The sequence below is a fragment of the Scardinius erythrophthalmus genome (assembly GCF_964197995.2).
Source record: "Scardinius erythrophthalmus genome assembly, chromosome: 18".
NCBI classification, from domain to species: domain Eukaryota; kingdom Metazoa; phylum Chordata; class Actinopteri; order Cypriniformes; family Leuciscidae; genus Scardinius; species Scardinius erythrophthalmus.
Genome location: NC_138238.1, coordinates 31049474 through 31337831, shown reverse-complemented (window position 1 = coordinate 31337831; position 288358 = coordinate 31049474). Strand labels below are relative to the sequence as shown.

Genomic DNA, 288358 nt, shown 5'->3' with positions numbered 1-288358 from the left:
TTATAAGCTTGTTTACCCATGGGGACCTCTATTTAGGTCCCCACTGTGACACGAGTCCCCATGAGTCTGTGTGCATTCAGGTTGAAGTCCCCACCGGGATAGAAAAACATGAACACACACACACACACACACACACACACACACACACACACACACACACACACACACACACACACACACACACACACACACACACACACACACACATTCCAGCATTGCAATCTTGACATTGCAGCCTGTTCATTATAGCCTTCATATAATACTAAAATAGTCAACCTAACATATAAAAATTACACTGCTCTAAATAGTCAGTAGTACAATTCATACATTCACAGTAAGTACCGCTCCACTGTGATGTTTCCAAGCACATTTTTGTGCTTGTGAAGAGGATGATTTTTTCCATCGATATTGGAACACGAGTGAAGAACAAAGCATATAATAAAGAATAGTTTAGCATTCAAATACATCGCAAATGTTGAAACATTTTGATTCTAATGAGAGGGTTACGTGAGCCCAACACTGCTTTCTTTCATTTTTATTTTTACATTAAATTTAAAGGATTTGTTGTGGAATATTTTGAGTGTATCATCAAATCAGAATAAGGTAAGTCAAGTAGTATTTTCTGTCTTTTAAATATTTATATACATACACATATATATATATATATATATATATATATATATATATATATATATATATATATATATATATATATATATATACACATATATACATATATATATATATATATATATATATATATATATATATATATATATATATATATATAATATAGCTGAGAGCAGCGATGAAGGGCCAAAGCCGGCGGTACCGCCACCCCGGTGCCTTTAGGTAACTAAAGGCACCGGGGTTGCGGTGCCACCGGCTTGGGCCCGTAATCGCTGCTCGCAGCTATATTTATTATTATTATTATTATTATTATTATTATTTTGTCAACCTTTCGGGCACTTTTGGGGCCCTTAACATGCTCGAAAACTCTTGAAATTTTGCACACAGGTCAGAACCCGCGGCCATCAGGGCCGGGCTGAAGCTGGTACCCGGGCGTGGCAGGGGGCCTCGACAGCGCCCCCTGGAACGGGATCCGAACACTTGTCCATAAATCAGACACGCTTGCATGTAATAATATGAAACCCGGTACACATATAGACCTCATCGGGCCGAACAACTTTCGTGCTCTAAGTTTTACGCCAGCCCAACAGGAAGTCGGCTATTTAGCGTTGTTTGGAAACGCATGCTGTGGAATTTAATGTACTCCTCCTAGGGAATTCATCGATTCGCCTCCAAACTCGGTGTGCATGAAGTCAAGACATTGAGGATGCTAAATTGCGGACGGATTTTTGATATCTCGAACGGTTTGGCCATGGCGAGGAAACGAATTTATGGCGAAAAAAAGAAACAGGAAGTGTGTTATAACTTCTGCATACATTAACTGATCTTGATGAAACTTCAGCAGTGTGTTCGTTGTAAGAGGCCGATCGCACAGATGTGACTATTGTGAGTCAAAGTTATAGCGCCACCAACAGGCAGCAGGAAGTACATCACTATTAAAATGCTTTGAAATCACTGTCTTATTTTTACCAGATTTGCTTCAAACTTTATGTGTACAATGTAGACACACGGCAGATGTAAACCTGTGAAAGGATTATTGATATCTTAGATACTGTTGCCGTGGCAACGCATCAAACTTTAATATTCTTTTTTTATGCTTTTGAGACTCTTAACATACTTGAAATTGCATGAAACTCGACAGACACATCACATTTATTAGCCCGTAGACATGTGCAAAGTTTCAGAAACGGGTGTGGTGAGGGGCTCAGTAGCGCCACCTTTAGTCATAAGTGGGGGGGTTAGTTTTATCAACAGCAACAAAACTTGGTATGTTTATTGTTCTCATCAAGACGGACAACTTTCTAATTTACATGATCTATCTCTGACCAACAGGAAGAGAGATATTTTGGTTTGAATGTGGATTTTCTGAAGAATTTTCTCTCCCTCTCTCTGTGTCTCTGTGTGTGTGAGGGGAGGGGGGATTTGACTATTGCTTTTATATTGTTAATCAAGGTTTCAGGGGCTTTTGGGGTCCTTAACGTGCTCAAAATCTCTTGAAACTTTGCACACAAGTCAGAACCCCCTGCCATCAGGGACGGGCTGAAGCTGGTACCCGGGCGTGGCAGGGGGGCTCAACAGCGCCCCCTTGAACGGTGTCCCAAAACTTGGTCCATAGATCAAACACGCTTGCATGAATTAATATGAAACTCGGTACACATATATATCTCATCGGGCTGAACAACTTTCCCCTGGTCAAGTTTTACGCCAGACCAACAGGAAGTCAGCTATTATGGGTTGTTTGGAAACGCATGCTGTGGAATTTGATGTACTCCTCCTAGGAAATTCATCCATTCGCCTCCAAACTCGGTGTGCATGAAGTCAAGACATTGAGGATGCTAAATTGCGGACGGATTTTTGATATCTCGAACGGTTTGGCCGTGGCAAGGAAACGAATTTATGGCGAATAATTCAAACAGAAAGTGTGTTATAACATCTGCATACATTAACTGATCTTGATGAAACTTCAGCAGTGTGTTCGTTGTAAGAGGCCGATCACATGGATGTGACATTTGTGAGTCAAAGTTATAGCGCCACCAACTGGCAACAGGAAGTGTGTCACTTTCATAATGCTTTGAAATCACCCTCTTATTTTTACCCGATTTGCTTAAAACTTTATGTGTATAATGTAGACACACGGCAGATGTAGACCTGTGAAAGGATTATTGATATCTTAGATACTGTTGCCGTGGCAACGCATTAAACTTTAATATTCTTTTCGGATGCTTTTGAGACTCTTCACATGTTTGAAAATGCATGAAACTCGACAGACACATCACATTTATTATCCAGTAGACATGTGCAAAGTTTCAGAAACGGGCGTGGTGAAATGGCTCAGTAGCGCCACCTTTAGTCAAAAATGGGGGCTTAGTTTTTCCTAGAATCACAAAACTTGGTAGGTGTATTGTTCTCATCAAGCCGGACAACTTTCTAATTGACAGTTATTAGCTATGACCAACAGGGTGTCGGATATTTTGGTCTGAATATGGATTTTTTGCTAAATCAGCCTCTGAGTTTTTAGTTGCTCCTCCTAAAAGGTTTATTTTATTCCCACCAAACTTTTTCAACATGATTAAAATATATTAATGATGCAAAATTGTAAACGGATATTGAATATCTCAAACGGTTTTGCTATGGCGAGGGATTAAATTTATGTCAAAAAGGAAGCAGGAAACATCTCAACATAACTTCTAAAAATGTAATTATACACCATTTATTTTTATGTAAAATGATACAAATATTAGAACTAAACCCATTTTATTCTGTTTTTGCAATTCAAGGAGTATGAAAAATTTAAAAACAGGCTATTTAGTGCTATTTGGTTCAACAAAAAATCAAACATAGGGCTATACTGCCCTCTTGTGTCCAAAAGGATATTAAAATAGTATATAAAAAGTTTTACTAGGTAGGCCTATTGTATTTAAATATAAATTTATTAGGTATATGACTGTGAGGATATTTTCCCATCGGTTAATCGACGTGTGACACGAGCGGCTGCTTTTAAATCGCTAATATAAAAGTGAAAGTAAAAAACGGAGGTCCGCACGGACATTGATAATGGTGCACGTTGGAAAAAATGATACTTTTAAACATAACACTAAACCGCCATCAGGTGTCACCAGGCGACCATCTTAATGAGCGAGTCATTGATTCATTCGTTCAAACGATTCGTTCGAATGACTGAGTCATTCATGATTGAGACAGATGTTTATGGATTGACCATTGAATCTTTGAGTCAACCGATTCGTTTCAAAATGCTGAATCATTAAGTAATGAGAAAACAAGTTGCTGTGAGATGCACGATGGTTCTGCTGATCTTTGTTTAACTATTTTTGCTGCTGAAACAGAACAAAAACAGTCAATATTGCATCTAAAATGTAAGTGACTTAATTGTAACTGTTTATTAACCTGTTGTATGAAATCAATGTCACAGTTTCAATTGTGATTGTATTCAGGAAATAGTTGCCTACTCGTCAAATGAGGTTGCTTAACTCTTATCATATGTTAGAAAATATATAAAAAACTCCATATTTGTAATTTTTATAGTCAGTATGTTGTTAACTGCGTTGCGTTTTTGTGTGCTGCGCTCATTTGTTTACAATTCTCCTGGAGAAGCTGCATGAGCCTCAGCAGGGCAACCTTGTTACCATTGATCAGTAATACATTTATTATGAACTGCTGATTGCAACTTAAAATGAATGTAATGAAATTAGAATAATCTCTCGTTTTAGTGATTCCCAAGTTATTTTTTTGTTATTGACGTTCTAATCAGGCTATACTCTGGTCGGGCAAGTAAAATTCTCTTTCAGGTAGGCCTATTGTATTTATATATAAATATATTAGGGATGTGACTGTGATAAAATTTTCCCACCAGTTAATCGACGTGTGACACCGCTGAGGGCTTTTAAATCGCTAACTTAAAAGCGAAAGTAAAATACAGACGTCCGCACAGACATTGATAATGGTGCGGAGTAGAGCGAGCATTTTCAATGTATGCCTATGGAAGTAGGAATGAACTTAAACATTTTATTTATGTTTTTATGTGTCCACTGTTCAACCGCAACCGCGTCACACACACACACATTCCAGAATTGCAATCTTGACATCGCAGCCTGTTCATTATAGCCCTAATACAATATAATAATAAAAATAGTCAACCTAACATATACGAATTACACTGCTCTGTTTAAATAGTCAGTAGTACAATTTGTACCATTCACAGTAAGCAGAGCTCCACTGTGATGTTTCCAAGCACATTTTTGCGCGTGTGAAGAGGATGATTTTTTCTATCGATATTGGAACATGAGTGAAGTACAAAGCCTATAATAAAGAACAGTTTAGCATCCAAATGCATCGCAAATATTGAAATTTTTTATTCTAATGAGAGAGATACGTGAGACCAACACTGCTTACTTTCGTTTTTATTTTTACATTAAATTTAAAGGATTTGTTGTGGAATATTTTGAGTGTATCATAAAATCAGAATAAGGTAAGACAAGTAATATTTTCTGTCTTATATATATATGTGTGTGTGTGTAAATATACATATATATATATATATATATATATATATATATATATATATATATATATATATATATATAGACATAGATAGATAGAAAGATATATATATATATATATATAGATATAGATATAGATAGATAGAAAGATATATATATATATATATATATATATATATATAGCTGCGAGCAGCGATGGAGGGCCAAAGCCGGCGGCATCGCCATCCCCGGTGCCTTTAGGTTACTAAAGGCACTGGGGTTGCGGTGCCACCGGCTTGGGCCCGTAATCGCTGCTCGCAGCTATATTTATTATTATTATTATTATTATTATTATTATTTTGTCAACCTTTCGGCCACTTTTGGGGCCCTTAACATGCTCGAAAACTCTTGAAACTTTGCACACAGGTCAGAACCCGCGGCCATCAGGGCCGGGCTGAGGCTGGTACCCGGGCGTGGCAGGGGGGCTCAACAGCGCCCCCTGGAACGGGATCCGAACACGTGTCCATAAATCAAACACGCTTGCATGTAATAATATGAAACTCGGTACACATATAGATCTCATCGGGCCGAACAACTTTCGTGCTCTAAGTTTTACGCCAGCCCAACAGGAAGTCGGCTATTTAGGGTTGTTTGGAAACGCATGCTGTGGAATTTAATGTACTCCTCCTAGGGAATTCATCGATTCGCCTCCAAACTCGGTGAGCATGAAGTCAAGACATTGAGGATGCTAAATTGCGGACGGATTTTTGATATCTCGAACGGTTTGGCCGTGGCGAGGAAACGAATTTATGGCGAAAAAATGAAACAGGAAGTGTGTTATAACTTCTGCATACATTAACTGATCTTGATGAAACTTCAGCAGTGTGTTCGTTGTAAGAGGCTGATCGCACAGATGTGACTATTGTGAGTCAAAGTTATAGCGCCACCAACAGGCAGCAGGAAGTACATCACTATTAAAATGCTTTGAAATCACTGTCTTATTTTTACCAGATTTGCTTCAAACTTTATGTGTACAATGTAGACACACGGCAGATGTAAACCTGTGAAAGGATTATTGATATCTTAGATACTGTTGCCGTGGCAACGCATCAAACTTTAATATTCTTTTTTTATGCTTTTGAGACTCTTAACATACTTGAAATTGCATGAAACTCGACAGACACATCACATTTATTATCCAGTAGACATGTGCAAAGTTTCAGAAACGGGCGTGGTGAGGGGCTCAGTAGCGCCACCTTTAGTCATAAGTGGGGGGGTTAGTTTTATCAACAGCAACAAAACTTGGTATGTGTATTGTTCTCATCAAGACGGACAACTTTCTAATTTACATGAACCATCTCCGACCAACAGGAAGAGAGATATTTTGGTTTGAATGTGGATTTTCTGAAGAATTTTCTCTCCCTCTCTCTGTGTCTGTGTGTGTGTGAGGGGAGGGGGGATTTGACTATTGCTTTTATATTGTTAATCAAGGTTTCAGGGGCTTTTGGGGTCCTTAACGTGCTCAAAAACTCTTGAAACTTTGCACACAGGTCAGAACCCACGGCCATCAGGGCCGGGCTGAAGCTGGAACCCGGGCGTGGCTGGGGGGCTCAACAGCGCCCCCTTGAACGGGGTTCTAAAACTTGAACCATATATCAAACACGCTCGCATGAATTAATATGAAACTCGGTACACATATAGATCTCATCGGGCCGAACAACTTTACCCCAGTCAAGTTTTACGCCAGCCCAACAGGAAGTCGGCTATTATGGGTTGTTTGGAAAACGCTTGCTGTGGAATGTGAAATACTCCTCCTAGAAAATTCACCGTGTCCCCTTCAAACTCGGTGTGCATGTAGTCAAGACTTTGAGGATGCTAAATTGCGGACGGATTTTTGATATCTCGAACGGTTTGGCTGTGGCGAGGAATCGAATTTATGGCGAGAAAAGAGAAACACGGAAGTGGAATAACTTCTGCATACATTAACTGATCTTGATGAAACTTCAGCAGTGTGTTCGTGGTAAGAGGCCGATCAGATGGATGTAGCTATTGTGAGTCAAAGTTATAGCGCCACCAACTGGCAGCAGGAAGTGTGTCACTTTCAACATGCTTTTGACAAAAGTGGGGGGGTTAGTTTTAACTACAGTAAAGAAAAAATAGTTTGTATATTGTTCTCATCAAGCCGGACAACTTTCTAATTTACATTCAATAGCTCTGGCCACCAGGAAGTCAGATATTTTGGTCTGAATGTGATTTTTTTTGCAAAATCAGCCTCTGAATTTTTAGCCACTCCTCTTAAACTATTTATTTTATTCGTACCAAACTTTTTCAACATGATGAAACTACATTAAATATGCTAAATTGTGAATGGATAATAAATATCTCAAACGGTTTTGCTATGGCGAGGGATTAAATAATGTCCAAAAAGGAAACACTAAAAATCTTCTAAAAATGTAATTATATACCATTTATTTCTATATAAAAGTATACAAATATCACAACTAAACCCATTTTATTCTGTTTTTGCAATTCAAGAAGAATGAAAAAGTTAAAACAGGCTATTTAGTGCTATTTGGTTCAACAAAAAAAGCAAACATAGGGCTATACTGCCCTCTTGTGTACAAAAGGACATCAAAATAGTATATAAAACTTTTTACCAGGTAGGCCAATATTGTATTTAAATATACATGTATTAGGTATGTGTCTGAGGATATTTTCCCACCGGTTAATCGACGTGTGACACGAGTGGGTGCTTTTAAATCGCTAATATAATAGTGTAAGAAAAATAATGATAATGTTGCACACACAAATCACACACATGTGGGAAAGAATGATGCTTTTAAACAACACTTAACCGCTATTAGGTGTCGCCAGGCATCCATCTTAATAAGCGAGTCATTGATTCATTCGTTCAAACGATTTGTTCGAATGAGTCGATCATGATTAAGACAGATGTTTATGGATTGATCATTCAATCTTTGAGTCAACCGATTCGGTAAAAATGCTGAATCGTTCAGTTATGAGAAAACACGTGATGCGTGATGGTTCTGCCGTGATCTTTGTTTAACTATTTTCGCTGCTGAAACAGAACAAAAACAGTCAACATTGCATCTAAAATGCAAGTGACTTAATTGTAACTGTTTATTAACCTGTTGTATGAAATCTAGGGGTGGGAGAAAAAATTTATTCTTAGATGCATCGCGATGCGGACGTGGACGATTATGAATCGATTCACAAATGTCAAAAAATCGATTCTCTAAAAAAATATTTTTCTAATAACGTAATATTGACGGAAGGCAAAAGGCGGAACTCTAAGCGGACGTGCGTGCAGTCTGTGGCGCGCACATAACAGAGAAGTTTCTTCTGCTCACCAAGGCTGCATTTATTTGATTAAAAATACAAACAAAAACAGTAATATTGTAAAATATTATTCCAATTTAAAACAGCTGCTTTCTATTTTAATATATTTTAAACTGTTATTTATTCCTGTGATCAAAGCTGAGTTTTCAGCATCATTACTCCAGTCGTCACTGTCACATGATCCTTCAGAAATTATTCTAATATGATGATTGATACTCAAGAAACATTCATTATTATTTTAAATGTCGAAAACAGTTGTGTACAGTCTTTGATGAATAGAAAGTTCAAAAGAACAGCATTTATCTGAAATCTAAAGCTTTTGTAACGTTAAACACTACCGCTCAAAAGTTTTGGGTTAGTAATAATTAAAATTTTATTTTTTGGGGAAATAAATAAAATAAATCAGTACTTTTATTTATGAAGGATGAGTTAAACTGATCAACAGTTACAGTAAAGACATTTATAATGTTAAAAATATATATATTTGAAATATATGCTGTTCTTTTGAACTTTACATTCATCAAAGCATTTTGAAAAAAAAAAAATCTGTACACAACTGTTTTCAACATTGAAAATAATAATGAATATTTATTGAGCATCAATCATCATATTAGTATGATTTCTGAAGGATCATGTGACACTGAAGACTGGAGTAATGATGCTGAAAACTCAACTTTGATCACAGAAATGAATTACTATGTAAAATATTTAAAAATTGAAAACAGCTGTTTTAAATTGGAATAATATTTCACAATATTACTGTTTTTGTTTGTATTTTTAATCAATAAATGCAGCCTTGGTGAGCAGAAGAGACTTCTCCTAAAAACATTAAAAATCTTACTGACCCCAAACTTTTGAACAATAATATATATATATATATATATATATATATATATATATATATATATATATATATACATATATATGTATGTGTGTGTATGTATGTATGTATGTATGTATGTATATATATATATATATATATATATATATATATATATATATATATATATATATATAAATATATATATATATATATATATATATAAATATAGCTGCGAGCAGCGATGGAGGGCCAAAGCCGGCGGTACCGCCACCCCGGTGCCTTTAGGTAACTAAAGGCACCGGGGTGGCGGTGCCACCGGCTTGGGCCCGTAATCGCTGCTCGCAGCTATATTTTTTTTTTGTATCTCATTTTCTACATTTTCTAGATAAAATTACTTAAAAAACAAAAACAATGGATGTTTCCTGAACTATAGGCACTTTTATTGTGTGATATGGTGTGATTTTAATTAGCCTTCAACTAACAGATTTCAACCTTTTTATTTGTGTTATTCCGAGTGAAAAATAATGTGCTTAACTAATTGAATGTGCAATTGTAGTATATTTTTTAAAAACTTTAGCAGATAATATAATATCAATGAAATAAAATGCCATTTAAGTGTACTTAAAGAGAAGTTCTTAACACACTTGTTAAAAACAACAAATGCCTTGTTATAAGGTCCTCTTTAAAATAATTTCAAATTAAGAAATATGCTTATTTTGATCTGTTGACTAACATACTTCAGCACATATAAATCACTTGATGATAATTTGTAGTTATTTGATATTACATTTTAAGTATGTATGTTAAATTGTATCTTCATCATTGCAAATGTGAAATAGAAATTAACATTTGACAGACTGTCTGTCAGTTTTGGTGTCTTTTCCACTAGGACCATCAATTTTGTCCCTAATAAAAAATTTTTTACATGTATTTTTATATAATATTTATGTAGTATTTGCTCTCTTATAATTTGAGTTGTTTTTTTTTCTGTTTCATTACTCATTGCTTAGAAGTCATCTGTAATGCAAGACACAGTACTACATACTTAATCCAGATCAGTATTGTTGGGGGGAGGGTGGAAGCATGTCAATAAAGAAAGTCAATGTTTACGACGCTCTCTTAGTAGATTTATTGTTTTACTATTTCATCTGCATTGAACAAGTGTAACACGTCACATCACAAAAGACTGACAAAAGCCTTGTTTGTTTCTAAGCATATACTGTACATGTTAGTTTGTCATTTTCCACGATCTCAGCTGAAATCATTGACACATCATCCATTTATCACCACATCTGGCACACCTTCTTTTAGGCTGATGTGCTGTCTCTCAGTGTTGTGAAATATTTGCACTGTCCTGTGGTATGTGACGAGCTCTCTTCAACCTTCAGGATGAGAGAACATATCCAACCATACACACCCCACACCCATGTGCATCCCTCACCGTCCTCCCACATTATGAGACCTGATCTCTGGGTCCTCACGACTGGAGAGACACAGGAGCATTTGTGCCCTGAATACATTTTCAACCACCAAACAAAACCTCAAACTCACACACCTAACATGAGACAAAGAAAGAAAGAAAGAAAGACTCAAAAAATAGCTCTTTGGCTGAACATGATTCAGTCATATGCAGTGGACCCATGTGGTTGAAACAAGTAAAACCCAATAAAATCAACCTTGTAAAACTAACTAGAATCAGTGGTGTTCAATTAACATGAATAAATTGTTTTAGTTGAATAAATGGTTTTCATTTAACTTGAATTACAGTATTCAAGCTTAGAATTATACAAGCTAACAAAGTGTTACTTTCCTTTACACATTGTCAGGTTTATGTTCGGTTTTGGTACTCTTATTTTGATTTTAGCTCAGTTCTATGTTCTCTGTGCTCCTGATTCCTGTGTTTATTTCCTGCCTACCTTAGACCCCGTTTACACGAAGGGAAGACGCAGATATTTCCCTGCGGTTTGGCCTCTCATTTACATGAAAAACCCGTTTTTATCACAGAAAAGGATTATTTCTAAAAACTCCGGCCAAAGTGGAGATTTCTGATAACGCTGGTTATGTGTTGCCGTGTCAACTGGGAGAAACAGGGTTTTAGGTTCTCAAATGTCACATTATGCCCCAGAAAATGCTTAACGTCATGTGAGCGCCCTATGTTTACAGTTTGTTTGGCTACTGATCATGGATGCTACCATGTTAAGGTGGTACTCATTTCTACTTTTGTGCAAACGCTTTTGGCCTGTTTGTATTTGCAAATACAACTGCTCTACTATATCGAGGAGCAGAGGCGAAGGAGGGCACGGAGGCATATTTGTTGTTTTGAAAGGAACAGGAAGTCGCTCGTGTTATTCGTTGTTGTCGATTCTGAGGATTCTGATTGGTTGCATGGCTTTATCCTTCTCCCTACACTGCCGCCCATAGGTTTGGCATAGTTATGATGGCGCTCAACGGCATATTTATGCGGGTTGAAACGGAGGGGGGGGGGAATATTGTTTCTCTAAATACCCGGCTATGTGTAAATGTCGCCTTAATTGATCTAGTTTCCTAGTGTGTTCCTGTTTGTTACCATAGCACATAATTGTGTCCACCTGCCCATTGTTAATTCACTCATTTAGTCTCTGTACATATACTTCCTGTGTAGTTTAGTTCCTTGTCCATTCTTGCATTGATACTGTTGGCTTGCAGTTTCCTTTTGTTCCTGAGTGGTTTCCCCCATGTGCATTTTTTTTTTTTTTTTTTTTTTTGTAAATAAATACGTTTGCTGCTGCTAGATCCCGCCTCTGTATTTCCTTGCTCCTGCAGCAACCAGCACGTTAACAGAAGAACGAACCAACCATAAAATATGTATCTAGTAGAGGTGGGCATAGATTAATTTTTTTAATCTAGATTAATCTAGATTAATTTTGAAATTAATCTAGATTAATCTAGATTAAAATGTCTCATTTGAATTCTGCCGAAGGCATTCAGAATATGTGTGCTACCCAAATAATGACTATAAAAGTAGCCTAAGTCTTTGAGAACGGGTTTCTCAAGCCAGGTGGCGCATTAGACCAGGGGCTCATCTCCTGTTTCCAAAATGCATCACAAACTGCTTGAGAAAGCTGTTCTACTCATAGACTGTAAAAGGTTACTTCTGTACTGTTACCGTCCGTAGGCAACATAGGCCTATGTTATTATCAACTACTATAGGCTATCAATTAGGGATGGGCGATATGGCCTAAAATCTATATTGTGATATACATTGCAGCCTCTTGCGATAACGATATACAGTATATTATAATAAAACCATTTCAGAACAGGTTACACAGACCCTGCTAAACAACTGCTATTTTTTTAAAGGGTATATGTAGTTTTGAGAACATATATTGTGCAAAACTGTAAGTATACAACATAATTTTGCAGATAAATAAATTTTAAGTTCACTAGCTGCAGAGATGTTAAGTAGGTCTAATGTTTATTATGGCTTGGAGCTTATGAAACCCCAAATTTAACTGTCTAACTGATGTCTTTTCAGTTAAAAAGAAACACAACAACGATTCTTTAAATCGGGCGTAGACAGAGATTGTGTGTTAACGTTACACCACTAAGATATATTGGAATGAGAATAAGACGCGCGCGCTGGTATTCAGTGATGTCATGTTTCGTTTTGAATTTGAGGTGGTAGAACGGATTAGTCGTGTGTTAACTTACCGAACCGTTACCTCACCACACACTCGGATAGTTTGCTGCTGTTTGTCGGACGGCTTAAATCCGAACCAAGTCCAAATAATGGATGTTGCAGCTTTCACTTACAGCCGTGTTTACTTAAGATGACGACGAATATGCGTTGCAGCCGGGTTTACCTCGCGGCCGCGGGTAGATTGCGTCATCATAGCTTGTGTAGTAGAGCCATCTCCCAACCCAACTTGGGGAATAGATTAACGGCGATATTGCTGCGTTAACGCCGATAACGGCCCACCACTAGTATCTAGCATCAGTTCTTTCAACTGTCACACCCAAAGACGTTCTCATCTCCCTCTCACAAGACGGCTGTCACCTGGAAGACTACGTGGAGGAGTTCCTCAAGATTAGCCACCTGGTTTCCTGGTTTCCTGTGGCTGAGTGGCTCCTCTCTCTCAGTAAGCGAAGTTGATGAAGACACCAGCGCCATTCAGATGCAGCCTCCCCAGCCCACTTGAGTAATCCTGTTGCCGTTGCTCATTATCGTAGCAACACCACCTGTCTCGGAACTCCTTCCCAGTCCTTACCCACTCCTCCTGTCACGGACCCTTAGCTCATCCAGCACCTCACCACACCTACCACGGTCACAGACCCAGAGCCAGAGCCAACACCCGCCAAGGACCCTCCATGGATGGAGAAGTACACCCTTGAGCTAAAGCCTGCAGCCATACTCATCCAGGAACCTGAGCCAGTCTTCATATCTGACCAGGTGCGATAGTTAGCACCCTTTGCTGTCATTCTCAGGCGGAGAAAGCGTTCTTGGATGGTTCCAAACTCTTACTCCGAAAGCATGGCCATGGGAACGTTGTGGTCGCGGCTCGCATTTGTTTTTCAAAAGACCGCAAGCAACCTCAGCTGCCTCAAGTCCTGGTCCTTCTACCTTTGGGTACAAGAACTCGATGGTGAAGCGCTGAATCGGGAGCGAGCCTCATCCCACCCCCGTTCCATTCTTCCAGGAAGTTAATGATGAGCTCACCAAGTTGTGGAAGGCACCTTTTTTCTGCCAGAACACGGCTTGCAGGCTTGTCAGCCCTCATTACCCTCGATGGAGCGTTGGCCCGGGGATACTTGGAGGACCCACAGATGGAGTGTGCGATTGCGGTGCATTTATGCCCAGTAGGTGGGCATAAACAAACAATATAGTAGGTTGCGGTTCCTTAGGGAAGCACATCCTGAGAGGATCACGGAAGTTGAAGCCTCCAAGACCTCCCCTCATCCCCTCTTGGGATCTCTCCTTGGTCTTACAGGCCTTACGGAGGGACCCGTTCGATCCCATTGGAGTCAGTCGAGCTCAGTGCCCTCTCCACGAAGACAGCCCCCCTGACTCCGTCAAGAGGAAGGGGACCTTCAAGCCTTTTCCATCAGCAATACATGCCTAGAGTTCGAGCCGGCATACTCTTGCGTGGTCCTGAGCTATGTGCTACGGCTATGTGCCCAAAGTTCCCACTACTTCCTTCAGGGACCAAGTGGTGAACCTGCAAGCGCTCCCTCGTGACGAGGGAGACCTAACCCAGTCTCTGTTGTGCCCATTGCGCTCTATCTGATATCTGAAGATTGGATCAGCTCTTTGTCTGCTTCGAAGGTCAGGAGAAGGGGAAGGCTGTCTCCAAACAGAGAATGGCCCACTGGATAGTGAATGCCATTCATCTGGCTTACCAAGCCCAAGATGTGCCTTGTCCTTTGGAGCTCAGAGCTCATCCAACATAGGCATTGAGGCCTCTACAGCCCTGGCTAACGGTGCTTCTTTGGCAGACATTTGCAGAGCTGCAGGCTGGGCTAAACCCGACCTTTGCGAGATTCCATAATCGCGATCATTCGCACAGAACCAGTGTCATTCCGAGTTTTGGGTTATAAAAGGTAAGGCTTGTACAACTTGTTAGTGTAGTGATTGCATGAGCGCCCCCCCCTCCACGAGGCGGAAAAGTCCACCGTTTCGTCTCAGAGATATTCCCCAGGTTTGGTAAACCCAGGACGCCTATACGCCCCTAGAACTCTTCGGTGGCGAATTACTCGTGCCTGTTACTCGTGGTATGCCCCTTTCAGGTAAGGCCTTGTAACCTGGTTAGTGCTCCATATGTAGTGGTTCCCTAACGGTGATATGATATAATCTTCCACTGTTTGGTTTCCCAATCGGTGAACCCTGTGTCTTCTCCTAGATGGGGTTAGCCCCATCTCTATTTGCTCGAGTCTTCCCCTCATCAGGTGGAGCCCTCCACAGGGACTATTCCCTATGTAGGATGTGTTTTCACATACTAACCTCCCCCCTTCGTTAGAGAAAAGAGAACACTTCCCCAACTGTGGTACTCAGCCGTAATATATAAGAAAGAAGATATTATCCCCCCAAAAAAAAAAAAAATCATCAGAAGAAGCCCTACGACTGGACTGACCTCTCTCAATAGTAGATGGTCCCCTTGATGGGAAACCCGAGGTCAGTTACCCTGGGTGTTGGAAGGTTGCGAGACAGCTTAGCTTCATTTGTCATTTTCCGTTTTGGCTTCTCAGCACAAACCTGAATGTGTAAAGCACGCTGGCCTCCTTTTATACCCATATGTCCAAATTCTACACGCCAACTTCTTTGGCCTTTTCTGAAAATGTCAGAGGTGTTTGGGGCTCCCAAGTGCGACCCCTAGTGTCTCTCATTCAACACAACGTCTCGTTCCCTCCATCAGTGAATTGCAGTTATACTAATCACCGATAGAGTTCTCAACGGGCCTGAAAATGATAACCCGACCCGACCCGGCCCGTGGCTTTTAAGCCCGGACCCGATGTAACCCGACACATCATCATGAATTATCTGCCCGAACCCGGCCCGCGGCCCGACGATAATTTTTTTTTTCTCATACACGTATTATCATGACCAGCAGACGGGAATTCAAATCAACCTTTAATGTTCATGCCTTTTAACAATACAAACAATACAAACAACTTTCCAGACCTCTGATTTTCCCACTCCTGTAGTAGCGACGGTGAATTCACCTGCGGCAAGTTTACTTTTCACCAACTCCATCTTCTTCTCCAGGCTAAAGGCGTGCACGCAGCGGCGTCAGGTCTGCCCCCGCCCCTCTCCATGATGCACGTTGCACGCAGCAGCCAGACTTTCTTTACGGTGAACAGTAGCGATGATTAATAAATGTTTTTTTTTTTTTTTTTTTTTTTTACTGAGCGGAAAAGATTAAGCCCGAGGTCCGACCCGACCCGACCCGAGTCATTTGCTTATATTTTCAACCCGAACCCGCGGGTCCCGTCGGGTTTGTCGGGCCGACCCGACCCGACCCGTTGAGAACTCTAGTCACCGAGACGTTTTCATAATGCATGTTACTGGTTTATCCGTCAATATTTGATTATATTTTATAAATTGTTTGACCTTGTAATCTTATCAGAATATCAAGCAACTCTTCTTGTATTAAGACTCACTTTTATTTGATGTATATAATACCGCGCTGCAGTTAAGCCAACAGGGGGTGCTCATCCTGTGGTCTGTGTGGGTCCTAACGCCCCAGTGTAGTGACGGGGACACTATACTGTAACAAGCACTGCCCTTCGGATGAGACGTTAAACCAAGGTCCTGATTCTCTATTGTCATTAAAGAACCCTCTGCACTTCTCGTAAAGAGTAGGGGTGTAAATACTCATGACCTCATAATAATCCCCATCCATTGAATTGGCTCTATTAATCTCTGTCCTCTTCACCTATAGCTGGTGTGTGGTGAGCGCACTGGCACAGTTGTAGTGGATGCTGCACACTGGTGGTCGTGGAGGAGAGACCCCTGATATGATTGTAAAGCACTTTGGGTGTACAATAGTACATATGAAACCACTATATAAATGCCTCATGCAGTGTTCACGGTTTACAATCCAATCAACAAACGATGAATACATCAAGCCTGTCTCATTCTGTTCGATAGCCATTTGACTTTATTGGAATGATTTCCCTTGTGGAGAAAAAGTGCTCTTAATTGTATTGAAAATGCACTTGTAGTGAACTTCAAATCTTAAAAGTATATTGCACATGTAAAAACTTTTTTGCCAATAATATATTAAATAAAAGGTACATTTGAATTAATTATGTTTAAATAATCTTTAAAGTCAAGCTTTTAAAATGCACACTTATTTTGATGTGTTGACTAACACTAAAGCAAGTACTTGGTTATATATTTAACTGTATTGTATTATTTGATATTACATTCAAAGTTAATATATTTTAAATGTAGTAAATTGCAACAATTACAAATATATTTAAAAACATGGCATAGGTTTGAATAGAAATTACATTAAAGTATATTGTAGTTTACCATATATGCTTGTCAGGTACATTCAGCAGTACACTTTAACATTATTACAAAGGCATTTTTTTTACAAGGGTTGACACTCCTTGATTCCTAAAATACATATGTATTTTTCATTTTCTGATTAACAGAACTGACCTGGCTGTTCTGAGTTGGGTTGACACTCCTTGATTCCTAAAATACATATTTATTGTTCATTTGATTAACAAAACTGACCTGGCTGTTGTGAGTGTGGGTTTTTTTTAGCACATTGTTATGTGGTTTCTACAGTGTTACAGGTAGCTACAGGCCCACATCAAAATAGCCCACCTACAACTATATAATAGCCTATTCTGGTCTCATATAACTAGGGTCCCTAATTCAGTTTATTGATATTTATTTATTTTCTAGTAGCATCACAAAATGTGTGATGGTGTTTCTCACTAATGAAATTGGACTACACTCGAAATTACAAATTACAAATACAATACTAAAATGCTTTAAGACACATAGCTTTTAAATCACTGCATAAAATTTCACATTAGTCCATAGGGAGTAAGTGAAATTAGAGTTGAAATTACACTTACACTCAAACTGCAAGAGTCAATTAACCAACTGTCACATTTGATTGTTGTTTTTCACCTTTGGAAAGCATAGGCAGTGATGAATCACACTGTTAGATGCTCTAATGTCATTGATTCTTAATAATTGGTTTCTGTTACTGCCATGTGTTCAAACACTTGTAGGATCTTGATAGATGATATCCACGAACACATTTAATTCTAATTGCCTTCCCTAGCAAAGGTGAAATTAGTGGCATGGCAGTGCTCTTGATAAAATGCTCGTGATTTTCAGGGTCTAAATTGCCTGTTTATCAAGTGTTCATCTCTCGCTGACCGACTCATTTTCTGCTTCATTGAGCATGTGCATGCATTGGCCAGTAAGTCTTTCTGAAGTTGACAGCACAAACAAAGAGACACACTTTCCTTTACCCATTACCAAGAAATATAGGACATGCACAACCTTGAACAATATACATCTCTTTACACCCAAGACAAATTTCTTAGACAATTGAGCTTTCTATAGTTTTAATTTGCTGATACCAGTTTAAGCTAAAAATTGATAACACTTTAGTTTACAATAAGGTCTCGTTTGTTAACACTGCATTAACTAACATGAACTATGAGCAATATATTTTTACACCATTTACTAATGTTTGTTAATGATCATGTTCATATCAGTTCACAATGCATCGACTAATGCAAGTTTTGCTTTTTCATTATGTATTAGTAAAAATAGAAATTAACATTAACAAAAATAAATGCTGTTGAAATATTTTTCATTAATGTAGTTTATTAATGTTAACAAATGGAACCTTATTGTAAAGTTAAAATTTTTGCTACCTATACCAAACAAAGTGTGAGTGAAAAAAAAAAGAGTGAAGGGTGAAAAAGGTAATTTTCTCTTTGCCTAGTGATTTCACTGGGGATTCTCACACACACTGCCCTGTCAGAGGTCTTCCGCACAGACCACTCAAACCAAACAAATCTATTTGTGTGGCTGTGATGAAACATTGATCCAGCTGTATTATTGGGAAAGCTGATCATCTGAAGATGATCATTTGTGTTCAACCAGAAAATTGCCCTGAATAAGATGATTTCTAAATTGGATTTATAAAGCTGGATTTAAAGTAAAAATCAATTTGCAATTTAGTCACATCAGAGAAGGTTGTTAGTGCAACAGATATCTCTAAAAGAACGTGCACAGTAACATTTGTTGATTAAGTAATATATAGTATACTGTAAGAAAAGACTGTAAAAATGCCTTCCTTACTATACTTGTAATAGATCTAAACTTACATTTAATGTAATTTTACAGTAAAATTTACAGGTTTTGAAAGTGAAAAACAACAAGTCATTGTATAATTTGCAGTGTAAAGAACGTAAATTGACATTCCCCAAATTCCCTGTTTGACACTGTTGAAATAACGTTTTCTTTGTTTTTTCAATTCAGTTATGTACATTATGGTTTTATGTTACATATAATGTTGTTAAATTAATGTTTATTGGCTGCATTACTCTAGTGTCATGTGTGTTACCATGATGCACACCTTTTATATATTAGTTTTTACCTTCTCAGCTTGAGGAAAAGCTGCTTATGATGATACTTTGATTCAAGTTGCTAGTGTATAACAAAAGGTACAAAACAGATATTAGTACATTGGTATATTAACTGTCACGGGTCTTGGTTGCAGCAGAAAAGAAACAGTATCTATATGCAGCGGTCTATATTAATGACAAACTCAAACTAACAGAAATCCTCAGAATACTTTGGAATTATTAAAATACATGAACAGAACAACCAGGCTTACAGCGATGTCGACAGACAACTAGACACGACCAAACTCAGGTACACGGGCAAACAGGGGAGCTAACAAGATAAGAGACGAGACACACCTGAACAGATAACTCTAATCAAATTAGTAACTATGGAGACAAACAGGTGGGAAACAGAACAAACGGAGAAGCCAAATAGAAACACAACACATTGGCTATGTTTACATGCAACCAAATAATCTGTTAGTAATCGGATTAAAGGCTCAATCGGACTGAAAAGCCTTAATGTAAAGACCTTTTCTTTCTGTTGAATAAAGTGTCATATAAATGAGTGTCCCGTCATTCTAAAATTCTCCTTTCACTCAGGAGCGGACTCTGAGATTTCACACTCAGGAACGGACTCTGGGACTTCACACTCAGGAACGGACTCTGGGATTTCAGACTCAGGAACGGACTCTGAGATTTCACACTCAGGAACGGACTCTGAGATTTCACACTCTGGAACGGACTCTGGGACTTCCAACTCAGGAACGGACTCTGAGATTTCACACTCAGGAACGGACTCTGGGACTTCCAACTCAGGAACGGACTCTGGGATTTCACACTCAGGAACGGACTCTGAGATTTCACACTCAGGAACGGACTCTGAGATTTCACACTCTGGAACGGACTCTGAGATTTCACACTCAGGAGCGGACTCTGAGATTTCACACTCAGGAACGGATTCTGAGATTTCACACTCAGGAACAGACTCTGAGATTTCACACACAGGAACGGACTCTGAGATTTCACACTCAGGAACGGACTCTGGGACTTCACACTCAGGAACGGACTCTGGGATTTCACACTCAGGAACGGACTCTGAGATTTCACACTCAGGAACAGACTCTGAGATTTCACACTCAGGAGTGGACTCTGAGATTTCACACTCAGGAACGGACTCTGGGACTTCACACTCAGGAACGGACTCTGGGACTTCACACTCAGGAACGGACTCTGAGATTTCACACTCAGGAACGGACTCTGAGATTTCACACTCAGGAACAGACTCTGAGATTTCACACTCAGGAGTGGACTCTGAGATTTCACACTCAGGAACGGACTCTGGGACTTCACACTCAGGAACGGACTCTGAGACTTCACACTCAGGAACGGACTCTGAGATTTCACACTCAGGAACGGACTCTGGGACTTCACACTCAGGAACGGACTCTGAGACTTCACACTCAGGAACGGACTCTGAGATTTCACACTCAGGAACGGACTCTGGGACTTCACACTCAGGAACGGACTCTGAGATTTCACACTCAGGAACGGACTCTGGGACTTCACACTCAGGAACGGACTCTGAGATTTCACACTCAGGAACGGACTCTGGGACTTCACACTCAGGAACGGACTCTGAGACTTCACACTCAGGAACGGACTCTGAGATTTCACACTCAGGAACGGACTCTGGGATTTCACACTCAGGAACGGACTCTGAGATTTCACACTCAGGAACGGATTTGGGAAGATTGCTCACTGGATGCATTGTGACCACTGTAATTGGCAATTCTTTAATCCTTGGAGTGGGAATTTTCTGTGCCAGAATGGACTTGGGAACAGTAATCACTGGAAGGGTTTCTGGATCCGACTCAGGAGCGTTGGGAGTGGGGCTGGAATCCTCTGCATTCAAGCTGGTCAGGTTGCACATATGCAGCGAACAGTCTGTCAAGTTAGTGAGGCACGCCAGTTGTTGAAACCTCCGGGTGTGTACCTTGAGGGTCTGCTGTTCCTGTTCCAAACACAGCAATTAGACTGCTGGAAGATCCATTTTATAAGGCCCGTCGCAAATTGGTCGTTCAACCAGTAGTGGAGTAATAACTTCTATTAATGAATCTTTTTGAGATCGAATTAATGCTAGATGTTTTGCTATAAATTACGAAGATGGCATCTGAGGACTATTTCTCATTTTTCTCACTTATTTTGCTTTATTTCCAGATTCAATCATAGTCGTCTTTACGTTGGCTACTAGCACGTGCGCACTCTTCAAAAACGGTGCTTTGAACCTCTTGACAAACTAAAAGATGTAAATGACAGTTGTATGTATTCTAAATAAAAGATACAGATTGTACTGAATGTCAGCTTGCTTATTTTGCTCAAGATAAGAATTTATTGAGTCCACATGTCATGCAAACAAGAAACTCTGCTTCTGACCATGCTAATGTGGTTCCAACCACACAACTTTGCAATGCTGTTTGCGAATGTTCATTAGAAGAACTATGATTTCTGGAAACATCGATTTGGTGAACTATACTAATAACAAAGGAACTTGCAAATATAGTTGGCTAACAAAGCTTTTGGGAAACACACCCCAGCACAACCAGGCTAACAGCAACGTCAACAGATGACAGGACCAAACTCAGGCTTAAATACACGTGCAAACAGGGGAGCTAACAAGATAATAGATGAGACACACCTGAACAGATAACTCTAATCAAATCAGTAACTATGGAAACAAACAGGTGGGAAACAAGGATGACTGATCTAATAGAACAAACGGAGAAGCCAACTAGAAACACAACACAGTGAAAACTAAATGAAAACAGAACATACATGTGAAATTAATATTATGGGCCCTATCTTGCACCCAGCGCAATTGACTTTGTACACCGACGCATGTATTATTCCTATTTTGCACACGACGCACAGCAGACTTTCCCCTCCACAGACGCACGTCTTTAAATTAGGGAGTGAACTTGCGCTTCCAGTGAACTAAACGTTCCCTGGTGCTATTTTGCAGTTTCAGAAAACAATTCCGCCACAGACCAGGAAAAACCTAGTCTAAAGTCATTGGTGCATTATTCAGATGCTATTTTGAGGGCGCATGCTTGGCCATAATGTACTGTAGCGTGTGCACAACACGCATACACTTTGCTTCTCTCATCTACACAGACGCAGGCAGCAGTTCCCATTTTTGCAAACCATTCATAATTACAAGGAAAAATATTACCACACAAGGGAAATCATTGTGGTGTTCATGAAGATGTGAAAAAATAGGCATAAATTTAGCTTACACATTTACCCAAATTATTATACGCCTGTTTAACCGAAGCTAATTTGGGTGGGTTTCTTCCATCCCCATACAATGTCACTTCTCTGTCTTTTACGGCCCTGACGAGAACGTCGGTCTGCTCGGCTGTGAAACGCTCCTGGCGTGCGCCTGGCAAATCCGCCGTTATAATAGCAATCCGCCATGGAACAAGCGCGCCTGCTTTTAAAGGGAATGTGAGATGACACTCTGATTGGTTTATTGCACGTTACGCCCAAACCACACCTGAGTAATGTAGCTACTTCAGACCAACCCATTTTAGATTTCCGTTGGATCTGCCCACAAAGTTACTTGCGTTTCGCGTTTGATACTTGCGTTTCAGATAGGTCCCTATATCAGTTAATGAAATAGGCCTACATTTTCTTACTGTAAATGTAAGTTAAATCTGTAAAAACTAAAACGTTACTACCATATTTTTATGGAAAATTTCTGGCAACCACAGCTGCCAGCTTCTTTCTTTCTTTCTTTCTTTCTTTCTTTCTTTCTTTCTTTCTTTCTTTCTTTCTTTCTTTCTTTCTTTCTTTCTTTCTTTTAGTGTTATGTTGATCGGATAGTTTTGGTAAATGTTTCACATATAGCCTATTTGCACTTAATTTGGTCACATTTTTTATCATAACATTTTATTAATTTCAAATATACTAATGAAGGCTACCTAAAGTAGTTCTGTAAGATGCATGCACTTATTAACTTAAAGTTATTTAGGCAATTCTATTAATCGAAATTGTTAACTATTGATAGAAAAAAGAACAAACAGGAAAAAGCCTTTAGCTTTGCTTAAGCACTGTTTGATTTCACATTTGATAATACTGTATTCCATTGGAGAGGCAGATTCCGATTATCTTAACAAAATAAACAAGTAGTTAATTTAGTCAGGTATTGATCTAATTCTGGTGAAGAGGGAAAGCAGCAGACAACATTATACAGCATAATTTAAAAAAGAGTTATTACAGAAATAATATACTTTGAAAGAATTTAATTAAGTGCAAACTGAATGTAATATGTCTGAACACTTCTTCACTTATTCCACTTTACTTACAATTAAATGAAAATCTTTTATAGTTCAAATTTATAATAAATACAATTAGTTGAACTTAAGACTGCTTTTGACCCACTTAATTTATAAGTCTTTATGTGTCATTTCACAATTACTTCTATTGTCTCTGAAATAGGGTTAAAGTGTAATCTCTCTTATTTCTTTCTTCTTTTGTTTATTTATAAAGCACTTTCATTGCAAGGTTGACACAAAGTGCTGTACAATACAACTGAAATTGGATACAATATAATACAAATACAACAATACAAAAAAACACAACACAAAATACAAACATTATACCTGGTTGAAAGCTATTGATAAAAGGTGTTTTTTAAGTAGATACTTAAAACTTGGTAAAGTAGACGCATTTTTACAGAATTTTCACCGGAAAATGCCATCTGAACAATAACATCCACTTTTGTTCTGACCAACTAAGGGAAAAAAAGCATTGCAGTAAATCGAGCTGATTAAATCTAACGATCGCTTATCACGTCAAACCGTGCAAATTATATTTTGTTCTCAAATTGTTAATGTTAACAACATCAGCATTGCGTGAGTACATTTAATGTGTATTAGGGCTACCTGTAGTTCAGTTTCCATTTCTCTGCAGTCTTTCTAATTGTCATACCAACAAATGAATGTTCCTTAGAACTGGTTCTCTTTGAACTACAAACACACATATCTGTAATCAGATGCATTTTTAAAACTGGAATATAATATTATTTTTACCTTTCAAAAGCCCTTCCGATATGTATCCTTGTTTTCGCATACAGTCTCTTTTTTTCTGTAGCCACTCCGAAGTCCGAAGTCTTTTGCATTTTACAACGGGTGAATCTCCAGTTGTCACTGGTGATTGTCATTTGAACCTCTCTGGATTCACCATCAAATTGATAAGTTTAATTATATCAAGTGCTGTGAGAAAAGGCTATAAATCTCCACCTCCAACATCCTCACACGCAACATAGCCACTAACCGAGACTCTTCTTCATGTGGACAGATGTGACACATAAATACAATTTTTTTTTCTTTTGGATCATTTTTAACCCAAAAAAGTTACAGACTGCAGCTTTAACTTCATTTTTAATGTAATTTTTATTTAAACTTGTAGGCTATGTCATGTATTGGAACTGTAGAATTGTAATAATGAAGTAGAAGTTTTGTACATTCAAATTACATTGACTTTAAACATTACATAAAAATACACACTACAGTTAAAATTATAATCAAGTACTTTATATGTGCTTTAGTATTTTAGTAATTTTTGTCATTCATCAAAAAAGCATTGTATTAAGAAATCATTGTCGAAAGCACACATAAGGATAATATTGTCATGAACATTCAGTTATATTTTCATTAGTTTATCAAGGACTCTTAGTTCGTTTTCATTAGTCTCCTGTTCTCCTTTGTCAAGGTTCCCACCACCTTTTAGTTGTCATGGCTATTCATTAATTACCACAGGTTTTTATCATTTGTCCCTCATTTACAGTGCACTCCTCAGTTGTCTGTTGTTGCTTTTGTTTTACACACTATACGCTACTTGGATTATATTTGAGTCGTTTAAATAAACTTTGTCTGATTTTTATCCATCATCGTCTTCCTCTTTGGACTACATCATGACAAATATAAATGACTTTTAGTCATTAATATTATATTATCGGCTAATGCCTATTTTTTAAATATACTTTTTAAGATCTGAAGTTCACTAAAAGTGCACATGCACTTAACACAATTCTTTTTCACAAGGGAAATGCTAGACAAATGTGGGTAAAGCACTATATTTACTGTCCTCTTCCGCGTGTACATACTTGTTATAGTAATTATAATAACTGGGTAATGACTAGATAATAACCCTGAACCTACCCCTAAACCTAACCTTAATGTAGTTACCTTATATTGCCATACGTATACGTAAGTGTGCAACCCAAATGTGTACAAAATGGCCCCATGCACAGTATTAGTTATTAGGTTTTAAGTATTAAGTTTCTATTATGAATAAAGCAGGGAAACCAGGCGTACTCACCAGAGCTCTGGCTTTCATCAGCACACTGCACAGCACAAAAGCCACGGCGACCTCCACTGACAACATGCTTAACCCAAGACCTTTGACCTTTTCCAGAACTTCTGTTCACCAGAGAGCTCCTCTTACTTTTCAGGACATGGTGGTCTCATCGAGGTGCAGAGAAGTCTGTAGCCATTGCCGATATATTGTTATTCTGATGCTGTTGTGTCCACCAGTGATTCATCTGTTGGAGTCTGACAAGTATGTTGTTTTAGCTGAGGTTCATTTATGGAATAACTGTAGGCAAATGTAGGTACATTTCAAAAAAGTAAAATCCCCTTTTTTTATAAAGTACAAAAACAAAATAAGTAGAAGATGACAACTGAACGATCTTTACCCATCAAAGAAGATGTTCTTCCATTTCTCCGATTCTTGTTTTTCTTCTTCTTATAAACTCTTATCTTTGATTGAAGATGAGACTTTCATTTGGAGATCTGTTAAAGAGAGACTTGTCTGCCATCGTAGAGGTGTGATCTCCTGCATGTGAGTATCTGTTGTGAGAGTGTTCAGCGAGGTTATTAGTGTGATGGTCATCACTGGCCCTCGGCTGTTGGGCTCCTCCACTGTTTATCATGTGGGGTGGGCATGAAGAATGTTAACCCTTCACTGTCATGTGAAGACAAAGCCCTGACCCTCCTAATTACAAGGGTTTCTATTTTTCTAAACCCACTCCTGCACATACGTTACGAACACGCTTCTTGACATGTGGCTCTGGAATACTAGATTGTGACATTCATCATTGCATTCAAATATTTATAAATGTATAACTGAGCCACTTGTATCCCTGCATGCTCTTTTTCTAATCACATGAATGTACTCACAAGCAGGATAAACAGTGTGACACATGAAACCAGATAACCCATAACCATCATAACCCATAACACCATTACGATCATCCTGACTGGGTTCATTTTGGAGTAATAACTGGCTAATTTCACCTACAATATCCATGGATGCTTACTGTATTTCCTGGCTTTGTGTGAAGAAAACAAAGAACAAAACAAAACAATTTTCTAGTATCACTGATATACCATTATGGTTTTTTACTAATATCTTGAATTAGTTGCACGTTTTTTTTTTTTTTTTTGTGTGTGTGTGTGTGTGTGTGTGTGTGTATGTATTTATTTTTTTTCTTTGTTAATATGTGTTTAGTTTTATTTAGTTTTTATTTCAGTTTTAGTAGTACATCAAGTTAAACTAAATAAAAATGAGAAATGTTGCCATGGTAACTATAGCAGAAATAAAAGAAGTTTCAGTTTTTTATACAATTAATTTTAATCCAATTAACATTAATTTTATTTCATGCAGGCTAGCCTAACGAAAAACTTCTAGCTTTAGTTTGAGCTAATTATAATAACCGTTGAAACACACACACACACACACACACACACACACACACACGCACGCATGCACGCACACACATGATTATGTAATATACTGTATATATATATATATATATATATATATATATATATATATATATATATATATGCATCTGAATATATATTAAATGAGAATAATCTGAGATGTTTTTTCTCTAATGTTGCTTTATTTATATTTCATATAATAAACAGTTTGTTGTTTATATATTATATTATATTATATTATATTATATTATATTATATTATATTATATTATATTATATTATATTATATTATATTATATTATATTATATTATATTATATTATATTATTAAAGTATTTTTTAGTATTTTATATATGTTTTTTTACTATAGGCTACTTTGTTACTGGCTATATGCTTTATCTGAGTATATTCATTTTGGGGAAAATTGACTTTTATTTCACTACATTCCATATAAACATATCGTTCCTAGTTACAGAAGACATCGTCACTCGTTCCGAGACGCGAATAGCTGTGTCAGATTCGTGAACGAGCTGAATCTTTTGAACTAATCTGTTTAATAGGTTCACAAATCACCATTATTTCGTGAATTGGACCAATTCGATTGAATCTGTTCTCGAGTCAACACCTCACTAATTCAAATGATTCAGTCAAAGCAAGTCTCCAGTTAACAAACTCAAAATGATCCAACTGGGAGATCTTCTGAGCTTAAGTGCTCATTTTAGGTTCTATTCTTATAAATGAAAATCCTATTTATGTCAAAACTGTCAGTTGTTTGTGAACTAAATTTGCTGTAAAAGGGTGAGCTGTTTAAGCTGTTTCATTAAGTATGAAATGCTTAATGTAGACATCAGGACATGTCCAGATAGCACAGGTATGCTGCAAGATTCTGGAAAGCATCTGCTGTCTACTAACATCTGATAGACATCTTTAAGGTCAGTTTTACATACATTCTAAATCTTAAACATCTTAAAGACATTTTCTAAACATTTATTTGACATCTGACAGGAAACGCTCTATAGGCGTATTGTGGATGATCAAACACTCTAAAAAATACGTCTTCCAGATGTAAATACAAATAGACGTCTCCATGATGTACGTGTGCTATCAAGTCTGAACGGGGAATGTTTTGGGTAAAAATAAAAATACCGCAAATTATGCTCATGCATCTTCCACATTCAAATGATGTAAAACTAATGTTTGTAGCGTTCTTACAATGTTACAATTAAATTCTATATTAGTGCTCAATTCAAGCCTGTAGAAATGAAAGCGTAAAAATCAATGTTATAAAATTAAGTAAAATTACTCAACTTTTCTGATACTGGTGTTCCCATAATGCACTGGGCCTTGAATAATTAATGATGTTGATTTTTCACTGTTTCCCAGCTGTATTTACACTGTTTTATCATTGCTTTTGTTGTTAGGATTAGTAACTTGCTATTTTGTGACATTTGGAGTTCATTTTCTACTCACAATGACTCATTCAAACACAAAAATGATCCTGTTACTGTCATTGTGTATTGTCTACCAAGTATTGAGGTCTCTGTGTTCAAATGTCATGTGACTTCTGCTATAAATATTGTGTCTTGCACATCTATTGTATTCATTACTTAGATGTTTTCGAGTAAAGCATATACTTTAACATATGGTTTAAGTCGACGTTTTATAGTTTGAGTGAAATGTGTTGCAAAAGAAACTTCAACTAAATAGATGTTACTCAACCTTTTACTAGCCAAGTTAAAATCACTTGTTTTCTTTGTTAACAAGTTAAGTAACTTAGTTTCACTTAACTTAGTTAAGTAGACTTTACTTAAAAATATGTGTGCAAAAACTTTCCTAAGAAAAACTAAGTAAATTTTACTTCTTTCTTTTTTTTCAATGAGTAAGCCTATCAGTGTATAACAAGTTTTGTTAATAAAATAAAAGGTTTTCTGAAAGCAACTTGCACTGACATATCTTAAAATATGTCAATGCCATTGTTTTGTCTCAAGATGCACATCAGTATTGTCTAAGGCTTTTTTCTAAGACACATTTATAAAATCTACTTAAATGCCCTAAGGCCTAATCCTGGTTTAGTCTTAGCCCTGTCTGTGGAACATAGATATATAATGGCCTGCCATTAAGTTTCTGCATAATCTTCCTTATTGGCTAAGTGTCGCTAGTTGACAACTCACAATAAGCTGTAACCTATTTTAGCTATATGTATAGCTACATTATTTATAAAATTGCACAATAGATAAACATTCATCAATCAGTACTTTTTACTTTTAATACTAAAGTAGGCCTATAATAAAAATAAAGTATACATTTGCACTTTTACTCAAGAAAAATTGAAAATAAGTAGCCTACTTAATACTTTTACTGGAGTAATGGGTAGCTATCTGTATTTTTACTCAAGCACTAGATTTGTGTTCTTCGTCCACCACTGATTATATTAAATTATATTATATGATATTATATTATATGATATTATATGATATTATATTATATTATATTATATTATATTATATTATATTATATTATATTATATTATATTATATTATATTATATTATATTATATTATATTATATTATACAATTGTAACTTTCAATTGTAGAATGTGAAGTGAAATATATTACTAAAAAAATGTACATAAAAATAATTCTAAACACATTCAAAATTTGAGAACGATCCATAGGAGCGCACTTAAGGACTTTTATTTTGGCATTAGTTTGTTCACCGGTAATGACGCTTGCAGTGTTGCTTTCTCTTGGGCTCGTGTGGGATAAATTAGCCCTGCAAAAGACAAGAGCTATGGCGTAATTTTATGTTACCATTTAGTTTATTTTCGCTAATAACGAGCACGGAATATATTGAATGACCGTTATTTAAACTATCCGTTTTTTTTTTTAAATAGTAACGTTATATGGTTAAAGCGTGCATGTTGAAGGCTTGAAGCTCAAGAGCCTTGAAGCCTTACAGCATGACATTTTAAAGTTCGACCAAAGTCATTTGATTTTGGACACACAAGTTACTTCTGTGTAGAGAAGGAAGGACAGTGTTAGGAGACATGATGCTGAGCGCTTTCAGACTGACAGTGAGAGTGTCTTCAGCGGTTCAGAGAGCCTGTCAGTGTCCAGCTAACGTTAGAGCTCTGCACTCGAGCCCTGTGCTCTGGGCAGGACACAACAAATGGTCCAAAGTGAAGGACATTAAAATACCCAAAGATGCTGCTCGAGCCCGTATGATTGCTAAGTTCACCATGATGATTAGGATTGCAGTCAGAGGTGAATGCATTAGATTTTACTAAAAAAATGGCCATTATCCAATCTGCCACTAACCAACAAGTACTGTAATACCATGGTATTCTTAAGTGTTTTTTTTTTAAACCATGTAAAGAACATTATAATGACCCTGGTATACAGATGACCCTGGTATAATCACTAATCACAATGCTGAGATGACCCTGTGCTTGTGTTTCAGAGGGAGGACCCAATCCAGAATTTAATGTTGCATTGGCACAACTTCTAGAGCAGTGTCGGAACAAGAATCTTCCGAAAGCCACCGTAGAAGGAGCTATAAAAGGAGCTGTAAGGCAGATTTTACCATTCTAAATAATACTATATACATTTCTTTATATATATATATATATATATATATATATATATATATATATATATATATCATGATTAAGAAATGTAGGTTTTCACCCTCATAGTTAATTTTTTGCCAATGCATGCTTGAATTTGTGTTTATATATATAACATAGTATATAAGATTCTACATGTATGCTGCATTTATTTGATGATAATACAGTAAAAACAGTAATGTGTGAAATAATAGAGTCTACAATTTGAATATATTTTAAAATGTCATTGATTCCTGTGATCAAAGCTGAATTTTCAGCATAATTAATCCAGTCTTCAGTGTCACGTGATCCTTCAGAAATCATTCTAATATTCTGATTTGTTGCTCAAGGAACTTTTCTGATTATTATCAATGTTGAAAACAATTTTTGCTGTTTAACATTTTTGTGTAAACTGTGCTACAGTACCATTCAAAGGTTTGTGGTAAGTACTTTTTTTTTTTTTTAAGAAAAGAAATGTATACTTTTATTCAGCAAGGACGCATTAAATTGAACAAAAAAAGTCAGTAAAGACATTTATAATGTTACAATAGATTTATATTTTAAATGCTAGGCTATTCATTTAAACATTGTATTCAAAAAATAATCCTGGGGGGAATATGTATTCTGGTTATATGTATTAGGCAGCAAAAATAGTTTTCAACATTGATAATAATATTAAATGTTTCTTTAGAACCAAATCAGCAAATAAGAATGATTTCTGAAGGATCACGTGAGATTGAAGACTGGAGTAAGGATGCTGAAAACTCAACGTTGCCATCAGAGCAATAAATTGCATTTTAAAAATATATTAAAAAAGGAAAACAGTTATTTAACTCACCTAGATACCGTTCTGTTTGTTTCCATAAAGCAATCGCTAGAAAATAAAATCTTTCAAAAATTTCTTTTTCAAAAATTTTCTATTCAGTTAATCATGCATTGATGAAATGTTAGCATTAACTGCAACTCTTTTGTCTTTTTTAATGTATAATAGAAGTCAAAACCAGGAGTACAGTGTCTTTATGAGGCCACAGGACCGGGCGGGTGCACGCTACTCATTGAGGTTTTGACTGACAACAACACACGATCCCACGGTGAACTCAAACGTATCATGACGAAACATGGGTTAGTAATGATGAGTTGTGTAGATAATAAGATATAAGTAGATGTATGGTATATATGTGTAGTTTTACAGACCGGGCTTTGATTAAGCCACAATTAGGCCTTAGTTCAATAAGGACATTAAACTAGCTTTTATAAACATGCCTTAGAAAAAAACATTACTGATGTGCATCTTGAGACAAATCAACAGCACTTTTCACTGTTTGTCCACAGCGGGGCGCTGTGTGAAGGAGCGCGCCGTAATTTTGACAGGAAAGGTATTGTGGCAGCATCCAGAGATGGGATCTCCTCTGAGAAAGCTCTAGAACTGGCCATTGAGGCGGGAGCTGAAGATGTGCAGGAGACAGAGGATGAAGAGGAGAGACCCATACTACAGGTCTGAGCACTCTCTCTCAACTGGATTGTACAAAATACAGAATTTAAGCATTTAAATCTGCCTTCAAATTCATTAGTGTGAATTTGAATTTCCTAGGCAAACATGTTCCAAAAGGATGGAAGTTTAAATTGGATTTACAGGAAGAGGAGTTTGATCATTTATTAATTCACAACAGTCACAAAACAAAGGAAGTTGTAGTTTTATAACAAATTGACTATGATAAATGTGGAATGCATGGTTTAATTAAATCTGATCAGTCAAGAAACAATGATTTTGAACAATAATACTGTCAAAATAATAAACAGCCATCAAGTAAGATTTTATTTTTGCTTTTAAATCACAAAAATTTCCAACACATTCTTTTCATATAAATTTATAAAAACTAAATTTGATCATTATATTGACGCCAGGTCAATTAAATATTATACGATTTGAAAATTAAATACAAATCGCTATTTGTGGCATTTTATACATTGATTACCAAAGACCCCCTGTGGTGAAAATCAAGTTTTTAACATTATTTATGTCTATGGGGTGACAAATCATGTGCAAATTCATAAGTCAACACCATTGCTGAGTATTTTCTCCTTAAAACTGCAGTGAACCAAAGAAAGTCTCAAAAACACAGCTTGAAACTGCTTTTCCACAGTGAAGCACAAGAACACCTTTAAGAAGGGACAGGAAAAATAGGGTACATATAGCAATATAGCTGATGAATTATGTATATGATGTTACGATGTTGTGATTAACTATTATGCCTTTCTCTACTGAATTTCTATGATGTTCAAAGTGTTTCTAAGGATGCTGATTTTTTAGAAGGCAGCTGACTGACTTTGAGATGGTGAATGTGGAGAATGTGTAACATTAGAAACACATTATTAGCTGTTAATGTAGTCTAGCAAAAGGCTAATCATTACTGTTATGTGTCTGACGTTGTAGAGATCGATACATAATACGCATTACCATTCTGATACATCTGATACATAGACAACCCTGTATAATTCACTCTTCCTCTTCTTCTTCTGAATCAGTTTCTGGTTCAAACCAATATTTCCACTTGCCATTGTGTAGAGTGGTTTACTACAGCTGACCCATTGACTGGAGGCCGGAACTAATTTGTATATTCAGAGATTTTTATTTCAGTGACGTTATACTGTATACCTCCTGTTTACATATTGCCAGTAATTAGAGGATTGTGTAGAATTTATCAGGAGAAATTGTCTCAATTATTAATAACCATCTGTCCCTTTCAGTTTGTCTGTGACATGACGTCAATGAAGGCTGTGCGGAATGCTCTGGAAAGTCTGGGCATTCGCACACTGTCATCCGGACTGGAGTTTGTTCCTCACACACCCTCTATCCTGACTCAGACTCAGCTAGAGACAGCGTTCTCCCTGCTGGAGGCTGTCAATGACTGCCCTGATGTGGTCCGGGTATGGGATAACATCCACGCACAGAACTAGTGTTCACTGTACTGTAAGTCACAGATAGATGGACTAATTAATGATCTACATGCCTTAAGAGCAACTGGAACAAAATGACCTGCTTGGCCAAATTTGATTGGACTTTACTTGGATTTATTGTGTGATGATTAAATGCTTGATTGACCTTGTTGATATATCTTCATCATGGCAATAAAGACGACATATTAGTCACAGATGCAGTGCCGGCCCGAGCCTTTTGGGGGCCCTAAGCAGAATTTGATTTGGGGGCCCCCTCCCAACACGCGGAGTCACCTGTGCTTTGCTTGATGATTATTGACACAATGTCACTCTATAATGTTACATTATAAATTAATACAATGAGGTTATGTATCAATACAAAATAAATACTTAATAAAAAATAGATATACTTAAATAAAAATGTTTTAACTTTTTCTTTACTCTTTTACTAACTCTTTGAAACTTCTGAAAACAAATTGTCACAAAACATATATTATAATTTGCAAAATATCCTCCAACGTTTTGCAACACTTTGCAGTTTGAATGATGTCTTGTGTGAACATGACGGAGTATGTTTTTATGTTTCCACTGTTCGATCGCGTCCGCGCCTCACACACACACACACACACACACACACACACAGACAGACACACACACACACAACATAGCATTGCAATGATATCGCAGCCTGTTCGTTATAGCCGTAATAAAATATAATAAAAAAAATAGTCAACCTAACATATAAAAATTACACTGCTCTGTTTAAATAGTCAGTAGTAGCCTAATTCGTACCATTCAGCGCTGCGCAGCGTAAGCACCACTCCACTGTGATGTTTCCAAGCACATTTTTGCGCATGTGAAGAGAATGATTTTTTCCCTCGATTGGATTTCAAGCACATTTTTGCGCATGTGAAGAGAATTATTTTTTTCTTCGATATTGGAACGTGGGTGAAGTACAAAGAAGCCTATAATAAAGAATAGTTTGCCATCCAAATCCATCGCGAATGTTTAAACATTTTGATTCTAATGAGAGAGATACGTGAGCCCAACGCCGCTTTCACTTTCGCTTTAAATTAATTCGTTTTGGCTTGTTTATAGTTATTTTTTATCCTTGTTCTGTTCTGAATATCATTAAACTTAAAGGATAAATCATTGATCAAATCAAATTTTTGTGACATGGCTTAACATTACCATGACTTTTCGCACGAATTGTCTGTGCACGCAAGGTTATGCGCATGACTCAAACACTGGCAGTCACTGCACCAGTTGTAGGCAGTACTGATCATGAAATCAGAATTTTCTTGTCTTGAATTATTAATCCATTCATTCATTTATGTCTTTTGTTTAAGTTAATTAATATGTAAAAAAAAAAAAAACTCGCTTGGGGGGCCCCCTGGTGGCGAGGGGGCCCCAAGCAGCCGCTTAGTTCGCTTATGCCTCGGGCCGGCCCTGCACAGATGTGCATCATTTTGAGTAGCATTATAAACTGAATGTTGTGATCATAAAACTTTTGTTATAAGTTAAGATTAGACACCAATCACAATTGAATATCGGAAAATAATTTACTGTATTTTTGAAAATCAGTTCTGTATAAAAAGAGCTAGAAAGGCAACTTGCAATGACTTTTTCCCAGAATCTGAGAAAAAAGGAAAAACAAAGCTGCTCTATGCAAATGTTTATTGAACAGTGAGAATCAGGGTCAGGAATTAATCGTGGCTTGGGGCAAAAATGACAGTGAATGAAAGTGAAAAAAAAAACTGCCCCAGATATTTAAAATTCGGGCTGAATTTCTCATTTAAACATTTGATAGTTTTCTTAATATTCTTGGCCTGTATAGTTATGGGTTTAGTACCTCAGCAAAGACACTGTATTAATATCTGTATTCGCTGTTTCAGAGATGAATGTTGTTGGATGTATTACTACTATGAATTGGTTTTTGATGAGCTAATGGGGAAAAAATCCAAATAATTCCAAAACCTGACACCACGTGTTTTGAAATGACATCAAAACCTATAACACTGGAATCAGACAATTATTTCAAATGTATTCTAGCAGAGCGCATGGGCTTGGAGCCAGAGGGGCGTAAGTGGCTTTTGACAAACTTTACAGGAGAGACAAAACAAAATTTTGACCACACTTCAATCACCTGTATTATTAACCTTAAACCACAAACATTGCAACCACAGGCATACTTACATGCATGAGTATTTGAGTAATAAACTTATGGCATATTAACACAATGTCAAAATTAAAATAAAAAAATATGTCAAAAAACGTCAGATAAGCCTTTTTGGCACCAAACATGTCCAAGTCTTCTATGGACATATTGGGCGTATCTGCTGAACAATGCAGAAAATAATTGGTCAAAAGGGGAATTGATTGAGTAATTAACATTTGAATAACACCTTTAACAAGTAATTAATTTTCATTTAACTCATTAATTTATTTATTTTTTCTCATTTCACTTTTCCATTCTGAGCATCTGCTGAACAGTAATAAAAGTCACTGAACTTGCTAAACACACTTCTGATTGGCAATTCATGAGTTGTTCAATTAATTTCATTACATTCATTCATTTTTTTTCAAATACTCTATACAATTGGCAGTTCTCTTGTGTTCTTTTTACTCATTTCACTTTTCTTATTTGTTCAACCATTTCAATTACTCTGAGTCTATTCATTGGCCACATCCAAAGAATCATGTCGCGTCTTATTTGCTTTTCTGTTCACTAGTTTTTTTTTAGTTCTACTCACTGTCCACTGTCAGAGCATTGTAAAACTCTGCGTATGTGTGAGGAATACTCCCATTGCTGCACAGGGTGAGTAGACACCCTGGCTCTGATCAAAAATGTGGGTCCTACATGTATTTTTCAGAGTAAGTGGACTTGCGCCCTTCTGGCTCCAAACATTACTCACACTTTTGTGTTAGGTCTTTATTGTTTTGTTGCTTTATTCAATACAGTTTGATCTCAGATAGGTATTTTGGCACCATTGGATAGAGCTCATCAAGACCTTTATTTTGATATCAAGAACTCATATTCGCCCAAAATGCCACTTACGCCCCTCTGGCTCAAAGCCCTCAATATTTTCAGCAACTTTTGTATTTGATGATAATTAAATTTTTAATTTTGTGTTTTTGATAAGGTTAGAATTATTATTTTTTATATATAAAATTCAAATCCAGAGGCCATATATTGCTCCTTATTAAAAAAACATACAGGCTGTGTTTTAAATGGTAATGGTGTGTTCAAGTCATGTCGGAGAGATTGTATTTGCGAGTTGAAAACACATGATAGGCACCACAATGTTGTAATTACGTTGGAACCGTGGCAGTGAGAAAATATGGGGGATGCAATAGGATGTGTATTAATGGTAAATTAGTTGAAATTAATGAAATTATACTTTGTTTAATTTAAAATAAAACTATCTAAGTTACATGTACAAAATACGACAGTATTGTACAATTACGATTCAATTTAAAGCACCTTCATAACACCGAAAACATAGAGATTCTTTATTCATCATTTTGTAAAAGTAGAGTTAAAAGTTTTGTAGAAAATATTCATTGTGATTGTGCTCCGAGTCCGACTTAAGTGACACACCAGATGTCATAAATACGAAATTCCCTGGATAACTTGAACGAAACTTAAGTACTTCCATCTATGAAGATATTAGACTTTGTGTCATAATTAATGGCCTTCGTTTGGGACCTCATTATCAGACATAACTATGAATATAGCAATAAATATGCATATACAGTAGTAATACAGACTTGGCGTCCTGTGCACAACCCAAATCATGGCCAGTCAGTTTCACTAATCAAGGCCACTTCCTGTCTTTAGTGATTGAATAATGATGAATTATCAATAGGTCAATGTAAAGCCCCATCAAAGGCCTAGAGTTCAATCTATATGTGATGTGAATATTGATCCAACACCGAGTCTCTTCCCATTCGCATATTCATTTTTTTCTGGTAAGAGGTTGGTCCTGAAGGCAAAAACACTCTGTTGATTCAACAGAGCCGCTGCTGCAACATGCAGCTAACTGGTTCACACTGACAGGTTTTTGTCCATGTGAGGGTTTGTTTGTCGATGTTCTGGGTCGAGTCACGAGAGGACGACCCTATCAGAGATTTCAATGTTCTTGTACAGGAAGGGCATGTGGATTATGTCCCATATGAAGCTGGGTCTGTAACGGATTGCCCTGGCGGGTAACAGCGAGAACTGACAAAATGCAACACTTCCACGGTAAGAGAGAGTTTATTATATAACTTTACTGTACAGTGGAGTGTCTCTCAGTTAAGGTCAGATGTAGAACGGAGACACCAACAGTGACGTAGGAGGAGCTTCCACTCGTGAAGACACAGTTTCTTTGAAGGATTTACAACTGATTTTAGGTATGTTTTGAAAACTCAGAGGAAAAAAAAGAAAAGAAAAGAAAAACTAAATCATTAACATGATGACCACAAATAGAAAATCTGCTTGTCATTCCAATAAATGGACATAATAATTGATTAATAAAAGCAACAGACACTTTCATTTAGGCACAGATTTGCATCAGAACATCAGGAGAGCTGGTTTAGAACAAGACTACAGGAGGAACATTAATTGCACCAGAACGGGATATAAAAAAAGAAGAAAGAAAAAAAAGAAAATCTCAAAAAACTGTTTAAGATGTGATTTTGCTCATTTTTCTGGATGGATGTTCACATGAAGCTACTTCTCTGGATACCAGGAATTTCTGATACAGAATTTGCTTTCATGAGTAGATGATATTATTGTTCTATTATTATTTAATGTGAAGTTAACACTATTTGGGACAAACCGCAACTACTCTGGTTACAAAATAGTAGTAAGTAGATTTTCTTTTGTTAAGAGGAGTAGCCTGGTTCTTTTTATAATGTGGCTATAGGTCATTTCATATCTATAGAAAATAAAAATCACTAAGAGATCTCCTTAATATCTTAAATGTTTTTTCTTGACACCAATGAAATTAAAAGTGCAAATGTAGTCTCCTGCTTCTCAGATGTTCTTCCTGAGAAAAAGACTAATCTCATATTCTGTTGTGCTTCAGATGTTCTTAATCATTTTTTAACATGTGCTTAGATTTTCTAAGAACATCTAGCATCTCATCAAATCCTTCCAAGATCATTATCTGAGCCACGCTATCTACATTAATATACTACACCTGAATATCAGCAATTGACTCGAGTGTTGACTGTACTGTTTTTTTCTCCCAAGAGATTTCTGAGGAAATATCTGAGACAAAGTTGATACTTAAATTAAACAAATGTGAACTCATTTTGTCTCCTGACCGAACTCATTTTAACATTTTAATATAGTTCTTTATATAAAATGTATGTATCAAAATGTAATATTGGGGGCATTATCTTTCTTTGAATTGTATATTGTATATAATATAAATTCAATATATTTAACTGATATTTATAAAACATTTTTAAATAATTCATAAATAAAATGACTGTATTTTCTGTTTAGTAAAATGTCATCCATTAAATCACTGCTCTCAATTCAATCCATTTTTTTTTCTTTTATCATAAAGGCTTGAAGACAAGTTTGTGGAACTCTACCTCCAGCTCTGAACGGATGAAAGCTTTAAACCGATTCCCTTCATTCAATCTAAACTTGCGTCGATCCAATCACGCCACGGCAAACTGCAACATTGAGCTTGTTACGCCAAAGGTGAAGGAGCGCACACAGTACGTGACAGAGAAGTTCACGCAGGTAGGATGCATTGTTGGGCTTGCTTTATATCTTAGATGAAGATATTGAAACTGTTTTTGTAAAAACTTCTGGCTATTGTGCTGCTGTACATATTCAGATCCTCTCACATCAAAATAGTCGAGCACTTGATAGTTAATGTCTGAATAATAAAAGCACTTGGCACATGGAAAACAATGTGGCCAAAAACCACTCGTGGAAAGATCGTTAGGACAGACACATGAACCTTTAGTGCAAGAGAAATGGCTCTTTGCCATGGCAAAAATCCATAACCCCTGTGGCCCCTGTTCCAAAACTGTAGAGTATCATCATGTAGTTGAAGATATAAGGTCTCACACCACATATTGTTTAGATTATTTAACGAAACCTTAATGTATCAGTCTGCCCAAATTCGGAGTGCTTTTTCCCCTAATTCTCCCTTCATTTGCTCTTTCTATTTCCAAAGAGAACACAAACCTTTGGTGCTTCTACATCCATGTTATTCACATATCATTTCACTCTGTTTTTATGCCCATTGGATACACCACTGTTTAGTTTACAAAACAGATTTTTCCAAAGCAGCATTACAAAGCCTAGAGCCGAACACCACAAATGACCAAGCTGACAGAGACAAGCTGTCAAGTTTGGACATATATCTGAGTGAAACGGCTTCTCGAACGAGAAAAAATTTAGGATGGGACTTGATTTTGTGCATCGGGAATTGAATGGATTGTTGGATGGTTGTGGTTTGCTATTGGTCGATTTCATTTGAGTGACAGGTTTTCCCAGCCTCACGCCAGTAAACACATCATCAAAAAAGAGAAAAAGATGATGCTGCAAGATGTTAATTTGATTAAAGGTTACAAGGGCACATGAATAAAAATAAATTATAAATAAATAATGACATGCATGGATAAATAAATAATTTATGATAAACACTAATATTCCATAAAAAATGACTATAAGTTGAGCTTGCATTAAACCCAAAATATTCATTTTAGAACATCAGCTTAGGCTCAATGAAATCCCATCTTATTATTTCTTGTTTAGCTTTGAGCAATAGCACCTGACTTCAATTTGTTAAGACTTTCTTGCTAAAACTGATGATCTCTTTCCATGCGCAGGTACTGTCTCTTGGTGCTGATGTCTTGCCCGAGTACAAGCTCCAGGCTCCAGACGTCCACAAGTGGATCATGTTGCACTACAGTCCTTTTAAAGCCATGTGGGACTGGATCATCCTCCTGCTAGTGCTCTACACAGCGGTCTTTACTCCGTACTCTGCTGCTTTCCTCCTCAATGAGCTCGAGGAGGAGAGGAGACACACCTGTGGTTACACCTGTAACCCTTTAAATGTTGTAGACGGGATAGTGGACATTCTGTTCATCATAGACATTGTGATTACCTTCAGGACGACGTACGTGAATCATAATAACGAGGTGGTGACCCATCCCAAGCGCATCGCTATCCATTATATCAAAGGCTGGTTTCTCATTGACATGGTGGCCGCAATTCCATTTGATTTGCTCTTCTTCAGATCTGGATCAGATGAGGTATGAACTTCTACTGAATGTTTTATTTGTGTCTTATTTGTGATACCGATAAGACACAGTGATGTGTTTTGTTATCTTTTTAAGAAGCATTTCGTAGAATAAATCTAGAAAACAGTAGATATAAATGTATAAGGGATATTTCAAAGCAGTTACCTTTATATCAACATCATTCAAAACAAGAGATCCGCCTATGGGAAGGGCATCTGTATCTGACCTAAGTCAGATTAACAGTAGTGTATTATTCAATATTACATTTACAAGCTAAATATATATTAAACAAACTAAATTTCAACTCAACGCCCTGAAAACATTGCATTCAGTTTGCAATTAACTTCTTTTAAAGTATATTATTTCTATAATAGGCACTCATTTTAAAAGTATTTCGGTTTCACAAGGGATATCAGACTGGGACTCACTATTTGTGTCATGATGCTCACTATTTTTTCTTTGACCTCCCATCATCCAATTTGCAGACGACAGCCACTCTCATTGGCCTGTTGAAGACAGCTCGTCTGCTGCGGTTGGTCCGTGTGGCCAGAAAATTAGATCGATACTCAGAGTATGGAGCTGCGGTCCTCTTTTTGCTCATGTGCACCTTTTTGCTGATTGCTCATTGGTTGGCTTGTATCTGGTATGCCATTGGCCATGTGGAGAGGCCTTACATGAAGACAGGTTGGCTTGATAACCTGGCTGATCAACTGGGAAAGCTTTACAACGACAGCGATGCCAGCTCAGGACCCTCCAATCAGGATAAATACATCACTGCACTCTATTTCACCATCAGTAGTCTGACCAGTGTGGGCTTTGGGAACGTCTCTCCAAACACCAACTCTGAGAAGATTTTCTCAATCTGTGTCATGCTCATTGGCTGTAAGTAACTGTAAAAAGCTTTTTATTTCACACTGAAATATGCCATTTCTGTCCCACTGTCCTGAACACTACTTCAATCCCTTCTTTAGACTACTTGGCTAGTAACATTTAGACCTAAAAAGCTAATGTTGGTGAACTACACTCTACAAAAGGTCTTTATTGGCATATTTGGTTCCATGAAGAAGCTTAAACATTCATGGAACCTTTCCATTGCACAAGTTCTACAGATTATAAAAAAAGTTCTTCACACTAAGAAAAAAAATGGATCTTGTAAGACCTGTTCCTTGAAAGGTTCTTTTGGGAACCCAAAATGTTTTTTTTAATGACATTGCTGCTGCTTTTGGAACCTTATTTTGTAAGTGTGTAACCAGAGTTATGGGGAATCTGAACAGTTCTCTTAAAAGATTGACAGTTTTCATCTGTCAGTAAAATATTGAAACACTTGCTATTTTGAGTGTTATGGAGCCTTCACGTGCTATGGTTATTATGGTAAATACCAAAAGCCGATGTGGAAAATGCACATGAACTCAAGTGGTATTTTCCACTTGGCAGCTCGTAGAATATTTTGATGCACGAGTTGCCGAGATGAGATAACCTTTGACCTTTGACTTCGCCGCAATTTCCTTGGTTCATATTTAATCATTTTATGTAATGTTTTATTTTTTTAATTATGTTTTAATCATCAGAAAGCAACACATTTATGTTTTTTTTTTTTTTTTTTTTGTAAAGATAAAAAAGATACTCTACTGACACAGACCTTGCGGGTACTACATTACGACAACAAAAGCACTTGAACACAACACACTGGTAAATACCAGTTCACAAGTGGAAAATATCATCTTTTCCATAGCACGTGAAGGCTCCATTAGTCCTTTAGATTTTAAGCACAGTGGGAATGTATATGACGTTGGCAAATGCTATACCAGATGGTTATGGTTTTACTTTTAGTTTCAGTTTTAAAGTTGCAGTAAGCAATTTCTGAGAAACACTGTTGATATTTGAAATCGACACCCAAGCAAACACACCCCTACTCAAAAGAAACACAACCCTACCTTCATTGCTCCGCCCCCAAAAATAACGAACACGCTATGCAACACAGGCAACTACAGCTGGCACATCAGCCAGCTCGCTTAAGTATGGATGAATCAGCTGTGATTCAACATCAACCGCATACTGGATCTTAGTTACGTGAAACAGCAAAAAACAATATTACTCATATCAAGCTGAAACAAAGAAAGAAACCAAAGAAACCTCAGCATCCATTTTCAGGCCTTCCCACTCTCTAACGTCCCTCCAGCACCGGAAAGCTTTTCCAATTTTAACGCGGGTCCTAGCTCTTGCCTAATTGTAACCATTAATTTTTCCAGTTATAACTGACTTAAACGCAGTTAGATGTTGTGGGAAGGAGGAGGCGGGAACCGGCGAACATTCAACAAACTTTAAAGCAACACTAAGGAACATTTTTTACCTTAAAATAATGTTTCCAAAATCGTATCAGTGGTTCATCAACTCGTAACAGGGTGAACGGCACTTCTGCATTCAATTTACGGCCCTATATCTGATATAACCACACTATGCAAGTTTGCCAAACCGGGTCGCGTTTCTGTAGTTCGAATGAGACATAAGAAAACTACAAATTTGACTTGCTTTACGTCAAGCGTTACAATAGTCATTATTTAGTTTTTCTTTGTTTCTGATGTCGAAATACATCATACTTTCATGAAATCATGCAACATACTCTACCTTGTCTGTGGACTTTGTTCATTCCAAAGCCGGTGCTGGATAAACAGAGAGCGTGCGTGCGACGGTAGACTGCGGGTGGCAAAATTATTTACGACAGCGGTAATGGAAAATTCCGCTTCCAACTTGTAGGGGGACCGAAGAGGAAAAGTTCCTTAGTGTTGCTTTAATATCAAAAATAAAACTAATACAAAATGAAAGTAAAAGACAGCAGCAGCCCCTCACGGACGACTGCTGTCACATATAACAAAACACAAATAAAATCCAGGCCTGGCCTTTCTCGATCTCCACTGTCGTCGCTCCTCCGTGAGAGATACGAGACCGGTGCGTCTCACAGGTGTCGCTCATTAGCAATCACGCCACCGGCCTCGCGCCGTTCTCCCACGGCCCTCAGCCTCGTCCTGCTCGCCACACTGACCTTATCCTCATTTGGAATATCTTAGCCATCTTTCTTTTTTTGGTTGCATTGAACTCCACTTTTACACATACAATCACAAACTTCCCTAAGCACTCCCTCGGGGGAATCCCCTTTGCCGTTTTGAAGTGCCTTCATCTTCGTCAAGTGGGTGAGATAAGTTTATTTGGACAGACACTCGACCCCTCGATTTTGACAGAGGGAGCTACTCGACGTACACTTCAGGCAGATCCATAGAAGACAATGCAACATAATTGTGACGTCAGCAAATCACGCTTACCCCCACTCCACACAATTCTAGTGTATGATATTGGAGTTATTTTGACATTTAAGAGCATAATACTTGTAGCTACCTTAAGCTGACTGATATAGTTATTGTATTGTTTTCATTTTTGTTTGTGTCATTTTTTTTAATTTACTTCAACAGCCCAAGCATACATAGAGGCCTATAGAATGATGAGTAAAACAAATTATTATGAAAAAAAAACAAAAAAAAACTGTAAATAATAAATCGGCTCCATAGCAGATTCCAAGAGCTTAGAGTGTTCCATTTAAACACATTGCAAGGGTTCCGCCAGTAGTGAGCACTCGTGCATCGGAAGCAATAATGTACTCTGATGTACGAGACAGAGAGAAGGGTATACATTTTTTTACTTAAAGTCTTTTAAGTATCTTGAAGTTTTTTGGCTTTTGGTATGAATATGTTAGTCTTACTGTTATCTATAAGCTACTGTGCTCCAAAACAATGACAAAATTTGCATTTAGAAGAACATTCTAAACTTACAGTCTCTCACTTCCGCCAATATGGTTTCGGTGACATCACGCTGCACTTCTGCTTCTCATCAGATTTTCTGTCCAATCAAAGGCTCTCTAGAATCTACAGCGTCACGCCACCAAATAGACACTGAAGCTGCAGCTAAAATTCACACATTTACTATTATTTACATGGTGAATGGCACATAGTGCACTATATAGGGTATAGGGAATGATTAAGACCTTGTGGTTTTCCCCACTGCCTGTGTCTGGCATTTTTCAAGGCAACAACGCATTCTGTGTGAACGGCCCCTAAATATGCTTTCCATTGGGACGAATGAAGTCTGGTTTTACGTTAGTGTCACGTGAAACGCCACAGTGCCCACACAGTTTGCTCAAGTCCAGAGACATAATAGCGCAGAGCAGATCATTTGCGCGAGTCGGCACAGACTACAAAATGCATCGGACCCATTTGAATTCTGCGCAGAATGTTATATTTTAAAGCGATATGTAGGAGATTAGTTGGAAAACTGTTGGATGTTAGGAGGAAACTGTGGCTTTATCGAGCTCAATGGCTCTGGTCGAGCTGTAATATAAACAAAACACTATTGGCTATTTTAAAAAAGGAGAGGATCTGATAGATATGTCCTGCCCTATCTTCCTTTTTCAGTGAAAATTACGTCACCACATTGAATAATCCTGCACGTTTCAAGACATTTCAATGGGCCTTTAAACACAGCCTTAGAAATGTCCCACTTACTCACTCTTTCTCCTTCCCCATCAGGAACACAATTGGCTACAAGAGTGTTTTGTTCAGTCCGATCCATTTTTTTCTCCTATTTTCACTGCCAGTACTATGTACATTGTACAAACATAATATTTTTTTCAGCACACACACATAACAGACATCTAGCAAATATTCACTAAATAGTTTGTTTGGGTGTTGATTTAAATTTTCAACAGCATTTTTCAGAAATTGCTTAATGCACCTTTAATAACCCTTATAACTTACCTTTGCTTACTGTAAAAAAAAATTGGCACTGTTGATTTAATATTCTCCTATTGACTTTTTGTTTTAGCTCTCATGTATGCCAGCATATTTGGGAATGTCTCAGCAATAATTCAGAGGCTTTATTCTGGAACGACACGCTATCACACTCAGTTGCTGCGGGTTAAAGAGTTCATCCGCTTCCATCAGATACCTGGAGATCTGAGGCAGCGACTGGAAGAATATTTCCAACATGCCTGGTCCTACACCAACGGCATTAATATGAATGGAGTAGGTTACACTGATCTGCAATCAATAACCCAAATATCATTGTTGTCTACTCCTGTATAGGTTAATCTATATAATAAAAACCCAATCATACCGCTTATTTTCTAATTATAGGTCCTGAGAGGTTTTCCAGAGTGTTTGCAAGCTGACATTTGCCTGCATCTGAATCGTAGTCTGCTGCAGAGCTGTAAAGCGTTTCGTGGGGCAAGTAAAGCGTGTCTGAGAGCTCTCGCCATGCACTTCAAAACCACCCACTCCCCACCTGGAGACACACTCTATCATCACGGAGACATGCTCAAAGCTCTCCACTTCATCTCCCGGGGTTCCATTCAAGTGTCGCAACATAACACTGTGCTGGCCATACTGGGTGAGATTTATATTACACCTGAGCAAACAGCTTTCTGATCCATTGGTGGTTTGAGACATAATAAAAACGACTTCCTATTTCATGTACAGGAAAGAACGACATCTTTGGCGAGCCCATAAATCTGTATGCAGATCCTGGTCGCTGTAATGCTGATGTTACTGCACTTACCTACTGTGACCTTCACCGTATCCAAAGAGACGACCTTATAGAGGTGCTGGACATGTACCCTGCTTTTGGAGAGAGCTTTTGGAGGAAACTAGAAATCACCTTTAACCTACGAGACGTATGTAAACTCAACGTCCCAAACACATTTATACATATTTATACACAGTTATTAAATACTGAGGTAAAAAAAAACATAAAGCATAAACATTTATCTTCCAAGGAAATAATTATAATTGGATTAATTCATGTTAATAAAAAAAATCTCACAAAAGTAGATATATATTATAAACACTAGCATTCACAGTTAATGAATGAATTTATATAGGATGGATTCAAACCAATTTTCTAAACGATTTCTTTACAGTATGTGTGATGGATTTGAAGTCATTTTTATGACTGAAATAATAAGCACAATTATTTTAATTATTTTATATGCCTTGTGAAAAAGAAGTCCGCGTAATATTTCTGAATGTGCATGTTTGCTTAGAGTACACTACTTTCATGACTGTTTTTTTTTAGCTCACTTTTAAGTCTTGTGTTAATAATCTTTTAGTGTTTTATTTTATTAAACTTTTAAAGTTAATACATTTTAAATGTATTACATTGCATCTTCATTACAAATGTGCAATTACAAATATATTTAAATACATGACATACAATACTAAGTTCCAATAGAGATTACATTACCATATTTCAAAGCCAATAAAAGTAAATTACAAGCCCGGTTTCACAGACAAGGCTTAAGCTAGTCCCAGACTAAAATGCATGTTTTAACTGTTTTAACCAAAAGCAACTTGTACTGGCATGTCTTAAAATATTTCAGTGACACTGTTTTGTCTCAAGATGCACATCAGTATTGTTTTTTAATCGAAGCCCTGTCTGTGAAACCAGGCCATAAAGATGTAATTTAGTCTTACTTGAGTGAAAAAGCACTCTATAGTTCAGCTAATTGCATTTAATATACATTTAAACTATAAAGCATTTTGATTTAATTACAATTAACATGCAATTATGGTAACTGTCCTAAAACATCACATTAATTTCGCACTTAAGTCTATCCTTTTACAGTATAGTATATTATTTCTGTAATAATAACGCTTTTGAAAAGTATGCTAAACTGTGCTTTTTCCACAACACATAACACATTATTTATATAATATAAATTAATCTAAAACATTGAGAAAAATCCTCTCTGTACAGTAATCATTGTTTTAATTGGTATGTAACCAGGCTGAACAGATGATGGAAAGTGAAAATTTGGACTGCGGTTACCATGAAAGCCAAATACGACACAGACAAAACTCAATAGACAGGCGCAACCGGCCAGGTGAGTAGAACACTCACAAACAAACTCTAAAATACCCATTGAGACTTAATATTGTGAAGTTGTGTCCAGAAGTCTACATTTACAAAGTAAAAATGTTTTAACTGTAGCAAACAAACTAAAACTTGACAGATTTCAGAATAATTTAATTCACAGTTCACCACAGTCCACAATTCACATCTACCCTCATTTTAGAGCCAGACATTTGACTATCAACAGAAGTCAGAAGATGAGAATAATTTTGTAGATTGTGTAAAAAGCAAATAGATTGTAAAAGTACCTTCTTTTTTTCTTTTTTTTTATTGCTCTTGTCTTGCTACTCTAGATGGAATGGACCAGAATGACTCTTACCCATCTCGGACGTGTTCGGCGCTGGGTCATCACCATTCTCTAACTGCTCACATGCACTGGGAGGAGCTGTGCAGCTGTGCAAGCTCCACATTGCAGTCCAGTGAAAGCCTCAGCAAGTCTCCCATCAGCCATTGTGAGCTGTATACCTCTGAGGCAGACCATCTGGACTACCCCTCTCCTGTTGTGAGACTAATACCAGCGAGTGGTGCCTCTGGGATCAGCAGAGAGCCCGGCATGGATATGGGGCAGTTGGGTGGGTATACATACAATATTTATTTGAATTTATGCTGATATCTTAAAGGTGTGGATACAGCATTACAAAAATGTAAAATCTGGGTCTTGAAGCCAAACCATAGAGTGCTGTAGGGATGACATATATTTGTAGGCCAAAACCCGGAAACGGGTTAGCATTTTAGCACGTCCAGTTTCATTTTCTTGAAGTCAGTGGATTTTTGGAATGGGGTTTTGGTTAAATGCCTGAAATGTGACCCTGGATCACAAAACCAGTCATAAGTTGCACAGGTATATTTGTGGCAATAGCCAACAATACATTGTATGGGTCAAAATTATCGATTTTTCTTATATGCCAAAAATCATTAGGATTTTAAGTAAGGATCATATTCCATCAAGATATTTTGTAAATTTCCTACCGCACATATATGAAACATTTCTTTTTGTGAGTGAATGCAGCACAATCGTGAACATAAATGGACAAATTTGAAAGTGATTTTCTCAATGTTTCGATTTTTTTGCACCCTCAGATTTCAGATATTCAAATAGTTGTATCTCGACCAAATATTGTCCTATCCTAACAAACCATGCGTCCATGGAAAGCTAATTTATTCAGCTTGCAGATTATGTATAAATCTCAATTTCAAAAAATTGACCCATTTGACTGGTTTTGTGGTCCAGGGTCACGAATAAGCTCTGTGGTTAACAGAAGCTCAAGATATTAGAAGCTCAAGTCTTATTCTATGACATAAAATACAGTAATACTCCCTTGTGATTTTTTTAAAGTTTTTACTTGTCTTGAAAAAGGCGGTTGCTAACAAGTGGTTAAGTAGGACTACAGTCTACAGAGGTTGTTTGGGACATTAAACGTCATCATGCCGAACAGGAAAACTCATCTACTCACTAGTTAAAGTCGTGCGAGCGTGGTGTAGTTTGTTTAAAGCATAGGTTTAGTTTTTTGTTTCTGGACATTCTATTTAGGCTTCATTTGTGAAGATTATTATGATGAATAAAATGTGTAAGTATCATAAACTTTGGTTATCACAGAGCTTATTTTCTGCAATAATCCAAAAGCCGATGGAAAAATCCTATTGGGTTTTTATCAAGGGAACGAGGGTGATGCTAAAGGTCCTTGCACACTGAGTCCGAAATTCTCGTCCGAATTTTTTGCACTTTAAAAAATAAACACGACCTCACGTTGTGTCAATCACGCTTACACACAGCCTCCGAAACTTTCGTCCATCATAAAAAAATTATTCCGGGTTTGCCTTCAAAAATACGTCATCACTGCAGGAATTTATTGAAGAATTTGGGGTCATTTTAGGTCATTGACTATTTTAGTGCTAAACATTTTCACAGTTGAAAAATTACTGCACCCTTAAAATCTCTCAAACTTGAACTTGAAATGACATATTGTAAATATGAATGTTTTTCTTGAATTGTTGGATTTGTTAATATTCAATATCTCCTCCTAACACAAGCTCCTCCTCCATCTGGATTGTACCATTACTGGACTGACCACCAGGCAGCTCATTTTGCTGAAATGTCTCAGTGCCTCCCCTCTGCCTGGACCTCATGTCCTCCACCACTCTTTGCAGATCATCATCCCAGTGAACTTGACTCCAGACTGGAGCTCCTGCAGACTCAGCTTATGAGGTATGAGATGCATCTTATAGGAACAAGTTAAGGCTGAAGTACGTAGTTTCTGCAACACTAGTGGCACTTAGCGGAATTACAGAAATAAAGCTTGCACGTGGCCAAGTCAAACAAAGCTCTAACGGTGCTTCTGAAGGCATGTCTCAACAGGTTTCAATAAAAGCTCCAACATATTAGGAATACTTTTAGCTGTGTTGCTGTGTCATGAGTAAGCAATTGAGTAGACTTAACACTCTGTTAACCGAACGTGACCGTCTCGCTTATAATAAACCCAACCCTGACAGCACGCGTACATCATGGAGTCATCTATTTGATGTGCGTGTTTACATCTGGAAGACGTATTTTTAGAGTGTTTGCTCATCTCCGATACGTCTATAGGACGTTTCCTGTCAGATGTCAAATAGACGTTTAGAAAATGTCTGCTATCTGGGAACCAATGTATCTGCACCGGGCACATTTTTTAATATGATGCACCAAAATGTTTTGAGGCTGTCTACACTGGACACATCAAACTATGCATTATAAACTGGTACATTTGTCTTTCTGTATGGGTGTATGATGATGCTGTATAGTACTGAAACATCCATTGTAGCGTGTAGCATCACAATGCCCCGTTCACTTTGACGTGTTCATGACCTGTACTTTAAAGGTGTAAATACAGCGATTTTTGGCTTGCATTTCTCTTACCGAAGCTGAATGTCTTTTTGTAGTAAGAGCCGTGCCGGTAAAACCTCACTCGCCTGGCTTCAAGTGGTGCACTAGCGCCACTTGAACTTCGAATCCCGCTTGGAGCAGTGCGAGTAGAACCGGAGGGGTTACATTTTCCTGTGCATCAGCCATGGTCCCACAGCGACTAAACACCCTCTGGCTCAGCCTGCTACAGTAGCCAAGCCCCAAACCGCTCTCTTTGTTACATTGACGCATACATCGACCAGGGGCTGTCAAGCTCTTGGTTCTCGCCACTGATTCTCACGTGTCACAAAACATGATATTTGAATGGTTTAAGGCAAGATGTCCAGCAAATGCAGTTTTCTGCTCCCTTTCTCTTAGGCTAGAGACCAGAATGACAGCAGACATCAATGTGATTCTTCAGCTTCTCCAGAGACAGATTGCACCCGTGCCTCCAGCATATAGCTCTGTTTTACCTGACAACCACATTCCAGACCCCACGACACTGTATGGAAGCAGCGCACCGGTACTTCACAGCATGTTCCCCATTACAAATATTCAACTGGACAGTAGAAGCACTACCATTCAGGTAAAAGTGCCATCCAATATATATATATATAAATATAATTTTTTTTTTTTTTTTTTCTCAATGCCAGACTTCCCTTGTGAAAATGAAGTGTGCTTAATTGTATTGAATGTCCACTGTTTGTTTACTTCATGCCTTAAAGGGATAGTTCACCCAAAAATGAAAATGCTGTCCTCATTTACTCACCCTCATGTTGTTCCAAACCTGTATGACTTCCTTTCTTCTGCTGAACACAAAAGATGATATTTTGAAGAAAGTCGGTAAACAAACGACTGATGGACCCCATTGATTTCCATAGTAGGAAAAAAAAATACTATGAATGTCAATGGGGACCAGCAACTGTTTAATTACCAACCTTCTTTTGTGTTCAGCAGAAGAAAGGAAATCATACAGGTTTGGAACAACATGAGGGTGAGTAAATGATGACAGCATTTTCATTTTTGGGTGAACTATCCCTTTAATAAGTATATTTAAAAAAGAAATAACTGTACTTGCAGATGATACAATATTAATGGCCACTTAAGTAATTAATTATACTATTACATACTTTTAAAAGTATGTTCAAGTGTACTACTTTTTCACAAGTCTTTTTGCGTTTTATACAATACAGATTGTTTCAAAGCAGCTTTACAGTAACAGGGCAATGTTTCAGTGATGCAAACAGAGTTTAATTCGGCTGTACGGCAGCTCTAAAAAGAAAATGGTTTCATTGATTAGCTGAAGTCAGTTCAGAGTCATCGTCCATCACTGTTTTTGCAGAGCTGCTTTATAGCCGAATTTAACTAATTTCTATAGGCGAATTTAACTAATAATTGAACTAATAACTAATGTTCTTTACAACGGAACTGTATCAACATAGTTCTTCAACTGAACAATGACACCATTTTCTTTTTAGAGCTGCTGTACAGGAAAATTGAACTCTGTTTGCATCATTCACAAGGGTTAATTACTCAGAACTTTTCATTTTCCCTGATCTGAATGTTTAAAATTCTCCTTCCCTCTCTTACTCACACCTCCGTGTTGTTCCAAAACCATCCTGATCCTAAATACTAACCTTTAGCTAAGCAATATCCACAGTAAGCTAATGACAAGCTGAAGTAAACGTTGTGTGTTTTTTTCTTTACAAGAATGAACAATCTTTAAAACTGTGTTTCCAGAGTTCAACCCAGCCAGAATCCATGTTCAAGTCAAATTCCCAGGGTTCTCTGTCCAGTGGCGTTCACATGGGAGCTGCGTCAGATGACTGTGAACCTGATAAACTAGAAACGAATGCTGTTTCAACTCCAGCGCTAAAGCCCATTTTTATAGATGCACCGCGGCTCTGTGCGTCTCTCCGCTTCCCCTCGTTGCCTGGCAACCTGGACACTTCATCACACCCAGAAGACATTCAAAAACACATGTCTGATCCTTCCTTGCCAGTCAGCTAAAATCACAACACGCCATCAATCAGCTTTCATTACAGAACAATGAGCACACATCAAAACTCAATCGATAAAATCCCTGCTGATGTCACCAGTTTATGTTGTATTGTGGATGCTAGGAAGACCATGCGGTTCCATCATCTTGGTTAACTAAATATTGCTGCCCACCAGATAGGACAGCTCCAAACTAGCACTAGTAACTAGCATGACAACTCAAACTGGTACTTTCAGCAGAGTACAAAAGCACAAGAAACACTAATGGACAAAATCCAACATAAGCCACAGTTGTGAGTAGCATCTCAAACCTCAGTCGTTTAAAGAGTCAGACTGGTAACCTGAAAGCTGCGGGTTCGATTCTCAATACCGGCAGGAAATGACTGAGGTGCCTTTGAGCAGTTGTGTGTGTGTGTCCATGGTTTGTGGCTTGTGTGTGTGTGTGTTCACTATTCAATGGGCCAGATTTACTAACAGCTTGAGCCAGTGCAAACCCTCTTTTAGCGTTAAAAAAGGCGACCTTTTTGAGAAAAATCTTTTTGTTGTACACGGACATCAATGTCATGTTTTTCAGGCAGTGTGACTCAGGAAACACTTGTCGACAAACCTTTGGAAAGACCTAACCAAAGAATGTCTCTGTATGACTGGGATTGAACTCTGTATATTCTGTGTATTTACTTTATGTAATTAAAACAATGTTCAATAAAAATTATAATTCTTGGGATAGTTGTTTGAAGACCGGCCACCAGATATATATTGGCTGATCGGATAATAAAAAATAAAATAAAAAATGCCAAGTTATTGTTCTTGCTAAGTGTAACTATCAAAAATCTGGGTAAATCAATATATCAGTCGATCTCTGTTCTAGATTCACATCATTTGGAGAAAATCAGTGTTTCAAACAGCTTAACATCTGAGACCCTATTTTTATAGGCTACTTTAAAATAAAATCATTTTTTTTAATTCATATTAAAAATGCAACTATTTTAATGCTGGAAAAGAATATATGTTGAAAATGGAAAACACAGTTTATGATCTACCTGACCTGACCTGACCACACCATTTGGAGATTAATCATGATAAACATGCTGCAACAATAAAACCAGTAACGTCAAATAAAAACAGCGTATTGTATTCCAAATATTCCTCCCGCAGTAACTTAAGCAGCTTTCAGCTCCAGTTTAGCTATGAAACATAAATAGAAATATGAGATAGTGACCAAAAATGAAATCAAAATTCAAAACTCTTACTGTATGTCTTTGTGTCTCCGCTAACATTCTCTCAGATGATTTCATTACAGCCTGAGATTCTTTTAAAAAGTAATTAGGGAGGATTAATGTTTATATAACGTATTTCATATTTTTCACTATCCAGTCCAATTCCTATCCAGTCCAATGTTACAGTGAGGAAAATAAGTATTTGAACACCCTGCTATTTTGCAAGTTCTCCCACTTGGAAATCATGGAGGGGTCTGAAATTGTCATTGTAGGTGCATGTCCACTGTGAGAGACATAATCTAAAAAAAATCCAGAAATCACAATATATGATTTTTTAACTATTTATTTGTATGATACAGCTGCAAATAAGCATTTGAACACCTGTTTATCAGCTAGAATTCTGACCCTCAAAGACCTGTTAGTCTGCCTTTAAAATGTCCACATCCACTCCATTTATTATCCTAAATTAGATGCACCTGTTTGAGGTCGTTAGCTGCATAAAGACACCTGTCCACCCCATACAATCAGTAAGAATCCAACTACTAACATGGCCAAGACCAAAGAGCTGTCCAAAGACACTAGAGACAAAATTGTACACCTCCACAAGGCTGGAAAGGGCTACGGGGAAATTGCCAAGCAGCTTGGTGAAAAAGGTCCACTGTTGGAGCAATCATTAGAAAATGGAAGAAGCTAAACATGACTGTCAATCTCCCTCGGACTGGGGCTCCATGCAAGATCTCACCTCGTGGGGTCTCAATGATCCTAAGAAAGGTGAGAAATCAGCCCAGAACTACACGGGAGGAGCTGGTCAATGACCTGAAAAGAGCTGGGACCACCGTTTCCAAGGTTACTGTTGGTAATACACTAAGACGTCATGGTTTGAAATCATGCATGGCATGGAAGGTTCCCCTGCTTAAACCAGCACATGTCAAGGACCGTCTTAAGTTTGCCCATGACCATTTGGATGATCCAGAGGAGTCATGGGAGAAAGTCATGTGGTCAGATGAGACCAAAATAGAACTTTTTGGTCATAATTCCACTAAACGTGTTTGGAGGAAGAAGAATGATGAGTACCATCCCAAGAACACCTTCTCTACTGTGAAGCATGGGGGCGGTAGCATCATGCTTTGGGGGTGTTTGGGACAGGGCGACTGCACTGTATTAAGGAGAGGATGACCGGGGCCATGTATTGCGAGATTTTGGGGAACAACCTCCTTCCCTCAGTTAGAGCACTGAAGATGGGTCGAGGCTGGGTCTTCCAACATGACAACGACCCGAAGCACACAGCCAGGATAACCAAGGAGTGGCTCTGTAAGAAGCATATCAAGGTTCTGGCGTGGCCTAGCCAGTCTCCAGACCTAAACCCAATAGAGAATCTTTGGAGGGAGCTCAAACTCCGTGTTTCTCAGCGACAGCCCAGAAACCTGACTGATCTAGAGAAGATCTGTGTGGAGGAGTGGGCCAAAATCCCTCCTGCAGTGTGTGCAAACCTGGTGAAAAACTACAGGAAACGTTTGACCTCTGTAATTGCAAACAAATATTAACATTGATTTTCTCAGGTGTTCAAATACTTATTTGCAGCTGTATCATACAAATAAATAGTTAAAAAATCATACATTGTGATTTCTGGATTTTTTTTTTTTAGATTATGTCTCTCACAGTGGACATGCACCTACGATGACAATTTCAGACTCCTCCATGATTTCTAAGTGGGAGAACTTGCAAAATAGCAGGGTGTTCAAATACTTATTTTCCTCACTGTATGTTCGTAAAGAAATTCATATGAACGCACAATTTAAATTTGTCAACATTAGTTTTTTTGTTGTTGCATTTTTTAAGCTTATTTTTTAAGTACTTCTATATTAAAAACTCATTTCAGTGAAGTGTTTCTGCTGGACCTTTACTGGCCTCTGTGTGGCACTGTCTCCATAAGATCACAATATTTCCTCAACTGCTGATGACATACAGCCAAACAGCACAGCATTTTCCCAACTTCCCCCAACTTACTCTTATCTTAAGTATGAACGTTATCTATCTTCTTCTGGTGTTTAGGAATAACAGTCTCTACTTCCTCATTGCTTCACTGTGACTAGATGGCAGATTTTCATGGAAGCTTGTTTCTGCCACTGAATAAAACTAAAAAAGTAACCACTTTTTTTTTTATCTCGCAATTCTGACTTTTTTTTCTCACAGTTGCGAGTTTATAATGCAATTCTGACTTTATAATATGCACTCGTTTTGCAACGAGTTTATATCTCGTAATTCTTAGAAAAAAGCCAGAACTGCGAGACGTAAACTTGCCATTGCGAGAAAAGTCAGAATTGTGAGATATAAATTCTCGCAATTCTGACTTTATAACTCGCAATTGCAAGTTTACGTCTCGCAATTGGAAGAAAAAAATTCAGAATTGTGAGAAAAAGTTGCAATTATCTTTTACATTTTTTTATTCTGGAAACAAGCTTCTATAAAAACTTGCAAATGCAAGTTAGTATCTCAAAATTCGGAGAAAATAAGTCAGATTTGTGAGATATAAACCAGCAATTTGCGAGAAAAAAGTCAGAATTGCGAGAAAAAAGTCGTGAGATTGTGAGATGAAAAGTTCTGATACAGCATGTTTTCATGGAATATCTAACTTCTGTATATATATATATATATATTTATATATATATATTTATATATATATATATATATATATATATATATATATATATATATATATATATATATATATATAAACATATATTAACATTTTAATAAAATGACCCCTTTCATTGTGAAAGTAAACAGTAACAAATTTATACGTAATCCTGACAAATTATAAACATTAATCTTATGAAAACAAGCTTATTCTCACTAAGAATATTTCTAACACAAACAAAAATATGAATAGGTTATGCTGATGTTGCTTTGTAACCTTTGTGGGGCATCCATTCATACTTTATATTCCTCAGCCAAATGTCAACATTACATAAATGAAGATGGATTGGTGCTATAGATGCTGTGAAATCACATGAATTGGAGTTTTCTCTGATTTAATTTATTTTTATTTTCTCACAACAGACTTTTGTTTTGTAGAATAACAGAAAGAGCAGATGATTGTTCGACCTAATTTTAGGCATCAAGTAACTTTTTACCAAACTGAGTTAAAATAAGCCACTTGGCACTAGTCTGGTTACCCAGAAGCACTGTTAAAAAAAATATCTAAGATGATTTTTGCACACTAGTACCATTAGAGTTCTCAAAGTTGAGTGTACGGATCACAGTGCATCCAGTCGATTACTATACAGTATATTTACAATTAAATTTGTTGGCTCACAAGAAGAAAAGCAAAATTACATCAAACTCAAGTCAACAATTACCAGATCTGGACAATATGCATATAAAAAGTACAACATTCAATATTAAACATTCAGAATGTATATTTTCGTTAAAATCAAGGCAATAACAGATTTTACAATTCCTTCAGTGTGCTTGCATAGACTTTATATATCATTGGCTCCTGAAATAATTTCGGTTGGCATCAATGCTGGTTTATTATGGCATTACAAATGGGCCCTGAAACTAAAACTTAAATGCTTGGTGCCTAATTCCATTGTCAAACTTTCTGACTTCGGCCTGGATACACTACACAACCTTTGTACAAATTCTTGCCTCGATTTGCAGTCTGAACAAGTTGAGATTTTGTGCAGTCTAACTTGAAATATTTCACTGAAGAACAAGTAGGTTATGATTTTTAAGCTTCAGACTTTGATTCCGTGCAAGCGGAGGATATCAAACATGTTTGATATTTTCAGCTGATTTTCGAACACAGTTTTTCGTTTGTCATGTGTTTCCTAGCAACGAATCACGTTTCTGCAGTTTGTTGTGTTCGGAATGGAGTCTGGTAGTGTGTGATCCTCAGGCGTTTAGTGTATGATGCAGAGTTTTTCTCTGTAGCCATTTACAAAGTCAACAAGTGTGTGATCTCTAGTGTTTGAAAATCTGTTCAGATTTTACAAGTTGTGTAGTGTAGTCCAGCCTTAACTGTGAATGCTGGAATTTACATCTTGCGCATCTAGGGAAGAGTAATAAAGTAAACATGCAAGAATAGAATCGCATACCCAAGAAAGGCAACTAAAAGAATGGACAGGTCAAAGGGGAAGTGTCTTATTTCTGTAATGCTAAAAGAATACATTTTATAGACAGGAAAGAGATCCTATTGAAGCTTGTTGCCACAGTAAGACAAAATTAAATATAAAAGACAGTTGCGACTTATTTTGTGCAAAAATTATTATTTTTTTTTATTAAAATTCAATTCCGAGTTATGTCCGAATTGCGAGAAAGAAACTTGCAATTGTAAAAAAGGTCCGAATTTTGATGAGAAACGTTTTGAGTTTATATCTCACAATTCAGACTTTTTTCTTGCAATTCCAAGTTTATTTCTCACAATTCTGAGACAAAAACAATTATGAGAAATAAAGCCAGAATTGTACGGAGCCCCAAAGGGGACATGGTGGTGCGGGAAAAAAATTAGATGGGAGAAAAACTAATGTCAATGCTTTTGCATTCGCTAGCAAAACTTCTGTGTTCCTTGCGAGGGAATGCAAAACATTTGCGAGAGAACGGCAAATATTATTTCCTCCCATCTCATTTTTTTTCTTCTTCATGTCCCTTTAGGTGCTCCGTGGAATTGCGAGGGAAAATAGTCTGAATTCTTATTCTTGCAATTCCAGGTTTTTATCTCACAATTCTTTCTTTTGCACAATTGCGAGCTATAAATTCCGAATTACGAGGTATAAACTCACAATTCTAAGTGAAAAAGTTAGAATGGAGAGATATAAACTGCCAAACTGCCAACTGCCAAACAAACTTCCATAATATCCTGTTGGTCGAAAAACTAGTGAAAAGGTAGTAATCGGGTTGCTTATTTTAATTTGTCAACTGGACCAATAGCCTGGACCAAAAAACTCTGTAGACTGTGTTGGCTATGCAGAGATGAGGCAGAAATTCAACAAAGGGTTTTTCCCCATCCCTTATTCTGAAACACAATCATGTCATTGTTTGGGCTGACGTGGAAACGCACTGGAGTGCCATTAGCGCACATAATATCACTCTCTCACTTCACTCACAGTTCATCATCTGTGACTGCTGATTCACACACTCCCAAAGCAAAATTTCTCACTTCACAATCAGGAAAATTGACAACTGATTTTCAAACATCTGGAATTTGAGATGTGTTTAGTGAAAAGGACTGCATAATGTCTGCAATGGCACCACAGAATGCGTATTGACACGGCAAGGACAAAACATGCACTTCTTTCCTCAAAGAAGTGACATATTAACTGGACGCTGGAGTCGGGTATAACAAAAGGCACACGTTGTTATTTGGAACAATGGAGGCATTGAACGGGCGTTCGTCCACCCAGAGGCCACAGCTGCTAATATATGGAAATTAGACCACATTCTTAAACGTGAAGTATTTACTCCACAACACTGCGTTTAGTGTTAGCTGCCTTTCTGCGTATATGTGAGGCAAATTTAAATGAGTAGGAGGTGTCGTGCCTTAAAAAAGTCCTTATAAAATAATAATAATAATGGCATTATGAACATGAATGATCACATTAAACATTGATTTCAAAACGAATGCATAATGATCTAAAATCATCTTCTCTCTTGCTTGCAACATCATTTTACAAATAAACCAGCCAGTCTGATAATAAGGGCCCCTTCACATCAATTCATACCAAATTGTATACACCACTGCACAGGAGCAACTCGGTTAGATAACATTAAAAAGTACAACACAAATATACAAGGAGATAAATGTTTTTCACCTTGAATGAATCTCTCTGTCCAGGTCATATTTTTGCTTAAAGAAAATCAATTTTACCAGTATCAGTAAGACCTTTGTCGTTGTATACTGTATATATGTATCAAAAGTTCAAACGTTTATAAAAGTTTGGGGTCAACTTCTGCTCACTAAGGCTGCATTTATTTGATCAAAAATGAAATATTCTAACAATTTAAAAGAACTGTTTTCTAATATATTTTAAAATGTAATTTAATCCTCTGATGGCAAAGCTGAATTTTCAGCATTACTCCATTCTTCGGCGTCACGTGATCCTTTAGAAATCATTCTAATGTGCTGATTTGCAGACCAAGAAACATTTCTGATGAATATCAATGTTGAAAACAGTTGTGCTGCTTGACATTTTTGTGGAAACCGTGACACATTTTTTTCCATGTTTTTGTGGATGACAAGAATGTTCAAAATAACAGCATTTATTTAAAATACAGTTTACTGTAAAAAAGTCTACTGTCACTTTTGACCAATATTATGCATCTCTGCTTAAAGCTGCAGTCCGTCATTTTTTTGCTTTCAAAATTTACAAAATGTATATAATAAGCATCATGAATACATCATGAATCCATTTTCCAAACCGTGTTTTTGTCTTATCCTGAATCACTACGGTACACCTATATTAAGTGTGATTTTAAGCAAAACTCTTAACATAGGTATTAGAATTTTCTTTCTGTGCAATATTTCAATATGGCCTGGACAATATTTGAGATTCACCTCTTGCTCTACATACATCTGTAAAACTGTTACCCATCATATAATGAAGATAGTCATTGCTCAAACATAAGGAATTAAAAAATACCCAAACAAATGTGAAAACCTGGATATACCACAGATAAGAAATGTTGATGAATCTTCAGAGCCAGTTGCATGGCTGAACACACCACATCCGTTTGGTACGGCAATAATGTCAGTCTTTCATTCACTGGCACTGTAGCTGCTCACCCAGGGCCTTTACACACAGAACAGAGCAGCTTTGATTGTGTCCAGCTCTCACACAGCGCTCTGTAAAGCAGTGTGTACGGTCCTGGCTTGGAACTGAATTGAACCTCCGGAAAAAAAAAAGTTTTTGCGAGATGGCCAAAAGTAAAAATTCTAATGAAAATCCTTAGTGTATTACATACATCCACAGACATCATCCAGTGTTAAAATCATTCAAGCAGTCTTGAAAAACGTACCATGTTTTTGTCAGATGCAAAAAAAAAAAGCTGATTTTTGGCAAAGACTGGAAATGCATCCATCTTCAAGTTCAAACTCCACAGAATGCTACATAGGTTTTTGTTGTAATTTAATAGAAAGCCATTAGAAACCATTCCCATTGGGAACGTCCTTCACAAAATATGTCTTTTGCACACTCGTTCGCTCATGCACACAACCTCACCAAAACATTCATCTCCACACGCTTGCACACAAACTGTACCGAATGATTCCTCTCAAGTATACTCCATTTGACCACTCCATGTCTCTGCTAAGCCCAGGTATTCTGGGTTTTCTGCTGTGGGGGTCATGTAGCCATTGGGCTGCCTGTGATTCGTACCTCCGTTTATGGACGCTCTGGCGACTGCCTGAGCTTTAGCTGCGATATCATGATAGTAGGGGTTGTCGAAGGCGGGAGAAGTGGGTGAGATGCTGCCCATAGGCACCAGGTACTCTGGATTCTCCACACTGTTCCCTGTACAAAGACCGTTAATGAATCTCCTCTCGCTCGCTTTGCGTGGAAGCGTGCTGGGACGCTCTGATGGGACGTCCTGGTTCACATACTCTGAGAACAAAGAAAACATTTAAAGATATTGTGTTGAAATCATGTTGTTAAGGTGATAAAGTCAGTGTGAAATGGATTTTGCAACTTTTTTTGTATTTATAAGGGAAACAGGATATTCAATATAAAGATAATAATTTATAATTGTTAGCGAATATTGCACATTATATTGGTACCAAATCTATACCAATATATCACAATGGATTGGTACCAAATATATACCAATATATTTACCAATATACTAAAAAAAAAACTTATATGATTTAACTTTTTCTTAAAGGGGTCATCGGATGAAAAAATGAAAAAAATCCATTCACTTCTTTTTTTATCCTCAAAAAGCCTAAACACCCTCAATAATCAAGTCATTTGGATTTTCTGAGCAATATGATGTCATATTACTCATGCTCCGCCCACGACCACTGACGGACTGTCCCGTATTAGCATATATCCACCCTCAGCCATTTGTATAAGGCTTGTTCGACTTCATGCAGCTCTGCGCAGACCGATCGGTGGCTGACTTGAAGCAGTGCATGCCGGTTAGAAATTTTGTCTGACTTGATACAGCGCCGACACCACGTGACTGTGACGTATGCCATCAAAGTACCGCGAGAGCGATTCGAGAGTAGCCGGAGAAGTCAGCCAGCGCAGCTTCTCGAGCGGCTACACGAGGGCTGATGACGACAAAGCTGTTCCACAATTGGCCGGATTCACCGCATGACAACGATCACGTGTTTCGTGTTTATTCGAACACCTTTAGTTCCTCTAAAGCTCACAAATCAGTTTTTTATAAAACAGTAAACAGTCTTTTCATGTAGTTGCGATGTTATATTGTGTCATGTTTATCAAATTAAAACTGATTAAAAAATGTAGACTCCACTTCATTGATAGTAGCTTATGTTGAACTTTATTCTGTTTTTATACAAACAGACGCTGTATGAAGCTGTACATAAAGTAGGCCTATTGAATGAAAATGTCTCTGAAACATCTGTGTATTATTTGGCAAATATTGCATTTATTTCACTTCAGCTGTGGTAAAGTATGCAAACACCACGTGAGCGGTCACTACGGGAACCAGAAAGTGTCCGACTTCACATCTCCGTTTGCAGCTCCTCCCCGCCTGCACGCGGCTACTCTCGCCGATCGGTTACATACAGCCGCAGCCGATGTCGAACACACCTATTCTGTCCGCCAAGGCAGTCTTGTGTCGACACCCCCCATGGAAGAGAGGGGTGGGGTGAGCAGTTGCTCATTATCATTTAAAGAGACATACACCTAAATGGTCCGCTGTCAACAGAGCTGTTTTTGAGGTAAAAAGGGTATTGTTTTACACAACCATTGAGGAATTTTAATGTCAATGCGATGACCCCTTTAATTCCTCCCTGTTCTAGCTTGTACTATTCTGGACAATATTTGAAACTTTGTATTGCTAGCACCATAGCACGAAAATATTAATGAATAAATGTAGTATCATGGCCAATATCAGAATTTTTTTATAATGTTTAAAACTGCTATTTGGCTATTGGTTAACATGTTCTCAATGTTGCAATACACTCTCGTTTCCCAGCTTGCGATGAAACCAAAGTAGCAAAAAATATTTTTTTTTATATATATATATATATATATATATATATTATATTTTGTGACATATGGATTATTGAAAAAGAAAAAATTCAGAGCGGGGAACAGATGGTGATTGGATTTGGAGATGTGTCTGTTGCCCTCAAGAGTAGTGGCAGATGAACGTGAGCTTGCAGGGTAGGGGGTTTAAGCTGAAAAATGGAGAAGTCCTGAATACATCACCAGAGAGTCTTGACTGCATGGCATGTCTAGATATATATTGTCTTTGTCATATTTCATCAAAACTTTGTCTGCCTTGGAAAATAATCTTTCTTTTGGATGACATCATAAAAAATGTGCCAAATACCATTTCAACCAAATAGGCCTATGTCACATTCCGGTAGTAAAATGGGTTGCCTTTACTGTAAATGATATGTTTCACTCACCTGGTTGTGTGTGTGCTCCACGTGGCAGTGTGTTTGAAAGGAAGCCAATAGGGCCATCCGCTCCAGCTCTCCAGGTCTCCAGCTCTCCATCTATGCCGTTAGGGACGGTGGGGTCTTTAGAATAACGACCAGGACTGGATGGAGGGCCGTTGTCCTCCACGTAACCGTCCAGAAACACAGAGTCCGATTGGCCTCCAGCGGAAAGGTGTGATATGCTCCGTACTAAAGTTGGGTACTGTGTCCCAGACCACATGGCATTGGCTGTTGCCCCGACAGGAAGAGTTGGGTACTGACTCTGCCCCAGCGTGCTGACGGAGGAGTACAAATCCCTCCCGTTTGGCATACCATCCACCTCTAAACCTTGGTCTGTACTCTAAAGAAGAAAAACAAAAAAAGTTACATGATTTTTAAAATGGGACAAGCATTATAGTAGCATTTGAGGGACTGAAATCACCACTGACCCGGTGAGAGTGGTGTCTGCTGGGTCCATTGGCTCTCATTTCTCCTTGTGAGCTGAAGATGCCGCCGGGCTGAGGCACCAGGTATTCTTCCGCATCCAGTAACTCCTTCACATTCCCCCCCTCCTCTGCCATCAGCATGCGGAAGAACTCACTATCAACAGGATTCGACAGACTCATCTGATCGTCATTCTGAAAAAAGCAGGAGAAAAATAGGAATATATTATTTTAGGGCTGCAACAACTCATTGATAAACTCAATAATGTAAATGGTTGACAACATATCTCATAATTGCTCAGTTTGCACTATGCACGAGAACATTGGCACTTTAAAGTAGAGAAAAATTTTAATTTCCCATATTTATTTATATTTTGCTGTTATATTCTTATACATATTCCCATTTTGCAGATCATCTTACCTAAACAGGAAGTTAATGAACTTTCACAAAACTTTTATATACCAAAATATTCGAAGAAATAGATTATTTGTTGTAACTACATACAGATTATATTTAATTGCTTATCAATGTAGTTGATAGATGCAGCCCTATATTATTCCTTACAAGTTCATAATGAAAAAAATATATATATATTTACGCACTTGGATGACTACAAAACGTGGGGGATCACGTGACATGATGGTAAAATCCTCCACCAGGTCCTTAAATCGCGGTCGACTGTCAGGATCGATCATCCAACCTGGCATAAGGTCATATGGTCAAAAAAGTCCTCTACATATTCAATACATGTGAATCCCCATGGACAGCTGCTGTGACATCGTGTTGATTGCCAGAGAAAATCATTTTGATTTGTCTCTTGTTTGTAAAACAAGCAAAATTCACTATGCAGAAGTCACAGAAGAAAATTACTGTGTCTAGACAATCTATCAAACAACCAACAGCAATGTCCTGAAAGTGCCACAAAGCCACAGTATTTACTGTACACTTTTTGGGGAAAGTGTTCTGAAAGATGATACTTTTTTTGTGATATTCAGACTTAACTTTAACGTTTGAGATCCATATTTGAATCAAATAAGCACTCAAATGACTATGCAAATTCATCATTAGAAATGAACACTAACATTTGACCATGATCATGTAGACGTCCGTGGTACAGATTAACGGCTGGGGGAGTCTGTCTCCCCCCTCCAGTAGTTCTGGAATGTCCCGCGCTGGTATGAGGTCATATGGCTTCATGCCAAAGGTCATCAACTCCCATACAGTCACCCCTGAGATGGAAAGAGCCAAGCCTCAAAGGTTATTTTAAACCAGAGGGTTATCAATTACAGCAGAGCAACTGTAAACCCATGCGGATACTGACCGTAGCTCCATACATCACTTTGGTGAGTAAACTTCCTGTGTAATATAGACTCCAGCGCCATCCATTTGATTGGCACCTACTCAACACACACATAGACTTATTCTCAATACATGGAGGATAGAAGATTTATCCACATTAGAGCTCTGTTTCCAAATCTGTTTCGACAGTTCAACCAAAGCAACATGTAAAACACACACCTTTCCCCCATCAGCGTGGTACTCCTTCTCATCTATGTCCAGGAGTCTGGCAAGCCCAAAGTCTGTAATCTTCACATGGTTTGGGTTTTTGACTAGAACATTCCTAGCAGCAAGGTCTCTGTGAACCAGCCTCACTTCTTCAAGGTAACTCATTCCCTAGGTACACAAAGAACCAAACATGAGAACATAAGCACAAGTGGCTGGGGAATAGGGAATAGAATAGCGAATAGCGATTGTTAACCCTGGGTCATTCTAAACCCCGGGTAAATGGAATCCTGTGTTTACTTGCTTCACGTTTCACACTATATAATTTCTAATTTAATTATAATATAATTTGCATAAATGCAAAGTTCTGTCATTAAACTCTAGATGGCGCAGGCTGATGGGTCCTTAACTCAATTTGTTAGCGATCACATCGTTATCTACATAGCGCAGCTGATTGGTTGCTGTGGCATCAGCAGCCAATGAGCTTGCTGCTCAACATTCAAATACTTGGCATTGTTTGCTATTAGCAGTCTGCAGCACACTTTCAGAAACCCTCCACCTTCCCCAGCTCCACCTCTATAGATCTTCTACGGGGTTATTTCATGTATGTTATATGTGTAGCAGCAGCAAGTCTGTGAATGTATTGGCAGTACCAAGTCTCTATACTTGCTCTGCAGCAGCAGCAGCAATAATCAACAGGAGCAGCAGCGTTAGCATTTCCACATCCATTACCATGCCAATCTCAGTTGTCATGACAGAATTTAAATTTTCAGAATTTACCTGGGGTTAACAATTAATCCTGGGTATTCATAAGATGACATTTCACATTGTACATTCCTAATCCCTGCGTTTAAGTTTCCTAAACCTTGGGTTAATGTCAGTTTCATTGATTAGCCCCGCTTCTAAATTACAATTGTGGAATATTTCTTTATCCAGGGTTAAAAGTAAGGTTTAGAAGAACCATAACCTGGGTTAAAGCGCAGTGTGAAAAGCCCTAATGTGAGTAACTGCAGTGTTTTCCTTTAATTACCTAGACTGTGTATTTTTACACTTCTCATAACATAAAAGATCTCTAACATTGTTTTGCACCATTGCTTTAGCAAAGCATCTTTCAATCCATCTAAAATCGAAATCGAGATCTGGCTTTGTGTGCTTATTAAATTGCTTATTAAATGTCTCCGTTCCCTCCTCAGGGAACGAGGGTTACATACGTAACTGAGACGTTCCCTTTCGTTCAGTCACTCTGAGTTATGTCAGTGACTGACGAATGGGATCCCAGTTCAATCACGCCACAGCGGCTGTCTTCCAGTGCCCTGCACAAGTCTGAGTCCTTCGTTCGTGAGACTAGCATGGACGAAGGACTCCTACTTAACACAGGAATACCAAGACTTACAGAATACACATATGATCCGCGAGCGGGCTGCATATGGAGAACACTGGAGTGTCCAGCCCGCAGGGTGGAATCTATCAACCCCAAGGGTGGGAAGTACAGTTACAGTGGAAATACACATGTGGGGGTCGCCCAAGGGGGAAACCATGCACATGGAGGCACTAGCCAACACGAAAGCTGCCGCAGGCATAACTCTGGTGTTGACGTCAACAGTGCTGGAGAAAGCAACATTCTTCCCGGAGAAACTCACCTGAGGAGAATATCGCACGTATCCAGTCCGAGGAGTGGAATGGCAAGCAAGCGAAGACACCTGAGCAGATCCTAGTTACCGGCTACTTGAAGCGAGTACACAAGAGGACACTGGCTCCACTCGGAGATTGTAGAATCTTGCGAATATGTCAGGTGTCGCCCAGCCTGCAGCTCTGCAGATGTCTGTTAGCGAGGCGTCATGCGCTAGAGCCCAAGAGGAGGCCACACTCCGAGTGGAGTGTGCCCGAACCCCAAGGGGACATGTTGACCTTGCTGCTGGTATGCCAAAGCAATGGCGTCCACTATCCAGTGAGACAACCTTTGCTTGGAGAGAGCCTTTCCCTTCAGCTTCCCATCATAACAGACAAAGAGCTGGTCTGAGGTCCTGAAACACTGCGTCCTTTCTAAATAAGCACGGAGGGCACGTACTGGATAGAGCAGTGCCAAGGCTGGGTCTGCCTCCTCCAAGGGCAGCGCTTGCAGGTTCACCACCTGATCTTGAAAGGGAGTGGTGGGAACCTTGGGCACGTATCCAGGCCGGGGTCTCAGGATCACGTGAGAATTAGCCGGCCCGAATTCTAGGCACGCTTCGTCAACCGAAAATGCCTGAAGGTCCCCTACCCTCTTGATGGAGGCCAATGCAACCAGGAGCGCTGTCTTCATAGACAGGAACTTAAGCTCAACTGATTGCAAAGGCTCAAAGGGAGCTCTCTGCAGGGCAGATAAGACCACTACGAGGGCCCAAGAGGGTACAAGAGGAGAGCGAGGAGGATTTAGTCTCCTCGCTCCTCTAAGGAACCTGATGACCAGGTCATGCTTCCCCAAAGACTTATCTTCAACTGCATCGTGATGTGCGGTGATAGCGGCAAGATACACTTTAAGGGTGGAGGGAGACAGCCTTCGATCCAACCCATCTTGCAGGAAGCACGGCACTGATTGGGCATTTTCTGGGGTCTTAAACCAGGTGACGAAGAGGTACCACTTCAACACATAGGCGTGTCGAGTTGACAAGGCCCTAGCGGAAGTGATGGTAGCCACCACCTGAGGTGGTAGGGTACTCAAACCATCCAGAAGTCACACATGTAGGTTCCATAGCTCGGGACGAGGGTGCCAGAGGGTGCTCCATCTCTGAAAAAGTAAGTCCTTCCTCAGAGGAATTGGTCAGGGAGGGGCTGTCACGAGGAGTACTAGTTCGGAGAACCAGGTCTGGGTGGGCCAGAGAGGCGCAACCAAAATGACCTGCTCCTCGCCCTCCCTGATCTTGTCCATAGTCTGTAAAGAAGGCTCACTGGGGGAAACACATACAGTACGTGCGGAGGCCCCGCGGCCACAGTAAAACAGGCTGCAAAGGGAAGAGTCATGGGAGGCAAACAGATCTACCTCTGTTGAGACAACAACATGCATGGAAACTCGTTCTAAGGGTACTCCGGTCCGTAGAAAAGAGAGGTTTGAACACAGGGTGAAGGTCTGACGGCAGGCCCAAATGCGAGCTCGGAGCATGCCTGGTTGCCATGCCCATCTTGGGACTCGATCACGAAGCCAGTGCTGAAGCGGTCTCATATGAAGCAGTCCGAGCGGGGCTGCCGCTGCGGAAGTTATATGCCCCAGGAGACTCAGTGGAACCGCACTCTTGCTCTGGAAAAAACTTCAGTGGAACCGCACTCTTGCTCTGGAATTGATTGAGGCAAGTCAGCAGTGACTGCGCGCGTTCGTTAGTAAGCTGCGCGCACATGGCGACCGAGTCGACCATACCGAGAAAAGAGATCCTCTGTTCACAAACCTGGTTTCAAAAGTGAGCTAGTAGCAGCCAGTTGTCGAGATAGTTCAGGATGCGAACCCCGTGTTGCCAGAGTGGCATAAGGGCTGCCTCAATGACTTTCGTGAAGACGCGAGGGGACAGGGCTAATCCGAATGGGAGAACCGTGCACTGGTATGCCTGAGCCTCGAGGAAGAATGGAGACATGAAAGTACACGTCCTTCAGGTCGAATGCTGCAAACCAATCCAACGGACGAACACATTCGAAAATGTGTTGTCAAAATCTTGAACGGAAGCCTGTGAAGGGTTCGGTACAAGATGCGCAGGTCCATGATTGGCCGTAACCCACCGCTCTTGTTGGGTACAATGGAGTAAGGGCTGTAGAAGTCGGACCTCATTCCGGCTGGAGGGACAGTCTCGATCGCACCCTTAGCCAGTAGGGTGGTGATCTCCGCACGCATGACAGGGGCGTAGCCACCAACCATGATGTAACGGACTCCCCGGAAGCGGGTTCTCACGAGCCAGCGGAACAGATTGGGAAGCTCCAAAAACTGAATCAGCGGGGTCATGTGAGCCACAGACGTACCCACGATGGGGCAGCAAGGCGGAATGACTGGCCCAGACGTGGGAGGCGGAGCGACCAACCACTCTCTGGAAAGAACTGCAACCCATCTCTGAGCTGCCCATAACGGGAGTGCCTGGCGTTCGGCAGGCTGCAGGGCTGGTACGGGCTGGGGCGCCTTCCTGCGACTAGAAAGTCCCGGGAAAGCATGGCAGTCAGTTGTGGATCAGACTCGGGCAATGCTGCCTGAGCGTGATTTAAACCCAAACACGTCAGGCAGCGTTCATGCCCATCGGAGAATTAATCTGTCTATCGCACCCAGAAATACACGGGCGAGACATCTTTAAAAAGACGCGCCGCATGCAGCTCTTTTAGAGAGGATAAAACTCAACAGCAGTGCTGAAGCGCCCAGGGAGAAACACACACTTGTTGGCAGATTACTGCACAGACCAGCAGCAGGAATGAGATCTCGCTGGAACACGCCGTCACACCAACACCGCTGAAGAGTCGCTCGTCTCGTATCTAGAACTCGTAGACAGCTTGCAGTGGAGAGGAGTGAAGAGAACACTCGGTTCTGAAGCAAAAACATAATGCGAGATTGCTGCGCTGCTTCCTTTACACCCACGAGGTGGGGCGGAGTTTCGCAGACCCATGGCATTGTTTTGCCATTGGATCGTTTTGTAAGAACTCGAAGGTGATAGGCTTCTTAGCGAAACCCCATTCATCAGTCACTGACGTAACTCAGAGTGACTGAACGAAAGGGAACTGTGTTCTAGTGAGCAGCTTATGATCCGGTGTTTTCAGCATTTCGTTTCACAGTGATCAAACTCAAATATCTGCATGTGTGAGTTTAACATGCACCACTTATGCTTTATTTTCACATTTGTATAATTTCCAACATTTTTGTGGACAGATGATTACACCATTTCACTAGATTTATGAGACACATTTGTAAACTGTTTTCCTCTGAAATAAAAACTCTTGTAAGTGAAGAAATGTAATAGTCTCACAAAATCCTGTGTGAAACACTAAACTGCAACAACATACCACAAAGTCTTCCACCATCAGTGCATGTCACATTCTGTAGATGTCTTACCTTTGCAATCTGTACACACCAGCTGAGGAGGTACTGAGAGCCGATTCGGTCATTGTTTTCTCTGACATAGTCCAACAAGCATCCATATGGCATAAGCTGAGTAACCAGCTGAACCGTTGATGTCAGACAGATGCCTAGCAAGCGACACACATGTGGGCTCCCTACACCCGCCATCACATATGCCTCCTGTGAATAGCATAAAGATAAAACACATAAACACACATAGACAAAACACTTTAAAGTCACACATATCCACATACAAAATAAACACTTGCCATCATTAGGAAGAAGAGTCTTCTGAATGTTTATAACAGGAAATTAATATTGCAACAAAATATAGGAATGTAATCAACACACTCACATCCAAGATCTCTTTGTTGGCTTTAGGCGAGGTGTTCTCACGCAAAACTTTGATGGCCACTGGGATCTTGACGTTCTCCCCATCAGGAGCCCATATACCCTGGTGAGATGAAATAAACTCTGCATGAATAGGGTTAAACTACATTAAGAACAATAATGTAGAACAGGGTTTCCCAAACAGGGTTCGCAAAGGGAACTGTAGGGGGTTCATGAGTTGATGAAAAGCTAATAATTATATCAAACGTACATGGGGCTGTGCGATAATCTTGATATAGCTTAGTGCGAATATCAAATAAAAGGCTGCCTTTATAGTCACTAGTGAAGGGTTTGAGATTTTGTGGTGTCATCAGCCAGTCTACGAAGTCATTTTCCAGCAGCTCAGGTGACTGGCAATTGTTTTGCAAAGATGGCAAAATGCTTGTCACATTTCTGAGGCTGCATGTGCCAGCTAGAAAAACTAACATTGATATGATGAGGAAGGGTAACAGATATCTCTCTTTTCTTACTGTGTGCAGTGTCTGACCTTATAGACTGTGCCGAAGGCTCCAGAGCCCAGCACTCTGAGTTTCTTCAGCTCTGTCTCCTTGAGAATACGCATCTGAGCCTGGTTTGGCATCGCTCCGCTTGGGGTCAGTGGCTCCACCAGCTTCAGGGAAAATTGAGATGCCATAAGACTACAAAACTAAATGTGAAGTAGTCAAACCAAACAGACTGCATAAACAGAAGAAATGCATTAGCATGACCAACCGATATTCGATACAATTAAAGGGGCCAGGAACAGCACAAAGTCTAGCAGACTTTCCTATATTATACTCTTATTATTAGTTCTTATTTACTTTATGTTTAGGAACAATAGACTCAGTTCCACAACCTAGTTTGCTGCCTACTTTTATGGAATCATAGGCACTCTGCAGATGCAAAATCTGTTCCAAAACATAAGTGTGAAAGTGATGTGGAATGAGACACTATCACAAGTAAAAAGAGGTTTGAGTTCATTTTAAAGTCCAGCCACAAAGTCAAAATAAAACACTTAAAAACTATTAAACACTTTATCTAATTATTTGCATGTCATGTGACAATCGACCAACAGCAGAGAACCGTGACCATGTTAATATGTTGTTAAATTATTAAAATATTAACTTCAAATGTAAATATTTTGTAAAATGTAAATTATAAAAAAAACTGATCAAGTACCAAAAAAATCTAATTCTAATTAAAATGCACTATCTTACCCAGTATTTGCATGTGCTATGTATTTGTATGCTTATTAGAAGAATGAGTTGATAGCTTGCAACATGCTAACGTCAATTTCAAAATCAGCTGATTTTCAACAAAGAATAGGGGCCCTATTTTAACGATCTGAAACGCAAGTATCAAACGCGAAACGCAAGTAAATTTGTGGGCAGATCCTACGGAAATCTAAAATGGGTTGGTCTGAAGTAGCTACATTACTCATAGGTGTGGTTTGGGCATAACATGCAATAAACCAATCAGAGCGTCATCTCACATTCTCTTTAAAAGCAGGCGCGCTTGTTCCATGGCGGATTGCTTTTATAACGGCGGATTTGCCAGGCGCATGCCAGGAGCGGTTCACAGCCAAAGAGACCGACGTTCTCGTCAGGGCCGTAAAAAACAGAGAAGTGACATTGTATGGGGATGGAAGAAACCCACCCAAATTAGCTTCGGTTAAACAGGCGTATAATAATTTGGGTAAATGCGTAAGCTAGATTTATGCCTATTTTTTTCACATCTTCATGGACACCACAATGATTTCCCTCTGTGGTAATATTTTTTCCTTGTAATTATGTATGATTTGCAAAAATGGGAACTGCTGCATGTAGATGAGAGAAGCAAATTGTATGCGCGTTGTGCACACGCTACATTATGGCCAAGCATGCGCCCTTAAAATAGCATCTGAATAATGCTGAATTGTTTTCTGGAACTGCAAAATAGCACCAGGGAACGTTTGCGCCGGAACACGGCTCCTCTTTTCGCTGAATCTCCCCGGGAGCGCAAGTTCATTCCCTAATTTACCGACGTGCGTCTGTGGAGGGAAAAGTCCGCTGTGCGTCGGGTGCAAAATTGGAATGATACATGCGTCGGTGTACAAAGTAAATTGCACTGGGTGCAAGATAGGGCCCTAGATGTGTAAATGTTGGCAGAAAAACCCTAATGCATACATCTAGCCGACATAAGAAAGTTGCACAAGTTCAAAATTAGATTTTTGCCTCTTAGTATCAATAAATGCTCCTTTTAGACTGATTTTGAGTTATGAAAGTGTCAGTATTTCGAAAACAAATTGTACATGCAAATGAAACACTTTGTTCTGACCTCATGTTCCTGTAGAATTCTCCTCAAGGTTTCTTTCTTTTTCTGGTGTTTCTGTCGTCGCAGGTAAAACACCAGCAGCGCCAGCAAAATTAAAAAGAGAAACACTCCACCAATTGTGATTGCGACTGTTGTCCCAGCCCTGCAGGATTTTCATAACAAACAATTAGATTTAAGCAGGACTGTGCTATCTATACTTCAAGCTTTACTCTATAGCTATGATTAATAACTAGATTTCTAAATAAAATTTTTTTGTAGTGTTTGCCAAGTCTAAATAGCCCACCCCACATTTCATGAAATCACATTTCAGTACCTATTACATTTAGATCGCTAGTCCCTCTTTTGAAGTAAATAAAAATTTTCTACCTTGTTTTAATGCCCACCAGAAGAATAGCATAATTTCAACCACTTAGAAAAGTAACAGTCCACCTCTCACTTAAACAAATTTGAGGATTCACAAGTTGCACGTTATGCAGTTTAAAACTTGAGATTATAGGTTTGGTCAAATCCCTAACCCTAAGTATGAGCAGTATATGTGATACTTGCTTTGGGAAACACTGCTTATGAATATGAGTATTCTGCATACATACACATTTAATAATGTCTTACCCAGTTTTCTGTTGGATCGGGCACCCCCTCTCATCCAATGGACACCTGACAGTAAATACAAAACAAAAAATGAATTCCAAATCCTAAATTGTTGCTCATGGCCTGATATAAAAAAGTGGGATAACAATCCATGACCTCAAAGAAGGACTTACGAGACGCTGCAGTTGGTCTCACAGGGCAGACAGTGTCCCGTAGCATTGAAGTATTTCCACACTGTGTGCTGGTCCTCTTTCACTCCACTGGGACAGCGCTCAACACATACGTTTCCATCTTGAAAGTGCATACACTCCTTACACTGATCTGGACCCTGCACAAGAAACACAGTTAAAACCTTAAAGGGGACCTAATTATGCTTTCTTTACATGTTCAACTTTCTTTAGTGTGTATGTTGCTGTTTGAGCATGAAAAATGTCACTCAAAAAAGAAATGACTCTCTATATCAGTAAAGCACTGTTTCTGAACTTCCTGAAACTCCTCGATTGTAGTCTTCATTTTTCTTCCAGGAACGTACATGGTACAATATTCCTCATTTAAATAATTCCTCGCCAAGGCATGAGCAAAAAAAAATGGTGAGGCCAAATTAAGTTGCATCAGTAATGTTGAAACTACCAGTTATGGTAAAGGGGCGTAACTTTTCAAAACACATTTGAACCGTTTGACCAATCACAACACACTGGTCCTGCCATCCAATCAGAGTGGACTGCACTTTTCAGAAGGAGGGGCTTCATAGAGACAGGAACTAAACAAACTAGTTTAGTTAAAGTTAGGTGTGTGTGTTTTAAAAAATTATAATTGTTGAATTATTATTAAAGCATGAAAACCTATTCTAGTAGAAAAACAAAAACAAAATCAAGACTTTGTAAAAGGGCGAAATATGGCTTATTTTAATGTACAAAATGTAAATTAAAAATGTACCTTGTATTACTTGCCTTCTTCCACGGAACACAAAAGGAAAAAAAAAATGTTTTGTTTTTGTACCACTTCTTGGAACTGAAGAACTGCGTTTATCTTTTATCAAGTACCATGTGATGTACTAAAAATCACAATAAAGTTGACTTTGACTTTTGGTGCTTTTATGGTGCATTTTTGTTCATTTTTCTTTCACTGTATGGAAAATAGCAGCGTGAACAACGTTCAGATAAACTTCTTTTGTGTTCCACAGAAAGAAAGTTGTACAGGTTTGAAACGACATAAAGTAAATAATGAATTATTTATTTTTTTGGTGACAATATTAAAAAAACGTAGAATATTTTATATATATACTACCGTTCAAAAGTTTGGGGTCAGTAAGATTTTTTTATGTTTTTAAAAGAAGTATCTTCTGCTCACCAAGGCTGCATTTATTTATTTTCAACATTGAAAATAATAATGAATGTTTTTTGAGCATCAAATCATCATATTAGAATGATTTCTGAAGGATCATGTGACACTGAAGACTGGAGTAATGATGCTGAAAATTCAGCTTTGATCACAGGAATAAATTACAGTTTAAAATATATTAAAATAGAAAACAGTCATTTTAAATTGTCATAATATTTCAAAATATTACTGTTTTTTTTATTGTTTTTTAATCAAATAAATGCAGCCTTGGTGAGCAGAAGAGACTTCTTTTAAAAACATAAAAAAAATCTTACTGACCCCAAACTTTTGAACGGTAGTATATATATATTGTATCTTACTCGGCCTGTACAGGAGGCAGAGCCATTGACTGGTCGACACTCTGGATGGCAAGGACCACAGTTAACTCCATCCACAAACTCCCGGAATGATCTGTGGAAAATGCATTTGATGTAGAGATAAACATTAAGAGTTTAAAACCAACTTCTATAACAACAGCATATAAATCTGTATTCTTTATTGTATTACATTAAAGGTAGGGTAGGCAGTTTTTTGTAATACTGGTTAAAAAACTCTCTTCAAATCCTAAAAGCAATCAATAATAGAAATGGTCTAAATATTTAAAAATGGACATATATCTGCTGTGGAAGTCTCAGGACCAAAAAATGTTTGTCCAATCGTTGCGCAATTATATGATGCCCACGCAGACATCACACATCATCAGCAGATTCCGTAAGGCTATGCAGAGTTGTGGACAGTAGAGATGCGCGGTTGGCGGTCACAGCCGCGGACTCCGCGGATAAACCGCGGATTGGGCGGATGACGTGACGAAAAATAATATTTAAATTAAATTCGGGCGGGTGGCGGGCGGTTGAACCAATCAAATAAAAAATATATGTATACACCAATCAGCGGATGGCGGGCGGGTGCGGTTTTGAAAATTGGTCAAAAACGTTGGTGCGGATGGATGGCGGACGGATGGTGAGTTTTGTGATGCGGGTGCGGATGAAATAATAGCCCATCCGCGCATCTCTAGTGGACAGACAAGTCAACGGCAGCCGTAAACAAATAGCAGCAGCCATTTACACTTCCTCCTAAACCAAAACAACAAGCTTATGCTGCGTTCACGCCATGTCGTAACAATAATTACGAGATGGCAACCCGTGGCATTCTAAGGAGTTGTTCACATCCTCAGACTCAGATTTTTTGCGTTTCTGTCTACACTATAAACGCCGAAATTAATCTGCAGCAATCAGGTAGTACAAGTAAGAGCTCTGTAAGTTGTTTACATTCAATATTATTGTAATGTTATGTGCTTTGAGACTATAAGTAAACTTTGTTCATGACTTTTGGAGGAGGTGTGTCTATGGAGAGCGCTCTGAAGGGAGGGTGGGATCTTATGCTTTCAAAGCTTGCTATTGTTAGCCTCTCCGAAATTGCCTACCCTACCTTTAACAGATATTGACATAGTGGAAAAGCCCTGTGCACAAAATTCAACATTCAATAATCGATATGAACTCTACTTGTATTTATGTAAGTAAACATAACAAAGCACAACAACAAATTAAAAATCTGCTTATTTATACTGTACTCACCCCTGCAGGACATTACACTGCTCCACACACTCCGTCCCACGTTTGTAATTCACACACGACACACACTGACTTGGTCCCGGCCCCCAACAGCCTGCATCCGTACATAGGGGGTCACAAATTCTTCCCTCTGAAACTACACAAGAGAGAGAAGAATGTCCAGTCTGGTTCCATAATCAAGCATGTAATGGAATATTATTCATTATGGGAAACTAATTTTAATAGACAACTGTGACTGGATTTTTCCACCAGGGTTACAGTTTATTTTGATGGTCCACTTCAGACATTCTACTAACAATAAGTAACTTTCCAACTACATTTGTGTAAGTTGACTGTTAAATTAGGGTTAGGTGTTAGGGTTCGGGTTAGTAGAATAAGTTGCAAAGTAACTTATAGTTAGTAGAATGTCTTAAGTGGGTCATCAAAATAAAGCGTTTTCTAAATTAGTTGTAAATATTAAATAATTTTTGAAATCAAGTTTTACACAATTACTACTGCAAGGATGCCATTGAGAATGTGTCTACATAATATTTCAAATATGTTGTGAAGAAGACACTCAAGGCTATGCTCTGCATAGTCGCTCTACTGCATGCCATGCTTAGCCACACACTGTTTTCAGGATTTTGTATTGCAATTTTTTTTAAACACTAGACAATGGGGACAAGCTAAATCATACACTTATACAGACTGTACAACAAGATGTATAAGATGAGTCATATTTACAAAAACAATTCATCACGTCTTTCTGAGTTTTATTTCAGAAGCATCATACAGTACTACATTCTCTTGAATTAATGATTCAATAACAAATAAAAAAATTTTACAGTCACTTGTCGATGTAATCGTACCGTAGACATCAGGTTGTATCTTTGAACTTTAAACTTTCATCCCAGTGCTTATAATAATTTTAACTCTTGTATCACAGAAATAATGATACTATGAGGTTGAAAACACTGTTTTGGTCAGCGGCAACACAGATTTGAATGTTGCGATATGATTTTGTCAAAGGTTTAATAGACAGACGAATTGGAAGAAGATTGCGTGGGTGTTTGAATCGAGATTACAGTCTTTTAAAGATGAATAGTGCAGCTCTACTGTCTTATCACTCTCAGCATGAGTAGCGCGAGGGCTTTTCAGTGCATTCAGTCTCGCGTCGCTTTCACGCGCCCACTTGGGATATTACGTCACTAAACCCTCATAGATAACAACACATTTTATCCTCTGTTGGAACAAAAGTGGCTAACTTCTGTCAACCTCATCTATAAGCAAGGACAAAAATAAAGCAATTAAATTTGTATTAATATCGATTCTAGCATAAAATAAAATCGATTTTAAACTCGTAAAACCAAAAAATCGCGATAGGTGAATTTCTCATTTCTTGTTATTGCTTAGACAATTAATAAATTCTTATTTAATTTAATAATATTTATGTAAATAATTAAATTATTTAAATTTCCTATTGAAAAATAGGTCAAATGACGTGCTGTAGTTTAAATAGTTTTCTGTTTTTCATCTCTTAAAATTAGGGATGTCATTTTAAAAATGTGGAAATTAGCAGAAATAAGTTACCAAAACACTTATATGACCCGACAAGTGCTAATTTATATGTGTATAATACATATATATATATAAAATGTGTATAATACATATATATATAAAAAAAACGTACTGCACACTATAATAACTGTAGTGGAACAGTGACGTTATATAATTCTTGTTAACAGTTTCCAGCATTTCAGTAATAAAAGTGTCCGTATTTTAAATGTGTGCACATTACCGCAAAGTGCAACATTTACCGTACAATGATTGGCAGTGGTCAAAAAGGATTAGCAGAACAACTTTTGGATTGATCTCTTCTTGTAAACACAGAGATGTGGATTCAGACAGCAATTTAATTACCACACAACCTTAGTGTTTGTAAAAATAAAAATAAAAAAATAACTCGGCCATTATGTTTTTATGTGGGTGGTGGGAGAAAAACACTGACATTCTAGATTTAGACAGCAATAAAAAATTCCACTATATCCCCATGAGAAACAATCACCATCCGAACCGGGTTAAATATAATGGTCTTTTACCACATGTTTGCGGGTCTTGGTTGCCGCTGGTGATGAGGTTGGGTGCCTGTGTGGGGTGGAGCATAGAGGACCAGGGCAAAGAGGAGGTGTAGCACAGTCTGGAGTTATTATGAAACAGTACTAAACCTCCAGTGACACTGCGCAAGGAACGCAACCCGAGCGACTCGATCTGCAAAGACTGAACTCCCAAAGACAAAACACCCCTGCAGAGAGATAAACCGAAAACTACATTATGAGGCAACAAGATACTAGAGTTATACATTTATGCAGAAAAAATGACCAGTTTGCATTTGCAAATATCCTTGCTATGATGATGAATTGTTCTTGGTGGGTTTCAAATATTAAAGCTACTAGTCTATCATACACCCATTTGTGTGCGTCAATCTTTATTTTGACTAAAGTGTGGAAAAATTACCTACAATTTTATAGATTAACTAGGCACATTCCTTTCTCACAGTCTGTCTAGTTAGAACTGGCTTGAGGGGTTGAAAGAAAATAAAAAAGATACATCATGCAGGAGGTGTAGAGGATAATCATTAACCTTTACAACTAATAAGAAACTGCAGGTTTGATAAGTCTAACTAGACGCCAGACAAACAAGAAAGTGGGTAAACAGTCTAGCAAATTATGTGTTTAAAGACTAGATTAGGAAACGGGAAAAGGGGGGAAAAAGACAGATATACTTACTTGTAAAGCATTCTTCCTCTGATCACCTTCAAGTTTTCAAAAACACTCAGATTAAGCAAATAATCTGGCCATGCATCTATGTACAGATATCCTAAAATACAAATATAATGTTATTTAAAATGCAAAATTAAGTTAATGATACACTGGTACAGCTAGTAGCATATTGCTATGTAGATTTTAGTTCTCAAAGCACTGATCTTGGATCTATCTATCGACTATTTTCTTTATAAATCCAGTTGAACTGAGATCTTCACCTGTGATTTCTTTTATCGACTTCAACTTCTCGAGGTCACTCAACTGCAGTCCAGATGAATTGGTAACTGCATTACTGTATTGACAAGACAATATACTTTAACATTATAAGTGTAACAATAGGTATAACAATACCAATCAATCATGTATGGAAAATCTGAAATAAGAAGAAAAGTTTTAAGGTCAGTTAGTTATTCACCCTCAGGTTATTCTAAACCCATATGACTTTGACTCACACAGTAAAACTCTAAAGGGGGCCAAAAGCACCATAAAGTATTCTAAAAGCATTCACAAATTCAAACTTTGCATGTCAAGACACTTAGTGTCAAGTTTGAAGTCAATAGCTGAGTTGCTAATTAAACTTGTGCAAAAACAATTGAGGAATAAAGCAAAGTTTCTATCCCATGTGTTCAAGAATAAAACCTTCACTTCCTGGGAAATTGGCTCAAAGTATCAGTAATAAAATAATAAATAGTTGCTGCAACCAGGGAAGCCTGTGAGCCATTATTTCCTATAATAAATTACATGCGCCTCAGAGCATGCAGAAGAAACCGCAGTAACAAATGCTTTCATGCTATCTTGCGTTCAGAGGTGATTGGGCAGGTTTAAGATTTTCCATACACCGTTTTTTTATGCGATATCCCATAACTTGAATAAAATAAGTGGATGCAAACATAGCTAATGACAGCAAATGGAATTGTTCTAAAGTGTCTCTTCGCACGTAAATTGAAACATGTTTGAGAGCTGCAGCAGAGGTGAAAATGATCCATAAATAATTACTTAAATTTCAGTCTGTTCCTCACACAAAGCTACCGCATATACTTGCGGTAATCAATTAGACTTGGATTATAGCGCATGTATCATATGGACCACTTTTATGAGGCTTTCTGCTTTTTTTGTAACAAATTGTTGTATTATCTTCATTTTTTTCATTTTCATTTCACACAAGCAAGAGGACGAGCAACATAACGGCTGAGTAGATGATGACGGCATTGTAATTTGTAGGTGAAAGAGGTCCTTGCTTACGCTTCGAAGGAGTCTGAAAGAAAAGCCAAACTGCCGTAGATCTTCTCACAGCCAATGAACATGCCAATGTTGGTGGTATCCACCACTGTCACCCCCTGGAGGTTTCCCATTCCTAGCCCATAACACACTAACAGACAGAACAAGCATAAATTAATACTATAATAAGAATAAAATAAATTATGCACACATAGTATTTATACACTACTTGTCAAAAGTTTGGAATAATTATGTTTTTTTAACTTTTGATCAATTTCATGCATTGTAGTGTATCCCGGTTTCCACAAAAATGTTAAACAGCATATATTAGAATGATTTTTGAAGGATCATGTGACATGATCATAATGGAGTACTGGAGTAATGACTGCTGAAAATTCAGCTTTGCCATCACAGGAATAAATGACATTTTAAAATATATTAATATAGAAAAGGTTTATTGTCTATATTACTGTTTTTTATCAAATAAATGCAGCCTTTTTGATATTAATTATTCCAAACTTTTGACAGGTAGTGTGTGTATTTATATACTATTTTGGAACAACTTTAAGAATACAACTTGTGTTATGAATGGCTTTCTCACAGATTTTGGAACTCAACGACACTTAAAATCAAGTTTGTGTAGCTAGCTAGAATCAGTAGCGGCCATGTATTAGCGTGTGCACAGTATGTTTCAGCCAAAAACATACACACATACAGACCTTTTGGACACTCTCCTTCACACTTTTCACATTTCTGTGATTCTTGTCCATCTGGGTCGACAGTGATGACTTCCTTGTTAGATTTAGGGCAGACCATTGTACATGCCACTTCCATGGCCAAATAGTTATCTAAAGAAGTAGAAAGTGCAGTATTACTTATGAAGAGAAAGAAAAGGCAAGACCTTTGGACATACAGCAAGATATTGTATTGTTAGCTAATTAAACATTTGACATACGGGGACACTGTTTAACACATGTGGCTCCAAAGCTGAACTTTTTGTCCTTGTTAGGTTTGGATTGGAAGGAGGTTGGGTCATAGAAGGTGGGAGGGGGGCAGTTGTCTTTACACGTCCCACTGTCATTAAAGTGACGACAGGCCTAAACATGCAAAAATAGGATTGAACAGATATTATTATATGTCAGTTAGACATGAATGATATAAATGCAATATTAATGATCTTTTTACCAGACAATCAGAGTCTTTCGGCCCCGTGCACCCAGCAGCACACTGCACATGACAGCAATCATTGGGATTCGGACCCTTACAGCGCGAACAGCCAGATGAGCATTGCACAGACGTCACTGCAGAGAAAGAGGTACACGCAATGGTGTATCATACATGTCTGACAAGATTCAGAATTGTCTCAGACGAAGAATTCCATTACGTTTCACGACAAAACACAAATAGTTAGATATTTCATTTGGTCAAACTGTGCTATTTATTCTCTTATAGGGAATGCAGAATTGAACTGATCAGACATTTTCTCTTGTATAAACTAGGTTAAATACTGTCATATAAATTAGAGCATTTAGGGATGTGAAAATGTATTTATTAAATATGAGATGGACTGGGTCCAATTGAATCTTGATTCAATTATACTGAATTCATGGCAAAAAAAAAAAACATTTTTTATCAAACACGAAAAAATACAAATATGTCAATGACACTCACATGTTTGGCAGTCCTGATTTGTTTCTCCCCAACATCCACCGGACCCACAAGCAGAAGAACAAAGAGGACCTGAAAAAAGATCATTACTATTGAGCAATAACAAGTATATGATGCATCGAATAGTGTAATGTGTAATAGGATAGTTCACTCACAGTTCTTTGGAATGTCTTGCAGCTGCAGCAGTTTGTTTTCAACTGTTGTAACAGTGTCTTTCCAATTAATATTCCGAGGAAAGCAAAGTTGAGGATTTCCCCAAATATAAACCCCGCCGAGCAGGATTTCTGTGAAACAGTCAATCTTTTTACTCACAAGTTTCCGTTTTCATGACTGTACAACAATTTTTTTAAATAATTTTATGCAAACACAAAGAGTAATTTCTAGTCAATGAAATATTTTGGACCTGAGCATAAAGAATTCAATAAGAAGTCACGTGATTGAGAGTTTTGAGTCAGGGGAAAAAAATGTCCCATTATAGAGGGTCGCCATCTCTTAATAACGGTAATTACAACATTGCGTGAACGCAGCATAAGCTTGTTGTTTTGGCTCAGGAGGAACTGTAAAAAGCGGCTGCTGTTTGTTTGCGGCGCTCACAGAGTTTGACTGTCTGTCAACTCTGCTTAGCCTCATGGTACGCGATGATGACATGTGAGTGAGTGATATCTGCGCACGCAGGGTGAGCGGAGGTATGGAAATACATAGGTTGACAGGCAGGCAGGACATCCTCTCAGGACCAAATGCAATGATTGGACTAACATTTTTTTGGTCCAGAGACTTCCACAGAAGGTATATATACATATTTTATAATATACCATATAATTATAATAACCATATAAATATAATTATACCACTTCTATTATTAATTGCTTTCAGGATGTTAAGATAGTTTCAACCAGTATAACAAAAAGTGTTAACTGAATCTTTAAATTAACATAGCTTAAACTGAAATAGACTGAAAAAAATGAGAGTAGCCAGTAATACGACTTTCACTCTTAAATCTATAATTATCCAGTATAAATTTGACTTAATGCTTGTAAGTGCCACACTCCTTACCTGTAAGACTCCTGAGGCGTAGTTCTCTCAGGCCGAGTCCCACCTGACTGTGGTTGATGTTGTTATGTACTGTGAGAGCGTAGCTGGAGTTATACAGCTGACTGCCTCGTATGATCCGCAGATTGTCCAGAGGAACTGAACGCACTGAGACGTGAGCTATCAGCACATACCCCTGAACCTCCACAATCTCCTGCAGACAAAAATGAGCCAAATTAAATCAAATTAAAACCAAATTACATTTAAAGGCAAACTTTTACTTGAAATAGGATGTTAGGATGGGTCATTCCTGTTATGCAGTACCCTTTAAGCCTTGAACTTTTAAAAAATGATTATGCCTATGAAATTTAAACCTGAAGTATCTCTATAAAAGGGTATTGCAGACTTTCAGAAATATGCTCTGGTCAAACTCAGGCACACACACATTATTCATTATAATGTGATTATTTACACAATGGCAAGAAAATGAACAGGAGTTTGGAATTGCTTGAGCACCAAAGAAATCTAGCTGCTGTATAATAAAGAGCTACCCTAACACAGTCAAGTCAAGTCACCTTCATTTATATAGCGCTTTTAACAATATAGATTGTTTCAAAGTAGCTTTACAGTGATAATAGGAAATTAAAGTAACAGCGATTGATTTGGCTTTACAGCATCTCTAGAATAAAGTTATTGTCCAGCTAAAGTTAGTTTTGACTGATTCACTTCAGTCGCAACGAACATTAGTTATTAATTTAGGGGCTGCTAACACGACACTGTTCTAACACACACAAACACATGACAGTCCCGTACCTGCAAAAAGGAGAGGTCTGGAGTTCCCTGCAGATGTGTGATCTCCAGGTTACCATGAACAACTTGACAGCCGGTGTACAGCAGCCTGAGCATCTCATAATGATTCTCAAGACTGGAGGGTAAAGTCAGCTTCATGTCTGTCCCGAGACATACTGAAAAGTAAAACACAGACACACACATCAGCAGGACTGTTTAAAATTATGTTGTGAAGTTTCTGTGTGTATGTGATATGACAAATGATTTTATCAAAATAAATGGTGAAATGCTCATGAAGTGACTCTCAGAGCAGCTCTGCAGATGAAATTCATGCGTTCATGTACTCATATAGTGACACCACAGGAGAATAAAGTTCAACACTTAGGCTACTTCAGCAATAAAAAAATAATTAAACATCTGTGTAAAGTCATTTTTGCTTATTGATATGATTGAATTGGATCATTGCAGCAGCAAAGACCCTGGTTAATAAAGTGAGATTAAATATGTAAAGTATATTTGTATTATTTAACATATTTAACTATTGCAGGTTTGTGTAATATTCTGAGTTTGCATTTTACTGTTTATTAATTTTGAGGAATACTGAATCTGTTTCTGTGCAAGTGATATGAGTAAATGCATAGTCACATTTAGTCTAGAACAACAATGACCATCATGTTAACACAGAACACACAACGACTCTGCATCTTACTCACGATTCCTCTCGACATGGGGATAGGAGAGCTGCCAGTCAATAAATGGGAAAACAAAGTAACTTGCGATATTTATTTGAAAAAGTACCTCAGGTATTTTGGTGTAAATTTAAAAGTCATGCATTATTTTACTTGTTACTCAAGTAATCTCATTATGTAACTTGTGTTACTTGTAATGTGTTTCCCCCAACACTGTTTATTGTTGCGTTATAAAGTTATAAACGTTAGTAAGAAGGGTATGAATGTAATAGAAGTCCCCTCTCAAAACAATCTGCATGGAGCTCTTCATGGCCATTGAAAAGTTTCAGCAGTTTTTTCAGCTACGCACCGGCATGGTGCTATTTGAAAAATACATATCATACGCGGGCTAAAACCGCTATACCGCATGAACTAGTATACCACCCAGCACTACATAAAGTAAATTAACATAATTTTAGAAATTAAAATAATGGAAATTAAACTCAGAGTACTGCCTACAAAGTCTGCATCCATTTCACTTTACATGTATTATTCACATTGTCTTGTAGAGGAAAATAACACCTTAAAGGCACATACATGATTTGTTTCATTTACAGTCATGATTACTGTCCTCCTGTCTTGGCTTTATCACACTGCTACTCTGTGCAGGAGACTGTAAATAGATGTGTTTGACACTCACTCTGAGTGTCCATGTCATGACATGTGTTCTTCTATCGCGTCTACACAGTATCGGTCTTTCTGAAACCGCATTAGGTTGGATTAGGAACTACTTAAAGAATAGGTGCCAAAGGGTGCAAATTAAGGGGTCTCTTTCTGATAGGCTCAGTATTGAATCTGGTGTGCCACAGGGGTCCATTTTGGGTTCCCTGTTATTTACATTATATATTAACAATCTTGGTGATAACCTGTCAGACGCAAGTATTCATTTATATGCAGATGACACCATAATTTATTGTTTTGCATCCTCCATTGATAGTTGCATTTCACAGTTGCAGGAAGCATTTGTAAAAGTTCAGCGCAACCTCCTCTCTTTAAAACTAGTTTTAAAGAAGGTACAAGCATTGGCTTATACTTGTGTATAAGGCCATAGTTGGCCAGCTTCCTCTGTATATGATTAGTCTATATTACAGTAACTGTCAATAGTCAAGGGTATAATCTGCTTTCAAGTAGATATATTCTTTTAAATGTTCCCTTAATGAAGACAGAGTTTGGAAAAACTGCTTTTATTTATAGTGCACCAACTGCTTGGAACGAGATTCAAAGATCATTGAAACTTACTGTATTTATTTCAATCAATGAGTTTAAGTTATATCTCAACCAAACATTCCAAACTGTCTGCACCTGTTCTTAACTTTTAATTTTGTTTTATTGTTGTGTGTGTGAGTGTGTATGTGTGTGGTTGTGTGTGTGTGTGTGTGTGTGTGTGTGTGTGTGTGTGTGTGTGTGTGTGTGTGTGTGTGTGTGTGTGTGTGTGTGTGTGTGTGTGTGTGTGTGTGTGTGTGTGTGTGTGTGTGTGTGTGTGTGTGTGTATGTGTGTGTTGTGACTACTGTTTTATGTACTTAATTTTACTTTGTCTGTTTTATTATGTTTACTGTGTGCTGCTACCTTGGCCAGGGCTCACTTGTAAATGAGATATCTATCTCAATGTGATTTTCTTCCCTGGTTAAATAAAGGTATAAAAAATAAAATGTGCAGCGCTGTACTGAGATTTGTGCATGTGTGTGTCAATTCACAGATGATTTATTGTAAATCATCATTCACAGATGATTTATTGTAAGTCACTATATTCAGTGCACTGTAAACTGCAGTCTAGCATTTGACAATAGACTGACAATAGACCAAAATAATTTCTATTACACCTCTACGAGTTCAATGAGCACACATATTCCATGTAGCCTTTTTGTTGATTTTTTGATGTTTAAAGTCAGTTAATTCCAGTGGCCAGTCGCATAAACTGCTTACAGTTGTACAAGTTAGTCATCTCATTTTTTTTCTTTAAGACTGGTCATAACTTTTTAAAGTCAGTTACATAGTTGCAGTAACATAAGTAACATGTATGCATGCTGATGGGACTGAGATTAAATAATAAGTCACTATTTCCTCCTGTTCACACTTCCTTTCCAAGTTCCCTTCCTCCTCTTTCATCATCCTAACATTCCCTCGTCTCTGTGCATGTGTGTATAGGGACCTTGAATTGAAAACAACTCTATTCGTCCATGTCTCCGGCAGGCTCTGTTCTCTTTCTCTCTCATTGTACTTCTGTTTCTACATAATAATTTTTTACTCCTACTCAAACATTTTTAAACTGGTTGAAGTGTTATTATACACCACAAATGTTACACCAATGACATCCAAACCAACAGGTTTACACACACGCACACGCATGCTCTGAGTACCTCTGCAACCCTCTACAATGCGAGCATATGAGACCAAATTTCACGAGAGACAACTAAAAAATGTCTTTAATTAGCCCATGGCTAAATTGTACGATTACAGTTGCCTGTAATTGAGTTAGAGGCCAAAAATAAGTTTAGCGCATATAATTTCACGTGTTTCACACAAATAATCAGATTGAAAGAAGTATGCGTATTTGGCGTGCTGTCCGAGATGTCCAGGAGATGGCTCCGAGCTCGGTATTTTGGCCTGAACCCAGAGTACTCCCCTCGTATCCCTCCCTGGCTCTGATAGAAAACAGACAAGAGTGAGGGGTCGGGGTGGCGGAGGAATGCTGAAAACTGTCATGGAACATAGGTCAGCAACGTATATGTAGGACTATGATAAATCATTTGAATGTGAACCTCCCGAAACGTTAATAAAACATCATCTCATTGCCTGCTTCATTGCACGCGCACTCACCTTGAGAGAAAGAGAGAGCAGATGCAGGGCTCGTTGACAGAACTGTCAGAACGGAAATATTATTATTGTAACAATTAACTGTATTTAAGAAAGTAAAATGATAGTGATAATTTAAATTACAATACTTGTGTGTTATTTTGGTGAAAAACATTAGAGCACTCAAATATGACACTCAACCGTACTTGTTTGGCGTGAAAATTGGTTCACGCTCATTGGTTCTTGGTGTCCAGCAATTTAAATTTTTGGATGAACTGTGCCTTTAATAACAGGTACTCCAATAAAATTTCAGTAAAATTCCTAATTGATGAAAAGATTAATGTGAAAATGGATTTTAATGACCTTTTTTTTAAATCACAAATGCCAAGTGCATACGTTTTTTAGCAAGAATATTAGGCTACTATAGCAACATTTTAGTTAAGGACAGTCTGTTTCACAAAGTCACATATTGATTGGCACATTTGACAACGAACTTCACACGCCATGAAGAATGCAGCTCTACCAAGTAGGCTAAAGGTATGATGAGATATTGTTTTCAAGCTTAGAGGACGACGTAGTTAATAGATTTTTTTCTCTGTATTGTTATTGTTTGTCACCGGTTGCAGTTCTGGCTGTTCTAACTAACCATAAAAATATGCATCGTATTAGTGTTACGTGTTAGTGAAGTGGTGTGTTTTATAGAAAAGCAGACACAATTAAATACTTTTGGTGGTGGTGGTATCATGGTAACATTCTGTATTCATGGTAAAGCCACTGAAATTGTGTATCTAAGACATGTTTATATCTGGTGGTCAAAAACATGGTTATTTCATGGATATAGATAAGTTGAATTTTCTAATATGTTGGCCTAGGCAATTTTCCTTTTTTTTTATGTAGCAATATTGTTCAATTCTCTACCATCTGTATTTACTCAATAGTTTTTAGTTTCTTAATTGTAGCGGCGACAGGTTTGTTTACAGTCTGAAAAAAAAAACTTAACTGGGGGTACTTTGCATTATGGCATCGCCCCCTTTCATTACTTAAGATGCCCCATCTTCAGTGCTCTGCAAGCTGAACCTCATTGGTTCTTGCGCGTCAAGCAAGCATGTTTGACTTTGAGCATGTTTGTTTACCAAATTTGAGTGCTCTATGTACGTTCGCTGAACGGTGTTCAGTGTGAATAAAAGCCTAAATTAAATCTGTTCGCCATAAAGCGTTCGGCTTAGGGTGAACTATGCCTTTAATAACAGGTACTCCAATAAAATTTCTGTCAAATTCTGCTTACAATGTTGTGTTTGTGGTGAAATGTATATTTTGGAGGATCACATTTTTATTTATTCTGTGCTTTAGAACATGCAGTAACAAACTGACATAGTAAGCGATGTATGTAATAGCAAAACAAGAGCTCATATAGACACATTCCTTGTCATTGGAAACTTGTTGTGTCACAAGGTGTAAGAGCTGCTCTTGGTCTCTACGACAACAACACAAGAGCGACAGATTGAATTTAAATCAGTGCTCTTTACCTGTGCAGTGAGTAAATTCACCACACCTACTCTTGGTGTGCGGCCAGACAGGAAGTAGAGTGTGTACTTCACAAGCGTGTACTCAATAGGTTTTCAGCTGCCAAATTCTTTTAACCGCTGCTGTCACGGAGACTGAACTCACAGACAACAACAACAATACAGAAAACAGAGTGCAAGCTGACATTTACAGCGACCAAAGATCAACTGCTGTCTACTAGGTCCTGACCTTGGTTATAATAAGAGAAACACCAAAGATCTTCCCAAGACAACCATTCCGACCCTTTATCACTGCCCACAAGAACAGGGTATCCAAACGGGGTATTATCACTTTGACCGTGTCCTCTGGGCATTGACCTTAAATACCGCTGAATGGACAAGCAGTATTTGCATCGAAATCGATAACACTTTCGATAACACAGCGATGACAAAAACACTCAACTAAAGGGAACGTTTAAGTGCACAATGACAAATTCATTCAATATGTGAACCAAGGGCATAAACAAAATAGTTTCAAGTGTTGGTCACTAGTATAATACTGTATGCAAAAATACATTTTCCTTATTCATTCAAATACACATGTAACATTTCAGTGCTTTTCTACATGCATTTTCTATTCTTGCTCTCTTGCACATAGTCAGTCACACAACAAACAAGAATTACTCAACCGACAGGAAGAACAGGATTTGGACGAGACCTTGTGTCTCTGTGTTTGTGAAGCGTGCATCACTCCGTTCTGACACACTGCTACACGCATACCAAAATACTGATGGGATGCACGTATGCATATGCTATAATGAACTAATGCATGCGAGCATTTCTGATTTCTGAGATTTCTGAGATAATGACCTTGAACATGCTTTACATATAGAAGCTTTCCTGCAGGTAATCTAACACAACGTAGACCACACAACAACAGCCTGCTTGCACGACAGTTGATGAGTGCATTAATCAGTTTGGCTAGTTTATCTAGATTCTTTCTTATTTGATCTTTTTTGTGGCGAGGCTTTAGCTGTGCATTTTGCACAGTAAAAACCTCTTGAAAAATATTTTTAAACATTCAATACTTATCTAGTTTGGGATTTATAGCCTATACAGAGACCATAGTGACCCATGTGATTGTAAATACATCAAAAACATTATTTACAGCAAGACCCTTTTTCCGCCGTTTGACATTGCCAGATGTCTTATTTTGATAAGTAAATGTGTTTTCATAGTTTTTTTATGCAATTTTTTTAATATATGTGCATTTTGGCGTGTCCATCCAGCATTTTTTGACCTTTTCATTGTGTTTTGAGACTTGGGTTACATCTACGTTAATCCGGATACATTTGAAAACAGCGTTTTCGTATTGAAATGCTTTCCGTCACACTAGCGTTTTTAAGTGGTTTCCAAAAGTTTCTCGTCCACACTGAAACGTGCTAAATTCCCCTTACTGCGCATGCGTAAGCCCTCATAAAAGCTCACTAGATGATACAGACGGAGCAAAAAGATCTCACGCAATTCTTTCGGCAGTATCGTTTTATTTAGCCAGATATCTCACCATTCACTGATGTGTCCAGGTCGCACTCACTCACCATTATATGTTTGGTCTTAAACGCAACTGCTCTCATGGTTTGCCGCAGGACAGCAAATGTGAGTAAATGATCTTGATCTGTTATCTTTGCAAGAGTGTACAAAGTAACATATTTTAGCAACTGTGTGAAAGTGAACAGCACATAACAGACACAATACGTGTATAAACATGAAAACCGCGTTTTCAAATTTATACACTTTGGACAGCGTTTTCAAAAAGCTTTGTTTTCGTTCATAAAAACGCAGTCTCATTGTGGATGGAAGGCCAAAAAGAAGCATTTTCAAACGAAAACGTATTAGTGTGGACAAGGCCATGGAATGTAGGACACAAATTAAATGAACTACTTTGATGACACTTTTATGGAGCTTTTCTGCTATTTTTGGAGCTTAACAGCATTTTAATTACCATTCACTTTCATTGTATGGGGAAAAAAAAGAGCAGCACAAACATTCTTCTAAACATATATTTTTCTGTTCCTTAGAAGAAAAAAGTCAAATCTATTTGAAACAACATGAGAAATTAAATGATGACAGAATTGTAATTATTGGAAGAAAGGATTTCTTTAAGACGTATTTCAAAAATGGTATGCTATCTAAAACTGTGGGGGAAACAGAACCTAAGACAAAAATATAGCCTATAAAAGCATGACAATCACAAGACAAACTACTTCAGAAAATCAGTAATGTTCCATCTTTGCCATGTCAGTGAACAGTGAACAGTGCAAAAAAACACACTCTTTTCCAGTCTTATCATCCTTAATATTGAAGTCTTTATTTATCCTGACGTAACCCTTAACAAAACTCACAGACTTGTGTTTCATCAAAACACAGACAAGGAAATTTCGTCCTGGCTCTAATGAGTTACAAATCTGACTGCTAAGGCCCGTTTCACACCTTCACAAGAATAACTATAACGTTATATAAGCGCACCGCACACCAACTGACAATGATAATGTGTTGTTTACTATAAGTGAGCTGCAGTTATGATATCAGAATGTCTGTGTCATTGACGTCTCTATTTTTGTAGAATTACAACGATTATTAAAACCTTATAGTTATTGTCATCGTCCTTGGTGTGAAAGGGCCTTTTCTCAGATAATAAGTGTTAAAGATAAAGATCCTGAAGCCCATTAAACGTGTGGTGACACTTTCAGCTAACAGCATTGCTAAAAGCCCCATTACAGGTTCTGAAACACTCAACAATGAAACACGTAAAGCATATCTAAGACAGCTCTGTACACCCGCAACAACTGATAACAAGGACAAGCCCACCGAGCACAGCAGTGAACCAACTCTTAGTTTAGTAACTGCACACACAACATGTACTTATGCATATGCAGAATCAGATGGCAAAAATTTGACAGGGACAGGTTTTGCTAAGTTTTGAGAATTGGAGACGTGGTCACATTAGAAAAGGTCCCATGACAACAATGTCCCATGCAAATGTCCCAGTGCCATTGTTTATGGATTCTGCTTGTCAACAAGACTGAATGCTTCTTGCAGGCTGTTGACAATCTGAGCACCTCAAGGATGTTTAACCCTTTAAAGCCTGACATATGAAAGAATAGTCAGATTTTTTTTTTTTTTTTTAATGAAACAGTTTATCAAAAATATTGAAAAAATCTTTAAAAAAATGTATTTTTGAGTACAATATTTGCTACCCGAGGCCTTTGTGGCTCATTCAGTATGAGAATATGGAGTGAAAAATTCAGAGAACCAAACTGAGAAAAAATATGCAGTTTGTTGCAGCTGCTGATATTTATATAGCCAGAAAGTATGATGAAATTAGCAAATGAATGTAAATAAATGAGATCGTATAACAGACTTAAAATGCATATAAATATCAGTTGTCACACATATATATATAAATGCTTAGTTTTATGATCAAAGCTCATAAAATATAAAAGTTTTTAAGATCAAAACTCTGTAGCTTTTATGGTGGGGGGCAAAAATATATAATGCAATGTAATAAAATGATAATTGAGAGATTATCAAAAACCAGATTTTTCAAAAGAAAAAAAAAGAATGATGTATGTATAATCAAGTAACAAAGAACTAAGTAATCAAGTAACTAAGTTGCTTTAGTCCATATTTTAAAATATCTAAAAATATTACTAACAATATAGGCTAAAAGTTTTTATTGTTCTGTTTACTTTATAAAAATCCTTAAAGATTTCACAGCAAAAAAAAAAAAAACGTACCATGACCTGAATTTTTTTTGGTCAAAAGGCACAACAAAACTTTTTTCAGCAAAGTCATTGATCAATGTCGACAATTTAGATGCCTTAGATACATGAAAAAATCTAACTGAAATGCAGAAACACATTTGTTTTGTTAAATGTGTAATCAGAAGCTGACAGTTACACAGAACTTTAAAGTAAACCACCTTTGGAATAACTTTCAGCGAGCAGGAAGAAGAGTATATGATTTCCTAAGAAAATATGAATTCTTCCACCACTGAGTGCATGTACAGTACACACACAGAGAAATTAAAAGAAATTCAATGTGTAGATACAGGTTAAAAAAAAACAATAATGGTTTATGACAGTGGTATTTTTGTGTTATGCAGAGAATGAGAACTACAAAGTTTAAACTGGTATTAAACCTCCCATCAATTCAGTTTTGTACACATCTCTGTGAGATTGCTGAATCCATTGTTTTACGGTCTGATGTACACTGGCCTTCTCTGTCATGTCATCTGTAGGCTACTATAAAAATAACATGCACAAAAAAGTACAAAAAAAATACCATGGTTCTACTTTGGTGTCTAGGACATGTTTTATATGAATACCATGGTTTTAAGCATGTAGCCTATCATGGCAATACCATAGAATTTTTCACTTATAGTCCTATGTATATGGTTATTACTACCATGGATATCAAAGTACAATAGTAATACTATCTCAAATTACCATTGTACCATGGTACTACCACTGTACATCTACGTGTCTGCTACTACTAATAATTAATTGCTATTTTTATTATTGATATTAGCAGCACCGACATCATCATTATGATGTTGTTGTCCTGTGTTCATGACCCAATTGATTGCTTTTGTATTATTAGGCTACCTATTGTTAAAATAATAACTTGTGTGTCATTGTCATCATCATGTTGTTGTGATTATAACCCATTTAATTGTTATTCTATAATTATATTTTTACAAATGTTGTTTAGTATTAGCCTACATTTTGGTTAACAAGAGGGTGTAGGCTAATTAATATTTCATAAATTCAAGATGTAAAAAAAAAAAAAAAAATTTACTTTGTGTATTGGTTTAATTTTAAGATAAGGAGTTGTGCCCATTAAACTCATGAACTCTTGGCTGTCAGGTTTCAGCGCTATTGTCATGCAAAAGTTGCAAATCAAGTTTGTGCGACATACTTTCACCTACGACTAATGCGAGAACAGTGCGAGAAAAAAAACACCGACGGGATTTTTTGTTGTTGTTGTTGTTAAACTTATCCACTTTAAATAAGCCTAAATTAGTCAAATTAATACAAGTTTAAATTGTAAAGTTGTTTACTCTAGTAAAACAACAAATCAAATTCCACACTGAAAGCAAGCGACGAACAGTCGCGTGAAAATGCAGTGGGCCCCGCGCGCCGGTCGCGTCGCGTCGCGTCTTGAGCAGTGGATATGGGGTGTCAACCGCTTGAGTAGCAGTTTCAACACAAGAATGTCCCCCTGCTGCTGTTTGTTTGTTCGTGTTAAACTCTTTCTGCTCAGTAACTATAATATGGGAATTTGTGGATAGTTTGGGAATGTGTGGAAAGGACCCACCTTCTCTCCCTGTAGCGTCTGTAATTCCCAACAGCAGCAACAGGACCCAGACGAGCCCAAAACTTCCGTCCGCCTCCATCGATTAGTCCTCCATTAGTTAATAGTCCTCCAATTCATACCCAGATCTCGAATATGTTACACAGATCCACCTCGTGTAGTTTCGACGCTTTTAATATACCTGTTTTCTTTTCTTTGTTATTTCCCGAATACCAACAACTTCCTGGCAGAAGGGAGTGCGCCCGACTCTCCAGTCAGTGTGTGCATGTGTGAGTGTGCCATAATGCGCGCGCTCCCGCGGAGGAGTGGCAGTACAGATTGACTCCAGCCCAGCAGTTCAGCAGCTCTACTGACACATTCAGTATCAGAGTCACAATGAGCTTTATTGCCGAGTACGCTTACACAGAAGCTTCCAGTGCACAGACAGAATGACAGCGACAAGACAGATAATACAAATAGATATATTAAAATACAAAATAAACATTAGACAATGTATGTTATACAAATGCAAGGGAATGTGAATAAAAAGCATGGATAAATAGGCTATAAGTAAAAAAGAGTGTTATGTATTGCACATGTCTATTGCCCAGTAGGGGCATTTAACTGTTCATGAGGTTATGAAACTGTTCATGAAACTTTTCTTGTGCCTGGCTTTAGTGCTCAGTGATCTGTAGGGGTCTGTGAGGGGTCCAGGGTAATTTTGCCAGACCTTTGACTCACTCTGGATGAGTACAGTTCTTGGAGAGTGGGAAGGGGTGTACCAATGATTCTCCCAGCAGTCCGGACTATCCTCGGTTTGGTCTGAATTGGTTTGATTGGTTTGATTCATGCAGACTAATTATGGAGTCGGGATCAGTTTTAACAAGGCCATGGCAAGTGGCCATATTTTTTACTTGCCGACTTTAAATAAAAAGCATATTGTTTTCAACAAAATTAGAACAATTATAAAACAATAAAAAAAAAACTTAAAATATAAAACACAACACATAAAATCCATCCAACAACACTAAATTTCCAGCCATTGTAAGCCCAAAATGTGCCAACCTGTCTTAGGCAAATTTCAACATTATATTGTATTATACCTTGACTCCTGTCTGAATGCATGTTAGTGTGTTACACATCAGATGAGCCTCTCACAAAAAATAAAAAAAATAAAAATGATACTGAAATTTTAGAGACAGAATTCATACAAATATTTTACTTTAAGTCAGTTCTTGAATAAGGTGTTTGAAACCAACAACAACACATTTGTGTCAATGGACTTTTGACTTCAGTAAGCCTAATCACATTTGTGACAACTTGCCCCACTCTGGTCAGTAGTCAGTTATGGCTAGAAACTAATTGTTTCTAATTAAAATTCTATAGGACACTGTCATTCAAATATCAGAGTAGTATCTATTGCAATTTTATTAGTAAGACTTTTTATTGAACTTTCACCACTTATAGTAATTACAAAAGAGTTATTAGTAATTATAGTAGACCAAAAGAATAAGCATTAGTATCTAATAAATAGTTACTGGAAAAACTGGAATGGTAATGTTAGGTTTCTGGTTGCAGCAACGAGGAAACAGGATTACTGTGCAGCAGACTTTACTAACAATAAACTTTAAACTTACAGAAATGCTCGGGAGACTAAGAACCAGGACAGAACAACCAGCTCAACATTAACATTGACAGACACTGAACAGGACAAAACACAGGGCTTAAATACACAGAGCAAATGAGGGAAATGAGACACAGCTGGGACAAATGAACTCAATGACAGAAACCATAGTAACAAACAAGCTTGGGATGAACTAATGAAGGAGGAGTGGCTAGAAACTGAACACAATGAACAGAGTAAGTCCAAACAGAACAGAAACGTGACATTACCTCCCCCTCCCGGAAGGCGCGTCCTCGCGCCATAAACAATCAAGAAGGGTGGGAGGGTGGGTGCCCTGGAGGCTAACTAGGAGAGGCATAGGTAGGACAGGATGCCCCCAGGGCGATACCGGTGATACAGGAAGCCAGGGAGGTGCTGGCAGCTCAGGGGGCCAGGGCAGAGCCGGCAGTTCAGGGGCCCAGGGCGAAGATTGCAGTTCGGGGGACCAGGGCGGAGCCGGCAGCTGGGGGGACGCGGTGGCGGCCATCTTGTTCAAAGACTCTGGTTCAGGCGTGGCGGTGGCCATCTTAGCCAAAGGTTCTGGCTTAGACACAGATGCGCTACGCAAAAACACTACGTGAACTCACTCGAGGCCCAGAGAGAAGGAAATGAATAGTGGAATAAAGTCGTTATTTTTGTTTACTTTTTGCGCACAAAAAGCATTCTCGCCGCTTGATAAACTTAAGATTGAGCCACTGATGTCACATGGACTACTTTGATGATGTCTGTATTGCCTTTCTGGACATGGACAGTATGCCGTCCATTGACTTTCAATGGAGGAACAGAAAGCTCTCGGACTAAATCTAAAATATCTTAAACTGTGTTCCGAAGATGAACGGAGGTCTTACGGGCTTGGAACGACATGAGGGTGAGTCATTAATGACATAATTTTCATTTTTGGGTGAACTAACCCTTTAAAATGCATGATTAGCACGCATGAACTAATGAAGAAGGAGTGGCTAGAAACTGAACACAATGAACAGAGGAAGTCCAAACACAAACAGAAACGTGACAGGTAAACATTTAAAACGTTTTTTTTTTTTTACAGTACAGCTAAAATAGATATTATCACTACCGGATGAGCTATTAGTAAAAGGAAGAATTCATAATTTTGCTATTTTTTAATTTTTAGGAATAAATATTTGATCCTTGGAAAATGCAACTGTTCAAACTTTATTAACTGTTTAAACAAAAAGTGAACATTTATTAATTAATTAATTTCTTATTATCTTTTAAAAATTGTTTCCAAAATTGCTCTTCAGGGAGTGTTTTTTTAATGTTAACACTATGCATTTCTACTTGCAGTGGCTGCTTTTCTCAAAAGTCAATAGACATGGGGAATATTCCAGAGAACGGCATGTGTTGCCAAAAGTGATCTTTTTTTCTCACATTGATAGTGAGTGTTTGTACCCCAAGCTCAAACTCTGAGTAGGCAGAAAGAGGAGGAAGAAGAATAAACCTCTTTCATTCAAAACTATCAAGCGTCTTGTCACCTACATGACCCCTCGTAATACAGCCCGAGAGTGAGTAAACCTTACTCCAGTTTATCATATAGCTGTATATTTAGTGTGCATTTTTCTAGCTATACCAATGTAGATTTCTTGAGACAAATGTTTTTACAGTCTTCTTCCAGTATGGCAATCAGGTGCTATTAGGCAGAGCATGAGTACATATTCAGAATAGCATAATATACATCTATTTTTGCAGTATGCATAGAATAAAAATATATATTTTTAATTTAATACATGTGAAAATACATTTAAATGTAATATACTGTAAAAGTATCCTGTTCAATTTACTGTAAAAATAACTGTCAAAATCGGTTGCCAGAAATTCCCAATGAAAAAAAAAATACTTTGACAATCTTTCCAGTATTACGGGATGGTATATTGGTGCTAATAAACTAATAACCATATATTTCATTAAGTGATATAATCTTACTATACAAAACCTGAAAATCTGCTTTTTACCATAAAGTGGCTATATGTACGAATTTTCATATGTTAATCCCTTTTTTATTGCCAATGTGTGAACAGCTTGTAACAAAACTTAAAAAACGAGACCTTAGAGTTCCTTGGTGGTCTATGAAAGCATGTAGACTGATTTTTATGTGAAGGACTCATGACATTTTTTCCGGGAAAATCAAAAAAGATGTGATTTTTAAGCGCCTCACTTCCGTTCTGTAACACATAAAACTAATGCTTATACAATGTGCAGGATAATGCCTAAAGAGCTATTCTGTACTGTAATGTCTATGTGTCATGCAAAGAAAAGTGATTAATTTAAACTAAATCTCACATAGTCAAATCTCTAGTCTTTAGTCTCAAATATACTTTATCATAACAGTGTAATTTTAATTAGCATACCTTCTCTGTTGTCATGATGCCGGTAAATTGCAGAGCTTGTGCACGTCGCTCTCAGCAGCATGGACGTCGTCTGGATGTTTGTTGACACTATACTGCTGCAAAGGTATTTCCAACTTCTTTTTACTTCTAAGCAAAGAACAAAAAAGAATTTCACCGTAAGTATATAAGGATTCGGGACCATAAATTAAGTTCAGTCTCTTCTATGCTAGCTGACTATGCTCAGCTATGTCCATGAGCACGAGCAATAAATTGCTGGCTTCAGTTCAAATGGCCACCGGTGTCACTAATTACAAGAGTTTCTGAATTCTATATATAGTCCCTTTAAAATATACTGATAACCAGGTAATACAGGTAGCGCAACAAGAAGTCACATTAAGAATCAGATTTCTGTTTCATTCCTCCTGACCGCCAGAGACGGTGTTATATTATTAGCCAGCAGCCATATCACCTTGTAGCCCAAGACTAATTGCCCACTCTCTCTTTTCTCTGTTCCTCATGGTTCATCCGGAGGTAAGATGATTTATTGTAATTTTTCCTATCACTCCTCATGGTTGTATCCAGAGGTTTTCTAATTATTGAGGCTTATCTCTAGCCTGGATGCCAGCCGAACTTAGCCCCGCCCACAACATTTGAGGTCGGGAAATTTGGTCTGGACTTGATCCGTTGTGGAGCAACTATGCTCGAACCAGAGCTGTTCGGACCAATCTAGTTCTAGTGGCAGTCATTTGGCAGGGCAGTTGTTGTCAAAGAAAGTTGCTTGCCTTTCTTCAGACATGGCGGAGATGAAACGTCTCTTGCAAAACCTCCAACCAAAACCATGGAGGATGCTCACTCACCATCGTCTAATGAAGAGCCTACCTTTTCACCATATACTCCTCATAGCCCCCACCTTGACGTTATGTCTATATGTGCTTCCAACACCCATTTCCGAGATCATCTTCCAAATAAAGATGATGAAGTGGGATCTAAGGTGGCTTGTGGTTCTGGTGAGTCCACACTTCATTCTTCGGGGACTGCTCCACCCCCAGTGGATGACACACTGGAAGTGCTTCGGATGGCAATGCCCCGTCTTGGCCTTGATGAATGCCCTGCACATTCTGTTCAGTCTAGTGTGTTTTTTCTGCAGACCTTCACCTATGGTTTCCTTTGTTATGCCTGCATGTAAAGACTTCATAGCAGAATTTTTGAGTGCCCTCAAAGGACCAGGTATAGCCAAAATGTATTCCAACTTTGATAATGACAGAAGCGGAGTCCCCCACATTGGAGTGCGGAGTGTACCTGAAGTCGAACAGTCTGCTGCTGCACTGGTAGTGTCACCATAATGTCTGATGCCCTAGTGCTCAGTGTGGCTGCACAGATTCCTTTCTGAAGAAAGCGTATGAATCAGTTGCCTACATCACTCGTGCTGAAAATACTGTCTGCTAATTAATTTAGTCTTTTTTCTCTTCAGATTGTAAAAAGACCTTGAGGGATCTACTCATCCTTCCTGGACATTATTTTGGTCCTGAAGTATCTGAGGTTTTGGAAAGACGCATGAAGTTGTCTGCACCCCTCACCGGCTAACAGGTGCAGTGTACCCCAAATTTTAGAATGCCAACAGCACCTGCTCATTACTGTTACACGCCCATGCAAACCACGTTTCTGCCATGTGCCCTCTAATCGACCTCAGGGCCAGCAGAGATTTCCGGGTTCTAATGATGCCCAGATGCGTGACCCTCATGGTAGTCCAGCTCTCCGCTGTTCGTAGGGGATCCACATCAATGTCCTCCCACAACCTCAAAAGGCCGACACTTCAAGGCCTGAGACGCTAGGGTCAGTGGTCAGACGTTTTATGACACATCATCTGAGTTACTGAGTTACAGTGTCAGATCCTTGGGTCTTGGTGACATTGCGTAATGGTTATACACTGCAGTTCCGACACCGGCCCCCCAAGTTTTTCAGGGGCACATTTCAACTGTTGTGGTATACCCATTTCATTTGGCAGCTCTCTCTCAAGAAATTCTTTCCTTGTTGGAGAAGAGCGATAGAGCGATAAAGAGCAAACCTCCTCTTGCCCCTTAGTTCAGAGGGAGACATTTTCTGGTTCCAAAGCAAGACAGAGGTTTTTGTCCAATTTTAGATTTGAGGAGAATCAACGGATAAAGAAGCTCCCATTTTGCATGTTGTGTGTGGCCGACGTTCTTTGGTCAATGGCAGAAAGTGATTTGTAAACAGCTGTGTCGCAGTTAAACCCAAAATTATGAGGTAGCTGTCAGTTCACCAAAAACTCTCAATGAGTCAAATTGGCTAAATCCATTATTATAGACTCTACATTGTTATTATATTTAAATTCATTTTTGAAGTGACATTGTAAGTTATTGTTGTCCCTTATTCAAGAGGGTGCATATTTTCAGCCGCATTTGCGCCTTTTCGGAGCACACTTAAGGTGTCTGGCCCTCTTTAAAATCACTGCTGGTAGCGGTGGGATTCGAACCCACACCCGCAAAGGGACTGGACCCTTAATCCAGTGCCTTAGGCCGCTCGGCCACACTACCTTGTGAGAGCACCTTCCATGGGCCATTTTCTCGCCATGTAGCCATGTCTCACTTCTCCACAGTTAAATCCGTTGAAATTCTACGTGCCTTGAAGGAGCTCCTCGACAGGTGGAAAGACCTCCTAAATACAGGGGGGAACAGTTACGCTCCTGGAGGCCCCCCTCCCTGTGGATTGCAATTCCATCTCTAATCAAACACAACTGAATTAACAAATCAAAGCCTTTGGGCCATTTTCCAAAATGGCTCCTTTCGTGGGCCGTTTTTGTGTCGACTTGATGGATGCATATTTCCATGTTCTGATTGCCATGCATCACAGGAAGTTTCTGCGTTTCAGTTTCAGGAACAAGACCAGTTCAGGGTTCTACCATTTGGACTCTCCCTATAGCTTCTTCTGTGTTTACAAGATGTATGAAGGCTGCCCTGTCTCCCCTGTTGGCCCAGGGGTTGCAGATTCTACCGAATCTAGATGACTCGTTGCTCTGCGCTCAGACAAGGGTCCAATCTGTACTCAAAGTTTCTTTAATGTGAAAAAGGTCATGTTTACATTCAGCATGCAGGTTATCAGCATACCAAATGGTAAATTTTCATGTAATTGCAGAAAATATAACATACTACTACCGTTCTGCTTTAGAAATATATAGAACAAAATATGAAACATGTTTTAAGGGAAGCTGAAAAGGATTATATAAATGTTAGTATCACTTGTGTCCATAAACAATTATCTTGCTTTAACTTGGTCATCTCAATTAATGGAACATTCCAGGATCATCTGTGTGATGTGCTGTCAATCACCACAGACAATTATTTGAACTTTGATTGTATAATAAAGAAAAAAGATGTGTTGAGTTTGATACTTAAAACTGAAGTCCTTTTAGAACACTTTGTACACTGTACACTGAAGAAAAGATTCTATATAGAACCTTAAAGGTTTCTGTCAGGTGCTTCATATAAAACCTTTTAGGGGTTCCTATGAAAGTATGCAGTAATTTAAGACATTTATCCTTATAGAAATTTTTTGGCACAAAGTGTTCTTTAAAATTAAGTCAAAAACCCTCTATAAACCCACTGAACCTTTTTGCAATTGATTTCCATCAACATTTCCATCGTACAAACACATTTTGAAAATTCTGTGATGCTGGTTATAGAGCTTAAAGGGATAGTTCACTTTGAAATTAAATTTTGGTATGTTTTAGCTTACCTCAAGGGCATCCAAGATGTAGGTGTCTTTTTTTCCGCAGTAGTTTCAATTTTGATATTTTTAGGTCAAACCGTTCTTGTCTGTCAGTCATTTCATGCAGGTCTATGGTCACTGTCTCAAAGAGCATGCACAAAGTCCAAATTAAAACAATTCCCCATCGTCCAAATTAAACAATTCCCCATCGTAAGTACACATTGATGGCCTAAGACACGAAACGAGCGGTTTGTGTGAGAAAACGAACAGTATTTATATCGTTGTTATCTCTTGAACACTGCCGCATCCAAATGATCTGAGGGCGCGGGCGGGTATAGATATATACACTAGATGTCGCCTTGGCTACGGTTTCGTTCCAATGAACGGCAGTAGCGAAGGCAACATCTAGTGTATATATCTATACCCGCCCGCGTCCTCAGATCATTTGGACGCGGCTGTGTTCAAGAGATAACAACTATATAAATACTGTTCGTTTTCTCACACAAACCGCTCGTTTCGTGTCTTAGGCCATCAATGTGTACTTATGATGGGGATTTGTTTAATTTGGACGATGGGGAATTGTTTTAATTTGGACTTTGTGCATGCTCTTTGAGACAGTGACCATAGACCTGCATGAAATGACTGACAGACAAGAACGGTTTGACATAAAAATATCAAAATTGAAACTACTGCGGAAAAAAAGACACCTACATCTTGGATGCCCTTGAGGTAAGCTAAAACATACCAAACTTTTATTTCAAAGTGAACTATCCCTTTAAGTTGTAGCTGGAATTTTCCTTTAATTTTGTCCAAGTAACGTTTAATCAAAATGTCAAACTGGACCTTCTGGTGACAACTTCTTTGCAACTTAACAAGTAGTAGATAGTGGTAAAACTCCCTCAGAAATACTGTAGCATTGACTTTCTAATCATTCACACATTCAAAAGACAGATGCGATGAATGGTTGAGTCTGATCAGCGGTCCCACCATCACTGTTCTGGATACCCTTGTTGTCCCCTCCCCCTCTATACCGCTTTTAGCCTTTCTAAATGGCTATATTTACCCTCCAGGCCGATCATGCTTGCACTCTTGTTCTGACACACACACACACACACACACACACACACACACACACACACACATCTATATTACTAACGGGACTATCGCTCTAAGCTGGCCAAGAGGGGACGAGTGTTTCTGGTCATTTTGAAGAAACAAAAATGACATATAAATTTTTCTTTTAAGGTCTTTTTTCATAATAAAACTTTAAAAATGCATTTTTTATTTTTAAAAAACATGCCAAGTGGGGACCTGCAACTCTGACAGATCTCTACCTATCGAACAGGGGACTCCCATAGCCTGCAATGGAACTGTGTGTGTGTGAACAGTGAAGTGAACTGGTAGTGCAGTCTGTCTTCATTTTGTAACTTATATTTATATATATGAAGAGTTTAAATGCAAAAGCCTCTAAGTGCCATCTGAAAATTTCTTCTAGAATGGTATATATTCAAGCTCGGATATTTAAGTTCAGTAATTAACAAATAGCATGTCTAGCCCAGAAATAGATGTAGGCTACATTTGTCAGAGTAGAAGTAGGCCCATACTAAATGTCTGGTCTGAATAGAACATTTGAATATGAGTATAACTATGAGTATATGATTTTAAACGATGCAATAGATAAAAGGCATAAATGTATCAATACAAGAATAATTTTTGAAAGGATTAATCATAGAAACAACCTTAAAGAATAATCATAATAATCATACGCATATTTTTTTCCCCTGTTCTTATACACCATGTTTAACAAGATTTAATTTTTAATATGAATGAGTATGAATGAATCAATTGTACTTTTTAGTTGCATATGTTTGGTTCTTTGTTCATCCTCAAACTATTATTTTATTTTTATTATTAAGAGGTTTTCACAAGAGTTAACTGTAATTAATAAACAGTTAATTCGTAATTTATAAAGCATAGACATTAATAAGCAGTTTATAAAGCTATAAATGCTTTATTCTTGTATAAATACTTTATTTATTCTTTATTTAGAAGCATATCTTTAATGTGTTTAATAATTGTGTTTTCATACTTTATTAATGATCAATTTGAAGTAGCATTATTTACAAAGCAGTTGTTTAGGTGTTGTCAGTGATTCATAAGATCACTTTAGTGGAAGTAAATGTAGTAAATTCAAGTAGTTATAAAGCATTTAGTAGTGGTCAGTTAACTTTTGTGAGCTCATCTAAAGTGATGCTTGTTATGCCTTGTAAAGCATTTATAAAGGAGATTTAAAGGCTCACTGATCTTCTAAACAGAAAAAGGAAACGAACACAACACAGTGATACAGAACATACAGATATTTAACTGAGCCTTTAAATCTCCTTTATAAATGCTTTACAAGGCATAACTAGTCCTCACTTTAGATGGGCTCACAAAAATAGTTCACTGACCACTACTAAATGCTTTATAACTACCTGAATTAACCCTGAATTACAGTAGAAATACATGTTAATAAACCATTTATTAACACACTAAGTAACTATTACTATATGTCTGAATAATAAGATGTATGAAGGTACATTGAAATAGTTTATTAATCATTTACTTACACTTTCTAAGTGATCTTATGAACCACTGACAACTCCTAAACAACTGCTTTGTAAATAAAGCTATATTTCATTTAGAAATGATAAATTGGTCATTAATAAAGTATGAAAATACAATTATAAAACACATTATAGATATGCTTTTAAACAAGAATAAAGCATAGCTGTATTTATAAACTGCATATTAATGTCTATTAATGATTTATAAATGCATTAACTGTTTACTAATGCTTAACTAATGATTAATAGCGTAGTGTTACTGAAAGTTCCTCAACTAAGCAGCCAATTAAATAGCAGCTCTACAGTCTCAGAGCCTCTCTAGGACAGCAAGCCATTCAAATAATAGAGAAGTGTGAATGACGTGTGTTAATGGGCCATTGCAGTTCCTGCTCCAGCCTACAGGAGTGCTGCTGAGTAAGGACTCACCAGAGCGTTTTTAGCGCAATTTTCCACCGGACAAATTGCGCTTGTTAACTCATGATTTCTGTTCTGTGCGTCTGTGCGCACCAATCTTGCACTTCTATCTACTCCTCAACCAGACCACCTAGAGACTTCGGGTTTTCGGCATTATGTTAAGGAAGGTCTAATCTCGGGAACGCACAAAAAAAATCCAGGAAAAGATTTACTATCTCTTAGTGTTGTGATCCCATGAGGTGAGAAAATTGCGCTAAAACACTCACCGAGTTTTTATTACTTGTTTAGCTGATTTTAACATGTTTTAAAGCATGACCAACAGGGGACTTGAAAAATGTCCCCACTTGGCTCAGCGGTCCCCTGTTGGTGAGTGTGTAACGACACCAAGGTCCCCACTTAGATACACACACACACACACACACACACACACACACACACACACACACACACACACACACACACACACACACACACACACACACACACACACACACACACACACACACACACAAGTGCACAAGTGACAATTTGGAACAAAGATATGTCAGGCAATCAAATGTGGTTTTGGCTCCAGTTACAATAACACTAGAATCTGTGCCAATTCATTTTACGATGATACAAGAAATAGAGAAATAGTCTGGCACAAGCGAGTAAGAGTATGGTGGATGCTGAGAGATTTGTGGAGAAGTGATGACTTGTATGAAACATAAAAAGATAAAAATGTAAGGCATAGTGTGACAAGTGTTCTGAAAGAAAGGAGTTTACTAACATAAGGATATAAGCTGTGGTAGCCACCAGGTTGCTATAGTAATAAATGTGTGTAAATGTAATGCACAACAAGCTCAAATTGCACAGCAACTACACACACACACACACACACACACACACACACACACACACACACACACACACACTTCCAAATCCTTCTTCATCCCTTTTCCATTACCTTCTGTGGAAAATTCCAATTCGAAGTAATATTTTCATTGCAAAGGCATTCTTGGTGAAAATAAATGAAAGTCACTCAAAAATCTAACAATCAAAATGAAAATGTGTCAAAAAAATAAAGCACAGAGTGATCGGACATATAAAAAAGTGTAAGGAAATGAAAAACAAAGATAAAGAAGCAACATAGAGAAAAAACATAATATGTCAAAGGAAAAGTAATTTCTTTGCTATCTCATATCATGCCACTCTTTAAATCTTCCTGCCATAAAGTCAGTCTTTTATATTCAGGCAACACGTAGCTCTGTGGTGGTGATATTAGACACTCTCCTTAAAGTGATTAGAGGAGTAGCTGACCCAAAAATTTACTCAAGACTTTCCTCCATAGAACATAAAAGGTGACGTTTAGTAAAATGTTTTTGCACTGCTCTTTTCCGTTCAAAAGAAGCATACTGTGACCAGCAACAAGAAATCACCATCATAATACTATCAGTATCACAATACTTTGCATATCATGATAGTTAAGAACTAGCAACAGTGAAATATTATCAGCAAATAATGACCTAAATTTTGGTCCGTTACTCACATAAAGAGTCAAGTCATACTATACTTTTAATTGTGCTTTTTGTCATTTTTGAAGCGTGATAGTCCCTGGTCACCTTTCACTTTTATTGTACAACCATTCTGCTAACCTTCTCCTTATGTGTTCCACTGAAAATCATCATGAATAAACATCAACAGTGTGGACTATCCATTAAAAATCTAGGGATTACTACAGAAAAAATGGGTAACTTGATATGCACTGCTACAAGAACAAACCGTCCAATCCATCACAAGTCTATGCTGGAAAGTTCCCGCAGTGTGGAAACTAAGCAGCATTGCGCTATCTGCTGGTAGCTCATGGTATTGCACCCTAGCAATTTAACCGTCCCGCGTCTCAGAAACAGAGCACACTGCTCACTCATAACCCCTTCTGAGTGCTGGTGTTCAGCACACTTATAGTGAACGGATGTTTCAAAGTAAAACTCAGTCTACCTCTGTATATCTCTGAAATATATATACACTGCAGGGTCATCAAGATTTTTATCAGCAAATGTGGTGTTATTAATCAGTGCACCTTTTTAAAAGAATGCTGTGTTGATAAAGTGGCGTAGAAAGGCTAATTCACTTCTTAATTGAAGGCAAAGCTCAGTGAATGCAAACATCAATCAGGTTTCAGTTCTACAGTTCTGTGGCATATCTTTAAAACCTGACCAAACGACAACCCTTTCGGACCAATGCAAAAAAAAAAAAAAAGTTATGGTAAAAAGAAAGTGTAAACACAAGAAAAACATTCGAATTCGAAACTTCCAGGGGGGCAACCAATGTTCCAGAAAACATTGAAGCTTCCCTGGGCGCCGCCATTGATTAGCAGACCATCACTTGCTGTTAGCATTCCATTGACTCCCATTCATTTTGGCGTCACTTTGACAGCGAATAACTTTACATCTGAGTTGTTTAAAGACTCCATTTTTCCATTATTTATTTCTAAAGAAACACAAAAATGTATAAAAGGCTCCATTACCTTGTATCTAACGTTATGGCCCCGTAGAAGCAGTTTTTGTAAAAATAGGCTAACGATTGCGTCATAACCACGCGACTCTCTGCCGCACAGTAGAGAAATTACCGTATGGACAGGAGGAGAAGCTCGCAGGCGATCGGGGGGACGTGGAGGCAAAATGACAAAATAATTAATCAGAAAACTTAGCAAAAGTTGCTCCTGCTTAGTGCTCCTAGCTCATGGACACCTCCTACTCACACTCTCCGTCTCTGCAAGTTTCGGAAGGGAAAGATTCAGATTTCTCTTGGTACAGCTACTAGAAGACAGACAGGTTGCTCACATCACATCTACGTCGTCAGGCTCAGTTTGAGTCTGCGCAGTTCGCTCAGCCATCAGGAAGTGAGTGCTTCTAATTGACTTCACTTTTCTCCGCTGAATTCAATAGGGTCGCTGTGTCCATTTCTTATACGGTCTATGGAAACTTCAGCCCCAGGACACGTGCCGGAAGCCACTACGATTGAGGCCTGGCTCAGTCCGGCTCGCACTTGCCCTGATGGGAAGGATATCAGAGGAGGGGTTGGGGTTCTGTGACTGTTTCCTCCTAGTCCAGTTTCACTCCAGGCTTCTCTGTGTTGAGGAGGTGAAGGCTGTCGTCTATGAGAAAACTACGAGAATGAAAAAAACATACACTGTAGAAAAGATTTTCAAAGTTGTAAATTTAACAAACATTATTGGAACAAATTTTACAAGAAAATACTTTTTCAGTCTTTCATGTTTAATTCAATGCGCTAATTGGTATTTCTTAATGGAAGCTGTTGTAATATAGTAATTTGTCAATAGGTGTCACTGTTGTATTGCCATCTAGTGTGTCACCACAGTTCTGTTATTCATTCTTCTTCGTTGCATTCTAATTCGTTGGATATAATAAAAAGCACATGAAACTTCATTAGGTCATGGGCCCAGATCTTCGCTAAAGCAAAGAAGAGGTACTTTTACACAGGATTTTTTTTTTGTGTGTGTGTGTGTGTGTGTGTGTGTGTGTGTGTGTGTGTGTGTGTGTGTGTGTGTGTGTGTGTGTGTAACTCACAATGGAGGATAAACTGTTTATTGAAAAGCTGAGTGGGCCAGAGAACTGGGCAATGTGGAAATTTCAAATGGAACATTTGATGAAAGCTAAAGGACTATGGGGCATGCATGGTGATGTAGACTGACAATGTGGCAAATGCAACACTTGCACAGGAACAAAAGGAACAAATGCACAGGCAAGAGCAGAATTTGAAAAACGAAAAGAAAAAACGTTTTCTGTGTTAGTGCTGAATGTGAGTATGCCCCAATTTTACCTGATAACAAGCTGTAAGACCCCTAAGGAAGCGTGGGACATGCTAAAATGACATTTTGAGAGAGACACTCTTGCAAACAAGCTGTTTCTGAAGAAAAGATGTGAAATGTAGGAAGAAGAAAACATAACTGAACATTTGAAACGAATGAAGGAGTTAACTGACCAGCTAGGGGCAATAGGTGCAGTGATTGAAGAGGAGGACCAGATTGTAACACTGCTGGGTAACTTGCCACCAAGCTACGCTACAATTGTCACTGCACTGAAAACTAAGCTGGACAGTTTAACGCTGCAGTTTGTTCAGCAAGCATTAATAAATGAAGAACAATAGCGAGTGTTTGCTGATGGTAACTATGGCGGTGATATGTCCAGTGGTGCTGCGTCCGGTGGCACGTCAGCGATGTCAACACAAGTTCACGAGTTCACACTTACATACAATTAGAGGGTGTAAAGTTTAATGCGTATTTGGCGTGCTGTCCGGGGGGAGGGCTACGAGCTCGGAGTTCGGTCCGAACCCAGAGCACTCCTCCCGTATGTAAGTGGTTAGGACTAGAAGTGTGGAGAAGGGGTGGTGGAGGGATGCTGCTAAACTGTCAATGAATTGAGGTGAGACTGCTGAATACATATATACACCTCTTATCGTTGATTGCTGAGTGCTCTCCACTTGTGTTTATTATCTGAACGTGCTCCTCCCAAACTTTGTTAATAAAACATAATTTCGTAGTGATATGCAGGCTAACTCCAAGGCAGTGAGAACTGACAGATCCAGCTTGTGGGGATGTTACAAGTGTGTGAAAGAAGGACATATCAAGCGTCCAAATAAGAAAAAACAGACTTCACAAAGCCAAAAATGTAACATGTGAACATGATGAAGACTCGTCTGAGAGTGCCTTCGTCGCCAGAGAGGCAAATCAGGATAAGATGACACAACTGGTCGAGTGGTTGATCGACTCTCTGGTTGAAATTCTCCAAGACTACCAGCAATTTCCAAAAGCACAGTGAAACTTGGTGATGGCAAAGTGGTTGACGCTCTAGGACTTGGTAATGTTAAACTGAGAATGACATTAAAAATCAGTGATGTAAAAAATGTCACAATGTTTGATGTGCTGTATCTTCCCAAGTTATCTGGGAATCTCTTCTCAGTGGGAACTGCTGTCAAAAAATGGAAATACGGTGTAGTATAAGAAGTCTCGCTGTTACATCCGTAATAAAAATGGAAATCGACTGGGTCACACCACTAAGTTGAAAACTGGTGAATGGAGTGGACTTGCCTGCAGTGAAAGAAGTTCCCTTCTGTGAAGCATGTGTGGAAGGCAACCTGTCTAGGAAGCCACATAAGCCAGTGGGAGAAATCCATTCCAAATGTAAACTACAGTTGGTTCATAGTGACGTCTGTGGTCCTATGCAGACTGAATCTATAGGTGGATCAAAGTACTTTATGACTTTTATTGATGACTATTCTAGATGTTGTAAGGTATACTTTATGAAACAGAAGAGTAAAGTTCTTTGCAAATTCAAGGAATTTGAGAAAAATATTATCCAATGAGTTCGGACAGAAAATAGCAAGACTAAGAACGGATAATGGTGGGGAATACACATCCAAAGAATTTCAAGAATACTTGAAGGCTCAAGGTATCCATCATGAGACAACTGTACCTTACACACCTCAGCAAAATGGTGTTGCAGAAAAATAAATAGGACATTAATTGAAGCAGCGAGAACCATGCTCTCTGACGCCAAATTAACAAAGTCATACAGTACTTGGCAGATCTGTAGCAACCGCAGCTTAAATACAGAACAGACATCTGTTCTGAAACAAGTGACGCCCTACCAGAGATGGTGCGACAAACAGCCAAATGTGAGTCACATGAAAGAGTTTGGTTGCGTAGCTTATGCACATGTCCCAGACACACAAAGAAGAAAACTGGACAAGCTGCTCCTTGAGCCAAGGGGTTGTAACACTTCGCTATAGAGTTCCGGACCATTGCGTCTGGTAGTGGATAGAACGACAAAGCTCTAATGGCCTGCTTCCAGGGAGGATTGTCCGGACCCATTCTGGACGAGCTAGTTACTCGCGAACCCACGACTGATCTCGAGTCCTTGATCACCATGGCTATCCGTCTGAACAATCGGCTAAGAGAGAGAGAGTCAACCCGTTGCAAGACGTCTCCGCCCCGATTGTCTGGAAACAGGCAACCCTATCCTGTACGCATCTCCTCACCCAGTTCTGAGAAACTCGAGCCCCCGGAGGACATGCAGGGGATCGCCGCATGAGGGAGAATCGCTGCCTATACTGCGGTGCATCTGGACATTTCCGTCTCCTCTGTCCCGAGCTTCCGGGAAACGACCGTCCCCGCCCAGTTACAGGAGGGCTGTGATGGGGAAGATTAGTGCTCCTCCTCCCAATGCAGTGCTTTCCGTTCCTGTAACTCTTTCCTGGGAGGGCCATCAACATCAGGTCGGAGCCATGATCGACTCCAGGGCTGCTGGCAACTTCCTGGACCGGTCTCTGGTCAGGAGGCTTGGAGTACCTACCAAATTACTTCCTCAACCTCAAACCGTTACTGCCCTAGACGGCAGACCCTTGGAACCGGGCTGCATTACGGAGATCACTTACCCTCTTCGTCTTACTGTTCTCCAACATCAACATATGGAAGAGTTTTATCTGATTGACCCTGTGATCTTGAGTTATCCTTGGCTGCACCAACACAACCCTTGCATCGACTGGCTAGCTGGAGCCATCCTGAGTTGGGGTACTGCATGCCAGGTTACCTGTCCCCTCTCGAATCCCCCAGCCCCGAGTCCCAAGTCTCAAGAACCCATCAACCTGTCTTGAGTCCCTAGTGTCTACCACTGCTTCCAGGCTGTTTTTAGTAAGTCCCGAGCCACTTCCCTATCACCGCACTGCTCCTATGATTGCACCATCGACCTTCTCCCTGGCACCTGTCCCACTAGAGGTCGGATCTTTTCCCTGTCCTCCCGAGCGCATCGCTATGGACACGTACATCAAGGAGTCCCTAGCGGCTGGCATCATCCTTGCTTCCATTTCCCCAGCAGGAGCGGGCTTCTTCTTTGTGGGGAAGAAGGATGGAGGACTCAGGCCGTGTATCGATTACCGGGCACTTAATAAAATCACGGTTCAGGAATCGCTACCCCCTTCCTCTGATGGCTTCCACCTTTGAGCTGCTTCAAGGGGCTTCCATTTTCTCCAAACTGGATTTACGCAACGCCTACCATCTTGTGTGGATTCAACAAGGGGATGAATGGAAGACGGCCTTCAACACTCCCACTGGTCACTATGAGTACCTGGTGATGCCGTTCGGGCTCACCAACACTCCAGCAGTCTTCCAGGCCCTAATAAATGACGTACTCCGGGACATGCTAAACAAGTTTGTTTTCGTCTACTTGGACGACATATTAATCTTTTCAAGGTCTCTCGAGAAGCGTGAAGGGCATGTCAGTGTTGTTATCCAACGCCTCCTGAATAACCATCTCTATGTGAAACCTGAGAAATGTGAGTTCCACATCACCCATGCTCAGTTTCTCGGTTTTATCATCACCCCAGGTCATGTTGAGATGGATCCCAAGAAGGTTGAGGCAGTCCTGAAATGGCCTACCCCTACGACAGTCAAGGAAGTTCAATACTTCATCGGCTTTGCTAACTTCTATAGGAGGTTTATCAAGAACTTCAGCTCAGTGGCTGCACCCTTAACTGCACTGACTAAGGGAGGTGTCACCAAGATCTGCTGGTCCTCAGAGGCAGAAGGAGCCTTCCATGACCTCAAGCGTCGCTTCACATCGGCACCTATGCTCTCAGTTCCCGATCCTGAAAGACCTTTTGTGGTGGAGGTGGATGCATCGGACGTGGGAGTTGGGGCCATCCTTTCTCAGAGAGGGGAGGACGGTAGGATGCACCCTTGTGCCTTCATGTCTCGTCGCCTGTCAGAAGCGGAACGCAACTACCACGTCGGGGATCGGGAACTTCTTGCGGTGAAGTTTGCCTTGGAGGAGTGGTGCCACTGGCTTGAGGGGGCTCAACACCCTTTCCAAGTTCTCACAGACCACAAGAACCTTGAGTACCTGCAGCAGGCTAAGCGACTCAATCCTTGCCAAGCTCGATGGTCTTTATTTTTTAATCATTTTCAGCTCCTTCTGTCTTACAGGCCCGGCACCAAGAACGTCAAGCCAGATTCCTTGTCCTGAGCTTACTCTCCTGAGTCACAAGAAAAGTCACTAGAATTGATCATTCCTAAGGCTAGGATCGTTGCGCCGCTGTGCTGGGAACTGGAAAGGGAGATACGTGAGGCCCAAGCCCAAGAACTAGACCCAGGAGGTGGTTCCCCAGGTCGCCTTTACGTTCCTCGATCCGTCCGAGCCCGGGTTCTACAGTGGGGTCATGACTCTCCCCTGACCTGCCACCCTGGTATTGCACGTACTCTGGACTTCCTCCAGCGGCGGTTCTGGTGGTCTTCCATCAAGGAGGACGTAAGGAGCTTTGTGGAGGCCTGTCCAGTGTGCTGCCAAGGGAAGTCAAGGCGCCAGCGGCCTTTAGGACTCTTACACCCCTTGCCTGTTCCCCATAGACCGTGGTCACACATATCTCTGGATTTCATCACAGGCCTCCCCCATCCCAGGGCAATTCTGTCATCCTGGTTATTGTGGACCGGTTCTCGAAGGCAGCCCGATTCATTCCCTTACCCAAACTGCCTTCAGCCAAGGAGACTGCCACACTCCTGATGAATCACGTCTTCAGAATCTTTGGAATTCCTCAGGATGTTGTCTCCGATCGAGGCCCCCAGTTTTCATCTCAATTCTAATGGGCCTTTTGTAAATTGGTCAGGTCGTCTGCCAGCTTGTCTTCTGGGTTCCATCCTGAGTCTAATGGCCAGACAGAACGGGTCAACCAGGACCTCGAGACCACCCTGCGCTGCATGGTGGCCAACAACCCCACCTCATGGTCTACCTTCATCGTGTGGGCAGAATATGCCCACAACACCCTCCGATCATCTGCCACAGGACTGTCCCCCTTCGAGTGTCAGTTTGGTTATCTCCCTCCACTGTTTCCTGAGGATGAGGCACAGGTCGGTGTCCCATCTGCCCAACACTTCATCCGACGCTGCCAGTAGACCTGGAAGAAGGCTAGACGTGCACTTCTCCAGACCTCCATGAGGTACCAGCATCAGGCTAACCGTCATCGACAAAGGGCTCCCAGCTTCCGGGCTGGCCAACGGGTCTGGCTGGCTACCAAGAACTTACCTCTTCGAGGTGAGTCTAAGAAACTTGCCCAGAAGTTCATTGGCCCTTTCCGTATTGCCAGGAAAGTAAACCCTGTGTCTTACCGTTTGTACCTTCCTCGTTCCCTCAGAATTAACTCTACCTTTCATGTGTCTTTGTTAAAACCTGTTTTGTCTTCTCCTTTTGCCCCCCCACGCAGACCCCCTCCGCCCCCCCAGGATCATTGACGGCCAGCCAGCCTTCACGGTCCGCCGGATATTGGACTTGCGATGGGTCCAGAACTCCCTGCAGTATCTGGTGAACTGGGAGGGTTATGGGCCAGAGGAACGCTCCTGGATTCCGACCAAGGACATCCTGGACCACAGCTTGATCCAGGAATTTCGTGCCCGGAGACTGGGGTGTTCTGGAAGGAACGTCAGGAGCCGTCCCTAGGGGAGGGGGTCCTGTCAGCATTTGGGACTGCTGTTTCCTTAGTTCTGCCACTAGATGTCATGTCACTCACCTGTGGTCTCTCGTTTGTGTAATCATCTTCACCTGCACCTTGTTTCCCCCTGTGTATTTAAGCTCTGTCTTGGTTCTCCCTTGTTATTTGGTCTTTGTATGAGATGTCTGCCTGGCACCCTGAGTTTCTTAGGATTTTTTTGAGACCCTGTGAAATAATAAGGTTTTTTTTTTTGTTTAAGTTATTTGAAGAAGTTCTCTTGCATCTGTTTATTTTTATCCCCTCGTGGAGTTGTTGTTTTGTTTTTGTTTTCTTCCTTTTGTTTTATACCTCCATTTTGAGAAGAACCTTTGTTGGAATTTTTGACATAATCTTTTGTTTATTAAACCTTCTTACCTGAGACCTCGTATCCTGTGTTTCGATTGGATCCTACCCCTGCTTTCTGGTGGCTCAGTGGTATTACCGCCTAGCTCTTACACCAGAGACCCGAGTTCAAGGCCGGGTTGTGACAGGGTTAATCCCCCGGAACCGTGTGGAGCACTTTTATCATGGATGGATGCACTTTGATGGACTTCAAAACAGAAACGGCCATTCACTGCCATTATAAAGCTTGAAAGAGCCAGGACATTTTTTAATATAACTCCGATGGAATTCGTCTGAAAGAAGAATGTCATATACACCTATGATGGCTTCAGGTTGAGTAAAATGGGCTAATTTTCATTTCTGGGTGAAGTACCCCTTTAAAGGGATAGTTCACCCAAAAATTCTGTCATCATTTACTCGCTTTAAATTGCCCTAAAGCAACCAAGGTGATGGTGGTAAACAAAGAGTAAAATAAGAATAGAAAATAGTTGTGCACATACAAACAGTAGTATTACATACAGTGTACTTTTAGACAGTCCACTTCTGCATATGAACCAAAACAGAAAACTTTTACAAAACCACCCTATAAAAAAACTTTTCCCCCAATCTTTATCAAGATAAGTGCTTACCATGCGCCATAATGTGCTCACTGCACTAATGCACTTTGACCAGATAATACATGCACACATTTATTTGCTAATGCTGACAACAACCACTCAAGATGGAACATTTCTAAATGATTCATTTCATAAATATATTGAAAATTTTCCTTGGCACCTTTTCCTTGGGCTGCTTGGGTTATAAAAGACCATTTTCTTTTCTTTATATTTTCTTCTCTGTGTTCTGTAAAGCTGTGCAACAATGTAAATTGTAAAAGGTGGTGTACAAATACATTGAAATTGAATTGTAATATAAAATGCTTTGGATTAATGTATCTGCCAAATGTATAAATGTAAAATTGGTTGCATTCTGACAGAACCTACACGTAATTAATAATTAACAAAGGTAAAAAACAGCTCACTTTATGGTACTGTAAAACAAGCCAATGTCAAAGTTATCATTAGTGCATACATTTTTTACATGACATTACATTTATTTAAGTGGACAAGTTTTATGCATTCAGTTTTACATCAGTTAATACAGGATGTTGTTACATGTGGGGAAAAAAATTACATTTAAATGAATTTTTTTGGATTCAACACAAGTTATGTATGTGCATATTGTGTATATTTATACACAGTATTTGTGGCATGATATCTATCAATCACCACAGAATGACTGTCAACTCATTCTTTAGTAAAAAAAATAAATAATTGTCAGGCACTTACAATGGCAATAAATGTGCCAAGCCGTAAACGTTAAAATAGTTTCAATAGTATAGCCACAAGGCATAAACATTATCTATGTAAACATCACTTACTAATTTTGTCTGCTTAAATTTATATCAAATGTTTCCTCTTATTGTGTCATAACAAAGCTGGTAAACATGGTAAGATATGCACATGGATACCAGAGTCATGTGACCATCTATATCAGAGGTCAGAAATATATCAGAGGTCGGGATAATCACTGGCACGTGACAATAGCTATTGTATTTAATTTAAATAAAGTCACTCAAACTTGCATATGGACCTACATTGAGGTAACCATTCCTCACAGTCACACAGGCTGTTTTATTAAGCCTGTCCAATAAATACTATTAAAGTGTGAGATCAGACAATCCATTCACACAAATTGAGGTTTCTGTGATTTTCCCTTCGCATGCTATAAGGATGCCGAACTTTTTTTTAAAGGGAGAGAGATGAATCTCTTGTTATTTTCTGCAAATGTTGTAAATAGAGATAAACATCTTCTGAGCCTGGAACATCCCTTTGATTATGATTAACAATTAACTTGACCTATACTTTTTTATCTGAAGCAATACAAATCAAGTAGAAAAGACTATAAATCAGGACACTATAAATGGAACACAAGAGGCTGTGGGGATGACAGAGCAAGAGCTGGACACACACATCAGTGAAGAATGAAGGGTTTAGCATGTTTACTGCTGCTGTTGGAAACCTTTGTGTTTGTCGTACAGCAGCAGGTCGATGGAGGACTCGATGAGAATGAGATCAGTCAACCGCTCAGATCTGAGAACAGAAGACAGCATCCACCTCAAACAGATACTTCGAGAACTGAAGCTTCAACTGACAGCCAACAAAACTGCCATCTGTGCTTCCCTGACATCCATGCAGCTCTGAGAGAACTGACCGCCACCGTTACAGAGCAGAAAGCAAACATCAGAGCTTTAGAGACGCGACTGAGGGAACAACAGACGTTTATCCTGGAGGAGATGAACAAAAAAAATGATGGTACCTCACCAAAACATTCACACTTTTCAATGATCCTCAAAGTAAAACACCAATGAAATACATTGCATAGTGTAATTGTCAAAGTTGAGTGTATACTGTGTAAATTGTTTAGTCTATTACAATTAGTAGTATAAATGACATTTAACGGAATCATTATTCCTTCACAGAAATATCAAATCTTACTCTGAGTCAAGTGGAGGAGTTGAGAAAGGAAAATAGAGGTGAACCTGTGCTTGAATGATGTTAAATGTAGAGTATACATTCTCAGCGTAATGCTGTAATGCATCACAATATTGCTTATGTTTTTCAATCACAGACAGAGAAATAGCTTTTTCAGCTGGACTGATGCAATCTGGCAGTGGATATATTGGTCCTTTTACCAATGAAATCACTCTAACTTACAGGAACATCCTCACAAACATAGGGAACGCCTACAACCCAATTACAGGTAATTCACTAGCAAGGACCACGCCACAACTGCACGGAATTAGCTATTAGCTTTGTGGATGAATAAGGGTCGAAGGAAATGGGGAAAGATGTAAACGACGGATCTCCGTCTGGCTGATCAGGGAGTCTGACCCGGGAGACTCAGAGTGGGGGCTTCGTCTCGGTAGGCAGTAAGCTGAGTTACTTGAAGACCCCCCTGGATGCAGCCTGTGAAATTAAAATTGAGATGTTAGAGATTGGAGGAGAGAGGATTGGGGTCGGGGGGAAGTGGGATGAATGGATGAGTTGGAAGGGGTCGAGTTAGAGGTTGAGGGGGGGGGGGGGGGCTGGGGTCGGGGGGAAGAGGGATGGATGGATGAGTTGGAAGGGGAAGGGTGAGTGGGGTCGAGCGCTAGAGGTAGAAGGGTAGGGGTGGGTGGGGTTCGAAAAAACTGAGACGAACGGTGTGGTGAAGGTGGGTTCCGTGTATATATACAGACGGGGAGAGAGAGCTGATTAGTTGAGGCGTGGTCCTGCTCCCGAACTTCAATTAACTTGTTAACTACATTTCACTAGCAAGGACCACGCCACAACTGCACGGAATTAGCTATTAGCTTTGTGGATGAATAAGGGTCGAAGGAAATGGGGAAAGATGTAAACGACGGATCTCCGTCTGGCTGATCAGGGAGTCTGACCCGGGAGACTCAGAGTGGGGGCTTCGTCTCGGTAGGCAGTAAGCTGAGTTACTTGAAGACCCCCAAAGGTTTGGATGAGACGATGCGGGCTTGAGCTTGACGGAGATCGTTTAGATTATTGCGGATGTACAAGCGGTACGCTTCGGATGACCATCGACCTAAGACTCTGATTGTCTCGTCCGAGATGCCCATGCTGGCGGCCGTGGTGGCTGCTCCGATCCGGAATGAATGTATAGAGTAATGTTCGGGAGATATGCCGGAGGTCCTGAGAATACTTTGGAAGTGTTTGCTAAACCAGAATCTCGTGGCCATTTTCCTGTTTTCCGTGAGGAAGAGTGGTTCTTGAGGAGATGAATGGTTGGTGTATCTGGAAGAAACGTATTCCGAAAGTGGCTCATAAGGACTGAGGAAGGAGTGGAGGCGAAAGATGTATATTGGAAACGACTCTCCGAATTGGTCGGTCTTACTTCTCTTTAGGTTATATATCAGAGAATCTGGTGTATGAGCGGTGATGTCTGAGAGGCTGGGATGAATGGCTGGATTGAAGGCTGAAGTCGACGGGGCGAATTCGGAGCATCTCAGGAAGCCGAAGAATGCGAGAAGAAACATGCATTCTAATGTTTGGTCGATCGATGGGCTCAGGTAGCCGGAACGTAATGTGTGGATGCATTGGCTCAGGAGGTCAGAAGTTAAGGGTAAGCGTTTGATGTTGAGGACTGGTTCTTGTTTTCTTAGACCTCTGATAAGCAAAGATACGTGGGAGTGAGAAATGGTTTGGCATTGGTCGCCGGTGGCGAGTTTGTAGATAAAGTTAATTCCGGATAGGTAAGTCTGAATGGAGGATGCCCTGATATTTTGGTAGGAATGGGCATGAGTAACGAAGTTACAGATGGACCAAACGTTCATTAGAGGAAATGAGAGTTGGTAAAAGGAGTGGTAAGCCTTAAAACAGTTCCAACCGGTCAAGTAAGCAGAGAGGGTACTCTGGGCGAGGCCGTTGAGAATAGCTTCTCGCGAAGCACGTGATAGTTCTTCCAGCTGTGGATTTAGTTGAAGATGGTGGCTGAAAACGGTGGAACTGGCGTGGGATGGATGTCTGATTCTGGAGCTAAGATTCTGAACTTCTGAAAAGAGAAACGAGACAATGAGTCGGCTATGCTATTGTGGTATCCTGGAACGTGTGCTGCTCGGATGATGAACTGACGTTGCGCCGATATAAGTGTCAGTCTGCGGACTAATTGCATGATCGCCAGGGAACTGGATCTGCCTTTATTTATGATTTCAACTACCGCTGAGTTGTCTGAGTGGATGAGTATGGAATGTCGGGACCATTCGTGCCCCCAAAGGAGGGCTGCTATAATGACGGGATACATCTCGTAAAGTGCGGATGAGGGAAAGTCTGGCTGCTGAATTAGATGGCTGAACTCTGGTGGCCACTCGGAAGCGAACCAGCGGCCGCTGTAGTAGCCCCCGAATCCTATGGAAGGCGCTGCATCTGTGTACAGCTGAATGTCTTCTGGCTGTGTGACATAGTCGTTATAAAAGAAGGATATGCCGTTCCATGAAGACAGGAATTTCTGCCAGAGCCGCATTTCCATTTTGCATGCTTCATCCAAGGTGACTTTGTCGTGTAGAGAGGGTATTGATGCTGCTTTTGATAGTAGGTTGGAAAGGAAAGATTTTCCCTGGGGAATTATTCTGATGGCATAGTTAAGGTGGCCGAGGAGGGCTAGCAGCTGTTGCTTTGTGCACCTGTCTGCTAGAAGATAGTTCGATAGGAGCAATGAAATGCGTTGCGTTTTCTCAGGAGGTAGAGATGCTTGGAAGGAGATGGAGTCTAGGGTGATGCCTAGAAACTCGATGGAGGTGCAGGGCCCTAAGGTCTTTTCTTTTGAAAGGGGTACGCCTAGTTCGGAAAACACTTTAACGAGGGTGGAAAGTCCTGAGTGTGGAGGTGCGGATGTAGGTGTGATGATGAGGAAGTCGTCGAGGAGGTGCAGGACGTAGGGAAGCCTGTGGTTGTTGATGAGAATCCAACATAAAGCCTCCGAGAGGGAGTCAAATATCTTGGGGCTGCTTCTGCAGCCGAAAGTGAGGCGTACTGAAAAATAATAAGCTCCTTTCCAGAATATTCCGAAGAAACGCCAGTATTCTGGGTAATTGGGCAAGACTTTGAAAGCACTGGTGATGTCTGCTTTTGAAAGCCATGCTCCGTGGCCTGCCTTGCGGATGAGAGTGATGGCTTGGTCGATGGAAGCGTATTTCATGGAGAAGTCTGGAGCTGGAATGATGCTATTAATGCTGGGAATGTGTGAGCCGTGTGGGGAGGACAGGTCGATGATTAATCTCTTCTTCCCGGAATATTTCCTGGTGGCGATTCCAATAGGGCTGATAATATCTGAAGACGTAAGGCTGAAGAGACTGGGGAGGGTCGGTGGATTGATGAAGCTGGACGAGGAGGCGGTGCAGCTGTGGCCAGGGTATATGGGCTAGTATTTATTGGCAGGATGTGAGGGTGTTGGGAAAGGGAGGGGTAGGGGTGGGGGAGGGAGGGGAAAAGGGGTAGATTAGTTGCGTAAAGGGAAGAAAGAGGAGGGGGTTGAAAAGGTCCACTGAGAGGTAGAAGTCCTGGGTTTGCTGCATGAGGGACTTGAATTGGGTGAATTTGTACGGAAGAATCAGAAATAACAGGGGCCGTGTGGCTGTTAATGCCAGAAGGAAGGGTAGAAGAATGGATGCTGGGATGGAGGGATGAATGTCCGTGAGGATTTGTAGCTGTTTGTGAGCTTAAGTAAGCAAAGAAAGATGTCATGAATTGGGATAAGTCTGAGGTAGAAGGTGCAGATGTTGGAGGTAGTATTGCTTGGTCTCCACTAGGTGGCGCGGACACTGCTGGCTGAGGCCGTTGTGGAGGCAGTGTGGTGACGTCATGAGTGATGATGGGAGGATCGCGTGTCAATGCCGGAAGCGTTGGAGGCTCGGAATTTAAATTTGAAGTGTGTGTACATGCTGTGTAAAGCTGAAATAGTCTTGATTTATTGTCAGATCGGCTGAAGTGGATACCTTTGTCCTTAAGAGCACGCTGAAGGCGAGCCACAGTCCAATTCTTGATGGTATTCTCTGGTCTGGAAGACGTGGCGTGAGTGCGCTGAGAATTGCTACGGTTTGTTGAATGATGACGTGGTTGACGAGGAGAGCGATCGCGCCGGCTTTCGTGCCTGTGTTGATCGTTGATGGTAGTTCTCGTTTGCAGAGGAGAGTGATCCTGTCGAGTCGGGGTTGGAGAAATCTTCGACGATGAACTGTGACGTGAATGCCCGCGGGACTGAGGGATTTCTACGACAGAACGCAGCCGGTGTGAATTTTGGCTGCCTAGGGATTGTTGTGAAGACCTGGCGCTCTGTGACGGAGAGTTTCTGAATAAATCATCTTCGGAGTCAGAGGGGTTGATCTGCAGCTCGGAATCCATGTCGAAAAAACTGAGACGAACGGTGTGGTGAAGGTGGGTTCCGTGTATATATACAGACGGGGAGAGAGAGCTGATTAGTTGAGGCGTGGTCCTGCTCCCGAACTTCAATTAACTTGTTAACTACATTTATCAATGAAACGGAGTCATAAAACTTAATTTTATAGTAATGAAAACCCTTCTGCTCCATTCAGACATCTATGCAGTTGTGTAATGTGTAAAAGAGAATTGAATGATCTGCCATCTGTCAAAACTATTACACCATTTGCTTGGTAATTAATCAATCATACAGGAAACAGCTGATTCTTTATCTCTTGTTATTTGATTTAGGTATCTTCACAGCCCCACTAAAAGGAGCGTATATGTTCAGAATCTCTGTATATGGTCATGGTGGAATTGGATCAACTGTATCCATTATTAAGAATGGAGAGCATGTGGTTGTAGCACATGATTATCAGGCACAGGATCGGTTAAACACCTCGAATGGAGTTGTGTTGGTCCTGGAGGTTGGAGATGTTGTCTATGTGAGACTTTGGCCTGACAGGAGGATAGCAGATACCCAGGATAACCACAACACTTTCAGTGGTTTCCTACTGTTTCCCCTAAGAGAAGATAAACTCTGCAAAATGTGATTCCAATCATTCTGAACCTTCAGCGTATGATTTAAGATGGAAATCATGAAGAATCATTAACATATGAATCTGTATTAATGAGCACTGTGTGTTTGAAATTTGCAACAGATTACTTTATAAAAGTGTGAACTGTCTATAAATATTACTTTGTATATATAGAGATTCAGCACTGAGACAGAAATGACCCATGAATATCACACGTGACTCAAAAGTGTTTCGTTAAAGTATTAAATCTAGAATGTTAAATAATATTTTTTTACGTGTAGTTTGTTACTGATCCTTGATCTGTATCTCTTCATCCTACATACATAAATAAGAGGATAAAGAGACATTGTGGCATTTTCTTTTCCTCATATTTTCATGAACATTTCCCCAACAATGCTTGCTTTGAAGCACTCATATCATGCTTTTCAATTAAACTTGGTAATCAAAATAACTGATTATGTGGTGGTAATTTCCAATGTTTTATTTATAATTAGGACAGCACATTAACCAGATTATGTATTATGTTAGATGCAAAATAGTCATACATGACACAAAGGTGTCAAAAATTCATAAATCTTGTTTATTTTGCTCTCTTACAAAATTCTAAGTACATTTTCTTCAGCTGTGGAAAGGGGAATGTTGAGTCTAGTGCTGAGCTTGTGTTAGCTATTCAGTTGAATTTAAATGTAGCCTATGCCAGAAGTATTTTTTATCAAGAATTAAAAAGAAGAAGAATATAATAAATATTAGTAGCCTATTATAAATAAAATATAATAAGTATTCTTTAAAAATAAGTAGAAAAAATGCAAATAGATGACTTTATCAAATGCATAGACTAAGGATTTACAGCCTCAGGTAATGCTGGGTACACACCAAAAGATAATCGGGCTGATTTTGGGCCGATTTCCCCCCTTCCGACAATCTATGTCCTGATTATCTTGATGGTTCAACAGATTATCTTATCAGATTTTCCCTTGGTGTGAGGTGTGTTAAGAGTGTCCGAACCTGCTCGGAAGAATGTCGGATACAATCGTTTTTTTTCACGTGAATATTCTGTGAAAAACATTCCAAACACTCGCAATTTCTTCCTGCATATCATCCGCCATGCTTCTGAAGTCTCGCGAGATTTTGTGAGATTTCCTGTGTTCACAGTCGAGACTCTGGTTGAAAATCTGTTCGTGTGTGGTGTGCTGTCTTTGTCACAACATGGCACACCACACACTATAGAAGCAAAACGCTTAAATCTAGGATTTTTTGTCCTCATGTTTGTGGTCTATCACATTTTGAAAATCTTATAAGACGTAAAAAATCTTTTGGTGTGTACCCAGCATAAGCTGTGTTTCCACCGCAGGAACTAGGAACTTTGGAGTGGTACTCGGTGTGATTCGACCGCAGGAACCAGGGTCTAAATGAAGTTCCGGGTAAACAATTTCCCCCTCAGAAAGTCCCTGCACGCAAAGTAGTACTTTTTCAAAGTTCAGGAACTTTCAGGGGTGGGACTTTGGCGCTTAACGTGCTGATTGGTTGAGTTCACGCAACATTTTGATTGGTTGACTCCACGCAGCATTTTATTTCAACCACTATTTTTAAAAGTCTGTTGCATTGCATGCAGGAAGAGTTGTTTGCTATTCGAATCAACAATGAAGTTTAAAAAATACGGCCGATGTACTGACGACGAGGTCCGAGTTGCACGCAGTCCTACGTCACCGGACTAATTTAGGCACTTTAGACCGCGATGGAAACTGTTAACTGGCAGATTTTTTAAAGAAAATTAAGGGGAATTTATATCATTTTATATTGTTAATGTTAATTGGAGAGTCCACAAATGGCTTGGGTATGCAGAGCATCTTTAAAACCAAGCTATAAACCTATCTCCTTCTCTTTATTATTATTACTATTAGTTGTTTATTCATTTATTTACTTTTTCCCATCCTCTCCCTTCTTGATCACCTATTTGGTTCAGAACTGGGACGCACCATGGGGTTTAGTACGAGTGGACAGTTTAGGAAGATGGGGCCATACACATAACGAGACTAAAACTAAACAACCAAACTCCTTAATAAACTTACTCCCTATTACTCAATTCAACTATTTCACAACAAGTTACTGAGACTCCATCTATCTCCACAAGCAGTCGGGGTACTTCTCCTGTGGGAGAGATGGCTTGTAGAAGGTGTGAGGGGATGGGGTCTAGAGGGCAGGTGGTTGGATGTCTGGAGAGGATAAGTTTAGATACTTCTTCCTCGGCTAGTGGAGAGAGGGAGGAGAGAAGGTTTTTGGCAGTGGAAGAGGTTGGTCTGGGTTCCTGTGTGTGTGGAGCTGTGAACTGATTGCTGTTGTAGTTTTGTTGGTGAAGAAGTTAGCAAAATCATCAGCAGTTAGAGAGGAGGTGGTTGGTGGTGGAGGTGGACAGAGGAGAGAGTTGAATGTCTTGAAGAGTGATTGTGTTTTAAAGGAGCTGTTGATCTTGTTGTGGAAATATGAAGATTTTGCGGCATGAACATCAACAGAAAAGGAAGAGAGGAGAGATTGATACATATTCAGGTCAGATGTGTCTTTTGATTTGCGCCATTTCCTCTCCGCTGCCCTGAGTTCGGTCCGGTGTTCACGAAGAACCTCAGATAACCAGGGGTTAGAGGGAGTAGCATGTGCAGGCCTGGAGGAGAGAGGGCAGATATTGTCCAGAGAAGAAGTTAAAATGGAGCAAAAGGTGTCCGTTGTGGTATTCACATCCAGAGATGAGGGAAGAGAAGATGACACAGCAGAGGAAAGATGGGCGGGAGAAAGTGAGAGCGGGTTTCGTCTGACAGTAACTGGTAGGGGGGTTGGTGGTGCACGGGTAGAGAGTTGTAGATTGAAAGTAATGAGGAAATGATCTGAAACATGGAGAGGTCTCACCAAAATGTTGTCAGTGATGCAGTTGCATGTGTAAACCAGGTCCAGCTGGTTACCTGATTTGTGAGTACCTGTGGTGATGAGCCGTTTGAGATCGAATGAGGCTAGGAGGGATAAAGTCTGTTGCATACGGTTTCTCTAGATGAATGTTTAAATCACCAAAGACTACAAGTGGGTTGCCGTCCTCAGGGAAAGAGGACAGCAGCACATCCAGCTCCTCTACAAAGCTTCCCAGTTGAGCCTGGTATTCCATCATGGTATTCCATCATGATATTCAATCATGTTCACATTGGTAATAATATCTACAAGGTGCAAGTGTCATTTCATGACATGGTCGATCTGTAGTCACGATTTACCTCTGAACTGGACGGGCTATGTGCAGTCTGCTTTTAGCCCACTCGGTGAAATGTAAAAACTGAACACGGCTTCTCTGTTTAGTTTTGACTCTAGTGAGTCTGGGACAGAAAGCAGACAAGCAGAAGATCAAAAATCTAAACCATTCAGTGCTTTATAAACCATGTTACTATAGTTCTGTGAATTCTTATAAAGCACTTTATGACATTTGCTCTGAATGGTGCAATAAAAAAAATCGGTAACACTTTAGTTTAGGGTCCAACTCTCACTATTGACTTGTTGCTTATTAGCAACCTTGGTTTTTATTATAGTATTTGGTTACATTTTATTTCCAATGGTCCACTTTAGACAAGTAACTTTGCAACTGCATGTCAACTAGCTCTCATTAGATTAGTTGGCACAGTAGAAGACTGTTAGCTGACTGTTAGAGCGTTAGAGTTAGTAAAATAAGTTGACGTGTAGTTGCAAAGATACTTAGTCTATTGAAAGTTTGTTGCGGACCATCACAAGTGTTAGCAGATATTAAGCAGACAATCTACGGATACTCTGCTAGTTGACATTACTAGCATAACTAGTAACTTATAATTATATCTAAAGTGGACCATCGAAATAAAGTGTTACCCAGTATTTTTTTCCGTAAAAATTACAAACTTTTTTTTTTACAGTGAGTACACTGTCAGTATCTGTGTTCCCTTAGTACAAGCTGAAAATTAAGCCTTTGGACTACTATAGAAAGGAAGAGATAGTGATTCTCACAGTGAAATTTTAAATCTGACATTTTTGTTGGATTGAAAGCTCCAGTCCTGAATGGGGATAAACCGTCTTTCAGTCATGCTAAAATACATAATATTGTAACAGCTATGACATGAAACACCTATGTGCCAGCCATTGTGTGTTACACCTTAGCATCCATAGGACCAACTATTATCCTTAGTTTACACATTATATGAATTTTCTAAGAAAAATGTAATGTTTTCCTTAACATTTTTATTATGTAGTAAACATTTCATAAAAGCAATAAGGCACTTGTGGTTTATTGTGACTACAATGCACCACAGCCTCTCATGGTGTTACTGAAATAAACATAGTACCAGTAAAATAATTAATACAGAACAATTTTATTAATTTCCTCAAGGTTCTTTTATACACATTTGGGCTTGTGTACAATTGGTGGAGAAAGGTGCATTACAATACCAAGACAAAGAAAGAGAGCAATAGAAAGGGACAGAAAGAGTGAGAAGAGAAAGTGAAGGTGGGGAGATATACAGGGCAAGTCCATGTTGAGCCTACAGATGGCCACAATCAAACTGGCCAATGAAAAAGAGGCAGAATTTGGAGCTCCTGTGGGACATTAACAATTAGAATACCCAGAAGACACCCCTCGTGTTTGGCATTGTGTTGCATTACATACAGACAACAGTGTCAAAAATGTATACAACTAATAAATGCTTTTCAGAAGGCAACCAATTACCAGTCTGGCCATACAGTAAATCTCATTCCCTTTCTTTTTCGTTTCTTTAATGTGAAAAAGGTCACGTTTACATTCAGCATGCAGGTTATCAGCATACCAAATGGTACATTTTCATGGAATTGCAGAAAATATAACATACTACTACCGTTCTGCTTAAGAAATATATAGAACAAAATATGAAACCTGTTTTAAGGGAAGCTGAAAAGGATTATATAAATGTTAGTATCACTTGTGTCCATAAACAATTATCTTGCTTTAACTTGGTTTAATGGAACATTCCAGGATCATCTGTGTGATGTGCTGTCAATCACCACAGACAATTATTTGAACTTTGACTGTATAATAAAGAAAAAAAGATGTGTTGTGACTGATACTTAAAACTGAAGTCTAGGTCTTCAACTGTACACTTTTAGAAGAAAAGATTCTATATAGAACCTTAAAGGTTTCTGTCAGGTGCTTCATATACAACCTTTTAGGGGTTCCTATCATGGGATCATTTTATGGATTTAGATTTAATTAATTTTGTTTTCATTAATTTAGAATTTTAATCAAATGTTATGACTTAAACAGCTCGTAAACATACTTTATCACTAGAAAAAAAAATTTTCTGGTTGTCTGGTTCACTATCTTTGTAAGGGACTCTCCATAGATGTAATGGTTTTTATACTGTACAAACAGTATATTATGTCCCCTTAAACTAACCCTACCATCACAGAAAACCTTCTGCAGTTTTACATTTTCAAAAAAAATTATTCTGTATGATTTATAAGCTTGTTTCGTTATGGGGACCTCAATTTAGGTCCCCACGGTGACACAAGTCCCCATGAGTCTGTGTGCATTCAGGTTGAAGTCCCCACCGAGATAGAAAAACATGCACACACGCGCACACACACACACACACAAAGTGCACAAGTGACAATTTGGAACAAAGATATGTTAGGCAATCAAATGTGGTTTTGGCTCCAGTTACAATAACACTAGAATCTGTGCCAATTCATTTTAAGATGATACAAGAAATAAAGAAATAGTCTGGCACAAGCGAGTAAGAGTATGGTGGATGCTGAGAGATTTGTGGAGAAGTGATGACTTGTATGAAACATAAAAAGATAAAAATGTAAGGCATAGTGTGACAAGTGTTCTGAAAGAAAGGAGTTTACTAACATAAGGATATAAGCTGTGGTAGCCACCAGGTTGCTATAGTAATAAATGTGTGTAAATGTAATGCACTACAAGCTCAAATTGCACAGCAACTACACAGCAACTACACACACACACACACACACACACACACACACACACACACACACACACACACACACACACACACACACACACACACACACACACACACACACACACACACACACACACACACACACACACACACACACACACACACACACACACACACACACACACACACACACACACACACACACACACACACACACACACACACACACACACACACACACACACACACACACACACACACACACACACACACACACACACACACACACACACACACTTCTTCAACTCTTTTCCATTACCTTCAGTGGAAAATTCCTATTCGAAGTAATATTTTCATTGCAAAGGCATTCTTGGTGAAAATAAATGAAAGTCACTCAAAAATCTAACAATCAAAATGAAAATGTGTCAACAAAATAAAGCACAGAGTGATCGGATATATAAAAAAGTGTAAGGAAATGAAAAACAACGATAAAGCAGCAACATAGAGAAAAAACATAATATGTCAAAGGAAAAGTAATTTCTTTGCTATCTCATATCATGCCACTCTTTAAATCTTCCTGCCATAAAGTCAGTCTTTTATATTCAGGCAACACGTAGCTCTGTGGTGGTGATATTAGACACTCTCCTTAAAGTGATTAGAGGAGTAGCTGACCCAAAAATTTACTCAAGACTTTCCTCCATAGAACATAAAAGGAGATGTTTAGTAGAATGTTTTTGCACTGCTCTTTACCGTTCAAAAGAAGCATACTGTGACCAGCAACAAGAAATCACCATCATAATACTATCAGTATCACAATACTTTGCATATCATGATAGTTAAGAACTACAGTGAAATATAATCAGCAAATAATGACCTAAATTTTGGTCCGTTACTCACATAAAAAGTCATACTAGATACTTTTAATTGTGCTTTTTGTCATTTTTGAAGCGTGATAGTCCCTGGTCACCTTTCAATTTTATTGTACAACCATTCTGCTAAACTACTCCTTATGTTCCACTGAAAATCATCATGAATAAACATCAACAGCGTGGACTATCCATTAAAAATCTAGTGATTAAAGTGATTACTACAGAAAAAATGGGTAACTTGATATGCACTGCTACAAGAACAAACCGTCCAATCCATCACAAATCTATGCTGGAAAGTTCCCGCAGTGTGGAAACTAAGCAGCATTGCGCTATCTGCTGGTAGCTCATGGTATTGCACCCTAGCAATTTAACCGTCCCGCGTCTCAGAAACAGAGCACACTGCTCACTCATAACCCCTTCTGAGTGCTGGTGTTCAGCACACTTATAGTGAACGGATGTTTCAAAGTAAAACTCAGTCTACCTCTGTATATCTCTGAAATATATATACACTGCAGGGTCATTAAATCACGCTACACAAATGTAGACGGATATGAATGGGAGATATGAATAACTTATGTGAAGATATTTATCAGCAAATGTGGTGTTATTAATCAGTGCACCTTTTTAAAAGAATGCTGTGTTGATAAAGTGGCGTAGAAAGGCTAATTCACTTCTTAATTGAAGGCAAAGCTCAGTGAATGCAAACATCAATCAGGTTTCAGTTCTACAGTACTGTGGCACATCTTTAAAACCTGACCAAACGACAACCCTTTCAGTCCAATGCAAAAATAAAATAAAAAGTTATGGTAAAAAGAAAGTGTAAACACAAGAAAAACATTCAAATTTGAAACTTCAGCCCCAGGACACGTGCCGGAAGCCACTGCGGTTGAGGCCTGGCTCAGTCCGGCTCGCACTTGCCCTGATGGGAAGGATATCAGAGGAGGGGTTGGGGTTCTGAGACTGTTTCCTCCTAGTCCAGTTTCACTCCAGGCTTCTCTGTGTTGAGGAGGTGAAGGCTGTCGTCTATGAGAAAACTACGAGAATGAAAAAAACATACACTGTAAAAAAGATTTTCAAAGTTGTAAATATAACAAAGATTATTGGAACAAAGAAAATACTTTTTCAGTCTTTCATGTTTAATTCAATGCGCTACTCTGCATTTCTTTATAGAAGCTTGTTTCTGCCACGGAATAAAAATTTAAAAGATAATTGCGACTTTTTATCTCACAATTCTGACTTCTTTCTCTTAATTGCAAAACAAACTCGCAATTGCGAATTACAAAGTCAGAATTGCGTGATATAAACTCGCAATTTCGACTTTTTCTCTCAATTGAGAGTATATATTTTGCAATTCTGACTTTATAATTTGCAATTGTGAGTTTATATCTTGCAATTCTGACTGTATATCTCACAATACTGACTTTATAACTCGTAATTGCAAATTTATATCTTACAATTCTGACTTCTTTTCTTGGAATTGTGAGATATAAAATAAACTCTCAATTGCGAGTTATAAAGTCCAATTCTGAGAGAAAAGTCTGAATTGTGAGATAAAAAGTCGCAATTGCCCTTTTTATTTTTTATTCAGTAGCGGAAACAAGATTTCATACTTCTTTGAAATTGTTAGTAAAATTTACAAGCAAGTGAAAACTGTTTCAAAGTAAATCCTACACCAAATGTTTTCAGTAGATATGTTTCCATCCAAAGCGAATAAAGCACCATTTCCATCCCATGTGTTCTAGAGAACAAAATCATCACTTCCTGGACAATTGGCACAAAATATCTGTAATAAACCTGGAAGTTGCTGGAATCGGGGAAGCCACTGTGGCTCTTTCATCCTACATCATAAATTAATTTTGCTTCATAGTGTGCAGACAAAACCAATCAACACTGTCATGTTGTCTTGCGTTTGGATGCCTGGTGTTTGTGAACACAATCATATGAGACAGTTCTGGGAGGTCATCATACCAAATCATTTTGATGACATACTTTGGCCACATTTGAGATGATGTGCACTGAAACTGATCCACTGGTTAGTCCGGTTATTCAATCACATCCTTTGTTGAGGCAAAGTTGCGCATTGAGGGATTTATTCAGTAAATGTGTTTCCATTGTAGTTTACGCACATGTCGTATTATTGGATAAAAAAGGATCAGACTCAATTAAGGTGCACAAGTGTTTTATGGGCATCTTTAAAATGTATGCACATCTTGGGGTTTCCATCCAGCATTTTTTATTGTGATATCCCAACATTTGCATAAAATATGTGGATGGAAACATGACTATGTCTGTGTAATAGTTTAATATGGGGGCAAAAAATATTATCTGTAATTTAAGGAAATCAAACAATCAAAATGAAAATTTGTCAACAAAATAAAACACAAAGTGATCGGATATATCTAAAGTAAAATTACATAGAAAAAGTAAGCTATAAAATCCATGTCAAAGAATATTTTTCTCATATCATGCCAGTCATTAACTCTTCTTTTCATAAATATCAAATCAGTCTTTAATAATCAGGGCAGGCAAGAAGTAGCTTTGTGGTGGTGATACTAGACATTCAACACTAAACTGACTTCAGCCGAACAATGCCACTATTGACTTTTTTAGAGCTGCTGTACAGCAGAATTTAATTCTGTTTACATCATTGATAATTCATTTCCTGTTTATTACTGTAAAGCTGCTTTGAAACAATCGCTATTGTATAAAGCACTATATAAATAGTTTTTTAAAAGAATAATTAACCTAATGGTACGAAACTTTGTAAAGGTTTTGGCACTTGCTGTGTGAACAAACAAAAGAAAAAAAAATCATGGATATGATTTGAAAAGTTAAATGGTCCTGAAAAAATTGTCACACTTGTATTGTTCGCGGTCAAAAATGACTGCATTGGAAATGAATGGGAGACGAATTTAACAAACAAAGATAACAACCAGACAGAATGTGAAACAAGCCGTGCATGTGTACCTGTAGAAGAGGAAGTGGACGGGCACGGTGCTGAGGTGCCAGACGGCATGAGCGTCTAGAATCCAGAAGAGTGGAGGGAAATCCAGCAGCTCCAGCAGGGCAAGGCCATGCAGTAAAAGCACCACCATACCACACTTCCACCAGTATGGCAAAATCCTCCGGTTCAGCCAACACCAGCACAGCCACCAAAACAGGTTTATCATGCCTGTGACAGAAGCACAAGATCAGAGGGAAAGACACATGGGTAAGAAACTAATACCTATTGTATCCCATTACTTTTGGAATCTTGTTTTTAAAGTATTACATAATGTAAAGCTGGTTTTGCACTGATGCTAGACTCATTCATGTGTTATGAATATACATATGTTTATATATATTATTATTCTTTTATTTTTGGATTGCATCCATCAGGCTCCAAATAAAAACATAATATATATCACATTACATTTTTGTTGTAGAGAATTTAACTGGATTACCAAAATAGCATTATCATAGCGTTATGTTATACATAAACATATGTCAGTTAAATTTCCAGAAAATGACTATATTGTAATATAAACTGTTTTCACAAATATCATATTTGTATGGTGCTTATTAATGTAGTTTATCATACTGAGCTGACGCGACCAATCTTTGTTATTAACATATATCCGGTAAAAGGTAAAATAACAACATAAACAGTGCATATATAATATAACAAATAATTGCATACAGTAATAAAAAATATTGTGAACTGTTTTCGCTTTTCATTCTCATTATTTTATTGGGAAAAAATGTTTTTATGTGTAAAGATGTATGGTGTAATTTAATGTTATCAGTGCTTTGGCAATGTAAAGCTTGCAAATAAAGCTACTTGAATCTGAATCTAAAATGTCAAGTGAAGACCTTTTTGTATTTACCCAGACCTAGAATTTACACAACACTGAGTGTGTTTACATACAACAAAATGCTTAAAAATGATCCAAAATAAGCACCCTGTAAAAAAATATGTTTAAGGTTTGTATGTAAATATCAAAATAACACTGCATAAAACCTGTACGTTTACATGAGGTTTTGAAATGATAGATACTTTTGAAGGAGTTACACCGCACTCACGATCACCAAGGTGCCAGACAAACAAGACTGAAGATCTCAAAAAATAAACTGTCTGTACACTTAAATCCTTTAAGCAAATTTAATCACCAAGCTTTCGGTCAAACGACCATCCTCAGGGCATACAGACAATGAATGTAGCAATCAACTTAACTGTGTTCAAACACATCAGGACAATCAACAGTGATTACCACACCTGTGAAAGCCAGGTAGGAGAGTTGTAGTCCAATGGTGGGAGTTGTAGTTTTTCTTTAACCTACCCAACATACTGAGTTATCATGGGGAGTAAATGTGTAAATTACCTAGATAACTCAGTATTGAACTGTACTGAATTGAATTGAAATTAAAATGGAAAAGGGAATCCACATCACCTCTTTTTTTTTTTTACAGAGTCTAAAATGGTTCGATAAATGATCCGGTCTCTCTAAACCCCTCCTTTCCAAGAGCCTACTCTGCTCTGATTGGTCAGATGGCCCAGTCTGTTGTGATTGGTCTACTGCTTGTAAGAAATAAAACAGCCATTTTCATATCTGAATTTCGGCACCGTAGACTTCCTCAGCGCTTGATACACAGTGAATCAAAACGAACCAAACTCTTCTAGGCCTCAGATACAACTAGTGTTTGAGGGCGGGTCAAAGTAGACGTTGTTCGCGGGCAGCCAATGAAGACCATAGATGGCATTATGCAAAGTTTTTACAAGCCTACTGTACATAGGTTCGATTTTGGGAGACAATAACTCCATTTATCGTGCACTTTGATCTTTGAAGCTTTCAGACCTTTGACATTCACAAACAGCTCTATTACACACTAGATGAAAGATAATATCTGAAAAAGCATAATGAGGCACTTTAAGTAAACAGAGTCCATTCATCACCTTTCCCCCCCAAAAAAACAAAAAAACCCACAAACCATTTTTACATAACCTAACACGTTATCAGCCTATCATAATCACTGTAAAATCATGCATGTCAACACACTTACTGTGGAATTCACAACACCTTACCTATAGTGGCATTGGCAGCCATGTTGTACCCGTAGTCAAAACTGACGAAGGTCAGATATGACACATGAGACGTGAAGGCCAGAATGAGCAGAACTCCCACCATACTGGAAATTGCAGGCCTGCGCAAGCCCAGCGTCCTGAAACAGAAATATTAATCCTCAAATCACCATCATAAACAGAGTTCAACAGCACTGCATATTGTCAATCGACCGTTTATGAGCATTTCTTGTTCACACACCTGACGCAGCACAAGTAGATAGAGTAGAGAATGACAGCTGACGCACAGAAGTAGTCCATCTTCTATTTAAACAAAGACAAAAAATCTCTATCAATGCTTTGGACAAATATTTTTGTCATTAATGTTAAAAAATGCAAAAAAAAGTTTAGAATTTGTCTTTGATTCATTTTTTGAAAGTTACCTCTGTTAGATAGGTGTCTCTCGTGTGGAACACTGTAGACCAGAACCACGCATTCAGCGAAATCTGCACAGAGACACAAACATGATTGAGCACCACTTACATCTACAGTGGGGTCCAGTTTCACTTGAAGAAAAAGTGTGTTTTGTATTTTTCTGGTTGATTTTTTTTTTATCACAATAACAATATAAACTGAAAATTATATATCATGAATTTCAGAATGTCGTATTAGACCGCAGCACTGGAGATGACATGAACAAAACTGATCATGTGATCCAGCATCATTTCCTAATGTTCCAAAGAGGATCTGACCATCTATACAACATGATCAGAGTCACCGGATCAACGCCACGAGATTAGTGACCAAGAAATAGTGAAAAATCCTAATATTTTCCCCCTTACTTACACCAGCGATTTCAACCCTCGATTTTGAGACTGTAGTTTTAAGGAGAAAATCCTCAGCAATGGTGTTGACATGAATTTGCACATGGTTTATCTTAAAGCATATTAAAAACACCACACAGACGTATAAACAACATTAAAAGCTTGATTTTCGCAACACAGAGGGACTTTAAGTACAACATAACACAGTATCAATTCAAAAGTAATGTCTTATGGACCAGTGTGTTAGTCAACACCCACTTTTACCAATTTAGTGAGTCATCAGACTAATTCAAACTGAAATTCATGAGTTTGAAAATGATTTTTGAGTCATTTTGACATTTGATATTAATTGAACAAGTTCATGCAAATGTGATTCCAATGGTTGTGCTTTATGTTTGCTTTGCATGTAACCAGTAAGAACATCACAATAGGAAGACACGTTATCCATTTACTGTCTTATTCCACACCACTAGTGCTGCTCGATTCATTGTATTTCAATCACCATCATGTTAATAAAACATAATTTATAGTGCAGCCCAATGCACTATTTCTCCCCCATTCCACTGAATAGTGCAGGAAACAGAGCAAGAATGCAGAAATTCTGGAATCATTAATGGAAATCATTGTCCTTCAGTTGCAGCATATTTGGGAAAATGTAAAAACTAGTTATGAATAAGAACTGGTTCTGGGTACTAGTGCAGACGCTGTCTCACCAGTGAGAAGGCGGTGATGGTGTGGTACATGGGGCTCTGACGCGGGACGGCGCTTCGGTATCTCAGCAGCATCAGCAGACACGCCAGACCATTTAGCAGAGACGCCAGCGCAGATGCAGGCTCCTCAAAACACAGGAAACGGGCAAACGGCCACTAGACAAAGACACAAGTAGAATCAAGGTAAAAAGTACGGTTTCTTTTAAAGGCTCATAATGATGATGATCACTAAAATTGGTCTCCTGACCTTCCCGTGAAACTGTGGTACACTGTATCCCTCTGCCTGGTACAGACCCACGGTGGTCCACATGCACTGATACCTGCAGTCATCACGACACGTCCAGCCTGAAACATCACAGACTTCAAATCATCCATTGCACAGGAAAGGTTTCAGGACAAAATTTATTCTGACATTTCATACATTTACAATACTAATCAGATCTCATCAAAAGTTTTATTATGCACACAATTAATTGGAAGTCTGAACACAGGCTAATCAACATTATGACACAAATTCCGTCGATTGAGCTTGAGATTGAGCAACCCTTTTCAGCAGCGCTGGTTCCGGAAGTATTTTTATTCATTTAACCCATAGGGATTTTAAAATAGTCTTTGTTAAAGAGTTATAACATGAGCCAGTAATCAAGCCAATCTGATACGAGGTGAATCACAACACTACAAACTTTGATTTGAAGCAAAAAAGTTTTGAAAATCGGACAAAAAGACAGTGTACTAAACGGTTTTAGCGAGGGAAATAACTACAATCCCAAAATTTATATAATATGGAATATAAAACTACTCTATTACAAATGTTAATTTATAATCATTTATATGTATAAAAACAATTTATTTTAAGTTTATTTCAATATATATATATATATATCTAGTAGTCAACAATTGAAGTGGATCAAAAAAGTTCATCAAAGTTGTCCTAAGACAAGAGCGGGTATTGTTCAAAATGCATGTATAACTTTGATGAAAGGTTTTGGTCCACATATCCAATGTTGACTACTGTACTTTATACAAACATTTCAGTATTTTGAGAGCATAGGGATATTGACTCAAATATGTCATTCGCATTCTGAAGGAACAGAACTATCTGTTTTATTATTTGTTTGTTTGTTTTCATAGTTTTAATTACTTTATAATATATAAACGATAAACGTTTGGTATGATTATGATTTTTATGTTTTTGAAAAAAGTCTCTACTGCTCACCACCACGGCTGTATTTATTAGATCAAAAATACAGTAAAAACAGTAATATTGTGAAATATTACATTTCAATTTAAAATATCTGTTATAATTTTAATAACTGTTATATATATTTTAAAATGTCATTTATTACTGTGATGACAAAGCTGAATTTTCAGAATCATAAATTTAAAATATGACATATAGACATATGAATAATATATACATATTTAATTGCCTATATTTTAAATGAAGATATGTCTTAACAGCAACGATATTCAAACTGAATGTTTCTACTCAATTAGCCAATAGGTTTGAATGAATAGCAAAGATGTCTAAATTGCACATTTAACTGAATAAAAAGCCTGATGAATTACAATTAAGGTAGTATTACATTTTTTTTAAATTTTTTTTTATATTTAAAAAATATATAATCGCCGCTCAGGGCTTTCTGTGCCAATTCTTCTTACCTCAAGGCTCTATTTTTATCTTTTCACTTAAAAATAAAAACGATATATTTTATTTTAATCCACAAATAAAAAGATGAATCCCTCCAGTATTATTGTAGTTTTATTAGTCATTTCATTATGCGATTTTTGCATTTTTTTTGTTAAATACTGCTATTTATATTTGCTATTTATTTAGTTTTTAATTATCTCTAGTTAATTATTTTAGTGAATCAACTTATTTCAGTATATTCCCCAAAGCAACATTTCACAATTTTGTTTAGGCTAGTTAAAAAGTTAACAAAAAATTATATTTTATTTTATTCCAATTAACAGAAATTGTTTTAACAGTTTTAATTAGCGATAACAAACCTGAATCCCTCATTAAAAACTGGGCACTAAAGACATTGTCATTCAATTTAATAGAAAGTCAAAGATCACTATTTTCACTATTATAGAGATATTAATTAAATCAGTAACCTCACTGTTTCAACTGACTAAATCTTAAAAATGTTGATATTCAGTTGAAATTACAAAATTAAGAGCATAGTCTTTCATTAAATGTGTGGGGATTTTTCTGTGTGCTTTATGGTCAAGAGAAAAAAATGTGTGTGGGGGGAGGTAGGTCATCTTACCCTTCTTTCAATAGGACAACAAAAACAAAACAAAAAGCTGCTCGTAGCTAGTTTAACTGGTCTAATGTTACCAGCCTGCTGGTTTAGTTTAACTGGTCTCCAGCATGACAAAACCCCTCTAAAGAAGTGCCCAAAACCCCCTTGAAAGTTTTTGTCGTGATTTGCATATTTTTATAAATACTCATATCAAGATGTACATTAACTACTGTTCAATAAAATGTGTCCATGAATAATTGAGTATACAAATTCTTAATTTAATTTATAAAAATAATATGACACATTTTCAATTGAGATTTGCAGTTGGCAGAACACTCAAATAGCTTAGTGGTGTTCCCCAATACGAATAGGTTAGTATAGTACCTGTGAGTGCCATGTATGGAGGTTGAGCGGACTGGAATCCGCGCAGTCGGGCCCCCGTGCAGTTCGTCCGGACACATTGTTTGACGCAGTCGCGGTAGACGGGCTCTTTGTCCCCCTGAGAGGCGCTCGCAGGAGCGGACAGGAGAAACACCGCGGCCGCTAGAAACATCAGGCGCGTCATGCTGCTGTCAGTCCGTCCGGTCATAAGGCACAACAGTGCAACATCAGGCCATTACAGCGAGTCTAGTGAGAGTCTCATTGACCGAGCATGACAGTATTCTCCGCCACAGTGTCTTTTGTCTTCAGTTATAAATAAGCACCTTTCATTCGCTGCCCGGACAACAAGTTTCATAGACAAATCACAAGCGAAATGTTACATTTCACTTAAAGACAAACCCGGAAGTGCAAAAATCAGCGCGCATGCGCATGTCTCTCACTTTCTCTCTTACACACTACACACAATTATTTATCTGGCAAATTAATGAATGAATGATCCCAATCTAAAATTATTACATTCATTTAAAAGATTGATTTGTTGTTGTTGTTGTTACAATTGAAAAGCATGATTGTTTATATTGTATATATAATGATTGTGCAGCTCTGCAGAAAAAAAAAAAAAAAAAAACATTAATTTTCAAAATAATATACACGAGCTTCAGCTACCGTTACCTACTGGTTGGTTACACTCCTATGCAAATAGTTTTATAAAAGTCGAGAGAACCTGAAAATATTAATATGATATGCTCATTTACAAAACATTACAATTTTTTTTTTTAACTCATTTATAATTACACGTGCGGTCTTTATGGTCTCAAATGAACAGAGATAACACCGAATATTTGTATTTTATACATTCATTTGTCGAACTGAAGGAGCATTTAAAATGAACTACTGGAGACAAAATGGTTATTAACATAGCATATAAATAAAACGGTGTACTAAAACATAAAATAAATATAGGATATAGAAATACATTTTATGTAAAAACAAAAACAAAACAATAAAAACAACACCACCTCATGTCACATATTAACTACCATAATACATAAGGATAATACCAGTATTGTTTCTTCATAACTTATAAACTGTGACCCCCCAAAATGTCTGAAATAATCTTTGACTAACATTATTTTCTCAGAGATATTAGGATCAAATGAGAAAAGAACACCCCACAAACATGACCTAAAATATTTATAAACATTTGAATGTGTTAATTGACACCAAATGAGCCCAAAATCACAATCTGAGCAAACCTGTAGTTTCCATACCAAAAATACTTGCAGACTATGCAGCAATAAACTAAGTTCTCCTGTTTTTGCAGTCTTCACAAACATAATGCATTATAATTTATAATTAAAGGCAGATGAAGGTACTCAATACACAATATCTTCAATAACAATGTTTTATTGAAAACTGTATTTGGCAACATTTTCATGAATCAAATATAAATTATTTGACAGAAAACAGGGCAACAACAGTAATAAAGTACTTGACCATATGGATGCCATCTTATGCTTTAAATAGTTTGTCTTAATAAAGGTTTTAAACATCTGTAGCTGTAAATAATAACTAATTAGAATTAGACAAATATAATAATTATAAAATAAATAATTAACATTGGTATCTTTTGCATAAGGCGTCAATATCAGGGGTTATAGATGATCAGAACTGTAGATATCATTATTGTCTGTCTGTGGTTCTGATAACTATCTTGTGTTCCATCAAACATAAATATGACTGGCATATAAAGAGCTTTTTCAATTAGGATCGTCATGTAAAGAAAGGTACAAAATATAATATTAATTTGAAATAAAATGGTGCTATGTGATTGTAGCTATCTTCACCAATAATTTATAAACCAAAGAAAAATGGGCTCTCAAATGTGATCACCTACACCCCACGTTTAAGCATAAACGCATTTGTGCAATTTGAGATTACGAGGATCTGCGTATCTCTTTCCGCATTTATCGCAGATGTACTGCTTCCCCCCTCCGTGCACGTGGCGTTTGTGAGTACGCAGGTGACTACCTTGACTGAAACACTTGCCACAATACTCACAGTTGTACGGCTTCTCGCCGGTGTGGACCCTCTGGTGCAGCTTCAGACTGTTCGTATTGTTAAACCACTTATCGCAGTAATTGCAGCCGAAGGGTTTCTCTCCGGAGTGAGTGCGTCCGTGTGAAATGAGGCTGCTCTGCTGACTGAAGCTCTTCCCACACTCCTTGCAGCTGAAAGGTTTCTCCCCCGTGTGGATCCGTTTGTGGATTTTCAGGTTGACAGCCTGGCGGAAGGTCTTGCCACACAGCTCACAGCTAAACGGCCGCTGGTCCGTGTGGATGCGCTCGTGGTTTTTAAGGTTGACGGCGTGGCGGAACGCCTTCCCGCAAGACACGCAGGAGTACGGTTTCTGACCCGTGTGGATGAGTTGATGCGTTTTTAGCGTGATGGCCCGTGTGAAGCTTTTCTGACATATTGAACATCGAAACTCCTTTTCACCTGTATGGGTGAGTTGGTGCCTGGCAAGATTTTGAGCAATGTTGAATCTTTTCCCGCAAACGTTGCAGCTGAACGGCTTTTCGCCCGTGTGGATTATTTCGTGGGTTTTGAGATGCGCGGCTTTCCCGAAGCATTTGCCGCAGACTTTGCAAACAAATGGCTTTTCTCCTGAGTGGACTCGATGGTGGTCAGACAGACTCTGCTTGTGGGCGAAAGCCTTGCCACAGAGGACACAGCCGAAGGGCTTTTCTCCAGTGTGAATGCGCTGATGTGATTTGAGGTTGCTTTGAGAAGAGAAACTCTTGCCGCACTCGGAACAAATAAAGGATCTCTTTCCAAAGAGAGTAACGGCGTCTTGAGGATCTTCACTGCTGTCTTCTTGCAGAACAGATGCAACTCTGTCTTCTGAAGAAGTGTTGAAGTGACCTGACAGGAGAGCAATCAAAATCATTGGCTAAATATCTGTTTATTACAGCAAAAAATATTTTGGCACTTTTTTTGGTTGATAAATATTGGATTCAGCATGTTATTCATAAGATTGCTAACTTTTGGACCGATTCATTAGACAGACTGTCTCGTTCATTTGTAAATTAACATTATTAACGTACCACTACTGATGGACTTCAAGTCAACTTTTCCAAATTCATTTCTGATCGTCACAGCCAACGTCAGCGGGGATTCTGGACGTTCTTCTGTGGCCTCATCAGACTGCCAGAATAAAGTAGTTATGTATTTAATCAATCATAAAATAGCAGAGCAATTCAGTGACTTTTCTCTTATAGACTTATATCAGTTTCTATTTCATGGTTTTATGAAAATGTATTGTTGAATGAGTTAGAAGCAAAATTTTACCCACAAAATTCAATTTTACTGCATAAAGACTGAATCAAACGCACTACTTTTTCAGGATATTCTTCAAGAAAAGTTATTTTTGTGTTCCACAGATCATAAGGCGTAAGGATTACTAAATGATGACAGAATTTTTCCTATTCCTGTAAACCAAGCTAAAGCTAATCTAACGAACAACAGAGCAAAAGTTCAAAGACCAAACAGTCTAAATTTAAAAAAAGAAAGAGTTGAAAAAAGAGAAGTCAACATTTCACTCTGCTGCCACCTTTTAATGAAGCATTGCAGATTCAGGCTGTTGATTGTCTTTTTAATTGGAGAGTGAAAGTTTATTTATAGTATATAAAAAAACATTCTGGAGTAATATTTATGTTTAATTATGCTGTTTTGTTAGAAAAAGAAAATCTAGGCTTCATAAATTTGACTGTTTTTGAGCAGCATCAGCAACAGTTCCATTTCCATTCATTCCAATGGAGTCAATACAGGTTATTATCAGTTCATGTGTTCTTGTAAACTCACGATACATTCAAATATAAATTGTTATGCATATTGAAAAAAAAAAAAAAATTGTTCTTGTACCACAGTGGTTTTGCTGTAGTTCTGGTAATATTTGAAATTTCAAAGAATTTCTCAACCTTTTTATTAATTAAAAGGGGGAAAATGTAGTAATCCCATAGTATTAACACATTAGCATTTAGAACTTTAATGTTCACTCATTAATGAGAAGATACAATATAGTTTTAGTGAAAAAGAATGACATTTTGACTGTTTTATAAGCTCACATTCCACAACAGTGTTCTGTTGATAGTAGATTTCCGTTGATAAAATATTCTGGCTCGCCCACATGCCCTTATTTTTATATTTTGGTAAATTAAGCTAAATAGCCTTGATGTACATGTTGTTCAGTTTACCTCATTTCTTGTTCTTGTCTCCAGGATTCTTGCACTTCCATCATAAGAATGTTCCTCTTCTAAAATGTACAATGATGAAAAAAAAAAAAAAAGATATTAAAGGGTTAGTTCACCCAAAAATGAAAATTATGTCATTAATGACTCACCCTCATGTCGTTCCAAGCCCGTAAGACCTCCGTTCATCTTCGGAACACAGTTTAAGATATTTTAGATTTAGTCCGAGAGCTTTCTGTTCATCCATTGAAAGTCAATGGACGGCATACTGTCCATGTCCAGAAAGGCAGTACAGACATCATCAAAGTAGTCCATGTGACATCAGTGGCTCAATCTTAAGTTTATCAAGCGACGAGAATACTTTTTGTGCGCAAAAAGTAAACAAAAATAACGACTTTATTCCACTATTCATTTCCTTCTCTCTGGGCCTCGAGCTATTGCACGTAGTGTTTTTGCGTAGCGCGTCTGTGTTGTATGTCACACGTAGGCTCACTATTGGCCGACGCTGGTCATGTGTGATGCGTGTGACGTACAACACAGACGCGCTACGCAAAAACACTATGTGAACTCACTCGAGGCCCAGAAAGAAGGAAATGAATAGTGGAATAAAGTCGTTATTTTTGTTTACTTTTTGCGCACAAAAAGTATTCTTGTCGCTTGATAAACTTAAGATTGAGCCACTGATGTCACATGGACTACTTTGATGATGTCTTTATTGCCTTTCTGGACATGGACAGTATGCCAACAATTGACTTTCAATGGAGGAACAGAAAGCTCTCGGACTAAATCTAAAATATCTTAAACTGTGTTCCGAAGATGAACGGAGGTCTTACGGGCTTGGAACGACATGAGGGTGAGTCATTAATGACATAATTTTCATTTTTGGGTGAACTAACCCTTTAAGTGATACACCCTTGGACAGAAATGTAATAATACTTTATGCCTATGAAGACTGTGAATGTGATTTCTTACCAAGTCCTCCAACAGACAGAATGTTCAAGATACTGCCGGGACATTTTGCCCTCTTGCCTGAAAACGTTTTACACTCCAGGTCCAACAGAAATTTGGTTTCATCAACGAGTTTGATTATTTTCCCAAGAGCCTCATTGCCCAATACTTCCATGACTGATGCAAACTGCTTCTGAAAGAATAAATAATTACAAATTAATAGTAATAGACCAATATACCAGCTGATTAATTAGGCACTATTTGGCCATTTTTAAAGACTTTTAGCCAGTTCATTCTACTTAGTCAGTTTCAAAATCTTCAGCCTTGTCAACTGATTTAAAAAAAAAAAAAGAAAAGAAAAAAGTTTTTGTTAATTCCAACAATTTTTATTTATTATTTGCTATTATCAAACTAGATTGTCTCTATTAATGTACGGAAGCTTGTTTCTGTCACAGAGTAAAAAAAAAAAAAAGGCGACTTCTCAAACTGTTTGTGAGATACGTCTCAAGAACCCTTTATTATTTTTTTTATTCATTGCGAGAAGTAGAAGAGTTGAAATTTATTTTTTTATTTTTCCTAATAACAAAAACAAATCAATACTATATATATTTTTAGACATTGGATTGAGTCTAATATATTATTAGTTGGTCAGCTGTTTAATTATAATGGTCAACTTGAGTATTAATGAACTATGTCTTAAATTTAAGTGCCATATTTCAGTTAAAGAATACTGTATCGTCATGAATTCTATCTCTGGGCGCTTGGTGTAATACTGTTGGATCGTTCTCATGTGAGTGACAGGTTGCCCCGCCCTCCCGCCAGTAAACACGTCATCAGAGAAGAGATGAGATGTCGTTGCAAGGAGGAGGGGATGCTATTTTGATTAAAGATGACAAAGGCACATTATTTATTCATTTGTATTTAAATAATGATGTCCGTGGGTAAATAATTTATAATAAACAGTAATATAGTAATATCCATAGATATCATATGGTAATATCCCCCAAGAAAGAAAACTTTGATATGGTGATGCGTTCACGTGCGTTGAGACTTGCGCTAACTGTGCACTGATCTTTATACTATATGCACACATGCGCTTCTATGGCTTTGAACGCGTCGCATGTTTAAGGTTACAGGCCGCAGATCTCTAAACAGCATCATCTTACAATCTCACCATTCTCTCCTCCTTTCCCCTCTTCATTCTTGACCCAGTCTCCTCGTCTTCACACTGATCGCTGGCAATATCACTAATGAATAGTGACAGTCTCTCCTCTTCCATTAGTTTGTACATTTCTGCGATCGCGGCGTGAACTAACGCCTCCACCACGGACGCCAGATGCGTCTGTAACGCAACACAGCGAGACATTCTGCCTGAAACCAAAACTCACACCCCTGGAAGTCGCGCTGTAGCCCTGTGCTTACTTGGAGCTCGTTAAAGTGAGCAAACGATTGTAAACATACTTTTGGAAACAGTGGCTGTAGTACACGGAAGTACAACAGCGTGCGACAATTACAATCCGGGTCCTAGAATGCATAATAAAAGTCAATTGTTGGCTGTTATAATCTTCTTCTTTTTTTCTCATTATAGTATCTATGTAGTTTCAAATTACTTGGATAGCAAAAGAAAAAAAAGATAGATCTTTGTTTGGTAAATGTATACTTATGAATATTAAATTTAACCAAGCGCTGTTCTACGTCATGACGTTTTGTGACGTGAACACAACGCGCCAAAATTTTGGCGCGACCTGTTGTTGCCTAGGGTAAGCCTATGCTGCCGTGTGCTGAAAGCATTTAGTTGTTAAACTCTATCTGCCACATTCGAGCAAGTTTCTGTTCGCTGTCAGTTGTCAACGTTTCCGGTAAGACCGTTAATAAAACGTTGAGTTGCTTTCAGCTAACGTTAACTGTTGTTTTTGTAAGATGAGGTAGATACAAGAGAGTTTGTCAAATCCATATTTCTGGACAATTGTATTTGTCTAGAAAACTTCTAAGCATACGGTTTTTGTGATAACCTGTCACGTTAAAATAAGTCGCATGCATTCTTTTGTATGCTAGGCATTGTTTTGTAGTTTACATGTCAGTGGGTGATTTGGTGTGTGTTTTCTCTCTCACACAGTCATGGGTTTACTGGAGCAGTGTGAGGAGCTCTTCAAGACCTCTGATCTGTTTGAAGTTCTGGGTGTTTGCAAAGAAGCATCTGACTCCGAGATCAGACGCGGCTATTATAAAGTCTCTCTGCAGGTTCATCCAGACAGAGCTCCTGGTGATGAGTTGGCCACCACCAAGTTTCAGGTAACCACTGTTTCTCTAATGCTACACTATAATACTGCCCAATAATCTTTCAGAACCTTGTTTAATGGTCTAATGAATGATTACTGTAGGTGGGAGCCCTGCAAGAGGTGACCCACAAAATTCCAACAATACCGTGTCTCTGTGTTGTTATACTGTGGTGTGAACTGCTTTTTTACATTTAGAACAATCAGAAATGTATCGTTATCGTCACAGTTATCTTTTTTGGTGTGAATGGGCCTTTAAAGCCATCAGAAGAATTATATTCATACATAATGCCATGGTGTAACAAGTAGGGCTGTCAAAAGATTAATCGCGATTAATCGCATCCAAAATAAAAGTTTGTGTTTACATAATATATGTGTGTGTACTCTGTATAATTATTTTGTATATATAAATACACACACATGCATGTATATATTTAAGAAATATTTGCATACATATTCTGTATATATTTATATATAATTTATATTATATATAAATATAATTTTTTTATATATAAATTACACATTTTTCTTAAATATATACAAGCATGTGTGTGTATTTATATATACAAATTTAATTATACACAGTACACACACATATATTATTTAAACAAACTTTTATTTTGGATGCGATTAATCGCGATTAATCTTTTGACAGCCCTACACGTAGATAAATTATTTTAGTATTTCCCATTGCGCCATTCCTATGGCGGTCATTTTTAATTTTTTTTTAGACAATTTGGTCTTTTTTAAACATGTCACATTTTTTGTGTTCACTAGCAAGTGCCCTAAAAGTCACAAAGTTTCATACAATTCCGATTACGTAAAAAAAAAAAGAATTCGGTCAAGTGACAGAGGAGTACAACCAGGTTAAATTTAAAATGTCATCTAATAAATACATCCTTAAAGGGGTCATATAATGCCATTTTTGTACAAGCTAATATGATTCTTTAGGGTCTAAATTAAAAGTTTCTAATATACTTTAATTAAAAATTCTCATTAGTATTGTAAGAAAACACTAATTTTACCTGGTCAAAAACAGCTCTGTTTTCAGCACGCCGTTTCAGTGCATGTGTCTTTAAATGATAATGAGCTTTGCTCACCCCGCCCCTCTGTTCTGTGGGTACACCGTATTAGACATTCTCTGACCGTATCTAACACAATAACCACGTGTTATTAGTTATAAACGTGGGATTATGAATTATATTGAGAACGTCGTACATAGAAAACATGCCGTAATGTACCCTGAGTGTAAACCTTAGACGCATTCATTGTGAAGCCTGCAGCAAGGTTTGCAAATTTGCAAAGATTAATATAAATACTAATATAAAGGTTAATAAAACATTACACTCACATCTTCTGGAGGTTCAGCAGGAACACGTTGGTACCGATCCGTTTTTTCTCGTTTGTGAAGCTGTCTGGTGTGAAATGATTCGCGCAAACATGAAAGCACAGACGATCGTGGGGAATCCCCGTGAGGGAATCCCCGCGTCAATCCTTTGGGCATATCGCTTCAAAAACAAAACTCAGCCACTGTTTCTTCAACGGCTCGGATTTAGGAACATCCAAATGACTGCTTTGTTCCTTATTACATCTAAGAACTGAACACCACAATCGCTTAGACGCCATTCTACTCCAGCATATCAACAATGGCGGACTACTATGACGACGGCTGTCACAGCTTGCTCAGGGCGGGTCTTGTGTTGAAACACGGCTGTCAATCACAATAGCGGGAGGGGCGTACGATCTTATGACGTCACAATATCGAACGGCTTGATTTCAGAGAGGGTCAAACATATAAGGAGATTAAAACAAAACCACTGGATGGATTTTTATCATGATAGGATGGTTGTGTACAGGCACTGCCAACAGACATATCAGTGCAATCAACTTGTAAAAGTGCATGTACCATTATATGACCCCTTTAAACATAACATTTTCATCATTTCCACAGGTCTTGGGAAAGGTTTATGCAGTGTTGGCTGACAAGGACCAAAGGGCGGTCTATGATGAACAGGGAATAGTGGACGAAGATTCAGACTCTCTTGATCAAGATCGCAATTGGGAGGAGCACTGGAGAAGATTGTTTCCCAAGGTATTTCATGTGCTTGTTTTATATGTTGGTTTTTCCAAAGGAAGTTGCTAAAAAGATTGTCATACTTCTCTGTCGTAGATCACATTGCAAGAGATCTTGGACTTTGAGAAGCAGTATAAAGGCTCTGATGAAGAGGTAGAAGACTTAAAGAGACTGTACCAACAACATGAAGGCGACATGGATCTGATCATGGAGTCCGCCTTGTGCTGTACTTCTGAAGATGAGCCACGAGTCCGAGATGCTCTACAGCAAGCCATTGATGCTGAAGAGGTGCCGGCCTACCAAGCCTTCACTCACGAGAGTGTCAAAAAGAAGAACAACCGCAAAAGAAAGGTGCTGACTCACTTGACCGCTTTGAAGTTTTAATAAGAAAAAGGATTTAAGCCCTTTTAATGTGTTATCCTGTCTTTCTAGGCAGAAAAAGAGCGCAAGGAGGCAGAGGAAATGCAGAAGGAGATGGGCTTGAACAGTGAGGACAGCCTGGTTGCTATGATAAAGGTAAAAAAAACAATTGAGATGTAACCGAAGCTGCTGTAATCTGCTAAATGTCTGAAAATCAATCTTTCAAAACTATGCTAGTTTTACATTTTTGGGTTGGTAAGATCTTTTATGCTACCATTTATTTGATCAAGCGTGCAGTAAAACAGGAATTTTTTTATTGAATATTATTTAAAATGACCATTTTGTATTTTAATATATTTAGGAGACAAGCATCAAAGGTCTCAGTTAGCTTTCTTCCGCTCAAGTCTATGGCTGCCTGTAGAACCGTATGGTAAAAAGTTGTGAAATTTGGCACACAGATAGAGGACAGTCTGAATAATAACCAGAGCAATTTGAGTCTCTAATCCGCATGAGTGCCACCAGCTGTCCAAAGTTGCACTTATGTTAATGCTAACAACCTTTGAACTTTACCGATTTTTATTGTACTTTTTGGAACTCATTCCAGACGGTTCGTCCAGTTTTCACCAAAATTACCTCACATCATCTTTAGACCGCCCTGGCAAAATGTTTTTAAAAGCTTTTTCATAAACCATAATGTGCAAACAAATTTATCGAAGGGCACATCGAAAGCTGTATCTCCGCAACGCTTTAGCGTATTAAGACGAATCTTGGTACAGCTCATCGTAAGCATGACCTGAGGTTACTTGCAGTGTTTTGGCATAGCGCCACCTACTGGTCAGGATATATGAAAATGGCTATTATTGCTTATAACTTCTGAACGGTTTGCCCAGAATCATGCCAAGCTGATTCTGAGGCTGTAACTCAGCAAAGCTTCGGCATATTGACAATTGTCACCTCACATTGACCACACATCAATTTGGTAACAGCACCACCTATTGGTCAAAAGTGATAAACAATTAAATCATATTATATTTGATTTTTCAGCTGTTTTGACTGATGTGAAATCATCTAAAAATGTATTTAATTACATCTCATTTATTAGAAATCATTTTTAACTATGCTGCATAATCATACTCATTAATATAATTGTATTCTATAATATACACAGTATATTTATTTGTGTGTGGGGTGTTTTTTCTGCTACTATCAGATGTGTTCAAGTCACCACCTGTTAAGAAGCATGAATAAAAAATTATAATAAAAATGTATCCTGACAATTGTTTTCTATTTAGCAAAGACAAAAGTCCAAAGAAAGTGGATTCAACTCTCTCATCTCAGATCTGGAGGCTAAATATTGCAAGAAACCAGCAGCGGGAAAGAAGGGCAAGAAAAAGTAAAGTTTCATCAGACTGGGCTATTTCTACCAAATGTTATCATTTATCTTGTGATCTAATCTAGAAATGTACATTAAAAATCAAAGGACACTTTATAATGGATACTGACCATTTGATAGCCATAAGACACCAGAATAACAACAGTTAACACACACTCTCATCCATTTATTACAGTGCATTAGATTAGTGTGAATCTGCTCCGTGTTTTCATGCTCATACCAGCTTGTGAAACAAATGAGAATGTAAGTGTTGTTTTGTATATATGTTTTCCCGTTCCATGGTTTTGTAGTGTTGGATGTATTATTGTTCAAGCAGATCATCGGAGTATAATAAACTTGTTTTGATCAGTATGAAAGTCTAAGGTTTCAGTTTTTGTTTTGACAAATCTATTTATATACTTAACCTTTTTATGCATGAAGACTACAACACTCAACATTAGAAATACAAAAGAACCAGCACGAAATCACTCTTTTAAAGTGACATTTATTTTCAATAAAAAAGTATTTCAACTGGGTTTTACAACACTACACTGTAGTAACAACTGATTACTTGGTGATACTGAGGAAATCTGAGGAAAGCTCGGCTGTCCAAACTCTGCGTCATGGAGTATTTTTTGGATCTGAAGCTTCACAAAGGACTGCTTTGAAGCAGGTAAGCGTCTTAACGCGGGTGCTAAGCTCCGAAGAAATAAATCGACTTCATCTTGCTGTTGTTCGTCTTTCTCTCGGTCTCTTGAGTCTTTAGAGGCCAAATACCTCTCCAACAGCTCTAGTGTCTCTGATCGCCTTCTCTTTACAATGCCAGATCGGATAGCTCCTGGGCTTGTCACGGACGTTCCCGTACTGGTGCTGGCTGGTTCGGCCCCGCTGTCTTCATCTGGCTCGTCATCCTCGATTTTGCCGGGAATGCTGTCCAAAATAACACTGTACACCAGTAAAAACCACTGTGAATAACCATGAGGTTTTGGATGCTTCATTACAACACAGAACAGATGCATGATACAACCCATTGCTAAAATGTAAAGGAAATTAAGGGGACATTTACCCTACACACTTTTTATGATTTTTGGCTATTCATTTCAGTTCTACCTAAAAACACAAACTGGTTTCTAAGTTTTTAAAAACAATACCGTTACATCAGTGTAAACAGGAATTTGTGAAAATGGTGACGTCATGCGTATTACGAGTTCAGTCTGAAGGCAAGTAGGGTTTCTTTATAAAGTGACGGATCTGTGTGAACAGGGATCGTTTTGACAATGTTTTCATTCTGTACACGAAAAACCTTTCCGTTTTTTGCACATCGTTGCCGTGTAAACCCTAAAATTCAAATTTCCCACCGTTTCCCAAAGATTAAAGGATTTTACTTGATTAAATAAATAGAAGAATAATTGGCAGGTAAACTTGAATCAGAACATTTTTACATGTTTATTTCTGTAACACAAAAAAAGCACACTGTAACAGATGGGTGTGATTAAACTGACAAAAATCTGCGTATAAACAAATAACGTTGCGATTTTAATTGTCTGATATAGTCAAGAAGATCAAGACTTCAGAAAAATGTTTTACATCAAGTTTATATAATAGTGCACACTACAAAAAACATGGAATTCATGCTTTTATTACACTTAAGTAATGTGACAGTTATGTTCGGGGAGGAATAGTATTTTATGCAGTATACACTATCATTGGAAAAATAAAAAAATATTTTATTTACAAAAAAGTAATTCAGTTTTATAATAAAATATCTGAATTCTAGCCAGTTCAATCTAATAAGAAAAAAAGATCAATTTGTGACAAGTCTGTGTATTGAATTAATGGATGAATTATTCAATGCAGTGTGCTCTGAGTTCAGAAAAATTCCCTTACTATAAAGTGTACTTACTATACTGCTGAAATAGTATGATCAGTTTGGTAATATGCTATTTTTAGTAATAATAAAAATATCTGGTAAAAATACCAGAGCCTTTAAGGTAGTGAAAGATGACAAAAGAACCAATCAAATCCAATATGTAAATCATTTAAGAAAAAAGAAACAATATCACAACTATTCTATACTCATAGAATTAGAACTCTATAGTTATATATATGTAAACAAGTCGAGTTATTAGTTTACTAATCTTTCATGTACTATAAAATGTGTTTAAATCTGTAAGCAGCATCCAATTGTCATCTCCAAATTAAAATGCATTTCATTTATAAAAGTTTAATATTTTTCAATTTTATACGAAAATGAAAATTCTTGCCAGTACAATAAAATAATACATACAGTTATACATACAGAATACATTGGTCACACTGGAATAGGAGGTTGCATGCATTGTATTGCAGTCTGCTCTGCGTTTAGAAAATCACTTACTATAAAAAGTGTATTATACAGCAGAAATAGTATGAGTAATATGATAATATGCTATTTTGAACATAGCTTAAAGGGTTAATTCACCCAAAAATGAAACTTCATCATTTTACTCACCCTCATGCCGTTACAAACCTGTAAGACTTTCGTTCATCTTCGGAACACAAATGAAGATATTTTTAATGAAATCTGAGAGCTTTCTGTCCCTCCATTGACAGCTACAAAACTACCACTTTGACACATCAAAAAGTTCATACAGAGACTGTAGAACTAATCCATATGAATTAAGTGGTTTGGTCCAAATTTTCTAAGGAGACATGATTGCTTTATATGATGAACAACAGATTGAATTTAGGTTTTTAATCACATAGGCTACTGTAAACAAAAGCTCAACGCAGGAGAACAAACCTCACTGGTTCATGCGGAAGCTCAAACGTGCTGCGCAACACGAGAATGAACCTCATTGGTCCATGCGGAAGCTCAAACGTGCTGCGTAACACGAGAATGAACCTCATTGGTCCATGCGGAAGCTCAAACGTGCTGCGTCACACGAGAATGAACCTCATTGGTCCATGCGGAAGCTCAAATGTGCTGTGTAACACGAGAATGAACCTCATTGGTCCATGCGGAAGCTCAAACGTGCTGTGTAACACGAGAATGAACCTCATTGGTCCATGCGGAAGCTCAAACGTGCTGCGTAACACGAGAATGAACCTCACTGATTCTCGCACATCAAGCAAGCATGCTTGAGCTTCTGTTTACCACAGATGTGTGAATTGATGAATGTTTATATGTGAATAAAAGCCTTAATTAAATCTGTTCATCATATAAAGCTGTCATGTCTCTTCAGAAAATTTGGACTAATCCGCTAAATTCATATGGAATAGTTTTACGATGTCTTAATGAACTTTTTGAAGCGTCACAGAAGTTGCATAGCTGTCTATGGAGGAACGGAAATCTCTCTCTTAATTTGTGTTACGCTGGGTTTAAAATGACATGAGGGTGAGTAAATGACAATTTCACCTTTGGGTGAACTATCCCTTTAATACCGCCAATGTACTGAAAGACTACACAATTTGCTATGCAAATGAAGCAAGAAAGAAAGAACCAATCAGGATCCAGTATATAAATATTTTAAGAAAGAAAGGACCAATAGCACAACTGTACATAATGTTACAATAACGTCACCGCTGTCAGTTGGATTTTGAATACTGAACATTTAGTGAAATAAATGGAAACTTTTCAAACTGTTCAAGCACTGATAAAATAGTAATAGTTGTAGGTGCAAGACAGGCTTCATACAAAATACACTCGAATACCTTCTGTGTTCTGTGGAGGGATCGAGAAAGTCCATCACTCGCATATATTTCCATTGCTTCTTTTTCTTAGCTGCCCGTCCACTCCGACTACCATCCTGCTCCAGTCGCTTTTTTCTTGTGTATGTGTCTCTTAGATTTTTCCATTTAGCTTTCACCTCTTCCACTGCACAAACACACAGCCATAGATGAAGCTTGTTAACGCGCTGACAGTAACGCTACATAGCAAGCTACACAAATAAAACTCACCATCGACTCCCATTTTGTCTGCTATTCCTTGCCAGAGCACTTCTTTCCGCTTCGTATTTTTGTACTCGTTGTGGTTTTTATCAAATAATTCCTTGTTCTCAGAAACCAAAAACAACAAGAGCTCCGCGTCCATCTTGACTACCATTCTTCTTCTAACGAATTAGTACAGGATTTAGTGCTTCGGCGCCACCAAGTGTTCAGGAGAGGCGGGATTGTTCACGTGGTGCAATAAAATGAATCTGATTGGTCGGTGAGTTTATTCCCCCTGGGTTGAGGTTGAGGTTGAGGTCAGTCAACGAAACAAACTAGAACGCAACAGGAGGATGTATGTTAATATACATTTCAAATACATAATGTATGTTTGATTACTACATTTAAAAGTTAAATGACTAAATAGCACATCCTTGAAAACAATATAACAGTCTTGCAAAAATATTCTCCCTTTTTAATATTTTTTATTTAATATGCTTTTACTGCATAAAATCTTCACAGTGATTTAAACCAAACTTTTACTTTATTAGTTATTGGAATTTTGAGACTCAAATCCACAGTAACTTTTTTCATTCGACATTGGTAACATAATTCTCCCAATATGACAACCCATCTTGAATTGACTTTGTGTCGGCTCTTATGATAATGTTTATACACAGCACAGGTCATAGCTAGTTATATTTTAGGCATCTTCTGATTTACTCTAGAATATGTTCAGATTTTGCCTTTGGCTTCAGTATGTTTCTAGACCTTTTCTAAGAATGCAGGCCTAATCATACACATGTGTTACATAAAAATATACAAATTGATTTTCACTTCCAATAACTGAGAACTTGTTTTACCAAATTTTGACCCTTGGTTTAAAAAATTAAAAAAATTGCAAGAGGTACCAAAGGGAAAATTGTCATCAGATGAATTTTGTCCCTCAGTGTAAAAACACAGGAATGCATTTTTCTACTTATCCTTATTTCACTGAAAATATTAGATTAATATTTACTCTTGGTGTGACTATAATGTTGTTCAACCCTTTTTAGGGACAATTCTATTGTGAAATGTAGTATGTCACTATTTCCTGGTATTCTCTTTATTGTAATAAAATATATAACAGTAATTTTTTTGAAAAAACTGTTACAGTGTATAACTGATTAATACTATTTGAGGTAGATGTGCAGTTTTCGTAATTCAGATGCAATCCATCAACATTTACAAATATATTTCATGTTATGAAATCATTATACAATGATAATTATCTTCTCATTCTATAATTATTCTCAATTTGTAAAAAAAATTCAGAACAAGTATAATTAAAGTCCTTCTTTGAATATTACTGAAGATCCTTTCACAAGTAGTCCACCTCAATGTCTTGTGGTTATAACAGCAAATACATTTTGTTCAGGTTTTCATGTCTATTTTTTTCTTTAAGTTCCTAGATCCAATGCATATAGTTGCATGTTACTTTAGTCCATGTCATTTTCTTGATAGCTGTTGCTGATTGGCCCATTCCCGAATGAGCTGATTGGCTATGGCGTAAGGAGGTGGGACCCAGAACACAGGTGGCTCTCCTTTAGGGTTGCGTGGAGGTTTCTGTAGTGCTTCTGTTATTTCTTCAAAAGTGAACCAGCGAGCATCCTCAAGTTCTGCCTTGTCTATATTCACCTATCCATGAACAGTTAAAGCAGGTAAAGGTTATAAAACAGCAAAGCCTCTACTGTGCTGTTTTAAATTAAACGCATTAACATTTATTTGGATATGCTAGATTGTTTTCCAGGGTATCAAAATAGTATTTATCCACTTTATTCACATTTTAATAACTGAACCAATTCTCATTGACACAGAGTTCTATAATTGACAGAAAATACATTTTACCAAAACATTTTACTAATTTCACTTGAAAATAAAAAATAGCATAGAGAAAACTTCTTTTTTTTTTTTTTTTTTGCATTGACATTTTCTTTACAATTAAGCACCCGCAGGCTAAAAGATATAAGCTAATATATTAATAACTTAAAGTAAAAACAAAAGCAACACAATTATGTGTGAATAAAACTTAAATATAATAAACAAATGAAATGTGTCTGTTGCCATAAATACATTTTTGCCCCCACCAAAATAGTTTTCTTTTGATTTTGGGGTAAAATATCACATGTAAATCTTCTTGACAAGTTTTGTGATAGTAACTCTTTCTTTATACAGTTGTTTTAATAATAGAATTTATGTGTTTGGACTGTTATGCCCAAAATCTCCACCAGAGAGCGACTTCTGGACTATCTCATCATGAACTTCAATTCCCATAACCCTTTGCCTGGACTCATTGTGTTGTGATTAGGTTCAGCTGTGTGTGATTAGCTTGTTAAGCCCTGCCAATATAAGCCCTGTGTTTTCACTCTTGCTTTGCAAATTCTAACCCCCAATTTCCACCGGCTGCATTACGGCTCCGGCACGGCGGCGGAGTCAATAGGTTTCCATTAAAGTCAATGAGTGTATTTCCACTGAATGCGGTACAGCTGCGTTCCGACTCCGGCGATCCGCAGCCCTCCGGAGCAGATACGCAGAGCTTCTATTTTTGCCGGATGCCGGAGAGCTACGCAGCACTACAGGGCAGAATGCGCAGGACAGGAAGTCAAGCAAAAAAACAGAACAAACCAAAACAAAATAAAAGATCCGGTTAATTTTCTAAATAAAATACACCGTGATCATGGCGGATCATATTTCCCTACACTACACCTTGAAAACGTCATAATATGCCATTCCTCATAACGTTCTGTTTATAGAAACTATATATCGCGCGATCATACGTGAATTAGCGAGATCTCATGGGTCCTCGTGACTTCAGCTGTCAGTCATGGACGCAGCCGTTCCGCAACAAATCCGGACCTGGTGGGTATTGACGGACGACGGAACACGGAGCTGTCACGCAGCGGAGCTGTTCCGCAGCTGTTACGCATCTGGTGGAAATTGGGGGTGAGTGCTTTATCCTGGTTCCTGTATTATGGTATTGATCTTCTGCCTGCGTCATGGACTCTGACCTGGATTGTTTGCCCTGTGGTTTTGACCTTCTGCATGTTATCTGGATTATGATTGTGGATTTCCCTTATTAAAGCTGTGATGGATCTTCAACCTGTGTTTCAGAGCAGTTCATAACAATAAGTAGTTAAAGGCATCATCCAAGTCTCACCTGCGTTTTGTCTGGGTTAACAGTTGCGTGGCAGGCTAACATAAAGGAGCTTTGTGGGAATGGCCAGTGCTGTGATCCAGAATACTGTAGGTTCTCCACCTCCAGACCCACCTCTTCCGCCACCTCTCTGTGCAGGGCTTCCTCCAAAGACTCTCCTGCAAAATGATTTGATAAAACAGAGCTGGTAAAATAACCCCACAGACTGATATGGTGTGGACAGCAGCTTGTAATAAAGTGTGACTCACCCATGTCACAGAAGCCAGAGAGTGCGCTGTACATGCCTGGAGGAAACATGGCCTGGCGAGCCAGCAGACATCTGCTCCCGTCAGACACCAGCACGATCACTACAGGTGCCATCTGCAAGTCAAGGACAAACAGCTCTATGCTAATGTTCTCAGTGTGAACCGCAAGTAAAAGACAACATGAAACAGCATTTGCAATTCAGTGTACTCCGAAACAGGATAATCAACGAAAAACTGTATTAATCAGGAACTGATTGGGTTGTAATAAGTGGCCATTCAATTACATTACAAAACAATAGTGTAAAACAATGACTAAATAACTACTTAGCTTAGCTACTGGCAAAACGATAAAATACCATTATTCAATTAGTTAAACTGTGAGAGTTTGGTAACACTTTATTTTAAGGGGTCCATAATTATATGGTAGTTAAGCATTAACACACCACAACTTGATAATTAACTGGACAAATAGCCATTTATTATGCAGTAGTTAAGCTATAACCAGTCATTTATGATTAACTGAACATATATTTACAACTCATCAAATATTTGAGAGATTAAACATTTGAATGATAAATAAGCAGAAATAACCCAATAATTGATGGTTAACTGAATGTACAGTAAATGCATTTTAGGGTTACACTTTATTTTGATAGTCCACTTCAGACATTTGGTTAGGTTCGGGTTAGTAGAATAAGTTGACGTGTACTTGCAAAGTTACTTATAGTCAGTAGAATGTCTCTTGGAGCATCATAATAAAGTGTAAGCAGTCTATTAAGGCCCTTAGTATTTATATAGTGTTATATTTCTGTGATTTACCATCTATTACGTACACCCAACAATATTAATTATTATTTTTAATAAGTGTTGGTTTTACAGTTTTGTACCCTTTTCTTAATTGAAAAGTATTATTCAAAATTAATTATTGATTTGTATGGTACTTATTGAGTGATGTTTATTCACCAGAATAAGCCGGTAGTTATGGCTAAGTTACCAGTAATACAATACAGTAATACTACTAAAGATAATTTCTGTTATGTTCATGCTTAACTACTGCATAAATAATGCCTAATATTCCAAATATAATGGCATTATACTATATGGTCAGTTAATCATTAACAACAGGTGTGTTAATGCTTAACTACCACATGTCTTAAAATAAAGTGTTACCAAGAGGGTCGTTTTAATATCAATATAACTCAAATCAGCATCAGTGAAACAAATTAGATAAAACAAATTATTTGAAAAGTCTGAAACTCCTTTGTATCAGATGTATGTGCATATTGTGGCAGTTGTCCTGTTGTCTGACATCATGAAAAGCCCCTGCTTACTTTGGGGTAGTAGGTGACGCCACTGCTGTGGCAAACTCTGAAACTTCCTGACTGGTTCCTGACAGTCGGCTGCCCCGTAGCACTGCAAAAGCCATTGGTCTGATGCCATCGAAGGAGAGCCTGTCCCTAAAACAAACACCAAATTAAACCGGATTTATACAGATAACATCTTAGTTGTGTCACCACACAAATGGTTCCAACTTTATTCATTTAATAGCTCTCTTTGCTTTATTATTTGGCATCATATCATAACGTATAGTAAAAAAATGTAACGGAAGCAGCAACAGATATTTTCTTCCATATTGTGACATATATCTGAATGAAACAGATTATAGAAATAGAAAAAATGTAGGGCAGGACTAGGTTCTATGCGTCAGTTGTTGATTGAATGACGGCAGATTTGAATACAAGCTTACAGTCGATCGTAAAAAAGGGGAGAGGATTGGTTTAAGCAAACTAAATGATTGAAGAATTTCTGCATATGTCACCAGAAAGAAGTCTGTAGTTTCACCGGAACATCCAGTTATGACATTTTGATTAAAAATGATGAGGTCAAAAGAAATGAAACATACGCATGGATGAATTGTTCACAATAAGATCAATAAAGCGTTTCGAAAAATAATTGTGTATTTTCATTTCATGCAGACTTCAGTAAGATATGTCAGTATTCATAGTTCATGTAACAACCGACAAACACCCCACAAACAGTTGAAAAGAAATACACATAATACATAAGATTTGCCAGTTACACAGCACAACCTTTAAGAATCAATTGAGCTAAACATGGCTACATCACGCCATATTAGTGTTCATACTAGGGATTGTCAGGTTAACTTCCAACATCACGACTTCCTGTCGTTTGCTTGAATTTGTGCAAGCAAACACCATTCACGTTACCACTTTAGAAATTGTAAATATCCAGTTTAACAACAACTATTGCCTAAAGTAGTAATGGGGACAGAGAGGGAGTGGGATCAAGTTCATTAGTCAGTTCATGGATGATACCTGTGATTGAACCTGCAACCTGCTTACTTACCCCATGTTTTCTGAAATCACATATCATCTGGCTCAAAACATGACGTTTCAAAGCGGTTACAATGCAGTAGCATTATTGATCATTTAGAAACTTAGTACATACTTTGGCTGCTAGAGCAGACTCTGGTCCAGTTAACATGAAGAAAGCTTTCCTGAGGTCCACAAACATTCCTCTACACTCCTGTTCCAATGCACTGCGGTCTAAATCACCTATAGAGAAGAAATCTCCATGAGATGATATATAATGTATATCTATAAATAGTGTATCATGCAGTAATATAAAGTGTACTGTATAGGGTTCACATGGTCACAGAAAACCTGAAAATATGAATGTTGTTTTCCTGGCCTGGAAAACTTATAGAATATAATTGAAATAAGAACTTAAAGTGTCATGGAAATTCCAGGAACAATCAAACACTTCCCATTCCCATTCCTATAGTGTTCCTGTATCTCAAACTGTAGAGCAAAACTGCAAAACCAAAGCAATGTACTGTAAACGAATGCAACTTTTTCATAAATGCAATTGAAATTTTATAGTGATATTTTTTTTCAGTTGCAGTGTGTTCAGCTTTAAAATATTTTCCTAGTATTGTGTAGTAATGGCTGTATTGACTGACCCACTTCTAGTGAGAATTGTGGTTCACTCTTGTCAGTGCATCCCAGAAGAAAAGATTCGTTAACAAAGTGTTTGTCCTTTCCAACCTTCTCCAGTACGTGTTCCAAATCTAGAGGAATTGGCATACAAACATACAAACTTAAACCCAAAAACTTTTCATTTATGTTATGGAAGAGTGGTGTTGAATTGAGACCTGAGGTTTTCAGACATGCCAGTTTGTAAACGCCGCTGTTGGTCTTCTGCAGTAGAGGAGCAAGCTTATGATACAGAAGAAAGTTCCCAGACCTCAGTGCTTCTCGACATGCCTCATCATCCTCTCTTAGTCTCATAAGGTACCTAAACATGAATATGTTATTTCTCACCCTCATGCTGTTCCAAACCCGTAAGACTTTCGTTCATCTTCGGAACACAAATGAAGATATTTTTTGATGAAATCTGAGAGCTTTCCATAGACAGCTACGCAACTACCACTCTGACGCTTCAAAACGTTCATTAAGAGATCATAAAAACTAATCCATATGAATTGAGAGGTTTAGTAAAAAAATTCTGAAGAGACTCGATCTCTTTATATGATGAACAGATTTAGTTTAGGCTTTTATTCACAAACATTCATCAACTCACACATCAGTTGTGGTAAACGGAAGCTCAAGCATGTTCGCTTGACGTGCGAGAACCAATGAGGTTCATTCTCGTGTTACGCAGCACGTTTGAGCTTCAGCAAGAACTAATGAGGTTTGTTCTCACGTGATAAATGTTTATATGTGACTAAAAGCATAAATTAAATTTGTTCATCATATAAAGCGATCGAGTCTCTTCAGACAATTTGGACTAAACCACTCAATTCATAAGGATTAGTTTTAAGATCTCTTGGTAGTTGTGTAGCTGTCTATGGAGGAACAGAAAGCTCTCAGATTTCATCAAAAATATATTAATTTGTGTTCCGAAGATGAACGAAAGACTTACAGGTTTGTAACGACATGAGGGTGAGAATTTAAATTTTTGGGTGAATTAACCCTTTAAGAAACAATTTCTTGAGCAATATTTCTCCAAAATTCATGCTGGGAATTATTATAAGGTAAAACTTTATAATTAATACCAGTTAATACCAAAAACAGCACATGAAATCAAGCCAATCAATGTTTCATGAATTTTTAATTCATGTTAATTAGGCCATTCACCCAAAAAATCTATACAGAAAAAAAAAAAAAACTGTTTTAGGACAGTTTGCACTATAAACTCATGGGATTAAAAAATAAAAATAAAAAAACAATTATACAAATGTAACTGCAGATTCTTAGAAATAGTCTTTATTTATTTATTTTTAATGGAATATATAATGTATAATTTATTTTTTTCCTTTTGATGTGAAATACAACGTGGACATGTCTTGACAAGTTTGTGAGATTCATTCAAATAATATTCGATTAAAACTAATAATGTAATCAGGTTTATCTTAATCCATTATATTAACTCCAAAAATAGCATTCTATTTTATGTTGTAGTATTTAAAAAAGACAGACCTCGTTCGAGACACATATCCAGAGCAGGAGCGTGATAACACCAGGTTACAGTTGAAGAGAAGCTTGAATGACTTCAGCATGTCTAAAAGGTCCACAATATTCTGCCTGTGTGTTCAATATAAAGGTTTTAACCAGTGGCGTAGCCACGGGTGTGCCAGGGTGTGCCGGTGCCACCCACAGTGGCAGCTGGCACACCTAAAAATGGATGCAGAATTATTTTTTATAGTCTCAATAAAAAAATATTTTACTAAACTTGGGCTATTGTTGTTTATTTAGAATATACTTTTTTTTAAATCAACCCTTTCACGCGTAAGTTAAAAATATTTTAACTCCCTTGTTTCCATGGCGTGATGTCACGTGACACACCGCAGCCACAATAACTAACAGACGTATTTGCTATTACCATGTCAACTATCTGATATTCCGATTCTTCGTTTAAAAAACTTTATAAATTATCTTGATCTATAACGAGATGAGCGCTGCAGTTCAGAGAGTCCTGTCAGCCGGATTTACAGCACCTGAATTCCACAGTTTCTCCCGAAATACATGAAAGTAAGTGGCTTGCCGCTTCCATAGACATCAGTGTGTATTTTACAAACTGCAAATGTATTGTTTTACTAGTAGCCTACTTATGTGTATTTAAATGTCTGAAACATAAAATAAACATTATGTGGTTGAAAACACTGCGTATTAGTTGTGATACATGACAAGCGCTGAGCGCGTCCGTCTCTGGCTCAGCGCCAGCCAACGCGCGAAAGCAGTTTGGATCAGGTTTGAATCTGGCAGTTCTGTGACGTCACTGAACATTCTAAATCATAGACATTCTCTGATCATACTCAGGGGCACAGAAATAAGAATCCAATATGGTGCCATAACGCTGGTGTCCGGGACACGTGACGTGTGTGTGTTTTTTTAAAGGACAAGTGAAAGAGAATTCTACTTGCCCAACCGGACCCCTGATTAAAACAATTTTCAATATCAAAAAAATAAAATAAGAAATAATGTAGCCTACTCAGTTACTAACGTAATCTCAGTTCCCTGAGAGTAGCCTAGGGAAAGAGTATAGAGAGTAAAAATTAGGGAAAGAAATGCCCTTTATAAAGCTAAAAAAAATTATTCTGATCAAAATTAAATGTCAATGTTTCATTACATCACTGTTGGAAAACACTCTTATCAGATTCTGAAGAACTTATTTTAAATAAATCGTATTTTTAAATGAGCCTACTTCAGTGTGATATTTTATCATATTATCATGCTTAACCCTGAGAATTTGAATAATTGAAATGTGATGATCAGATGCAGATATCTAAATCAGAGAATATCATATAGCAGGGGTCACCAAACTTTTTTCTCTGGGGGCCACATTATCGTTCCTGACTGTGATGGGGGGCCGGGGCCGGGTCAGCTATATAACATAGAATTGTATGACCCAGACCAAAATGACCACCAGCAGGCCTCATTGTAGTAGTAGAGATTACCAGCCTGGCACAGCCATCCCCACTACTATATCCGCACTACTATATCAACACTTGATTCCTGGCACATATTTGTTTATCTTTACTAGTGGTTTGCAAAAGTTGTAATCGAGTCTTCACACTTTGTTTTATTTAAAGTTATTCTTCACAAATAATCGTTGGTCCACTGTTCTTTGAAAACTCTGCACTCTCTTTTAGGGGTGGAACGGTACACAGAAGTCACGGTTCGGTTCATACCTCGGTTCAGACATCACGGTTGGGTACAGTGAAGGGAAAAGCAAAACAAAAATGCAGAAGGCTTGTGCATGTCTCAGGCTGGACCACCAAAAGAAAAAATTTCATTTTTTTTTTTAATAAGTTTTATTAATAAAGTAAAGGCATAGAACCAGTTTATTTGTAGTGCACTGACAATAGTTTTATATAATTAGTTAATTAATTCAATTAATAAAAATAACTTGATATGTTTGGTAATTGTACCTGAATTAATTGAAAATTAATCTAATACATTTCAGATTAATATATTTGTTTTCCTTAAAAATGTCATTAACAGTAACTTAAACACTTTGCAGTTTGAATGATGTCCTGCATAAACTAAATGACGGAGTATGTTTTTATGTTTCCACTGTTCGATCGCGGCCGCGCCACACACACACACACACACACACACACACACACACACAAATATAAGTAAACACTTTACGACTTTCCGATCGAGCCCACACCTCTCTCTCAACATATTCCACCATTGCAATCTTTACACCGCAGCCTGCTTCAGAGCTAAGGCGGAGCTACAGATTAGGTGTCCCTAAGAATCCGCGTATCTAACAGTAGTTCCACATTACATTAATTAAATTGCACGCAAGTTTTATTTATTTTTTAGTATTCTCCATGTAAATGTATGCACCAAACTGTGACGCCCGTACCATGACGTACCGTCCATGACGACTTTTGGGCTTTGCCTCATAGGGCCGGTTCAAGTAGTGGGGGGCAGAGGGGCTGGGGGGCCAGTCAAAGGGGGGTGGCGGGCCTGAGTCGGCCCGCGGGCCTTAGTTTGGTGACCCCTGTCATATAGGTTCGGGAGGTTGGCGGGTGGATTATTTATTTTTAACAGCAGATTCGGGAGACTCAAAGTGCACCAGATTAATGAATTTATCTTTAAAATGTACAAAATTTTCTTCCGGGGGGGCATGCCCCCGGACCCCCCAAGAGGTAACAAGCTGAAACCAACAAAAAATACCGACCCCCCCCCCCCGAGATTTTTTTCAGCCACTATGTTATGACTGAGTTATTGCCGATCCTGATGTATAGTTATATTTGATATAGTTTTATGGTTGTGTTGGGCATGGTTATGTGGTTATGGTTAATACTTTTGCACAGTAATCTGACAATAAATGTGGCACACCCAGATTTTCAGATGCACACCCAGAGTCTCTTTTCTGGCTACGCTACTGGTTTTAACATTCACATTTGCTCGACCCAAATGTCACTTTAAAGAGTTCAGCCGTCACGAGATAGAACTTGCCCTTGAAACTTTGTAACAAACGTAAAGTGGCAGTACAGACTCTACTTTCAGTATCACGATTTCCTATAAATGACAGTTTCGTTGATTATGTTCGTGAAAATGCACAGCCAGGTGAATGACACAAAAATACAAATATTTTTTAACAGAACACGACTGATTCAAAGATAATGTTTCTTAAAACTTTGTCGCTCTCCAATCCAGGAAGCTTTCCGTTTACATAACATATGGCAAACTAAATAATATACTGATATTAATAGACAAAATTTGTGTTTGCTTCTGTACTCCTGCAAACGATGCTTGCGCGTAATATATACGAGGTCCGTACGTCATCAAGAGCGTCCGTGGAGTCAATGTGGAAACAGCGCCCTCCGTCGTTGGAGAAGTGTGACTACACAGATAGTTTTTTAAATGTGCATTATTTATGCTTTTTATGATAAAAGCACCATGCTATGTTTTTGGACATACTGTTTTACTACGTTTTTGGACAAAAAAAACTATGGCATTCTTTGAAGTGAAGAAATGTATTATGTGAATACGATGTTATTTACATGACATACGATACAAACAATCATTAGCACCCATAGTACGTGGCATGTGATAGTTACCATCACTGTCTACTACCGTATTTATTCATTTAAATCCATAACATTTTATAACAAAAATCTATAACAAAGGTTTTTTTTTCATCATTGGACTATCATTTTCACTACAGCCAACAATTTTGTCAAAAGTTAGTGTACTTATTTACCAAGTATGCTCTGTCAGCTGAAAATTAAATGCAGTAGCTTTCTGAGAAATCAAAAACACAAGAGGCAGGATTATTGCAACACAAGACCAAGTAGTCATTTGATTTCTATGCGCCAGAGCCTTGTTTTATACAGTCTATGGCCAGAACAACGCACCAAGAAAAACTAGTCTGCCATCCACCCACTCAGTTTCTTAAAGGGAAACACTCTTGGTAGTGTGTGAAATATTTGTATCTACAGTGATCTCCTACAAAACAGAAACAGAACACCTACAAGTACAAAACCTACTAAAAGCATACGTCCAAAGTAGATAGGATATATTTACTTTATCAATATGGATAAAAAGTAATGCATGAATATACAGTAGTACAAAATTAGAAAAAATGCGTATGCCAAAATAGGAGTGTGATTTTATGTGACAGTGAAAGCCTGTAACTGTTAGTTGCTCTGTATCAACAGCAGAAGGCGCTGCAGCTCAATCGTTTTTCCTCTGTAGATTTTTCCTCATTTCTGCTGCGAACGAACCGCTGAAGAGAGAGAGGGAAAGAAGCTAACCAAACAACATTTTTCGATTTTGTTTTATCGACTCATTCCAGAGAGGAACAGTAAGTTGACCTGCTTATTATGCTTCAGTAAACATAACCGCTTCAGTAAGCATTCTCTCTATCATAGGCACATGCTCAAAGACACTCTAGAAATTTCCCTGCATATTTCCATAGTTTTCCCGTAACTTGCTGCCATTTCTAGCTATTAAAACGCCGGTTCTCAAGACATTTTACTATATCTATTTTTCCGGGGATTTTGCTGCGTAGGTTTGATCAGGTGACGAAAAACCCTCTTGCGTTCTGATTTAATAAATCGATGCTTTCATAAAATCACAACCATCCCTCTCCTACTGTAGAGATTCCTACAATCAATAACTTAGCTGATTGCAAACATGATTGGTAATAAAGTCAAGTGTGTACTTATTTATTAGAACATAGCACCAGCATAATATTTAGATTAATATCCATTGGCGTTATAATTAGAGGTCTGCCTCTGAAAATATGAACATGCTAAAGACAGTCAAAGATCATTTGCAGCGGTGAAAAGAGACACAAGACGCATTTACAAAGGCACTAGTTAAGTATAGTGAAGTGAGAAGTTAGTATAGTAAAGTTACAGCGTTTGGGTCATGTACTGGGGGAGGGGAAGGGACGTGGCACTCAATCCACATCAGTTTACAAATATCCCGGTTACTGTAAAACATGGAAATAATAACTGTCATCCGTCTGTTGTGACCTATTATAATAATTTAACTTCTTTTGTAGAGTAGAGAAGACCATTCTACCACACAAGTACACTTACAGAAAAGGACTCTTGTTGTATCATGGTACCAAATATCATTGTATTATCATGGTATATGAAATCATGGTACCTATATTTTTGTTAATCTTATGCACACTGAAAATGTTTTTCTATGTGATTGACCCTTAAAATCTGACCCTAAAAAGTCAGATTGATAGTCATAATATTTTTGACTAATAATGTAGCTGTTACTATATGAAGAAGCTCCACATTTTATGTGAGCAAAACGTTTTTAGTACTGTGCATGGTTAGCTTTACAGTTCAGTTTGATAATCCAAATGTAAAGACAAAATTTAATAGTTTTAAATTGAAAAATAGTTTAGTTGAGATACTTCAACAATAGTACTATTGTCATAAAAAAATAAATTAAAATAACACAGATATTTTGAAATTTTGAATTGTTTAAAGGAAATTCCTAAATATATTTATTAGAAAAATATTTTAATCAATTGTTATATTTATAAAGATTGCTACAATTTATTGAATATGTATCATAATTTATTTTAAAGAATCATTTAAAATGTAAATAATGAAAACAATATTTTTGTTAGGAAAAGGCCTTACTACATGGGGTGTAGTCCTTATGAGTGTCCACCTTCCCTGACGTGACCCCAGGCTATTGCTTTTTTAGTGTATTCACTGCAGGATTTTAGGCAAGCCTTCTCTACAAGTCAACACTAGTTCCTCAAAGGTTTAGTCAAGTATGTTCTGATTACATTCTTGTCTTTTTGAATCAGGATAATGCATTTTAAACAGGCACTTGTTTTCACAGTCTAAAATGGTTTGTGTGCTACTGGTTTCAGGTCTTATTTGTGTTTGTGTAAATTCCTGTAGTGCTCGTTTTAGCAGCTGTTTTTGCCCCCAACAGATGGTCAAGTTTTTGAAAACTGCTGGGAATTGCATTAGTAACCTTTTTTAGTTTTGTTTAGCTTTTCTGAGATTTTTAACACCAGAAAGTTAAGTGAAGTTTAGGTCAAGCGACGGTCAGCAATTTTTTTTATTGAGGAACAGCTTTTTTGTCTTGTTTTGGTTAATAACTCCTAGTTCTAAACTGACTTTCTTTTAAGCCTATATTCTTACTCGCTCACAACCTGACAGATAAAGCTTTTAGTTTCTAGTTCTGTGTTCTCTTTCTTGGGGCTTTTTAAACAGGTAAAATGAGAATGACAATGTGGACAAAGTGAGCTGGTCAACCCAACCTTACACCCATTGTATGTATAACCTACTAAAAAACACAATGCGTTGTTCTTAAATAACCTGCTGCAGTCTCTATTATGGTTCAAACCACTTATTAACAAAAGTGAATAGAGATCATGTTAATTTAACGAAAAAACTGAAACTGATGAATGCAATGTTTGCATGTATAAAACTTAGCCATGATGCTATGAGTTGGTTTGGGTTTTGTTCAAATGCCTTAGCTTAGCAAACACAACTAATAATTATCCCCCTCAGAATGGTTTTGAAATCATCTGTTTCAAGTTTCCTTGTGAAAAATAATTCAGCATGCTCTCAAATCACTTCTAAAAGCAAATACTCAAAAGAGGCATGTTATCCAACAGTGGCTTTATCCCAATTCACATACTTGTACTACACTCTAAATGTACTACACTCTAAATGTACTACACACTAAATGTACTACACACTAAATGCACTTCACTGCTGAAATAAAATTGTGTCTTTTGCTTTTGCATGTAAGTGTTCATTCGGACGTAAATCAGTTCACTTGTCCGAGTAAAAAAGTTAGTTGTCGCCTTTGGCTTTTGACTTGCTTAGTTGGGGACATTTAATATTTAACAATATCATTGATCTGCCTGCATTGACACCATTATATGAGAACTGAACTGAGCTGGACGATGACATCACGGTTTTCGCCAGAGCGTCTATACAGTGTATATATATATACTGTGGGGAGAACAAGTATTTGATACACTGCCGATTTTGCAGGTTTTCCCAATTACAAAGCATGTAGAAGTCTGTAATTTTTATCATAGGTACTCTTCAACTGTGAGTGACGGAATCTAAAACAAAAATCCAGAAAATCGTATTGTATGATTTTTAAATAATTAATTTGCATTTTATTGCATGACATAAGTATTTGATACATCAGAAAAGCAGAACTTAATATATTTTTTACAGAAACCTGCAATTACAGAGATCATACGTTTCCTGTAGTTCTTGACCAGGTTTGCACACACTGCAGGAGGGATTTTGGCCCACTCCTCCATACAGACCTTCTCCAGATCCTTCAGGTTTCGGGGCTGTCGCTGGGCAATACGGACTTTCAGCTCCCTCCAAAGATTTTCTATTGGGTTCAGGTCTGGAGACTGGCTAGGCCACTCCAGGACCTTGAGATGCTTCTTAAGGAGCCACTCCTTAGTTTCCCTGGCTGTGTGTTTCGGGTCGCTGTCATGCTGGAAGACCCAGCCACGACCCATCTTCAATGCTCTTACTGAGGGAAGGAGGTTGTTGGCCAAGATCTCGCGATACATGGCCCCATCCATCCTCCCCTCAATACGGTGCAGTCGTCCTGTCCCCTTTGCAGAAAAGCATCCCCAAAGAAAGATGTTTCCACCTCCATGCTTCACGGTTGGGATGGTGTTCTTGGGGTTGTACTCATCCTTCTTCTTCCTCCAAACACAGCGAGTGGAGTTTAGACCAAAAAGCTCTATTTTTGTCTCATCAGACCACATGACCTTCTCCCATTCCTCCTCTGGATCATCCAGATGGTCATTGGCAAACTTCAGATGGGCCTGGACATGCGCTGGCTTGAGCAGGGGGACCTTGCGTGCGCTGCAGGATTTTAATCCATTACAGCGTAGTGAGTTACAAATGGTTTTCTTTGAGACTGTGGTCCCAGCTCTCTTCAGGTCATTGACCAGGTCCTGCCGTGTAGTTCTGGGCTGATCCCTCACTTTCCTCATGACCATTGATGCGCCACGAGGTGAGATCTTGCATGGTGCCCCAGACAGAGGGAGATTGACCGTTATCTTGAACTTCTTCCATTTTCTAATAATTGCGCCAACAGTTGTTGCCTTCTCACCAAGCTGCTTACCTATTGTCCTGTAGCCCATCCCAGCCTTGTGCAAGTCTACAATTGTATCCCTGATGTCCTTACACAGCTCTCTGGTCTTGGCCATTGTGGAGAGGTTGGAGTCTGTTTGATTGAGTGTGTGGACAAGTGTCTTTTATACAGGTAACGAGTTCAAACAGGTGCGGTTAATACAGGTAATGAGTGGAGAACAGGAGGGGAAGAAAAACGAACAGGTCTGTGAGAGCCGGAATTCTTACTGGTTGGTAGGTGATCAAATACTTATGTCATGCAATAAAATGCAAATTAATTATTTAAAAATCATACAATGTGATTTTCTGGATTTTTGTTTTAGATTCCGTCTCTCACAGTTGAAGAGTACCTATGATAAAAATCACTGACCTCTACATGCTTTGTAAGTAGGAAAACCTGCAAAATCTGCAGTGTATCAAATACTTGTTCTCCCCACAGTATATATATAAAAACTAAATTAATAGCTTTTTTTACAACAAAAATGAACCATCACTGAACTTACTTAAGCTGGACTATGACTCTATTTTCTTCTAGAAACAAACTTTGTTGCATTATTTTCCTGTTATCATTGTAAAGCTGCTTTGAAACAATCTGTAAAAAGCACTGTATAAATAAAGGTGACTTGACTTTGACTTTTAGGTGACTCCAGAATAAAAAAAAAAAAAGGATACGTTTAATTTATTCTGAAGCAATGTTCTCAATAGTGTTTTGTCAGTTTATTTAAATCAGCATATTTGTGATATCCTCTCCCTTAAACTGATATCCAGGGCATTTTTACGCATTTTTTTCCCCTAACCTTATTAAATGTCAAGTCAAGTATATTTGTATAGCGCTTTTCACAATACAGATTGTATCAAAGCAGCTTCACAGTATTAAATTAAAATAATACAACAAATGTATACAAATTCTTAAATTATATCTATAAATTCAATGAGAGTATTAAAGCTGCAAGCAGCATTTAGCAGGGTTCAAGCATTTAAGGCCTTTAAGCACATAAGGCAATTTAGTGAGTTGTCTGAGTTTTCGTTTAGGATTTACAGGCTTTTGGGTGTTTTTTGCCATACCCATTTTCTAAATGATCCAGATCCAGAAGTTCAAAATCCTGTTATAGCTACCCAAAGGGTAAAGTTTAACTTTTTTTATAGAATTATTGATCTAGAGAGTCCAGATAATTGCACTGGTTTGGTTCCGATTGGGCGAAAAACCTTGGACTAGTTCGCAAAAGTAGGTTTTTAACATAATCGCAAGTATTTAATGAACAAATTGATTGACAGCAGTGGTTCTTGAGGCAAAGTTGTTCAGTATGAGGGGATCTATCAAATGATAGGCATCACGTGATTACAGAGCCATAAAACCTGTTAGCGTCAACTAGTGGCCGATTTCTTTCAAAATTCTTACAGACCTCTTGGACCATGAGTCGAACATGCCCACCGAGTTTCGTTCCGATCGGCCTCCGTTAACCTTGTCTAATAGGTGCTCAAACTTCATTGGCCGACGGCGGCCATGTTTTTTGATATACACCAATGTCCTCATAGACATACATGGCACCTTGGACCAAGACACTGCATACAAATTTTCAAGTCAATCGGACTAACGGTCAGGTGGTCATAGCCCTTTTTTATGTTTTTTTTCATGTTATACCGCCAGCTAATGTTCAATTGTCACGATTTTCTCAAATTGAACTCCTACATATGTGCACTGAGTTGGTGAAGATATCTCATTTACTTCCTGAGTATAGCCATTTAGTAAAATAGGCTCCTCCCACAACGTACGTTTTGGCACCCCTTAGCGACCGTGAATCAAAATTTCTACTTTTTTTCGATAATTATTGATAGTCAGACTCCACTCCAGAGATCATTTCTGCACTGGTTTGGTTCCGATCGGGCGAAAAACCTAGGGCTAGTTTGCAAAAGTAGGTTTTGGACAAAATTCAAGATGGCAGAATTTTTTTGCTGCCGGAATTAAAATCTGAGACATACGTTATGTCCGGCTTCAGCCAAGGATCACAGTGATATAAGACACTTGAGTCTAGGACAAACCGTCTAGGACAGGGGTGCCCAACCCTGCTCCTGCGGATCGACTGTCCTGCGCAGTTCATCTCCAACCCTAATCAAACACACCTGAAGCAACCAATTAAGGTCTTCAAGATCACGTGAAAATTAAAGGCAGGTGTGTTTAATTAGGGTTGGAGATGAACTGTGCAGGACAGTCGATTGGCAGGAGCAGGGTTGGGCACCCCTGGTCTAGGAGTTATGAGCAATTTCATACTTTTGCTTGCTGTAGCGCCACCTATTGGCCAGTCGGGGTCATACTTTGATAGGTTCTCCCCAAATTGAGGACTACCATTTGGCCAAGTTTCAACACTCCAGCATTTACGGTTTGGGCTGCATGATGCGTTTACGTTTTACTTCGTGCTTGAACCCCTAAATAAGACACTAAAGGGCTGTTACCAATCAATAAAAGCAGAATTAACAAAATCCATCTTTCCATCATACACATCTTTCCATCATTATATAGCCTATATAAAAAAAAATATATATAGAATTTTTTTTTCCATGGCAGGGTAAGTAAAACCAGAACTACCAGCTGATCTGAAGTAGGAAAACAATCCTCATTGTTGATCTCTGCTTAAACTGAACTGTCTCCTTTCCTCCTCTGTTACAGAAAACAAAAAACAAACAAACAAACACACACACATATACGAATACGAACACTTGGAAAATCCACCAGAGAAATGAAACCATCCAGATTCCTTTGCATGCTATTGTCTGTGCACTTGATTTGGGATGCACTAATTCTAAAACTTGCTTTATTATTTAAGATGGATAAAATGCATAGGCCTATATTTAGACATATTAAGACATGGTGAATGCAGCAGCTTTCCAAAAAAAAGGTCAGCAAAGGAAGAAGATTGTGCAATCTGCTCGTTGTTCTGCCCTATTTATAAATTGAAGGTACAGGCTAACTGAATGCTGTCAAGCTGCTGGCAGCCCTGTCCTCTTTCACAGTGCCAGCAGGGTGTTGAGTGGACTATCTGTCTGGCACAGAACAACTCGTCGTGCCTCAAGTTCTTTTACGCCTCACTGCTGAAATACATTCAGCAGCGGTGGGAAGTTCATTAAAGGGATAGTTCACCCAAAAAGGAAAGTTCTGTCATCATTTGATGTTTTTTCCCAAACCTTTCTTCTGTGCAACACAAAAAAAGATATTTTGAGAAATGTCTGTGTTTTTCTCTCCAAACAATGTCTAAGTTTACATGTACCATTATAATGAGATTTAGGCAATATTTGAACTAAATGCAACACTTTGATCAAATTGATGCGAATAAGAGTTATTGTAGTAAAATATGTGGCATATGCTGATTTTAATTGGTTGGTATGAAAACATTTAAACGCATCTATACCACTTTGACCAAAGTGTACGTTTGAATGTGATAAAGTGGTAAAGAAGGCATCACATTTTTGGGGTGACAGTATTGTGCAAAATTAATATAATGTAGTATATTAAAGGAATAGTTTTCTCATCATTTCCTTACCCTCAAGTGTTTACCCCTGTATGAATTTCTTTCTTCAGTTGAACACAGAAGATATTTTGAAGAATATGGGTAACCAAACAATTGATGGACCCCATTGACTTCCATAGTACGGAGAAAAAAATACTGTTTGGTTACCGACATACTTCAAAATATCTTCATTTGTGTTCAGCAGAAGAAAGAAATTCAGGTTTGAAACAACTTGAGGGCGAGTAAAGGACAAAATTTGTCGATGTAGTCAATGAAGTCAATTTTGTTTGGTTCCCAACTTTTTTTACAATATATTTATGTTCTGCAGAAGAAAGAAAACATACAGGTTTCAAATGACATGAACTTAAATTTTTGGGTGGACTGTCCATTTAATGAATGCTTCCGCAACATACACATGGGTTATAGACTTCCTTTTTTTGTGATAATATTTTGTTGAGCTCAATAGATTTTCTTTGTCAGTTCCTGATTTACTCTATTTCTGGTATGTTGTGTGTATATTTGACTTTACTGGCACAAGAAAATAATTGTGATTCTTCATTCAGACTTAATGTTCCCATCTAGGCCATGGGAACATAACAACTCCACTTCCACACCTTCTTCCATAGGGATTTGTTATTTGAGCTGTAAATGTGGTATACATTCTGGTTATGTGTTACTGACATATTCCCTTTTAAATGTAGCTTGCTCAATGTGTAGTAGACCCTACTTTATCAAGGCTGTTCTTTTAAGGTTCTTCAAACATTTTTTACAAAATATTTGAACTAAAAAAACGTAAAAAAAAAAAAAAGAGAGACAAATGTACAAAAATTATACATGTCCAATAATTCATAAACACACACTTCTGCTGGAACGTGATGGCATATGATGCAAAACATTACTGATTGATTTGTTTGTCTTGTGTCAAGAAAGTAATTTATGCAAATTCGACCAAACCTTGTCTGTGTTAGTCAGCCAGATAACATTATTTTGGTGACAACTCAGCAAAATTTTCAAAAACAGTGTAGAGTGCAGAAAATCAAAAAGCATACAAGATGGCAGTTTTGTTAGTTTGCTGTTATTGATAGTTACAAGCTGAAGTTGTAAATCGTATATAACATTACACTTTACTGGGGTTGGGAATTGAAAATCGATTCCAATTCTGGAATTAGATACTTGTTTTAAAATGAAAAATTTCGCTTTCGCTTATCGATTCCTGTTTTTCCCCTTTTTAATGTAGTTTTTAACCATTCGAGCGCAAGAAGACATGAAAGTGAACTCCACATTGTTTTCTGTGCTATGCATATACATACTAGGCTATACATATAGTGCATGAATACTGAATTGAGTTGTCTTTCGTGTCTTGCGCTTGAACGGACAAATACACACAAAATTATGTCAAAATGTCCTTGTAAACATTGTTGGAGGTCTAAGTAAACGTAAACAGTTGAGAAAGAAAACACATGTGTAACAGTATATTGGATCCATATACATCTGGACTAAATAACTTCTGTAACTTTACTAAGGATTAATCTATATTCTACTTATAAAAAGAAAACTGCAGTGTTATTACATTTTATTTCAATTTCTAACTTAGTTTAAGTTTTAGTTAACAATAATAACCCTGCCACAGTCAAATATAGTTTCGCAATCATTATACAAAATATTGGGCTTTCCCACTCAATTGACCAATCAGAATCAAGCATTTCAGAGAGCTATGTAACAGTTTATAATGTAAATCTCATTTTCTCTCTTTTAGGCAGTGTGTGGAACAGGATAAAGATGGGAGTTATGAGTGTGTGCTGTATTTTACTCATCTCTCTGCTAAAGTCTTCCTCTGCTCACAATGACTTCTTCACTTCCATAGGTATGCAACCTTATCAACTTTTTATACATTTTTGATTGAAATGCTCCTACAGGTTCTAACAGGCAACCAATTCCTTTAAACCCATGTGTTCATAAACATTTACCATGCAACTGACAGGTATGGAAAACTAGACAGGTCATTCTCTTAATCACTGATGCTCAGTTTAACCTGTGTTTGCAGGTCACATGACAGATCTGCTGTTCACAGAAAAAGACCTGGTGACGTCACTGAAAGACTACATCAAAGCAGAGGAAAGCAAACTGGAGCAAGTGAAGCAGTGAGTAATATCTATTAACAGTATCAACCGGAGCCATACAACACATATAACAAGTATAAGTTTAACAAGAAGTATAACTCATATCAGTTTGAATTGGCAGTAACAGATTTATGAATGGGGCATGACAGAAATCTTCAAAATGGTTGGCTAAGATTACATTCCATTGATTCCAATTATGTATGTCAATAAAATCTGACAATATTTAGTATATTTGTAATGATACATCAGTATGGATCAATGCATCAAACAAATGACTAACAATTTGATGTATCAATGCGACACGTAAAAAAAATCAATATAGATTTTTAAGATGCACCTTTATTTTGACACTCTCTTGTTTGCCACATCTTTTTTCATTATTTATTGTTCTATATTATTTAAAAAGCTCTTTTGTTGTGGATGTCTCAATTGAGATACAGGATTTGCAATTTTTTAGAGATTTCAATTTTCTTGTTATTTTCTTGTTTTATTTTGTTATATATTATATCTTCTTAGCTAAAATCTAAATGGTATTTTCACTCTGATCCAGTCAGCGCACGTGTGTGATCTTGAGTGAAATGACTAGATGATGCTTTTGCCAATAAGATGATCGATATTTTTAATTGAAAGCTGGGACATCTTTTCCTATAGTTGCCAATCGCCATATTAAGCTTTACGATTTCTCATATTCATTTTTCTACAAGTGGTTCATCTCCTTCTCCATTAACCGTGTCTGATATCATATTACACAATTTTACATCACTCTTAGTGTGGAGCAGATATTCACAGTAGGCATATTTTATGTAAAGCAGTAGATATTTATCTAGGATTGTGATCATAGCATTATGCATCACACTTTTGCACGCATGTAGTCCTGTGTGTTTATGTACTTTTATCTTGTCCTTTAAATAAGTTTTTATTTAATTCTTACTTAATTTTGTTAATTCTTACTTACTTACTTAATTCTTACTTAATCTAAATGTTTATTTTGTTTATTTCATCTGTGTTATCTAACAATAAAGCCACTCTGAATCGGACAATGTGTGTGTGTGTTGTCAGGTGGGCTGAGAAGCTTGATGTTTTAACATCCACAGCCACACAGGACCCAGAGGGGTTTTTGGGTCACCCTGTCAATGCCTTTAAACTCATGAAGAGACTAAACACAGAGTGGGGTGAAGTGGAAGACCTAGTGCTCAAGGACATGTCTGATGGTCAGTATCACTGTAATTTTACCCATGACAGTTTTTTACAATCGCCAGGACCCATTTCTATGGAAGCTTGTTTCCGCCAAAAAAAAAAAAAAAAAAGATAATTGCGACTTTTTATCTCACAATTGCGAGTTTACATTACTAACTTTAAAACACGCAATTCTGACTTTATATCTCGCAATTCTGAGAAATAAAGTCAGAATTGCGAGATATAAAGTCAGAATTGCGTGTTTTAAAGTCGCAATTGCATGTTATAAAGTCAGAATTCTGAGATATAAAGTCAGAATTGCGTGAAATAAAGTCACAATTGCGTGTTATAAAGTCAGAATTCTGACTTTTTTTCTCGCAATTGCGACTTTATATCTCAGAATTCTGACTTTATATCACGCAATTGGGAGATATAAAGTCAGAATTGCATGATATAAAGTCGCAATTGCGTGTTATAAAGTCAGAATTGTGAGATATAAACTATTCTGAGGTAAAAAAAAAAAAAAAAGTCCGTCTTTTTTTTCCCCTTAGAATTGGACTTTATATCTCACAATTCTGAGAAAAGATGTCAGAATTGCGAGATATAAACTCGCAATTATGTGTTATAAAGTCAGAATTGCGTGATATAAAGTCAGAATTCTGAGATATAAAGTCAGAATTGCGTGATATAAAGTCGCAATTGCGAGAAAAAAAGTCAGAATTCTGACTTTATAAGACGCAATTGCGACTTTATATCTCCCAATTCTGACTTTATATCTCAGAATTCTGACTTTACATCACGCAATTCTGACTTTATTTCTCAGAATTCGGACTTTATTTCACGCAATTCTGACTTTATATCTCGCAATTCTGAGAAATAAAGTCAGAATTGCGAGATGTAAACTCGCAATTGTGAGATAAAAAGTCGCAATTATCTTTTATTTTTTTTATTTTGTGGCGGAAACAAGCTTCCATACATTTCTCAATTCTTAGACCACTTTTTAAAACCCTTTACACAGTGAGCAGTCTGTATGGGCTAAAATGTGGATCATTTAACATTGCTTTGGCACAAAATGCATTCAACGCTTTTCAAATAACATTATTTTCTTAATAAAGTACCTACAGGCCAGTTTGCACGTTTTATACTCTTTACAAAATGTTTACTTAAGTTCAAAACCTTACATAATACAAAACTGAATAAAACAGCAATTTTCTACATTTCTTCAGTAATGCCACATAGAAATATATTCCAAATCTAAAAAATGAAATGCTGTCAAAGATATTAGATGAGACTGAAAGACGAACAGCTGTGTAGGTGTTCAGATACATTACCATCTATACAAAAGAAAATTAAGGAAAATTCAGGAATATTTTATACTTTAATGTAAATATAGACTGTAAAATTGACTGCAGTGAATTATAAACACTAAAAAGTGTCATTCTTGTTTTGTAAATATGCACAAAAGAAAACACTGTATAGTGCTACCTGTTGTTAGTGTTTAAGTCACTGTTTTATGAGTGACAAAGTGTGTTTGTTTGTTGAAAACCTTTGCTATTGTTATGAAAGAATGGCTTGATTTGAGACATGTATGAAGTGTTTTGCTAGTTTTAGTGCATTTTAGATGTGAAATTATTGCTGTGCCAAGCTAAAAGTTAGGAGAACTGTGTGAGGAGTTGAAAAAGAAAACGTGACCTAAGTATTGAGAAATGTGTCCTAGAAGTTGTAAAAACAAAACAGATGTTCTTCCTCTAGATATAGTTTTTCTTATGAAAAGATAACCGCATTTTCTTCTAGGCTTTATCTCAAACCTGACCATACAGCGTCAGTATTTCCCTAATGATGAAGACCAGAACGGTGCAGCCAAAGCTCTCCTCCGACTGCAGGACACCTATCAACTGGACACACAGACCATCTCGTCTGGAAACCTGCCTGGTGAGTGTGAACTACATGAAAGATCAGACTAAATATTTGACAACTATACTTCAGATTTTTTGCATTTGTATGACATCTCATTGCACGTGTTCTTGCAGGTGTTACAGGCTTGCCATTTAAAAACACCCTGACGGTAGAGGACTGTTTTGAACTAGGAAAAATCGCCTACTCCGATGCAGACTACTACCACACAGAGCTATGGATGGTCCAGGCACTCAAGCAACTGGATGAAGGAGAGGAATCCAGTGTTGACATTGTGACCGTGCTGGACTACCTCAGCTACTCCGTCTACCAGCAGGGGGAGCTGGAGAGAGCTCTGGAATATACCAAGAGACTGCTCACTGTGGGTTAGTCTGCTCTACAAGACTATGGCTGTGTCCACATTCATCTGGATGTATTTGAAAATGGCGTTTTCATTTCATAACACTCTCTGGTCACACTAGGATCTTTAAGATCTTAAGGATATTTCCAGAAGTTGCTTGCTCACAATGAAACATCTGAATATGTTTTAAATCACATTTCTGTGCATGCGTAAAAAAATATTAAAATCTTACTGAGATGTTGCAGAGAGAACATGTATAATAATATTCTTCTGGCATGATAATTTTTTTAGAAAAATATACCACTACTCTATGGTGCGTCCATTTATCTTTAGCAACACTAGGAAGTAAATGCCAATATAACCATAGGTAAATATGGGTACAATATGTGTCACATGTCACAATGGAAGCTTGTTTCTGCTATGGAGTAAAAAAGGTAATTGTGACGTTTTATTTCACAATTCTGACCTTTTTCTGTCAATTCCGAGGGGGGGAAAATCAGTTAGGAGAAATAAAGTCAGGAAAAGAAGATATAAACTCTCAGCTGAGAAAAAGGAGAAATGAGTTTATATCTCGCAATTCTGACTTTGTTTCTCACAGCTGCAAGTTTGTATCTCACATTTCGGACTTTATAACTCACAATTGTCTGTTTATCTCACAATTCTGAGGGAAAAAAACTGAATTTTGAGATAAAAAGTTGCAATTACCTTTTTTATTCTTATGGTGAAAACAAGCTTCCATAGTCCACACTACAACGCGGAAAAAAATATTATTGCAGAAAGCGTTTTCAAATTTATCTACTTGGGAGAGCGTCTTCAAAAAGCTCAGTTTTTGCTGGACAAAAATGCTGTCTCAGTGTGAGGGCCAAAATGTTGAGAAAAATTTACATTTTTAGGATTAATGTGGATGTGGCCTACAATGAAATATTTACACATACTTTTCACATGCCATTGAAGAAAGGAGACCAGAATATCATATCATGATCTGCGAGTGGAAATATTATTTCTGAGCCATTTGAGGTATTTATCAGTTTTCTAAACTATTACAAAATGTTTAACATTTATCTCTGCCCTCTAGATCCTGAGCACCAGCGAGCACTTGGGAACCTGAAGTATTTTGACTACCAGCTAGCCAAACAGAATAAGGCTGAGAAGGAGCAGAGCCCCAAAGAAGAGAGCAAGAAAGAGCAAGAAAAGGAGGTTGGGAAGATGGAATATCTCCCTGAGAAGAGGAAATATGAGAAGCTATGTAGAGGAGAAGGACTCAGAATGGTGATTATTAATATACTGTAACTGCTACATTAATATAAATATTCACTGGAATGTCACGTTGAGCACGAAACACTGATGCATTAGCTGATGACAGTCATTTAATATGTCACACTCCCTTTACATTAAGTGTCTTTAACTGCTATGTAATAAAATGTAAATAATTAATTGAATACAATGCACTTATTGTGTAAATACATGTTTTATATTGCACTTATTTTAAAAAAAACTGCATGTAATAACACTTCTCTTACCCCTTACCCTTAAAACCATATCCCACCTCAATAGCAGTAAGTTTTGCAATACAACACAATATGTATGTTGTATGTTTTTACATAAGTACATAGTAATTAAAGACACCTAATATAAAGTGGGACCAATGTGGGACCAGTCATCTCTTTCAGCCAGTTTCAGCTGTTTTTTACTGTGTTGATGTAACCTAGTATGTTTATTTTTAGTGGTTTCTGTATTTGAGGTAAGTAATTACTAAAGACAGGACTTTTAATTATTTATGCACAACCATGGTGTGTAATGTGGCCATGGCACAAATCTGTTTTTGTCTGTTCAGTTCACCACAGCTGAATGCATATTGCATACAAAACTAATTAAAAACACCCACATGCTCTGCTATGTGCTGAGTTTATATGTGACACATGCTGGCTTTTGGGAGTCAGTGAATGGGTTTTGCTATGGCAGTGCCTGGTTCAGCACACTGAAACTTACTTCTGCTGTGAGAGAACATGAAACACTAACTAATTTATTTGTCTTGCACAAGATATAAATTAAATGTACATAATATATGCATAATCTCATCCTTACAGACTCCTCGCAGACAGAGCCGTTTGTTCTGCCGTTACTACAACAATAACAGACATCCGTTTTACATGCTCGGCCCGGTGAAACAAGAGGACGAATGGGACCGTCCACGTATCATTCGTTACCATGAAATTATAACAGAAAAAGAAATGGAGAAGGTCAAGGAACTGGCCAAACCGAGGGTGAGTTCAACTTTTATACACATTAAAATGTTTATAAATATGTATACTATTAATGGGCAAAATGCCATTAACAACACCCTTAGTCCAGTAATTTCTGTGATGGTCCCTTCACCCAAAAATTCTAATTCTGTCATAATTTACTCACGTTGACCTCAACCTCATGTTGACTTTTGTTCATCTTAGGAACAAAAATTAAGATATTTTGAATTCTTCTCTGATCATTTTGTCCATCCATTGAAAGTCCTCACAACCCAGACTTTCATGCATCAAAAAGTTCATAAAGACATTATAAAGGATTTACATGAATTGAAAATACAAGTCTTCTGAAGAGACACGGTCGCTTTTTATGATGAACCGATTTAATTTAGCCTTTGCTTTACATATTAACATTGATCAACGCACATACATAGAGCATAAAATATTGGACAGTATTTGGAAGCTCAAACATGCTTGCTTAATGTGAGGAAACCAATGAGGTTTGTTCTCGCGCATCAAGCAAGTAGGGTTGAACTTCTGTTTACCTTATTTGTTTTTAAATTAAATGTTCATCAAGAATATGGATGTCGTGTTCAGGTGTCCACTTCCTTTTGGCCATGCGAGATGGTCCTCAATGCAGTACAAAAGATCCGGGGGGAGGAGTCGGATCCAGATCCAACTCCTCCCACCTTACATACCTAAACCCATAGATATCATATAAAGGCTAGATGTCTCGTCCGCGCTGCTGGCCAATGGAGCTCGACATCCGCACACGGCGGCCATCTTACGACAGGGTGCTCGCTCACTCATAACATGGTCCATGTACTTTTAAATAACCATAACTTAGTTGCTCCATTTTCTACCGATTTTCAAACGGTTTGGTTTGTTATAAACGTCAGAGATGTAGCTATTATACTGCATACATATGAATAATTATGTTCAAAATGTTTAAGCATTCAGAATTATAGCCACGTTAATAACGTTTGTAAGAAACCAAACCGTTTGTAAATCCGTCCAGATTTCAGCGAGATAAGAGGATTTGTGTGCGTGCTGCTCACTCACCTTAATTCACAAGGCCCTGTCCTAAGATGGCCGCCGGTGATGCCGGAAGTGACTCTGCCTTAAGCCATCTAGCCTTTATATGATATCTATGCCTAAACCTACCCAACTCCACCTCCTGATCCCTAGACCCACCTCTAAACCTACCAATCTCCACCCCTTATATGAGATCCGACTCCTTCCCCCCCGGATCTTTTGTACTGCATTGAGGTGCTACTGGGTCATGCACTGCATTTTCTGGAAAAAACATCACACCAGGACAAAATCGCATTGTTGAGAGAAATAAAAATAAAAAACCTGATAAGTCGCGTTCAAGAATGTGTGTGTGTGTAAAAATATTGGTTACACTTTACTGTAAGGTTTCTTTTGTTAACATTAGTTAACTACATTAGTTAATTTAAACTAACAATGAACAATACTTGTACAGCGTTTATACAACTTAGTTAATGCTAATTTAAACATTTAAAGGGGTCATGAACTGAGAAATCATCAATTTTTCTTGATCTTGTGACATGCAAGAGGTCATTGTACTATTAAAAACATCCTGTAAGTTTCAGAACTCAAATCTTCCTTATTAGTTTTTTATTGAAACCAAGCTCAAACCACAAGTTAAGGATTTTGTCATATTATGAAGTAATAGTGCATCAAAAGGCCGCGTCTGCAGAATTAAATCAATGCCTACTTCTACATCGTAGCGTCTTTGGCCCCGCCCACTGGCACGTTAGTAAGACGAGAAAGAGAAAAGAGATACAGGATCACTGGACTAAAAATTGCATTACCTTCCAAAGGATCCTAATGCTAGGAAAGTGGTTATTTATTTTCAACTATGTGAATATCTCAATAGCATTATTTGTTGGATGGATATTTATTTCACTATGGATTCTTTTGTAAATCAGTTGCAATTTCGCAGCTGGCTTTGCAAACAGTGTTAATTCTAATGCCTAATTTGTGATCAGTGATTTCTGAAATATAATGATTCATGTACATTCATGTACAGTTCTCTATTGTCTCATAATCATTAAAATCATGCTGTTTATGCATCAGTAAATCAAGCCAGTGATTAAACGGTCTACTTCACATGGTTTCTCTTAAGCCTGGAACACACCAAGCCGACCGTCGGCCGTCGGGCAGTTTCCATGCGTCGGCCGACTAAATCTTCTCAGTGTGTTCCTCACCGTCGGCTGAAATTGGTCCTCGTCGGCTTTGTAACGGCCGATTCGACATGTTGAATCGGCGCCGGGCCGTCGGTGAAAGAGGGAACTCTGATTGGCTGTTCAGCTTAGTGAACGAGGCAGTGCACGAGAATAATAGCAAAACAGCGAGCAAAGTCAAACAGTACAGATAAAAGGCTGTTCTAATGATATGTCATCTTACCTGAGTGTTCCTTGGCGAATATTTCAATATTAACACGAGAGGAGTGGAAGAGAGAAAGTGTTTTGCAGGACTGATATTCAAAACGGTAAGCACGCACTGCTTTGTTTACGGTTTGTGTAACTGCAGCCGGCAGTGTCGGTTTTCCTTTTTGAATGACGAATATAGACGAATATATCAGCAGAAATAGACAGTTGTCTCATTTACACGCAGGCACAGAACGCGCACGCTAGCTGACAGTCGGCAGTAGTTCTCTTGGTGTGTTCAAGTGCAGCTTTTTACCCGACGCGAGGCGACAACACAGTCGGCTTTCATCAGCGCTAGTTCGTCGGCGTCGGCTTGGTGTGTTCCCGGCTTTAGTAGCATCTAAATAATCAGTTTTTTCATTTGTGATTAAATTGTATACAGAAAGCGATCACATAACCCACCCTTTATAATCTCTGGAGCTGTCAATCACACAGCGAGTTTATCAGTGACTGAGTTCTAAACTCTCATTTTAAATGATATAATATTGACGCTGTCTAAACTGTACAATGAAATCTCTTATTTCATCTTAAATCTCTTACTTCCATTGTGTTTGCACTGTTAGTTATGATGACAGCATTTGTGAGAGTGCAGAAATCAAGTTGCAATGACAAGATCACTGCATTCATGCGCTCAATAGACATGTTTGTCATCGGCTAAATGCGCATCACTGCAACCTTTCATATGACGGGAGTAGATCTAAATATAATGCTATAATCAACACTTTTCACGATTAGTTAATCTCGACAGCAGTAATAGTAAAAATTGAGAGTTCCAAAGGTAATACTTATTTCATATACAAAGATGTTAGCCAATCACAGCAGTTTACACTGAGGTCACACAGCAGACACGCCCCTTCAAACAGAGCGTTCAAATCAGAGGGCTAAAATCAGGGTAGCAAAAATGACTTATTTCTAAATTATGTCCAAAAATCATACTAATATTATAAGTGAACCTCTGGAAACATTAATAAAAAAAATCCGTTCATGGCCCCTTTAATAATACATTTTTAAGATTAAAAGTTGTATCTATTAACAAATAAGACCTTATTGTAAACTGTTGCCAAAATATACTTGAAATAGCATTTACCTTTACATTAAATATACATTCATTCTGGAAATTATTGTACAATAATTTTTTTCCACTGTAACAAAATTTCATCTATTATAATAATAATACTTTTGACAAACATGTTTAAAATGATGTCCCCTCGAATGAGATGAAAACACCAGTCATATCAGTGGTAATGAGTGATTTTTCTACACAATGGTGGTTGACCTTTAATGGCAGCTACCATAATGAGAACACACGACAGCCTATCACAACTCGTTTTATCTGCGTAACCTTCCTGTTATCGGACACATTCGGTAACAATGACAAATATGCCTGTGAAAAGAGTATATCTGCAATGACACTGTGTAGCAAAAACCCTTGCTTTTATGTGATGCTTTATCCATGTTAGTAGGTTCCAATTTAAAGTGAATGACAACTGTAAAGCATAAACCAAAATTCAGGCATTTTCACTTCTTTGGTAATACTTGAACAGCATATAAATAAGCATATAAAGCCTCCTATATTTGGAGTATTTGTATTATGATAAAACTTCTTAGAGTATTGTAACCTCCATTATTCAGGGTTCATTTCAAGTTATTAGTCCAGAGTTTAATCAAGGGCTCATATAGAGTCAGAAGGCCTGCGCTCAAGTTCATGTGGTCAGCCTATAAGACTACAGCTGCTGTGTAACTTGTGTCCTCTTGGCCGGTTGGCTCAACAGCTGCGCCGAGCCACTATCTCCAACCCCATTACTGGTGTGCTAGAGACGGCTCAGTATCGCATCAGTAAAAGGTAAGGCTTCTGTTGGCCTGTAGAACTGCCAACACACCAGTTCCCCCTACTGCATGCTGGAAAAGCAACTTTAACAAGAGCCCAGACAAAGGGGATATTTGTCACATGCTTATTATGGGTGGGTGGAGCAAAGTCATTCATACACATATATATTATATACGTTTGTAACAAGTAAAACAACAAAAGTAAGTCAAAAGTTTGGAATAATTAAGATTTATTCATGTTTTTGAAAGAAGTCTCTTATGCTAACTAAGGCTGCATTTATTCAAGCAAAACTACAAACAGTTTTATTTTTGAAACATTCTAACCATTTAAAATAACTGTTTTCTAGTTCATTATTGAGTCATTCTTTAGTGTCACATGATTTGGTGCTTAAGAAACATTCTTATTATTTACATTTCTTGTGTCTTTTTATTATTAATGTTGAAAACAGTTGTGCTGCTGAATATTTTTTTATGAAAGAAAAAGAGAACCTTTGAACTTTCTAGTTATCAAAGAATCCTGAAAAGATTCATTAAAAATATTAAGCAGCAAAAACGATTTGTCAACATTGATAATAATAAGAACCATTATTAATAGTTCAGAACCAATTATAATTGAGCATCAAATCAGCATATTAAATGGATTTCTGAAGAATCATGTGACACTGAAGACTGGAGTTATGATGCTAAAAATGCAGCTGTTATCACAGGAATAAATGACATAAAAAACCTGTTATAATATTTCTGTATTTTTGATGAAATAAATGCAGCCTTGTGAGCATAGTGCTTTCGCTATATATAAAGTGACACAATAGTTCTGTTGCACAGTTCATCCCATCATACCATCCACCAGCCCTACAAGTTTGCGTTAATACCATGCATAATAAATAGATATCCCTGTTTGTTTTGCTTTTGGGATTGTTACTCTTCCACTGCTTCTTCACACACAAGAGGTACGTAATCAGTGAACACCCTAGTCTTATAAATTTTACCTGTGGCAGTTCGACTCAGGCAGAAACTGCACACCATGTTACATAAACATAAACCACCCATGCAGTCCAAGTCCGCAGTTGGTGTAGTTCAGTTTAAGCCGTGTGTCAGCAGCACCTTTCACCTTTCTCTTCTATTTCCTCTCTTTTTCTCTGTGCTGGCTCTTTAGCTCAGGCGTGCCACCGTGCATGACCCTCAAACTGGCAAACTCACCACCGCCCAGTACAGAGTCTCCAAGAGGTAAGGGGTCAAAGATAAAGCGCAGAGTTCACATCTGTCTGCTCCCCCTTTCTCTCTTTACCCAGAATCCTCGTTGTGGACCTCAGTCTATAAAACAGTGAAGTGTGACCAGGCTGCAGAGACAGACATATTTATCTTGATTCACATGTACAAAAATGATGTACAAAAAGCACAAAATAATGTCTAGGATCTAAAAAGCGTTAAAGGGATAGTTCACCAAAAATACATGTTCTGTCATCATTTACTTAATCTTTTAGTTCCAAATCTGTATGACGTTCTGTTGAGTTTTTTTCCCATGCAAATCGATATGTAAATGTAAATGAGTAAATGAATGAGTGAGTTTATTTTTCTTGGGAAATATAGAAATTACACACTTCAGTATGGAAACTTGTTTCCGCCACAGAATAAAAAAATCAAAAAGGTAATTGGGACTTTTATCTCACAATTCGAAGAAAAAAAGTCAGAATTGCGAGTTATAAACAAGTTTATTTCTCACTGTTGCGAGTTTATAACTTTCAATTCTGCTATATCTTTCTCAGAATTGTGAAATATAAACTTGGAATTGTGAGAAATAGTTTAAATTGTGAGAAACAAGCTTCCATACTTCAGGGATCATTGTGGTCTTTTATTTGTCTTCATGTTATTTTAATGTGTTATATTTTATTTCATACAACATGCCGTTATATTAATTGAGAAAACACATGATAGTTGCATATCTGATGAAAGGAGACTACGGACTGCATGGGTGCCTCTCATTATAGAGAATTCTACTTAAAGTCATGCTGCCTTCGTAAATAATTTAAAGTGTTTGAGTAACCCTAGCCACCGCTCACACACTTCAAAACATCAGCTAAACACTGAGGTGAAACTCATTTCTGTCAATAACTCACAGACTGATAAACAAGTTCATGAATATATCATATATCTCCTAATCTAACCTAATTTGAAGGGTGGCCACTTTTGACATGCTTAGTGGTGGCGAGTTTTTCTGGGAGCTTGTTTCCACCACAAAATAAATAAAAAAGTAATTGTGACGTTTTCTCTCACGATTCTGATTTATTTTCTCGCAATTGTGAGTTTATACCTCGCAATTGCAAGCTATCTCACAATTCTAGGAAAAAGTCAGATTTGTGTGATAAAATTTAGCAAGTACCTTTCTATTTAATTTTTTATTTAGAAACAAGCATCCATAAGTTTTGCGTGGGCAAACGCTACTTTAAATCTAGTTTCATTCTAATTACTTTTTTCCCTTGCATTCTGCATATTAACAATACTAAAATTTCATATCACATACTAATATCTTATAATAAACATTGCATTACTTCATTGCAGCTTTACACTGGACAACTCACATTATATTCGTTTTCATGTAAAAACAGAAGAAAAAAAAACGTTATACTGTTGCAAATAGTTCTCAGTGGGAATATGGAGCCAATATGTTATTAATTGTCTTTTCTGTCAGCGCGTGGTTGGCGGCCTATGAACATCCGGTTGTGGATCACATAAATCAGCGCATAGAAGACATCACAGGCCTCGATGTCAAAACAGCAGAAGAACTACAGGTCGTGTTCATGAGGCCTTTAATGCAGGAGACTGAGAATAGTTCAGTTCTGTTTCTTTCAATTTACAACTTTATCTCTTCTTAGGTGGCGAATTACGGTGTTGGAGGACAATATGAGCCGCACTTTGACTTTGGACGGGTAAATACAAAGCTCTTTAATCGTACGCTAAGTATTTGATGTTGCAAAGCATGCAAGTTATATACAATATGTACCATTTTAATATGCTTTTTCCACTAGAAAGATGAACCAGATGCTTTTAAAGAGCTGGGCACAGGGAATCGTATAGCAACCTGGCTTTTCTATGTGAGTAGGATTTGATCGATTACTCTTGTGGTGACTGTCCTGTCAGGGTTGGCTCTACTATTGCTATCACTTGGTATGAAATTCCCTGTAAAACATCCACTTTGTTGCAGATGAGTGATGTATCAGCAGGGGGCGCCACTGTCTTTCCAGAAGTTGGAGCTGCAGTAAAGCCAATGAAGGTGCTGTTTGTTTGAGTTTAGACACTCTGTGCCAAAATGATTTATATATTACCTGCCCTTGTGAAAAAGATGTACACGTTTAACATACTTTTAAAATGAGTACTTATTACAGAAATTAAAGAATATACATAAGTGTGATCTTATGAACCTAATTTCATGTTATTTACAATTAAATGAAAATATATTATAGTTTCAATTTATATTAAATGGAACCTAAGAGCCTTTTTTTTTTGACCCACTTATAGGACTTGGGTGCATCTTTATATGTTATATGTTACCTCTATTGTGGTATTGTGGTTAATGTCACCACAGGGTTCAAGAAGATGAACAGATGAAGCACAGAATAACTATAAACAAAATAACTTTAATATAAAAAACACACATGACGAGTAGCCAAGCAACAGGGTGTAACACACAAACAATACCAGACAAGGAACTGAAGAGAAATGAGGAACTTAAATACACAGTGATGATTAACTCAAAGACTCAACAGGTGTGATCGTTAAAGGGGGGGTGAAATGCTCATTTTCACTCAATCTCCTGTTAATCTTGAGTACCTATAGAGTAGTATTGCATCCTTCATATCTCCGAAAAGTCTTTAGTTTTATTATATTTATAAAAGAAAGATAGGCTGTACCGAGTCTTTCCGGAAAAAAACGAGCGGCTGGGGGCGGGCCGTGTGGGCGAAGCTAAAGCTGTGCTAACGCGCCGAGCTAACAACACACAGAGAGACATTTGTTCAACAGTTACTCACCTTCCGGTTCCAACGCACGACCGCGAACCTTTATCATTGCGACTGCTCGATCCTTAAGCATTAGACGATCTGCAAATCCGTCGATCTGGGCTTTGTTTATAAAACAATCATCGTCGAAATGCAGGGAACAAACAGTCTTACACAACTCCGTTTATGCTCAGGAAAACAAACTCCATCCACGGGTCCCTTAACGCTGGGTTCTTTGGGAATCTGTGCAGTGTTGTCTTGCCCTGGCAACCAAAAACCCACTTCTTTGGCTACATTGACTTCCAAAAGCCGGGCAGGGCGCTTTGATGGCGAACTGCTTTCACTCTCTTGCTCTGGTCTACGAGTGCGCGCGCGCCCGCGATCTTACCGGAGAAGGGCCCTTAGAACCCATATAAGGAAATTCCGCACCATCTTACGTAACATAGTCCCATACTCGAAAAAAACTTTCCGAAACTTGTGACAAACCGGAAGGAGTATTTTTGGAACAAAAATACTGATTCAAACGTACAACTTAGTTTTTGAAACTTTGTCCATGTTTAGCATGGGAATCCAACTCTTTAACAGTGTAAAAAACTCAGTATGCATGAAATAGCATTTCACCCCCCCTTTAAATTAGTGTCCATGGCAAATAATAACTGACAGAAACAAACGAACAGGAAACGGGTAACTAAAAGTCCAATATGAAAACGAAACAAAGGCAAAACGTGACAGTAGTTCTGTTGAACGTACTAGCATTTATGGTAAACTTAAATATACTTTAATGTCATTTCTATTATTTTTTTATTTCATTATTTAAATATTTATAATTTAATTTTAATTTGTGATAAATTAAGTTTAAATGTAATATCAAAATTGTAAAATTATAATCAAGTACTTGGCATGCTTTACTATGTGTCAACACATCAAAATAAGTTTACTTCTTTAAAGCACAACAAAAGATTAAATATAATCATTATTAAATACACTAAAGTAAAACTTTTAAATTGACTATTGCAAAGTGCAATTTTTTAAAAGTTTACTGAAGTGTGTTAAGAAATGGTGTTTCTTTAAGTTCACTTTAGTGGCCTTTTTTCATTAATATTATATTATCTGCAAGTGCTGTTTTTTAAGTATACTTTTAAGAGTTCAAGTACACTACAAGTGCACATTCAGTACAATTAAGCACACTTCTTTTTCAGTAGGGATGACCATGTAGTAGAGTCTATTTAGGATAATCTGATGTGTATTAAATGCTTCACTTTCATTTATATTAGTATGCAACATAACTCGGTAACCGTAGGTAACTAAACTGTACGGTGTGACACAATACACTGCCAAAACACCAAGCCATAGAAACAGGTACAGAAAAGATGTCATGGGTGTTGCTTTATTTGTTTAAATAGACAGTATTACAGGTTATAGGTACAACTGCCTTTCCTATTAAGAATTATCACTTAACATTTTTGTGTCTGTGTTTAGGGTACAGCTGTATTCTGGTATAATCTCTTTCCCAGTGGAGAGGGAGATTACAGCACGAGACACGCAGCTTGTCCAGTACTGGTGGGAAACAAGTGGGGTGAGTGTCTCGGACACAATGCATTATCAGCTTTATTTTCATTTTTATTTCTTTATGAGGATTGCCTGTATTTCCTGCAGTATTAGCAAATAATCAGATTTTATTTGACATAATCCATCATTTAAAAATCGTGTTGTGTTATGTCAACCCTGTTACCATCATAATTCTTGCTTATTCTAATATTGTATTATTCTATAAATGAAAGCAATTTTTTAATGACTTCATTATAGACAAATACAAATTTTCTCTTTTTAATAACTTTTATAAACTAATATTTTTTTGTGTTAGGTTTGTTACAATCTTAAATGGTAATTTGTTACTCTCAGCATTATCATGCACTTGAGCAACTAGTTAATAATGTACAATTAAACTATCTAGCTTTTTACCTTCTTCATGAGTATTTTATGCTGTATTAACAAATAAGCACATTTTAGTTGATAATAATCCATTTAAAAGTCTTGAAGTTGGTTATGTGTCAACCCTGTTACCATCATAATTATCCATTGTTAAAATAATGTATTATTCCATAAGTAAAAAACACTTAATGACATCTTCATTCTTTCAGCAAGTAAGCACATATAAAAGTCTTTTCTTTTTTTAATAACCTTTTTTAATAATTGTGTTACTATAATGTATTATTGTGGAAAATAGTAAACTAAATAAAATTTTTTATCTAATAATTTACTAGTAATTCTTGCTGTTTTAGAATTTAAGCACATTGTAGTTGACATAATACATCATTTAAAAGCCTTGAATTCCCTTGTTAAATAATGTATTAAATTAAATTCAGTTTTTTAATAATTTATGCACCCGAGCAAATTGTTCATTGTGTCGAATTAAACTATCGACCATCTAAAGCTTCCTAAACTTTTCTAAACTCTCAACCCTGTTACTTTTCTGAAGGCATGGTTATAAATATATTGTCACATATCAACTTTTGTTGACAAATTTCGTTCTTTCAATCTCTCATTGCCTATCCGTTAGTGTCAAATAAATGGATCCACGAGAGAGGTCAGGAATTCAGGAGACCATGCAGCCTGAAAGAGACGGATTGATCAAAGCCTTCACTCGTCTTCCTCATGCACTCCTCCTCCTGGACTCTGAACAGACTCGGAAAACACGGCATCCTCCCTGCTGTTCATGTCTACTGTGTTGACAGCAGCCTTCTTGTGACCCATCACATTATTTGTAATCAAAGAGTGTGAGCCTGCCTTTGGGTTACATTACCTCTGTTAGTGCCTTTTATCATTGCACACTATGGTCAAGTCAATTCAAAGGAAGCAGCTATTTCTGACAACACTCCATTACAACAGGCCTTTAGCTATTGAGCTGTACAATGGCATCAAATCACAGCACTGAAGTGACAGCACATCTCCAACACTTATTCTGACTGACAGACAGACCAAAGTGACATGACAGAAAATGCACAGAATGCATGTTCGCCGCATTCACAGAATGTTCGGGAATGGTCTAATAAAAATGATTTTCCCAAAGTGAATCTCTTTGCTTTATTTTGCCTATTCCCTCTCCTTTATAATAAATCATACAAATTCTATTATTGTTTACATTGAAACGTAAACAAGAAAGCGCGAATAGCTGAACACGAACACTCTTACTTTTAAATATACTTACGACGTCTAAGTTGCAAACATTTCAAACACAGTAATCATTGTTAGTCAAGCTCTTACATTAACTGATCTGTTTATTACATGTTAATATTAGGCAAACCAAAGATGTACCAAAGAGTCTTGGTTTTGCAGAACATTCTTTGGTGATTTTCTCATACAGCCACACATAATCAGCAAATTGTCAAACCCTTGTTTTTGTCCACTGGTATCAGAGACACTGGTAATTGAAAGAAAAATAACTTAAAAAATATAATTTTCAATTAAAATAGATAAAATATAATTTGCCCCTTGTGGATTTAGTTAACATTTTGATTCTTTTTTTAACCCTGTAAAGCCTGACATATATTTGTTTTTAATGGATCAGTTTATTAACTTTAGACTAAAGAAAATCTAAAGGTTTTTTTTTTTTTTTTCGTATCATTTGATACATCAGTCTTTTATGGCTCATATAGTTTGAAGTAGTGAGAATAAAAATCTTCAGTTTGTTGCAGTTGCTGATATTTGAGGGGTAGGGAACATTTTTAGAATGGTGATAAAATGCCTTTTACTTGCATAAGAAAGCATATAGTAGATTGTGCACATATTTTTTTCAGCAAAGTATTGAACATGTTGATAATTTAGAGAATTTAGAGAAATTTGCAAATCAAATATGATATTAAATATCACAAATATATTTGTACTTGTTTTAGTTCTTACATTGTTAATCTTCCTGGCAACAATGGCTTTTTGATTTGATTTTTGGAAATAACAAACATACTTTTTATACAGCTTTTTACTTTCTGCATTCACTATGGAAATATACTGTGGTGTAATTTGCATATATCTTTGGAATTCATTTTTTATACAAGAAAAAAAAAATGTAAATTAGAATTTAGTTAAATTCAGAACGACATGATTGTCTAAATGATGACAGTAAGTAAATATCATAGAAAAGAAACCAAAATAACAAGAGTGAAGCCTGAAAAAAAAAAACCCTGTGATTTATGGATTTGGTATTTTGTAATCTGGCTCATGAAAGCCCTCGCGGACCCGTCCGAAGCAGCCCAGTAACAGATCCACAGCAGTGTTCACTGTCGATGTGATTTCATCCTCTGTTTTGCCCTGCTTTGGGTTCACTTCCACGATGTCTACAGCAGAGAGAAGTCCTGGTGGAGAGTCAAGAAGAAAGTCAACGGGCCAAACAGTCCATGTAAAAGTATCAAGAATGATTATGGTAATGAAATTGCTAAGCAAAAGCCAAACACAAACATTGTAATTAGTGGGTCATTTGGCTTTTTATTAGCTGATGCTGATATCTAGAATATATGGTATAATGTAGATTGATTATAATTCATTAAATTAAATACACTCTTATTATTTTCACTGTTGTACTCTTGGTACGTTTTGAAACTGAAACAAGGTGGCGCTAACACATCAGCCAAGTGGGCTTTGTTTTTGGTTAATAATCTCAGAAAGCCCAAAAGCCTGCCGGTTTATCAGCCTGGAGGTTACATAAATCTCTTTGTGGCAAGCGGGGCAGAGAGCCGCGGGTACGGAGCAAGGCTGGTGGTGCGAGTGCTAATGAGCATCACCTGTGCGCCACACACCGGTGGTCTAGTCCCACGGAGGAGCTCCAGAAAGTTTTTTTTTTTTTTTAAATCAAGCAAACATAATACAATGCAATATTGTAACACATTACATTTAAAAGTAACTTTCCCCAACACGGTTTATTCTCCACCTACATATCCTCGTGTTCTCACCTGTTTGACAGATGTGCTCAGTGATGTAAATCCCCTCTCTATAGGTCAGTCCTCCCGCTACAGGTGTGCCTGTTGCAGGGGACACTGATGGGTCCAGTGCATCAATGTCAAAACTCAGGTGGATAGGTTTTTTCACCCTGATCCAGAAAGAGCAGTAATACTTCCACAATAAATTTTACTCTTAAGATATTTTGAATAATTACAAAAAAAAAGGAGGAAAGATTCCCAAAGTAACACACTTACTTTGAAAACATGTGATCACATGTCTGCTCCATAACTTTTGCTATTCCAAGTCGATCAACTTCTGTCATGGAGAACGTTTTGATTCCAAGGTACTTCAGGATGTAACTGTTATGTAAAGTATGAGTTGGACTGAGTTGAACACTGAAATAGTGGTATAATTCACTCTGTTTTACTTAAAGTCCCCCTGTAGTCAATAACTGTATCCCTTAAAACTCATCTTTGATCACCAAAATTACATTTTTAAACGTTTTTTCCTTGAAAAATATTCTTCATGCCTTAAACCAGCTTGAATGTAACTCTACACCCTTGTCATCATTTAATATATGCGGTTCAATGAATATGCAAATTAGCCCTGCCTTCACTCACACCACTAGTTGACGATCACATGTATGTGATTGGTTACAAGGTAGTTTGACATCAGAAACACCAGCGATTTCAATCCGCGTTTTTGAGACATAAACAACATTAAAAGCTTGATTTTCACCACAGGGAGACATTAAATTATGTATTATTTTGCACTTTTAATTATAACATTATAACATTATAATCTACAAACTTACTGTTCTTCTGGGTCCACATCTCGGAGTCCAATGTAGACAATGTCCTTAGATGCTACACAAGGCTTTAACCATGAGAAATTTGGAATTATGGGAATCTGAGAAAGATTAGAAAAAGCAAAATGTTATCAATGTTTCAAATCATAAAAAGCCATCTCAAGTAAAGCTAAAAGACTGGAACTTTTTTTTTTAAATTGCATAATGCAATTCATTTATCTTTTTTTCTAAGAAGTTAGAAACGTCTTATCATCCACGTGGGGAAGAAGGATATTCACAAAGAGCAGTCAGAACTCCTAAGAGGGATTTCAATGAACTTTTTGAAACCCTTAGAAGACTAAAAGTTCAGCCGTTCATTAGTGGACCTCGCCTAGCAAGTGGAACAAATAGGTTCTCACGGTTACTGGGCTTAATACATGGCTGCAAAAAACCTGCAACATAAAAGGAGTGAACTTCGTTGACAAAATCTTTTCTGGAGTCAGATACAACCGTTTAAACAGGATGGCCTCCACCCAAACAAACTTGGTGCTAAAGGACAATATCTACTTCTCCCTCCATAATCCTTCTGCAATGTGTGCCAATGCACTCAACCTGAATGGCACACACACACACACACCCGGACAGAGTATGAATGACCACAGGACTTCACTTTTGCACCGGAATGGACATGCGGTTGACAAGGACAATGATAACACCACGCAGCCACAACAACCTCTGCTCACGGACACAATCTCAGCTGAGCCCTGCCCACAGAGCTCACCACAGACAGACTGTGACGGATTAGAACTACTCCAAGATTCAGAAAATGGAAGAACTGGTGTATGCTGGAATCTACATACTGATCTGCATACCTGCCAAGCAAGAGACTGTTCACGCCATGTCTGGCCGGACAAGATGGCCACCGCAACTGAGTTAGCTCTGGAAGATGCAGCACTGATCATAGTGGCCATGGCTATTTTGTGCGTGTGGGCAGCACACACATCGGCTCCAGCCTGTGAGCCCTCGGCCAAGATGGCCGCTGCCGTTCCAGAGTCTCATCCAAGATGGCCGTCACGACGCCAGATCCCTATGCCAAGATGGCCGCCACCACGCCAGAGCCCTCTGCCAAGATGGCAGCCACAACAGAGTCTGCAGCCCCTGACCAGCGTCCATTGGGGACTACTGCCCCACCCATGGCCAGCCATGTCCATGAGCCTGGCCCTCCATTCCTCTCCCAAGACCATCTCCGCTACACCACTCTCCTGAACTTTTGATGTCTTGTTTTGGTTTTATGTTGGGCATCAGGAGCCGCCCATAGAAGGGGGTATTTGTCACGTCTTGATTTGGTTCATGTTTCATGTCTTGTCATGTGTTTCCCTGTGTTAGTCATGTGTTCCCCATGTGATTGTGTCATTCCATTGGTTCATTGTCTTGATTATGTTCACAGGTGTCTCTTGTCTAGTCATTAGTCTTAGTCTTGTGTATTTAAGCCCTCATGTTTCCCATGTGTCTGTCAAGTATTATTTCCCTGTAACGACTGTGGTAAGCGAGTTCATGCCATGCCTTTGTTTTATGTTTGATCGTTTTTTTTGTAATTAAACTGCACTTGGGTTCTCTACAAACTTGCCTTCAGTGGACTTAGTACAGTGTGATTCTGGAGCCAGACCTTAGTTTCAGTAGTCATGTAAAAGCAATAACTAAATCAAATTGTCTTTGTTTTTTAAGACTAGCCATGACCAAAATTAACGTTAGAGATTTCTTTGTAGCCATCACCTTTTTATTTTTATTCCTTCTATGTAAAGCATTTTAAAATACCATTGTGTATGGAATGTGCTGCAGACTGTAAATAAACTTGCCTTGCCTTTATTAGTTAGTTATGAGTGTGCTAAAGGCAGAGATACTGACACCAGCCATGGCCAGGAGATTAAGATGTTGAACATCTCTGTTGGAGTTGACTGTGTAACATATTACACAAACTTTAACACAAGTTGCTGAAATGATTAAAGACCTTAGAATGCAGTTCATGGATGAGGTAAGACATCGGTTGTCCGTGAATGTTTCCCGTTGGCGTGGTCAAAGGTGTGTTGATGTCTGCATGTGCGTCCACCCATAAAACACTCAACTCATGTCTTGAGGCGGCATGACCGGCGATCGAACCAATCGCCAAGCTGAAAGAAACAGCAAACACATTGTTGAGAATGAATATGCATAAAGGTTCAATATTGATTTGGTGCTTGCAAATGTCATATTTAACAGAACCGAAAGCACACAATCACCTGTGATCTCCTCCCAGCATCACACAAGTGTTGCCATCGCTTTTGATCTTCTGCACAGCTCCAGAGAGCAGCTCATTGGCTTGGCCGACTGCTCTCGGAGACTTCAGCCTGCCGATGGGCTCATCATTGGGAACTTCTTCAAATGTCAGATTCCCATAATCCTTCACTACACAACCTGGGGAGGGACAGAGGGCTTCAAACAAAGTAGCTTTTAAAAGGAATAGGTCTCCCCAACATGAAAATGCTGTCATCATTTACACAACCGTATGATTTTGTAGTTTTACCATGGAACACTATAGGAAAAATGTACTGATGCACTCTTTTCCAAATAATTAAAGTGAATGAGGGAGGGTACTTGCGCTCCCCAAAAAAATAAACATAAATAAAATCTACTGAAATCTTATCTCTATATTTCATGCATGACTGACAATGGATGGAAAATTTGTTTGCAATTGAAATACATAAATCGTATTTACATACGTACATAAGGGTAAAAGGCCCACCTCACCACCTCATTCATTTATAAGATCTCTAAACAAAATAAACGACTTTTATGATTTATTTTCACACAAAATCTGTTGCTCCATAAATGTTCAATACAATCACACACAATGGGAGTAAGCAATTTTTTTCTTAAGGTGTGCCTTTAGCCCGTTGTACTATATGTATACAGTATATATATATATATATATATATATATATATATATACACACATACACACACACACTGTAACAAAAAAAATGTGTTCACTCAACTTACATTTTTTAGTTATCTTTTTGCTTTGACTCAGTTAAGTTTTATTGACTTAATCTACTAAGTATGTTCAACTTAAAAAGTTTAGCTGACATATTTAAAATAGTTGAGCCAACAACTTATTTCAAGTAACCTGGACTTGTAAAGATTAGTTGAAATACGATAACTTACATTTTCATGTTACCTGGACTTCTAAATATTAGTTGAAATACAATAACTTACATTTTCAAGTTATCTGTACTAAAGTGTAATGTTCATTGAACTTAATTTAGCATATTTTCTCAACTTGCAATATAGCACACTCAACCAAATAAATAACAGATTTTTCCATACAAATGATTTTATTGTTCCTTGCAAATCAATAAATGTTAAGAACAAACTGTTAACATATTCGAAGGAAAACAATTATATCACAATTGCATAAAGTTTAAAGATAAAAATGTATTTGAAAAATGCATAGAAAGTGTTATTCATGTGGGATAAGTTTTCAGCATTGATGGCCTGACATCCATTCTCATTGCTTAATTTTTTAAAATTTTACTTGGCTAAAACATATTTAAGATTTGCACGAGGAAAGCTGAAGATTTAACATTGACTCATGGTGTTTCAAAAGTGTGCTTATTCAAATATTAAATGAATGATTCAAAAATCTTGAAATGAATATCTAAATAAATTACTCATTTAATACAGCCTGTCACTGATTTGACTTTTCCAAAATGTAGAGTTTTCAGTTCTACCATCTACCATACCAACAGCATTAAACATTACTAGGTTTGTTTGAGTTAAGATGTGCAAATACATGCTTCACTCTTATTTAGTAACCCAGTCCTCAATATTGAATACACAGAGAAAGGGGAGTGGAACAATGTCAGTGTTACTGCTCCTATGAGATCGCATCTTATAATAAATAAAGACAACACATGAAAGCACTGATCTACTATCCCTATTCATGGCATCAGTCCCTTCAGCTATCTGTTTAAAGTTATAAAACATTTGTGCAATCACAGAGCTATAAATTCGTGAAAAAAATGCTGCGTTTTTTAGAGTGTATAGGCTCAGAAGAAATAAAGCATTTAAAGCTCTTTTTACAGAAATGGCAATGATGAATATTGACTGCGCTCAGTTCTAAATTTTAAAAATACACATTAGTATAGGTACTGTGTAGTTGACAAATAAAATGTATCAATTTTCACATCAAAAGTGTAAAAGAATGCATATAAGTAGTCTAGAATTTTTTTTTATACTATAGATGGTCACAATTGAATTTTTTAAATCAATTTTAATCACATTTGACCTAACATTTCATGCAGTCTCTTTATTGGTACTCAGCATATTTAATATGAATGTATAAGGTTATTAAATTGCATATTTAATAAACAAGAAAGAAAAAAATGGTTCCTTCAAATATTTTAGATGCATTTTATTGTACTGAAAGACTGCTATCTAAGTAGTGTAAATATCAGGAGGTGTAGTGGTGTAGTAGTGGGTGGCACCTTGCCCTTTAAGTTTCTGCACCAATCCAGCAGCTCGAATGAGGTCTGCTCCTCTCTGCACACCATCCCTCTGCTGCAGTAACAGGCAATAACATAAGCACTAGACCGGCACCATACTGCACCATGCGTGCATTTACATGCAAACATATCATTTTTCATTCGTGAATATCATTATTTTAAACGAGAAAAGGCCTTTTGGCCTTTATATCTCACCTGTCCTTTAGAGAAAGGCGCACCTATTATCCCCACACTGTGCTGATGATGGAGGTCTCTCCTGAATATGTGAAAAGCGGCTCTTAATTCGCCGGAGCGCTTCATCGCTGTTACAGTGATGTCTCCAGCAGCAGTCTGGAATAAAGCGGCTCAAATCAAAGCAGATTACAGGACGAGTGACGACACGCTGGCTGCTGGCAGTCATTGGGCCTCTCGCGCTGATCTCTTCACCTTTTTTTTTTTTTGGGGGGGGGGGGGGGGGGGGCAAGAAAAGTTGTCGCCTAATTTGCATAGAAAGTGGTTCATTAACAAATGAAGCGATTGTGAAAATATTAACTTTTCTATTAAGGATCAAGAAAATACATTTTACTGTATTTACTTCTCTATCTTATTCTCAAGGGATATTATTTTATTAAGACATTTGAAGTTATATGAAATATATAGGGGCAAATTGACTAAATTCAGAGTGATTGGGACACTTTTTGCCATTGAGATGACTTGAAAGTGCCCCAATCAACCTTAATTCAGCACATTTTATGATGGATATGTTATCAAGGACCCCCAAGCTCCCAAAAAAATGGGGTGAAAGATTTTTTTCCCCAAAAAACAAAAAGTCATGCCATAGATGGTTAAAATACAGTTTATTTTACGGTCCTGTTCCACCTGTACATACTATGTAACAATAACTGGGTTATAATGGTAACACTTTATATAACCAAGTATTGGGGTAGCGAGTGATTAGATAAAATATTTGTATTATTATTATGTAATATTTGTCCTTGAGTGCCTTGAAAGGCACCCATAAATAAAAGGTATTATTATTATTATTATAAAATAGGTTTAGGGATAGGTTCAGGGTTAGTACCTAGTCATAACGGTTACACTTTATGTTAAGGTGTCATTGTTACAGTGTAATTATATATTTAAGTATGGAGTAATATTAATTAACAACATGTACTTACTCTAGGGCAAGGGTAGGATTAGGTTGAGGTTTAGTTGCATGCAAGTATGCATAATTTACTGTTTTTACTATGGTAAGTACATGTAACATCTATAACAAGGACATTGTAAAATACATTACACACTAGCAAGTAGCCTACACTGTAGTGACCCCATTGCATATAGGTTCCATTCAGTTGTTATATACGGTATATTATTATGCCTGTGGTCCATTGCCTTTGAGCAAACTATGAAAAAGCAAGGGATCAAAAGTAACCGTAACTCTTTCACATCTAAAGTTAAAGATTGCATCATAGTAAATAATAGACAAAGCATATAACTGATTGATATAATTAAAAAGTCAAGGCTGATGCTATGGCATTGATATCATTAGTTGCATTTGGTTCATATTGGCCAGGCATTGGTTTCTTTTTAGTTTCACATCATTGTTTTACAATAACATGCAGAATCGTGATTGTATGTAGGTATATGAGGCACATTATATTTACAGGTGCTCCAGAAAGATAGAACCACAGTGAACAGGCAGCTTAGATCTGAATAGGCATGCATGGCAGAGATACTAAATGTGTAACCCATTAAAACTGTATTGTTAATGTGAGCATATTGTTCAACCTGAACTTTCATTGAACCCATGTTTTTTTTTTTCACTTTATTCAAACACAAATGCACATTTCCCAGGCTCATCTTTTTATGATATTCAGATTTTAGACGAATATCAGTGTGCATTACAAAATGTCATTCAATGCCATAAAACTCTTCTAAAAAAAAATTAGACATATTAACATCATGTGTGTCGTTTTTATATAACCGTAGAAAAAGCATGTGATATCCAGTGATTTTGTGGCTTACAAAAAGCCACACATTTTACGTTGACTTCTGCATGGACAGTTCAAAGGGGCACAGGTCAAAGGTAGGACAGGTCAAACCGCCAGTGAGGTGACAAAGTGTGCTCTGGAACCGGCGGGCAGACTGACCCATGTTCTAGCAGAACAGTTCATCAGTAAATATTATGTAAGAATAATGAATGCACACTCAGAGGGTGTGAGAAGCGCCTGTGATGGTGTGAAAGTCTTGGGACGCTAAAAGTAGCTCTGCAGTGATTCACCGAGGACAGACTCCATTTCATGAATAACCTTCTGCACCTGGTGCTCAACTTCCTCACATTCATCTGTAAAACAAGGAGGAATAAATCAATTCTGAAGTATTCCTGCCTGTTAAAGAAACGTTATGAAAATGACAGACTTAAGTGTTCTTAAAACACAACTCAAAGCAGTAACATAGATAACACTAAGTTACAGAATCAAGTGAGCTCATTTGATTAAATATTGATGTAATGTTCTTACCCTCCATGAGCTCAGCCAGGAATGGGATGGTCTCTGGCAGAAGAGCCATGTAGTTCTCCTTCAGCTTGCTTGCCAACTCCAGCAACATGACAAGTGCAGAGAAACGCACCTGAAAAGAAATGCCAACAGGGACATTTATTTTCACTTCTACACTATATTCAACAGCTCGTTCCGTGCATCATACGTTATTACGCCATTTCTGTGTCACTGCACAGAACTTTCCAGTTTTGGTTTTCAGTCCGATCAAGTGTTAACATGTCCTATCGAACGATTAGAAAGGGTTTAACCCACCCCTTACAATCCATATGAAAATTTTCTTTTAACCAATTCATTACTTTTGATGTGTTTACATGTGATTTTTCTTTATTTTGACTGTGTAACTAGTCCAGTTACAAAAGGCATTATTAGGGTCCATCTAAAACACAGCTGGTGTACATGACTGAGCGCATTCATTGGACGCTGGACTGGTTTACATGTATTCATTTAGCAGACATTTCTTTAAAGCAACTTACAAATTACATTGCAATTTTGAAAGAAGGTATCAGTATTGTTCTTATTCACAAATATGAATTTCAACACCAACTTTCATAATTGATTTTTGAGCCCTGTAAACTGGTACCACACACACTGGCACATAACTTGTATTTTTAAATTGATCATACTCAAGAATCTGTATACCTTGGGTGAACTGTGACGCATCTTAAGCAGAATCTGATAATTGAGAACTTTCCACTGTGAGTCGTCTCCCATGGCGACAGCAAACTGGGCGATACAAGGCACCAAATGTTTGGTAATATGGGTCTTGTAGATCTCATCTCCTCCTAGCATGTTCTCCAACTTCAGACACATAAAAACAAATTCATTAGACACCACAACGACAGGAAAAACCTTTATAACAATACTAAGTTTTGATCCAAGTAAAAAAAAAAAGTATTTTAACAAATATCTATATGTATCTGCAAAAGTCAAATTATCCAATAATATTTTTAGAGCTGTATCAACTTTGACAGTCATCAGGGTCTTCAGAAGGGGTGTCCAAACTCATGTGTGACAACACCAGTAATACCGGTACCATCGTTGGGGAGTTTTTCCCTCTTTTTCCACCTTTTCCAAAATCGCTTACGGTGCGTGTCCACTGGCGTAGAGCACAGCAAGCGTTTCAATTAATTTCTATGGAAGCTCAACTTCTATAGGAATGAACTGAAAATGCTCGCTCTGCTCCGCTTACTCCGCGGCAGTTGACACACACCGTTATGAATGCCCGTGCGGCAGTGCGCATTTAACTTCGAATTAGCACAGCGAATAATTCAGGGGCAGAAATTGCTTGAATGGTGGGTTCATTATTCTTAATGAAAAACACAACAACAAACAGTACAATGACAAACTCGCTTAAATAACAGTTTCAGATTTCGCTTTGAAACCAATCTTCCGTCAGTCAAGAGTGAGGCGAAATGGGCGAAGTAAGCTGAAATCTGACTCCTGCTGCTGAGCTGTGCCGTGGCTCACGCTGAATTGAGCAGATGTGTTCAGTTTTTATTAGTAGTGTCTGTTCTCTAACTGAACTAAATTATTTTTATTACTATAAAGCAGGGGTAGGCAACCTACAGCCAACACTGGCACATGTTCCTGCATGTTGGTTACACCAGCATTTACAACCCCGGTCCTTGAGGCACACCAACAATACACATTTTGGTTGTCTCCCTAACCTTTGCAAGAAATTCAGCCTTTTGATGATCTCAGGAAAGTTACCATTAGGGTTGGGTACCGAAACCCGGTTCCAATAGGGAACCGGTTCCGACGTAAACGGTAGTAACCAGACCGAATAAGAACGAAACTTTCGGTGCCTGATTTCGGTGCCTGACGTTTTTTACCGCCCCCTATAAAACATCTCGCGGCACGAATGATCCAATAATAAAACATCTCCAGTTAACCAGCAGAGCATTCATTTAGTTCGTTTGTTAAATAAGAGATCTAGCGCTGAAATGTGTTTTTTAAATCAAGTGATCAAAGTGCTCGTTGCCGCTGCGATCAGTGACGCGGATACAGTGTTTTCTCTTGGCTCGCGCACACCGCACTGCTCGGACGCGCGCTTCAATACGTTGCGGAGATCGATCTATTTATGAGGCGCCGTCTATATGATTATGTGCGCGGAAAGTTTGTGTGTGCGTGCTCGCGTCTCAGATGAGTATGTGCGCGGAGAGTTTGTGTGTGTGTGTGTGTGTGTGTGTGTGTGTGTGTGTGTGTGCTCGCGTCTCAGATGAGTATGTGCGTGGAGAGTTCCTCGCGTCTCGTGTGTGTAGAGTTTGCGTGTGTGTGCGTGAGCATTGTGCATTTCATATGCATTAGTTTGAGCATTCAGCAGTATACATGTATGTGTGACTACCTAGTATATGTGTATGCAAGGGTTTCATATGTGCGTGAATGAAGTTTGATTTAAGCCCTAGATGGCGCCTCATATCTATTCGTTCTGGTGAAATCTCAAAATATAATGGACACAAAGTGTCCCTGCTTGATATACAACCACTGATGAGCATAATCGGTTTAAAAAAAATAATAATAATAAAAAAAAAACTACGAATGCGGATTAGAACCCAAAACCTCTGACACACTTGACTAAAGTTCAAGTTCAGCTGCCAGTGTTCCTCTTCGGGTAAGTCTAGTATTTTAATGCCAACTGCAAATCTTGCATATGAAGTATATCAATATCAAGTATATTTATATGAGGCTATACTGTGTGTGTTAAATATTTCTGCTCAGTGTCAGATATTTCTCTGTTTTGTAAAAGTCATAATATGAGAAGACAAAATTTTGATCTTAACTCAAGTGTTTTCGGCTACATCAGTAGCCTTTTAAACGGCACAATTTTTCATTTAATCAGAAATCTTGTTCAGAAAATCACACACACACACACACACACACACACACACACACACACACACACACACACACACACACACACACACACACACACACACACAGAGGTATTTTTTTTTTTTGATAAAGTATGTGCGGTTTAGTTTTCTTAAGTACCGTTTAAGCACCGGAGCCGTTTGAAAAATACAGAGTAGGTACTGGTATCGGATAAAACCCAACCAATACCCAACCCTAGTTACCATCTAGATGTCTTTTTTTTTTTTTACTTTAAGCCAGAGAAATATCAAATTGAATTTAAATTCAGAAGCTGAAAACAGGTCCATCATTGATGAAATGCATTTAAGTCACTGTCCATATAAATTAAAATGATTATGTGTTTTTTAATCAATTATGAAATTGATAATCCAACAGATTATCCAATAACTTTGTTTATTTCATAGCATATTGCAATGGAATAAAACAGGAATGGGGAATAGATTGTAGTTCTTGATGCACTCAACTTATGTGCTACACTGACCTGATCCACCAGGGGCGCCAGCAGAGCATCAGCCCTTTCCTTACTGAGGAAGCGCTGAGTGTCATAGAGGCAGATCTTGTGGAGGCAGTCCAACACAAACTGCAGCAGCTGGCTACTCTTTGTCACATTATCATCATCTGAATCATCGTCATCTGAATCATCGTCATCATCTGAATCAAAGAAGGCTTTGTCTACGGAAAGAAGGGGTGGAGGTCAAAGCAAATTACATAACTTAAAAATAAATGTGTAAATGAAAATGACTTGTATCTTAATACAAACATATTTCAGACTACCTGTGAGGGAAATGTTGAGCTGCTGCAGTAGATCAGAAAAGGGTTTGACCAGCTGCCCAGCAAACAACACAAACAGTCCTTTGAGTTTGTCGGCGATACGGTCTGCCAGTCTGTAGAACGTCAACAGCCGGTCTTTAGAAGCGCCATCAATCTTTGACCAGTCAAACAACTGCAGAAAAGTAAAAAGGAGATTTAATCAGCATGCATTTACACTTCGAATGTTCTTGAAAGTAACTTACAAAGTACATATTGAGCTTTTGACAATTACTACAAGTGTCTAAGAATCTATTTTTGACTGATGAATTGTCCAATTTATTGGCTACTACCGTGCCCACTTGGATGAAAGGCTGGGTATTGACACAGATTTCATTAATTTATATGATTCTGATTCACAAGCTCTTGATTCAATTCCAATTTTGATTAGATTTGATTTAATATAGATTCAGTTGGATGTTTATCAAGAACAGTAAGTCAATTTATAACCAATCCTCAAACTTGTGTTGTTACAGTACCACAATTCCAGTAGTTGGCACCAACACCAGTAATATTTTACAGTTTTCTGTACCATTTGGTACCAATTTTGTTGGAACTATTTTACCATTTTTTTTTTACCTATTTGAAAATAAAACAATTAATTTAAATAAGTTTGTTATTTATGATGATAACAATTATAAATGAATAATACATTTAAACTAGTGCTGTTGAAACGATTAAATCGCAATTAATCACATTTAACAAAAGTTTGTTTACATAATGTGTATTTATGTATATTAAGTACAGTATTAAGTACAGATATACACACACACACACACATATATACACACACATATTTCAGGGTTTTGTCCTTCAATATCCTGCCTTGTCAAACTCTAAATGAAACTAAACTAAACTAAGCATTTAGCCTTTAAATGTTTAGAAGTAAACATTGTTTATAAAATTTTCAAGTGAAAAATGTGTAATAAAATGAAGGACAAAGAGACACATTCCATAGAACAAGTGGCAGGTCTACTAGTTACATTTACAATCAAAGACTTCATGCACATCAATTTTGACATAACATATCATCTGTTGCTATGGGTATATTACTGTCAATCACTGCAGTTTCTGATTCAATCATGCATTTAAATACAGTTGTAAAGAAACTTTGCAGTGTACTGAGCACCATGAAAAACAAAGCTTTATTCACATTGTATATGGTTTATAAACAGAAAGTGAGCAAAGAATGCTTCCTTTATAATCACTGAAGCTGTCAATCACTTAAGGCCTGCTCACTGTGATCTACACTCCTGCGAAAACTCCCGCTATAACCGAAAAAAGCTGTCTACACAGCACAATGAATCTCTTATTTACATCAAGTTTACACTTTGCTGGTAATATGATCCATAGTCTCATGATCTGATTCATGTTATGTTTCTCATAATATAATGTGTTATGCATGTTATGTTTCTGTTATATTTCTCTACACTCAGTGTACATTTATGCCTGTCTTTATGTCTGCTGTAATGTTTATTGGACTTACTATTGTAAAGTGACCTTGAGTTTGTAGAAAGGTGCTTCTTATGAGAAACGGCTTTGTTATGAGCAGTGTTGAGAGAAGTTGGACAAACTTAAACACCAATGATTGTGTTCAAAAACACGTGTGAGCGTTTGAAAGCAGCCGCCTATAAGCAGTTACCGAATATACCCGGTACTACCTGTACTGCAGAAATGCTGGTATCATCACATTTTTAACATTTCAGTACTGACTTGGTAATTTTGACAAGCCTATCTCAAACCAATCCTCATGTTCAGGTTAAGGAAAACAAGCTCTCAACTAATTCTGTTAACAATGCAGGGAACACTGTCAGTTGGTACATTACTATAATATTAAAGGTTAAAATTAACAGTCCAAATTTAACTTTTTATATAAACTTTTTAATGATGTAATTATGATACAAGTAAGTTTCTAAAAAAAATAATTAATATGTAACGTAGTGCAAATATTTAACAAAATATTCCTCTCTTGAGTTAACTAACAAGCTAAGGACATTGAATGGGTTTCCAAATCCAAAATGATTCTTGAAGCAGTGTTTTGAAAGTGCCCAGAACTGGTATTATTTATGCATTAAAAATAAAAAGAAGTGGTCTTAAGTTATTAGAGAAAGTCTTTTTTCGTACTAAACAGTAGATGCTTACCTTGAAGAAGAGAGGTCTGAAAGTGACTTCTGAAAGTTTCATAATCATCACTAGTAGACAGTCAATCACATAGCCCTCAATTTCACCAGTCTTCTTTAGATCTCCCTATTAAATAAAGTTATATTAGTAATCATCAGTAAGTGCACTTATTGAAAAAAAAAAAAAAAAAAACACATTGAAACAAGGGTATGCAGTACCTGGCAATGCTGGGCACGGAAATCAAGAGCAGACAGGAAAAAGGAAGTGAGCTCTGACTGGTGGTTGTTGAGTTGGTCTTTCTCCATGTGAGTGATATGTTCCTTCAGGATGGTCATCAGTGGACCAAGACGTTTCTGCGACAGGTAAGAGAAGGGAATCAGCTGAGAATGAAACACTAGTAATAACATAAGGATTTCAGTTTGTTGAGATTTCTGCGATTTTGTTATTTTTTAGAATTGTATGGAAACATTTTTATAATTAGGATATTACATTACCATATTATGTATGGCAGTAGTCGTATGACAGAAAAAAGCAAAATGCAGAAAGTTGTTTATTTTTTCTTTCCAAAGAAACAATTTTTTAAAAGCTGTTTTTTTTTTTTATTTTTTTTTATTAAAATAAGAACAAAGCAGCAAATTACAAACAATAGGACAAAGATAATTTTTTGAAAGAAAAATAGTTTAGAAGAACTTTTTTTTCCAGGTAGGTTTATCATTCAGGTACAAAATACTACAGAAACAGAATAATCAAATGTAAAATAAGACACTGCACAGTCTTCACATGAATTAAACATACTGATTCCTTATTAAAGCTACTAAAGTTATTCAGCTAAGAGCAGTGTGTTTTTCTCTTTTTTTTGATTAACATTATTGACAGACGGCAGCAAGAATGTTAGGCTGCTTTCACTTAAGACTTAATGCACATAATGATAGGATTATATTTTCTCACAATTGTTTAAGTTCACTTAACCAACTACGTTTACATGAATACACATCAAGACGGGTATTTTGACAACTTCGTGTGTATTTGACCATTTAAGCGTGACATTCAGCTTTCTCCGTGTGCACGTCGGGGGGTGTGTCAGTCAGTGAATGAATACTGCTTTGAGTTTAATACATTTTTTACATCTTTTAAAAGCTTTATTCTCTCATTCATGCATGTTTCAAACTCTTCGATATTTCAGTAATACACCCAATCCTACCTGATGAACATCCACCATGTCGCAGTAGCATTTCGTGATTGTGGGAATGAGGACCCTGGGAGGCACCTTTGTGGCAAGAGTGGAGCTGAGAGAGGCGAGACGTACAGACAGCTGAGGGCAAGATGTCAGTTGCTCAGCTAGCAGAGTTAAGCGGGTGACCTAGAACACCAGGAAATAATGTGAAGATTCAAATAAGAACCGCCTAAATAAAACTTATTCGGATCACATATGCTACTCTAAGATTTGTCTTGAAGTAACCCTGCTACTGACCTGAGAGATTGTGTCCTGAAGGTAGGGGCTGAGAAAGTGTGTTAGCGTCTCTGATACGCGCTGTAGAGCTGTGACGGCACTCAGCAGGTAGATTTCATTGTTCAGCAGGTCCTTCCTCTCCTTCAGAGTATCTAGCACTACAGGCATCAGCCTAAATACAACACAATAAACAAGCCATGAAGATCATTCACTTCCAGTAAGTTTTAAAAATAGTATCATTCTCAATTCCCACCCCTAGTGATTTAAAGGCCAAAGCATACTTCAGTTGACGCGAACGCTTAGTGTATGCGTACAGTCAAACAATTTTTAAACTCCTTAAACTAGAGTTGCGGGAATCTCTTAACCCCTTCGCACAAGCATTCGACTGTGTGGGAGTTTGTCGCTACTTTTTCAGCAGTTTGTTGTTGCCAAATTTTGTGTTATCTACAAGAAATAAAAAATTATGGCATTTGGAACCATGGAAGCCTTTTTATTAAATGTCCAAAACTCTGTCCAAACAAGTGTTTGAGTGTTTTACTGAACATAAGAACTACTTGCATGTGTAAACGCCACAAAACATACAAATATTTAAATTACATGCAATAAGATCTCCCAGCGCAGTTTCAGCTGTACGCTCTTTTGCCAAACGGTAAATCACATTTCTATTGGTTGCACTTTCAAATGACGTTGGAAAATGATTGTGATGGGATCGACTCCAGGAAGTCCTATAGCTTTAGCCAAGTAGCATGTCATGTCACGTGACATTGAGATTTTCTACATCATGTTATGTTGTGTGTGGGCTTGTTTGAATCGAGACAACCTGCTCTAAATAAAGTTGTGCAAATTTACTATGGTTTACTAATGCTTTGCGCAGTTACAAAGCAGAACGTGGCACAAAAGCCTCATCTGTATACCGTTTACATGTGCGTCGGTGGCAACTTTTTATGGTTTTACGTCATCAAATTGTGATTGGTTTGAGAGATAAGCTAAACAGCTAAATTTGTGACTACAGATCGAGCCATAGTATGTAATAATCGGCTGATACATATCTGCTGCCAATCGATTGGAGCATTCTTAATGCTGATGACGACATTTACATCATATACACTGTATGCATATGCTAACGTACGCGTAAAAACCAAAGGCCATACTATGGGATTAACAGTACCTGTGTAACTGTGGTATAGCGTGGGCTTTCAGTGTGCTGGTAACTTCCGCCACACACAGCAGAGCACTTCCCACTACGTTCTTCTCCTCGTCTTTATTAGCAACCAGCTCCACCGCTTTGCTCAGCACTGGTATAAATGCCTCCTGGTGGCCCGTGCCAAAATTTCGGCACAGAAGCTTAAGGCTGTAAAGGGCCGTCTGTCGATTGATAGCCAACTCTTCTTCAACCTGTGCTGTGACCTGTCCGTGTCTCCGACCTACGGTGTTCAGGAGGTTGCCAATGAGCTCCAGAAGTACAGTAATCTGTCAGAAATATTATAGGATTATGAGATGAGCTAACATTAAAAAGCATTTATTAATGTAGAATGGGCAGTCTATGGTTATAAGTTATAAAATGCAACATTTACACCAGAGTCTAAATGCTTAATTAAAATTGGTTTGCGCAATGACAGTTTTTATTTTACCTGTTCCTCCAGCCAATGTGTCCGCTGTTGTAGTTTGTTATTAAGTAACTCCATGGCCTTCCTTCTTACCGATGCTAACTGATTACCCATCAGTCCTCTCATTACCATAATGAAGGTATCCATGGGCAGCAGGGCATTAACCTAAAAGTTACATAATACAGCATGTTTTATATTTATGCATGCACAAATGAAAGTGTACACAAAAAACAACTGTTCAATGAAGTCGCCAGTTCAAGAAAAAAGACTGGTTCAGTCGGAATAGAAAAGTATCATGATACTATTTCTGCAGTATATAGTATGTATATTGTGCACAGTATGAAAACTGACTGTATGCTTGTTGTTTGATCAGATTGTGCACTGTTAAGACACTGTGTTAAAATGTCAATTAATACAAATATATTTGTATCAATGCAGCGATTCCTACCTTGTCCAGGGTGTCATATGACTTGCTGAGCAGAGCTCTCCAGAACTTAGCTGTGGGTTTATCTGAGTTATCCTCAACACATCGAGCAACTGCATGGATGTATCGCAGAACCTCCTCCAGCAAACTAACAAGTTAACACAGAGTTAACACAGACATTATTACACCCCACAAACAACACCACAAATAATCACCATCAAGTCAAGTACTGTAGCCAAGCTTCAACTCACTTGTGCTGAAGAGTCTGTAAGGTGCCTTCTGTCAGGTCCTCACAGTCAGCCATCTATCAGTCAAAAAAATGACACATTTAGGATGTTTATTGAAAAATTCCTGGGGGCATTTTAATATCAACATTAAATCAACTTCTTCCAGCTCTAAACCTACCTTCCCAACGAATCTCTCAGAGGAAAGTAGCTGAGCCATGAACGACACAGAGAGGAATTTAAAATGGCGGAGGTCTTTGCCACTATGCGCTTCCACATTGAAAATTAGATCAGAGATGGTTTCTTCCTTCTTCGCCGCACTTCTTCCACGGGTCCTATTTTTCTCTGGAGCTGCACAGAGAAAATATCAAACAATTTCCTTCTCGGTCCTTTATTTTTTAGTTTAATTATTACAATTAGGGCTTGGTATTGACCCAGATTTCAAGATTTGATTAGAGTGCTATTGATAAGTTCTTGATTTGATTCCGATCTCGATTCAATTTCATTTAGATATATATCAGCTACAGTACATTTTTAAGGAAAAACAGAGAACCCTGTCAGTTGGTACATTACTAAGATATCAAATAATTCAATTCAATATCTATTAATTTTTTTATAAATATAATAAATAAACAAATGAAAACTGAGTTAATACATTTAAATAGCACAGTTTTTAATATGATACAAAAAGTTTCTACACCAATTTGTTATGATTTATTCAAATATGCAATAAAACATCACAGGTCAGGGTAAAATATAATAAAAAATGTTTAGCTAAATATTCTCTAGAATTTTTTTCTAGTTGGCTAAGTTGAGCTATGGGCACTGAATGGCTTTCCTGAGGTAAATGTAATGTTATGTAACACATGACAGCTGTTATATTGACATCTTTCTGTGGTTGAAACGCTGATTGAGCAATTACTTGAGAAATGATACATTTCACTAAGTTGTACTGTTTCTTTAAAATACCTTCTGATGTTCATGATCAATTCAGGTGTAAAAGCTTTGAAAGCTGAGACTTTGTTTCTTATCAAAAGTAAAGTTTTATTCATGCATCAACATAAAAAAAAAAGTATATTCACATTATATGGACTCACAGAGATTGATTATTTTTCTAAAAAAATGTCTGTGTTCTTCTGAAGAAAAAGTTTGAGGCATTTCATTGAAGTGGGTAGTTCTTACCGTCTTCTTTGTCCTGTGGTAAAGTCATGAGATACTGCAGAATTCTGATGAGGGAGGTCAGCTGCTCCTTTATCTCAAACTCACAGCACACCGAGATCCAGAAGTCCTGATCTGTCTCTACCATAGACTCCTGCACAACACATCACACAACTGTATCTACAAACCCTTAACAAAAAATGGGTTTCCAGTGTACCAAAGCATTTTTTGGAGATAAATTGCTTATTCAGTGGCTAAAACCCCAAAATACCAATACAATTGGAGATTTAAAAAAGATGCACGAAACTTTCTGTACCTTTTCAGCCCCAGTTGCACTGACAGATGTTTGTGTGACATGCTGCTTAAACAAGAGCAGCATCAGGACCCAGAGGAAGCGAGACGGGCTCAGCTTGCCCAGCAGCTGGCTGAGGATGGGTAAACGTCTGTGCTCGGGCACATGAGGCAGGGCATCAACAAACACATGCATGATGTGTGTTACCACAGTCTCCATATGCCCCTCAGACTGGGCACTTCCACCCTCATGGGCCTGTGGAGAAACAAGAATCAAGTGTAATGCAATTTGTAACAGTTTATACTTTTTCCATGTAAATAATGGAAAAACTAGACTTTCACACTGTATGAAGAAAACGTGAGTGGGCCTTCCCTGTGTAAAATTCACAATATTAACTTAGTTTATCGAACTGTTCTATAAAAAAAAAAAAAAATCACATTTGCAATTGTGCTGATATTCAGGGAAAACAGCCCTCCTGCTTAACTATATCATGTTATAAATATAAAATACAAAAACTTATAAAGGAATATTTTTTGTCACTACATCTTGAATCAAGTAGATTCTTTTTTTTTTTGCAAAGTGAGTTGCTAATTACGATATTATATTACGATATTATCATAGACAGTGTTGTGTGTAACTCGTTACAAAGTAACGCGTTACAGTAACGTAACTACTTTTTCGGGTAAAAAGTAGTGTAACGCGCTACTACTAAAAATTTGGTAACAAAACGTAGTTCCTTTTTCAATTCGGCGCAACGTTACTTTTTCCATGGATATATTTGACAGTGACACTGCCTCAGCTGCGCGCTTGAGAGAAGAGAACTGAAGAGAACGATTTAGTTTCATATTTATGTTTAAATTAAATTAAATTAAAATTTTGCGCAATATAAGGAGACAAATGGAGTGGGCAGACATGATTTTGACGACTTTATTAAGTTTGTTTTTGTAGAAAGCATTTCTTTAAAGAGAATTTCGTTTTGTATTAATTGTATCTTAATTTTAATCAATGTTTTATCAACCAATTGTCTGAATTAAAGAAAACTATTTAGTTTCATATTTATGTTTAAATAAAAAAAATATTTAATCTATGCTGATTATATGAAAAGTGAAAAGCATGAGTAAGATCATAATTTTGCGCAATATATCGGGAGACAAATGGAGTGGGCAGACATGATTTTGACCACTTTATTAAGTTTGTTTTTGTAGAAAGCATTTCTTTAAAGTGAATTTCGTTTTGTATTAATTGTATCTTAATTTGAATCAATGTTTTACCAACCAATAAGTAAATATAGCATGCAAAATAATCATGACATGTCATGGACCTGCGCGTGAACTGAATCTCGTCTCCATACTGTAAATGAACCGAAACTCAGATAAGCTACTTGTCTCACAGACCAGAGAAATATATAGAAAGCTTGAATATGTGTACTTTTAAACAAAATATATATTTTTCTCTCAAAATCTCTTTTTTTTCTCCTACTCCCTTGATAGAGTGAGTCGTATGTCTGAAAACTAAGCTTATGTCTTCTATCCTACGCTATCAAGACGCGATTCGCACCGGTGTTGGAGAGCAGGGAAGCTTTATTGGCTGTTGCTAAAATTTAAAGTTCGGTGGATAGGGGGAGCGGAGCGGAGAGAAGCGGCGCGGGCGCTCTGCTCATCGCGGAGTGTCGCACTCTACCCCATGATGCAGAGCCGGCTGAGAATAAAAACAGAGAAGTTGCCGCACACAGCAGCGCCAATGAGAAGGACTTTTTTCTTTTGAAATTTATACTATTTTTCATAATAAGGAGCATAAAAGAAATACCTGTTATGTACTCCATAGTATAACTTTATGTCTACATATTTAGGATACAGATATTGTCTACAGATATTGGGTTCTGCCCAAAGTCAAGCAACATAAAAGTAACGTAAAAGTAACGAGTAACGTAAAAAGTTACTTTCCAAAGGGGGTAACTAAGTAAAGTAACGGATTACTTTTTTAAAAAGTAACGAGTAACGAGCAAACACTACTTTTTAAAAGTAACTTCCCCAACACTGATCATAGATGATACATATCACACATCCCTGAAAATCAGTTACATGCTGAAGTTCAAAAGGTTTGAGGTTTGTGCAAATCATTAACACTCTCATGCAAATCAGACATTCAAATGCCTCGAATATATCAAACACTATACAGAACAAACAGATGTTTAAACAAACCTTTATAAGAGCAGGGATAACTGCCTGAACAGTCTTGTTGATGACCTGGAAGCTGTAAGTATCATCTAGTCGCATGATGTTGGCACCCATGAACGTGAAGATGGGCATGATGTTGTGAAGAACCTTCTCCTGAAATCAGAGAGAAAGACAGTTACCACTGCATTTGAATGCATGCGTGTGAGTGTTTCATGACTGTACTTACAGGGAATATACCCGCCAAAGCACCGAGCAGAAGAAGTGCATGATGGTGAGTTTGGGGCATGTTCGACATCCTGACGCACTGCACTACCAGCTCCACGTTAAATTTATCCTCCTCCAGCTCATCTACAAACACAAAAAATACAATATGTCCGAAGTTGCCTGACTTGGTACCCAAAGAAACTAGAGAAAGCTTGTGCTTATATTCTCAGCAAAGTGACAAAAACCTGAATGGTAATTATTTCTCAAGGTCAGCAAAATTATCTCACGCCCTCAAGTAAAATATCACCATGCAGATAAGGCTAAACACATCTGACCTCATCATAACCATTCTAATGTTTTTATAGTCATTTTATGCCAGGTGTCTGGTACCTTTGCTGATAGAACTTCCATCAGGAGATAGTTTCTGACAGACATTCAGCAGGCAGCTGAGGATGAGTTGTTTTATGTACTCTATATTTTCCTGTTCAACTGCTGCAGGCTCAAGACATCTGTAGGACACAATGAAAGAGCTTTCACAATCTTTTATGTTGAATATTTCAGAGAATATTTAATTAGAAAGGTTGGTGAGATTTGATTTATTAATCTTGATTTGACTGGACCAGAGCATTTTCAAATTCAAGAGCACGATATGGGAAACTTAAGTAAATGTCTAATGCCAAAACATGGCAGTAGATGTCTTAACACACCTGGAGAGCAGATTAAACAGAGCAGGCACAAGATACTGGGCTCTCTTCAGCTTCTTCTTGTGTTGCAGCAGCTCTAAAATCAGGGTAACCCTTGGCCAAGAGACAACACCCTCCTCCGGCACTCCCCCAGATGAGTCTTGTGTTTTTTTTCTGGGGGGAAAAATTGCAATTTAAAATCTTAAAATTTTCCAGAACTGGAGTTTGGAGTCTATTACATAAGGACAACTATGCACCTCATTTGCATTTTACTCCTACGTGTTTGCTGAACTGTAGCAGTAACTCTTTGTTTATCTACAGGCATAAGCTCATTGGCCACTAGCTCAGCATCCACAGCAATCTAGAAACAGGGACACAGCAAAACATTTAACAGGTTTATTATTGCCCCAAATAAGTGAAAAACATTACACATTTTTCTAGATATCATTTAAAAATATTTTTTGGAAAAAAGAAAATTAACATTAACATTTCCCATACCGTTTTAAAGACGCTGTTGATAGTTTGGGCACAGGCAGGGTTTTTGTTCCCCACCAGCAAGTCAAATAGAACAGAAATAATTTTCTGTTGAATCTTTTCATCTCCAAGAGCAGTGAAGAATGGCTTGGTGATCTGAGGAAATAAGTCAAGTCAAGTCAACTTTATTTATATAGCGCTTTTCACAATACAGATTGTATCAAAGCAGCTTCACAGTATTAAATAAAATAGTACATCAGTGTTTATTTCTAGTGTAAAACATCCACGTTTGGTAATGCTCATCAATAGTATTGTTGATTGATTAATTAAATTAAGTATCCCCAACTGAGCAAGCCAAAGGCAACAGTGGCAAGGAACCGAAAAACTCCATCAGGTGACCTAATGGAGAAAAAAAAACCTTGGGAGAACCCAGGCTCAGTCGGGGGCCAGTTCTCCTCTGGCGTTTATGAACTAGAGACCGGATTTAAGACATTAACTTACAAACAAAACTAAGCATAGAGAATGATCTGTGTCCAATTTGGTGCAACAACATTTTTTTATTGTATTTATGATACATGTATTATCTTCACATTATAATGACAACTATGTTAAATGATGACATTTAGTATTGATGGAGTATGTATTAGCAAACCAAAAATGAGCAATCTATGTGAAATGAGGAGTCTTAATGGACCATCTCCAAGCAGAAGTGTCCATCCAAAAATTTAACTGAGACCCAAAATAGAACTCTAAAAAATAACTCTATTGTATACCTATAGGGTTAGTTCACTCAAAAAAAACTTTTTCTAAACGTCTACCAACCTGCTCGAGGGCAATAATCTGGAAACTAGGCATAGTAGGGTATGGTTTGGCTGAGGTGCCCAGTGCCCTAATGAAGACTTCTAGGCACCGAGGGTCTTTGACCAATAAAGGCGCAGACGTCTCATTGAACTTGCACAGCAGGAGCTTCAGTAGGAGGGCCTCATCTGGCAGGAAGGTGCATGAATCTGGAGCACACTGCTCAAGAAGTCGCTCCACAGCAGGCAGAAGAATGGACAAAATAGCCTGGACAAAGGGCATTATTATTATAAGATAAGCATGCCAAATAAGCAATGGTTACTTAAAAAAACAAAAGCCTCCAGGCCTACTAACTCTACTACATTGGTTCTCAACTGGTTTTGCTTCAGGACCCAGATCTTACATTGGACATCATGTGGCGACTCAACACAGTACCAGAATGATTTATCCAGGGCTCTACAGTACGACCATTTTAGTCACATTTAAGACTGAAAATTACTACGTACAATTGTGTAGAAATATTTAGGTGCATCTAAATTTCATAACTTTATGCAATTTTATTTGCCGTGTATATGCATTCATTCCACCTCTAAACAGTGTACATCTACTAAATGCCACTTCAGACACATCTTCTGTCACCTCTGCAGTGCAAAGATGGATTTCTTATACTTATTTAATTTAATTAGTATTTAGGTTAGAAAAAAATAACTGTATATTGCCCTGGAAATCAATTTAAGGGGGGCAATATTGCCCTGTAATGGGCATTGTCACTGATCAGAAATTTGTACTAGTGTTCCAAATTTTTTGAGTCCAAGTGCTCCTAAAAAATGCATGCATAGAGCCCTATCATTACAATTAAATTGATTCATACTGCCATGAACAGGCCCAATAAGCAAAAACAGTTTACCCAAAAATAAAAATCATGTCATCATGAAACCAAAGAAATTGCAAAGAAATCCAGAAACCAAACCTTTCAAGCTTAAAAGTTCTGGGGCCTATTGACTTGCATTTTAAGGACAAAAACATTCTTGAAAAGCAAGTCACACAAGTTCAGAATGACATCATGATGAGTGAACAATGACAATTTTCATTTTTGGGTGAACTATACTTTTAATAATGACAAGAAAACGACAATTTGACAACCTGAATGCATGGAATGCGCAAAACACTTTCATATAAACCAAATGACCAAACACGCTACTAGAGGAGATGCAAACTAAAATGAACAGTTTGGTGACAGTACCTCTCCATGAACATCCTGAAGTGCTCGTAGCAGTGTTTTGGAGGTGTAGGCAGGGCAGCAAGGTGACTGCACACACTGCAGGAGCAGCTCGATTGACGCCAACTTCTTCTTCTTATCTTTCAGTGACACTGCTTCCTCGTACATCTTGGACAGTGCCTACAGTAACATCAAAAGTGACTTTTCTTAAAGAGTTTTGATTTAGGCATCTTCCAGAAATAACGCAACATAACTAGATGACAAATCCCGTTTCCCACAGCCATAATGCTTTGTTGTGGTTTGACTGACCTGGTTGATGTATGAGGGGTCAGCTATGATCTCCTCTGTTGATTTGAGAAGGTTCTCCACAAGCGGATAATAAGGGGAAGAAACAACCCCAGAGAGAGAGTGGAGCACAGCAATGGCAGCTCTCCGAACTTCACACACGCCTGAACATAGACACACCAGCAAGGATGGCACCACTGCAAAAACACGATCACAGTGAAACACACATGAGACAAAGCCAAGAACAAAATCGCTCTGGAATAAAATTCAGTAACACTTTATAGTAAGTGTAGTGTAAAAGTACTTTCAAATCATTTGCAAACTATTCGTTTATAGTTAATTATTAGTTTATAAACTGCAGTAAAAAAAACTGAATAAATAAACTATTTAATCATTTTCATTTTTTGCCACAAATATAAAATAGTAATAAACATCAGATATATACACCATCTAATATTTTTACTGAAATATTTAAAGTAAATAAAAATGTTGAGTGAAATCCAATGAGTGTTTTGAACAGATTAATTGAAACAAACAGGAACAATTCATGGAAATGAATAAGGTTTAATTCAGAGGAAAAAAAAATAACTTGGGTGTTCTCATGGGACAAGGAAAGGGCTCGAAACGAGTCTACTGCATTCACAATTATTTTAATTTATCTCTCAGTCTAATTACACATTATAAAAGGTAGTAATGCCTCTTAGAGGAACAATTACATAACTGTTATACATAGTAACAGTGTTCCATGTTTGCATTTCCAGTGTGTTTTCAATGTGTTGCAGTTTGAGAAATCTAGAAGAGTTTTACATTTACATTATTAGTCACCCATACAAAATGTAGTACATTTACACATTTGCCTAAAACTGATTATTTTTTCTTAAAAGTAACAATATTTACTATGAAACATATAAGATTATACATGATTAAATGGTTTTAAAAATTGTATTAAATAATTAACAGGCCTGTGTGGATGTGCAAACAGTAAAAAAACAAAACAAAAATAAAAACATGTACAACATATGTAACTAACCCGATTTGAGAGAAACCATATTGACATACCTGGTGAGGAACCTGATGCCAGTAAGTTTAGGGTTATTTGTGGCTGGTTGCAAAGCAAAGTTTTTCCCACATAAAGAACCTGAGTTTGCAGTATGGCACTAACTCGACAATCCAACTGATCACCCAAATTACCGTTGTAGCCCCATAAGAGAGAGAGAAACTTAAACATTGTTATCGGCTCATTCAGGTGCACCTGCAAAATGACAAAACCAGAGAGAAATTAGCCATCTTGCCATGCCATTGTTTTAAATCAAATACACTAGAAAATAAATATTCAAATCAAGCATTTCCTCACTGTAACAATGGCAGTATCTGGAATAATTCTAGCATGGCAAGATTGAAAATCATGTCCAAGAACTGTATATTTATGCAAAATTCCTCATATACATCAGTATAATTCAAATTCAACAGCATGTTATTCCTTCTAGAGAGGAAGAGGAAGTGTATAGGCTAGTTGTCTGTTAAACAGTAACTGTGAGAAGAATACAGTACCTGTATCAGAGGTTGCATTAGGCTCCTGAAGCCGTGAGCCAAGGGCCCTTGACTAGCTCCTGATATAACCACGTCAAACAGACGGCACATGAGATGCAGGTAACAGCAGGTATTAGTGTCCATTTTCTCTGGGTTCCACCATGGCTCATCTGCAAAACACAACCTTGTTAACAAACTTCATTTTGTTACATAGAAATGCAATTTTTAGCAACAGAAATATTTTTTTAGATAAAATCTGGACCAATTAATTTGCCCAAACAGTTGATCATTTTTAGAACATCAAATATTAATTATTTGTAGTGAACTGAGGAGTGACTTAAAAAAAAATTATTCAGTAAAGATGCATTGAGTAAATTTGTGTTTGTTACACAATGTTGACTTTTTTCGGGTTAAATAAATAAACATTACTTACACTATCAAGAAAAAAATAACAACAAAAAGAATTCTATTTTGAATTTTTACATTAACAAAGTAATTATTGTTCTATTTATTAAAATGAAGTATATTTCTCATCAAGCGGGTGAGTTTACTTTTTAATTAGTCTCCCCATTAACGCCATTATTTATTCATTCAAACCAATTTGCGAATGCTGAACGTGCACAAAAACGAGAAGCAGGATTTATCGCGTGAACAGCGCAATAGCCAATCACAGCATGATGTAGGCATTGCCTACTCTCGTGAGTCGACTTTTCCCCATTAAGCCTCAATTAACCCCCAATAAACCCACGACACTCTTTAGGAGGTCTGTTAAAATTCAATGGGTTCAGTGGAGGCAACAGAGACGCTGCTTCCTATTGTAACTTAAACTGGAGATTTCACTATTGGACAGTCAATTTAGAATTTTTGGGGGGGGATTTATACACTTTTTAAATAGCATATTTTGTAATATTTTATCATAGGCAATTCCTTCCTTGGAGGAAACACTTCTGATACAGATGTAGATAAAAAAAAAAAAAAAAAAACATTTAAATAGTGTGAATATTTAGATTTTAGTTCTTTCAGTTTACATAAAGTGTAAGTTGCCACAAATAAAGACTTGTGTAATATTTATTACAATCATGTCACAGTTCACAGCTAAATAAGCAGTCCTTTACCTTTAAATGAGGAATCTGGACATTTAAGTGCACTGATGAAAAGCCGCAGGAATGACAGCAGAAGGAGGCCTTGTTCTCTCTCTGCATTGAGTCCAGAGCTCATTTTCTGCAGAAATTCACCCAACACCACAAAGACCGGAAGACACTCATATACCTCCTCATTAGAAGGCTAACATACATCAGAGAAAAAAAAAAGAGAAAATTAACATAGGACTTAAATACAATTATGTGTAATTTTATACTAGACAATATACTAGAAACTAATATACTAGAATATACACAATATACTAGAAACTAACTGTATGGGTCAAAATTAGATTTAAATTATCGGCACAAGTCAACACGAAGTACATGGTGCCAACAAAAACAACAAGAGGTTGGTCTAATCAGAGCAATATCAATCATTTTTAAAAACTAAGCTCCAGAGGCTGATGAACATCATGAATCCCTAGACAAAATCTTCTTGAAATTGTTACTGGCAAATAGTAGTTTGAGGACATTTGTTCCTGCATTTGCACTCTGACCTGTTCAGGTTGGATTGTGTAGACCTGTATCAGTAATGGCTCCAGTAGCTTGTACACGCTCTGTGCTGTGTGGAGGTGTTGACTCTCCGTCATGGACTGCAGACTCTGTAGCAGAGCTGAGCTGAACACCACAAATACGGCTCTGTCCCGCACACCGCTGCCCTGACGGCTCAGGATGTCACACATATTCTCTAGCTGCAAAATACACATGAGAAAACAGCAAAAACTATGTTGGTTCTGTATTAAGAGATTTGAATGGAAACAAAAGTAAATGATGAGAGAAAGTTAATTTTGGGGTAAATTATTCTCTTAATACACAGGATGCTTACAGTGTTTCGCTTGGTTGCATGATCCATGTTGGCCAAGTTCTTGACCAGAGTTGTTGTGAGCATTTGGTTGGCCACCTCCAGCACATCTGATGGAGAGGTTTTGACAAGAACATCCTTCAGGACTATAAAGAAAGAAAAAGCAGACAAGAAATGAATCGATACTGATTTCATTAAAATCTAATAAATTTCTGTCTCTAATAAAAAGCCAGTGTGTGCAGGAAAAATAATATAAACCAATAATAAAAAGTTATTTCATGCTGAACATTCCTTTTTTACTCAGACATAAGTCACATGTGGAAGTTAAACCTTGTGAATGTAAGGTAATACTCTATCTACTATTAGACATTTCTTCAAGGTAATTTCCAGAAAATACCATTCAAGAGCAGGTAAAAATAAAGGCAGCATTTCAAATAAATATATACTTTTTTCCCCCTGCCTGTAAAATGTACCTTTGGCCCAATCCTGAGTTAGAGGATGCTTGGAGAGCAGAGTGGTTTCAGCAACAGAAGATGTCATCTGCAGCTCCACACTCTCGGGCGCAGCATTGGTCAACACCAGAAATGGCAGGAGCTCCCAAATAATCTGTGCCTTAAGATCTGGGTTGCCCTCAATAATACGTGGGTCATCAAGAACTTGCACAGCCTCTTTTAGCACTGAACACCTGCAGAAATCAAGACCAGATAAAGCCTGACTAAAGCATCTTACTAAAGTATATTTCATAGTGTCTAAAACATTATCATGAGTGTAAATCAATATGGATTGATACATCATAATGATATGTTGTATTGATGCAATGAGTAAAAAAATATAAAATAAAATAAATAGACATTTAAAATGTCTACTTTTATTTTGCCACGTATGCACTAGTGTTATAACTTCCTGTATCATTAAGATGCAGTTTAAAAAAATAAAATAAAAAAGGTCACCTCAGATTGACCCCAGGTCACCACAAAAAATTGGAACAACCATTTAACAAACGTTACTATGTGTAACATTCCAAAAACTTTCTAGAACTGTTTAGAACTGGAATTTTCTAGGACTGTTTTCTAGAACAGTGTTTCTCAACTGGTGGGTGTGTGCGCAGTCAAAGAAACTAAATCAACAACAAAAAACATAATTCTAAATGTCTTGTTGATGCAACAATTTTTGTGAAATAAATTTGCTTGTTTAAAAAACAAACATATATAATTTTTTTTCTTGTTTTAAAAATTAAATATATTCTCAGAAGGTGAAGCACTGCTACTTCTGCTGAGTGATTTACTCCAACTCTGAGCGAACTCTCTGCTCCTCACCACGGAGCTTCTCAGGTGCTGCGAGCAAATCACTCCGCCCAAGTAGCAGTGCTTCGCCTTCTGAGAATATAGTTCCCAGTATGTATACGGTTAGAAGATGGCTGTGTCTCATGTGACCTTGTTATTTGTACACGCTGTGACTATACAAATCACACCATGTAAATAGGAATATGTTGGCATTATTTTGTCACTTATTGGGAGCAGTATGCTAGCTGGAGCCGTTTACCTCCAGTCTTTGTGCTAAGCTAGGCTAGCGGTGGGTGCGTCAGACAGAGTTACGGCACGCACGGAGATGAAAAGGGTATGTATGGACTTATCTAACTCTGGGGGATACGGTGAATAAGCTAAAGTCCCAAAAAAATCGGCATGTTCCTTTAAACGTAACTTTAATCGTAATAAACATAAGCAACTAAACGAAAGCAGCAGCAGCGGCAACATACAGGCATAATAAAAACAGCAACGTAAAATGTCCCAGGCTCTCGGCCCCGCTCTGCTTTATACCACAGTAACGTTAATAAAACTTTAATACATTAGCTCATCCATGAACATGGTTTCTGCCTGAGTCCCGTCGGATTACTGAAACAGATTGGTGTCAATCAGCTGTGGAGGTGAACACGACAACTCCCATGATTCCACACTCATCCACGGTGTCATCAAGCCACGCCTTTGCCTTTGTCTTTCAATGACTAATTAGTTTTCTTTCAATGCAAGCTCACTGAGTTTTGCTTAATTGAAAAATATTTGAAGGATACATTCTAATGTTTTAATGCATTATTTACTAATAAATAAAAGTGAATCATAGTGAAAATAAAGCAGTCTTGGGTGTTTGGTGTGATCCACCCCTTGGTTCTGTGACCATTTGATGCTACGCCCCTGATTGTCATTGCTGATCCCATTGCACAAGCAGTCGTCAGATTGATGATTTTGTGACCGACTTTATATTTTTGTCATTATTTGTTCATACATTTGTATAGTTCCAGAAAAAAAAAAAAATCAGTTAACTAACCAATCTGCGGATAGTTTGATGTGATGAAGTAGTGAAATCAAACAGGAAACAGTCTCCTCTGGATCAACAAGTCCCACGTGAAGCTGTCAAGCAACCATAACTGACAATTAACATTTAGATTGTACAAAAAGTAAGACTAATTGAAAGTTTACATAAAAGAAAAAAGAAAAATAACATTTATGACGTGGTCATCTTACTTGCAATGCTTTAAGGGCAGACAGCACAACCTCTGACGCTTCATCCTTTACTCTCTCCAGTAATGAATCTTTCAAAAATGCCTCATTAAAGCCATTCTGCTCCATAAAGACACACAGACAAAAAGCATCTCATCATTACTTCATTAATGTGCATCCCTTGGATGTTCAATGGGATGATATGAGAAAAACTAGGTGAAAATGGTAAGCTAACATCAAAAGAGAATACAAAAGATACACACATGTTGTGAGGTGAGGATCTTCGTCAGGTAGTCTACTGCCATATTTCTCACAGAGGGTAGTGGATGATTCAGGCTGAGCATCAGAGAGGTGTCTGACTCTGGCAGGATCTGCATATAAACAACATTTTAAAGTCTTGTTTTGTTTTTATTAAAGGTTTACTTAAATGATTAAAGCCATTTTTGTTAAACAGCGTTAACACATCTGATTCATTCTATTCTCTCTGATTTCTAAAAATGATTGGAAATTTGAGAGCAGATTGAAAAAGATCAGAATTGCATACACAATTTACCATTGCAGATCAGCAAATGATGGAGAAAGACCATCTTTAAAGATAATTATAAATTAAACCCCGATGGAACATTTGACAAACGTAAAGTCATTTGCAGTCATTGTATGGAGAAAGTTCAGCATGTGAAACACACTCAACACTTACACATGCAAGATTTAATCAATAAAATGAGGAAGTTGTTTTATTGAATTTATATATTGGTATTTTATATAATATTATATCATGTTTACATTTACAGTGTGTTTTAATGCTGTTTAAGGTGTACAGTCTCTTTTTGTTTGTGTGAAAATCATAAAAATATTTCTAAATAAACCTTTTTTTTAAAAACAGGTAAATATCTTATTACACAGCGCTCTGTACTTTTTAGTTCAAATATGATTGTCAATGATGTCATTCTGCATATTTTTTGTATAATTGATTGTTATCACAGGCAATTGATTTAATACGTTAAATCATGTGTCACATATTAACTAATATCAGTTTCACATCAGGGTCCCGATTATCCTGTCAGAATTTATTTTGTGATAAAGGTCAGCTGACTCTATTCTGGAGGTAACAAATAATCCATAAAATTGTAAAGACTGGTACACAGCATGGTTGCCTACCTGATATTTTCCACAGCTCATAGTAAGAGAGATGAACTGATGAAGCAGACTTTTTTCATTGTCAGAGAACACATTTTTGACATGATTTTCCAGTGCCACATCCAATGCACATGGATACCTACGAGTAAAAAACACTCAACAATAAACAAAACACTCCTTATGATTTAGATTTAATAACATCTTAGGAGCTATACAATACCACAAAAATGCAGAAGTGACTATAAACATACCTGGATTCAAACAGTCGTACAGTAGATTGAATTCTCTGATTAAGAGTTGAAATCCTATCCGAGGGAAGCTCACTGCCGCAGGAAACATACTCCTCAATAAGCAGCCTGTTCAAAGCAATAAATGTAAAAGAATAAAGATTTAATAAAGCAGACCATAAAACATGCATGTCCAGGGTAAAGAGAGTTTTACTCATAATTGAGGCTAATTTAAACCCTGCTTACTTGGCTGCAGTGTTCTCCAAGTTGTTGGACAGTTGAAGATTCTGAAGCAGTGATTCTAATAGTCCAGTACTTTGAGACAAATCTTCAATCTGCTGCTCACCTATAGGGAAACAATAAATAAACCAATTAACCATGTGATAGCAACGATTTTATTATAATTATTAGGTATTATGTATGAAGGGTCCAGGTATTAGTTCCTTGATACTACCAATAAAAAGTTTGAACATTCATTCTTTATGAGTACTTTTCAATGTTTAGATTAATGACACTTAAACTAAAGGCTCAAATACAATACACAACTTTTGGCCATATTTTTGCAATGATTATCAGTCTGGACCATAGACCGTGACATCACCCATAGGTTTCTAAAGAGCATTTTTGAAGCCCAAAGTGGGTAGAGCCAGCCTTCGTCGTGTTGGTAGCGCGTCACTCCCGGATAAACGAAAATGGGCAAAAAGCCGGGATTAGCTGAGGTGAAACAAACGGCTAGTAGTGACAGCAGCGGCAATCCACCTGTCACTCATGTGACTATGCCCTTAATTAGTTTATCTATGTATTATCTTTTTACTTTTAATTCATTTTATAACTATCATATATCTCTTTTAATTTCCTTATAACCGTTTCTAATTTTCCTTGCTTTTATTTTGTGATTATTTTAATTCCTTTCTGTAAAGCACTTTGACTTGCCATATATATTATATATATATATATATATATATATATATATTATATATATATATATATATATATATATATATATATATATATATAGTACCAGTCAAATGTTTGGAAACATTACTATTTTTAATGTTTTTGAAAGAAGTCTCTTATGCTCATCAAGCCTGCAGTAAAAAAACAAAAACAAAACAGTAATATTATGAAATATTATTACAATTTAAAATAATGGTTCTCTTTTTTAATATATTTTAAAATTTATGCAAAGCTGAATTTTCATCAGCAAGTACTCCAGTCTTTGGTGTCTTATGATCCTTCAGAAATCATTCTAATATGATGATTTGATACTCAGTTATTATCAATGATGGAAACAGTTGTGCTGTTTAATATATTTTTTTGGAATACTTTTTTCAGGATTCATTGATGAGTAAAACGTTAACAGCATTTATTCATAAAAACAGCATTTATTCAAAATAAAAACATTTCTAACAATATAAATCGTTACTATCACCTTTTATCAATTTAACGCATCCTTGTTGAATTAAAGTACTAATTTCTTTAAAAAAAAAATAGTTATTGTTCCCAATAACAACAACTTTTGAACGGTAGTGTATATTGTTACAAAAGATTTCTATTCTAAATAAATACAGTTCTTTTTAACTTTTTATTCATCAAATAATCCTGAAAAAAGTATCTCAGGTTATAAAAAAAATATTAAGCAGCACAACTGTTTCCAACATTGATCATAAATCAGCATATTAGAATGATTTCTGAAGGATCATAAGACACCAAAGACTGGAGTACTTGCTGATGAAAATTCAGCTTTGCATCACAAAAATAAATTACATTTTAAAGTATATTAAAAAAGAGAACCATTATTTTAAATTGTAATAATATTTCATAATATTACTGTTTTTTTGTTTTGTTTGTTTTTTAACTGCAGGCTTGATGAGCATAAAAGACTTCTTTCAAAAACATTAAAAATAGTAATGTTTCCAAACTTTTGACTGATATATATATATATATATACACATACATACATACATACAATGACTTCATGGTGACTAAGTTCACACAGAGCAAAGATAGAAACCAACCATCCAGCGTCATCACAGATTGTATGAGATGGGGCAGCAGGTAACGCAGTAAGGGACTGATGTCATGGACTGTAGCTATATTCTGGAGTGTGGACACCAGGTTAGGGGTAGCAGACAGGCACCCAAATGCCCTAATGGGAAAAGACACAAAATAAATAAGAATTTTAGATGCAGATAATTGTGAGAGAAATAGACTAGACTAGTCCTATTCAAAGAAAAAGTAGATTACAAATTACTAAAACTTACTTTGGACCAACTACACCTTCTTTCTGGTTCTGCAAGAGGATGATAATGCAGCTCAAACCCTCTTGGGTCAGCTGTGGCATTTGACCTAGAGACTTGCACAACAGCAAGGTCAGAGTGTCCACCAGCTGATCCTCCATCACTACCTTCACAGCCATCTGACACACGATCATGTAAGTGGCAGCAGTGTAGTCTAAAAAATTAGATTTCAGCCCCTGGTTATGTAGGGAAAAAGCAGAAAATTATTTAGGTTTAGTTGTTTACATCCTTTCTTGGAACAATATTCCTATCATATATTTATTTTTGTCCATTCCATTTGGTGATATTCACCTTTAAAATGTGGGAGAGAAATATATTAGGCTATATAACTACAATCAAGTAATTTTGAGTACATTGCATTTGCTATCATTAAATTGTATTATGTATATATGGGTAATACATTGCCCCCACCGCTTGATACAGACACTGGGAACAGTTATTGACTATGTTTACATGCACATCAACACTCCAATACTAATAGAATCTGGCAATATACCAATTAGTATTGAGTCATGAGAACTCTCCAATCCGATTGACTCATTTAGTTTAAGACAATATTTAATATGCAGCCTACTTAAATTGAGAAATGTTCAAAAACAGGATGCTGTATGCCATTTTATTTTTTCTGTTCAAGTTATATTAGATTATTAGATAAATAAAGCTTGTTAAAATTATTTTTAAAATGAGAGAAATCACTGCCTATTCTGAATTTATACACAATGTAGTTGTGCTTTTATCTGAAAGAAAAAAAAAACCTTTAGGAAATATGCATTTACATGGAGCACTGTATTCCTTATTACTATCAGTTTAAAAGTCCAATTGGAATGAAAATGTTCCATGTAAACACCTCAATTGGAAATTTCAATTGAAATTTCAATCGGTTTGAGAGGGGAGGGATACAACTTTTATTTTTTAATCCAATCTCTAATCCATTTGATAGGAGATGTAAACACTTGACCGGACTGAAAACCGAAAATGTAAAGTTTATGTGCAATAACGTAGAAATTGGAACGATGTTTGACACACAGAACTAGCTGTTGTTGTTAACTCTTTCCTTGCCAGCGTTTTTGAAAAAAGCACAAAGCTTCATGTGCTCGTCGTCTCCTAATCAGGACCCGGAATACATAAATATTAAGTCTGCTTTCTAAAACAAAGAAGAGGAGGATGGTTAGTACACGGCAACAGTGGGAAACTCTGTATATTGGCTCAGTGTGCACATGTCAAAAGACTAAATCCGATTTAAAGCTTGTGACATGTAAACGCGAACATGAACCCGAGCACTTCATTTAGCATTCATGTAAACACTATGTTTGGATTCATCAATCGTAATGATTTAATTTCGATTGAAACCAAAAGTCTCCATGCAAACGAGGTTGCTGACAAAAAATTTCTGGAGTGATAAGACTTTTTAATAGAATATAATTTATTAAAGTGCCCTTTATTATGATTTTTCAAATATTCTCTGTTGTGCAGTGTAACACAGCTGTTTGTGGATGTAAACGTTCTGCAAAGTTGTAAAGTCGTAATTGCACGATAAATAAAGTTATTGTCTCCCAAAAGAAATTAGCGCCTCTGAACCACCTTAACGAGTTGGTGTATTTTGAATCCCACTGCATGACGGTTCTACGTCACTAGAAAAATACATTTGCATAATGCCCGCCTATGTTGTATGTTGTCTGCCAGCGAACAACTTGACCAGCCCTCAAACGTCATTTTACTGACTCAAATCTCGGAGTTCAACGTGGGATTCAAAACACTTGCTCTGGAATGATGTGTCAGTACCCAGTTTATTTGGACCAACTTGCTCCGCAGAATCACAACCTGTAAGTATGAATAATTATTGATGTTTACATTTTCTACCGGGTGTGTGAGTCTTGAGTCTGAGAGATAAAGGATGAAGCGAGATTTGTTTTACAAACATTTATGTTACATCAGTGATTTACGTTAGTGCTCGGCTAATGTATGCACTGTTATTGATACAGTTCCCGCATGTGCGCTGCAATAAATTAGAAATATACACATCGGTTTGTTGATGGACATACACTTGTTAATGCTGATGGTGAGGAATTACAGTTGCAAAATCATAATGTACCTCAAACTGAGTAGGGTATGACTGAGAAACATCCTTGCGATGGAGGGTCAGGTTGAATAACTAATTCTTCCAATGGTTCATCATCACTCACACTTACTGATATGGTAAAAATCAACGTCATTGTTACTGTCTTTACAGTGTGTACAATCGGTGAGCTTTAGGAAGCCACAGGATGGAGCTTAAGTTCAGTTATGGTAATTGGCGTTTAGAAATACGCTGTAAGTGGTAGACCAATCACAACAGACTGGGTCATCTGGCCAATCAGAGCAGAGTAGGCCCACGGAAAGGAGGGATTTAGAGAGACCGATTCATCCATTGAGTCATTTGAGAATCATTGAAAAATGTGGTGATGTGCAATGTATATTATGAGAAAATAAAACAGTTTTTTGACCTTCGATGCATGTAAACCTGTTATAGGAGACCTCCAAAACAAAATTAGGAGCCTTTAAAATATCACTTTAATGACACAGAAATTATTAAAAATGATAATTATTATTATGGTAACACTTTACAATAAGGTTCCTTTATTAAACAATGTATTAACTAACATGAACTAACAATGAGCAATACATTTATTACTGTTTTTGTTAATCTTTGTTAATGTTAGTTAATAAAAATAAAGCTGTTCATTGTTTGTTCATGTTAGTTCACAGTGCATTAACTAATGTTAACAAGATTTTAATAAAGTATTAGTAAATGTTGAAATTAACATTAAAAAAGATGAACAAATGCTGTATAAGTGCAGTTCATTATTAGTTAATGTTAACTAATGTAGTTAACTAATGAACATTGTAAAGTGTTACCATTATTATTAACTGCCTCGCACTTTTCATTTCTGGTGTAGTTGTCAGGCATTTCTTAAGGTGAGAAGTGTTGGCCGTGATTAAATTATTGTGGAAAAAGTAGTAACAAAACTAATGACTTAGCATACTGTATTGCAGCATATTGAATCATCCGAAAATAACATCGGGAAAGGACAACCACGTACACAGGAATATTCCAATGTCTACATGCATACAAGCAAAGCACTGTATTGGGAATATGAATGCAACCTAAATATAGACTTCAAATAGAATTTGATGTGCATGCAAATAATAGTCATTGAAAAAATCTTATCAGTTGGCTACTAATTAAAATACTGATTATCAATGCTTATATTATATTAATGTTACATCAAAAATAATTCTACAATATTACAAAAATATAATCCATCAAAAATATCTCAGACACACATAATAAAAACTTAACCACATCAACATTATGTTACTGAATTATTGTCTTACCAGTTGTACAAATGGAAGCAGCTTGGAAATTATAGAGTTAGTTATCTTCTCCACTGCTTCAAGTGCAGAAACGATGGTAGATGCATAGAAAGAGAAAATCACACGCAGTTGCGGACAGTTCCCATCCCGGAGTAATCCAGAGTATGCCTACAATATGATTCAAAGCATTAACCAGAGCAGAATTACTGGACTGGCAGACTTTAACCAGTATAGATAGCACACAGCCCAGGTTTCTTACCCTGACTGAATTTGTGACCATAGAACAAATGAAATCCATGAAGCCTAAATCCTTATAGCAGTGTGTGAGCAGAGTTCCTCGGGCCAGGGGAACACCAGGTTTCTATAGATAAAGCACAGGGTAGTTAGAAGAGACACAATCACAAATGAAAGTATATCTTTCTTTACACCGACAAGTTGACAACATATATGTCACTTATATGATACGAATTGATATGATTTACCTGAACTCCATGCAGCCAGTGCCATTTGTGGGTTGGATCCTCTATTTTTAAAATCTGGATCACTCGTACAAACACTTTAGTCTCATGATACGGTAAAACACAAGCAATCAGGCTGTCCTTGTTGTACAGCTGAATGTGGAATCTGAAACCAAGTTCAATTTGTTAAGTGAAGTGACAGGTCAAGATTTTTCCATGCTACAATATATATTATAAAAGGATATTGCAAAAAATAATGACCAAACCAGTGGTTTTCAGGAAGTCAGCCAACAAATGGTTTACTTACAGCTGTCTCTGCATATTCAGCAGCATTTCAAAATCCAATAAATTACACACTTTAAATAAAGAAAATCCCTAAAACAGCACAATTTTGCACACTCAAACCTCCAGTTTCACAGACAAGGCTTAAGCCTAGTCCTAGACTACAATGCATGTTTGAGCTGTATTAACTGAAGGCACCTTGCACTGGCATATGTCAGTGCCACTGTTTTGTCTCAAGATGCACATCAGTAATGTTTTTTCTAAGGCACGTTTATAAAAGATACGTAAAGGTCCTAATTAAACTAAAGCCTAATCCTGGCTTATTCTAAGACCTGTCTGTGAAACCAGGCCTAAATCAAAAGTCTGTTAACTGTTGAATCACAAAGTAAGACTCAAACATGTAAGTGTGACAATGGCAAATCTACTGAATTTACCTGTGTATTAGCCATTCAATGCATTTCAGAGCAGGCTTGAGCAGAAAGTAAGGTGACAGTCGAGTGAGAAAGAGTGAGATGCTCTTGTCCAGTTTCTTGTTGACTTCTTTGGACTGAATGCTGCGCTCTAAAGTCAGAGAGGCTTGACTAAACAGAGTCTCCTGAAACTCACTGAATGCTGGATCAATACCCATCAGCTCCTCAAGTCCTGTGCAGCCTGTTCAGAAATATTGATTACAGCAGAATTTAGGCAAGGTGAGTATTACTGTTTGATGCAATAATTATATGCGCTTGCCGCAATAATTATTTGAGTGACAGGTGAGTGATTAGGTTGCACTTTATTTTACAGTACGTGTACATACAGTGTACTTACGTAGGGAAGTACTTGTGAATAAAAGCTAACTAAATGGGTTAAGGTTAAGATTTTGCAGCGTTATTTACATTTGATTACTTCATTCAATTTCTGTACTCTACCAAGCTTTAGTGTGTTTGTAGAGGGTTGGAGGAAAAACAAGAAAAGGCTCTGGTAAGACAAGCAACTCACCCAGGGCATAGAAGGTGCTGCGGTCCATGGTAGCAGCATCTTTAGGGTCAAAGAGCACAGAGGCCACCTCTCTCCGACTGAGCAGATTCGAGTCATTCTGGGGCAAAGCCAGCCGCTTCAACTGATGTGCTAATGATGTCATCTAGAGACAAGTGATGATAAAGAACTTCTGTTTTCACACAAAGTAACCAACCATTCTGCTGTTTCAGTGGATAGCCTACATCTCAAAGTCATTTATTGTGTATTTCACCTCAGAGTGAATTATATTTTACATGAAGAACTTTAGTTTAAAGTGAGGTATTTATTTACATCGCTCTATCATTTAATGATTAGATTAACCTCATCACCTTTTAGTTTCATTGCGATTATCATTGGATTTTTCATTACTATAATACAACTGCGAATAAACAACCTGAAATCATTCATTTTCATATATTTTAACATTTTGGTGAAAAAGGACTTGGACAATGAACATATATTCTTGACAGGCTGCATGAGATTTGGCGCATATGTGGTGGACCACAAAACGTACCTTATATTGATACAACAAAACAGACGAAGATGTTTAAATTACAATCTAAATGACCTAAGTTATGAGAATTCTTTTGGGCTGCTAAAGCACTTTCTTTGCATACAATCAGGATAGCGACACATGGAAAAGTTATTCGCATAAAACATCAAATGTTTTGATCCAGTTTATGTGTTTAGTAGTCGTAACAGTAAATATATTCTCATACCTTTGGTTACAGTTATTACAGCAGTGTCCACGTGTGTGAGCCTGGCAGCCTGCAAGTGTGTGTACTTCCCTCTCTGGTTTGTTTTCGGTGGCAGATGAATCAGTTTATGTTGTTATACTGCCACCTAGTGCATCGGATGGTCTCTTTGGTGTTTTACGACAGTTGGCATCCATAATGTTGCATTACTGCCACCTGCTGTCTCACTTTAACTTAATATAATAAAATTGGTCCTTTCAGTCCAGTCCAGTCCTCCTTAGCAAATGAAACAAATATTTCCTTGGTCCAATAAGTCCTTGGTCATTTGCACATTGATACTATAGCCAACTTTTTACATTGTAGCTATAGCCAACCTTATTCAGAGCAGCGCCATTACGTGAAAGCGAGGCTGTGATGGAAAGACTTACCATGTTTTCAGTGGAATCCGCTGTAAAAGCTCCTTGATCACTTGTAATTTTTCACAGCTCATGTTGTCTAGAGTTTTTGTCTACTGAAGTTTCTTGGAAAGACATTTTTTGCAGTGTTTCGTAAGCAGAACAATCCAAGAACTGTCTCAATCTGACATCCCTCACTTCGCAGTAGAATGTACATTTCCTGAAGAAAATGTGAAGTGGTGCTTGCAGTGGCAAAACTCGCCACTCGGTTGCTAGAGTGTGGTACATGATTGCATACAAGCCAACAAACATGTATGTACGATGTTCTGGTGCTGAGATATGGCTTATTCATGTTGTTCAGGTGGTTGCTAGGGTGTTGCTATGGTGTTCTGGGTGGTTGCTATGGTGTTGCTAGGCGGTTGCTAGGGTATTCTGGGTGAATATTAACACCTATAGTTAATATGTTCTCACCCATAGTGTGGGGCCCACATGTGCCCCGCATTTCACGCCGGTATATGGGCCCACAGTGGGCTGCCCGCAAGGGCCCCATTCGGGCCCCAAAAGGAGCATGTTTCCTGGGGCCTCGCTTGACGCTGCTAAGAATAAGGTCTATTTTCTACAATAGCTACCTATTTCCCGTAGCTGATTCTTCAACTCATGCCTGTCTTACATTTCTTGCATGATAGGCCTATAGGATACATGTGCTTATAATTGTTTGCTCCTCCTGACAGTCAGATGTTTTCCTATAACATGAAGAGTTTTGTTTAGCTTGCAATATCCAATCTTCAGTCTACGTGTTGGTTCCTTTTATTTCCCTTTTTACTCTCCATGCCTATTTTGTATCGTGTCTCCCTTTAATTTCATCGGATGGATGATAGAAAACCCACAAGAGGGCGCCGTGCAGACAAACATATTTAAAGTCGTTATTGCATATTCGTTCATCTATTATATTTTTCACAATAGCTTTTTTTATCTATTTTTTATAAAGGACCACAGAAGAATATATATATATATATATAAAATTGTAAAATGTAAACATATTTTATTATGACAATCTTGTACTCTAAAAAAGATGGTTCTTTACAGTAACAGTTCTATTTAGAACCGTATCGTCATGAATAACCATTTATGCTGAAATGGTTCTGGTTCTTCTTTGTGTTAGAGTTTAGGGTTCTTTATTCCCTTTTTGTTTTTCAAATCTGTAACAGTCAAAGCCACCTCATTATTGATTAACTTCACATACTGTCTGTCAACATACTTTCAACAGGTCAATGTTTTCTTTCTTAATGTCTATAAATTATCACTTGAAAAAATTGTAACTGGTTTCATCATGTCTTTTTCTCTTTTTAGTTTAACTGAACATGTGTGAGCAGCTCTGTTCAGTTAATAGGATACTCTTCTCCACATAGATATGGAATTTATGATGATCCATATTGTTTTATTAACTTATGCCTAAACATACACAGTCGCAAAAACATTAAAGCAATATAACTTTTTCCTTTTAACACGTAAAGGGATCATAATAGGCTACTGTCCATTTTTGCTAATTTTGGCCTTCATGAACATAATGGTTTTACATAATGAATTTGAATACGTTTATTGTCATTGTATGGCCTAGTTATACAACGAAATTTAGTCTCTCATTCGAAAAGAGCACACACACACACCCATTCCAAAATCAATATAAACTATTGTAAACAAATTGTACAGAATTTAAATGTAAACAGTGCAATAATAATAATAATAATAAATATTTAATAATCAAATGGAAGAGGCTTCAGAATATTCAGAGTATTTCAGATGCTGTCATGTATAATAACCTCATCATGTAGAGAGAATCTGCCACTCAGAATACACACATAAGGATGTAAAGACTAGGGGGTTGTGAAGAAATTTCACTGGAACTGGTCTTCATTACATCTATATTGTGTTCAGTGTCAATTGTGAATTATTAATATATTCAGCTAACATTTGTTTTTAAAGCACTGTCATTTTTGCTACAGTCTGCCATGTCAATAAAAAATAAAAGTAATTGACCCAACATGCTGTTTAAAAAAAAAATTGTTTAAACCCAATTAGAGGCAACACGATATAATAAGACCATGCAGATAGAGGACTAAAAAAACAATATTAATAAATAATATATAAAAATAATAGTAATATTAATAATTTGAAGATACTAACATAATAATATTAATGAAAATAAATATTGTTGAAAAGGTTATTTATAACACCATTAAAGTCCCATGTAGCACGTTCAAAGTATGGTTCTTAATGGAAACTTAATGGGTTCTGCTAGTGTTAGCCTACAAACCGAAGAACCTTAATCTGGTACTGTTTAGAACCATTTTTCATCCATTTTAGAACCATTGAACATAACACATCTAATGTTTCATAAAATTTTGAAAATATGGTAGCACATCTTGTCACGCAGTCAATACCTAATATTAAAATATTGTTATGTAGCAATAAGCTGTATTAGCCTAATTCAAGTGATTTGGCCATTTTCATATGACTGGTTTCGAACAGTTATTTTGCATACACTTACAATGATTTTGACTCAGTGATTGCATTACAAAAATGAATAAAAAATAATAATCTGACAAAACAATAGAATAAATGAGATTTTAATCTATCTACATATAAAAACCTTTTGCCTACAAAAAAGAGACACCTTTGTTATTTGTTATTTTAATTTATTATATTGATAGCCTAGGTAGCTTACTTTAAAAAATACAACATCCAGAATTTGCAAATGCATCATGTGAGTTAGCAAAATATAATAATATAATATAATATAATATAATATAATATAATATAATATAATATAATATAATATAATAATAATAAAAAAAAATTGTAGGCCTACGCACTAAACACTCAAATTGACAACTGAAAACATATTGTTGGGTCTCAGTGGTGGGTTATATTTTACGGAGCCCCGGTATGAGGAACTAGAGTGTGACCCTTTAAAAATCTATTGCGAGGGTGTGAAATCAGACGCGCTCTATGACCCTGTATCTCTGCGCTGCTGCTGCAGCACCAGTGGGAAAGGCAGCAATCTGCAGCTGACTAAATCAAGAGATCAAAACGATCCGGATTATAAATGCACAATCTGTCGTGAAAAACAAGGGCGCATCGCTGTTCTAGTTAATCCTTTAGTCTTTCACGAATGCATGTGTGATTTACACATTAATCAGCGTTTTATTTTTCTCTCTCACAGACGGAAAGATGGTGCGGTGCTTGTGCCATGCCGCTGACGGACACTCTACGCGCATTCATGGGAATTAATTCACTGTTCTCTTCATCATATTCCAGGGCACATTATTGTTCATCAGCGACAGATTTGTCCTGACAAAAACGTCTGGGCCAACGACTCAGAGATGCTGTTATCGCATCGCCTCGGAGAAGCCTAACAGACCATGATGAAGACCGAATCCTCATCCTCCTCCAAGCCAGCGAGCACCACCGCGCTCCGCAGCGCCTCTCCTCACCGCAACGCGTACGAGGCAGCGGGTATTCACGCGCTGAAGCCGGCGAACGAAATCTTAAATAACGGCGACGCTCAGGATGGCAAGCCGAAGCCCACCAGCCGCGGTCGCACGTACGGCTCGAACGTGCACCGCATCAAGAACATGTTCATGCAGATGGGCGCATCCTCACCCACCGAGGCTGAAGACCCGCAAAAGACGAACGGCGACGGCAAAGCGGTGCGTCTCACGCTACCGCGAGCTGGCAGCCTGAACGAGAACGTGGATCACAGCGCGCTGCTCAAACTGGGATCCAGCGTCTCCGAGCGCGTCAACCGCTTCGATAGCAAAACGGACGCGTCGCCCAGGTACTCCAAGCTGCAGGAGACGAGGAAGATCTTTGAGCAGCAGCAGCTGCAGGAGAAGCAGGCGGCTTCCAATCGCGTATTACTGAAAAAAGAACGCGCCGCGGGCTTTCAAGATGCGTCGCGTTTGGACGTGGTCGCGCGCTTTAACGGCAGCACGGAGTCGTTGGATAGCCTGGACGCGATCGGCGGAACCGTCGAGGCCGTGTCGCCCACTGTCAGCCAGCTCAGCGCCGTGTTCGAGCGGGCCGCCGAGCTGCGGAACAACCTGCACCGGCTGTCCAACACGCCCCCGCTGCCTCTACCTCTGCGCGGGGTCACCGGCCGGGTCGGTGCGCTCAACTCCAAAATCATCACCAAACGGGTACGCGCCATTCCTTCGGGGGCAAACAAGGAGGATGGGGTTAACCAACACCAGGCGGAACAAGATGGGAGGTTTAGCAGCATTAATGGAGCATCTGAGCTTCAGGACAGTCTCACATGTTTGGATAAGGAGTCCTTGGAAGAGAAAAAGACAGGGGAGAAGGATGAATCTAGTGCCAATGAATCCAAGACTCTAGATAAGTGTAAGCCAGGACAGGCCAATGCCACAGAGGCAAAAGGCACTCTTATTTCTGCTGATGTGGGAAATGGGGGAGTTACTTCCAATGGAGAGGCCCTGGAGAGAGACACTATGGAGTCTGGCATCACCAGCACTGGAAGTAAGGGCGAAGATGGACACGCTCGTCCATCAGTGAGGGTCAGTAAGAAGGAGGATGATGTTGGTACTCTGAAGGAGGATTACTCTACGGCTGATTTGGTGGATATCAGTGCCTACAGCGCAGTAGGAGAAGACTCTGGTGGTAGCCAGCTTGAGGATGAGGAGGATGAAGATGATGTATATGAGCCAGAGTCAAGCTGCTCTGAGATTACTGGATTACCTATGGAGGAGGATCCGCCCCCGAGCCGGAAAATTAAATTCAGCATTGCGCCCATCAAGGTGAGTTTATACAAAGGAAAATTTCATCACACATTAAAATTCTGTCATCATTTACGCACCTTTATAAGATTCCAAACCAGTATGAAGTTCTTTCTTCCTCAGAATGCAAAATTAGGGCAGTGGTTCTCAACCAGGTTGCCGAGGCAAACTTCCAGTGGGGCCTCAGGATAATATAAAAGCTTTTAAATTAATTAATTGATATTATTAAAATAAAATTAATAAATTATTTATATATATTACCAATTACCAATTAAAATGTTAAAAAACACAAAGGTGTAAACTGAAATCATGTTTCTTTTTTTCATCTTAATAAACCACTGTTTATATTGAAAAACACACAGTTATTGAAACTGGAATCACAAAATGAATGAATGAATTAATTTCTTTAATATATCATTGCTTCCAGTTTCTGTTGATAAAAAAGCTACTTTGCCATGATTACAGCAGAAATATATAAAATAGCCTCTTGTGGGCCAAAACGTTGTGCTGGACATTAACAGGAGGCCTTCGAATCGAAAATGTTGAGAAGTACCATTGATCAAGCTCATTATTTAAATAGTGCACTATATATTCCAGGTCTTATGGAGACACATGATAGCTTTAAGTGAAGAACAGATTGACACCAGAACTCATTGACACCAAACACCCTTGGTACATTTGAATTATGAATGAAATTTGAGAGTTATGATGGAGGGGAAGATTTTCAGTTTATGTATATTTTGTATATTAAAGGTACACTGTGTAGGAGTTTCTCCCATCTAGCGGTGAAATTGTATTTTGCATTCAAACGAATAGTGCTCTCTAGCGCCTCCCTTTTTCAAATGCATGTTGCAACTACGGTAGCCGTTATGTACCAAGAAGCTATGACAACATGTCTTCCAATAGCACTTCATCGAGTTTAACTATACATGTTCTACTGTTATGCTGCCTATATAATGAATTACACAACCAAGCAATGAAAAAAAGCTTGTAATTTAGACTGTAACATTGACTTACCTGTCGAGAAGAAAACAGGCAACTTCAGCTTCCCTTTCAAAGTCTTTCTCCTTCATTAGCTCTTTCCACCTGGGAAAAGTTAGTTTCGATATTTACCCTCGTTTTTTTTAAATTCGCCGGTCACATTTCCTTTTCCTTTCCTTTCCTGAACTTACCCGTCCAATGTAAATAAAGATAAGAAATTCTTCGCTCACGAGGGTCAGATCATTGGCAGTGGTAATTTTACACCAATGAGGACATATTTATGAATAAAGACATTGATTTTAGCTAATAAAATACTTAAAAAACTACACAGTGTACCTTTAAGTAGACACTAATATTTAACAAGAAATAAGGACACTGACCATGTTTTCAGGTAGGATAATTTTTATGCACATTAAAAGGGATACTTTGAAAAAGTATTTGATTAATTCAAATACTGTATTCAAATGAACTGTGTTTTGTGTTTGTATTTTATGCTTCTTTTTATTTTCCTGTTCATTAAAGTGAATGAGATGGGTCTGGTTCACTTAAAATGGTCGCCTGAGGACTGGTGTAGTATGTTGGACTAAATTAATGAATGAACTGCATACATTATATAATTGAGTCTGTTATGTATTGGTTCTTGTAGAAGCTTGGGTCTCTAGATGGTACGCTTAGAGGCTGCAGACTGGTACAGACTGAATGAGTTGAATAGAACATAACATAATCCAGACTGTCAGTCGGTTTGTCTTGGCATCTATTCTTTCCCAAGGGCTTCCTCTTTTTGATTAGGGGTGACATTTATCCAGGACAAATGCTGACCTGACATCAGTGGCTGAGGTAACAAACATACCTCAGACAATGTGTCTGATCAGCCCAGCTGCCCTGCTTGTGATCAGGATGTAGTTCTGTCTACTCTATGAACATGAAACTGAACCAACATTTACCAAAAGATCCTTTTAGGAACCTGGGTCCAAGAAAATTCTCTCTAGAATTAAGAATGTCACTCCCCCTAAACTATACAACCTGCACCGCCTAACAATAGCAAGAAGAAAATCATGTGTCATCTTTGGATGCTCTGCCTTTTTGAAGCAATCTGAAGAAAACTGTAGGCTTTTGGCTGTTTAAAAGACTTACCAATAACATCATAAGTCTGTGAAAAAGAAGTACACTTTAGCATAGTTAGAGTGCTTATTATGAAAAAACATACTTTATAAACTTTAGTGCTAACTGACTGTAATATTTTCATTCACCTAATTGCATGTTAATTTAAATTAAAATGATAATTAAAATTTTGTTTAAGTTTACAATTAATGCAATATGGCCGAATTTTAGTGTGCTTTTTTGACCCACTTAAATGGGTCATGAACTGCATTGTTTTATTGTTTCATAATGTTTCCTGTGGTGCACTTATAATGATAGTATGATTTTACATAAAAAAATTGTCATAATTTGGAAATAAAAGGCATTTTCCCTGGCCTGATTTTAGCCTCTGATTTGAACGCTCTGTTTGAAGGGGCGTATCTGCTGTGCGACTTCAGTGTAAATGCCCACTGCTGTGATTGGCTGACATCTTTGCATATGAAATAGCTAGTATTACAAGTGGAACTCTCTCGAAAACATTTAGCATGTTTTTACTATTAATAATTATAATAATAATAATAATTCGTTACATTTATAAAGCGCTTTTCTGGGTACTCAAAGCGCTTTACATGGAAGGGGGAATCTCCTCAACAACCACCAATGTGCAGCATCCACTTGGATGATGCGACGGCAGCCATATTGCGCCAGGACACCCACCACACACTGGTCTGGACCTTCTTTAAAATAATAAAGTTCATCCACTATTTCCCAATGTTGGGATCAGAGGGAAGGCAATGCAAAGACTGTGTTTTTCCACAACTTGGCACTGCACAGCATCTTGTTGTCTTTGGAGCCTCCTTTATCGTTTGGTTTCTGCACTGACCTGCCTTTTGCGTCTCTTGTTATTTACCAAATACATCCACGAATCGTTATAAAGTTATAAAGTAGCACATTCCACATCCTGTCGTTCAAATGGATTGTCTTCAATACAAGCGGTTTTTAGACTAACGAGAAAGTTTTGAGCTCTGAAACTTACAGAATGTTTTTATAATACAATGACCTCTTATATGTCAAAAGATCAAGGGAATTTTGATTTCTCAGTTCATGACCCCTTTAAAGGGTTAGTTCACCCAAAAAGGAAAATTCTGTCATTAATTGCTCACCCTCATGTCGTTCGAAACCCGTAAGACCTTAGTTCATCTTCGGAACACAAATTAAGATATTTTTGATGAAATATGAGAGCTTTCTGACCCCTTATAGACAGAAAACGTCATAACCACTTTTAAGGCCCAGAAAGGTAGTGAAGACATCAGGCTTGCTCGACTTGAACCGGTGCTGGACAGACCGATCGGTGAATGACATCAAAATACCGCGAGAGCGATTAGAGATCAGGCGGCTCGTACTTTGATATCATAAACCGGTCGGTCTATGCAGCGCCGGTTCAAGTCGAACAAGCCTATTATTAAAATAGTCCATGTGACTACAGTAGTTCAACCTTAATGTTATGAAGCGATGTGCAAAAGTCAGAGACTGTCAGGGAAGAGAAAAAATTGTTGAATAAAGTCGTTATTTTTGTTTTGTTTTTTTGCACACAAAAAGTATTCGCGTCACTTCATACATTAATGTTTAACCACTAGTTACATGGACCATTTTAATGATGTCTTCACTACATCTGAATATGCAATTTCATTATTAGTTCTAATGTCTTTGAAATATGGTTAAAGTGTACTACCAAATGTAATGAAAAGCATTAATGTTAAACTAAAATATACTTTCATTTCTATTGAAACTATTTGGTTAAAATGTTGTAATTACACATTTGTAACAATGAAGTTGCAATTCAGTACATTTAAAATATATTATTTTAAAATGTAATATTGAATAACACACTACAGATAAAATGTAAAATTATCATCCAAATAAATGTACTTAAAGCATGACATTTGATAATATGATTTTGTTACAAAACTTTTAAAAAAGTTGTGCCATGAAAGTGTTCTGTCTTTAAGTACACTTAATTGGCCTTTTAGTTCTTTAAAATTATATTATATGCAAAGTTTTTTTTAATATACTTTTAAGATTTGATGTACAGTACACATTAAGTGCTCATTCAGTACAATTATACATCTTTTTGTAGTCTTAGTTTTAAGATGTGCAAAATATTACCCTGTTTTCATCTGGGATTAATATCTATTTTGGAGAGTTAATCTGATCACAAGTGTTCAGCGCTTAATAGAAATGTAAAAATGGGGGTCCAAGATGTTTTGTGAACTCAGACTACATTTCAAAGTAGACACACATGTGATCACATTGCATAAGGAATGTATAGTATCTGTCCTGATACATCCTGACAAGGAAACATTTCACTAAAATGGTTTAAAAGTCTAAAAAGGTTTTAATGTCAATGTAAAGCTACATTTGTAAAAATTCATTCAACTTACACATCATTATTGGACAACTAAGAATTTTCAAAAATCTTTTTCAATAATATATTATTATAAATATGTATGCATTAAGTTATTATGAGCTTGCCTAAAAGCGTGAACATGCACCCACATTATGCATCTGAGAGAAAGGTGTGAGTCTTTCAGATGCAGGAAATGTGAAAACATGATTAACCCCTCCTGTAAGTGATAAGAGTAAAAATAGCTGACCTATGAATAGAGGAAAGTGAGGGGTAGATTTCTGGTGGATCTGATAGATAGGAGAAAACCGCGGAGAAACAGTAGCTCATTTAAAACAAATGCTGATGCTCTTTTTGAGAACCAAACACACAATAATCCTGTAGTATCCTGTAGTAAAGTATTTTTTAAATAAGCCAGAAAAAAAGAAATTGAAAGAAAAAAGATTCAATGTGGAAGTATTACAATATACAAATATATTAAAAACTTTGTTAGGTGTGATTAATCACGATTAATTACAGAAAAATTTGATTAATTAGTATTTTTTTATAAGTTCATGTTACTGCTAACCCGTGCGTCGACGTCACTTCAGTGGTTTAGGAAAAGCACGTAAAAGTCCTGGCAGAAAGCGATGCATAAGGATGTAGTGTAACGACGTCCAGTTCCAGGAATGCATTAATAACTTGTTGGAAGTACCATTTGCAACAATTATTAGTTAACACTAGGTTGTCAACACTTTGGAAAAAATAATAATTCGTCGTTACACTACATCCTTATGCATCGCTTTCTGCCAGGACTTTTACGTGCTTTTCCCAAATAACGGAAGTGACCTCGATGTCTGGGTTAACAGTAGCATGAGCCGTCAGGCAAGTGTTATTTAAATAAACTCCTGATGTACTTACAAACTTTCCAATGCCTTGTTTTATGAGTAGAGAACCTGTTTGTACTACTGTAGAAGTTTGGTACCATTCTGGGCATTATTAGTGGGGTAATTTACGAGATAAAACCTTAAATATCTCTAAAATAAGCTCTAACTTTAATAATGTTCAACCAAGGGAAAAAAGGCTTCTGGGGGGAGGGGGGGGGGGGGGTGTTTGGCTCAGGGTCATGGTGCAAAGGACCCTAGGTTGATTTTACTCCGAACCATCCCTTTAAATGGGCTTTGTGATGAACTTACTGTATGCTTTGTATTTATTATTAAAGAATATAAGTTGTGAGCGCTCTTTTTTTGTTGCTTTTGTCAAAGTAAAGATATTAATATTAATCATAATAATTTCATTTTCAGGGATGACTGAGGTCTTTCTGCAGAAATGCCATGATACAATGGGCTTAAAAGTCAGCAGGCTTTGTGTTTTAAATTGATTATTTGTTGTATAAAGTTTTTAAATGCTCGAGCTATTTATATGTTAAAATTATTATTTTAGTTATATTTTATTAATTAAATGTCTTATTGGTTTTCATAAAGAGAAATTCACGTTTCACTTGTTTAAGTCTTTGTATTAAATATTTATTTTGAATTTCATATGATTAAGTATTTGACATTAAATATGTCATACATCTGTCTTTAAGTGCTATTCGTAACAACACAAACATTAAGGAAATAATATAATAATATTATCACATAGTACAGTCAAATGGGAAACACTTTAAAACACGGTCGGTTACACATTTATTAATACATTTTTAAAATTAAAAAGTTGTATAACATTGAACTAACAATGAACTATTGTGTTTGTATCCATTAAAGGGGAAATTAAGCAGTCAATCAAGTTTACATGATTTACAAGATGGATTTCCACTTTAATCAACAATTATATAAGAAACATGACAAATGTAAACATATAAAAGAAAAAAAAAGAAAAACCGCTATATCTTTTGCTGCCAGGGCGCTGCCATTGTGTGCAGTATTCTAAAGTGTGACGTCACGGGGTTGGTTGGCTTTAATAAACCTGGCTGAATGTATTAATATCACGACGTCAAACTGTCTACACCACGGAGTTTTGACCGCGAACAACTAACGTTAGGTACAGTCATTATTAGCTAACAGCTGTAAGCATGAACTAGCTAACACTAACTTAGTGTTTAGCTAACTTTAGTGGAGTTTATTAGTACCAGACAAAAAGACGACGTCTAACGTTAACGTTATGTTAACAAACTGCACATGGAAACATTGTTCGCGATGTCTGCCATCATATTCATGTCTCTTGTCAACAACACCATGTAAGTTAGCATGTATTAATATATGCATTTGAGCCGATACGGCGTGGGAACCGAGCAGTGGTAAGTTACGTTGTTATGTCGAACAGCCGGTGGTGGTTTTGGGCGAAGAGCGGGTTGGTAAGTTGCAGCGCGTGTGGCTGTTGTAATGCGATGCCCACCGTGTCAGAGTCCATCTGCTGTATATAACATATGTTAGACTTCATTAGTTGTTCGCGAATCGCGGTCAAAACTCCGTGGTGTAGACAGTTTGACGTCGTGATATTAATACATTCAGCCAGGTTTATTAAAGCCAACCAACCCCGTGACGTCACACTTTAGAATACTGCACACAATGGCAGCGCCCTGGCAGCAGAAGATATAGCGGTTTTTCTTTTTTTTCTTTTATATGTTTACATTTGTCATGTTTCTTATATAATTGTTGATTAAAGTGGAAATCCATCTTGTAAATCATGTAAACTTGATTGACTGCTTCATTTCCCCTTTAATATTAAAGATGAATAATAAATAATGCTCATTGTACATCATGATTTTACATGTACAAATTAAAAAGTGACCTTATTTAAAAGTATTGTCATTAAATATTGTAGATATCAATCCAATCAAAATCCATGTTAAAATAGCTCATAATAAAAGAAAATTACGTGTGTAGGTAGTGCAGGTCTATTAAGACTGTATAAGCGCTGTCCCTCACTTCTGTTCTGTGGCTGCTGTTCTGGCACTGCTGGTACTGTGGTTCTGCAGCTGGATACTATAGCAGGCTATGTTGATCTGGCATTTTTTTAAGGCCATGTCCACACTAGTACGTTTTCGTTTGAAAACACACCTTTTTCTCTCCGTTTTGGCCTTCCGTCCACACTGAGACGGCGTTTTTATTAATGAAAACAAAGCTTTTTGAAAACACACTCCAAAGTGGATAAATTTGAAAACGCTGTTTTCGCGTTGTTGTGTGGAATGTAAAGCCCGTCACTCATATTGTACCAACAGATATTCATGTTTATACCAACGATATTGTGCCTGCCATTCACTTTCACACAGTTGCTAAAATATGTTACTTTGCACACTCTTCATATCACAGTCCTGCAAAGAGGACATAAAATGTACTCACATTTGCTGTCCTGCAGTAATACATGAGAGCAGTTGCGTTTTAGATCAAACATATGGTGACTGAGTGCGACCTGGACGCATCAGTAAATGGAGAGATATTTTGCTAAATAAAATGATCCTGTCAGAAGAATTGCGTGATAACTTTATTATTCATTTTTCCGTCTGTATCATCTCAATGAGCTTTTGTGAGGTTTTATGCATGCGCAGTAAGGTGATTTTAGCGTTTTCAGGTGTTTTTCAAAAGTTTCTCATCCTGTGAAGAAATAACGGGAGGATGCAAATGCAAGTAAAATCTCAGTTTATTTAGAAAGTGGTCAGATGAAGACACAGGTCGGAGACAACACTCAGGTGGAGATGAAGCAGGGACGAGATGGCGATCCGGTGGTGGTGCGGTGAACAGCGTGCTCGAGTGAGACAACCAGGAACCGTGGGACATCAGACGACACGAAGAACTGACGAAAATCCAGACGAAGAACTTCTCAGACGAGGCACAGGAACAGGACACACACCGAGGAACAACCACAACGATCTGACAACATGAGAGGGAAAATCACTGGGCATATAAAGGGAACTGAGATTGAAGACAGCTGGTGACACTAATCAACACAACGAGTAACCACACCCACACAATTACATTCACACAGACACATCAGCATGAGACAGCCGATTCATGAACCGTGACAGTACCCCTCTCCCTAGGAACGCCTCCTGGCGTTCCCAGACAACCTTACCTGTCGATTGTAATCATCGATAAGGGAGTGATCCAGAATGTCTCTAGCAGGTACCCAACTTCTCTCCTCCGGACCGTAACCCTCCCAGTCCACCAAGTACTGAAATCCGCGTCCCCTCCGTCTCGAGTCCAGAATGCGATGTACCGAATAGGTGGGTTCCCCATCTACGAGGCGCGGCGGGGGGGGAACCGGGGCAGGCGGATTAATATGAGAATAAAACACGGGCTTAATTTTAGACACATGGAAGGCGGAGTGAATTCTCCTGTACGCAGGAGGAAGTTTGAGTCGGACTGTCACCGGACTAATAATCTTGGTGACAGGAAACGGGCCAATGAATTTGGGAGCTAACTTGTTAGACACGGAGCGGAGCGGAATATTCTTAGTAGAAAGCCACACTTTTTGACCCACGACGTAAACGGGAGGCTTTGACCGGTGGCGGTCGGCCTTGGCCTTCATGCGCCGCCCTGCTTGGAGTAGAGTCTCACGGGCTCTAGTCCAAGTACGGCGACACCTCTGGACGAATGCGTGAGCGGAGGGGACCGCGACTTCGGATTCCAGACTAGGAAAAATTGGTGGCTGGTAACCTAAACTACACTCAAATGGCGAGAGGCCCGTGGATGACACTGGTAACGAATTGTGGGCGTACTCCACCATAGAAAGCTGTTGGCTCCAGGACGAAGGATTCTTGGCAACCAAACATCGCAACATTCTCTCGAGGTCCTGATTGGCTCGCTCAGACTGGCCGTTGCTCTGGGGGTGATAGCCCGAGGACAGACTGACCGTGGCCCCCAGTAACCTACAAAATTCTCGCCAAAATTTGGACACGAATTGGGAACCTCTGTCAGAGACCACGTCCATCGGGAGGCCATGTAACCGAAAAACGTGATCTATGACTGTGACCGCTGTCTCCTTGGCTGAAGGTAATTTGGGCAAGGGGATGAAATGTGCCGCCTTCGAGAATCGGTCCACTACGGTTAAAACAACCGTCATGCCTCTGGAGGGCGGGAGGGCGGTGACAAAATCTAGAGCGATGTGGGACCAGGGTCTCAAAGGGACAGACAGCGGTCGAAGTAACCCATCTGGGGGCTGGTTAGATGTCTTACCAGTGGCACAAACTGAGCAAGCCAACACAAAATCGTGAATGTCGCGAGCCATTAATGGCCACCAGAATCGTTGTTTAACTAAAAAACTGGTTCGCGTCACTCCTGGATGACAAGCCACGTTGGAGCAATGACCCCATCGAATAACGTCGGACCGTAACCCCTCCGGAACAAACAAACGACCCGGTGGGCAACCAGGCGGAGGCGTTACCCCTTCTAGGGCTGTCTTGACCCTCGATTCGACCTCCCATACTAGAGTGGAGATGACAACCTTCTCAGGTAAAATACACTCGGGAGTAACCGGGCGTTCGGATGGATCAAAAATACGAGATAAAGAATCGGGTTTGATGTTTTTGGAACCCGGGCGGTACGAGAGAACAAAATCAAAACGTCCGAAAAAAAGAGCCCACCGAGCCTGCCTGGAGTTGAGTCTTTTAGCCGATCTGATGTACTCAAGATTCTTATGATCGGTCCAGACGATAAAGGGTACCCCCGAACCCTCCAACCAATGACGCCACTCCTCCAACGCTAACTTGACTGCCAACAACTCTCTGTTACCAATGTCATAATTACGTTCGGCAGGCGATAGTCGATGAGAGAAAAACGCGCAGGGATGCATCTTGTCGTCTGAGGAAGCGCGCTGTGAAAGCACTGCTCCTACTCCCACCTCTGACGCGTCGACCTCCACCACAAACTGACGTGTGGGATCAGGGGTGACAAGAATGGGAGCCGAAACGAAGCGACTTTTGAGGTTGTTGAACACTGCCTCGGCAGTGTTCGACCACCTGAACGTCGTTCGGGGGGAGGTCAAGGCAGTCAGAGGTGCGACTAGTTGGCTGAAATTGCGAATGAAACGCCGGTAAAAATTGGCGAACCCCAGAAACCGCTGTAGGGCCTTACGGGAATCTGGACTTGGCCAATCTACCACAGCCTTAACCTTGTCAGGATCCATGCGCACTCCCTCAGAAGAGATGATGTACCCTAGGAAAGGAACAGACTGTGCATGAAACGCGCATTTCTCCGCCTTGACAAAAAGCCCATTCTCTAACAACCTCTGGAGCACTCGTCTGACGTGTTGAACGTGTTCCTGGAGAGACGAAGAAAAAATCAATATGTCATCCAGGTAAACATATATGAACTGATCTACCATGTCTCTCAACACGTCATTAACGAGTACCTGGAAAACCGCTGGACTGTTGGAAAGCCCGAAGGGCATAACCAAATATTCAAAGTGTCCTCTAGGGGTATTAAAAGCGGTTTTCCATTCACCCCCCTTCCTGATGCGAACCAAATGATATGCATTACGTAAGTCCAGTTTCTGTGAAGAAATAACGGGAGGATGCAAATGCAAGTAAAATCTCAGTTTATTTAGAAAGTGGTCAGATGAAGACACAGGTCGGAGACAACACTCAGGTGGAGATGAAGCAGGGACGAGATGGCGATCCGGTGGTGGTGCGGTGAACAGCGTGCTCGAGTGAGACAACCAGGAACCGTGGGACATCAGACGACACGAAGAACTGACGAAAATCCAGACGAAGAACTTCTCAGACGAGGCACAGGAACAGGACACACACCGAGGAACAACCACAACGATCTGACAACATGAGAGGGAAAATCACTGGGCATATAAAGGGAACTGAGATTGAAGACAGCTGGTGACACTAATCAACACAACGAGTAACCACACCCACACAATTACATTCACACAGACACATCAGCATGAGACAGCCGATTCATGAACCGTGACACATCCACACTGAAACGCCTGAAAACGCTAGTGTAGATGGAGTGCGTTTTTAAATGAAAACGGCGTTTTCAAATGTATCCGGATTAATGTAGACGTAGCCTAAGTGTATTTATGGAGTGTTTTGAACATGCTGTAAAACAGGGGCATTTCTGGGGACAGCACAAGTAGGACACACCAAAAAACATGACTGCCCCAGGAAAATGGGGACGTCTGGTCACCCTAGTCAAAAGGTTAGGCAAGTTTGGTCCTAGAGAGCCACTTTCCTGTAGAGTTTGGCTCCAACCCTGAAAAAAAACCTAACCTGCCAATAGCCTTAGTAATCCTGAAGACATTGATTCAGGTGTGTTTGATTAGGTTTGGAGCTAATCTCTGCAGGACAGCGGCTCTCTAGGACCGAACTTGCCTTGCCTTAGTCGAATCCTGCTCCAGGAGGGCCACCTTACAGGACTACAACTTTTGTTCCTTTTCACACAAACTGTAATTACAGGGTAAGATTATTGATTAATACTGGGTTCCTTGTATGCTATGACCTCAAATACTGGAAAATGAAGTCAGCATCTCCATAAAGCTTGTCTGCTGAAGGAAGCATGAAGTGCTCTGAAAATGTCCTGGTAGACGGCTGCGTTGAGTGGACAGCACAGTGGACCAACACCAGCCGATGACATGGCTCCCCAAACCAACACAGACTGTGGAAACACACTGGACTTCAAGCATCTTGGATTGTGTGTCTCTCCATTCTTCCTCCAGACTCTGGGACCTTGGTTTCCAAATGAAATGCAAAATTTGCTCTCATCAGAAAAGAGGACTTTGGTCCACTGTGCTTTATTAAATCCAGAGTCAACGCAGCCGTCTACCAGGACATTTTCAGAGCACTTCATGCTTCCTTCATTTTCCAGCAGGATTTGCACCTGCCCACACTGCCAAAAGAACCAAAACCTGGTTCAATGACCATGGTATCACTGTGTAATTACTGTGTGATTTCATGTAATATTCTAATTTTCTGGGATTTTGATTTCGTGGGTTTCATAAGCTGTAAGCCATAATCATCAAAATTATAACAAATACAGGCTTGAAATATCTCACTTTGCATGTAATGAGTCTATATAATATATTAGTTTCACCTGTTAAGTTGAATTCTTGAAATAAATCAACTTTTTGATGATATTCTAATTTTATGACCAGCACCTGTATAGGCTAGAAAGTGAGCAAATAGCGCTCCCTTTATAATGACTGAAGCTGTCAATCAATTCAGATGCAGCACTTTTGGCTACAATGCTCAATGCTGCAAATCCTGTTGTAATTAGAAACCTTTGACAGTCTTCAGAGAGCGTGAGCACAAATAAGCACGGGACCGTTTAAAAGCAGCTGCCTATCTGTGGGTAATAACAGTCGAAATAGTCTTGGCTACCTGTGCCTAATGATTCCCGACCTGCATACGCACTGCAAACGACAACGTAAATATAATACCACCCGTTATACATCAAATATTAGTGGTTCACTCGGGGTACCCGCCCACGTTCAGGACTATGGTCTATGGCAGAGTCACTGTCAAAAACTGTCATTTACTTTGCACCAGAATTTTTGTGCAAAACCAGAACCATGTAAACAAGTAAAACCTGTTTTTAAGTAATCAGTTCTCAATCTGGAGTCTTTGTACAGTGTTTCTCACTGGTGTGTGAGATCACATAGAGGCCGCAGGCCAAAGAGACAGTATTCAGTCGCTGCCAAACTGTGGCTGCTTTTGTGTTGGTCAGTAAGTGGCCGTGTCACTCTCTCTGTCTCTCTCTCTCCTTCTGTCCCATTTTCACCCCCTTTCTTATTTGTGGACCGAATTTAGGACAAGGTTTTCTCCCTAAATGAATTTAACAGCTCTCCATCAAACACAAGGCCTGTTGTGCTGGCTAGGGTGTTGGGTCTTTATTAAACCTCTCTCTCTCTCTCCCTCTCTTTAGGCTGGAGAGTTGAGGCTGACCTAAGAGGCAGATCTCACACTAACCGCTTTGTTCTCATTTTCTTCCCTCCCTCCCTCTCTCTCTCTGCCCCTCTTTCAGTTGCTCACTTCTTCTCCTCTCTGTGTCCTTCTTCAACCCATATTCATTTGAGATGAACATATTCAGTCAAGTTCATCTAGTATTATTTTTTCCCTTATATCAAAGTCACCCATTCCTAGTATTATTTTTTCCCTTATATCAAAGTCACCCATTCCCATTTTAATCCCATTTTTCTCCTTTCTTTCTTTCTTTCTTTCTTTCTTTCTTTCTTTCTTTCTTTCTTTCTTTCTTTCTTTCTTTCTTTCTTTCTTTCTTTCTTTCTTTCTTTCTTTCTTTCTTTCTTTCTTTCTTTCTTTCTTTCTTTCTTTCTTTCTTTCTTTCTTTCACTCACTCATTTCCTTTCATTTAGCATTATTGTCACTGTCAGTCCTCCAAACGCTTAAACTTCCAACATTTTTCATTAACACTTAAACTTCCAAATTTTTTTCAATTTTTCATCTCTCTCTGTTTTTCTATTTATCTCTCTTTTACAAAACACAGTAAGTGTTTCATCACTTAAAATGTGTAATAAAATATTTGTATCTTTTACATTCTGTGGTTCAGAATCAATATATGTCAGTTATTATTATGCAAGCTATGTAACTTAGATATAAACCTGGTGAGAAAGACCATTAAAGTTTGTGAAATTATTTAAGTTATCTATCTCTTCACTGTAAGAAAAAACAGTGGGAAAAAAATGGAAAAGGTAAGTTTACGGACATTTCTTTTAATGCTAAAACACAACACAATGTAATCTGTAAATCAAAATATGGGTAAAACACCAGTGAAAAATCAATATAGAAAATGATTTTACCTTTACACAATACATTGAGCCCTGCTCATAATCTTCAACTGTAGTTAAGACATTTTTTTTCTAGATATAGGTGAGTGTAACTCTCTAAGAAATATCTGGGTCATGTTTCATCCAAAAAAAAAGACAAAAAAAAAAGAGAACATTTTTATAACCAAGACTGTGAAATTAAAAAGCACAATAAATGTATCATAAAACGCAAATAAAAATGAAGCTCATGTAGAACAGCTTTGTGAGAGAGGAATAGACCAAAAATGAATGTTATACTCTGATAATCTTCCCCTTCATTGTGGTATTATGGTCACATGTTTGTTGTATGGACTGTTTTTTATATTATAGTAATTTTAGGGTGCTTGCATTTTAAGGCTGTAATTGCATGGAAAAGAGTACATTGTGTAGAATAAAATTTTGTGTTTAATATCAGGAAGAAATAGTAGCAGTGAATCTTGGCTTGGGTATGTTTCAAAGTACTAAAGGAATGAATGTGTAGCAGTGAATTTGCCCTGGAATTTTGAGCCATTTCTGTAGACAACTGACAGATATATCATGATCATGCAGACAGCCCAGAACTGTCTGTGAGTGAGACAGAGGGACATTCCTCACACCTCGGTCCCTGAGGGACACCACAGGAAGCTGTACTCACATCAAGGTGGCTTTGCCCTACTTCTCATTTCAGCCTTCAAACCTTAATCAAATAGCTTAGAAAATGCTGCTTATTAATGCATTTTAATAATATGATTTTCAATATATATAATTAGAACAGAGAGGTGTATATTTATAGGAAGTGCATATTAATCGTATTTGAGCTACAGGAGCGGTTAATTCATCCATCCCTCATTCTTTACTCAATACCAGCATATTATTGGGATACAATCCAGCTGCTTTGCAGTATCTTACAGCTACATTGTTGAATAAAACCTCAGATCTGCAGGATATAGATGGTGTTCAGGAATGACAATTCAACAATAACCTATTTTTGGCATGTATTTTGCATATTTGTTTTGGGGAAACTGCTGCTATTTTAGCTAATATCTGTGATGTGGCCAGAAAATTGTGAAATTCTTTAGTGAAATCCTTTGATGCAGTTAGATGGCCCCTGTTCCAGTGCTTCATTTACATTTATGCATTTGGCAGACACTTTTATCCAAAGCGACATAAGTTGCATTAAAGGGATACATACATTTTTTAATATTAGTTCATGCATTCCCTGGGAATCAGACCCATTACCTTGGCTTTGTTAGCGCCATCCCTAGCAACAAATTTTTATTTTATGTTTAGCATATGTAGATTTTTATAAAATCTTTTAAAAATGTATTTACTAATAGCTAGAAGAGTAAGAACATTTTGTAACAGGAGTGTTTGAAGAGAAAGGGAAGAAAAAAAAAACTCTGGAAAACCTCTGCCTTGTGTGTTAGCTGAAACATAGAGTGCTTTTAATGCTCAGCAGTCTATTCCTGTCTTCTGGAACGGAACCAATCTTACTGCAGCTCTCTTGTTCCTGACCTCAAGCAGAGTAGAAAAACGTTAGTGGTTGTGGGCAACAACTTTTTCAACCAGGTTATTTGGGTTTATGATTTTCCAACTGACAATTAGCACTATTCCTTACATGGGTTTTCCTGTCAGATCTGTTTAAGTCTTGGAAGTGTTTCAGCAGCCATATTTTTGCATCATAATTAAGCATTATTGTGATGTAAAACTAAAATAAATATATATAGAATTGTAATGAGATTGAGACTTTCACATTACAGTGAACTGAAAGAAATATATATTTTACATTTCTTTTTTGTAAAATGTTATTTATTTATTGGTGGTGGTGGGGGATGGGGTTGTTAAAATATAACCATGACGTATTGACAAGTTTCATGAGATTCATGCAACAAGAAACAGCAATTCCTATAATGGGTTTTACTGTAAAATTATTGTCATGCATACCTTTATAGGGCAGCAGAGCCAGGATGGGACAGTTTGAGCGGAGGAGGGGTATCCCTGACCATCTGTTAAGAGATATGACCTACTGGCACTCTCACACAACTGGAACACCACTCACCACATCTCTCTCTCTCTCTCTGTCTCTCTCTCTCTCTCTGTCTCTCTCTCTCTCTCTGTCTCTCTCTCTCTCTCTCTCTCTCTCTCTCTCTCTCTCTCTCTCTCTCTCTCTCTCTCTCTCTCTCTCTCTCTCTCTCTCTCTCTCTCTCTCCATCCTCCCCCTCTTTAATCCGATGTTTGTGTCCATCAGGCACCACAAAAAATCCCAGCCACACAGTCTAACTGAATCATATGGCAATGGTAGCTGGTCTCAGCTGGTGTATGTGATGCATCAGAGGGTGTTTTGCTAGTGGGGAAGAGGTGCAGGTGGAATTTAAGCACAGATGGGAGTAAAGCACAATTTTTCTCTCAGGGGTTGTGTTTAATGTGGGATGTGCCGCTAACAGTGGGATGCTTGTGGCAGGACATGAGTGGATGGAATTGAGGGATGAGGATTTAGGATGGTGGTGGTTGTCTGGGGAATAAAGACTGTCTGGTATTATTTTTGTTTTATTACATAACAGGAAACAACATTTTACTTCCGTAATGTGATTTATTTCTGAATGAAACAGGATATTCAAGGAGAAAAAAGTAGGGTAGGACTTGATTTTATTCACTGGGATCTTGATTGGATTCTGAAAGTAGTCTTTATATGACAGGTGGATGCAAAAATGGGCTTTGTGATGTCAGCCAAACAGGAAACTAATTACAGAATAGCACTAACAAACATGGTACAAATTATCTTTGGTTTTGTCTGCTATCATGGATAGATTTTTTTCACTTAGCTTCTTGAAAGGCATTTTGGTGTTGCCTTCTCTGTGAAGAATAATTACAGTGCTTGGCCAAAAGAAGATACCTTAAGAAAGACTGCATAATTATTCTGCTTACATTTTAAAACAGCTGGGAACATGTCTATGATACCTTAAAGTGTGGTTTTAAAATCAGCCAATTGTAAAAGTTTTAAAACCAGATCCTTTTTTGTTCCTTGGAAAAATCCATCCATTTTCTAAACCACTTGTCTTTTGGAATAACAGGTACAGATGAATAATGCATAATAAGACCAGGAACATGTAAAAAGGGCAGCTGAAATCTTTCTTTTGTAACTTTGTGATATGCTAAACTAGATCACAGCACCATGATCCACAATCTAATCAGTAAATTACCATTGTAACAGATGGTATACATTTGAAACTCCTGAAGTGAATGACATGCAAGTATTGTGAAGTGGATGCAGAGGAACCTGTATGATAGGACAACATAATTTGAGCTTTCAAATTAAACTAAAGGAAAGTGTGAAAAAGTGCACTTGTGAGGATTAAGAACAAGTAGGAATTAGGTGTAACATTGCATCTGATTTGACTGCCAACATATAATTATAAAACACATATTCTAAATGACTGGTAACTGTAAACAGCCTGCAGTATGGCTAATAAACTATTACATGGCAGAATATTTTACTATTTCACATTTTTCACTTGCTAGCAGACATTTTGTCATTTGCTAATATATATATATATATATAAACTATAAAATAGTTATATTTAGTTATAATAATATGAAAATAGTTTCAGTTATGGCTTTTATTTATTTATTTGATTTAGTTTTGTATCAATTACGATGTGATTTTTGGCTTCCACAGCACATTTATTCGCTTGGCCAAAAAATGTGTAAAAAAATTACAGTTGTTTGGCAAAATGATGGACAGTTACATACGCATTACCAACATTTTATTATGTAAGCTTTATGTTACACCTCAAATTACAAGGGAATTTATTGTCATTAATAGTGTTAATATTAATTAGCAAATCCATTAACTCATTCTCTCAAATGGCTTAGGTATGCAGAGCATTCACAGCCTATATGGACTGCACCACCCTGGCACACCGACCGTCTCCCTCGGTTACAATCACTTTGGGTGGGAAAATAAAAATCCTGCTCCCCTATAATGAGACTCAGCATTAAAAAACATGTTGTTTGGCGGTGTGCATGTGTGTTCAGGCCAGGTTAAGTTGGCGCAGGCTGCACCCACGTTAAAAAGATTATATAAAACTAGCAGTGAAGCCTCAAGAGCTGCTGTGAAGTGGGCACACCTGCTCTGCCCACACAGCTTTGCTTTCAATAGAGAGCCACTTCAATTCCACTGTTAGTGCATCACTAGATAAAATTGTTTACAACCAAACTGCATGCAACACTTAAAGAGTTCTTTTGGTAAACAGCAATAGACCTGTATTTGAATCCAATCAGTGGCCTCGAAAAATGACCTGCCAGAAAACCACTAAAGAGAGCTGTTGTGAATTTGCAAATTCTTGTTGATAATATTTGAGAAAAATATGGATGCCTTAATGCTGATGGCTAAAAAAGGTGGCAGTTGTTGACTTTTACTCCTTACATGCCCACAAACATATTAATTATTAGCTTGGAGAGAGCCTCTCTGATTTGAAGAAACCCATGAGGGCCCGTTCACACCTGACAATAACTGTAATAATAACGATAAAGATATAGTTTTAAAAATTGTTCTAAATCTAAAAGAATAGCAGAGTCCACACTGCAACTATATTGATAAAGGCACAGAGAAACAATATTGTTTGAATTATTTTCACAACCATTGTTTCCAGTTGATGAATGCTAAAAACGTTGACAACCAATCAGAATTCATTCTGCTTTAAAGAGCTTGAGCATTTAAAGTGGCAGGTGACAGAACTGCAGCGCATGCTTATAATAAAGAGAACAATATTGTGCATTGGTGTGGACTCTAATATAGTTATCATTATAGTTATCTTTATAGTTATCATTAGCGGGCCACTAACACTAAGTATTAAAGGGTTAGTTCACCCAAAAATGAAAATTATGTCATTAATGACTCACCCTCATGTCGTTCCAAGCACGTAATACCTCCGTTCATCTTCGGAACACAGTTTAAGATATTTTAGATTTAGTCCGAGAGCTTTCTGTTCCTCCATTAAAGTCAATGGACGTGTCACTGTTCACGTCCAGAAAGGCAATACAGACATCATCAAAGTAGTCCATGTGACATCAGTGGCTCAATCTTAAGTTTATCAAGCGTCGAGAATACTTTTTGTGCGCAAAAACAAACAAAAATAACGACTTTATTCCACTATTCATTTCCTTCTCTCTGGGCCTCGTAGTGTTTTTGCGCAGTGTTGCACGTCATCACGCATCACACATGACCAGCGTCGGCCAATAGTGAGCCTACGTGGTGACGTGCAACACAGACACGCTGCACAAAAACACTACGAGGCCCAGAGAGAAGGAAATGAATAGTGGAATAGTCGTTATTTTTGTTTGTTTTTGCGCACAAAAAGTATTCTCGACGCTTGATAAACTTAAGATTGAGCCACTGATGTCACATGGACTACTTTGATGATGTCTGTATTGCCTTTCTGGATGGGAACAGTGACACGTCCATTGACTTTAATGGAGGAACAGAAAGCTCTCGGACTAAATCTAAAATATCTTAAACTGTGTTCTGAAGATGAACGGAGGTCTTACGGGCTTGGAACGACATGAGGGTGAGTCATTAATGACATAATTTTCATTTTTGGGTGAACTAACCCTTTAAGTTGCATAATTTGTGTAATTCTCTGACTGCACTCACAAATTCTGCAGCTTGCAGAGGTGTGATATTACTTTTCAGAATGATGCGATACTGCAATAAAATGAGAGGTCATTAATATATGATCAAATTTTTAGGTGTTCACAACCTATTCCAATGAGGACTATGACAGGAGGAATGATGATGTGGACCCCATGGCTGCTTCTGCTGAGTATGAGCTGGAGAAACGTGTGGAAAGGCTGGACCTGTTCCCCGTTGAACTGGAGAAAGGTAATGAAAGGGCCAGTAAGGCCATTTAAGATCTTATCTGGGATTTTAAATACAAATTTACTGATATGTAACATTACAATTTAAATAAAAAAGCAATGACATATAGATTTGTGTAGGGTGTTCCAAATGCACATATGAGACAGTAATACTTGCACCTTTCTGACTACTCAAAGTGCTTTGCCCCTTGGAGAGAGTAGGGCATGGTGAAGCTTACCTTTAAATGGAATTTTGTAGCTGGTTATATAAAAAAAAAATCTAGTGAATAGTATGTTGAATTTAAAAGTATTAAAATAACTAAATGATTATAGAACTCTGGGCACAAAATGTTTCAATGGAAATTTGAAAGTTTTATAAAATCAGTAAGACACTCAAAGCCATGCTGTATTGTACATTATAATCACTTCACTGGACTTTGTGATTAACAACACCCACTATATTCACAATATAGCACATCAAAGTGTGCTATAGAGAAAATGAAAGACTAGGAGAACAAAAGAAGTGTAGTCAAAGAGTAAAACTCAACAGAGAGAATATCAAAGAGGAAATGAAGGTGTGTTTCACAATGCTTCTATTATTCTGAACCATTTTGTACAAGTAGTGTGCTCACTCTGAAAAAATAGACCACAATGTAGTATACTAGGAGTACTCAGATGATGTACTTGAAAAAAAAAGAAGTGAGGACTGTTTTATTCCAAATCTACCATTAGAAAAAAAGCATACACTAGATGGTTGAGTACATACAGTAGTGTATAGCGTAAGCATATAGTATACATTACACAAGCACACTTCAAGTCTTTCACAAAAACAAGTTTGTTAGGTTTGAGATGGTAAATCATCAATATACTGTTTAAAGACTGTTCTCAAATGTGAGTGGAACATGAACTGTGATGAACTACACCTGTGTAAACTTAAGAGGAGCTGACTTGCATACATAAACTAAAAATGACTGCAAAACAAGTTGCTTAAAAAGTCACACCAAAAATAATTTATTGGCTGATTTGGTTTGATATTTTGTTATTGAAAGCAATTTTATTTTTAGTTTTTTTTTTAAGTGTGACTTAAATGTACAAAAACCTTTTGAGGCCATTGTACGCTATGTTTTAAAGATTGAATTCTCTATTTTGTGTTGTCCATTAACAGACAATGAGGGTTTGGGTATCAGTATTATTGGTATGGGTGCTGGAGCTGACATGGGATTGGAGAAGCTTGGCATATTCGTCAAAACCGTCACAGAGGGAGGGGCAGCTCATCGGGATGGCAGGTAGATGTTATGCATATTTCACAGCATCATAGTTATTTATATATATATATATATACTCATTCCACAATGGTCACATTGCACACTTTCATCTCTTTCAGGATACAGGTGAATGATTTGATAGTGGAGGTGGATGGAACAAGCCTGGTTGGTGTAACTCAAAGTTTTGCTGCCTCTGTCCTGAGAAACACATCTGGCACAGTTCGGTAAGACCAGCTGGATATAGTCCACTACGATAGACATTTCACCTTCCTGCTGATATAGTTTCATTTCATTTAAGACCCATTTTTTAAGTTTCTTACCTTTTATATTTATCATGTCCTCTAGTCTACAGTCACCTGTATTTTAATGCATTAAACACTGAATTTCACCCATTGCTGTAGGCACAAATATTGAATTAATCATATGCTACCTTAAATTAATGTTGGAATGGTTTGTATTTATGAGTCGAGCACACATGAACACCACCATATTGTTGTAATTACCAGTATAAAATGCTGGAAATTTGGGCGGTTAATAAAAAATCATGATACTGGGATTGGTAATTAGTCATAATAAAATTTTGAACTGTGAACGTTGATTGTATAATTGGTTTGTATTAGTATAGTGTAATTAGCATGATTATCAGAAAACAGATTTACGTGACAAAACTGCATTTCCTATGACTCATGTCAAGTCAAGTCACCTTCATTTATATAGTGCTTTTAACAACATAGATTGTTTCAAAACAGTGTTACAGTGATAATAGGAAATTACAGTAACATAGATTGTTTGGCTTTACGGCAGCTCTAGAATAAAGTTATTATCCAGCTAAAGTTAGTTTTGATTGACTGATTCACTTCCGTTGCAAAGATCACTAATTATTAACTTAGGGGCCGCTAACACGACACCGTTCTAACAGAAAACACTCAACGCGCTCCAGCCCGCTCATTCGCACAAAACAGTGCCTGGCGGCTCGAGAACGCAAACCCTGAAATAGATTCCAAGGTGAAAGCCTTGAAATGTTTTGAAAAAAGGTTGTCTCTGCGCAAACCTAAAAAAAAACGTGAAAACGGCATGCACATGTGCATCACGTGTTTAGTCTATAGGTATGCGTGTTTGAATGTGTGTAGGCGTGTAGTCCTTCTTTACAAACCAACCCTTAAACAGACTACTTGTCTGACCTAAAAAATTTATAATAAGAATTATTTATCGCTTCCATGTGCGTTGCCACGTGAACCGGAATTATCCTGACAAAGTTTTATCTGTACAGAGGTAAAGGGAAGGGAAGGAGGACTTCACAGGAGAGAGACTAGTTGACACTTCAGGACTGCATTGTCGTCAGGTTCAGGCACAGGTCCTTCATCAGATCTGGATACGGCCTGGATCCGGCGGACTGCGGTAAACCTCGGGATAAACAGAGAAACTAATATTAGCATAGACACCATCCTTCTTATGATGTAACAAGTACATCAGGATTTATGGGAAGTGTTCCCGGTTCCGGCTGACCTAATCTATGCAGCCTAACATTGAATTATAGAAGTCTAAAATGTGTTATGTGTATGCTAGGTCAAAGAGATGTGTTTCTAGTCTATATTTGAACTGACAGAGTGTGTCTGCTTCCCGGACAATGTTAGGAAGACTGTTCCAAAGTTTTGGTGCTAAATAGGAAAAGGATCTACCGCCAGCAGACGATTTTGATATTCTAGGTATTATCAACTGGCCGGAATTTTGAGATCGCAATAGACGTGACGGACTATAATGTGTTAAGAGCTCGCTCAAGTACTGGGGAGCTAAACCATTTAGTGCTTTGTAAGTAATCAGCAATATTAAATGTATATGATGTTTAATAGGGAGCCAATGCACTGTTGACAGAACCGGGCTAATATAGTCATACTTCCTGGTTCTGGTAAGAACTCGAGCTGCTGCGTTTTGGACCAGCTGTAGTTTGTTTATTAAGCGTGTAGGGCAACCACCCATAATAAAACAATAATCTAGCCTTAATGTCATGAATGAAGTGTTTCCGCCTTTGTCATTGAGAGCATATGACATTTAGATATTGTCACGAATCACGATCCACACTCAAGGAGACAGGGAAGATCCAAGCGCAGTATTTTTATTGGGGAAATCCATAATCATACATCCAGTCCAGGCAATAGGTCGTAATCCATTATGCAATCCAAATACAAGAACATACAGGCAACACAGGGTATCAGAAGTGGTGTGATATACAACAAGGACTCCATAACGAACACTAAACAGGCAGGGTATATATAACACAGAACTAACAATGATAATGGGGAACAGCTGAGTGCAATGATACAGTGATGGGTACAGACAAGGATTGTGGGGAATGCAGTTCATAATGTGGATGACACAGTGGGGAAGAGGACCTCTAGTGGACACCCAGGGAACACAAACCAGACACTGTGACATATATTTTTAAGATGGAAAAATGTTTTACAGATACTACACACGTGACTTTCAAATGAAAGATTGGTAACAAAGAGCACACCCAGGTTCATGTGGCACCTCGAGAATTATAAAATATAATATATAAAGAATATTACGCATCACTTACTTTTCTTATATGTATCCTTTGCTATTCAATTTGTCACATTGGTGCTAAAACAGCTTCATGTGTAAGAAATATTATTGCCCCATTTATACTTTCTTCCCTAATCAAAATCACTTGGAGAAATCACATCATAATTACATCTTCTGAAATCGTAGGAACTTCTTAGACAGATTTGAAGGCAGCAATAAATACAAAGTAATTATAGCCTGTACATTTGACTTCATGACAGCTTGATTTTAATAGTATTTAGTCTTTATTTTTATGCATTGTGTGAATTCAGGGCAGGTTGCTCACTGTCATTAGACTTGTATTTTACAATTGCCTACAGCTGTACTGTGTGTGTAATGTTTGCTTGGTCTCTTTGTTATGGGAACACTGTACCAGTTTCTACCTCAATAACATAGTGAAATTAACAATTTTGATACAATCTTTATACTAATTTTTGCTATTTACGTGTTTAAAGAATGACATGGGTTCATTGCCGTCTTAAATGGAATATGTATCTTTCCCTGCTCTTTTCCTTAGTTCATTCAGCATTCAGCCAATGGGGGTCATTGTGACAGTTGTAATTATGATGTGTTACAAAGCTTGTATTTAGAAGAGAAGAATAGTACATTTCATTATGATAGATAAGTGTTAACAGGGGGAGGCCAGAACAAGGAGAGGGTTATATTAAACTAGACTCTGGGTGGAAGAGACACACATAATGTAGGAGCAATAAAAAGGGAGGAAATTAAGGATGGATAAATATAAATGAGGGCAGACAGAGCAGCAAATAAGGATCTATAAGTGCTTTATCAGAAGTAAACAACAGTAAATGTTGTTGCCATCGTACCACTCGTATCACTATAAATATGGTATTTTCATAATTTGAATGCCCTCAAAAGAAAATAGTCTTAAGACCTCTTTTAAATGGCACAATTAAAAAAGAACATTTAATTAAAATTATTTATAATGTCCACCAAATCTTGTGCTGTACCTGGCTATATTGTCACACTGCTATTCTGCATATCCAAAAAAAAAAAAAAAAAACAGCATTAGAAATAAGCTGCTGCAGTTTTCAGTGACACATTCCAGTGCAGATTGTCTTTATGTAATGCGAGGCTGTTGAATTACAGACTGTTACTTATTCTGGATAATGCAAAAGGGCATTTAGACTGTAATCTTAAAGGCACAGCAACAAAAAGCACCCCTTTTAATTCTAAAGGTTATTACACTGTAAGTGAACCTCAGGAGAAAGTAAAATGATTAAATAAGTATGAGAATGTATATGATGACCCCTTTAAAGAAAGAAAGACAGTAGAGGAAGAAAGAACACATTCCTCTCGCAGCCTAGTATACGTAAGCACCAACAGATAAAGATAAAGACTTTAGATTACCACAAGGTGCGTAATAAACACCTCTGTTCCTAGGTTTATTATTGGGAGAGAGAAGCCGGGAGAGCAAAGTGAAGTCGCCCAGCTCATCCAGCAGACCCTTGAACAGGAGCGCTGGCAACAGGAGATGATGGAGCAACGATATGGCAACTACGTGGGTGATGAGGAAGAGGTCTGTGTACTTGCTTTTATTTGAACAATGTGTGATGTGTGAGCCTAGAATAGTTGTATTAGATTTTTTTTTAACTGTCTGTAATCAGGTACTTATGCATATCTTTACTACTTAAGTATATTAAAAGTAAAATAAAAGGTAAAAGAATACCAGCTGCTGAAGCACTCTTGGACAGTTATGTTTAGTTCAAATACTTTAGGCTTTGTGTGAAATGTTTGACTAATTAAAAACAGTCTTAAACATTATATGTCAGAGTAACAGTATACCAGAGTAATCATTATCTTTATCATCATCAGCCACCCAATCAGATCTTTCCGGGCTAAGGGGGGTCAGACGTCATCCCCTCAGGCCCTGTTTACACCTGGTAAACACCTGTTGTCTCCGGGCACGTTCATGTGTAAATTGCGTGAGCTTATTTTGTCCATTAGATCGAAAGATCTGAATAAAACCCCCATACATTTACCTACCCATAGACCCTCTCCTGGAAGAAATCAGGACAGAAGTGGTTGGAATTGGACAAAAGAGACGGATTAAAATACCAGGTGTAAACGGGAATGTGTCTCCCTCATCTACTTGTGATCTGATCAAGGTGTACCAGGTGATACCAGGTGTAAACAGGGCCTCAGTGGAATCCATTGGTATGGAATTCCGTGTACACTAAACAGCATTGAAACATCTAATGAGTTATAATCCAACATGGAAAACTGCAAAGTGTACTGTATCTACATGGAATGATTTCGTAAAAGTTTCATCCACATTCATTGTCAGTTTTGGCGATACATATATGCCATGTAGTTCTTAAATTTGCATACAATCAAATTGTTCTGGTATTGTATTGAACTTCAGCTGCCACAACACCATATCTGTGAAGAAAGGAAGAGTGTTTTATCACGTTTAGTTAGCAGACTTGAAAGTCTTTGTCTTTCTTTTGTTTATCAGAACATTTAAAAAAAAAAGTTTATAACTTGTGACAAAAGGCTGTTCCCTTGTCCTTCCCTTCTAGCCAGGTGATTATGGCACTGATGAAGATGAAGAAGACGAGATGAGCCCCACATACCCTAGTGCCATAGAGGTGTTTGACTTGGCCGAAAATGAGGACATGCTGTCACCATTGGAAGTTGACCCTGAGAAGCTTGCTCACAAATATAAAGAAGTAAGACACAAATTGAGCTGGACATCAAGGGTTTAAACCATACAGAGAAATTGTATTAACCAGTATCTAATGAAAAATGTACTTGTGTTAAAGTTAAAAAGTATCCACATTTAATTATACTTGCAAGTAAAAATGAATGATTTCTCAGCTTTAAAAAAGACGGATGACATCAAGAGACGGAGGAGATTTTCGAAGAGACACAAACAAAGAATAGTCTTTAATCCAATAATAGAGGAACAGGAGACAACAGGGAGCAACACAACCACATAAACAGAAACGAGACCGAAAACTAAAAAAAGGAAACGTACTCGGTTACTAACATAACCTCGGTTCTCTCTAGTAGAGGGAACGAGTACTTCGTAAGATATCTTACGCCAGGGGAAAATCCTTTTTCCGCGAGATATTGAAGCCAAAAATTATCCTTAATTTTTTAATAATGCAAAACGCGTTGCGGCAGCATACAGACATAGGCGAGACAGCTCGCGCGCCTATTGGTTGCTCTGCGGCAACTGCAGCAGCCTATCGAGCGAGGCCTGGCGTGACGTCAGACCCAATGAGGGCGGGATGTGACGCAGCGGGCGCGAAGCGCCCTCATTGGGCCGTGGCCTAGGCCTATAAATACAGCTCGCAGGCAGCTAATATCTGTTTTTTCATCATCGAAGCAACCAGAGCGTGTGCATGCACGGCAAGATACGCAGTACTCGTTCCCTCTGCTAGAGAGAACCGAGGTTACGTTAGTAACCGAGTACGTTCTCTTACGAGAGGTCTCTCCTACTGCGTAAGATATCTTACGCTAGGGGACCCAATGCAAGACGCCGTGCGTGCTGGGATCTGACACCAAAGACCCAAGGGCGAAAGCCCGGGGTTCATATAGTGCACAATCACCCAGGGAACTCACAGGGAGTCCGGGAAGAGGGAGGGGCAAAGCCAGTGTTTTTTTTTTACACTGTCGATCATTGAGCTGTGCTCAGTAGACGCAACATTCTGAGCTGATAGCATCAGGACAGACAATACTGGTTATCTAGACCGACAGCAGCCTGGCCTGCAGGGCGGGAACCTCTAGGTTGTAAAACCTTATAAATGTAGACGGGGAGGCCCATCCTGCCGCCATACATATATCTTGCAAGGCAATCCCACTTGACCAGGCCCACGATGAAGCCATGCTTCTCGTGGAGTGTGCTCTGACACCCAACGGGCATTGCATGCCCTTGGAAGCGTACGCTAGCGCAATAGCGTCAACTATCCATCTGGATAGGCTCTATTTCGACGCGGCTAGTCCCTTAGAACGCCCGTTGAACGAAACAAAGAGCTGCTCTGTCTGTCTGAAAACAGACAAGCGAGACACATAAGTTCTTAATGCCCTGACTGGGCAGAGGAGGCTCGCGTCTCCTTCCTCATCAGGGACCGGTAGGGCTGACAGGGAAATGACCTGCGGCCTAAACGGTGTGTTGAGGGATTTTGGAACATAACCGTGCTTAGGTTTGAGTATAACTCTTGAGTCATTAGGCCCAAACTCCATGCACGTCGCACTCACTGAGAGCGCGTGTAAGTCCCCTATGCGCTTCACTGAAGCGAGAGCCAGCAGAAACACAGTCTGGAAAGACAGGTGTTTCAGATCAATCGTCTGTAAAGGCTCGAATGGGCCACCTTTCATGGCTTCCAGCACCGTAGAAAGGTCCCATACGGGGACTGAGGGAGGTCTGGGAGGATTCAGTCGCTTAGCCCCTCGAAGGAAGCGGATGACTAAATCGTTCCTTCCTATTGACTGACCAAGCGTTGTTCTCGAGAACGCTGCTATAGCCGCCACATAGACTTTGAGTGTGGAAGGGGTCCTGCCCTTATCCAGCAGCTCTTGTAGGAAGGAGAGCACTTCCGACACCCCACAGTCTGTGGGTGATACGCCACGGGCTGCGCACCAGCCCGAGAACACTGACCATTTCGAGGAGTAGAGACGTCTCGTAGACGGAGCTCTAGCCTGCGTGATCGTGTAACACTCCTTTTGGGAATTCAGCATGTACCCGTTGATGGCCCAAACATGAAGGGACCACAATTCTGGGTGAGGATGCCAAATCGAGCCGTGGGCCTGGGAGAGGAGGTCTCTCCTCACTGGCACTGGCCACGGTGCAGTGCTCGCTAGCTGCATCATAACTGGGAACCAAGGTTGGTTTTTCCAGAACGGTGCTACGAGCAGTACTGAGCATCCTTCTTCCCTGATCCGCTCTATCACCTGAGGCAGGAGAGAGACGGGGGGAAAAGCATAGAGCGGGGCCATACATGAGCTAGCGCGTCCCTGCTCTTGGAGAAAAATTCCAGACAGTGAGCGTTTTCTTGAGACGCAAACAGGTCTACTTCCGCTCTGCCGAATTTCTTCCACAGCAGTTGGACTGTCTGTGGGTGTAGAGACCATTTGCCTGCCAGAACATTGTTCCTTGACAGTCTGTCTGGTCCTATGTTTAGGAGCCCTGGCACGTGCGCTGCTTTCAGCGAGCGCAGGTTGCGCTGAGCCCATACCAGGAGGCGTTCTGCTAGCCTGTGCAGGTTCCGGGACCTGAGGCCGCCCTGGCGATTTATGTAGGACACCACAGACATGTTGTCCGAGCGGACCAGGACGTGGTGTCCTTTTATTTGGGGACAGAAACGCGTCAGCGCGTTGTCTACTGCCAACATTTCGAGGCAGTTTATGCGCAGAAGCTTCTCCCGTTCTGACCATTGGCCGAAGAACGGTCTGCCCTCGAGCAGCGCTCCCCATCCCGAGGTGGATGCGTCCGTAGACACCAGCCTCACCCTCGAGGAAGTCCCCAGGCTTACACCTGATTGGTACCAGTCGTTTGCCTTCCAAGGTTTCAGAGCTGCGATGCACTTCTGATTGACCTTGAGACGAAGCAGACCAGAGGTCCTAGCTCGGCGTGGCACTCGCACTTTCAGCCAGAACTGCAGTGGGCGCATGCGGAGCAAGCCCAGCTGAAGCACTGATGATGCTGAGGCCATGAGACCTAGCATCTTCTGAAATTTCTTGAGCGGGACAGATGCGCCGCAGCGGAAAGAGCCCGCTGCACGCTGAATGTCTACCGTGCGCTGTGGTGATAGCCGTACTATCATGGACAGCGAGTCCAGCTCTGTGCCCAGGAAAGATATCATCTGACTGGGGGACAGAGAGCTCTTCGCCCAATTGACTCTGAGACCCAAATTCTCGAGGTGATCGAGTAAAATGGTCGTGTGCTCTGTGAGCTCTGAGCGAGATTGAGCTAGAATCAGCCAATCGTCCAAATAGTTCAGTACTCGCATGCCCCGCAGTCTGAGGGGTGCGAGCGCTGCATCCATGCACATCGTAAATGTACGGGGTGCTAGGGATAAGCAGAATGGCAGGACTGTGTACTGATATGCCTGGCCCTCGAAAGCGAATCTAAAAAATCGAATGATTTCTCAGCTTTAAAAAAGACGGATGACGCGGTTTGCGCGGCTCGAACAGAGGGAGAGCAGGTATCATCCCCCAAGCAGGCAAGGCAAGCGGGCGAACCGGCGAGCTTTGCGGGTTGGGGGGGGCGGAGGAGCAGTCTCAGAGAAGGATGCCAGGTGAGTCCTAAGAGTCACCATAGGCAGTAACTAGCTCGCAGTGAGGGCAGTCGCCGTCAGCGAGCGCGAGAGCTGCGTGATCCTCAGGAAAAAGGGCGTCTTGAAAAAGACGCCCGGCTCTTTTAGTGCAATGAGAGTGTGTGTTGTCGCGGCGGCGAGCACACACACATACACAAAACACAGTTGCAGAGAAAGGATATAACGCCGGATAGCGCAGCAGGAAGGCGACTGAAGGCGGCGCGGCCAGCGGCTTCAGAGTGTCGACTCGTCCCGCTGAAAGGCTTTTTCAGACGGCGCGGCTTCTCTCCGGATCCAGCGATGCGATGAAAACTAAACCTAAACAGAACATTTACGTTACAATAAGTTTGTAAAGCAATTATTTTTAATTAAATGCCATAATTATGTAGGGCTGAACTGAAATGTAACAGAATATTATCCTGTATTAATTGGTAAATTACTGTACTACTCTGTATGATTAGACCATTTAGACTAATCAGTGTGTTACAGTTTTTTTCAAATTGCTTACACACTAAAAGTGGAACTTTTAGCTTGAGGCCCACTCAGTGAAACTATTCACTCAAACCAAGTCTGCAAAACTGCAAGCACATTATACGCTTTACACTCAGTTTGAAATTGAAAAACAAACTTTTTGCAAAACTCTAAACACAGTTCTCTAAATGCCTCACTCATTTATTGATGGCCTACACCCAATGATCGTGTGAAAACACTTATACATAAATTGATCACATAGAAATCAAAAGAAATTATTTTTACCCCCTTGAATTTCTGCTTATAGTGTAAATATATGAATGTACATACAAGCTACAATATAGATTGTTTCACTGCCACTTCACAATAGTAACAAATTCAAAATCGCCTGAGAAACAGCATGGCCAACAAGCCAATAATCTCAATATTCAGCTCAAGTCACTTCAGTGTTGGTTCAGTTCAGTTCAGTTCAATAACTGTAACATTCATCAATTGTGCATACATACAGTGTATTTGTGCACATACATGTACGTGTGACATACTCCTGTACACTCCACTGCACAATAAACAAGCAAAAGACACGAGATAGTAGTGTTTTACATTTTTCTCACCCTCAACTATTTTTTTGGAAGAGTTAAAATAGTTTTGAATGATGTGTTTGCTTTTGCAAGAGATGCGTTTTTTATGGTTTTGTGTCTAGATTTTCAAGAAATTGAGCCATAGTTTCAGAAATTGTGTGTAAGCAATTTGAAAAAACTAAACGGTAAAATAGTTTTCCATTAAACTGCCAGTTTTGTCATTGCAAAATAGCAGGTTAAGTTACGTTCTTTAATCTGTTTACTACTTTGGCACAGCTGCAGATCAAACATGCTGTGACTCAGGCTGAAATCCAACAGCTCAAGAGGAAGGTATGATAACCCTTTTCATGCTAACTGATCATCATATGTCTATTCAAATTCTGTGTTTTCTTAGGATGAAGAGAAAGTTCACCTGAAAATAAAAACTGTCATCATTTACTTGTCTTTCCAAACCTGCATACGCATTGTTGACATCAAACCTGATACAACACGGCTTGAGACACCAAGTTTGAATGTGCGAATATACACGTTTTAATGAGACTTTAGAGCTTGGTGGAAGGGAAGATCATCAGTGTATTACGGCTTACTTTCTTGGTAAACTTCTCGGTTTGTGTTCTACAAAAGTATTTAAAAAGTAAGTAAGTTCTATAAAAGTAAAAGCATTAAGATCTACAGTATAATGCTATGAGGGTGAGTAAATGATGGCAGAATTTCCATTATTATGCCTTTACATTTTTCAAAAGAACATATATGGACGTTTTTCCTCTGACAAAGAGTTCTGGTTTTCCACATTTGTAAAGTTTTGATCTATGTTACTATTTGCATGATAAGTCTAAGAAAGTAATCATCTGTTTGCATTTATGTGTTAAGCTGAATCATGCAGAGCAGGAGAAGCAGCGCTGGCGTGCTGAAAAAGCCCAGATGGAACATAATATGCAGGAGAATCGGGAGCGCATGGAGAAGCTGGAGGGATATTGGATGGAGGCGCAGAGTCTATGCCAGGCTGTGGATGAGCACCTGAAAGAAACACAGGCTCAATACCAGGCTCTAGAGCGCAAATACAGCAAGGCCAAACGCCTTATAAAAGAGTATCAGCAAAAGTGAGAGAAAACACAGATACAGAAAACACACATCCACAGTCATAATAAAGGTCCGGTTTAGTTTTAACCCTGAGTTTTTCTTTAAAGTTTAATATAAAGTAAGTTCACATATTCACCTGCTATTTGTAGATTGTAATGTGTTCATTTTATGTACAAGGTTAATACATACATTTAAATATCCATTTAGTAAGCATTACATAGCAGCATTCTAGAAGACATATACTAAACACACAACAAACCTTTACAATTTGTATAAACAGTAAGAGGGTCCATGATGTGACACTCTTTTTTATTTGGATCAATTCATTTATTCAAAATGAAATGAGTTGGTTACACATCTTCTACGGTAACAAAAAATGAACGAACAGAAGCAAAAGTTTGTTATAATCTTTTTCTTAAAAAAAATCCTATTTGTTAAAGAAAAAAATCTTTTACCAAAAATGTTCACATCTAAGATGCAAGAAAATCTTTACTTTTCATTATTAAATAAAAATTACAACCTTGCTATAAACTATATGCTTTAAAATGCTATAAACTATATAAAACCAATATGAATACAACAATACAACGTTTCTAAGGACTTATTTCTTGGCAAATGTGTTTTAAATAAGTTTTTTCTCTTAGTAATCAGCCCAAGATAATTATATACACCCAAGAGATTAACTAACTGTTTGTTTGTTTTTGTTTTTTTTAAATTAAACTTCAGGAATCTAATCAATGTCTTTTTCCTTCCATTTTTTCATACAGGGAGATTGAGTTACTGAAGAAGAAAACAGCTCAGCAGAAAACTCTAGAGGAGACTGAAGCTTCACATAAGGAGGAAACAGATCAACTTCAAGACAAGGTAGAGTGATCACATTCCTATAAAATTTAGTAATGATCAAATCCTTTTGCTAACTAATACATCAGTGATACAGTTTATAAATATGGCTATTTAGACAATTCAAATCAAGCAGTCATATGAAAAATCTCTTCATACAGGTAATAGATCTTGGCTCACAGGTCGAGGAGTTGAAGTCACTGGATCCATCGTAAAAGTTATTCATTGTTTAAATAACTACTTCAATGTAAATGTACTGGAACTGGGGAAATAGAGAATCTGTACTTTTGTCCATTTAATTATTGTCAGTAAGTTTCATTCCTTCATACCTTTATTTCAGGCGTTTATGGTTTCAGAGATTTTTCTTTATTCATTCTTAGTATTGTGAATAAATGTTTTACCCTGCAGTGTTTGCTCTTTAAAAACCCTTTGTATTTTCCTTATATTTAACTCTGATACTGATTTGGCTGTCATCGATAGTTTTGCCAAAGTTGTTCCTGTAATAATCTAATGTACACAATAAACTCTGTTGTCTTTATAAGTTATGTTAACAACATAAATGTGGCAGAACGGATTAACAAAACACTACAGTGGAATATTTTTCCAGTTTCAGTCCTGAAACTAATGGAACAGAGGCACTGATTGGACCAGAAGCGGTGAAAACAACGTCTCGTGTTTGAAGACATCTGTTTCTGAAACTCCAGTAATGACCTGCCATTTGCTGCTGTACCTTAAAAGTCTCATTACTCTTTTTTCCCCTTTTATCCTGATGTCTTTATTAGGACTGTCCTTAGGAGGCACTGTTATATGCGATAAAACAAGTATGATTTGTCTAGATTCTTTAAAAGTATATATTAGTATAAAATGGGAAGCACATCATTCATGAATGGACGGAACCTGAGGAACATAGGAAAGACTCAAAATGATAAATGGTCTCTTAAAGAACCAGTCAAGGATGTATTTCAGCTAATATTTTGTGGTCATTAAAAACAACATACTTAGCTTAGCCTTATTATATATATATATATATATATATATATATATATATATATATATATATATATAGCCAGATTTCAAGGGGTTTCTCTCACTCCAATTGCCTCTATTCTACCTATATCAGTTCACACTATACCTCTTTGTGCAAGGTTTTGGTGACTTGAACCTTAAAAACCAACTGCTGCCTTTTTCCTCAGTATTACTCCAGTGTTGTCACTCTCCAGTGTTCATTTAGACCTCCCCTTAAACCTTTACAGAGGCAAAAAAAATAATAAAAAAAGGTGTTTGCTACTTACTTTTTATCAGTGGAACTGTTCTTTTATTCAGCTATACCAGACACGTGTATGATTATGGGACTGGCCTCCACATGTGTATAGTTTTTTCTTTGTTCTTTTTTTATGAATGTGATTTACATTTAAATGCAGTTGAAAGAGATTGACCTGTAGAGGCCACAATAGTTTCATGAAATCTGGATATATAAAAAATAAAATAAAAATAGGCCACCATCTACATACTACTGCCTGGAGCGAACCTGCCTCATGAATTGTTCAATATAATTTAACCTAATACAGAGCACAGCTAGACTAGCTGTTGGAGAAAGATGCTCTAGATACGACAGTGAATTTCACATCCTATAGGAAGCAAGTCATTTTGTTAACGTAATCATGTGAAATGTATGAAGGAACCACAAACTATAAATGATTGTGATTGTAGATTTAGTGTCACCATTAGTCTTTACACCGGGACTAAATTAAATCGATGAGGCATGTAAACAACTTTTTTTTTTTTTTTTCAGTGCAATGCTTGTATGAAAAACACTCATGTGGTTTGTTAATGTGCTTTTATGAAATAAACAGTCAACTGTGGATTTGTAACCAAGGTTGCTTTGTTTTATTTAAGTGGTAAAATATGCACTTTATATGCTCAAAATAACTTAATTGCATGGACATAATGGTAGTCCTGAACTTTTCAACTAACTAAATCTGTCAAGAGAGCAACTACGATTATATAAGCTTGGATGTATATGATGAGAGACTGCTTTGCAGTTCAAATGTGACCATGTGCATTCCTAACCTCTAGAGGGAGCGAATTGATACAACTTATTTTTTGTGTTGACAAAGATGTCAGATCATTCTAAATGTGTAGTCGTTAATAATAATAATAAAAAAAACTCAGCCCCTCAAATGCCTGATACCAGGCTTCTCTTCAACCCAAACATCTTACATTAACATTGTAAATGTAATTTTCTTTGCTCAGGCTTTTAGTGCTTGATATGAATGCCTCTGTGGTACATATTGAGAAAATACAGCTTAATTTCATATTTTTAAAACATACTCTGCATTAGAGAACTCTTTGTTTCTAAAATTTTATGCTCATGGGGAGATGGAGAAAGAAAAAAGTTGGTACAATTATTTGATTTTATTAATGCATTTGAGGGTTAAATTGTTTCCAAGGAGGCAGGACATTTGCATAGCAACAATGTGCATGTCAAGAACTCAGGAACATCTTCAAGCTATCTGAAATAGTTTCTAACCCCTAAAATATATATATAATTTTTTAGATTTTTGAGCAATGACACATATGGTATGTATCAAGCTTGACACTCAGTCCTGTAAACAAACAGTTTAGTGATTATTATGGTATTTGTAAAAGCATTTGTCAGAAAACAGTAGACCCATGTTTTGGAATTTTGTACTTGTAGGCACCATGTAATTTTTTTTTTTTTTTTTTTTTTCAATGATTTCATAATTTTTTCATGATCATTCTAAACCAGCTCTTTAGTGTGGTTAAGGTAACTTTTTTTTCTTGGGGTCAGAGGTGGAAGGTTTGTTTTTTTACTTTGTTTGCACATATCATGACAATGTTGAGTTTAATATAGACAATAAACACATTGTATTTTATACAGGATACAAGTATGGCTAAAACACATGATGGCAACCAGTCACAGCGTACACTTGAGCATCACACTATTTCTCTTTTAGGAGGCCCATTTGTAACCAAAGCTAAACTAAAATAAAACGTAATAGAGGCAAACTAGACTGATGAAAAAAATCATAATCACAGTAAAGCATGGTGAAATGCAGTTATCTGTGCAAGGTTTTTATTTGATACCCCCTATGGAAATAAACTATACTCTGCATGCACCTAAAATAAGCTAAAAGCCAAACATTAACAGAAGCACAACAGATGATCTTTTCTGTTGTTTGGAGTGACATGACATCTTAAAAATGTCATATTTTCTTCTGTCTATGAATATAATTGGAATAACAAAAACCCTCATTTTCCCATCTTCCAAGGTTCTTGACTAAAAGAAAACATATTGCAACACATAAATGTAACTTTTTTTTTTTTTTTTTTTTACTATGATCACAGGAACATATTGTTCAACAATTACACATTTTGTCATTAATAAAATATAGTTTTGACTTTTGCACATTTGATTCAATAACTCCGGGGACCAACTACACCTAGCAATAGTGTGCCCACTTATGTCATACTCAAAAATGGCAAGAACATTTTTACAAGAACGGTATCTTTTCATTGGCTACATAATTTTGTCTTAAAATAACTAAATATGTTCTTAAAGCAGGAACAACAAACTTTTCATGACATCTATAAATTCATCAGTGTCTTATTGTTACTATTTTAGTTAGGAATGCATTTTCTGATGATGCCGGGTGAGATGGTATCTACGAGTAAAGCTTTTTCCACACTGAGTGCAGGGGAAAAGTTTGGTGCCGTTATGAAGCTGTTGGTGAGCTTTGAGACTTTGTGGCCTACTAAAGCTTTTTCCACAATCGGGGCACTGGCATGGCCGAACGCCTGAATGCTTCTGTTCATGCCTCCTCAAATCTCCCGATTGCCTGAAGCTTTCGCCACACTGTGAACACAAGAAAGGTTTTTCACCTGTGTGTGTGCGGAGATGCACATTCAGTTGTCCAGAGTGGACAAAACTCTTTCCGCACTGCTGACATGTGTAAGGTTTTTCTCCTGTGTGGATGCGCTGGTGTTGCTTGAGGCTATTAAACCAGCTGAAGGCCTTTCCGCAATCTGTGCACAGATACACCTTTTCCCCCTGCTTGAAACAGCTGTGATTCTTGAAGCCCTTGATTGTGCTAAAGCTCTTGCAGCACTGGCTGCAGCTGTGAGGCTTTTCAACTGACAAAACGCCCCCTTCTTGGAAACTCAGATATTTTACGCTCATTTCTGGGTGGTGACGGCGGATGTGTTTGTAAAGATAGCGCTCATCAGTGAAGGAGAAGGGGCAGTATGTGCAGGGAAAGATGGTGGCATTAACCAGGGCCGAGCTCTGGCGGTGGGCTTTGCGGCGTGAATGGCTCTGCTGGTGGCGCTTCAAGCCAGAAGACTGGGTGAAGGACTTGAGGCACAACGTGCAACAGTAGGGCTTCTCCTTGGAGTGGATTGTGCGCTCATGGCGACGAAGGTTACACATCCGGTTGAAGTAAAGGTTGCAGTGGGAGCAACAGTAAGATCCGTCTCCCTGCTGAATGCACTCATGGTCTTTGAGAGTGTCAAAATTACTGAAAGCTCTCAGGCATTCACCGCAGACATGCTGGGAAGCTGGCGCTTCCTGTGGTTCTCCTATCTCATTATTATCTTGTCCAGCACATTGGTGAGTTTTCAATGTCTCCAAATCAGAGAACCTTTGTTCACACTCAGTGCAGATAGGTAAACTCTTCTGCACTTCAACCTCCGCTACTTGCTTGTTTTTAGGTGGTCGGCCCCGTGGTCTGCCAACAGACACTTTTTTAGGGCGACTACTGCCTCTCAGAGGGTTCTTTGCAGACCTCTTCACTCGAGTAGGAGGTTCATAGGTTGGGTCATGCTTGTCAGAATTCATCTCTGTATCACCCTCAGTCCCTGCTGTGAGCGAGCCACTCTCAACTAATCTGAGGTACTCTCCATGGTGATGCCGTTTGAGATGTTGATTTAAATTGAATTTGGCCACAAAAGAAAAGGAGCACTTAGTGCAAGGATATATGTCAGAAGGTCTGTCAGCATCTTTCTCTTTCTTTTCCTCCCCCTGGTGGGTTTGTTGGTGTCTTTTCAGACCTGTTGCCTGACTAAAACACTTCTTACAATGGCTGCAGCAATAAGGCTTCTCTTTAGAGTGAATAGTGCGCTGGTGTCTCTTCAGATGACAAGATCTCAAAAAGTTCCGGCCACACTCACCACATTTATTTATTTCATCCGAGATCTCAGTAGCACAATTTGCCTGGTCACTCAAAACATTACTGCATGTTTTGGACAAATCAGTGCAGTCTGACTTTTCTGAGTGATGAATGGGTTGTCCATTTAGGGTTGAAATTTGACCCTGACAGCTTTCTGTCATTGGCTGCATATGGGTTGGAGGAGCTGCATCAGGGGCCAGAAGGCACTGGTCTATGTCTATAACTGTTGAGTGGTCTTCGGACTCAAGCGGCTGTGTCTGCGTGAAGTGTGCATACTGATCGGGATGTGAGCGCTTCACATGAACACGCAGATAAAAAATAGTTGGAAAGGAGTAATGGCAATGAGGACATAGACAGACCTGAGTCGCCTGTTCTTCAGTTGTACCTGAAAAAAGAAATCAAATTACTGGAAAGCCAAAGGCCATGACAGATATCAACACCAAATGCATTACAGTCACTGTATTTAGTCACTTTGTATTTCTACAGAGTAGTAGGAAGCCCTAAAGACTTATATTAGCTAAATAACTGAAATGTTTATGGCACAATTACAAAGGTTAACTTCAAATATGCTGTTACATGGTAAAGCAGTGTTTCCTAAAGAACAGCTCAAAAACAGCAGAGCATGACCCTAGCAACGACAAGGTCATGGGTTGGATTCCCAGGGAATCCATGAACTGATGAAATATATAGAGACAGAGCGCATTTAAAAACAGAAATACGTTTTTAATAATCCGCGTTTATAAAACATATATAAAACAAGCGTTTAAGTACACAAAAGTGGATACAGGCAAATGAAACAGAGCGCAAGGTGTTTTATTACTCTGAGAACTACGTCCACTAGAGGGGAACGTGATCGGCAACAGGATAGCTTAGTTTACAGAAATATAATATATACTGGGTACAACTGACATTTGGATATTTGACTTACCAGTGACAAAATGTTTACTGCACACGTAGTGTATTTTTTTAGTGCATACTGAGTGTCAGGATCCCACAATTTACCCATTCGTTCCAGCCTGAATCCACTTTTGTGTCCTTAAACGCTTGTTTTTTGGGGTTGACAGCTTATAAAAACTTATTTCTGTTTTTTTTTAGCTTGTTTGCTGTACACCTTGTCACATAGCAGCCTTTAGACATTGTTTTGTTTTTTGTTACAAGTCAGAAATGACAAGGAGGCAGCTTCTCGCAATGCAAAGTCAATGGAGACGGTTGGATTGTAAGCTTTTGAGATTTTTTGTAAGGCTTTGTATAATAATGACTTGGATGTTACTACATCCTGCTAAAGGAACTACTAATTATTTGGATCAGTATCAGTAAAGTGAAGATCATGGGAACACAATAATTACTAAAGTGTTACCAAACCCATCGGAAGGAATTACTATTCAAAATCTTACAAAAATCTCAAAAGCTTACAATGACTTTAGTCATTTATTAGGTAGTTATCAAGCTTTTCACTTTAGAATACTGATCCAAATTATTATTAGTTCCTTTGGGTGTAGTAACACTTGAGTCATAACTAGTAGGTTACCATTAACTTATAAATTATGCATTATTCATGTTTATTATGAACCTGTAGATCGTAGTTCTCTGGGAGGTATGAAAAATAGTAGTTACTAATTAGATAATAATGAACTACCACATTCAACTGAGCGCTATTACTTACTAATTTGTTAATCGGAGTTTCTTGTTAGTTAATAGTAGTCACTAGAATGTTAATAGAGTGTTACTCATTTGTTCCTGTGTTCCTAGCTATTCATTAATGATTGAACAGTATTCTAAAGTGTTACCAAAAAACCTGCTAGTTGACAATACGGCACAAAGTTTCCACACAGGAGATGTAGTTACCTAGAGAAATGCATTTCTTATTCCAGATCTTATCCCAGAGGGTGCCAAGTCCTTGAGCATATTCCTCAGCATACCAAACTCTAAATTCCTGCCCAGGGCTAATAGGGCGACAACAACGGAACAGAATACGTCCATTTTGCTGGAATGCAACAAGATTCTGTTCCGTCTCACTCATGGAACACACCACAAACCTAAAGTGAAGACACAAGATTGAGACAACTACAAAATAAATGCATAAACTACCATACAAAACAAAAGAGCATAGAAGTACTTACTTCATCCAGTTAGAGTGAGTGTCCCTCTCTGCATCTATGTAACTATATTGATTATTGCCACTGTAAATCTGGAGAGAAAAAGGCATTACTGTATGTTTAGCCCAATACTTATATTGAAATTAAAATTGAAACTCTAACAATTAACAAAACATTAAGGTTGACACTCACTACCCATGAGTAGGCACTATCCAATGCTTTTTCCTCACAGGTCACCTCTCCATCCAAAGGTCCAAAATGCATCCCCAATGGCACAGTCTGGCCTTGGTTAAAAACCCCAAGTCCTGCATTAGAGATGCTAGATCGACCTATAACTAAGCCTTGTGGCAGTGTTAGCAGAGCTCTCTGAGGAATGCCCATAGGTGTTGGTGAGTCACATGTAAATAATGGTGGCCCATGAACCTCACATTGGTCTATGAAGTGCTGATGACACATCTCACAGTCTGCCAAAAACCGAGGAGTACAAGAAGGAGAGGGCATTGGAGACAGAGAGAGTAAAAGGTACACATAAAAGAGAAGACTTTAAAAAAAAAATAATAATTATGTTTTGAAAAACATCTGCCAATTTAAGTTTCGATTTTATTTACTTACAGAAATGTTGGTCATTAAACATGCTATCCTCCTGTTCCACCATCATCACAACAGAAGAATAATTAGTAACAGAGCCTTGTATCTCTAAATTCTGCTCATCACTTGGTGGCAAATCTGTCAGGAACCAGTTGAAAAACAGTATTTTATTATAACATGTATGTTACAGTGGAAACATTACTGAGCAAAAATGCCTTCCCTTGAAGGCATTATGGTTATGTTGTTATATTTTTTTGTTAGACCATAACTCACTTAAGAAAAAAAAAAAAACTAAAGTAAGATGCCAAGTTTTAATAAAACAACAGCAGAAAAACTTAAGAATTACTGACATGGCAAAATTGAACATAACGTTACATTCTTTAAGTAAAGGCTGTCGTGACACAATCTGGTGACCTTGTTTTAAATGTTTAAACAGGCGTTTAATACTGGCATACATTCCTGAAACGCATTAATCATTCATAGTTTGAACCAGACATGTAGATTAATCTAAACTCTTCAGAGAAATTAAAAAGAGAGATACATTTTTATGTTTATATGTCGATTCGAGCAGTCTACAGCTAGCATGGTAAATGTATAGTTAGCTAACTACTTCACTTAAGTATACAACAACACCCACCCGGACTGTCCGACATTGTTTCTCTAAACGCAGTAAGTTGCACTTTTTACTCCTTGACACCATACGCACACTCGGACACTCGGGTTATACAATCCTGTTGTACCTTCAAGCTTACTAGCTGGATAACGTTAGCGAACAAGAGACCAACTCAGCGCTTCACAAAACAGGAAGTTGTAATACGTCGGCGTCTGTCTGTGACGCCATCACGGTGCGTGCAGTCTATGGGTGCTTGTGGAGGGCAAAGAGAGAACTGCGCTCCGTTTTCTTCTTTGTTTATATAATGTTCGCAATATAAAAAAAATAGATAACTCCGCTCAGTGCTGCTCAAAACGCTAGAGCTGATTTGCTCGTGGTTGTGTGTGTAGTAGCCTACAATCCAGTTCACTTCAGGTCAAGTACGACCATATCATCACACGATTAGGCTACAAATAGAAAGCAGCTTGATTGGAATACCGAAAGTGCCAATTTCATACACTTTTACCCAGCCAGTATATCAAAGGTGACATACTAGCCTATATGCGCCATTCCACCGAAAGGGTGACATTTCTGTCCTCAGGACAGTATAAAAATGCATGAAAATTAACTCTAAAATACATTTTATTATTAAGCAAAATGTCCTGCACATTAAGCTAACTACAAATTTAAAATGTATAATTAAAAACATAGAACACTATAAAATAGCATTTTCTGCATGTCCCCACTCTATCTCTAAACTTTACCATGAAATATAATGATTAAAATCCTTCAGAAATCTTTTTTTTTGCATTGTTGTGTGACTTTATATCCAATCTATGCTTTTGAAATGTCTTTTTTTTTTCATGGGAAAAAAAATATTTAACCTAATATTTTAGATAAAATATACCTTTTAGTCATGTCCCCGGGTTTTCTCTCAGTCCTGTTACTGTAACACATCCTACGCTACCCTCTGAAAAACTTGGAATATTCCACAAGACACAACAGGACGTTGCATCGTCTGGATCTTCTGAAGGCAATAGGAAGACAATAAGTCCTCTCATTTTAATTTCTGTATATTTGATGAAATTGTAACTATGACTGAGAAGGTTAATCTCAACATACTGTCCTGTTACCTAAATTATTCCTTAGATTTTATTTGTTTATTTTAAAAATATTAACTTTTGGTAAGTCACTAGAATTTGCTCAGTGTCCTTATGCTATTAGCAAAAATGCTATGTGGCCATATGCCATGTATTTGATAACTTTTTGCTTAAAAACTCAATCCTGTTACTTTCAATCATGCTACTTATATGAAAAATAACAGGAGTGAGTTAAAGTAACATCAGTGAGTAGAGTCCTCTGTTTTGTTGATTTAATACTGTAAATATTAGTTGATATTATACTATTCACCTGAATTGAGTTTTAAGGTTGCAATTACTTATATTGTAGACATTACCATTAGTTTTACAATGTGAACACTGTACTTCCAGGAAGCCAGTCCACCGAAGTGACTTAAACATTTTGTCTTTGTCTTTCTTATATTTTGTAGAAGATGGAGAAAACCCATACTATGCAGGTGCACACCCACCTATGGCATGCTGCACGGGAAGGAGCAAGACACACAAAAACCTCTCTATTCTCTCTTTTTTGTCTTAGCTTCCCTCTTTCTCCCTCCCTCTCTCTTCTGCTCTCTCTCCTTCTTTCTCTTTCTACCTCCTTCGCTGTGAAGTACTACTAGCACATAGTACATCACTTCAAAACAGAAATACTATGCACACACAGTCATGTACACTCTCTCTCATAGACACACATGCACACACATATGGACACTCAATCCTGTTACGCAATGTTCATTCCTGTTACCAAGTGTTCATTCCTGTTACTTTTTTTTTTCTTTAATTTTAGAAGGCACTTGTGGCTGCTATGCCTAAGCGAAAAGACTGGAGAAGTGACACTGCTTGCTCCCGGTCCTTTCCAAACTCAGCCGCTTTTGCTTTCCTTGGCCGAACTCGGCGGGCTTCAGAGCCTGACGATGAAGGTCCGTGCGCCACCGTTTTCTCTATTTCTTAAAAAAATGGCCAGAAAATAGCCCATGAAAGGTGCCATTTCAGGGTAGCGTGGCCGAGGGGTCTAAGGCGTTGGATTTAGGCTCCAGTCTCTTCGGAGGCGTGGGTTCGAATCCCACCTCTGTCAGCAGTGATTTTAAAGAGGGCCAGACACCTTAAGTGTGCTCTTAAAAGGCGCAAATGCGGCTGAAAATCTGCACCCTCTTGAAATAGGGACTACAATTACGATAATGTCACTTCAAAAATGAGTTTAATAACAATGTATAGTCTATAATAATGGAGTTAGACAATTTGACTCATTGAGAGTTTTTGGTGAACTGGTTGGCTGCCATTTTGGAATATGGCCCAAAGGCATTGATTAGGTAATTCAGTTGTGTTTGATTAGAGATGGAATTGCAATCTGCAGGGAGGGGGGCCTCCAGGAGTGTAACTGCCTGCCCCCTGTATTTAGGAGGCCTTTCTACCTGTCGAGGAGCTCCTTCAAGGCACGTAGATTTGGCTGTGGAGAAGTGAGACATTTAAAGAAAAAATTGGCGAAAATGGCCCACAGAAGATGCTTCCACAAGGTAGCGTGGCCGAGCGGTCTAAGGCACTGGATTAAGGCTCCAGTCTCTTCGGGGGCGTAGGTTCGAATCCCACCGCTGCCAAAAAGTGCCTTTTAGAAGGCACTTGTGGCTGCTATGCCTAAGCGAAAAGACTTGAGAAGTGACACTGCTTGCTCCCGGTCTCTTCCAAACTCAGTCGCTTTTGCTTTCCTTGGCCAAACTCACCACCGTTTTCTATATTTCTTAAAAAAAAGGCCAAAAATGGCCCACGAAAAGTGCCCCTTCAGGGTAGCGTGGCCGAGGGTTCTAAGGCGCTGGATTAAGGCTCCAGTCTCTTCGGGGCGTGGGATTGAATCCCACCGCTGCCAGTAGTGCTTTTAAAGAGGGCCAGACACCTTAAGTGTGCTCTTAAAAGGCGCAAATGCGGCTGAAAATCTGCACCCTATTGAAATAGGGACTACAATTACGATAATGTCACTTCAAAAATGAGTTTAAATATAATAACAATGTATAGTCTATAAAAATGGAGTTAGCCAATTTCTCATTGAGAGATTTTGGTGACCTGACAGCTACTTCATGATTTTTAGTTTGCTGCCATTTTGGAATATGGCCCAAAGGCTTTGATTAGATCAGGGGTTTTCAAAGTGGGGGCCGCGGCCCCCTGGGGGGCCGCCAGGGGGCGCCAGGGGGGCCGCAGCAAGTTGGGGGAAAAAGCGGAAAAAAGTAAAAAAATATATATTTATAAAAAATATTAAATATTTGCTAATATGAGTATTGTTATGAAATAACATTATAATAATTTGTTGCATAGCCTATCTTAACATTATACTTTTAATGTTAATATTTTAGAGATGAACTGATTGATCGGCTAGTGACAAGAATTGGCCGATTTTCACGTGATTTTCAGTCTGACATATGCCGATTCAAATGCACTCGGGCGCCGCATGAATAACATGATCGCGCAACATCAGCATCACACATGCACACAGAACGCACATGTAGGAAACCTTGTGAATTACGGTCGTTTCAGACCGCGAGCAGCGCGATTTTTTTTCCGGCGTGCATGTTCAGTGAGTGCATTCACACCGCGAGCAGGAGCAGCGCGTGAGCGTCAAGCAGGAGCGTCGCGTGAGCAGCAGTGAAGCGGAGGGTTTCGGCGCCGAGTCTATTTTTGCTGCGCTGCTCACGCTCAATTAAAGTGAAGGCACACTTTTGATGGACAAAATAAATATGATTTCACACAAAAAGTACCTAAAATGCACATATTGCATGTATAGTTAGTGTGTTTGAACAAGAACTGGAGTAGGATTTTTGCCTTCATTTTCTTTTCTGACATAGCCTACTAAAGAAAATGAAGACAAAAAAATTTATAGAAAATGTATTAATTTAAACTTGTTTTTATTAATCAGTTTGGGTAAAAGTGGTGTTTTATTATATATAGGCTATATTGGGGCTGCAGGAATTAACGTTAATCTTTGCGATTAATTTGAAATGTTTAACGCGTTAAAAAAATAACGCATTTAACGCAGCACTTTTTTTTGCCTCGTTTTAATGATTTCCTGTTGCGGCTGCTATTAAAAAGCCGAAAATATGTGGATCGGGTTTCATTCTCGAGCAGCTTTAATGAGCGGGTCTTTTCCGCTCCGTGTGCGCCGCCGCACTCTCCGTTCCGTGTGTGTGTGTGTGTGTGTGTGTGTGTGTGTGTGTGTGTGTGTGTGTCGGCCATAGGTGTCGGCGCGCTGCGCGTTCTGCTCTGTCGTTCACGGCCCAAACGCTCCAATCATGTACCGATCACGCACTGGAAAAGCAAGTCCGCTCAAATAAGGTGAAATTTCTCTCTAGACTTCTGTTTGCTGCGCTGTTATTCATGCTGGGCAACAATGTTAAAGGGATAGCTCACCCAAAAATGAAAATTCTGTAATTTACTCTCCCTCAAGTTGTTCCAAACCTGTATGATTTCCTTTCTTCTGCTAAACACAAAAGAAGATATTTTAAAGAAGGTTTGTAACTAAACAGTTGCTGGTCCCCATTGACCATAGTATTTTTTTTTCCTATATGGAAGTCAATGGGGTCCATCAGTCGTTTGGTTACCGACTTTCTTCAAAATATCTTCTTTTGTGTTCAGCAGAAGAAAGAAAGTCATAAAGGTTTGGAACAACTTGAGGAAGAGTAAATGAGGACAGAATTTTTAATTTTTGGGTGAACTATTCCTTTAAAATGACCTGCTCTGATCACATGCTATGTGTAATAATAGCTTTTTTAGGACTATAGTTTATTTTTATAATTAGTAAAAAAAAAAAAAAATTGAAAAAAAAAATCTTAAATTGATTATGTTGATTGATTATTGAAAAAGAATAATACATTGATATATTGATGTTTAATATTATTTTAATATAGGGCTATTTTCTGTTCCTTTTTTCTGGTGATTCTAAGTTTTAATTATTGATGATTACAAGCTTGGAGGAAATGCAATTAATTGCAATTAATTACAGCAAATTGTGCAAGTAATTAGTTAATTTTTTCTAATCGATTCCCAGCCCTAATATATATCTGATGTTCACCTAGATGTTTTATTTATTTATTTCTACACGTGCCGTAGTATTGTCGATGGGTTCAATAACACATCCTGCAAAAGGGGGGCCTTGGCCAGAACCTAGTGGTATTTGGGGGGCCTTGGCATGGAAAAGTTTGGGAACCCCTGGATTAGATAATTCAGTTGTGTTTGATTAGAGACTGAATTGCAATCTGCAGGGAGGGGGGCCTCCAGGAGTGTAACTGCCTGCCCCCTGTATTTAGGAGGCCTTTCCACCTGTCGAGGAGCTCCTTCAAGGCACGTAGATTTGGCTGTGGAGAAGTGAGACATTTAAAGAAAAAATTGGCGAAAATGGCCCACAGAAGATGCTTTCACAAGGTAGCGTGGCCGAGCGGTCTAAGGCACTGGATTAAGGCTCCAGTCTCTTCGGGAGCTGGGTTTGAATCCCACCGCTGCCAAAACAGCCTTTTAGAAGGCACTTGTGGCTGCTATGCCTAAGCGAAAAGACTGGAGAAGTGACACTGCTTCCTCCCGGTCTCTTCCAAACTCAGCCGCTTTTGCTTTCCTTGGCCAAACTCACCACCGTTTTCTATATTTCTTAGAAAAATGGCCAGAAAATGGCCCACGAAAGGTGCCACTTCAGGGTAGCGTGGCCGAGGGTTCTAAGGCGCTGGATTTAGGCTCCAGTCTCTTCGGAGGCGTGGGTTCGAATCCACCGCTGCCAGTAGTGATTTTAAAGAGGGCCAGACACCTTAAGTGTGCTCTTAAAAGGCGCAAATGCGGCTGAAAATCTGCACCCTCTTGAAATAGGGACTACAATTACGATAATGTCACTTCAAAAATGAGTTTAAATATAATAACAATGTATAGTCTATAAAAATGGAGTTAGACAATTTGACTCATTGAGAGTTTTTGGTGAACTGGTTGGCTGCCATTTTGGAATATGGCCCAAAGGCTTTGATTAGGTAATTCAGTTGTGTTTGATTAGAGATGGAATTGCAATCTGCAGGGAGGGGGGCCTCCAGGAGTGTAACTGCCTGCCCCCTGTATTTAGGAGGCCTTTCCACCTCTCGAGGAGCTCCTTCAAGGCACGTAGATTTGGCTGTGGAGAAGTGAGACATTTAAAGAAAAAATTGGCGAAAATGGCCCACAGAAGATGCTTCCACAAGGTAGCGTGGCCGAGCGGTCTAAGGCACTGGATTAAGGCTCCAGTCTCTTCGGGGGCGTAGGTTCGAATCCCACCGCTGCCAAAAAGTGCCTTTTAGAAGGCACTTGGGGCTGCTATGCCTAAGCGAAAAGACTGGAGAAGTGACACTGCTTGCTCCCGGTCTCTTCCAAACTCAGTCGCTTTTGCTTTCCTTGGCCAAACTCACCACCGTTTTCTATATTTCTTAAAAAAAAGGCCAAAAATGGCCCACGAAAAGTGCCACTTCAGGGTAGCGTGGCCGAGGGTTCTAAGGCGCTGGATTAAGGCTCCAGTCTCTTCGGGGTGTGGGTTTGAATCCCACCGCTGCCAGTAGTGCTTTTAAAGAGGGCCAGACACCTTAAGTGTGCTCTTAAAAGGCGCAAATGCGGCTGAAAATCTGCACCTTCTTGAAATAGGGACTACA

General features: G+C 38.1%; 14 protein-coding genes across 17 annotated transcripts in view; 5 read left to right on the top strand and 9 right to left on the bottom strand.

Annotated features, from left to right (window-relative positions):
- The window catches only part of pth3r (parathyroid hormone 3 receptor), a gene marked incomplete at both ends in the record, with an annotated part of 55314 nt that extends 29472 nt beyond the window's left edge, over nucleotides 1-25842 (bottom strand). Inside the window, one exon of the mRNA XM_081393103.1 lies at nucleotides 25777-25842. Within this exon, the coding sequence (XP_081249229.1) occupies nucleotides 25777-25842 (66 nt within the window). The remainder of the gene's footprint in view (nucleotides 1-25776) is intronic.
- A 4048-nt stretch (nucleotides 25843-29890) lies between these two features.
- Nucleotides 29891-34426, top strand: taco1 (translational activator of mitochondrially encoded cytochrome c oxidase I). Its single transcript, XM_081392370.1, has 5 exons — nucleotides 29891-30443; nucleotides 30640-30746; nucleotides 31776-31906; nucleotides 32117-32279; nucleotides 33533-34426. The coding sequence occupies exons 1-5, from the start codon at nucleotides 30227-30229 to the stop codon at nucleotides 33740-33742; spliced, it is 828 nt and encodes a 275-aa protein (XP_081248496.1). The 5' UTR covers nucleotides 29891-30226; the 3' UTR covers nucleotides 33743-34426.
- Nucleotides 34427-37951: 3525 nt separating this feature from the next.
- Nucleotides 37952-53921, top strand: kcnh6b (potassium voltage-gated channel, subfamily H (eag-related), member 6b; the record flags this gene model as incomplete). Its single annotated transcript, XM_081391957.1, has 12 exons — nucleotides 37952-37967; nucleotides 39283-39464; nucleotides 40565-40990; nucleotides 41464-41860; nucleotides 45848-46047; nucleotides 46159-46411; nucleotides 46501-46694; nucleotides 47807-47903; nucleotides 48226-48504; nucleotides 49964-50138; nucleotides 51189-51396; nucleotides 52551-53921. 12 exons carry the CDS (start codon nucleotides 37952-37954, stop codon nucleotides 52818-52820), a joined length of 2697 nt encoding a protein of 898 aa, XP_081248083.1. The 3' UTR covers nucleotides 52821-53921.
- Nucleotides 53922-58668: 4747 nt separating this feature from the next.
- erbb2 (erb-b2 receptor tyrosine kinase 2) lies at nucleotides 58669-95047 on the bottom strand. Its single transcript, XM_081392029.1, has 27 exons — nucleotides 94774-95047; nucleotides 84395-84546; nucleotides 83606-83795; nucleotides 82708-82836; nucleotides 82556-82624; nucleotides 82070-82185; nucleotides 81840-81981; nucleotides 81604-81732; nucleotides 80909-81035; nucleotides 79885-79958; nucleotides 79631-79721; nucleotides 78944-79146; nucleotides 76869-77001; nucleotides 75615-75705; nucleotides 74088-74242; nucleotides 73936-73980; nucleotides 73330-73468; nucleotides 71522-71644; nucleotides 71000-71098; nucleotides 70639-70824; nucleotides 65601-65756; nucleotides 65404-65479; nucleotides 65165-65311; nucleotides 64685-64782; nucleotides 64088-64276; nucleotides 63627-63999; nucleotides 58669-61626 (listed from the first exon to the last, which is right to left on the bottom strand). The coding sequence occupies exons 1-27, from the start codon at nucleotides 94850-94852 to the stop codon at nucleotides 61298-61300; spliced, it is 3840 nt and encodes a 1279-aa protein (XP_081248155.1). The 5' UTR covers nucleotides 94853-95047; the 3' UTR covers nucleotides 58669-61297.
- A 35518-nt stretch (nucleotides 95048-130565) lies between these two features.
- Nucleotides 130566-139371, bottom strand: pgap3 (post-GPI attachment to proteins phospholipase 3). The gene is made up of 8 exons (XM_081392589.1): nucleotides 138948-139371; nucleotides 136562-136659; nucleotides 136318-136470; nucleotides 135224-135286; nucleotides 135043-135104; nucleotides 134805-134941; nucleotides 132710-132914; nucleotides 130566-130776 (listed from the first exon to the last, which is right to left on the bottom strand). The coding sequence occupies exons 1-8, from the start codon at nucleotides 139150-139152 to the stop codon at nucleotides 130713-130715; spliced, it is 987 nt and encodes a 328-aa protein (XP_081248715.1). The 5' UTR covers nucleotides 139153-139371; the 3' UTR covers nucleotides 130566-130712.
- Nucleotides 139372-140335: 964 nt separating this feature from the next.
- Nucleotides 140336-145650, bottom strand: LOC308707231 (uncharacterized protein). The gene is made up of 5 exons (XM_081393506.1): nucleotides 145317-145650; nucleotides 144167-144335; nucleotides 143201-143259; nucleotides 142052-142151; nucleotides 140336-141869 (listed from the first exon to the last, which is right to left on the bottom strand). Exons 1-5 carry the CDS (start codon nucleotides 145506-145508, stop codon nucleotides 140851-140853), a joined length of 1539 nt encoding a protein of 512 aa, XP_081249632.1. The 5' UTR covers nucleotides 145509-145650; the 3' UTR covers nucleotides 140336-140850.
- Nucleotides 145651-145840: 190 nt separating this feature from the next.
- dnajc9 (DnaJ (Hsp40) homolog, subfamily C, member 9) lies at nucleotides 145841-150604 on the top strand. Its single transcript, XM_081393503.1, has 6 exons — nucleotides 145841-146001; nucleotides 146259-146434; nucleotides 148370-148510; nucleotides 148589-148843; nucleotides 148925-149008; nucleotides 150145-150604. Exons 2-6 carry the CDS (start codon nucleotides 146261-146263, stop codon nucleotides 150247-150249), a joined length of 759 nt encoding a protein of 252 aa, XP_081249629.1. The 5' UTR covers nucleotides 145841-146001; nucleotides 146259-146260; the 3' UTR covers nucleotides 150250-150604.
- Nucleotides 150595-154330, bottom strand: LOC308707229 (uncharacterized protein). The gene is made up of 3 exons (XM_081393504.1): nucleotides 154164-154330; nucleotides 153918-154080; nucleotides 150595-151169 (listed from the first exon to the last, which is right to left on the bottom strand). Exons 1-3 carry the CDS (start codon nucleotides 154306-154308, stop codon nucleotides 150752-150754), a joined length of 726 nt encoding a protein of 241 aa, XP_081249630.1. The 5' UTR covers nucleotides 154309-154330; the 3' UTR covers nucleotides 150595-150751.
- A 912-nt stretch (nucleotides 154331-155242) lies between these two features.
- nudt13 (nudix (nucleoside diphosphate linked moiety X)-type motif 13) lies at nucleotides 155243-162153 on the bottom strand (the record flags this gene model as incomplete). The annotated part of the gene is made up of 7 exons (XM_081391956.1): nucleotides 155243-155810; nucleotides 157330-157686; nucleotides 158903-159028; nucleotides 160041-160147; nucleotides 160555-160662; nucleotides 160747-160889; nucleotides 162074-162153. The coding sequence occupies 7 exons, from the start codon at nucleotides 162151-162153 to the stop codon at nucleotides 155622-155624; spliced, it is 1110 nt and encodes a 369-aa protein (XP_081248082.1). The 3' UTR covers nucleotides 155243-155621.
- A 256-nt stretch (nucleotides 162154-162409) lies between these two features.
- p4ha1a (prolyl 4-hydroxylase, alpha polypeptide I a) lies at nucleotides 162410-192863 on the top strand. 3 transcript variants are annotated; one of them, XM_081393236.1, is made up of 16 exons: nucleotides 162410-162625; nucleotides 166313-166421; nucleotides 175483-175590; nucleotides 175771-175867; nucleotides 176906-177057; nucleotides 178817-178954; nucleotides 179053-179301; nucleotides 180352-180545; nucleotides 181364-181540; nucleotides 185745-185815; nucleotides 188489-188588; nucleotides 188673-188726; nucleotides 188826-188891; nucleotides 189002-189070; nucleotides 191271-191367; nucleotides 192352-192863. In XM_081393236.1, the coding sequence occupies exons 1-16, from the start codon at nucleotides 162620-162622 to the stop codon at nucleotides 192420-192422; spliced, it is 1758 nt and encodes a 585-aa protein (XP_081249362.1). In that variant the 5' UTR covers nucleotides 162410-162619; the 3' UTR covers nucleotides 192423-192863. The 3 variants fall into 3 exon arrangements, with proteins under 3 accessions (XP_081249362.1, XP_081249363.1, XP_081249364.1); XM_081393237.1 differs by lacking the exon at nucleotides 185745-185815 and adding an exon at nucleotides 186956-187026 and having other exon boundaries at nucleotides 162433-162625; XM_081393238.1 differs by lacking the exons at nucleotides 162410-162625; nucleotides 166313-166421 and adding exons at nucleotides 170357-170457; nucleotides 170547-170606.
- Nucleotides 192864-193976: 1113 nt separating this feature from the next.
- Nucleotides 193977-200351, bottom strand: arg1 (arginase 1; the record flags this gene model as incomplete). The annotated part of the gene is made up of 8 exons (XM_081391955.1): nucleotides 193977-194140; nucleotides 194735-194871; nucleotides 194978-195082; nucleotides 195538-195632; nucleotides 197519-197678; nucleotides 197787-197961; nucleotides 200034-200106; nucleotides 200247-200351. The coding sequence occupies 8 exons, from the start codon at nucleotides 200349-200351 to the stop codon at nucleotides 193977-193979; spliced, it is 1014 nt and encodes a 337-aa protein (XP_081248081.1).
- A 519-nt stretch (nucleotides 200352-200870) lies between these two features.
- On the bottom strand, nucleotides 200871-234913 carry heatr1 (HEAT repeat containing 1). Its single transcript, XM_081393583.1, has 45 exons — nucleotides 234825-234913; nucleotides 234088-234229; nucleotides 233544-233760; nucleotides 232852-232993; nucleotides 232629-232730; nucleotides 232391-232537; nucleotides 228980-229191; nucleotides 228734-228864; nucleotides 226962-227061; nucleotides 226740-226844; nucleotides 226510-226627; nucleotides 225615-225722; nucleotides 225376-225471; nucleotides 225179-225261; nucleotides 223330-223541; nucleotides 222881-223002; nucleotides 222552-222746; nucleotides 222028-222196; nucleotides 220934-221082; nucleotides 220442-220634; nucleotides 219407-219579; nucleotides 219122-219277; nucleotides 217903-218145; nucleotides 217105-217236; nucleotides 216864-216967; nucleotides 216631-216780; nucleotides 216314-216432; nucleotides 215946-216067; nucleotides 215744-215872; nucleotides 213567-213797; nucleotides 213275-213404; nucleotides 212274-212443; nucleotides 212120-212172; nucleotides 211893-212016; nucleotides 211469-211609; nucleotides 211006-211307; nucleotides 209859-210009; nucleotides 209589-209747; nucleotides 208606-208740; nucleotides 208409-208513; nucleotides 206234-206402; nucleotides 205941-206131; nucleotides 203228-203386; nucleotides 202550-202658; nucleotides 200871-202374 (listed from the first exon to the last, which is right to left on the bottom strand). Exons 2-45 carry the CDS (start codon nucleotides 234227-234229, stop codon nucleotides 202286-202288), a joined length of 6489 nt encoding a protein of 2162 aa, XP_081249709.1. The 5' UTR covers nucleotides 234825-234913; the 3' UTR covers nucleotides 200871-202285.
- A 3352-nt stretch (nucleotides 234914-238265) lies between these two features.
- Nucleotides 238266-273894, top strand: ppp1r9bb (protein phosphatase 1, regulatory subunit 9Bb). The gene is made up of 10 exons (XM_081393235.1): nucleotides 238266-240009; nucleotides 259931-260063; nucleotides 261204-261324; nucleotides 261423-261527; nucleotides 265291-265426; nucleotides 266430-266579; nucleotides 271496-271549; nucleotides 272090-272319; nucleotides 273067-273163; nucleotides 273301-273894. The coding sequence occupies exons 1-10, from the start codon at nucleotides 238618-238620 to the stop codon at nucleotides 273352-273354; spliced, it is 2472 nt and encodes an 823-aa protein (XP_081249361.1). The 5' UTR covers nucleotides 238266-238617; the 3' UTR covers nucleotides 273355-273894.
- Nucleotides 273895-275547: 1653 nt separating this feature from the next.
- prdm9 (PR domain containing 9) lies at nucleotides 275548-282010 on the bottom strand. Of its 2 annotated transcripts, none has more exons than XM_081393313.1 (6): nucleotides 281650-282010; nucleotides 281037-281150; nucleotides 280617-280888; nucleotides 280449-280516; nucleotides 280174-280364; nucleotides 275548-278713 (listed from the first exon to the last, which is right to left on the bottom strand). In XM_081393313.1, the coding sequence occupies exons 1-6, from the start codon at nucleotides 281663-281665 to the stop codon at nucleotides 276786-276788; spliced, it is 2589 nt and encodes an 862-aa protein (XP_081249439.1). In that variant the 5' UTR covers nucleotides 281666-282010; the 3' UTR covers nucleotides 275548-276785. The 2 variants fall into 2 exon arrangements, with proteins under 2 accessions (XP_081249439.1, XP_081249440.1); XM_081393314.1 differs by having other exon boundaries at nucleotides 281753-282010.
- Nucleotides 282011-288358: the final 6348 nt, after the last annotated feature.

Coding starts and splice junctions, on each gene's coding strand:
- p4ha1a (XM_081393236.1), top strand. Junction 175,591..175,770: donor TGACTTCTTCACTTCCATAG/GTATGCAACCTT, acceptor CTGTGTTTGCAG/GTCACATGACAGATCTGCTG. Junction 185,816..188,488: donor CAGTATCGCATCAGTAAAAG/GTAAGGCTTCTG, acceptor CTTTTCTGTCAG/CGCGTGGTTGGCGGCCTATG.
- pgap3 (XM_081392589.1), bottom strand. CDS start 139,152: ATGACCGGACGGACTGACAGCAGCATGACGCGCCTGATGTTTCTAGCG. Junction 132,915..134,804: donor GGCTGCCAATGCCACTATAG/GTAAGGTGTTGT, acceptor CTTCTGTCACAG/GCATGATAAACCTGTTTTGG. Junction 130,777..132,709: donor GTCCACTTCCTCTTCTACAG/GTACACATGCAC, acceptor TCATTCTCGTAG/TTTTCTCATAGACGACAGCC.
- LOC308707231 (XM_081393506.1), bottom strand. CDS start 145,508: ATGTCTCGCTGTGTTGCGTTACAGACGCATCTGGCGTCCGTGGTGGAG. Junction 143,260..144,166: donor TCTGTCTGTTGGAGGACTTG/GTAAGAAATCAC, acceptor TGTACATTTTAG/AAGAGGAACATTCTTATGAT. Junction 141,870..142,051: donor CTTGAAGTCCATCAGTAGTG/GTACGTTAATAA, acceptor CTCTCCTGTCAG/GTCACTTCAACACTTCTTCA.
- dnajc9 (XM_081393503.1), top strand. CDS start 146,261: ATGGGTTTACTGGAGCAGTGTGAGGAGCTCTTCAAGACCTCTGATCTG. Junction 146,435..148,369: donor TGGCCACCACCAAGTTTCAG/GTAACCACTGTT, acceptor TCATTTCCACAG/GTCTTGGGAAAGGTTTATGC. Junction 148,844..148,924: donor AGAACAACCGCAAAAGAAAG/GTGCTGACTCAC, acceptor CTGTCTTTCTAG/GCAGAAAAAGAGCGCAAGGA.
- erbb2 (XM_081392029.1), bottom strand. CDS start 94,852: ATGGAGGCGGACGGAAGTTTTGGGCTCGTCTGGGTCCTGTTGCTGCTG. Junction 70,825..70,999: donor CCAACAAAGAGATCTTGGAT/GTGAGTGTGTTG, acceptor TGCTATTCACAG/GAGGCATATGTGATGGCGGG. Junction 61,627..63,626: donor TGGAGCACACACACAACCAG/GTGAGTGAAACA, acceptor CTTTGTTCTCAG/AGTATGTGAACCAGGACGTC.
- prdm9 (XM_081393313.1), bottom strand. Junction 280,365..280,448: donor ACTCACTCTAACTGGATGAA/GTAAGTACTTCT, acceptor TCTTCACTTTAG/GTTTGTGGTGTGTTCCATGA. Junction 278,714..280,173: donor TAAGAAATGCATTTCTCTAG/GTAACTACATCT, acceptor TTCTTTTTTCAG/GTACAACTGAAGAACAGGCG.
- LOC308707229 (XM_081393504.1), bottom strand. CDS start 154,308: ATGGTAGTCAAGATGGACGCGGAGCTCTTGTTGTTTTTGGTTTCTGAG. Junction 154,081..154,163: donor AGACAAAATGGGAGTCGATG/GTGAGTTTTATT, acceptor GTGTTTGTGCAG/TGGAAGAGGTGAAAGCTAAA. Junction 151,170..153,917: donor CCCTCCACAGAACACAGAAG/GTATTCGAGTGT, acceptor ACTGGTGTACAG/TGTTATTTTGGACAGCATTC.
- taco1 (XM_081392370.1), top strand. CDS start 30,227: ATGATGCTGAGCGCTTTCAGACTGACAGTGAGAGTGTCTTCAGCGGTT. Junction 30,747..31,775: donor AAGGAGCTATAAAAGGAGCT/GTAAGGCAGATT, acceptor AATGTATAATAG/AAGTCAAAACCAGGAGTACA. Junction 31,907..32,116: donor CGTATCATGACGAAACATGG/GTTAGTAATGAT, acceptor GTTTGTCCACAG/CGGGGCGCTGTGTGAAGGAG.
- heatr1 (XM_081393583.1), bottom strand. CDS start 234,229: ATGACATCATTAGCACATCAGTTGAAGCGGCTGGCTTTGCCCCAGAAT. Junction 229,192..232,390: donor TGCTTCCATTTGTACAACTG/GTAAGACAATAA, acceptor CTACATAACCAG/GGGCTGAAATCTAATTTTTT. Junction 225,262..225,375: donor CTGCCCTTAAAGCATTGCAA/GTAAGATGACCA, acceptor GTTGCTTGACAG/CTTCACGTGGGACTTGTTGA.
- ppp1r9bb (XM_081393235.1), top strand. CDS start 238,618: ATGATGAAGACCGAATCCTCATCCTCCTCCAAGCCAGCGAGCACCACC. Junction 240,010..259,930: donor TCAGCATTGCGCCCATCAAG/GTGAGTTTATAC, acceptor TCAAATTTTTAG/GTGTTCACAACCTATTCCAA. Junction 272,320..273,066: donor ATAAAAGAGTATCAGCAAAA/GTGAGAGAAAAC, acceptor TTTTTCATACAG/GGAGATTGAGTTACTGAAGA.